The 272,607-nt window shown below is 57.0% G+C and overlaps 14 protein-coding genes and 2 pseudogenes across 53 annotated transcripts in view; 11 read left to right on the top strand and 5 right to left on the bottom strand.

The window, feature by feature from the left end:
- SPPL2B (signal peptide peptidase like 2B) overlaps nt 1-39,850 on the bottom strand; it is a 44,211-nt gene extending 4,361 nt beyond the window's left edge. For 3 of the 8 annotated variants that reach the window (XM_033854861.2, XM_033854862.2, XM_033854863.2), the window contains exons 1-12: nt 12,193-12,352; nt 6,909-7,028; nt 6,188-6,370; nt 5,657-5,746; nt 4,934-5,073; nt 4,228-4,370; nt 3,962-4,058; nt 3,015-3,131; nt 1,192-1,273; nt 400-474; nt 256-318; nt 71-170 (exon numbers count right to left, since the gene is read on the bottom strand). In XM_033854861.2, the coding sequence (XP_033710752.1) occupies nt 71-170; nt 256-318; nt 400-474; nt 1,192-1,273; nt 3,015-3,131; nt 3,962-4,058; nt 4,228-4,370; nt 4,934-5,073; nt 5,657-5,746; nt 6,188-6,370; nt 6,909-7,028; nt 12,193-12,264 (1,282 nt within the window). In that variant the 5' untranslated portion in view covers nt 12,265-12,352. Of the gene's footprint in view, nt 1-70; nt 171-255; nt 319-399; nt 475-1,191; nt 1,274-3,014; nt 3,132-3,961; nt 4,059-4,227; nt 4,371-4,933; nt 5,074-5,656; nt 5,747-6,187; nt 6,371-6,908; nt 7,029-12,192; nt 12,353-33,962; nt 34,209-36,180; nt 36,841-38,431 lie in introns of those variants that run through there. The other 5 variants (XM_073803509.1, XM_073803510.1, XM_073803511.1 and 2 more) reach the window with 5 other exon arrangements.
- Nucleotides 12,377-17,177, top strand: LSM7 (LSM7 homolog, U6 small nuclear RNA and mRNA degradation associated). Of its 3 annotated transcripts, none has more exons than XM_033854866.2 (4): nt 12,377-12,426; nt 12,565-12,655; nt 15,399-15,470; nt 16,929-17,177. In XM_033854866.2, exons 1-4 carry the CDS (start codon nt 12,421-12,423, stop codon nt 17,069-17,071), a joined length of 312 nt encoding a protein of 103 aa, XP_033710757.1. In that variant the 5' UTR covers nt 12,377-12,420; the 3' UTR covers nt 17,072-17,177. The 3 variants fall into 3 exon arrangements, with proteins under 3 accessions (XP_033710757.1, XP_073659615.1, XP_033710756.1); XM_073803514.1 differs by having other exon boundaries at nt 12,418-12,451; nt 15,403-15,470; XM_033854865.2 differs by lacking the exons at nt 12,377-12,426; nt 12,565-12,655 and adding an exon at nt 12,796-14,866 and having other exon boundaries at nt 15,403-15,470.
- LINGO3 (leucine rich repeat and Ig domain containing 3) lies at nt 38,060-39,900 on the top strand. The gene has a single exon (XM_033854864.2). The coding sequence runs from the start codon at nt 38,060-38,062 to the stop codon at nt 39,836-39,838; it is 1,779 nt and encodes a 592-aa protein (XP_033710755.1). The 3' UTR covers nt 39,839-39,900.
- Nucleotides 39,901-49,466: 9,566 nt separating this feature from the next.
- Nucleotides 49,467-53,947, top strand: PEAK3 (PEAK family member 3). Its single transcript, XM_073801972.1, is given in 8 exon segments — nt 49,467-49,594; nt 50,574-50,637; nt 50,639-50,797; nt 53,217-53,436; nt 53,439-53,605; nt 53,607-53,779; nt 53,781-53,811; nt 53,813-53,947. Coding segments are annotated over 8 exon segments (1,077 nt in total).
- Nucleotides 53,948-56,386: 2,439 nt separating this feature from the next.
- OAZ1 (ornithine decarboxylase antizyme 1) lies at nt 56,387-59,795 on the bottom strand. The gene is given in 5 exon segments (NM_001289802.1): nt 56,387-56,691; nt 56,917-57,002; nt 57,436-57,608; nt 58,011-58,156; nt 59,571-59,795. Coding segments are annotated over 5 exon segments (684 nt in total). The 5' UTR covers nt 59,717-59,795; the 3' UTR covers nt 56,387-56,557.
- A 27,745-nt stretch (nt 59,796-87,540) lies between these two features.
- On the top strand, nt 87,541-88,191 carry LOC117311948 (ras-related C3 botulinum toxin substrate 1 pseudogene; annotated as a pseudogene).
- Nucleotides 88,192-99,362: 11,171 nt separating this feature from the next.
- DOT1L (DOT1 like histone lysine methyltransferase) lies at nt 99,363-154,404 on the top strand. Of its 12 annotated transcripts, XM_033854840.2 has the most exons (30): nt 99,364-99,689; nt 111,719-111,950; nt 112,075-112,118; nt 120,931-121,005; nt 123,817-123,880; nt 124,465-124,693; nt 126,325-126,419; nt 126,819-126,881; nt 132,207-132,262; nt 134,238-134,317; nt 136,372-136,473; nt 138,054-138,122; nt 138,635-138,741; nt 138,890-138,931; nt 139,595-139,705; nt 139,817-140,051; nt 140,354-140,446; nt 141,257-141,348; nt 141,745-141,846; nt 142,089-142,226; nt 142,434-142,559; nt 143,409-143,893; nt 144,045-144,180; nt 144,500-144,679; nt 145,820-145,949; nt 146,655-147,232; nt 147,316-147,521; nt 150,006-150,070; nt 150,455-151,384; nt 152,095-154,404. In XM_033854840.2, exons 4-30 carry the CDS (start codon nt 120,968-120,970, stop codon nt 152,673-152,675), a joined length of 5,133 nt encoding a protein of 1,710 aa, XP_033710731.1. In that variant the 5' UTR covers nt 99,364-99,689; nt 111,719-111,950; nt 112,075-112,118; nt 120,931-120,967; the 3' UTR covers nt 152,676-154,404. The 12 variants fall into 12 exon arrangements, with proteins under 12 accessions (XP_033710728.1, XP_033710731.1, XP_033710733.1 ...); XM_033854837.2 differs by lacking the exon at nt 111,719-111,950 and having other exon boundaries at nt 99,363-99,689; XM_033854842.2 differs by lacking the exons at nt 111,719-111,950; nt 112,075-112,118.
- A 2,724-nt stretch (nt 154,405-157,128) lies between these two features.
- PLEKHJ1 (pleckstrin homology domain containing J1) lies at nt 157,129-159,487 on the bottom strand. 3 transcript variants are annotated; one of them, XM_033854852.2, is made up of 6 exons: nt 159,354-159,487; nt 159,187-159,254; nt 158,948-159,014; nt 157,936-158,045; nt 157,796-157,859; nt 157,129-157,707 (listed from the first exon to the last, which is right to left on the bottom strand). In XM_033854852.2, the coding sequence occupies exons 1-5, from the start codon at nt 159,445-159,447 to the stop codon at nt 157,818-157,820; spliced, it is 381 nt and encodes a 126-aa protein (XP_033710743.1). In that variant the 5' UTR covers nt 159,448-159,487; the 3' UTR covers nt 157,129-157,707; nt 157,796-157,817. The 3 variants fall into 3 exon arrangements, with proteins under 3 accessions (XP_033710743.1, XP_033710744.1, XP_033710742.1); XM_033854853.2 differs by having other exon boundaries at nt 157,950-158,045; XM_033854851.2 differs by having other exon boundaries at nt 157,955-158,045.
- A 480-nt stretch (nt 159,488-159,967) lies between these two features.
- On the top strand, nt 159,968-170,273 carry SF3A2 (splicing factor 3a subunit 2). Its single transcript, XM_033854850.2, has 9 exons — nt 159,968-160,104; nt 164,667-164,831; nt 166,327-166,398; nt 167,140-167,186; nt 167,386-167,495; nt 168,468-168,517; nt 168,598-168,738; nt 169,216-169,284; nt 169,371-170,273. The coding sequence occupies exons 2-9, from the start codon at nt 164,706-164,708 to the stop codon at nt 170,148-170,150; spliced, it is 1,395 nt and encodes a 464-aa protein (XP_033710741.1). The 5' UTR covers nt 159,968-160,104; nt 164,667-164,705; the 3' UTR covers nt 170,151-170,273.
- A 62-nt stretch (nt 170,274-170,335) lies between these two features.
- Nucleotides 170,336-173,778, top strand: AMH (anti-Mullerian hormone). Of its 2 annotated transcripts, XM_033854849.2 has the most exons (5): nt 170,341-171,442; nt 172,000-172,142; nt 172,356-172,464; nt 172,579-172,738; nt 172,824-173,778. In XM_033854849.2, the coding sequence occupies exons 1-5, from the start codon at nt 170,977-170,979 to the stop codon at nt 173,680-173,682; spliced, it is 1,737 nt and encodes a 578-aa protein (XP_033710740.1). In that variant the 5' UTR covers nt 170,341-170,976; the 3' UTR covers nt 173,683-173,778. The 2 variants fall into 2 exon arrangements, with proteins under 2 accessions (XP_073659605.1, XP_033710740.1); XM_073803504.1 differs by lacking the exon at nt 172,356-172,464 and having other exon boundaries at nt 170,336-171,442; nt 172,484-172,738.
- Nucleotides 173,779-173,976: 198 nt separating this feature from the next.
- JSRP1 (junctional sarcoplasmic reticulum protein 1) lies at nt 173,977-177,864 on the bottom strand. Its single transcript, XM_073803506.1, has 7 exons — nt 177,748-177,864; nt 176,663-176,815; nt 176,239-176,276; nt 175,991-176,093; nt 175,407-175,577; nt 174,625-174,716; nt 173,977-174,517 (listed from the first exon to the last, which is right to left on the bottom strand). Exons 2-7 carry the CDS (start codon nt 176,778-176,780, stop codon nt 174,059-174,061), a joined length of 981 nt encoding a protein of 326 aa, XP_073659607.1. The 5' UTR covers nt 176,781-176,815; nt 177,748-177,864; the 3' UTR covers nt 173,977-174,058.
- A 6,554-nt stretch (nt 177,865-184,418) lies between these two features.
- On the top strand, nt 184,419-229,149 carry AP3D1 (adaptor related protein complex 3 subunit delta 1). 6 transcript variants are annotated; one of them, XM_033854833.2, is made up of 32 exons: nt 184,419-184,749; nt 205,761-205,856; nt 206,449-206,529; nt 207,563-207,643; nt 209,075-209,182; nt 210,808-210,937; nt 211,657-211,796; nt 211,900-211,973; nt 213,149-213,198; nt 214,145-214,194; nt 214,288-214,336; nt 215,403-215,548; nt 215,624-215,772; nt 215,849-216,079; nt 216,486-216,717; nt 217,486-217,631; nt 218,071-218,212; nt 218,797-218,868; nt 219,504-219,579; nt 219,912-220,111; nt 220,456-220,529; nt 220,681-220,858; nt 221,186-221,242; nt 221,742-221,861; nt 222,044-222,187; nt 222,408-222,455; nt 222,762-222,951; nt 223,158-223,246; nt 223,328-223,413; nt 223,935-224,056; nt 224,163-224,242; nt 227,997-229,149. In XM_033854833.2, exons 1-32 carry the CDS (start codon nt 184,654-184,656, stop codon nt 228,090-228,092), a joined length of 3,633 nt encoding a protein of 1,210 aa, XP_033710724.1. In that variant the 5' UTR covers nt 184,419-184,653; the 3' UTR covers nt 228,093-229,149. The 6 variants fall into 6 exon arrangements, with proteins under 6 accessions (XP_033710724.1, XP_033710727.1, XP_033710726.1 ...); XM_033854835.2 differs by having other exon boundaries at nt 184,420-184,749; nt 221,763-221,861; XM_033854832.2 differs by having other exon boundaries at nt 184,420-184,749; nt 222,041-222,187.
- Nucleotides 228,158-229,149, top strand: LOC109551852 (uncharacterized; annotated as a pseudogene).
- Nucleotides 229,150-230,842: 1,693 nt separating this feature from the next.
- On the bottom strand, nt 230,843-233,677 carry IZUMO4 (IZUMO family member 4). Of its 5 annotated transcripts, none has more exons than XR_004526097.2 (9): nt 233,409-233,677; nt 233,246-233,326; nt 233,058-233,129; nt 232,554-232,580; nt 232,370-232,472; nt 232,175-232,222; nt 232,033-232,096; nt 231,726-231,743; nt 230,843-231,163 (listed from the first exon to the last, which is right to left on the bottom strand). XR_004526097.2 is itself a non-coding variant. In XM_033854829.2 (9 exons), the coding sequence occupies exons 1-9, from the start codon at nt 233,620-233,622 to the stop codon at nt 231,073-231,075; spliced, it is 669 nt and encodes a 222-aa protein (XP_033710720.1). In that variant the 5' UTR covers nt 233,623-233,677; the 3' UTR covers nt 230,843-231,072. The 5 variants fall into 5 exon arrangements, 4 of the variants coding, with proteins under 4 accessions (XP_033710720.1, XP_033710721.1, XP_033710722.1 ...); XM_033854829.2 differs by having other exon boundaries at nt 232,082-232,096; XM_033854830.2 differs by having other exon boundaries at nt 232,082-232,096; nt 232,370-232,445; nt 233,409-233,674.
- Nucleotides 233,678-233,986: 309 nt separating this feature from the next.
- MOB3A (MOB kinase activator 3A) lies at nt 233,987-256,663 on the top strand. 7 transcript variants are annotated; one of them, XM_033854821.2, is made up of 6 exons: nt 233,987-234,167; nt 234,723-234,782; nt 244,223-244,335; nt 244,660-245,183; nt 249,391-249,593; nt 256,554-256,663. In XM_033854821.2, the coding sequence occupies exons 4-6, from the start codon at nt 244,763-244,765 to the stop codon at nt 256,593-256,595; spliced, it is 666 nt and encodes a 221-aa protein (XP_033710712.1). In that variant the 5' UTR covers nt 233,987-234,167; nt 234,723-234,782; nt 244,223-244,335; nt 244,660-244,762; the 3' UTR covers nt 256,596-256,663. The 7 variants fall into 7 exon arrangements, with proteins under 7 accessions (XP_033710712.1, XP_033710711.1, XP_033710714.1 ...); XM_033854820.2 differs by lacking the exon at nt 244,223-244,335 and adding an exon at nt 238,806-238,921; XM_033854823.2 differs by lacking the exons at nt 234,723-234,782; nt 244,223-244,335 and adding an exon at nt 238,806-238,921.
- A 13,836-nt stretch (nt 256,664-270,499) lies between these two features.
- Nucleotides 270,500-272,607, top strand: part of MKNK2 (MAPK interacting serine/threonine kinase 2) — a 12,727-nt gene continuing 10,619 nt past the window's right edge. For both annotated transcript variants that reach the window (XM_033854817.2, XM_033854816.2), the window contains exons 1-2: nt 270,500-270,659; nt 270,802-270,936. In XM_033854817.2, the coding sequence (XP_033710708.1) occupies nt 270,886-270,936 (51 nt within the window). In that variant the 5' untranslated portion in view covers nt 270,500-270,659; nt 270,802-270,885. The remainder of the gene's footprint in view (nt 270,660-270,801; nt 270,937-272,607) is intronic.

The raw sequence follows: 272,607 nt of genomic DNA, 5'->3' as shown, positions 1-272,607 counted from the left end.
CTCTGCCCACCAGCCCCTGTGGCCTGACACCCCCAAGGGCACCCGGGCCGCCAAAGCCCGGCCCCAGTACCTGGGACCAGGATGTCCCCGAAGCCCAGGAGGGAGAAGGGCCGGTCACACAGGGCCAGCGGCGAGGCGTTGAGTCTGGGCACCTTCAGCACCATGGGGAGCTGGGGAGAGGGGGCAGCGTGTCCAGGACCTGCCAGCCCGCGCTCACTCCGCTTGCTCAGCACCTCGGCCGCGGGCACCACATACCTTCTCGTGGGTGGCCGAGTCTGACGGCCCGGTTGCCACCTCCACCATGATGCTGTTCCCACTCTAAGAGAAGGGGGACTGCGTCAGACGGGGGAACGCGGGGGCCAGGGCGGGGGGGGGGGCGGGGCGGGGCCCAGAGCCCACCTTGGTCAGGAAGGGCGTGATGAACACGAAGAACACGTCGTAGATGAACAGCACCAGCAGCAGCAGCGTGCAGGCCTGGGAATGGGGCGTCCTGAGGGCTGTGCTCGGGGACCTCCACCGGCCCTGCCCTCCACCCCACCCTGCCCAGGGTCCCAGACGCACAGACGCTCCCGGACGTGTCCCTGCCTCTCCCAAGGCTCAGAGTTTCCCTGTGGGGACGAAGCCTTTAGGACAAAGTCTGAGCACGGGCAGCCTGACCTTCGGTGCCCTGGAGGCAATGTCAGGCCGGAGGCTCAGGGAGGGCGACTTTCTGATGGGACGCTTGAGAGAGACACAGCCGCAACCAGCCAGCCACGGGTCTGGGCAGGTGACGCCCGGCTTCACGTTTGCCTGTGTGTTTCTAGGTTCCTCCTGCTGGGGTTGGGCCTTGGCCCAGAGTCCCGGCCCGAGCCCTGTGCTTCTGCCCCCTTGGTTTCACCTGGTTTTCCCTCCTCTGTTCACCTCACCAGCAAGGAGGCGGCCCTGCTCCGCGCGCCCGCCCAGGTGTTCCCTCGGCCAGCGGTCACAGACGCTGCCGCCACACTGTGAGACAACTCTGCGCTGATCCTTAAGCCCCGTCCCCAGGAGGGTGGCCAGAGGGACGGATGAGCCAAGACCACACGGCCCACACAGGGCCAGGCTCAGAGTGGAAGGCCCTGGGCAGGGCTGCACGGCTGGCGGGCACAGGGCTGACCCCAAGAGACCCCATCCCCTCGTCCGCAGAGCGCCCCCACCACCCCGAGGGGCCCTCACCTTGAACGTGGGGAGGCGGATGGTTTTCAAGGTGTAGAGGCAGAAGGCAATGCCCAGCGCGTCCTGAAGGATCCAAGCCCACCTGGAAGGCAGCGCAGCCACCCTTGGGCGGGGCCTCCACCAAGAACCTCCGCCTGCCAGGCCCCTCCCCCGCCCTGGAAGCCTCAGCGCCAAGTCCAAGCCGCCCAGACGAGCCCAGAGGAGCCGCGGAGGCCCTTATGCAGACAAAGGCAGCAGCCGACGTCCTGAGGCCCGTGGGGGGACAGGAGGGGCAGCAATGGCTGGTAGCAGCAGGGGGTGAACCGATCCCCCAACCCTGACGCCACGGCCAGAGAAATGCAGGCGCGTGCCAGGGCCTCTGTCCCTCTGCAGCAGCGGCTCTCCCACCCAGATCACAGCCCGGGGCAGGGGGTGCAGGGCGAGGGGGACCATGTATCCAGCGGATTCAAATTTCTTTAAAAAAAAATTTTTTTTTTTTCTTGGCCGTGCCGCGGGGCTTGTGGGATCCGAGCTCCCCTACTAGAGATGGAACCTGGGCCCTCGGCAGTGACAGCGTGGAGTCCTAACCACTGGACCGCCAGGGAAGTCCCTCAAAAATATCTTTTAAAAAATTTAGAAAAGCAGGGCTTCCCTGGTGGCGCAGTGGTTGAGAGTCTGCCTGCTGATGCAGGGGACGCGGGTTCGTGCCCCGGTCCTGGAAGATCCCACATGCCGCGGAGCGGCTAGGCCCATGAGCCATGGACGCTGAGCCTGCACGTCCAGAGCCTGTGCTCCGCAACTGGAGAGGTCACAACAGTGAGAGGCCCGTGTACCACGAAAAAAAAAAAAAAAAATTTAGAAAAGCAAAACTTGTACCCACCCAGCCAAATGCCCCACACTCTCTGAGGAAATAGGGACTTGGGGCCCTGAGGACATCATCTGGAGTCCTGGGAAGCAGGGCGCCACCCTTGCGGGGCCACTTCCGAATTGGGAAGTCAAAGTTGTGTGATGAAGCCCGCGTGTGATGAGGCTCCCCGCTGGAAATGGCCCCACAGCCGGCCCCGTCCTCCCTGCCCCTCAAGTTACTCATCAGAGCTTCATCTGAGCGCACGATGAGAACCTCTCTGGGCCAGGGCGCTGGTGAGAACAGAGAAGGTTCACCAAGGCCACATGGGCGCCCAGACATGGCGGAAGCCATGGCCTGTTCTACTTTTATGCGAAGGAGCAAGCCTCCTGGCTTGTATTTAACCGTGAGCGTCCCTATTCTCTTTGTGTACAAAGGACTCAAAATATTTTCATGCTTTCCTTCTGCCAGTTAAATCTGTTATAGCTCCAAACAGCAGCACAGCCAAGAGCGTTTAACTGCCCCGGGAGAAGCTCAGAGAGAGCGCCAGATGGTGTCAGTGACGGCAGGCGGTGGCGCGCTGCCTCGCGGGGGAGGCCCCCCGGCGGGGGGGGGGGGGGGGGGGCGGGTGTTGGGAGAAGCAGAGCTAGCTGAGCAAGCGGGCGGGCACCACAACGGAGCAGCAGCCAAGCGGCGCCAGGCCACGTCCAGGCTGCCCCGGAGCACACGGCTCGGCGCCCGGGCAGCAGTGCCGGCGGCATCTCACGCCCAGATTGCGATCGCAGATCCCGGGGCACCGGACAAGCCACAGGGCAGACAGGGCCAGGCCTGGACGGCGTGCGGCCACTGCGTCCAGAGCACTGACAGGAGAGCCTTTCATAACCGGGAGCTGGCCCAGCTCCAGGCGCCCCGAGCGGAGGGCTCGGGGAGTCGCAGGGAGGTCAGAGCACCCGAGGACAGCTGCACCCACCCCCAGCAGGGCCTCCAGGACTGCACTCACTGGTCCTCGTTCCGGAAGACGCCCCACACCACACTGACGGCCACGCACAGCAGCGCCAGGAGCAGCATGCGGACCTGAGGGCGCTTGTGGAAGTAGGGCAGGCTGTTGTCAGGGACCCTGAGGGCAGGCAGGCAGGTGGGGAGGTCAGCGGCCTCTGACCCTCACAGCCCTGCCTCTGCCCAGCACCCGGAGGGTCAGCTCAACTCCTGCCCAAAAGCCCGTGGCCTCCCCATCTGTCCTCCTTCTGTCTGCCGGGCTCTGCTCCCAAGGGCCACCCCTGGCCCTGTCCCTTCCTCTACTTTACCTTATCTGTTAAACTCACCATCCCTCACCTTTTATTTCTAGAAGGGAGGCTCCCAAGGGCAGGGCAGGGCAGGGCAGAGTGGGCAGGGGCAGGGCCTTGGGGGAAGCGACCGGACCTCAGCCAGTCGCTAAGCTGACCCCACCCGCAGGAGCCCTCGTCGGGTGCTGTGACCCCTCTCGCACAGCCCTCCCTGCTCCAGGCCCTCCCCCAAGCCCCCTGAGCCAAGCTTCCTGACCCCGTCGGACCTCGTCTAAACCCTTCCGTTTCCCACCTGCTCCACGACAAGCAGACCAGACCCCTGACCGCAGAGAACCTTCGGAGCCTGGATCAGCAGCGCCGCCCACCTGCTGCCCCCAGCCGACGTCCCCCAAGGGATCCCACAGGCCCTGAGCCAGAACGGGAGGCCCACCCAGGGGCTGGAGGTGGGGCCCGTGAGCCCCCAGCCAGCACGGAGTGGGCACCTGCTGTAATGCCTGCACCGTGCCAGACTGACCGAGGGCTCCGGAGGGCAAGGGTCCTCGGCCTCAGCAAAGCTGTGGAGCCTCCGGGGGCCGGGTAACGGGAGGTGGGAGCGGACGGGCCACAAGGCAGCAGAGGGGGACCCCCGCGAGCAGGGCCACGTGGGGGTCGCCCGGGGGCTCACCTGCATCTGCAGAACGGCAGCCTCTGGAGGAGCGGCGACAGGCAGCTGTAGAGGCCCGTGGAGGAGGCCAGGCAGAAGATGCCGATGATGACGTAGACTGCAGGGCGGGGCGGGCGGTGAGGGGAGCCTGAAGGACGGCTCTGTGCCGCACTCCCTGGCAGGGTGACCGCCCCAAGGGAAGGAAGGGGTAGCCCCAGGCCCCTCCTGGCGAGGCCCCTGGACTCCCCCCTCCCCCGCCGCCCTGAGAGCCGGGGCCGGGCACCCACCGAGCTGGTCGTAGAAGTGGTAGAGCAGCACCAGCATGGAGCAGCACATGACCACAAACACGCAGATCATGACGGGCGTCACGTCCACAGCCTCGTCCTCGTGCTTCTCGGGCCCGTCGTCCCGCTTGTGTTTCATGTACCTCCTTGAAAGACAAGAACGGGCTGGGGGACGCCCTACCGGCCGGCACCGCTCCCGGGGGCCGAGGGCCACAGACATGGGGAAGGACAGGCAGGGGCAGCCTGACACAAGGGGTCTGGACAGACTGAGGGACAGCTTGCCCGGAGGTGACCACCGTCACCTGCCCCGTCGGCCAGTCCCCCATCCCCACCCACCATGTGTACCTGGGGTCCCCCCCGACGGAGCCAGTCCTGCCGGAGGTGGGGCTCCGGTCCCCAGGGCCCAGCTGTGGTGGCCGCATGGGGGCCACCCTGGACCCTGGCCCTGTACCAACCCCACCACCGCCCTTCCCTGGACGGCTGGGGCGAGGTCTCCCGTGGATGCCCCCGCCAGGCTGGGCCCGGGCCGGGAACCCTGAGGGCAGGACAGAATCGTGGGGAGCGGGGCCCTCGGGGCTTTCAACGGGTCTCCTGGGTGTTTGTAGCAGCTGTTTTCCAGAAGGCTCTCTGGGCATGCGGACTCTCGTGGTTACTTGCCCAGCATTACGGCCGCCCATCCGGGACGCACGCACACGCGCGGGCCACTCACTTCCTCACGTCCCGGCTCCCGGCCCAGTAGCCCCCGAGGGCAACGGTGCCCACAGCCATGATGAAGATGATGACCATGTTATAGTCCAGCATGGGCTCCTTGGGGGCGTACAGTGCTGCCCGTACCACCCGGCCGAAAGTCTGCCTCAGGGAACACAAGAGAGCTAAGGTCGGGGGGGCCCACCCGTCCCCTCGCCACCTAGAGGGCCGAGGCTGGCCCACTCGAGGAGCCGGGGGCCGGGAGATCCCGCCTCACCCCACGCCCTCACCCGCTACTCCTGACCCCAGAGAAGCGGGCTCTGCCGGGATGAGCTTCACACAAGGTGGGTGACAGGACCGCGCGTGTGTGGGAACACAGACCCCGCCCCCAGACAAGCATGAGTGAACGAGGGTGGACGTGGCCTGGGAAGCGGCCCGGAGACGGACGGTGGGTCCCTTTGGGGAGACGCGAAGCCTGCAGTGGGGAACCTGGCTATCCCCATGTCACTGTGTGCTGCAGCTCGCCTGCTCGGGACCCGGCTCCCCAAATCAAAGACGCACCAGCCTCTGGCCAGATAGGGCCGGGCCGGGTGAGGGGCCGGGCAGGCCTGAGCAGGGGGTGACACGCAGGGTCTCTGGCATGGGGGAGGGCTGGGGTGTCCATTCCTGACGTTCACAGCACTGCGGGCACACTGTCTTCTCAGGCACTGGGCCCAGCTGCAGCCAGGGCGGGGGACGAGCCTACCTCGAAAATGTCCAGCATGTCTTTGTAGCTGAGCAGGGCCACGGGAATGCCGATCTCGTCGTACTGTGTCTTGTTGCCTCCTGGGGGGACCTGGGGGAGAGGGGGAGAGGGCGGCTGGATGGCTTAGCAAGGCCCACCCAGGGCGGGGCAGCTCTCCCCGAGGGGGAGGGGAGGGGACGGAGGAGTCCTGCGCGCGTGCGTGCGTGCGTGCGTGCGTGTGTGTGTGTGTGTGTGTGTGTGTGTCAGGTGGGAGGCCTGCAGGCTCGGCCCCTCCCTCTGTCTGGGGGAGTGCAAGCTCCCCTTCCCTCTCAACCCTGGGCTTGGGTGACGCTGGTCTGCCCTGAAGGGCCTGAGGGAGAGGGGTGGCACTGTGGCCCACACCACCTGCTCCTCAGGCAGCGGCCCAGAGCTCCGCCCCAGGCCTTGTCAGAGCCCAGCACCGCCCTGGGACAGGGCCCCTCCAAGGCCACAAGTAGGAAACCCCCGCCCCCCAGGGCCCCCGGCTGCCCAGGAGGGGCCTGGCGGCCGCACCAGCGTCTCCTTGCTGATGATGAGCAGCCCGCGCGCCCCGCTGCCCTGGGCCAGCCGCACTTTCTCGTAGAAGGTGCAGTTCCCCCGCGCCACCAGGGGGATCTGGTTACTGAAGCCTTTGGCAGGGAGGTCGGCCGGAGAGCAGAGCACGGAGGTCGTCCAGTCCCGCACCTGCAGAAGAGACTGCAGGAGGGCGGCCTTCACATGAGACGCTCCAGGGGAGCCAGGGCGCGCAGCATCCTCGGGGAGACAGGTCGGCGGAGGCCACTGCGGCAACCACCGCCCCTACGCAGCCTCACCTCAAGCCCACATGGTCTCAGCCCCACACACGCGCGCGCGCACACACACGCACCCCGAGCACAAGGCAGACGAGAGGGGTACAGGGCGGCGTGTGCTCAGGAACCCTACCCGCCTCTCTCGAGCCCGTCACAAACAGCACAAGGTGCGGGCAGGAGTGCTGGCCTTCGTTCCACCCGCCAAGCCAGGAACTGGGCACCCTGAGTCCCTCTGGGAGGAGTGAGGCCAGAGCAGAGAGCACAGCATCCAGGCTACCCCAGAGACGATGCCGGGCACAGGCCCTTCCTCCGTCCTCAACGGCTCTCTGCAAGACCCGTCCTCCAGAGGCCCTCGGGAGACCCAGGGGAGGAGTGGAGGGAGGGCAGCAAGCAAGACAGACAAGACCCTGCGTTGGGAGGGGGCTCCCGCGCTGGCCGGTACTCACTGCTTTGCTGAGGTCGAGCGGCAGGTGGGCCCACTGCGGGTTGTAGAGGATGCAGTAGTCTTTGCCTTTGGAGCCCCCGGTCTCGGACACCACGTGTACCATGCCGTACTCACAGGCCACCTGGACAGGGGGCAGCAGTCAGAGAGCCGACAGGGCCGGCCCACGGCACGACCTGGCTTGGGTGGTCCCTCGCTCCGACAGCACAGATGGGATACGACTGTCACATCTTAGGCGGGGACACGATGAGGAGGGCAGGGCCGAGCCTCCTCAGGGAGACCTGGGCGCTGACAGTGGCTGTGTCAGGTCCCCTCCCTGTGGCTCCAGTGGCAGGAATGGGGGAGTCCTCCTGGGACTACAGGGAGAACGAGAGCCCCACGCCACTGCCATAAGGCAAGAAGGGGATGGGGAGTCAGCGGTGGCCCAGCAGGTTCCAGGCTCCCCGACAGGCCCCCACTCAGCAAGGCCAGCAGGCTCAGGGCAGAAATGGGGTGGCGGAGCCCGGGTCACGTGACCAGCACCTGCTGGGCCACAGGCTGGTGGGAACCCCTGGGTCAGAACCTTGACCTTCCCTGCCCAAATGCATGGCAAGTGGACGGTGTGAGAGGCAGGGCTGCTCTGGGCAGGGGGCCCTTCATGACAGGTGGCGTCCCCACGACCCCAGCAGGGCCCAGGCAGCTGACAGAACCTCCTCCCCAGCACGTCCCGAGCAAGTACAGCAGCGCTCCCGATGGGCACGGGCAGCAGAAGTGCCCAGCTTCCTGGCCCACTACTCCCAGGAGGACGACAAGGCCTCAAGTTCCTCCTGCCCAGGCCCGCCAGGCAGCAGGCTGCTTGTGGAGGGTCCCACAGAGCCCACGTGGACCCCGCCCGCTCTGACACAGAGCAAGGTCGAGGGCAGCTGGCTGACTGCGGAGGACAGGGCGGGCTGGGCACACGGGCCACCGGGGCCTTTGCTCCGAGTGTGAATCCAGAGTGCGGTAGAGGCGCAGGCCCCCGAGTCCTTGGCACTCCAGCCCCTCCGCTGAGGGCAGCGGGGTGGTCAGGACCTGGGAGCGGCTTTACCTACATGAGAAACCAGTATCGCACACGAGCGTCCCCACTGCCTGCTCGTCCCCTCCCGCCTGGACCGCTGCGTCCCTGCCGGGGCTGCTTCCTCCTATAGGCCGGGCTCGGCTACGGAGCCCCCGCGAGGACCTCAGCCCCAGCGGGTCTCACGCCGTCTGGCCCTGGTCTGGGCTGCTCCCTGGGGCTGTGGGACCTGTGAGGGAGGACGGGTCCCAGAGAGAGCCTTGAGCAGGGAGCCCGGCCACGCCACGCCCACAGGGGCCTGGGCCCACCCCAGCCCCTTGGCTTCTTGGAGCTGGAGAGGTCCAACTGGACCCCAACTCTGCACACTCCGGCTCCTGGGGCCAACCCTCTGTACCACCTGGAGGCTGAGACAGAGACTGCACCCCTCGGTGACAACAGGCAGTAGCCTGTCTGTGCGGGGACAGATCCCCACCCCCATCTGGCCTTCCCAAGGTGCAGGCGGCGGTGCTCCGACTCAGCTGGGGTCCCGAGGGGCCGTGGCCCCAACAGCAGGCCTGGGGCACAGACCAGCTCGGAAGGCCAGGCCCTCTGTGAATGTGTAATGGGGCCCAGCCACTCCAGGAGCTTCCCCCCACTGATCCACATCCGCTGGCGGCGTGGAGAGGAACCGGGGCCCCCACTGCCCCTGCCCAGCGCTTTGGCTTGTCGCCTGGAGCGAGGTGCCGACAGCCGAGTGGGCTGCGGGGTGTGCTCAGTGAGGCCACGTTTGCAGGGCACATGGGCACTGCCACCAGCGCTCGAGGGAGGGAAGTGTGGTGACCTCCCCACCCACCCCTGCCTGGCCAACCTCGTTCCCTCGACCAGAGGCAGGATGAGAAGCCCCCTCTTCCGGGTTCTCCCCACCAGGCTGTCCCCAAGTACAGTGCCCAGCCCTGTGCCCCCACCCCAGGTCAGCCCTGCCCTGCCCCCCACCTTGGGCCACTGCAGGGGTTCTGTGATCCCTCAACCCCCAGGCTGAATCCGGCCCACCTTCTGTGTTTGTCAATAAAGTTTTATCGTAACATGTCTGCCTGGTTGCTGAACGTAGGGTACGGCATATGCTGCTCTCTGCGGAGCCTGGGAGTTACAACAGAGGCTATGTGTCCTGAAAAGCCACAAATACTGTCTGGCCCTTTGGAAAATGTTTGCTGACCCCTGGTCTATGGGATCCGAGTTGCTGGTGAAAACTGTCGGTTGTATAAAATGGGAATGACTAAAAGCATTTGTTTTTAAAAAGTCACTGAGAAGCACAAGGGCACACTTCACAGCTCTCCCCTCACAATGTGCACAACTGGCTTTCTGTTAAGAAATAAGCCTGGGCTTGTATCAAACACCCGAGAACACAGTCTCGCCGTGAATACGGTCTCCTCCCCGGGGAGTTAAAGGGCTAGGAGAAGTTCCTCCAAAGGGCCCAGGGCTGTGAGTGCCCCCCGTTCCAGCATAGCCCATCCCAGTTTGGAGGACGAGAAACAGCTGGGGCTACCGAGGACAGGCTACCTCCCGATGCGCCACAATCATATCGAGCTCAGGAACTCCTAGGGAAACTATGCTTCAAGATGACAGTGAAAGCATCCATGTCACGGGACTTTGAAAGAAGCTAAGGGATCCAGACAGGGAGCAGTCTTCCTAGGACTTGGTGAATTCTAGAAGGGGCTAATTAGGACCTGGGAAGCTTAGAAAAAGATGTGCAGGCGGAGGGGGCAGTGGAAGGGTGAAGGGGCAGGCGGAGGGGGGCAGTGGAGGGGTGAAGGGGCAGGCGGAGTGGGCAGTGGAGGGGTAAAGGGGCAGGCGGAGGGGGCAGTGGAGGGGTGAAGGGGCAGGCGGAGGGGGGCAGTGGAGGGGCGAAGGGGCAGGCGGAGGGGGCAGTGGAGGGGTGAAGGGGCAGGCGGAGGGGGGCAGTGGAGGGGTGAAGGGGCAGGCGGGCGGAGGGGGCAGGCAGGGAGAACACCACTGTGTTCAGATCTGCCGAGTAACAGGCCCCACATGGGCTGTATGTGCACAACTTACAGCAACTGGGCAGGGGGTCCAATCTCTCGCCCAGGGTCACAGAATGGTCGGGAATGAGCTTCGACCTGTGAGCAAGCAGCCTCCCGCCCCGCGGAGAGCTGGCCTTACCGGGGTGCCACCAAGAACCACACACAGGGTTCTGTCCTGGGAAGGGCTGGCCCAGGTGCTCTCCCGCTCGCTTCTACACCCTACTTGGCTCCCCACATTCAGGGTAAAGTTCCAAATCCTCAGCCAGCGGGAATAAAGTCCAAACGTCCCAGCACCCGGCTCCGACCAGCCCAGTCTGCTCCCCTGGACTCCAGCCAGGAGAGGCCACATGTTCAGCCTGCCCTTTTCCCCCTACGCCTGGAGCCACTCCCACTGCTGCTCCCTCCATGGCCTTCCCTGCAAGGGCACCTGAAGGGACTCCACTGGGATGACACCTTCCTCAGGTGTAACCATTGGATTATCCTACACGCCAGCTGTAGTGGACCCTCACCGTCTCCAAGGAAATCATCAGCTCTCGAGGGGTAAGGGGGAGGGATAAATTGAAAGACTGGGATTGACACATACACACTACTATATGCAAAATAGATAAGTAATAAGAACCTAACGTATACACAGAGAATTCTTCTGAATACTCTGTAATGACCTATATGGGAAAAGAATCTAAAAAAGAATGGATATATGTATGTATAACAGATTCACTTTGCTGTACGCCTGAAACTAACACAACATTGTAAATCAACTATACCCCAATAAGAATTAAAATAAATAAATCTATTATTAAAAAAAAAAGCACATCAGCTCTCACACCTCCAGCCCTGCTCCCATCACCTGCAACAACCTTCTGTACCTTCTTGACCTAGCAAACGCCCACTCATCCTTCAGATCACCCCTCAGGCACCTCTGCTTCTGAAAAGCATTCCTAGGCCAACTGCGTCCCTCCTTCTGTGGTGTTCCCGTGACCCTCCACCTACCTATCGCTTGGCCCTCATTTGAAATATCCGGAGAGCTTAAAGTCCCTGCCTCCAAAGGCTCAGACTGCTGGGGAAGATGAGTGAACAGGGCTGGGGCAAGTACAGGGGGCTGGCAAAGCAGCTGGGGAGGGGGCGTCCCAGAGAGCTTCTGGGAGGGAGGGACAGCTAAGCTGAGACGTGAAGCATAACCGGGGAATTCAGGGAAACAGAGACCAGCGAGCAGAGTGCCTTCAAGACACTAGAGCTGGAGAGAAACGGGAAGCTTCCTGACAGCCAGATCACAGAGGCCTCCCAAATGCGCCAGGAAGCCACCAGAAGGCTCCCATCTGGGCACAAGACACACTTTGAAAGGGATCACTCCTGCAGTGTTGAGAATGAACTGGGGATTCAGGGGGACAAAAGTGGCCACGGGAGAACGCCAACCGCCTGGAGCAGAGGTGGGGGCACTGGAGCAGAAGGGTCAAGGTTAACGGCCCAGTCTGTACGGCTGTTGCGGGGTGGGGGGTATTTCCTGAGCTGTGGAACCTCGCGGGGAGAGGGAGGATTTGGAAATAAAAGATGCGCTTATGACAACGTACATCAGCCATTTCCTGGTCGGTCCCCCGCTAGCACTGGAGACCCTGAAGGTTTAGTGACAAACAAGTAACATGCTGCGCGCTCGTGATCCCCTACATCGTTTTGCTGACTCTGCACTGTATACTTATCTTCCTTTTGCAGACTAGCAACGGACGCTCAAAGCGGGAAACTCCCTTGCCAAGGTCACGGGAGCAAAAGATGGGGCGGCGATTCGACCCCACTCCAGGGCTGGGCTCCTGGCCGCTTCCCGACACTACCAGACACTGGGTGCCGCGCTCGACAGTTTACCACAACCACGGGAAAAGGGAGTAGTATGGCACTCAAGGGGAAACTGAGGCTCAGAGAGGGGCAGCCCCCCGGCCAAGGCCACGGAGCCAGAGAGGGGCGTCCCCGGCGGCGGTGGGAGACCCCGAGACAGACCAGCAGGGGCCGGGGCGGGAGCGGGTGACGCTGTGGCTGAGAAGGACTTCCAGGCGGGGAAGGGAGACGGGCCGGGGACAGGCCCGCAAGGTCACGACCGAGCCCCGGGCCAGCGGGCCGCCCGCGCGCGGGGCACGGATCCCCTAAGCTGGCCCCAGGCCGGGCCGGGCGGGGTCCTGCGCGGGGCCTGGGTGGGGGGCGAGGGGCCGGGGCACCGCGGCCGGCGAGGCCGGCGGGGTCGGCGCCGCCCTCACCTGGGCCGCGAGGAGGAGGAAGGCCGCCGCTAGCCGCGCCAGCGCCGCCGCCGCCGCCGCCGCCGCCGCCATGTCGCCCGGTCCCAGCCTCAGGCGTCGGCAGATGTTTCCCAGCAACGTTCCGGCGCAGCGCGCCACGCAGGCGCCCTGCGTCCGCCGCGCATGCGCGCAGGGCAGGGTACAAAGGGCGCGGCGGCGGCTCCTGCGCACAGCGACGCGGCCGGCAAGATGGCGGTGAGCGTGCGGCGAGGCTGGCGGGGTTGGCGGGGTTGGCGGGGTTGGCGGGGTTGGCGGGGCTGGCGGGGCTGGCGGGGCTGGCGGGGCGGAGTCCGGCTGCGCTCCCCGCCTCACAGAGCTCTGTTGCCCCTGCAGGACAAAGAGAAGAAAAAGAAGGAGAGCATCTTGGATCTATCCAAGTACATCGACAAGACGATCCGAGTGAAGTTCCAGGGAGGCCGAGAAGGTGAGGTCCCTCCGCCCGCCCCCTCCACGGTCCACGAGGAGTAACGGGCGGCGGTACCGATAACGGATGCCTGGGCTGCGCTTTAAGCGCTAGGCTTGGACAAGTCGTGCTGGCCCGACGGCGCCGGCAGGTAGGAACGGTTACACCCCTTTTGCAGGTGGGGAAACTGAGGCACGCAAAGGGTCCCCAACCTCACCGGAAGCTACAGTGGCTGGGATTCACGGCTCTGCTTCCTGTGGGTCCTGCCTCACTCAGGCGACTGTCCCAGCTCCTCACGGGTCGTCCTGCACCTGAGGGTTTCTCAGGCTCGGCGCTGCTCACGTTGGGGCCGCATTTTTCTCCGTTGTAGGCCGTCCTGCTCCCACCCACTCGGTGCCAGGAGCCGCCTAGTCGTGACGTCCCAGACATGGCCTAGTGTCCCCTGGGCGGCAGAATTGCCGCAGTTGCGAACTACGGCCCTATGGTCAGTTTCCACCAAGCTGCCTTAAGGGTTTGTTTAAAACAAATCTCGTCTCCTTGTTCACGGTTGTTCCAGGGTAACACGATGAACGTTTTGTACCTGAGTAATGCAGGGAGCTCTCGACTGCTTTGGGAAGCTTTCCCTGACCCCCACGCCTCCACCCCAGGTCAGGCCCCTGTTGTTATAAGTTCCTGGTAGCACTTGTCACAGTTTGCGGCTTTATGCTGTCACTGTGAGGCTTTAACTCTGAATTTGCTGTTGGAGTATGGTGCGAAGACGGCAGGAAGGATGCTGCAGGGTTATGCAGGGAGCCCTGCCCATGGCACAGCCCCAGCTCACTGGCTATGGGACTTTGGGCAAGTTGCTACCCTCTCTGAGCCTCAGTCTCATTTGTCAGAGGTTATTAACTCCACTTACTTCAGTAGTGGCACTGAGATTAAAGTGTTTAAAGCAGGTAACGTGTTTTTCTTTTTTAAAAAAATAAATTTATTTATTTGTTTTTTGGCTGCACTGGGTCTTCGTTGCTGCGCACGGGCTTTCTCTGGCTGCAGGGGCTGCTCTTCGTTGCCGTGCGTGGGCTTCTCATTGCGGTGGCTTCTCTTGTTGTGGAGCATGGGCTCTAGGCACACGGGCTTCAGTAGCTGTGGTGCATGTGCTCAGTAGTTATGGCTCGCGGGCTCTTGAGCGCAGGCTCAGTAGCTGTGCCGCACAGGCTTAGTTGCCCCGTGGCATGTGGCATCTTCCTGGACCAGGGCTCAAACCCGTGTCCCCTGCATTGGCAGGCGGATTCTTAACCACTGCACCACCAGGGAAGCCCCAGGTAACGTGTTTAACAGGGTTCCTGACACTTAGTGAGAGCCGGTCAACATTTCACTTATTCAGCTGCTTCTAAACCTCAGTTTGTTTATTTTGTAAGACAGTGATCCAGACCCCTCCTTCCCTGAGATGTGGATGACTGGGCAGCCTCAGAGGGCTAAAAACACAGCGCCTGCCCGTCTAGGTACCCAATGCAGTGAGGATCGGAATCTTAACAAACACTTGGCACCGTGCTGGCTCTGGGATGTATGAAGAGATGGGGCTCTTGCTTCTCAAGGCGCTAGTGTTCGTTTTCTACGCTTAAACAACATACGTTTTTATCTCACAGCGCCTGTGGTTCCAGACTCTGGGTGCCTCAGGCTCAGGTCTCTGACGAGGTTGCAGTAAAGGAGTGTCTCTGAGAGCCTGTCATCTCAGGCCCAGAGTCCTCTTCCAAGCCTGGGGTCCCCGTTTTCTGCCAAGAGTTGGCCAGCGACCCCCTGGGCTCCTAGAGGCTGCTCACCGCCCCTGCCATGGACTTTGTCTACAGCACTGCACTTCACGTCTTCAAGACCAGCAGGAAAATCTCATTTTTGAAATTTCTTTTTTCAGAAAGGGCCCATCCCTTTAACGGCTCACCTATCAGGTCAGGCCCGCCCAGCATAGCCTCTCTTTAGATGTGCTGAAAGTCTATCGACTCATGGACGTTAATGAGATCCACGAAGCTGTCTGAGCTGTTGCAGCCTGAGCACAGACTGACGTCCCATCATGGGTCCCGTCCCACACTGGGGTTTTGGGGAGGGGGAAACGCTGGCTCTGTCTGAGCGTCCTGCCCGCCTGCTGCAGCGCCCCTGTCCTGGTGAGGAGGGCAGACCCGCGGGTGCAGGCTCGCTGCCCGGCTGGGGCCAAGTGCCTGCACGTGTTACTGGATTTGTCACTCTCCGTAACCCCGTTAGGTGGGTGCCTTCACGGTCTTTGTTCTGCAGGGGAGGGTAAGCAGGAGAGGAAGAGGGCCAGGGCGTCGCCCTCAGGCGGGGCTGGTGGACCTGTTCTGTAGGACACCACACAGGAAATATTTTCAGCTGCGCCGGCCAGATGGTCTCTTGTCGCGGCTACTCCACTCTGCCATTGCAGCAGGAAAGAAGCCACAGGCGACATTGAACAAATGAGCATGGCCGGGTGCCAGTTAAACTGTTTACAAAACAGGCGCAGGCGGACTTTGCCGACTGTGTTGTGGTGGCGATGGTTTTGGGGTCCGCTGTCACTGCTCCCCGTCCGGGAGCCCTTCCCTTGCTTCCCCTGTGGTCTCCCATCTGTCCCGTCCCTGGAGAGGCTGCTCCCACACCTGCATCCGGCTGGGGAGGCCCCTCAGCGGCGGGGGCACCCCAATCTCACGTGCTGACACCCGGGCACAGCTCGCATCTGCCCAGGATGACCGTTGATCTTACGCCTGTCTGTCTCTCTTCTCTTCTCGGTGATTCCGACAAGCCAGTGGAATCCTGAAAGGGTTTGACCCGCTGCTCAACCTCGTGCTGGATGGCACCATCGAGTACATGAGAGGTGAGTGCAGCCCGTGGGGCTCGGAGGCGTCCTCACTGGGCCTTCCTTACTGTTTGTTCCAACGCTGCTCTGCCGCCGCCCAGCCGCTGTGTGCGCGTGGCGCCTTGTGGATCACGTGGCTGACAGGTGTGTCGGCTCTCCCGCGGTCCCGGCGAGGCTCAGTAGACCATCGTCTCGGGACTTGGTATTTTCCGGATCCAGTCCTCACAACACTGAGCCCCCGCTGGGGCTGAGGCGTGCCCAGCGGGGCTAGAAAGATGCTGCGCCCGCCGTGAGAGAGCCGGCTGCCCTGTGGCTCGTCCTGCCCCCTTATCTCCTGCTGGCCCTGTGTGTTAACCCCCGGCTGCTGACGGAGGGCCCCCTCCCCGTTATTCCCTGTCCCCCCAGGTCCCCAGACCCTTCGCATGGTGGTCAGGCCAGCCCTTGGCCATCAGCCAGCAAGTTCTCCAGCTCAGCCTGACCGTAGCATGAAGGGGACCGCAAGGCCTAGGAGAGAGGGGGTGTCTTTTCTGGGAACTGTCGACGTTGAGACACACGTTAGTCTGGTGAAGAGTTAATGGAGCCACACAGAAGTGTCAAAGGGCCCCCAGGGAGAGGCCCTCTTTGTGGGGAAGCGACCCCGTGGGGCCTCTTGCTTTCCCTCGTCTTCCCTCTTCGCACTGAGTCTGCCCAGAGTCCCCCCCGCTAAGATCCTGGCCTGGCCTCCTTGGGCGGATGACTCTGGAAAAGGACAGCCTCACCTCGTGGGGCTGCAGGGAAAAGCAAGGGAGCTGGGGTGTGCCACGCGCTTAGACGGGCCCGGGCGGAAGAGCCCTGGAGGCAGGGCTGCTGTTCCTGCGCCAGAGGCCGCTCCCACCTGGGCCCGGGCTCGCTCCTTAGCTGAGTCTGCGCCCTCTTCTCACCCCCAGAACGGCCCTGGGACAGAGGCCCTGACGCATGCACACGGTTCTGGGAGGGAGGGGCAGGCTTGGCCAGCGGTCATCCTGCAGGGTCTGGGAGTGGGGAGCCACACCCCAAGTCGGGCCTCCCCAACTCGCCATCGTGCAGTAACAGTAATGGAGGCCTCGCCGCCGTGACCTCAGGAGAGCTTTCCTTGGCGTGCCATCACTTCCCCGGGTCCCTCGCCCCACTGTGAACAGCCCGTTGGCACGGGGGTGAATGGTGGCCCCGCAGGGCTTCCGAGATTCTGCAGATGGGGTTTTTCTCTGCCGCCCATCTGAGAACTCGGTCTCCGCTGCCCCCCGGGCTGTGTCCTCATTGTAGAAGGAGGACAGGCTGCACGCGGCTATTTCCAGAGCTCTTCCTGAGCCTCGTGGTCCGTCTCGGGGAGAGGCTGCCAGCTGGCTTGGGAGTGGGGCCCTTCGCCTGCCCTCCCCACCCCCCCACCGCGGGCCCATCTCCGGTCCTCCTGGGCCTCTGAGCCCGCACCGCCTCATCGCCGCCCCTCTTCTTCTGCAGACCCTGACGACCAGTACAAGCTCACGGAGGACACCCGGCAGCTGGGCCTGGTGGTGTGCAGGGGCACCTCCGTGGTGCTCATCTGCCCGCAGGACGGCATGGAAGCCATCCCCAACCCCTTCATCCAGCAGCAAGACGCCTAGCGGCCGGGGCTGCCCCTCCCCCAGGACTCGGGCCACCCGTAGGAACGGAACTTTCCTTTTTGTATTGCTTATGTTTTTGTTTTCTTTATAAAATTGCAAACCTCAAGTGTCCAGGAGCCCTGGACTCTGGCTTTCAGCCTTGGTGTTCTGGCAAGACCTGGGCCCCAGGGATGCGGTCCATCCAGCAGAGTTTGTGCGCCGTCTGGGGTCCAGGCCCAGGGCTGGGGGGCTCGGAGGTGACTGAGCGTGCATGGTCCAGGTGAGGGCACAGGATGTGGAGGCCGGAGCCTTTGCAGAGCCCCCCTGGGGCCACAGCCCATGCAGACCCCCCAGCCAGCCTTCTCAGCGGCAGGCCCTGTCACTTAAGTGCCTCTGTACGCCGGCCCGAGTGGTCCCCCAAAGCCGGGTCCTTCTGTGTCACATCCCCGCACAGCCGTGACCTCACAAAGAACAAACTGGATGGAGCCTTGCTGTCCGCCCGGTCCCACGACCTCCTAGCCCAACCTGCTTCCTGCCTCAGCTCAGAGGACGAGCCCACCCCTGCCCCTCAGCTGGCGACTCCATGGGCCATGATCCTGAACGTCCCCATGCCCGCCCTCAGGAAGCAGGGCTTTCTCCTGGCCCCATTTCCCAAACCCAGTGTCCTCGTTAGGACCCTACCTCCACAGCACCGTCTGCTGAGAGCAGGCATGTGTCTGCTATTTGTAGGAGTGCTGGGCGTGTGAGGACGAGCGGGGCCAGGAGTGAGTGGGAGTTGTCCTGGCGGGAACTGTAGACCAGTTCGGCGACACACAGGAACCCACCGCACAAGGGGACCCGGCTGGATGGCCCCCACGCTACCTGTCCGTCGTTTACACCAGATAAACTGAAAGCAGCTGGCTTATCGCGGGGATCTGAGCTCTGCTGTGGCCCTGCTGCCGGGGATTAGTCGTGGGGCCGCGTCGCCAAGCCCCGTGTGCTCATCCCTCCCGGCCCGCTTCCCTGCCAGCTGGCGGCCCTGCCTCATGCAGCTCCCTCATCAGAGGCCTCAGCCCCAGCAGCTGGGCAGCGGGGCGCCTGGGCTAGCTGGGGTCACAGCCCCGGGGGAGGCTGTGCCAGAGAACATCCAACCCGCCGCGTCCTGCTCTTGGGGGCGATTCCCGTGCCCGCTCAACAGCCGGGGGACTGCGACTCCGGCGGGGGGGGACACACGGTGGAGGGACCGAGAACCTGGGCACCAGTGCCTCTGTTCTCTCCACACACCCAGCCTGCCCTATCTGAGGCTGAGACACAAAGGCTGAGACCCAGATCTTGGGGTCAGAAGGCCCAGGGGTCCAGACCCCAGGGTGGGGGGGGGTGAGGGAGCAGTGAGGGCTGGAGGCTAATCAGACCTCGTTAGAGCCCCGGGGCAGCCAGGGGCCAGGACAGATGGACAAGGACACCTGGCTTTCCAGCTCCCAGCGTTGGTTGCACAGAAAGCAGGGCTTGTCTCGGGAGCCTCTCTGCTCCATCATTACAGCCCTCAAAGGCTTCAGACCGCTCTCCACCCACCCCTCACCTCCCAGCCGATGAGGGCAAAAGTTCTCTGTGACCACAAAGTCAGGGGCCCCAATCTCCTTCTACCACTTGCTGTGTGGCTGAGGGTGAGTGTCCCAACCTCTCTGAGGTCCCATTCCTTCTCTCTTAAGCTCAGAAAAAGTCATCCAGTATCCACTCTGTGGCCGGGCACTGGGCTGCTGTTGGACGGGGAGTTGGTTAAGAGCACAGATCTTTGTGTTCAAGTCTGAGGCTGAGAACAAGATGCTCCGGGGGCCCAAGAGAGGGAGACCCTGACCTCCTGGGGGCTCAGGCAGAACTCCCCAGAAAGGGGGGTAAGATGAGCTTGTTCCACTGAACCGTATCCACCCTACAGAGTCACTATGACCTCGTTTGTAAAAGACCATAAATAACCTAGCTGCCCATCACTGGGGGATCTGCTGGAGAAACTCAGGTTCCTCTGGCCAAATATCAATACAAAGCAACTTTTTGCAGAGAGGTAGATACATCTCTTTGTGCAGCCACTAATTCCCTGCAGCTTCCCTCGCAGGAGGGGGAGTCTGTTTCTCCACCCTTTGGAATCTGGGGACTTGGTTTAATGGTAAGAATACAGCAGGAGTGACGTGGCATTCAGAGCTTAGTTTGCCAAGAAGCCCTGCGGCTCCTACCTTTGTCCTCTTGGAACACTGCCCACAGGTGGCCGTGTGTCTGAGGCCTCCTGAGTTAGCCCAGGTGACACTGAGCCCAGCAGAAGAACTTTGCTGCCAACCCACAGAATCATGAGGAATAATAAATTTTTATGCCCCTACGTTGGGGGATGTTTGTTACGCAGTGACAGGTCACTGAGACTTGCTGACATACAAGTGTAGCATGTGCGTGGTGTAACACCATTTCTTTAAGATGATGCTTATTAAGAAGATCTTATGTTTCTATGATTTTAAATATATTGAGAAGGATCTAGAAAGATCCTGCTGACCCAGGATTGAAGATGGTGATGAAAGGGGGATGTTAGCCTATCCTTAACATTTTAATATTTCATGAAGAGAAATTTAATATTTTACAGAGTGTTATATTGAAATTTTAATATTTTACAAGGAGCCTGAGAAAGAGAAGGCCAGAGGCAGATAGGGAGACGCAGGGCAAGACTGAGGGAGACTAGGAAAGGCAGACACAGAGGCGGAGACTAGAGAAGGAAGAGGGAGAAAAGAGCCGGTGACACTGATCCCGCCCCCTCTGCCCCCTGGCCCCCGTATAAATCCCTGGCATCCCCGGCCGGCCAGCCCGCCAGCCAGCCCACCATGCCGTCCGGAGGCTCCCCGCTGACCCCTGCCCAGTTCCCACCCTTTCAGCTCCCTGCCCACGGTCAGCGCGGGCCTTGGAACACCGGGGCGGGGGCTGCGGCCATCGGACGGCGGGGAGGGCCGGTCCTGCTCCACGTGCCCATGGTCACCACAGCCCACAGCTTCCAGGTGCTGTCTGCCAAGGCCCCGCTCCGGGAGACGTTGCCAGAGGCCCCGGCAGGCCCCACCTTGAGCCCAGACCAGGATCCCACCCCACGGCAGATTCCAGAGTCTTCTGAAGGTGGACGGGATCTTGACATTGCTGACGGTCAGCCCTGCACCTCCCCACAGCTGCCTTGTCCCCAGAACAGCTTCAGCAACAGGCTGGGCTGACGTACACCTTCTGGTTCACTCAGCCCCCCACCCCAAACCCTTTCCTTATCCCCATCCACAGATGAGGATGCTAAGGCCCAGAGAGACTGAGCAACGTGTACTGGGTCACACAGCCGGGATCCTAACTCAGGGGGCGAGCTGCCCCCCACATCCCTCCTGTGCTCTGAAAGCTGTCTCGTGGGTGAGAAACAGGCCCAAAGCTAGGTGGGTGGGAAGCAAACAGGGGAAGGAACCGCCTGCCCACCTGGCCCCAGGAGCTGGGAGGAAACAGCTTCCCCCGTTCTCACGGCCAGGTCTGGTCCTGCCACCCACAGACCTGGGGAGCCCTCATCTCCACCCTGGAGCACCAGTGATGCCGCAGAGCCCTGCAGCCCCCCATGGCTGGCCAGTGAGGCAGGAGAGGAATCCAGTTCCGCCTGGACTCAGACGTGGATGTGGATGTAAAAGGAAGAAGCTTTTGTTGACTTTGCAAATGGGGTGGGGGGGGAGGGGTCTTGGATCCCTGGGGCTGTTGGATTGTGACGCCCCGGGGGTCTGGCCCTTCTGCTTCTCGCTTCCTCCCCAGCTCCAAGCCCGAAGCCCTCACTGTCCGCAGGAATAGTGCCTCCCACCCCGCCCCATCCGCTCCATCAGACCGAGAGCTTCTTGGCTCTGATGTGCAATATATGTCCTCTGCTGAAAAGCGCATGTCTTTTCATGCTCTCTGCCTGTGTTCAGGGCCCAGGTCAGCTCCTTGACCCACCCCGTCCCGTCCCCAAGCCATGCTGACTGGAGCCTGCAGGGGTCAGGACTCACCCAGGAATGAAGAGCCCAGAGGGAAAACAACATTCCTGGCTGAGGGGGCTGACCAGGAGCCTGGGATCCAGGCGGATATGCCTTTGGGCCCCACCCTGTCGCTAATTCCTGAGTTCTCTTTCCCCACCTCTGCGCCGCCCCCGCCCCCGCCCGTCTCCCCCAAAGCACCAGATCCACACCCACTGCGTGTCTTAGAGGAACCCCAAATTAATGTGCCCCAAGCTGATGCTCCCCCTTCCGCCTGCCACCTCCCCAGCCTTCCTCATCCCAGGATCCATCTCCACAAGTCCCCCGCTTGCCCAGGCCCCAAACCTTGGGGTCACCCTTGACACCGCCCCCCCCCCCCCGCCCGCCCCATGCATCCCATCCGTCAGCAAGTACTGACAACTCTACTTCAGAACTTATCCCGAAGCTTTGAAGGGACAAATAACACCAATCCAACCTCGGACACCAGAGGAGGAAGGAATATTCCCCACCTGTTATATGAGGGCAGTGTAAGCAAAACCTGTCAAAAACATTGCAGAAAAAGAAAACCACAGACCAACATCCCTCACGAATACAGATGCAAGGACCCCTCACCAAACATCACCAGATTGGATCCAAAGGATTGCACATCGTGACCACCAGGTGGTCATGGCCAGGAACGCAAGGTGGGTTTAACACTGGAAAATCCATCTATGTGATTCACCACATCGACAGAATAAAGGAGGAAAAAACCCATGACCATGTCATAGCTGCAGAAGAGGCATCTGACAAAGTTCAACACCCATTCAGGTTAAAATCGTGGCAACTAGAAATAGAAGGGAATTTCCTCAACCTGATAAAGGCCATCTGTGAAAAAACTGACAGCTAACATCACCGTAAACGGTGAAAAAAACGAACGCTTTCCCCATAAGACCTGGCAAGGCTGGCAAGACAAGGACGCCCACGGTCACCTTGGACATTGTACTTGAGAGCCTGAACAGTGAGATAGGACAGGAAAACCAAATCAACGGTGAGTGTTGGGAAAGAAAAACTAAGATGGGCCCTATTTGCAAAATCGGAAGCTGCTGCAAGGTTTACTTGCTGAATGACAATTACCTGCTGAAAGTACCTGCTGTGATTCAGGCCCCAGCACCCCTCAGCTGGATCAAAATGGTACCTGCCCCAAGGCTGGAGCACTGTGGGGTCCCCGGGCTGAGGCCAGATTGGTCAATTTGTCAGTTCAACCAAAAGAGAGCGGGGTTTTGGTGAGCTCCATGGGGTGCACGTAGGGAGGCCCCGAGGGCACTGTTTCTCCAGTCGTACCAGGGACCTACACTTATTTGGGACTCTGGGACTTGCCGACTAGGGCCTGCCTTGCACAAGAGGCTAGTGTCAGTTCGAGGCCCCCCACTTGACCACACAGAATGGCTGCAGAGGCCCCAACGCCACGTCTGGGCATGTGGGCTTTGCCCACACCGGGCCCTTTGCCGGCAGGCCTCTCCCACCCTCTGGGACCCTCAGAGCTTGTCCTGTGATGTTTGCCTTACAGTCTGGCTTTGGGCCCCTTTTTGTGGCGGGAGCCGCATTTGGGGACCAGCATCCCCATGCACAGCCCGGGAAAATGCTGACTCAGTAAATAACACCAGCTAACCAACCACTCAAGGCTGTTTACCGTGGATGGGGCAGACAGACTTGTGAATCATACAGTCCTGTGTCATCCTCCCAACAGCCTCGAGGGACTGCTTGCTATGATTCCCACATTACACATGAGGTTCCTGGGGCTCAGAGAGCTTAGGTCATTAGTCAAGGTCATCCTGAGGGGACCCGGCACAGCCCCAGGGGCCTGGAGCCCAAGGCCTCAATCCCTCTGCTCTCTGGCCTGCCAGAAATCCAGGACTCTGCTCCCGTTACAGAGGGAAAGCCACTTGTCTGAAGCCACACCTGAGGCTCCCAGGCCATGTGACCCCTCCCTCCCCTGGCCCCGACCGCCAGTCCTGCACATCTCGCCGGAGAACGAAGGAGAGAAGAGCTTTTAATTTTAGAAATAGTTACTGCCACCTAAGGGTTCCTGCTGGCTTTCCCAGGCATGAGGACGCAGAACGGGGAGAGCCATGGCCCTGCGACACTCCCACCCAGAGGGACACACGGGGGCTACGGAAGCCCCCTGGGCTGGCAGCCACCTCCAGGCCCCCTGCCCCTGCCACAGCTCCCCCATCTGGAGCCACCCTCTCCTCCCAGGGGGTCTGTCTCACGGCAACATCCCCATCACAGGTGGTCGTAACCTTGGCAACCAGGTACCGCTGCCCCACCACCTGGGAGGCTGGGATCCCTGGACGCATCCCCTTCCCATGTCCCCCTCAGCCCCCATGGCAGCATCCCACTGGGGATGCTGGGCCGGGAGAGGCCACCCAGAAGCTGAGCCCACCTCCCTCCCCTTGCTAAATGCAACAGAACCGCAATGACGTTGTGTACATTCTAGCCGGTTGCTGAGGACCTACTGTGTGCTCCTGGGCTCCCTCTTGGCACAGAGAGCAGGTTGATGCTGACCATGGACAGAGAGAAGACAGTGGTTTCAGGCAGCCGTAATGCTTCCCTACTCAGACCCCCAGAACCTCCACCTCCGGGGCCAAAACCTACAGCCCTCAACGTCACTGGACTATTGGTTCATTCAGCCAGTCCTTGCTGGACGCCGACTCCGTGTCTGCTGGAGCTGCGGCCGAGAAGAAGGCAGGGCCCACGATAAACAGGATAAATCAGTAAATTACACAGTGTCTTAACTGGAGAGAGTGCCGAGGAGGCAGAGAGGGGACAGAAGGAGGCAAAGGGTGGAGCCATGAGTCAGGAAGGGGTGAGCCAGGCTGATGGCTGGGGGAAGGCACTGCAGGCAGAAGGGACAGCTGTTCAAAGGTCCTGAAGCAGGCAGTGTCCGAGACCTCATCCTGCCCTTCAGCCAGGCTTCCTTCCGGATCAATGAATGCAAGCTGGGCAGAGCCACTGAGCGCCCTGGTGTCCCCCTGTGGACGCTGAGGACAGTGATGTCCCCCTCCATCATTGAGTGGGGTCTCTGCAGCCCTAGAAAACAGGTGCTGTTTGGGTCCCCACTTTACAGGTGTGGAAACTGAGGCTGCAGGGGAGTGTCCCACAGTTCCACAGGCAGGAAGTAGGTTCGAACCCTGACCACTGCATTGGTTACCCCCTTCTCCCTGCAGGACTCATCTCAAGCACCCTCTCCTTGGAAAAGCGTCTCTGACCCCCAGCCTAGGCTGGGTACCGGGTATCATCTGCTGAGTTTTCCGCCAGCCCCTGTTGTGATAGTCTCACAAAATCTGCTCCCCCAGGCCCATGGCGAGCCCTCCCCGCCGGCCACGTCTCCTCCCTCCGGCCCCCCAGGCCCATGGCGAGCCCTCCCCCCCCGGCCACATCTCCTCCCTCCGGCCCGGCGCTTGACCTGGTACACAGACCTACTGGCACACGGTAGGAAAGTGCTTGCTTTCCTAGAGCCCTGGGTGGCAGGTATCAGAGCCTCATTTTACAGAGGGAGACAGAAGCTCAGAGCTGGGAAGCGACTGCCCTGAGGTCACACAGCCTCTGCAGCAGTGACTCCTCTATGCGGGCGCTGGGCTGTCCGCGGGGATGGGGAACCACAAGGGAGGGGAGCCCACGTCCTCCTCCTGGAACTCTGTTGGCCAGGAAAGGGATCTGCCCCCTTGTCTCATGGGGACCTGGCCTACGGCCTCCTGGGATGCGGTTTCCGGGCCTCCGGCCAACACGACAGTCTGGGAATGGAGCCTGCTCGAATCACAGTTGGCTGAGCTGATGCCAGGCCACCATGGAAGCAGCTGGGAGGGCGCAGTGGGCAGGGAAGGCTGGTGGGGGTGGGATCATGAGAGGTTACACGCCTAGCCCCCTGGGCAGCCAGGCCCACCTTGAGCTCCTCTCTTGGGACAAATGGTATCGCTGAGCCTCGACTTGCTGATCTGTGAAATGGGAATAATAAGTGTCCGCCTGTAACCATGACCCTGCAGCAAGCACAAGAGGGCCCGTGTTTGGAACGGAGCCCAGCATAGAGTAAGTGCTCAGTAATCTCGCTAATTAATCGTGTATTAGCATGACGGTGGGGGGGGGAGGGTGCCCCCACCCAGTCCTCTGCCCCTGCACCTCCCACACTGCAGTAATGTCCTGCCTCTCACCCTGGACTCCACAGCATGAGCTCCCTAAACAGGGCCGATGCTGGGCAGGCTCTGTCCTGGCGGGGTCAGGACACTCCACTCCTGATTCCATTTCTGCCCTGGCTTGCACAATATCCCAACCTGGGAGTCAGGGTAGGGACACTTCACCCCAACCTTTAGTGATTCTAGGACATCTGCTCCAACAAGATGCCTTTCATCAGATGAGGCAGGCCTCCCTCCTAACTTGAGGTTCCCAAGCTTGGGGGTGCCCACGGCTCCCCAAACCACCACAGTAAAAGTAAAAGGGTCATTCTTTCCACAAACATCCATTGAGCACAGCATTGAGCTGCAGCATAAACAAGCGATTACAAACTGGCCAACAAAGGATGCAGGGGAAGGCATTCCAGGCAGAGGGAACGGCGAAGGCCAAGGCCCTGAGACTGGCAGGAGCCTGGCATGTTTGAAAAGGGGCAAGGGGGCCTCACTGGGAAGGAATGAGGCGGCCGGCGGGAGGAAGGCATGGGTAGGGAAGATCCAGAAACACACACCGAGTTTAGCCATGAATCTGAGGGCAACAGGGAGCCGTAGTTGGTTCTAGAGGCCAGTGGTTAAGCATCCTCCGGGGCCCACGTGAGGAATGGGCCTGGAGCGCTGGCCGAATCGGAAGAGGCTGGGGCAGGTATCCAGGTGCCGGGTGGCGGAGGCCTGGAGTGGGGTCAGCGAGGAGAGGCCAGATCCCAGAGGGTCACAGATGGGGAGCCCTGCGTTCCCTGCACCGCAGCCTCTGCAGGCCCACCAAAGCCATGGCCACAGAGGTGGCCCTCACTCGCGCCACCGCCTCGGGTGCGCACCGAGCGGCAGGCGCTCCCGGGTCCTGGACTCCCTGCCCTTCCCCCGCCCGCCGCCCTGGCGCCAAGTCCCGGCACCTGCGCGCACGTGTCCTCGCGCCCCGCAGCCCCGCACACCTGCCTGCGGTCGGGTCACCGCGCACCCCAGCCGACGGGCCGCGCGCACGTCCGAGCGCAGTCCCACGCGCCCCCGCACCGCGCGCCGTGGAGGGCGGCGGCGGGCACGCGCCGGCGGCGGCGCGCACGGTGGACCCGGGAGGTGGCGGCTGCTCTTGTCGGCTCCGGGCGGCCCCCGCGCCGCAGCCCGCGCCCTGTCCGCGGCGGAGCCGCCCAGGTGAGTGGCCGCGCCGGACCCCGAGACCCCGCTGCGCCTGCCCTTCGCAGCCCGCCCCCCCGAGCCCCCACCCTCGCCCGGGGACCACTCTCACTGAGCGCCCCTTCCGGGCTCATCGCTCCTCGCCAGGCCCCCAGCGCTCCCCCTGGAAACTTTGGGGGGCCACTCCCCATGCTGGGGTCCCCCGTTCCTCCCCTGGGGCGCCGAGGAGCAGGGAGGCAGATGGGCTTCTCTCTGGGGCAGTGGGTACGCCTGGGGGGATGCGCCCCCTTCCATGAGGGGAAGGAAGGGGGACTGGCTGGGTCTGGGGGTGGACGACGGTCGGGATGGTAGCGTCAGCCCCAAGCCTTCCTGCCCTCCCCTCCAGCGGGGTCTGGTCCAGCCTAGGGGGTGCCGAGCTGCCAGGAAGGAGAAGGAAGCGTTTGGGGTCCACACCAGGACCTGCTGCATCCCTGGGGCTGGGGACAGCTCAGCCGGGTGGGAGGGATTTGGGAGCACAGAGCCGAGCCCCCTGCACTGAGGGCCTGTGTCCAAGCAGCAGCAAGGATGGGGTCGGGGGAGCTTCTCTCCATCCCGTGAGGTTGGGCACATGTGCCCCCCAGGGCCTCTGGGGCCAGGCCTGGGAGGCCACTGAGCCCCATTCAACAAGTTGGGGGGGGGACAGCACCTTATGCCTTGCCTGATCTGGGTGCAGGAAAGGACCCGGTCCTTATTTTTGAGACTGCCTTATGACTGGTTTTTTCAACACGCGCCCCAGGCACTGACAACACAGGCACCCCGGCCCCCCAGTTCTGAGGAATCAGAACTTCTGGGGTTTGTGCCCCAGAACCTGCATTTTTAACAAGCAGTGCCTGGTGAATCCATGTTTGTACAGAGATGGTTGCTGGTGGGGGCATGGGGAGGGGGTGTCTGCTGCAGCATGGCAGCAGCAGAGGGACCATCTGGGGCTCGATGGGGGAACTTTCAGGCACAGCAGGGCTCTGAAACCTGGAGCAACCCAGGAGGGCTCCCTGGAGGAGGTGTGGAGGCTGGGAAGGCTATGGTGTGTGAGTGCCCAGAGGTGGAGGACACAGGGTCTCTGTGGATGAGACCGGTGAAACCAGGTGCGGGCAAGCGGGGAGAGGTCTGGGGCCGTCGGGCTGCGGGTATACTGCCTTGCCCATTCCCCACTGAGCCGGAGTGGCAGCCATCTGAGACAGGATCTGAGCTGGAAGACCCCGTGGGCCCACCCCATAGGCTTCCCCCGCAGATGCAGCTCCTCCGCTCTACCTGGACGGCGTGGGGAGATGGGAAGGGGACGCCCAACCGTGGGCCGAGGGCTCAGTAGGGCTAAAGCCAGCTGTCCTCGGCCTGCTTCTCTGTTCCCCGTCCCACCCGGTGACTTCCGGCAAAGCACAGCCCCTCTCTGAGCTCCAGGTTTGAGATGGACATCAACACGGGATTTAAAATGGAGGTGCGTTGCACCCCCGGCACGGGGCTGCCATGAGGTAGGTGCTCTGAGACCGTGGGGCAGCCATGATCGTCCTCACTGGTACCCAGCAGCTCCGCCTTGCACCTGCTCGGCCTCAGTGTGATCATCTGTAGAATGGAGGTGGCTGCGCCTAGCCACCCCCGCGTGATGCCTGGGATCCGAAGGTGCCTTGCCGAGTGGGAATTACAAAGCAGATCTTAGGCGTCAACTTGATTTCTCTTCCCACAGTGCTGTCATTCTTGGGCTCCCCTGAGTCACCACCTAGTCACCAGGTAGGGAGCCTCTTGGAGAACTCTCCAAGCAAAGCTGGTCCTGGGTGGGCCCGGGCGAGCCGCCCACCACCCCATGTCAATCCTGGGCCTCTTAAGAGGGTCGTCCATCCACCCTCCAGTAGGGCTCTGGGATTCCGTGGAAGGGAGCTGGCATCAGACCCGGGTTCAGATGTTGACTCCCAAGCGGAGCGCTGCCAGGAGAGCTGGGGACCACTCTCACCCTCAGTCTCCTTTTCTCCGAGTGGGTGTCGTTATTCTCCCCCCTCGGGGCTCGGCCGGGCTCGTGGCTGAGCGGCCGTGCTATACAGGGGGCATTCAAAACGTGGTTCCAGATCTAGAGGCCTCCCCTGCAGAGGGCGGTCCACAGCCCCCCTGCACAGGCTGGCAAGGAAAGTGGGTCGGGAGGCCCCCAGCCCCCGGAAGGTTTAACAGGGACTAAAGGCAGCTGGAGGCTAATTAGCGCTTAATGAATTGTCATGGATCAAAGTCCCGGGAGGGCCCGGATCTAGGCCGGAGGATGCACCAATCCTGAGGGGTCGGCAGTGCGTCCCCAAAAGCAGGCCTCAGGGGGCCGGGCGCTGAGTCGGTCTAGCCGATGGAATAGGGAACGCTTTGAGGACCTGCCAGCCGCACTGCCCTTGCTCCCTCTGGACCCAGTTGTGGCCCCAGGGACAGAGGGGCTGGCTGCAACCATCTATTCCCCCCGCCCCTGCCCTCCTGGTGGGTTCAGCTGCTGCCTGCAGGAGGGGCCTGGCTCAGCCTTGCTCAAGGGCGTGTTCAGCATCCCCCAGCCCGAGAGGGGTCGGGAGGATGAGTCCCATGTGGCCTGTCGGGGGCAAAAGCTGGCTCAAGATAGAAGGGATGGGAGGGGGAGGGACCCTGGCCAGGAGGGAAGGAGGAAGCTAGTCACCTGGCCAGGACCCCCGGGGCTGGGCTGCCTCTGCTCCAGGGGAGGGGCCCTGGCAACCCCAGCCCCCTCAGCTTAAGAACTTCCTGGTAAATTTGGGTAAAGGACAGCTTGGGGCGAAGCGGAGGAGGGGTCTCCATTTCCCAGGTCCTGCCTGGACGGACAGATTTCGGGCTCCTCCCCCAGGGTAGGTCCCTGCACTGCAGTTGAGGCTGATGGCAGACCCTGAGGGGAGCTCGGCCCCCTCCACCTTCCAGCCCGCAGAGCAAGCGCACAGCTCTGGGGAGGCCTCCACCCACCTCCTCTTCAAATCTGCAAAGACCCTGCGTGAGTCTCCTGAGGTTGCTGCCACAAATCACCACAAACCTAGTGCTGAAACCACACACATTGATTCTCTGACAGTCCTGGGGGTCAGGAGTCCGACTGGGGTCTCACGGGACTGAATCTAGGCGTGGGCAGGGCTGGTCCTTCCGGAGGCTCCAGGGCAGCATCGGTTCCCACCTTTTCCAGCTTCTAGAGGCGCCGCATCCCTGGCTCGCGGCCCCCCCTGCATCCTCACAGCCAGCAGCGCGGCATCTCCCGTCTCTCTCTGCCTCTGACCCTCCCGCCTCCCTCTTATAAGGACTCTGGGATGACAGTGGGCTCCCTGGGGAATCCAGGGTCCTCCCGGTCTCAGGGTGAACTGTTCAGCATCCTTAATTTCATCCCCCTTTGCCACACGAAGTAACACTCGCAGGTTCCAGGCATCAGGTCGTGCGCGGGCATCTTTGGATGGGGCGTTGTTCTGCCGACCACAGACCGCCACCTGCCCCGTTTTCTCTCCGTAGCCCTGTCCACACGTGGCCTCTGTTTTACTCCTCCTGTTTATCACCCGTGGATGAGTGGCAGGGATTCAGTCCATGTTGCTGTTTCCCTCAAAGAGCAGCGCCCGGCACACAGAAGGTGCCCATTCAGTACTTGTTGAATGAATGAATAAATGAATGAACAGATGAGGTGAGGACTTGGCCGAGAGCAGAACAAGGCCTAGGACTCGGGGCGCCCGACCCCAGCCGGCACCCAGTGGAGACTTTTCTGAAGGTGCCCAGGTTATAAAGTATCTTCTCTCTGACTCCTCACCTGCCACTCCGTCAGCCCCGGGAGGCGGCTGTGAGTCACATGAGTCCCTTTTGCAGAAGAGGAAGCTGCGGCTCAGGGCCTTAAAAGTCTCTTCCCGGGCGGTCGGGGGCGGGCTCCGACGGGGACCCCGAAGAGCTCGTCCTGGCGCGGGATTTCGCTGATTCTCTGCTTCATTCGTTGGATTTTTTTTTTTTTTTTTTGCGGTACGCGGGCCTCTCACCGCTGCGGCCTCTCCCGTCGCGGAGCACAGGCTCTGGACGCGCAGGCTCAGCGGCCATGGCTCACGGGCCCAGCCGCTCCGCGGCATGTGGGATCTTCCCGGACCGGGGCACGAACCCGTGTCCCCCGCATCGGCAGGCGGACTCCCAACCACTGTGCCACCAGGGAAGCCCCTCGTTGGATATTCTTGGGCCCTCTGAGCACCCAGCTCTGTGCATGTTGGTGATGGGGGGTAGAAAGAGGACTAACGTGGTCCCCACCCTTGGGACAGTGCTGTCCAGGCAGGAGACACAAGTTTCCAGCCTCAGATGATGTGGGGTGACAGGGCCAGAACACACACAGCCAGACGCATCTTCAGACTCCAGCTCAGATACGTCCTGCTCCTGCCCCAGATCCCCCCGTGACTCCCCCGCACTCTCAGAATCAAGTCCCAACACCTCACTGTGGGTTCAGAGCCCTGCGTGGTTCCACCCTTGCCAACCCCGACCCCCCAGATCCAAACTCAGACGCACCCTGAGCCTCCAGCCGCAACCCCCCTTTCTGTCCTCCGAGCACCAGCCTATTCCCACCCCAGAGCCTTTGCCCCGGTGGATCCCTCCACCCAGAACACCATTTCCCGGCCTTCCACCTGCTCGCTCCTGCCCGCCGTTCATGACTCAGCTCAGACAGGCCTTCCCGGCCATGCTGGACAAAGCATCAGACCCGATAACAGACCCCCACTTTTCCCAAACGATCTACTTTGTGGATGTGTTTGCACGTCTTGCCTGTTTGCCCACCCGACACGATGCTCAGTGAGAGAAGCCAGACACAGAAGGACACACAGGGTGTGATTCCATGGATGGGAAACGTCCAGGACAGGCAGATCCACAGACACAGAGAGTGGGTTGTCAGGGGCTGGGGCAGGGGGTAGGGGGTGAGTGCTCGTGGGGACGGGGCTTCTTCTGCGGGTGATGGAATGTTCTGGAATTAGAGGTGATGGCTGCACATATATGTGAAAGTACTAAAAAAATAAACACTGGCCACTTGAAATGGGAAAAAAATGCCCCGAGGAAGGCCCCGGTGCTGCTGAGCCCCCAGCACCCACGCTTGGCCCACTGGGGGTTCAGAGAGAGAGGGGGAGTCCTGGAGTGTGGCCAGGGCAGCCCTGCCCCGGTGGGATTTGCCCCTCGCTGGGGAGAAGAGATGGGAAGGTTCTCGGGCACCAGCCCCGAGGCTCTGGCTCCTCTGTGTGGAAAATGAGGGGGGGTGGCCCTGGGTGTCCAGGGGGTCTGGTCTGCAGCACACTCGGCATGAACAGCTCTCAGTCCACGTGGCGAGCAGTTTTTCCCACATCAACAGTCACATGGGGACTCAGCCCCAACACGGCTGCACCCGCAGCCCAGGAAGGGCCAGGCTGGCCCCCAGGGCCTCCTCCACCCTTGGCCACAAGCCGCGTGCTCGCTGACCATGGCATGGGGGGAGGGAGCCTCGCTCTGCCAAGGGCAGCCCCGGGGCCTCACAGTTCTGCCCGGCTGGCACAGGGCAGGCTCCTGGGTCTGCAGAGCTGGTGGAAGTCAGGGTCCCACGAGGATGGGCTCCCACCGCCCTGACCCTGGGAGAACCGTGGGAAGACAGGGTGTGGAGTCCTGGATTCAAGTCTTACATCTGCTTCTCACCTGCTGTGTGGCCCTGGGCAAGTCACTTCCCCTCTCTGGGCCTCTGCTTCCCCATCTATAACACAGGCTGATGATCAGCCTGTCTCCTCCTGGGGCAGCCACTGGATGCCTGCTCTGTGCCCAGCATCCTCTGTGACCGACAGCGGGTCTCACCCGGGCGATCCCGCCCCCCAGGGGGCATGGGCGATGTCTGGGAACGTCTGTGGTTGTCACGACTGGGGGGCTCCTAGCGTCGATGGGGTGGGGATCAGGGATGCTTCTCCACACCCCCCAGGGCCCAGGACGGCCTCCCACAGAGAATGATCCAGCCCCGGAAGTCAGCGATGCTGAGGGACCTCACACAACCCCAGTGCATCCTGAAGGTGGGGACGCTGAGTCCTGAAAAAAGCAGGGTGTCTGTTGAACGGTGGGGGGTGAGCTGGAGCCCATGCTGACAGGAAGAGGGTTTGGAGTGGGTTGGTGGTGGCCTGGCGGTGGCAGAGATGCAGAGCACGGTGGATCTGGGACATGTTTGGAGGTGGAGCTGACAGCACCTGGTGATGGATTGGTCGGGGGTGTGAATGAGGAGCTGCCAGGGGACGGGTGACGTCGGGACACTGCGGGGCCTCCGGGTGATGTCGGGATGTGGCTGGTCCCCAGGGCTGGAGCTCAGGAGAGACACAGGGTCAGGAGTCATCAGTGAACAGATGGTATTTAGTCCTGGGCGGACAGGGTGGCAGGTCCCTGGGGGTAAAAGGAGTGTCTGGAGGGCAGGTGGTGACCTTGACCGCCCTGTGGGTGTCACCTCCCCCGAGGCCCCTGCCTCAAGGAGGAGGGAAGGGGCAGAGAAGGTGTAGCATCAACACGGACCTGTCCACATGGCCTCATTTTACCACCCAGCACGGCCCCCTGAGTGGCCTTTGCCAGACCTGTCCCTCCCACCCCCCGCCTGCCCTTCCCACCACCGTTCACAGCCGGCTGGCCTTCTCACCACCTTTCAGGAAATGGACCCGATGCCCTGAAAACGTAGCAGCAAAAGCAGGACTGGAATCCAGACCCCCACCCTAATTGGGACCTGGGATCCTGGCCTTCTAACCCCACCTCAAGGCCCAGGCCTCCACGCGAGGAAACAGGCCCAGAGAGGGTGACTCACTTGCTCAGGGCACCCAGCCCTCCACCGAGACCACCCTCCCGCGAGCTCTCCCGCTTCCCAGTCCAGCCAACGTCGAGGTAAGTGAATGAACAGGGTTGCTAGAGACAGAGTCAAGTCCCCGCTGCTCCCTCGCCCAGACCAGACCTTTCCACAGTGGAGGGGGAGGCATCACAAGCTCCAGCCCAGCTGCGAGTCCACCACCCCACACAGAGATGATAGGCCCATGCTGGGGGGAGAGGTTATAGCTCACAAACTGGGTCACAGCTGGAGCAGACCCCGCTGGGCGCCAAGGACCAGCTATCCTCTCATCCCGGGAGCAGTTACAGCGCGAGTGCTCCGAGGGCGCCCCCGGACTTGCTCCCTTTGACAGGCGAGGTTCAGAGAGGGCGCACTTTTCATTAGAGGTCACACAGCGCGTCAGAACCGAGGTCTCTGCCGGCCTTTCTGCGACTGTGTCACAGTGGCTGGGCCCTGGCCGTGCTGGCCTCTTGTCACTTAAGTACTTCCTTCCCGATACTGTTCTGTGACAACTATTTTTTTTTTAATTCTTTCCAACTTAAAAAAAAAAATTTAAGTTTGTAAAAAGTCCACCTTCCTCTCTCTGCAGTGCCCAACCCTGGACTCCGTGGCTGAATGGCCCAGTCCTGCTGCCTGCCGCCCCGCCCCGCCCCACTTGGCTCCCTTTCTCCCTCCCTAAGTCTTTGTCCCTTCCTTGGCAAATTAGATCATTGCAATCCCCTCAACACCCCCTTCGCCCTTTTCCTGGATTTATTTCTCTCCACTTATGGCCACCTAAGGTGGGAGAGAGTGTATTTACTTACCTCTTTTATTATCCGTGGGCTCCAAGAAAGCTGACCCCTTTGTCTCACGCACTGTGTGTCCTCAGCACGTGGAAAATGCCTGGCACAGTAGATGTTTGTTGACTGACTGACGGACGGAATCAACGAATGAGAGGAGACCAGTGTTTGTTACAGGATCTCTGCAGGTGACGATGAAAACAGGTCCAGCAAAAACAGAGCCGTATTTTGAATTCTAGCTGAATGAACTGCCAGGACCCTCTCCTGCCTCTGTTAAAAAAAAAAAAAAAAAAAAAAAAAAAAATTAGCGAGTGTGACAGGGTGTAGCCCCACCCCACCTCACTCCGAGACTATCCCCTGCCACCTCTGACGTGCGGTGTGAACCTGAGCGGGTGACTTATGTTGCTTTGAGCCTCAGTGTTCCCATCTGTAAAGTGGGCATGACCCACCCCTGTGAGGTTGTTGTGGGAACTAAATGGGCCGATCCAGGTAGAGCCTTAGCCCAGGGCTGGCCCAGAGCAGAGCCTATAGCAGAGTTTGCCTTTTTTTTTTTGCGGTACGCAGGCCTCTCACTGTCGTGGCCTCTCCCGTTGCGGAGCACAGGCTCCGGACGCGCAGGCTCAGCGGCCATGGCTCACGGGCCCAGCCGCTCCGCGGCATGTGGGATCTTCCCGGACCGGGGCACGAACGCGTGTCCCCTGCATCGGCAGGCGGACTCTCAACCACTGCGCCACCAGGGAAGCCCCCAGAGTTTGCCATTTTGATGAAGATGATGATAATGATGAAGATGATGTTTCCAGTCCAGGAATAAAGACCAGCTTTGAACAGGGTTTAAGGTGCATTTCAGAGAGTCTGGGGGGAGGGGAGGGGTAGTTTAGTGCAGAGAGTCACCAGGGAAGTGACACTGGGGTCGAGACCCAAATAAAGTCAGGGAGAGAGCCATGAAGGGACAGTGGTCTGGGTCTTGCACAGCCCGTGCAAAGGCCCTGGGGCAGGACCATAGCAGGCATGTTGGAGAAACAGCGAGGAGGCCTGTGGGGCTGGAGCAGAGAGAGCGAGGGGGAGAGAGGGAGGAGGGGAAGGCAAGGAGAGGCCGGGCGCATGAAATTCTCTCCTGCAGAAGGCACAATGCAGGCAGCTCTGCCCCCACAAGGAGTCTGTTTGGGGGGCTGAACAATACCAGTTATTTCCTTCTTGGGGCAGAGCCAGGGAGGGCCTTGCTCCTCCAAAGCAGACTGCTGAGGAGCTGTGCCCCATCCCCGGCTGGGGGACCGTTATCCCTTGACCACAGGGAGCAGCCTGGGCTGGGCTGGCGACCTGGGAGTGACCTCAGAGCCCCTTTAACGTAGAAAAGAGACAGCTGAACAGGGAACCATCAATTCTGACTGTCATGTCCCCTCCTGGGACACGGCCTCTCCACATGCTCTCCAGGGCAACCACACGGGAGGGAATGACCTAGAAAAAGAGCCTGGGAAGAAGTTTGCCTCAGGGAAGGATTATGTTCCCTGCAATGCCCAGGTCGGGATTAAGGACAGTTGCAGAGGGAAGGCACAGCCAGATGCCTCTCACTCCCTCCCTCTGCCTCCCTGCTAGGTTTCCCAGCCGGGGACAGGGAGCTAAGACCTGTGACCTCCTGGAGGCCAGGGGCGCCTCGGTTTCCTCATGATGGGACCGCACTCTCCACTACGGCAACTCCCTTCCCGCCACTCACAGTGCTGTCCCGAACCGTGTGTGACTTCCCAGGCGTTTCAGGGGCACCTGCGCTTGTGTTTATGTGCCCGCCCAAATCAAGAACTGAGTTTGGTGTTTGGTTTTATTTTGCCACGAATAGGATTGTCCTGTTTGTGATTGTGTGGCAACCTTGCTTCCCCCTGGCCTCCTGTGGAACTACACCTCAGCCAGCTTTCCTTGTGGGTACATCTGAATCTCCCAGCCTTCCACAATAACCATAGATTATGGCTTATTTGATCCCCTATTGATGGGTGCTAAGGTTAGTTCATTTTTCCTCCATGTAACTAGATCTCAGCTCTCTTTTTCTACTGAGTACATACAGATCTCCTTGATTCCACAGCAGGCACAGACCACAGTTTATTTAACTAATCCCGTATTGATGGACACTTAGGTTAGTTTGGGGATTTTTATTCACCCCCCCCCCCCCATATAACTACATCACTGTCTTTCTTCACTGGTACATACAAGTCTCCCTGTGTTCCACAGCGGGCACGGACCACAATTTATTTACCTGATCCCCTATTGATGGATATCTAGGTGAGTCCCAGTTTTTGCGGTTCCGAACGACCCTGCAGCAAACCTCCTTGTTCACCCTGCTCCCACGTGCGAGTTTTTCTTACGGATCCGTGGATATTCCGTTAGGTCTCGTAGCTGCCACGATGAAATACCACAAACATGGCGGCTTAAAACAACAGAAAGTTCTTCTCTCTGTTCTGGAGGCCAGACGTTCAAAATCAAGGTGTCAGCAGGGCTGTGCTTCCTCCAGAGATTCTAGGCGTGGATCCTTGCCTGCTTTTCCCAGGTTCTGATGGTTACTGGCACTCTTTGGTGTCCCTTGGCCTATAGATGCATCACTCCAGTCTCTGCCTTTGTTGTCACGTGGCCACCTTCCCTGAGTGTCTGCATCAAAATTTCCCCTTTTATAAGGACACCAGTCATTGGATCAGGGCCCACCCTGCTCCAGTATGACCTCATCTTAAATTGATGACCCCTGCAAAATACAAACTCTCCCCCCAGTGACGTATGGTTCACCTCTGGCATTAAGTTACTCAGGGCTCTGTGTGTGTTAATGCTCACTTAAAATTCCCGAAAGGGCCCAGGAAGGCTGGAGCTGGCCACACCGCTGTTTAGCAGATGAGAATCTACAGCCTGGGTCTTTGCCGAGCCGGGCCTGCGGGAACAGTGAGGAAACAGGCAGTAAGCATGTGTCAGGGGTGGTCAGGGGATGCCTGGGGGCTTCAGCTGCTAAGATGCTGAAAATAGGTGCCTGGCCAACGGAGCAGCACCCTCAGGCTGCCATCTGCTTATGCCCTCCCCACCCCCACCCACCTTGGCCCCGGGATCCGGGCTGCAGCCCAGCAGAGTGCGGGGACAGGGGGTGGAGGGCCAGCTGGCTGCCAGGAGAGATGGAGCAACTCGGAAGGCGCAGGTGCAAAGGCCCAGGCGTGTTGGCATCTGTCCCTCCGGGCCTCCCCAGCCACATCATCCAGCCTCCGTGAACCCTCCAGTGCATCTCCCACTCCCCACCCCCATTCATTGTACTCCTAGCCTCACCAGCCACTCCTTCAGCCTCAGGACCTTTGCACTGGCTCTTCCCCCAGCCTGGAACCCTCTTTCTGCAACACCCATGGGCCCTTTCCTGGTCATTCTTTGGGTCTGTATTAGCTTCCTGTTGCCAAACACAAAGTACCACAGACTGAGTGGCTGAAAACAACAGAAATCTAGGCTCTCCCAGTTCTGGAGGCCAGAAGTCTGAAATCCAGGGGTCTCAGGCCATGCTCCCTCTGAAGTCTCCAAGGGAGGGTCCTTCCTGCCCCTCCCGACTTCTGGGGGCCCCTGCCATCCTTGGCTTGTAGGCACATCCCTCCAACCTCTGTCTCTACCTTCACGCGGCCTTTTGCCCTCTGTGTGCATCTATGTGTGAGTCCAAACTTCCCTCTTATTATAAGGACATCAGTCATTGGATTCAGGGCCACCCTAATCCAATATAACCTTGTCTCAACTCACCACATCTGCAAAGACCCTATTTCTAAACGAGGCCCCCTTCCCACGTACCAGGGTTAGGACTTGAACGTTTCTTTTGGGGGAACACAGTTCAACCCAGCCCAGGGTCTCAGCTCAAATGTCACCTGTCCTGGTCTGAAGTCACCCCCTCCATGGACCCTGATTATCCATCCACACTGCTTCCTTACCCAGCCCTTGGGTAGACACCCCAGAGGGGGATCCCGGGTCCCACGGTGGATAATCGCTTCCTGAGCTAGCTACTAGGATGGGATGGGACGGGCCGGGGTGGCGGGATGGCGGGATGGCGGGATACGGGTGCTAACGCTGCCCCCGCCCTCAGGTGCCCACGAGGATGGTGGCGCGGCCCTAGGCCCAGGCTCCGCACCATGACCTGCTGGCTGTGTGTCCTGAGCCTGCAGTTTCTGCTCCTGCCCGCGGCCCCGCCCCCCGCTGGGGGCTGCCCGGCCCGCTGCGAGTGTACAGTGCAGATGCGCGCGGTAGCCTGTCCCCGGCGCCGGCTGACCGCGGTGCCCGACGGCATCCCGGCCGAGACGCGCCTGCTAGAGCTCAGCCGCAACCGCATCCGCTGCCTGAACCCGGGCGACCTGGCCGCCCTGCCGCTCCTGGAGGAGCTGGACCTGAGCGAGAACGTGATCGCACACGTGGAGCCCGGCGCCTTCGCCAACCTGCCGCGCTTGCGAGAGCTGCGCCTCCGCGGCAACCTGCTGAAGCTCATCCCGCCCGGCGTCTTCACGCACCTGGACAACCTCACGCTGCTGGACCTGAGCGAGAACAAGCTGGTCATCCTCCTGGACTACACCTTCCAGGACCTGCGCAGCCTCCGCCGGCTGGAGATGGGCGACAACGACCTGGTGTTCATCTCGCGCCGGGCCTTCGCGGGGCTGCTGGCGCTTGAGGAGCTGACCCTGGAGCGCTGCAACCTGACGGCGCTGTCGGGCGAGTCGCTGGGCCACCTGCGGGGCCTGGGCGCCCTGCGGCTGCGGCACCTGGCCATCGCCGCCCTGGAGGACCAGAACTTCCAGCGGCTCCCGGGCCTGCTGCACCTGGAGATCGACAACTGGCCCCTGCTGGAGGAGGTGGCCGCCGGCAGCCTGAGGGGGCTCAACCTGACCTCGCTGTCCGTCACGCACACCAACATCACCGCCGTGCCGGCCGCCGCCCTGCGCCACCAGGCCCACCTCACCTGCCTCAATCTCTCACACAACCCCATCAGCACGGTGCCGCGAGGGTCCTTCCGCGACCTGGTGCGCCTGCGTGAGCTGCACCTGGCTGGGGCCCTGCTGGCCGTGGTGGAGCCGCAGGCCTTCCTGGGGCTGCGGCAGATCCGCCTGCTCAACCTCTCTAACAACCTGCTGTCCACGCTGGAGGAGAGCACTTTCCACTCGGTCAACACGCTGGAGACGCTGCGTGTGGATGGGAACCCGCTGGCCTGCGACTGTCGCCTGCTCTGGATCGTGCAGCGCCGCAAGACCCTCAATTTCGACGGCCGCCTGCCGGCCTGCGCCACCCCAGCCGAGGTCCGCGGCGACGCGCTGCGCAACCTGCCGGACTCGGTGCTCTTCGAGTACTTCGTGTGCCGCAAGCCCAAGATCCGCGAGCGGCGGCTGCAGCATGTCACGGCGGCCGCGGGCGACGACGTGCGCTTCCAGTGCCGCGCCGAGGGCGAGCCGGCGCCCACCGTGGCCTGGGTGACGCCGCGCCACCGCGCGGTGACCGCCGCCAGCGCCGGCCGGGCGCGCGTGCTGCCGGGCGGCACGCTTCAGATCCGGGACGCGCGGCCAGGGGACAGCGGCACCTACACGTGCGTGGCCAGCAACGCGGGCGGCAACGACACCTACTTCGCCACGCTGAGCGTGCAGCCCGAGCCAGCCACCAACCGGACCCCGGGCGAGGGCCGCAACGACACGCAGGCGGCCGTGCGCTTTCCTCTGGACCTCACCACTATCCTGGTGTCTACCGCCATGGGCTGCATCACCTTCCTAGGCGTCGTCCTCTTCTGCTTCCTGCTGCTCTTCGTGTGGAGCCGCGGCCGCGGGCAGCACAAGAACAACTTCTCGGTGGAGTACTCTTTCCGCAAGGTGGACGGGCCCGCCGCGGCTGCCGGCCAGGGGGGCGCCCGCAAGTTCAACATGAAGATGATCTGAGAGGCCCCGGCCCACCTCCCGCGGCCCCCGCCGCTGCGCCTGCGCCAGAGGCCGCGTCTCCGTCTCCGCCCAAATCCACGCCAGCCCCTGGCTGGCCCATCTGACTACCACCTATGCATTTCCCGTAGGGGGCGGCCGCAAGCCGGCTCCTGGCACAACTTCCCCTTTTTTTGTAGAGACCCAACCACAGGACTGTTTTTTCATCAGGATGCATCTTTTGCAGAGTTTCTCAAGCGTTTTCTTAGGGTTTCACGCTGTCTTCCTGCCCCTCGTGTGGTCGCTGAGCTGGGCAGGGGGCGGAGGGTGCTCAGAGGCCCAGGGTCCCGGACGTAAACAGCTCACACCTGGTGGAGATGGTCTACACCTGGTGGAGATGGTCTACACCTGGAACCCCACGGAGGTCACCAGGGGCATGTGAAAGCCCTCACTGTTCACACCTGCACACACACACACACACACACACACACACACACACACACACACACACACCGCCCCCGTCCCTACACCAGAGCACACATGCACACCCGGAACATACAACCAGACGCACGGCTCCAGAGTGGAACACACACACCTCACACCCAGCTGACACTGAGTAGGTGTCCCAAGCTCCAGAGCTCACCAAGGGCACGTAGGGCTCTGGGGAGAGACCAGCGCACACCTGGGCCAGGCAGCTCACACTTGGGACACAATTTCAGCTCACACCCAGACAGTCAGCTCACACCCAACTCCCGCTCAGCTGGCCATCTTGGGGCAGATCTCAGGGGCTGCGCTACGGTCTCGCTGAGGAGGTCAGGCTCACCCTGAGGTGGTCCAGCATGCAGGATGGTCCCTGACCCGCTGGCCCAGATGCCCCTGCACCCAGACTCCCGCCCGCCAGGACCTGTTGGCCAAGCAGGGTGGGCTGCCCGCTAGGAGAAGCCATTCCCCTGGTTCCTCCCACCATCCCTCACAGCTGCCACCTGCTTCCTTGCTCTCACCGCCCAGGAGGGACAGCCGTCCTGGCCCCTGGCCCAGGAGCATGGCTTCCAGGTGTCCCTCTCCAGCAGACCAGTTGGAGTGCCCTTCAATCCCGAGTCTGCAGCACCCCTGCCCAGCCCCGTGGCCCATTGCTCACCTCAGGAAGGAGACCAGAGCGTGGACGGTTCTCAGGGTCCCTGTTATGGGCATGGAAGGGGCAGCGACGGGGAGAAAGGCCAGAACAAAGGTTCAAGCTACAGGGAGGCCTGGACCTGGGTCGTTGGGAGAAGGTGACAGAGGCACCTTGGTCTCTGCAATGTTGGGGCAGATCTTGGGCCAAAGAGTAGAGAGGGTCACAGGAAGACTGTAGCTCAGGTGAAAGAAGAGCTTCCCCAAGGTCACTGCCCTGTTGCTCTACAGATAGTGAGTTCCCAGTCACTGGGGGTATGCAAGCAGGAGCTGAGGTTTTGCAGAAGTATTCCGATACCAGACAGGGACCATACATGACCCTGCCTCACCCAGCCTGGTCCTTGCCCCGACTCTCTACCTCGGCCAGACAACAGTTAGGGCATCACTTGGGGGAAGGGGCACAGGAAATTTTGTGTGGCCAGGCCCTGGGCAGAAGGGAGGTTAGACAGTATTCTCAAGGACCTTGTAAGAAGGTTCAAAGCCAGCTCTGTGCCCTCGGAGCTGTGTAATCTTTGTTGGCAACTGAGGACCACCTGGACCGTTGGTGTCCACGTCTATAAAATGGGTCTGACGGTCAAACCTATTGCTACATACGTAGAGGCCAGGCCCGTGGACAAGCTTGGTGATTGACTTGGATTCTGGATCCCTCCAGATCTTTCTGAGATGAGCCAGAGAGAAAGCTGTCCCTCCTGGAAGTTTTGCACAAAGGATTCAGCCAGAAGGTGGAAGGGGCCACTGGCCGTTCTCCCTGGGCTGGAAGCATCGGGAGGCCCTGATCCCGCTTCCAGAGCGTGCACATGGGCCAACAGGGCTGTGTGGCAGGCTGCTGACCACAGCCAGCCAGGGTGGGGACCCCACCCAACCCCATTCATGGCAGGAAGTGAGTGAGGGCCGAATGGGGTGTCCAGCAGCCCTACACAGAGTCGAACAGAGTGGACTAGTTTTGTTCCCTTAGCATCCTCCTGACCTTGGTTGCCACGACAACACCGAGGGCCCCTCAAAACGACATCCAAGTGCCTTTAACATCATCAAGACAGGAGGGAGTATGTTCTCAGCAGTGTTAGGACTTATAGAATGTCAGCATATTGAGATCTCCCAGTCCCCTCTGCCCACCCCCTGTCCCAACATCAACCAAGACCCTTAGCCCCTGTCCCCCACCCCTACCCGGCTGTATCTGGTTGGAATCCAATAAAAATGAAACCAATTTAATAACAAACTTCAGGGTTTTTTAAAATTCTCATGGGAAGCATGGGGGCAGAAAGTAGGGGCTGCTGGGGGTCCCTGAGGGAGAGGCCTGGCTTCAGCACCAAAGCTGACCCTGAGTCATAGGGCATTTGTGGAGAATGACCCGTGTGATAAGGTTAGAGGTCACACTTCAGGAGTGCCCGTGCTGTTCCCAGCGCTGTCCCCTGTGCTGCCTGCATTCACTCCCCCGTGAGCTGGGTCCTGTTATGACCCCATTTTACAGGTGGGCAAAGGGAGAGTCAAGTCCCCAGCTAGGGAGAAGCAGGGTGCTGAGAGGGACCAGTGGCACTGGGCTGTCCAGGGGAACTCTTGCCCTGAGCTTGGTCCAGGGGCGGAGCCAGCGGCAGGGAGGAAAGAAGTGAGGTGCAGACTCCCTCCCTCCCTGCTGCGCCTCTGGAGCTGGCAGCTTCTCCCCCTGGGGCTTCCCCTGGCCAAGGGCAGCTGAAGGGGGACCCGCCCCGTTGGTGGCTAGAAACCCAAGGCGGGGCCCCGCAGAGGGGTGTCTGTGGCCTCAGTGCTGTGTGGCCTGGGGGAAGTCGCTGCCCCTCTCTGTGCAGTGTGCTCATCTATAAACTGGAGGATTATGGTCGTCTTTTATGCAGGGAACTGTTTGAGCTTCCTATGGCCGCTGTAACAAAACTTAGTGGCTTACAACAACTGAGATTTATTATTTGACAGCTCTGGGGCTCAGAAGTCTAAAATGGACCTGCAGGGCTGGTCCTTCCCGAGGCTCCAGGGCAGCGTCGGTTCCCGCCTTTTCCAGCTTCTAGAGGCGCCGCATCCCTGGCTCGCGGCCCCACCTGCATCCTCAGAGCCCGCAGCGCAGCATCTCCCGTCTCTCTCTGCCTCTGACCCTCCCGCCTCCCTCTTATAAGGACCCTGGGATGACGCTGGGCCCCCTGGGAATCCAGGGTCACCCCCATCCTCATCTAATCAGCAACCTTCACTTCCCCCTGCCGTGCCACATAGCATATTCACAGGTTCTGGAGATGGACATCTTTGGGGACTGTAACCCTGCATGCCACAAAAAACTGAGGCATTTTTCTCAGAAATGCGAAGTCATGAGAAATTCGGGAGGATCTGGCATCCCGAGCCCTTGCTCAGGGCGATGCCAGGGATGCAGAGAGCCCGGCCCCAGCTCCTGCAGCGCTCCAAAAACACTTCTCGAATAAAAGAACAGCTTTACTATCTGCAGAGGGTTTGACCCTGATGTGGGGTGGCCGGCCAGGGCTGACACACAGGGGCCACTTTTCAGGGTGAGCTGAGGCAATCGGTCCCATTTCTAGGCCTTAAGGGAGGACTGTCCATTGGGGCTCAGTGGGGTGGTAGGCACATTGGGGTGCTGAGCAGATGTCAGCTGGCATCTGCTCTCCTCCCCCACAAAGGGCCCCCAACCACTCCAAGGAGGGGTCATCTTGAGGTAGGCAGCGGGGTCCCTGGGCACCAGCTGCCCCCCACCCTGCCTGTCCTGGGTGGAGAAGTCCCCAGGGATGTCATTGCTTGTCCCAGCCTGGCCCTTCTGTCCACCCCCCAAACCCCACCTCAGGATCAGGCAAGTAAGGCACTGCCCTGGCATCCAGAACTCAGTCATCAAGATCAACATTCTACGAACAAAATTAATTCATGCCCCGAGTCCACAACCCTTTAGATAAAGACAGGATCCACTCTGCCTTGGCATGACCCTGCCTCACTCCCCACACCCGAATCCTGGCCCTGGTGCCAATAAAACTTTATTTACAAAAACAGCCGGCCAGCCCAAGGGCCATAGTTTGCAAATAAGATGTTTTTTTAATATTACATTATTATATTACAATGTTATTTATCTTGATTACTGGGTTGTTGTTTTTTTTTCAATCACGCTTTTAATGAAATGATCATAAAATAACAGTTTCTCATCACTGTACATTAAGACTGCACACTTCTAAATGGAGAAATCGATGAACTGCTTTACTATGACACTTGAGGGTTGCATACCTGCAGCTATGACCTGAATTTATCCAAACTCTCGAGGGAAGTGAACTCGGTGTGATGACTGACCGTAGCGGTGGCCAGTACAGGGGTGCGATCACGGTCCCCCCTTCCTGGGAAGCGCGCGTAGCAGGACATGATCCCTCTTCCAGTTCCCGGTAAACAAAACAGCTATAACCCCATCCCTCGCCCTCCCCCTCGAGGTATTTGTGAATGGGCCAGTGCCCAACCTGGGGTCCCCCAACAGGGGAGGGGGAAAGCAAGTGATGGGTGGGGGACAAAGAGGTTCCCCTCAGCACCTGGCCCCCCCGGGGCCCCGCCAAGTGGAGGCGGGGAGCCCTGGGGATCCTCCCTGCCCTGAGTGAGGTCTGTTATGCAGCGTATTTGAGGTCAATAAATTACAGCAATAAACAGCAAGGTGAGGTGGGGGAGGGGTTCCTGGTAGAAAATTAAAGTGGGGTGACAAGCCCGGGGCAGGGTGGGTGGTCCTAGGCAGGGGGTCCCAGGCAGCCTCAGTCCCCACAGCTCACACCCACCCCCTGATTTGGAAGGTCAGACTGAGGTCAGGCCCCGCTCCACCACCCGCTCCTGGCATCGGGTTCACAGGTTCAGTGATGCCCAACCTGGCTCTGGGGAAGAGCAAGGGCCTTGGTCCCTGCAGGGGGCCGGCAAGGCTGGGATCCCTGGTCTGTTCTGAGGCCTGGTGCCTCTGCTTTCGTCCTCCCCCCACCCACCAAGCCAAGGCGACGGGACGGATGCGGCCACCTCTGCCCTGAACCCTGCCCTCCCGGCTGCCCAGGCCTCACCCCGACTCCGGACAGCCACGGGCAGCGCGGCCGGGGTCCCTGGTGGATCGCACTCCTGCACACGGCCAGTCCAGTGCATTCTGACGGGTGGGAGTCGGGGTAGCCCACGGCTGCGTGAGGTTCTGAAAGTCCGTCTGGGTCCAGATTGTTCGTTTCACAGGCTGAGGTGTGCGGCTATGCTGCGAGTCTGAGATTCGTATTTGCTTAAAGGTTCCTCTTTCCTTCTTTACCTTTTCTGCAATCCTGGAGGAGCCCCGGCGGCGGTGGGCTGGGTCTGGCGGGAGCGTGCGGTGGCGGAGCCCGGTCTGCCGCTCACTCGCCCCAAGTCTGAGAAATAAATACATTCGTCACTGCACAGACATTGATACAAAAACAACACTGTTCAGAGCGTTTGCGCCGTCCGTGCAGTGTTTGCCCAGTGAGCCCCTCCCACGGCCGGGGTGGAGGTGGGGGTCCCCAGAGGGCGGTGACCCGCCGGAGCCCACGGAGCTGTGCAAAGTTCCAGGCTTTTTGGCGCGAGAGGGACCCTCACATCAACACACCCGAGGGTCGCAGGCAGAGCAGTGGGATGGGGGCGCACCTCCATCCCAAGGGCCCAAGCCCAGGCTCAGGTCCTGCGGCCACAAGTGACAGCCACCCCTGCTGTGCCAGCTGGCAGGACCGCCAGGGTCTGGCCAGGAGGCCTGGGGGGGGCCAGCTGGGCTGGGAGAGGCCGGGCTGGGAGGAGGGCTCAGGGGCCTCCACGCCCGCCCCAGGGCCTACTCAGAAGAGGCTCCGGCGGAAGCTGGGATTCACTGGGACTGGCCTTTTATCTGCTGAGGTCTGAAACTGTAGAAGTTTATGTAAACAAACAATGAGATAAATATATTAGTATCTTTTTTTCTGAGCCCATTGAGGTTCCACACGCATCCAAGATGTGCTTGGTTTAAAAAATAGGTTTTGTGAATTTGGGTGTGAGCTTTTTTTCTTCCCCTTTTCTTTTGGTCGTTGTTTATCCTCTTTCCTCCATGACATCTGCTATTTTCTGTTTCCTGTTTCTCCAAAACATTCAGGAGTTCAGCGACTAAAGCAGAGAACTGTAAGCCGCCCTTTGGCCTCCAACAGCCTAATCTCCTGGTGAGGCTCTAACACACATCCACGCACACACTCACGAGCTCACACTCCGCATGAAACCAAAGGAAAAGGAAAGCAAAACCAAGTGTCGTGTTAACCCCGCCCGCCCCACAAACCCTTAAAGTCTTAAGTAGGAAACTAGTGTTTCGCTTTCTTGTTCAAATACAGAGAAGGCTCGATGTATGATATAATATTCAGGTGGGCACAACACTACATCGCACGAAGGTCGTCGAGTGAGGGCCTCTGCGCCCGGTCCCCGAAGCTCTGCCTTGAACCACCTGCTTCACCGGGGTCCACGCCCAGGGGCGTGTGTGCAGCTCCCGCTACAGACTTCTGTCGTGTGGCTTAAGTGCCGACGGCGTAGGGGGGTCGGGAGAGCAGAAGCGCTGCAGGGGCCCCGCCCGACTTGCTGGAACACGAGTCCCCGGAGGGGAGAGGAGTGGCCGGAGGCCGGGGGCACCCCAAGGGCTCAGCAGGGCCCCGCGTGGCCCTCGTGCCCTCACTCCCGATACCCACCACTCGGGTCCCTGAACTCAGGCTCTGGTTTCAGCTGGAGGGTCTCTGGAGGGGTGGAGGGTAGGGGTAGGGGATGACTCTGGAATCTTTTGGTCTGAACTTAAAGTAGAAAGAAATAAAAACCTGAAGCAAAATGAAGAAGATAAAGCCACTGGTCCAGCCCTGTGGCTGCAGCAGGCTGAGGACAGTGGGGCCGACCTCTCAACCTCGGCCTGGCCTTGCGAGCGCTGCTCTGGGCCCAGGGAGGTGTCTGAGGCTGGCAGGGAGCCCGAGGCGAGAGGTGAGGGTAGGGTGGGATTCAGGGCTGAGCCCATGGGTGGCAGCCAGCCTCCCCCTGCCGGTGGGTGGGAGAAGATGTACACACCCCTGTGGTCAGCCCCTCCGCACTGGTCAGGTAGGGGCTGCTGCTCTCCCGAGGTGAGGCTCTTGCAGGCCCAGGGGACAGGATGGGGGGTGGGTCTCACTGCTGCCCCATCCTGGCCTGGCCGGGAGCCACCAGGAACCTGTCCCACCATGTGGCTCCCGTATCCTGGCACCTGCTCCTGTGCCGGGGGCCCCCCAGGGGCTAGAGCACCCATACCCCAACTCGGGCCCAGGTGAGAGGCAGCTCGGGCTCCCTGACAGCAGCACACTCAGAACACTTTCAGGGTGACCGCCTGGCCACACGCGCACCGCACGGAGGAAGTACAGGTGCCCCTTCTGAGAGGGGGCACAGGCGGGGGGCCCAGGAGGGCGACAGGAGGAAAACACAAGTGTCACGGTCACAACGGCCATCACCAACCAACGTCCTGTTCTCGCGAATTCAAGAGGTAGCAAAAGGTCAGAAGTCTCTCCACCTTGATGGTTTTTTCCTTTTGTTTTGTTGGCATCACCTTAAATTCTGTGCCTGAGGTGAGTGCCTTGCTTGCCTCACCCTAATTAGTCCTGGATGGGAGGCGTGGCCCAGCTGGGTGACCCCACAGGGTCTCCTGAAGGAAAGAATAAGCACTCGTGGTCAGCAGGGGTCTGGGCAGTGAGCAGGCCACTTCCTTGGCACCTCTGGTCCCTTCTGTTCCACCTGGAACAGCCCAGGATTTCTGGAATCCTTGTCCCATATAATTGGCAAATCCTTCCCTGAGCCTGCCATTCTCCGACTGCATGATTCTGAAATCTGCCCAAATCACAGGCTGCCCCATGGATTAAGACAAAAAGTATAAATTCTATGAATTACAGAAGCTGAGTGCTGGGAAAGACAAAATATTGAATCAAGTTACAGACCCTCACGCTCGAAAAGCTGGCTGTTAGCAGGTCAGTGTGGCCCAAACTGTGGCAGGAGACCCACTTGGAGGACTCCGTGAGATGGATCTGTCTTCTTTCCCACACCCAGGGGGCACCCAGCGATGGCCTGTGGACCCCTCTGCCCAGCCTGGACCTGCTATGTGACCATCCATGGACTCCAGCCCTCTCTGTGCTCACTGCCCCTAAGGGAAACGAGATGGGGCGGAGGGAGAAACTCAGCATGAAAGACACTCAAGCTAGGAAGCAAGAACGTCTTTGCATCTTCGCATCTGCAGTGATTTCTTGGTTCTTCCATTACAGAGGGGAAGAGGCTGGGTTTCAGCTGAGACACCTCTCATGCCTCCGGGCAGGTAGGGCAAGCCTCAGGTCCCCAGACAGCTTCGACAGTGTGTGCTGAAGCTAGAATTTCACACTGTCTGGCTTTCCCTGGATTTTCACCCTTCTTGATTTTCTGTGTATGGTAATTCTATATCAAATGCCTTTTTCTGAATCAATGCATTAAGGTGGTGGGGGGAAGGGAAATGAGTTGATTAAATTTTTAAAGAAAAATCCAGCTTCTGTGGCTGTCAGGAGGCAGCAAGCAGGAGCCACTTTTCTTTATTTGCTGGAACAGAGAGGGGTGGTGACTGACCCAACATCACACAGCAAGTCAGAGCGGAGTTGGGGCTCAAATGGAGCAGTACCTGCCAAGGGTCCTGGGATGGGTCAGAGGTGGGGGCACGCGCAGTGGAGGCTTCTCAGATGATCCTGCAGAAGGGGAAGTGGCTCTGGGGAAAGTGAAAGCCACAGATGAAAGGGTCACCTGGTCAAATCTCTCCCTAAACAGTCACTGCTGGGGTTCCCTGCCCTCCCCAAAGGCGGGGGAGTCTAAAAAGTCTCTATCCTCCCCACCTCTCAGGGCTCCCCTCTGCCACCCACCTCGGGTAAACTTTGGGACCTCCGCCCGTCTTCCCATCTCCTGCCACCCGCTTTCTGCCCTGGAACCGGGTGGCCTTCATGGGGAAGTAACGCAGAAAACTTCCCCTCCTGCTGGGGCCTGCGGTCTAACAGTTGCCTGGGCATTTCCAGCAACCGGTCAGACAGTCCGGGAGGCCAGGGGCTGCAGCTACTGGGAGTTTGTCCCCAAGATCCCCCTGCCCCGAGGTCACTCCAGTCCTGAAGCTAGGGCGCTCCTAGAGGGGGACTGTGGCAGGGAGTGGGCAGAAGCAGCTGCTTTTCAAGGTTGGGCAACCTGGAATCTGGGTGGGGCAGAGCTGGGGCCCAGGCTGCTGCCGGCAACCACACAGCTTGAGGGGGCTGAGCTCTGGGGACAAGGCCTAAGCATGGGTTCCCTGGGTATTGTCACCGGCCCCCAGCTTCTTCCCCCACCCCCTTGAGGTCTTGTCCTTACAGCTGGACATTCTGTCCATGTCACAAAAGTACAGGGTCCTTCTCGCCGCCCTGAAAGGTTGATGGGCGACATTTGCCCAGAGAAGTCAAGCAACCCTCCCAGGGCCACACAGCAGGTGCTGGGCCCCTCCCACACATACCCTGCACTCTGACCTTCCCCCAGCAGCATGAGTAGCCCAGAGCCACCCACCGAGACCCCCGGGGCCAACGCCCCGACCTGGCTGACCCAGCCCACGTACAGCAACCTTAGTGAGAGCCTGGGAGGGGCCCCGGATGGGGGTGGGACAGGTGATCGGTGAGGCAGCCAGAGCAGAAAGGTTGAGTGTTTCATTACCATGCAAGGAACGCTCTGCCCCATGATGGTTTAACTAGATCACAGCAGGGATTTTTTGTTGGTTTTTTTTTTTCATTTTTGCCGTGCTGCTCGGCATGTGGGATCTTAGTTCCCCCACCAGGGATCAAACCTGTGCTCCCTGCATTGGAAGCGCGGAGTCTGGACCACCAGGGAAGTCCTATAGCAGCTTTTTAACTACCTTTAATAAAACTCTTTGTTTAAAAAAAAAAGCAGCTGGATAACCAGCTTCTAAAAATGAGGAAACTGGAGTTCAGAGAGGCTCAGTCACCTGCCCAGAGCCACACAGGGAAGTGGGGGTCACCTGTGCTGAGCCAGATGTTTCTCTGCCACTGACTTGTCACTCCTCTGAACCTTTGTTTCTTCATCTGTAAATTGGAGATGGCATCCTTACCCCACAGGGCATAGGGTAGTTAGAGTTGGTATTTTTTCCTTTTTTTTTTTCGGCTGTGCTGCGTGGCTTGTGGAATCTCAGTTTCCTGACCAGGCATTGAACCGGGGCCACAGCAGTGAAAGCTCCAAGTCCTAACTACTAGACCACCAGGGAGCTCCCCATTGTTTCCATTCTAGAGATGAAGGAATTATGGCTGAGGGTGGAGCCATGCGCACAGGACCCCGCTCTGTGTGTCCTCACGCCCTTCCCCCACTCCCTCCCCGTGCCCGCCTGCTGCCCTCCAAGGCCTGCTGCTCACCGACATCTGAGCGCCCCGCTACTGACCCGCAGCCCCTGCCCAAGAAGACCCTGACCAGGGCCCAGTCGCTGCCCACCCACAAGTCCCCCAGCCCCGGCCCCACTCAAGCAGGGCAGCCTCAGAAGCCCCTTCTGGGACCCCGCAGTGTGCACGAGAGCCAGGCAGGCGACGACAGGGCGGGGCCAGCCTGTCGCCCTGCAGAGCTGCCCTGCTGCTCGCTGGACACGGAGCTGGGCCTCTCTCTCCGCCGCGCTGGAGGCCCGGCAGCTGGAGGGCCTCCGCGCCGTGTACGCCCCGGCTGCACGCCCGGCTCCTGGGGGGCCTCCCGGGCCCCTGCCGCCCCGGCCACCGCTTCCGCCTCCTGGACAGCTCGCCCTGCGTGGAGAACTGGGACGCCCTCCACCACCGCCTGGTGCGGAGGGACAAGGAGGCGTGGCACCTCCTGGCTGCGAAGGTGAGCCCCGCCTTCGCCCCGCCTCCGCCCCGCCTCCTCGGAGGTTTCCCCAGTGTCCCGACCAAGGCGTAACCCAGGGCTCTTTAGACTGAGGTCCAATTGCTTATTTTGCAACCAACATACGAACTAACACCGTCAGCCCTTGGAACCGCGTTTCTCAGGTGTGGGGCGACCTACATTCAAATCACCTGGGAGTCTTGTTAAAATCTCCCCCACGACTCTCAGGGGCCCAGTAGTCTGCATTTTAACTCACTCACCCGTGAATTCTGGCGCGAGAAACCCACAGCCGGCTGATAGCTCCCACTTTCCATCATCATCTTCAACAAAATATACTGAGCACTGTTCCTTCATGTCTTGTGCTGTTCTAAGGACTTTTAGACACTTTCATTCAGCTAATCCTCATGCAAGCGTCACCACGTTTCGTTATAAGATGCTTCTGTTTTAGGCACCACCAAGAAAAAGAAAAAAAAGATTCCCATCAAATAAACCAGACTACCAAGTGTCAGACACATCACCATTTTGGAGGAACCTCACCCATTCGGCAGAATGTGTTATCATGGACCCATTTTACAGACCGGAGCATGGAGGGAGTAAGTTGCTGCTGGCTGTGAGTTCTTTAGTTGACAGCTCCGTCCTGGTTCCATCCATCTCAGAGACCCCTGGGGAGTTTATTTTTAAATATCACACTCCCAGAGCCCCACCTCAGCACCTGTCCTTTTTAACCCCTGCCCCAAGGTGATTCAAATGTAATCCCCAGGGCTGATACTCCCCTACTTTCTAGAAAGAGCTTTGCTGTTCAGTACTGCAACTGCTGGCCATGGGTGACTTCTGAGCGCTTGAAGTGGGGCTGGTGCCAATTGAGATATACTCTGAGTACCAAATACACACCGGGTCTCCAAGACTCAGTATCAATAATAATAACAATAATGTAAAACATCTCACTAATACTTTTGTCATTTGGTGACCTGTTGAATGATAATATTTTGGATAAATTGGATTACATAAAATAGATTATGAAAGTTACTTTCAAGGTCATAAAACTCAGTATCAAAAAAAAAAAAGCCTAATTAAAAACTGGGCAGGGGACTTCCCTGGTGGCGCAGCAGTTAAGAATCCGCCTGCCAATGCAGGGGAAATGGGTTCAAGCCCTGGTCCGTGAAGATCCCACATGCTGCAGAGCAACTAAGCCCGTGCGCCACAACTACTGAGCCCGCATGCTGTAACTACTGAAGTCCGTGCCCCTAGAGCCCGTGCTCTGCAACGAGAAGCCACCACAATGAGAAGCCCGCGCACTGCAACAAAGAGTAGCCCCCGCTCGCCACAACTAGAGAAAGCCCGCACGCAGCAACAAAGACCCAACACAGACAAAAATAAAATAAAAATAAATTTATTTTTTAAAAACTGGGCAGAACACCTGAAGAGACATTTTTCCAAAGAAGACATACAGATGGCCAACAGGCACATGAAAAGATGCTCAACATCGTTAATCAGAGAAATGCAAATCAAAATCACCATGAGGTATCACCTCACACCTGTCAGAATGGCCATCATCAAAAAGACCACAAATAACAAATGCTGTCGAAGGTGTGGAGAAAAGGAACCCTGTACACTGTTGTTGAGAATGTAAAATGGTGCGTCCACTGTGGAAAACAGTCTAGAAGTTCCTCAGAAAACTAAAAATAGAACTACCATGTGATCCAGCAATTCCACTCTTGGGTATATATCCAGAAAAAACTGAAAACACTATTTAGAAAATATATATGCGCCCCAGTGTTCATAGCAGCATTATTTACAATAGCCAAGACATGGAAGCAACCTAAGCGTCCCTCAATAAAAGATGTGAAATATATCTACAATGGACTACTACTCAGCCATAAAAAAGAACAAAATAATGCCATTTGCAGCAACATGGATGGACTTGGAGGGTATTATGCTTAGTGAAATAAGACAAAGACAAATCCTGTAAGTTTTCAATTGTATTGGAATCTAAAAAATAAAACAAACTAGTAAATTTTTTTTTTTTAAGAAGAAAGAAAGTTACTTTCACCTGCTCCTTTTCACTTTTTAAAATGTGGCTACTGGAAAATTTGAATGACACCATGGCCCGAGTTGCATTTCTAGTGGACAGCCCAGCTCTGGCACCTTAGCTGTCATCTTCCTTGCTACCAAGTGGCAAGCATCCGCCCCTCTGGCAGAGTGGAAAGTCCGATCCCCTAAACGCTATCCTCCCTGGTGTAGCTTTCCTTAAAATCATACTGGTGACCAACATCCGAATTAACACGAACCCCCCGCTTCTGGAGGGATACAGCGATGGTGGGCAGGTTGGGTTGGGTGGGAAGTCTTTAGAACACGTAGAGGCACTGGGCGAGCTGTGCTGGTTTGGTGGCGGGGAGCTCTGAAGCGTCCCTCTATCCCGCAGGTGCCCAAGCCAGGAGCTGACAAGCCCCACCCGTGTGGGCTAGGGCCGCAGGCCTCGCTGGCCCCGCATTTCAACCACCAGGAGCTGTGTGGTCTGGCGCCTGAGGGCGCACTTCCCGAGACGCCCTGGAGCAGCCCCGTGGCGCTGGCGGCGGAGATGCCGGAGCTCACGGTGGTCCAGTGGCCTGTGGAGACAGGCGCGCAGCCGCCCGAGGAGTTCGCAAGGCCGTGCCCCTGGGGCTCCTGCAGCCCTGGAGCGCCCGGAGGGAGGCGCGGGCTGTGGCCCTGGCCGAGCTGCGGCCCAAGAACCTGATGCTGGCGGCACTGCGGGGCTGCTTAGCCGCCAGGCCCCAGCGCCTGCTCCTGGCGGACTTCGGCCGCGGCCCCCCGCGGCCCCCCGGCCGCCCACGCGCGGCAGCTGGGCAGCCCACTCCGAGAGCTGCTTGGCCCGGGCGCAACCTTGGCCACGTCCTTGGCCGTGGGCCTGCAGCACCTGGCGGCCCAGCTGGCCCGCGCGCAGCCCTCGGAGGCCGGGACTTGCGGCGCGGTGCTGCTCTGGGCGCCCGCTGGGGTCCTGGCTGCGGATGCGCCGCGCTGCTGCTGGTCCTGCACCTAGCCGAGCGGGCCGTTGGTGGGGAGGTGCCCAGCCTGGAAGACTGGCTGTGCTGTGAATACCTGGCCAAGGCCACCGAGGACTCCTTGTACCTCGCCCTGGAGCTGCTGTGTAACTGATCCTTCCCGTGAGCAATGCACCTGTTCCAGGGCCTCTCTAGGAGGCAGGTCCCCCTTCCCAGGCCTGGGGCTGGTGATAGGGTGGACGCCCCCTTCCAGCAGGAACCAGGAGGCCAGCAGAGGATGCAGCTGAGAACTTGGGCCCAAGGCCCCCTAAGAATTCAGGTGCCCCCCTTCCAGGGCTGGGGGCTAATGTCCAGTGCCTGCTGAGGCTTTCTGATGCCAGAGATGCCCACCCCTCTCCCAGGTGTGGAATCCCCGACAGCTAATGTCTCTCCCAGTGGGTAGAACGGCTCCCACCGCCTTCCAGCAGAAGCCAGGATGCCCTTCTAATGCTGGGGTCTGATGGCCACTGTCTCCATGACAGTGTGGACACTCCTCCGAATGGTGGCATCAGAGGCATTCCTGGCCCTGGAACACCCCCTTGTGCTGTGAACGACCTTGTCATGAACTGCTTGGGGCCTCCAGGAGGAGGGAGGCTCCCTGGAACCTGAGACAGCCAGCCCACCCCAGTGGGGTCTGGGCTCACCTGCCCAAACGTGCCCATGCCCTGCACCCCCTACTCCCTCCACCCACCGTGGCCTCCTTGTTGTTCCTCTGTGGCACTAAATTCCGTCCAGCCACCAAGTCTTTGCATGGCCTGTTCCCTCTGCCAGACTGTCCAAATCTCACTCACCTTTTCTAAGCAAATAAAGTTGCCCCTCCTGGGCCCTCTCTAGCTCCGCGCCCTGCCTTCCCCGAGCACTTGTCACCACCTGGAAGTATTTATTCATCTCTTTACCTGTCACCTGTTCACCTCACCTATCAGGCTGTGAGTTCCCTGAGGGCAGGGGCCAGGCTGAACACACGCTAGGCGTTTAATTGATGGAATAAACAAAGTGGTACACATCAGGGGACCTGAGAGAGAGAATGAGGTCTCGGTTTATACCTCTGAAAAATGTACATAGGAGCCCTGAGGGGTCCCACTGCCATAGCCTGGGGTCTCCAGTCACGCCCCTTCACTCACCCCAACCCTACCATGGCGATCCTGGGGGGAACTTTCTGACCCCCAGGTATGACCAGGGCCCTCTCCTGCTCAGACCTCTCCCATGGCTCCCTAGTACCTTCACAGTACAATCGGGCTCTTCTAAAGGCTCTACATGCTCTCTGGCCAGCCCCTCCTGCCACATCGCCATCTGCGGACGTGCTTTCTGGCCTCCAGGCCTTGCCCATTGTTCCCTCCACTGCAGACACTCTCCCCTCTACTTCTGCTTCAGACTCCTGTACCTCCTCCAACACCCCGACTCCAAACCCCTTTCTCGGCCCTTGCCCTGCTGACGTGGACTGGAGTGTGTCCAGCTGTCTCCCCAAACCTTTGAAAGCCAACCCCATTATCACTCAGGTAGCTGAATAGCCCACCCAACCCCCAAATATACTTGAATCCCCTAAACTCCATCCTCCTCAGTAAAAGATACCCGCTTGGCCGCCTGTTTGTCAATCGCCGGGCCACGCTCGCAGATGCAGCCAGCAGGTGGCGCTGCAGCCCCGCAGCTCTTCCGCCTTCCACCCCCCACCTCACCCCAGCCCCCCCGCCACTGCAGTGTCTTTGCCTTCTGGCTCTCAGACCTCCCCACCTCTGCCCCGGCCAGGACACCCACCAGCAGCGCTCCTGCCCCAGCACGACACTGTACAAAGGCTAAAGGGCGGGGTGCCCACGGCTAAACACCACCCCACCCCCAAGCTGGAAAAGTCCCGGGCAGCCCCTGCCCCGCCCCACGCCACGCCACGCCACTTCCCAGGACCCAGTAAACAGCTTCAGACTGGAACCAGGCCACTCCAGCCAGCCTCAGGCCTCAGCCACCGCAGGGAATGGCACTGGGGAAGGCGAGTGACGGCCCAAGGTGTGGGGTGGGGCAGGAGGTGGCGGGAAGGCGAGGTATGGAGCAGCCGGGGTGGAGCCCCAGGGCCGGGCTGCCCACAGGAGGCCAAGGCTGGCTGTGGCCAGAGGTGAGACCGGGCCCTTGGCTTCCCCACCCCTCTGTAGAAAGAAGGAAGTGTGTGTACGGGGGTCACTCAGCTCAGGACGCTCACACAGCTCCCTGAACCCCAGGCAACCCTGAGGCCCCTCTCCCCTTGGCCCCTGGCCACCCCTCCACCTGCCCTCCATTTCGGACAGCGCCCCTGTCAACACCACTGAGCCAACACAGGTCTTGGAAGGGCAATCGTTTTATTTGGATTTTTGAGAGCAATAGAAGGGTAGATTAATACCTATCTTTCCAAGTTAAGAGACCTAAGACTGTTTCCAAAAGACTTCAAATAAGAAACTCCTCCTCAAGGTACAAGGATAACCTGAATCATCTTAAACCAGCAATAAAAAAGTAAAATATAAATTTTTATTTAGAATTAAAGCAAACACTTCAGTATCACAAACACAACATTAAACCTCAAGAAATACACGGCTAATTTGGAGTGAGCATTTATTTGCACAATTACGACATGCGGACAAAGCCAGCAGGTGAGCAGGCTGACGCAGGTCAGCGCGCAGTTGATCACACCACCCGCCCGAAGCACGGCAGCAAGTGCACACGGAGCGGTCTGCAATCGAGCCCCAGGGGCCTCAGGGGCATCACGCTACTCCTCCTCACCAGAGGACTCCCTCTCAAACGTGTAGGCCATGAAGCAAGCGTCGGGTCTCTTGGGGACAAGGGGATGCCCCGGTCTCACAATCTCAAAGCCCAGAAAGCTGAAGGTACGGAGCAAGGCGGCTGCGGAGGAGACACCATCAGGTCAGAACCACCCCGTCCACCTGCAGGGCCCAGAGCCCTGCCGGCCCAGGGACCGCCTGAGACAGAAGGCCCGAGTCTAGGGCAAGGGGGCTGCTCACAGGGTGTGGTGCGGCCCCCGGACAGCATGGACCCCACCCTAGGCCTGGCCTCCAGGGCAGTGGGCAGCCTCTCCCATTTCCTCTCCCCCGCGTGGAGATCACCCACCTCGGTCATCGCGGTTCTTATGGAGGCAAACGAAGACGTGGTCAGCGCGGAGCTGCTCCTCAGCAAACTCGAGGAGAACTGCGAAGCTGAGGTTCCAGCGTCAGGGCCCGCGCCCCTGCCGCCCCACAGGGGCCCTAGCCCAGCTCTCCCACTTCTGTCTGTGGCCTCATCTGCATACTGGGAGCACCAGCCTCTCCCGGGTCTAATCCAGGGTCAGCCTTGCCACTGCTGACATTGGAGCCAGGTCATTCTGGGGGACTGTCCTGGGCACTGTGGGGTGTCCCTGGCCCCACCCACGTGACACCAGGAGCAACACCCACAATGTGACAACCATAGATGGCCCCTGGAGTCCCCTGGGTGATACTGCTGATCCACTGCTTAAAAGGGGAACCCTCACTCCGGAAACAATAACCACTGCCTGGCTCCTGACTCAGGCTTCCCTCCTCTGGAGTCCAACTTTGAGGTGCAAACACAGTTTGCCTTGCTCTGCCCCCCAGGCACACACAGGCCCGCCCTCACCTGTCCTTGCTCCCCTCGGGCAGAGCGCCGCCTGGGATCTCAACGTAGAGGCAGCTGTTGCTCAGCACCGCTCTCCAGTTAATGTGTTTGGCATCCGTGAGCCTGGACTGGACGTTAAAAATTCTCGTCTTGTTATTAGACGTTAGTTCCTCTGTTACATTCAGCCGATTATCCTGTGGAAGAAGACCAAACCCAACCTTGGACGCCAGCCTTCACAGCCTGGGGATCTTCCCCCTTGCTACTCTGACAGTTTGGAAAACCCAGAAAAGCACCCATATGACCCTGCAGCGCTGTTGGGGTGCGGGGCCTCCCGGGCCTCTGAGGAACGGTGGTTCCGCCCAAGGCCAGAGCAGGACCCCCAAGCTGAGGCGCAAACATGAGGCGCCAACAGCTACTACAGGCTCAGACAAAGCCTGCGCTGCAGTGCGCACCTTTGTTCCTTCCATCTTGGATTCAGGAAAACCATGTGGAGAGTTCCTGGCACACAACAGGTGCATAAAACATTTCGTGGGTCTGGCTACTCTCCCCCTCCGCCACCTCAGGTACCCAGAAGTCCGAGGAAGAAGAATACTTACAGAGTAAAATAAATTAGCTGAAAGACTGTGATCCCTCTGACTATTCCCTCGCCCACCTGGGATCTTCAGGGGTGGGTGAGGGACATCAGGAGCACCACCGAGGCCCTGGGCCCAGGTTACTACAGCAGTTGATGGACGCCCTGGAACTGGAGAAAAGGTGCTGGTGAGCAGCACTGGGGGAGACGCCCCACCTCCGCTGACAGGGCCCCGAACCCAGCAAGGCCAGCAGAAGACCAAGGCCTACCAGAGCCCAGCTCCCTGCAACGCGCCTCCCTCTCTCAAGCGCAATGTTTACACCGGGTGCAGAATCAACATCTGCCTCCGTCGGGTCAGCAGCCACAGGAACAAGAGGCCACTCAAATCCACCTCCTCGGGTGGTGACGCCGATTAAAGGTCCAACCGGTCCCGAGTGCCTCTTCTGCCCAGCACTAAGTGTCGCCCTATCCAGCCCTGCGCCAGGTTCTACTTCCCACTTCTAAGTCCAGCGCTTCAGCTTCCCCTTTTCCACTTTGCAGTCTCCAGCAGACCTGAACCTCTAACAGCTTTTTCTTAGGAGTCCAGCAAAACCGTCCTTCCACTGAAGCAGCCCCTGCTGCGGCTCTTTCGTTGTCGGCACCCGCCGGGAGGCGCGGGACCCGTTCGGTGTCCCCGCAGGCGCAGAGAGACGGGCCCGCGCAGACGCCCTCCCGCGCGCACCCCGAGGCCTCCGCTTGCGTCATCTCGGCAGAGCGGCCCTCGGCCCCGGGGAAGGTTTTCACAATCGCGCAGCCGGCAGCGCCAGCAGCCATTTGCTGCGCAGTGTCAACAGGCCCCGCGGTCGCCTCCATTTTGCTCGGCTCCCATCCGGGGCGCCCGACCCGCGGGCGGCGGCATCTTGGCTCAGGGCCCGCGCGAGAGCACCCCCGGGGCCGTGGTCTAAGACCTCACGATCCGTGGCGAGCGCGGCTCACCTGGACCCCCGGCCCCGGCCACCCTCGAACCAGCCGTCCTATAGGGGAGAGGCGGGCCGGCAGCCACGCCGAGAAGGGCCCCGGGCGCCGTCTACGTGGCGCGGCCCGGCTCCGCGCATCCTCGGGGCTGAAAAGTGACCGCGAGGGCGGCCGCGTCCCGGGGCCACGTCGGGGTGCGGGATAGGGGGAAGGGCCGCTCCGCTGAGCGCTCACAACCTCCGCGCCCGCAAAGCGCAGATTCCCGCGACCCGCCGGCCCGACCGCCCCCCAAACCCGATCCCGGAACCTCGCACCCCCAGACCGGACTGTGGACTCCTGTGCCCCCAAACCCAACCAGGTTCCCTGGCGACCCCCAATCCAACCGGAAATCCTCGTGTCCCTCCCCCAATCCGACCAAGTAGCCTGCGGGCCCCTCAATCCAATCAGAGACCCCCTTTGCCCCCACCCGCCCCGCCCCCACCCCGCCGAGAACCCGCCCCCGGCGCGACTGTTGCCTCGACAAAGGGGCGGACCTCGCGCTCCCGGGACTTCCGTGGCGCCCCGCGGCCAGGCCCCTGCGGGCCTGCGCGGCGGCGCTTCTGGAAGCTTCGGGCGGGGGCGGGGCGCTCACCTCTCGCTGCTGCGGTCTCCGCGGCTGTGCAGGCTAAGGAGCGGCATGGTGCGGGTGGCGTGGACGGTGGCGCTGGGTTTATCCCCCTCCTTCTCTCTGGCGAAGCAGTGGCTGTTCAGGATCCGCTGCAGGGAGGATTTCACCATCCGGCCGCTGGGGTCCGAAACCAGGAAAACCTCCGCTGCGCCTCTCCGCGCCCCCGCCGCTGCTCGCCGTTCGCAAAATGGCGCCTCCGCCTCCGCCCGCCTTTATACGCACAGCGCCCAGGCCACGCCCCCCCACGCCGCGGGAACGCGGCCGCACGAGGGAGTGGGGCCATCAGGAAGCCGAGGCGCGCCCGCCCCTCTCGGCGTCTGATTGGCAGACGGCGAGGGACATGGGGTGGGGCCGCGCCTCGGACTGAGCAGGACGCGTCGGGTCCCGCCCCCTCCGGCTCCCCGTCGTAGCTCTGCGGGCGCGCGGGGGGGGGCGGGGCCGGCGTGGCGTCGGGAACGCGCGCCGCGGGCCGCGCCGCGCCTCGCCCCGCTCCGCTCCGCCCCGCCCCTCCCCGCAGCCGGGCCTGGGGGCCGAGGCGTGTCGCTGTGCCAGCTTTTGGGGGACTCGCGGTGGCTACGTCTCCGCGGTGATCCCTGTCGCCCTCCCCAAGGTCCCCTCCCTCTAAAGGACTCCCTATCCTGGGCGGCTCTGGGCGACAAAGGTCCCGGGTATTTGGAGAGAAGGGTCCAAGCTCCCACACCGCCCCATAGAACACAACTATTTTCAGTAATAACTTCATAATGATCGATCCTAATAATGGTTTTTCTGGATTCGGTCTTTCACGTGTTAAAACAATTTGCAGTTTACTTTCGATGTCAAAGATATTATTCAAATTCAGTAAAATATTTCGCATCACATTTGGACTTAAGCAAAAATGCTTTTCCTTGGAGATAAACTCACAAAGATATTTCACGTGTGAACTAAAATTTGCCCCAAGCAAAATATTGTTCTCGCAGGTCCCACTTTGTTTCATGTTTTTACGTTTTAAGCACAGAGTCTCTGAAGAGTTACATGGAATGAAGTAACTCCTACTTGTTTCTTTGTCTTTACAATCCTTGCCTGTCCTTTTTATCTCATTTTTATTTCCAAGCTACTGTGTCCATTGGGGTTAGAGGCACAAACTTTCTGCAAAAGGACCTTGAATTATTACAAAACTGATAGAAATTTACTCTCCAAAGCATGTGGCGAAGTCCCTGTGTGTCTCCAAATACCCTTCCACGTGGAATGCAGAATTTATTGTTTACGTATACAGCATTTATAAGTAATACAAACATCTAATTTACAGCTTCCGTATGTACATTATTAAAACTCAACAGAGACTGTAATAATTGCAAATGTTAGGCCAACCAAAGAAATTTCCCAGAGAAAGAATAGTTAATGAATGACATTGCTTAGAATTGCCGCTCATGGTGAAAACCAAAAGCAGATGAATTTGTGGTTAACTTTCTAATTGTTTTCAATGTTTCTTTTACTGCCAGGGCTCACTCCCACCGACCCACTTAGGGTGCCACTTAAGTGTCCTCACTATTTGTGGGGCTAGTATGCTTTTTTTTTTTTAACTTTTTGGCCACACCGCATGGCATGTGGGGTCTTAGTTCCCCAACCAGGGATGGAAACTGCACCCCCTGCAGTGGAAGCGCAGAGTCTTAACCACTGGACCACCAGGGAAGTCCCTGGTGTACCATTATTTAGGCTCTGTTTTCTTGAGGCTGGAAGAGCCTATGGGTTTCGAAATCTGGGTCTTTGCCTCATGGTAACTCTCCGGTGTGTTACAGACGGGCAATTCTGGGCTAAGAGTCCAGGATCTGGAACAGCCCATGGCTGGCCACTGGTCACTGGGTCGAGCCATGTTTACCCCCCATGACTGAGGCCAGGGAGTGACAGGGCTCCCAGGTGACTGTCAGCACAGTGGGCTCAAGCAGCCACGCAGACCCTGGTCCAGGGAGATGTCTCCAAGAATGCCTCGCATGCCAGGCCGGTCTCTGGGGGATGACATTTAGGCCACGTCCAGGTCTCTGCAGTCCACGAGAGCCAGCAGGAAACTCCAGACCCAGGACTTGGGGTGGGAGGTTCCTTCTTCATCAGCAGGCCGTGCGCCCTTGCTGGCCAAAGCACACTTTAATTTGGAATCACTGTGGGTGGAAAGGGGAAAAGTATGTAACCTCTTGGTAAAAAAACAAACTGCAGCAGCTGGGGGAAAAAAATGGGTGGAGAAGAAAATGGGTGCCCATGAGGTCGGGGTGAGACGTGTCTGGAAAAGTCACCGTGGGGTCTCTAGGTGTTGGAGGGCCCCCAGCTCTGGGCGGGGATATGGGGAGCAGTGTCACGTCTTCCTCGTGGGGAGGGTGGGCTCTGGTTCTAGGGACAGCTCCCTCTGCCTGCTGTTGGGGAGGTGAGAGTGACCTGGTACAGGATGACACACGATGGGGACCGTGTTCCTCTGCTCTATCCCTGTGTGTGCATGTTGGGGGCACCAAAGCACCTGCCACTAAGATTGTAAACTCTGAACAAGACCAAACTCTCCTTCCAGGTTTCATCTGGCACCAAAAACCTCGTTCGCTGTCGGATCTCGGTTGTGAGCCTGCAGTCAGGGTTGGTTGTTTTTGTGGGGTTTTTTTGTGTTTGTTTTTTTTTTTGCCATGCCACGTGGCGTGCAGGATCGAACCCGTGCCGCCTGCTTTGGAAGCGCAGAGTCTTAACCACTGGACTGCCAGGGAAGTCCTAGGGTTGGGTTCTCGAGGCAGAAATGAATGCCCACTCTCCACATTCGGGGCCATCCCGGGTGCCGTGGGGTGTGGAACAGCCTCCCTGGCCCCCACCCCCTCGATGCCAGGAGCCCCCTCCCAGTGTAACAACCACAGAAGTCCCCAGACATCATCCAGTCTCCCCCCTCAGTGTCACCTTCTCCTACTTTCTCCCACTGATCTGGGGGCACCTGCACATGCTGGGAAGGGGGAACCTACACACTGAGCAGAACACAGTGGGGAAGGCTCAGGGTGGGCATGGGTGCCCAAGGCAGCCACCCTGGCTGGGCTTGCTGGGGACGGAGAGAGAAATCAGATGAGGTGACAGGGGTGATGTGGTAGGGAAGGATTGGGAGTTTGGGATTAGCAGATGTAAACTATTATATAGAGAATGGGTGAACAACAAGGTCCTACTGTATAGCACAGGGAACTATATTCAATATCCTGTGATAAACCTTAATGGAAAAGAATATGAAAAAGAATGTATATATGTGTAACTGAATTGCTTTGCTGTAAGCAGAAATTGACACTACATTGTAAATCAGCTATACTTCAATAAAAAATAAATATATAAATAAAAAATAAAAGGCCAAAAAAAAAAAGAAAGAAAGAAATCAGACAGAGGGGCGGTGCCTCACTGGGAGCAGGGAGTCTGTGAGAGGCGAGGGCCCCAGACTGCAGGGAGGGAGAGGGGGACATCAGGGAGGGCTTCCTGGAGGAGGTGAGAGCTGAGCTGCTGGAAAGGGATAACAGAAGACATGGGACAGGCACGTCAAGGATGGAGGGCCCATGCCCGGTGTCCTGCTAAAATCAGTATGGCGAGGCGGGAGGATGCCACGGATCTCACTCTGATTTTTAGAAAGATTCATGGAGTGTAGTCGGCTGAGTAACAGCCCCCAAACACCTCCCCATCCTAGTCCTGGGAACTGTGAATGTGTCACCTCACCTGGCAAAGGGACTTTGCAGATGGGGTTAAGTTAAGGCCCCTGAGATGGGGGTGACCCTGGATTCCCTGGGAGGGCCCAGCATCATCACAAGGTCCCCATAACGGGGAGGCGAGAGGGTCAGAGGCTGAGACAGAGACTGGAGATGCTGCACTGCTGGCTGTGAGGATGCAGGAGGGGCCGGGAGCCAGGGGTGCAGCGCCTCTAGAAGCTGGAAAAGGCGGGAACCGCTGCTGCCCTGGAGCCTCCGGAAGGACCAGCCCGGCCCACGCCTGGATTTAGCCCCATGAGGCCCGAGTTGGACTTCCAACCTCCAGGACTGTGAGTGGATAAATCTGTGTTGTTTAAGTCACTACACTGATGATGATTTGTTACAGCCGCCCCAGGGAGCTCATACACGGAGTGAGGGCAACATTCAGCATCTTCATGGGCCGTTGGTGACATTCGGCACATTTGACAAAACCCACCTTACAGTGCAGTTGGGACGTGTACATTTCCCTCGAGTGAATTTCATCCAAACATTAAAGACACATTAAAGACACAAACATTTGTCAAATGATTTTTTTTTTTTTTTTGGCCACGCAGCTTATGGGGTCTTAGTTCCCCACCAGAGACTGAACCCACGCCCCCTGCAGTGGAAGCGTGGAACCCTAACCACTGGAGTGCCAGGGAAGTCCCTATTAAAGACACAAACATTTATGGATCCCCAGTAAACGGTGCGCCCGCTAAAGGGGTTTGATGCCTGCAGTAGACTTTGAAATGAAATTTTAAAAGTAAGGTGGGTAAACAAAGACAGGACAAAGCGAGCACAGCAAAAGATGACTTGTAGAATCTAGGCGGCGGCAATGTGGGCCTTCACTGTAGATGTCCCTCGACCTTTCTGTCCGTTTGAAAATTTTCGTCATCAATTGCTAAAAAGTAAACATAAAAGGGGCTAAAGTCCTTTCACCGCCTTCAGCATCCTTTTCAAGCCTGGCCCTCTCTCCTAACCTTATTCTCCAAACAGAAAGTCAAGAGGCCGGAGGCAGCCAGAAGAGGGAAGTAAACAAAAAACGACCACTTTTCCTACAGTGAGAACCGGGCCAAAGGACAACAGCCTCAAATGGCCGGATTTGGCCACAAATCCGTACACACGTCTGTTGCCGAGTGATAAAGTACAGGACACCCTAACATGCTCCTGGCGTTTTGACAGCCCCGTAAAAACACCATGACCAAGGACTAGAGGGGGTGACGGGAGAAAGGAGCAGGCTTATCTCAAACTCTGGGCTACTTTTTATGTTGTTCATGTATATATTTTTTGAAGTATAATTAATTTATAATGTTGTGTTAGTTTCAAGTATATAGCAAAGTGATTCAGTTATACATATGTATTTATATTCTTTTTCAGATTCTTTTCCATTATAGGTAATTACAAGGTACTGAGTAGAGTTCCCTATGCTGTACAGTAGGTCCTTGCTGTGTACTTTGGAGTTTCTGCTTTTGTGGTCATTACACAAAGTCTGTGTTGACTCTCTTGGTGTATACATATTTGTGGCATTCTAGATAACTTTCTTAGGATCAATTCCTAGAAGTGAAATCTCTAGGTCAAAGAAATAGCTATTACCTAAGAGCTTCTAGAACTGTTACAAGAATTTACTTTCCCACAGGCAGCAGAGGTGAAGGTCTGTTTTGCCATGGCTTCACCAAAAGGAAGTATTATCATAAAAAAAATGTTTTGGAACTCTTTTTGCCTTAATGTGCATGTTAATGGTCACTTGTGGGGTTGGAGAGTTTCCACGTGGTGAGATTTTTTTCTGCTGTGTTTCTGTTAGTCAGGAAGGCTGGGTACTGGGGTCTGCTGCAGGAACAAAAGCCCCCAGCTCACTGGCTTAAAGCACGAGGGGCTCGCCACAGTGAGACGCCACCTCACACCCAGTAAGGTGGCTATTATCAAAAAGATGGAAAACGACAAGTGTTGGCAAGGATGTGGAGAAATTGGAACGCTTGTGCACGGCTGCTCCAAAGGATATAAAATGGTGCAGCTGCTGTGTAAAAGTCTGGAGGGTCCTCGAAAGGTTAAACATAGAATCACCATATGACCCAGCAATTCCACTCCTGGGTGCACCCCCAAAAGAACTGAAAGCAGGGTCCTTTTTTTTTTGTCCATACTGCAGCATGTGTGATCTTAGTTCCTCAACCAGGAATCGAACCCATGCCCCCTGCAGTAGAAACATGGAGTCTTAACCACTGGACCACCCTTGAAGACCCAGCAGGGTCTTGAAGAGATATTTGCACACCCGTGTTCAGAACAGCTTGAGTCACACCAGCCAAAAAGGTGCAAACACCCCAAATGTCCATTTGACAGATGATGGATAAACACGATGTGGTCCATCCACAGGCTGGAATATTACGCAACCTTAGAAAGGAAGGACACCTGCTACATCATGGATGAACCTCAAGGACATGATGCTCGGTGAGAGAACCAGACACAGAAGGACAAATACCGTCTGATTCCACTCACAGGGGGTCCCCAGAGGAGTCACATTCACAGAGACAGGAAGTAGATGGTGGGGGCCAGGGGCTGGGGGAGGGGTGGGGAGTCAGGGTTTCATGGGAACAGAATTTCAGTTTGGGAAGATGAGAAAATTCTAGATATGGATGGTGGGGATGGTTGCCCGACAGTGTGAATGTGCTCAATGTCACTGAGCTGTGCGCTTAAAGATGGTTCAGATGGGGCTTCCCTGGTGGCGCAGTGGTTGGGAGTCTGCCTGCCGATACAGGGGACGCGGGTTCGTGCCCTGGTCCGGGAGGATCCCACATGCCGCGGAGCGGCTGGGCCCGTGAGCCATGGCCGCTGAGCCTGCGCGTCCGGAGCTTGTGCTCCGCAATGGGAGAGGCCACAACAGTGAGAGGCCTGCGTACAGCAAAAAAAAAAAAAAAAAAAAAAAAGATGGTAAAGATGGTGAATTTGTTATGTGTTATTTTACCACAATAAAAAAAAAAAAGCACCCCACACTCACAATCCAGGGGTATTTCTTCCTCTTGCCCGGTGGCCTTCTGGGGCCCACACGGGGTGCTGCTTCCCAGAGTGGCCCGGGCACCCTACCCTCTTGGACTTCACTGTGGCCCTGGAAGGAATCACGCCAGCAGCTCAATACCCCAGGCTGGACGTGATCCCACCAATGGGTACAATGGTAAATTTCTTCTGCGAGCCTAAAATTATTTCAAAATAAGAAGTTAAAAACGAAGCCACTCTCTATGTCTGTGGATCTGCCTATTCTGGACGTTTCCCATCAATGGAATCACACACTGTGCGTCCTTCTGCGTCTGGCTTCTCTCACTGAGCATCGTGTTCTCAGGGTCCGTCCACGTTGGAGCGAGGGTCAGGGCTTCTCTCCTGTTCATGGCTGAGTGATGCTCCCATGTGTGGAGGGACACGTGTGTTTATCCACTCATGAATCTGTCAAAGAACATTTGACTCATTCGCACCTTTTTGCTTTTGTGAAACATGCTGCCATGGACGTGCGTGTAGAAATATCAATTCCAGTCCCCACTTTCTCCTCCTTTGGGTGTATACGTAGGAGTGGAATTGCTGTCATATGGTGATTCTATGTTTAGCTTTTTGAGGAACTGCCAAACCGTAATATACTCTTAAGAGGAAAAGAAAAAATGTAGGTTCCAAAACAAGATGTTCAGACCTTCACTAATGATGCCAGTCTTGTAAAAATAAATATGTAAATAATATTGAAACACAAGGTTACAAAAACATCTGAGGAGAGAACCCTCGATTATTAAACAGCGTCTGTTTTTGGATGGGAGCAGGCTGGTGTTTTAAAAACTGTCCTCTTTGAACTTGGGTACATTTCTAATGTTCAGGTTTTGCCTGCGTCATAAGGCAGAGAGTAAGAGCTGTTTCTGAGCGAGGTGGGAGGGGGCAGGAAGCCTTCGGCCTCGGCCCCGAAGGTGGGCAGGTGCGTCTGGCCTCCGGGTGTCTCCGGGGGTGGGGAGGGCAGTGAGGTTATGTGTTCAGGATTTTTACTGGTGGAGACTCATTGAAGAAATCCACTTCCCTTTCTTCTCAGGGGTCCCAAAGTGGCCCACGCTTTCCAGCTGCAAACACCTGGCTGCAGGTCTTAGGACCCCTTAGGATGCCCCTTTGAAGGCTGAGGTCCCCCCAGAGGAGGGGAGCTGGGTTTCTCTGCCCCACCAAACGGGGGTGCGTGTGTGAATATTCAGGGTGTTTGAGTTTCCTGCAGCTGCTGTAACAGGTGACTGCATACTGGCGGGCTTCAGTCAACAATCATTTGTTCTCGAATGTTCAGGAGGCCAGAGTCTGAACCCAGGTGTGGCAGGGCCTAGCTCCCTCCAGAGGCTCCAGGGGAGGGTCCTTCCTGCCCCCTCCAGCTTCTGGGGCTCCAGGTGTCCTTTGGATTCTGGACACATCACCCCAATCTGTCTCCGTCTTCGCATGGATATTCTGTTTCTAAATCTCCCTCTTCTGATGAGGACACAGTCATACTGGATTAGGGCCCCCAACATTCCAGTATGACCTCATTTAACTAATTACCTCTACAATGACTCCATCTTGGTCCATTCGAGCTGCTGCAACAGAATTCCTGGGACTTCTCTGGTGGTCCAGTGGGTAAGACTCTGCGCTGCCAATGCAGGGAGCTCGAGTTCAAGCCCTGGTGGGGGAACTACATCCCGCATGCATGCTGCAGCTAAGAGCCGGCACAGCCAAAATATAAAGAAATAATAAAATAAATTAAACAAACAAAAAAAGAGAATTCCTCAGACGGAGTGGCTTATAAGCAGAAGTGTGCTTCTCACAGTTCTGGAGGCTGGAAGCCCAAGATCAAGACACCGGCAGATTTTGTGTCCCGGTTCAAAGCTGACACCTCCTCTTCGCTGTGTCCTCACATGGCGTAAGGGGCAAGGGTGTTCTCTGGGGTCCCTTTCATAAGGGCACTGATCCCATTCACGAGGGCTCTGCCCTCCTGACCTAGCGTCCTCCTGAAGGCCCCACCTCCTCATATCATCACAAGTAGAGGGCGTTAGGATTCAACATATGAATCTGGAGGCGGGGGAACACAAACATTCACCCTATAGCAGACCCCGTTCCCAAATGGGTTTGGGGTTAGGACTTGAACGTATCTTTTGGAAGGAGTGTAACTAGTCCATAACTGGGGCGGGGGAACACCAGGGAGCTGGGGACCAGGTGATGTGGGGTGAGAGCACTCCCAGTCTGAATGAAGGCGGGTTTCCCACAGCAACGCAAAGAGACAGGCATGACAGGTACCTTTCTCCCGGCAAACGACATGGATCTGGACGTGGGACAGTTGGTTGGGACTCAAACTGGGGCCTCGGAATCCAGAGGCAGCCCTCTCAGCCCCTCCTGCAGACCTGTTTTCATGGGTAACTACCCTGACGGCCCATGTGTGCTAAAAGTGTTTGGACTAACTAACAAGGCTTTGTCCTGATGGTATTTTATATTGTATCATGCTTTGTTTGTTTTTTTTTCGGTACGCGGGCCTCTCACTGTTGTGGCCTCTCCCGTTGCAGAGCACAGGCTCCGGACGCGCAGGCTCAGCGGCCATGGCTCACGGGCCCAGCCGCTCCGCGGTACGTGGGATCTTCCCGGACCGGGGCACGAACCCGCATCCCCTGCATCGGCAGGCGGACTCTCAACCACTGGACCAACAGGGAAGCCCCTATCATGTTTTCTGACAGTTTAAATTAAACTGGGTCTCCCCCAGCACTGCTGACATTGCGGCCGGGTCGCCCTCTGTCGGGGTCCATTCTGAGCGCCGTGGGGTGTGGAGCGGCCTCCCTAGTCCTGCCCGTTTGATGCCAGGAGCCCCCACTAAGTGATGACAACCAAAGATGTGGCCCGGTGTCCCCTGCAGGCAGCATCGCCGCCAGTTGAGAACCACAGACCTACCATCACAGACATCACGTCGTTTTACAAATTTCAAAATATATAGCTCAGGGGCTTCCCTGGTGGTGCAGTGGTTGAGAGTCCGCCTGCCGATGCAGGGGACACGGGTTCGTGCTCCGGTCCGGGAAGATCCCACATGCCGCAGAGTGGCTGGGCCCGTGAGCCATGGCCACTGAGCCTGTGCGTCCGGAGCCTGTGCTCCGCAACGGGAGGGGCCACAATAGTGAGAGGCCCGCGTACCGAAAAAAAAAAAAAAATATATATATATATATATATATATACACATACATATAGCTCAGGGAGAGTATTCCAAAGTTCCTCGGTGCTTTCGAGATAAGCCTGTGACTTGTAACTCTGCCAGTGCACGTTAGCTACTTCGTCAGGGTGAGGTTTGTACAGGCAGCCCTTGTGGAAGGGGGTTAAATTATTTTCGGTCACTTTGTATGCCATTTTGGTAACGACCAATGGATGTTTTAGTAATGATCAGGTGAAGTGGTATTTTAAGATTCTACAGAAGCTCACAGGGCCGGTACTGTTCATTTGACCATAGGAAATGGAATCCATCGATAAGTAACTCTTGGGTTGTCTTCACACATTTCAATATTACTAACTGTATGCTTTTTAAGGGTGAAGAGTACAGTATGTAAATTATATCTCATAAAGTGGGTATAAAAAAAGAAAGCAGGGTTTCACCCATGTTCACAGCAGTGTATTCACAATGGACAAAGGTAGAATGAACCCAAGTGTCCATTGATGGATGATGGATAAACACAATGCGGTCCATCCCTATCGTGGAATATTACTCAGCCTTAAAAAGGAAGGAGATTCTGACACCTGCTACAACAGGGATGCACCTTGAGGACATCATGCTCAGTGAGAGAAGCCAGACACAAAAGGCCCCATACAGTGTGAACCCACTCACAGGAGATCCCTAGGGAGTCAGATCCACAGAGACAGGAAGTAGATGGTGGGGGCCGGGGGCTGGGGGAGGGGGAAGGGGAATCAGTGTTTCATGGGGACAGAGTTTCAGTTTGGGAAGATGAGAAAGTTCTGGAGATGATGGTGGGGACGGTTGCCCGACAATGTGAGGGTACTTAATGCCACCGAGCTGTGCGCTTACAAATGGTTGAAATGAGCGATTTGGTGTTACGTGTATCTTACCGCAATAAAAAACTGGATATGGTGGCGAGTGACTGCTGTGTTGCAGAGCAGAAATTTAGAGAAACGTTGAATGGGGGCGGGGTGAGGTGGAGTGAGGAGTGGCCTGCACACCGTGGTTATGCCCGTGACTCTGTCGGGGACTCAGGCAGCTCAGTATTGGAGCCTCAGTTTTCTCATCTGTTTTGAGACGAAAACTAAACAAAAGTCCTTGATTCATGGGGTTGAACTAGGATTAATATAGAATCTCTCACCTGGGGGCGATCCCCCTCCCCAGGGGACACTGGGCCACGTCTGGGACATCTGTGGTTGTCACGACTGGGGGGAGGGCTAAGAAGCTGTAGGAGTGATCATCTCTTTCCCGGAATCCAGCTTCTTAAGTCGGATTCACCTTTGCAGGCCCAATGTCAGCCGTGATGAAATAGAGAAACTGTGCCCTAGAAAATGCAAGGTAACCTATAGTGACGCAAAGCAGATCAGGGGTTGCTTGGGGACAAGGGGTGAGGAGGGAAGGAAGGAGGGATCACAGAAGGGCATGAGGAAACTTTTGAGGATAGTGGGGTGTTCACTACCTTGACTGTGCTGATAGTTTCACAGGGTATACTAATGTCAAAGGTTACCGGATTCTGTAATGTACGTATGTGCCTTTTACTGTGTCAGTTATACCTCAAGAAAGCTGTTATTTTTTTTTTTAATGAAGCCCCCCCAGACTTCCCTCGTGGAGCAGTGGTTAAGACTCCGAGCTCCCAATGCAGGGGGCCTGGGTTCGATCCCTGGTCACGGAATTAGATCTCACATGCACGCCGCAACTAAGAGTTCATATGCCATAACTAATGAGTCCACCTGTCGCAGCTAAGACCCGGCTCAACCAAATAAATAAATAAATATTTCTAAAAATAAATAAATTAAAAAAAATGAAATGAAACCCGTGATATCTTCTCCCTTTCCTGCTGAATTTTTCTCCATAAACTTTAGTATCTTCTAACACCATATTTTTAAAAAATAAATTTATTTATTTATCTTTTTATTTTTGGCTCTGTTGGGTCTTTGTTGCTGTGCATGGGCTCCCTCTAGTTGCGGTGAGAGGGGGCTACTCTTCGTTGTGGTGGCTTCTCGTTGTGGAGCACGGCTCTAGGCACAGGGACTTCAGTAGTTGTGGCATGCCGGCTCAGTAGTTGTGGCTCGCAGGCTCAGTAGCTGTGGCGCACTGGCTTAATTGCTCCGCGGCATGTAGGATCTTCCCGGACCAGGGATCAGATCCGTGTCCCCTGCATTGGCAGGCAGATTCCTAACCCCTGCGCCATGAGGGAAGTCCCTAGCACCATATTTTTGACCACTAGGCTTATAATCAGTGTCCACCACTTCTCCCACCCTGAACTCAAATTCTATGATCTATGGATCTTTGTCTTTTTGTTTGCTGTATGGATAGGTGCTTAATAAATGTTTATTAAGATGATGAAGACTGGGGACTTCCCTGGTGGTCCAGTGGTTAAGACTCCGTGTTCCCAATGCAGGGGGCCTGGGTTTGATCCCTGTTCAGGGAACTAGATCTTTTATGCCACAGCTAAAAAATACCCCGCATGTCGGAAAAAAAAGAAAAAAGAAGAAGATGAAGACTAAAGCAGGATTTTGACAAGAGCCTATTTTTACATTACTGAGAACTGGTGGGCTGCATGCAAACTCCAGGACAGCCAGCAGAGGGCAGCGGTAGTCAGGCTCAGAGAAGGGATGGCTCTTCTCTGAAATGATCTAGGCCTGGAGCCCTGAGCATGGGGATCTGGCCAGAAGTTTGGACATGTATGATCAGTCCCTTTTCCAGCCCTGAATCAGTTCCCTCATCCCAAAATGACCCATCCATCCATCTATCCACCCACCCACCAATTTGTCTATCCATCCATCCATCCATCCATCCACCCATCCACCCATCCACCCACCCATTTATTCATTCATTCAGTAACAGTATACTGAGTGTCTATAGTGTGCTGACTTTGGCAGTGAGCAGAGGTGGAAAACAAAGTCATAGCCGAGAGAAGTTTTTGGGGAAATGGTCCAGAGAGATGTCAGGACCAAGTGAAGGGTTAGAATGAACTTGTGGTTCTTGGTATGATGTGGGGACAGAGAGGAGGCGAGTGTGGTTGGAACAGAGTGAGCAAGGAAGGGAGTGAAGGAGGGTGAGTTTGGCAAGGTCATCAAGGCCCAGATCAGGCATTACCTTATGGGAGAATTTATTGAGTGCCTATGGTATACTGCACACATGTTCTTCTATTTTGATCCTCGAGAAAATGGGTGGGGGTTATCTCCATTTGCTCTTTTTTTTTTTTAATTGAAGTATAGTTGATTTACAATGTTGTGCCAGTCTCTGCTGTACAGCAAAGTGACTCAGTGATACACATATATGTGTGTGAGTATATATATACATCTATATATATATGTATATATATACATCCTCCTTTTCATATTCCTTTCCATTATGGTTTATCCCAGGAGATTGGATATAGTTCCCTGTGCTCTACAGTAGGACCTTGTTGTTTATCCATTCTAAATGTAATGGTTTGCATCTGCTAATCCCAAACTCCTAATTCATCCCTCCCCCACCCCCTTCCCTCTTGGCAACCACAAGTCTGCTCTCTATGTCTGTGAGTCTCTTTCTGTATTGTAGATAGGTTCATTTGAGCCATATTTTAGATTCCACATATAAGCGATATCATATGATATTTGTCTTCGTCTTTCTGACTTACTTTACTTAGTATGATAGTCTCTAGTTGCATCCACGTTGCTGCAAGTGTCATTATTTCGTTCTTTTTCATGACTGAGTAGTATTTCATTGTATATATGTACCACATCTTCTTTATCCATTCATCTGTCCATGGACATTTAGGTTGTTTCCACGTTTTGGCTATTGTAAATAGTGTTGCTATGAACATAGGAGTACATGTATCTTTTTAATTATAGTGATGTCAGGATACATGCCCAGGAATGGGATTGCTGGATCATACAGTAATTCTCTTTTTAGTTTTCTGAGGAATCCATTTGCTCTTGACAGCCAGAGGCTCAGAGAATTGAGGTCAGTTAACCAAAACCCCACAGCTATTATTAAGTTGCCGGATTTGAAGCGAGGTCTCGTGTTCGCCTGTGCTCCCAGCTACCTTTGGACCCCACCCATCACCCTTAACAGACTCTCTCATCTGCACTTGGCTTCACTGCTCTGATGCTCTCTTGGTCCAACATGGTGGACACCTGGTGTATCAGTCAGCAAGTGTTGTGATAATGTCATGTAACAAACTACACCAAAGCTCAGTGGCTTAGATCATGGTCACCCATGGTCAGCCAGGCTTCAGTAGGTCTAACCTTGGCTCAGCTGGTCTTGATTCCAAAGTTTAAATTGACCCAAGTATGTTCCATGCAAGGTGAGCTGGCAAATGTTTAACCACGGGCTCCTTAGCAGGGGTGGGGTGGTGGGGGCATTGATTTGTCACCTTTGCCAATTTCTGCTGTGTAAATACTCTCACTGATTTCAAGCTACCATTGTGACATCACCGAGTGCAGAATTAGGAAGAAAGATGGAGGGGTGGGCCGTTACACACTGTCTCAGTCTGTTTGAGCTGCTGTCACAGAACATCACAGCAGACTTTTATTTCTCATAGTTCTGGAGGCTGGAAGTCCAAGATCAGGGTGTCGGCAGATTTGGCATCTGGTGAGAGCCCGATTCCTGGCTCCTAGGTGGCCATCTCCTGGCTGTGTCCTCACATGGTGGAAGGGGTGTGGGAGCTCATTGGGGTCTCTTTTACAAGGCACTCATCCCATTCATAGGGGCTCCACCTTTATGACCTCATCCCAATAGCCCACCTCCTAATATCACCTCCTGAGTCCTCTGTCCTCTTGTGTTTCTCTTTTACTTGCACACTGCTGCCCACTCACATTTCTGACACCAGATACATGGTTTTATTTCCCCCAGAGCAAGCAATTCTCTGTGACATCAGCTGGGAGTCCTACCATTCAACTAAATTCTGACACGCTCTACCTGAAGATGGCATCAGACCCCACAGGTTACAGGCTCGGTCCCACAAGACTGCCCCTCCCCACAGATGCCAACCTCAAGTCCAGGTTGTCACCTGTGCTTCTGACCAACTGGCTAGAGATTGGAGGTCCCATGACCCCCTCCTTGGGTTCGATTAATTTGTTAGAGCAGCTCACAGAACTCAGGGAAACTGTTTCCTTACTGCTTATTGGTTTATTATAAAGGGTGTGATAAAGGATACAGATGAGACTCCAAATGAAAAGATGCATAGGGCAAGGTAGGTGGGAAGGGGCACAGCGCTTCCATGCTCTCTCTCCAAGCCTCTCCCCATGTTCACCGACCAAGAATCTCCCTGAGCCCCATAGTTTAGAGATTTTTATGGAGGCTTCATCATATAGGCATGATCTCCATCATTAACTCCATCTCTGGCCCTTCTCCCCTCCCTGGAGGGTGGCAGTGAAGCTGAAAGTTCCAAGTTTCTAATCATGGCCTGGTCTTTCTGGTGACCCGTCCTGGCCAGGAACCCACCCAGAGCTATCTCATTACAACAAAAAACATTCCAATCAACCAGAAAATTAAAAGAGATTTAGGAGCTTTGGCCACCAGAAACCAGGGGCCAGAGACCTATATATATATTTTTATTGTTTCACAAATATTATTATTATTATTATTATTATCTTGGCTGCATTGGGTCTTTGTTGCTGCGCGTGGGCTTTCTCTAGTTGTGAGAGTGGGGGCTACTCTCTGTTGCGGTGCACAGGCCTCTCATCGCGGTGGCTTCTCTTATTGTGGCATGCAGGCCCTAGAGCGCACGGGCTTCAGTAGCTGTGGCACATGGGCTCAGTAGTTGTGGCTCGCGGGCTCTAGAGCACAGGCTCAGTAGCTGTGGCTCGTGGGCTCTAGAGAGCAGGCTCAGTAGTTGCGGCGCACGGGCTTAGTTGCTCCGCGGCATGTGGGATTTTCCCGGAACAGGGATGGAACCCGTGTTCCCTGCATTGGCAGGTGAATTCTTCACCCCTGCGCCACCAGGGAAGTCCCACAAATATTATTTATATACCATGAAATTTACACTTCTAAATGTACAAATCAGTGGTTTTTAGTACATTCACAAAGTTGTGCAACCACCACTCCATCTAATTCTAGGATAGTTTCATCACCGAAAAACAAAAACAAAATCTGTGTCCACTACCGTCGCTCCCCACCCCCTTCTCCAGCCTCTGCAATCAGGAATCCATTTTCTGTCTCGGTAGATTTGCATGCTCTGGACACTTCCCATCAATGGAATCACACCCTGTGGGTCCTTCTGTGTCTGGCTTCTCTCACTGAGCATCACGTTCTCAAGGTCCATCCACGCTGTAGCGAGTGTCAGGGCTTCACCCATTTTCATGGCTGAGTGATGTTCCTGTGTATGGAGGGACCACATTTTGTTTATCCATTTATCCGTTGATGAATATTTGGGTTGTTTCCACTTTTTGGCAATTTGGAATAACGCTGCTGTGAACATTCATATACAGGTTTTTGTGTAGACACATATTTTATTTCCCTTGGGCATATACACAGGAGTGGAATTGGTGAGTCATATGATAACTCTGTTCAACCTTTTAAGGAATTTCCAGACTGTTTTCCAAAGCAGCTGCACCATTTTACATCCTCATCAGCAATGTATAAGTGTTCCAATTTCTGCACCTCCTCTACAACACTTGATATTATCTGTCTTTTTGATTCTAGCCATCCTAGTGGATATGAAGTGATACCTCATTGTGATTTTGATTTGCATTTCCCTGGTGGCTAATGACATTAAGCAACTTTTAGGAGCACATTGACTATTTGTATATCTGCTTTAGAGAAATGTCTATTCAGCTACTTTGCCTTTTTTTTTGCGGTACGCGGGCCTCTCACTGTTGTGGCCTCTCCCGTTGCGGAGCACAGGCTCCGGACACGCAGGCTCAGCGGCCATGGCTCACGGGCCCAGCCGCTCAGCGGCATGTGGGATCTTCCCGGACCGGGGCACGAACCCGTGTCCCCTGCATCGGCAGGCGGACTCTCAACCACTGCGCCACCAGGGAAGCCCCAAGTTTGCCTATTTTTTTTTACTGAGTTTTGAAAATTTTTTGAATTGTAAGAGTTCTTTACGTAGTCTAGATAGAAGTCCCTTTTCAGATATCTAGATGCAAATATTTTCTCCTATTCTGTGGGTTGTCCTTTCATTTTCTCAGTGGTGTGCCAGGAAGCACAAAAGGCTTTCCTTCTGATGATGTGACATTTATCTAAATGGTGTGCATTCTTGGAAGTTCCCTGGTGGCCTAGTGGTTACAAGTTGGAGTTTTCACTGCTGTGGCCCAGGTTCAATCGCTGGCCAGGGAACTGAGATCCCACAAGCTTCATGGAGCAGGCAAAAAAAAAAAGATGTACATTCTTGTGCATGTTTTTTGGTGGACAAGTGCTCTCATTTCTCTTGGCTGTGTATGCGGGAATGGAATCACTGGGTCATGGGGTAAGTGATTGCTAGATTTAGTCATTGATACCAAACAGTTTTCCAAAGCATTGTACAAATTTACAATCCCAGCAGCAATGGGTGGGAGTTCTGGTGCTATCTATTCTCGCCAACTCCTGGTTTTGTCAAAATTTTGTTCAATTAATACATGCCCATAAGGCGATAGTTCTGGTGCCCATATGGCAGGTGAGGAAGCTTGCCCGGGTCACTGAGAAGGTCAATGGCAGAGGAACAGCCATCTGGCTCAGAGCCAGAAGACACCTCTGCTTCTGCCTGTGAAAGGTGGAGTCCCGAGGGTTGCGTCTGGCTGGTGTCTGGGTGAGTGATTAGGCATCTCCAGCCCCCAGACACACCAGTTAGGCTGCCTCAGGCCCCTGGTGGCCAGGGAGGAGATCCCAGCAAAGTGCCCATCGTCCTGCATCACCTGCGGTACCAGGCACCAGTTCCGCCGGGAGGGCTGGTAACTCCTGTCACGGCTTCGGTGTGAGCTGGGCTGCCAGGGAGTTGGTTCAGGAGCCTCGAGGGGTCATAGCCAAGGCTCCACCGGGAGCTCAACTCAACAATGTGATCGTGGGCCTTGGTTTCATCAACTGTAAAGTCGGGTTATTGTATTCCCTGCTTGCCTAATTTCATGGGAAGAAGGAAAGGCAGCGCTGACAGGAAAATGAAAAGAAGGAAGGGTAAAGCTGTTAATTATATGGACGCTAATAATGACAACAGGACTTTCCTAGTGGTCCAGTGGTTAAGACTCTGCATTTCCACTGCAGGGGGCAGGGGTCTGAACCTTGGTCGGGGAACTAAGATTCCGCAAGCCGTATGGTGCGGCCAAATAATAATAATAATAATAACAATGGGCAGATTTATTGAGCACTTAGTATAAGCTTTGCCTATGGTGCCTCGATTAATTCCCTTTATGAAGTTCATATAAAAATCTGAGGCTTAAAAATAGATAACTAGGGCTTCCCTGGTGGCGCAGTGGTTGAGAGTCCGCCTGCCGATGCAGGGGACACGGGTTCGTGCCCCGGTCTGGGAAGATCCCACATGCCACGGAGCGGCTAGGCCTGTGAGCCATGGCCGCTGAAGCCTGCGCGTCCGGAGCCTGTGCTCCGCAACGGGAGAGGCCACAACAGTGAGAGGCCCGCGTACCGCAAAAAAAAAAAAAAAAAAGAAAGTAACTAGGGCTTCCCTAGTGGTGCAGTGGCTGGGAGTCCGCCTGCCAATGCAGGGGACAAGAGTTCGAGCCCTGGGCTGGGAGGATCCCGTGTGCCGCGGAGCTGCTGAGCCCGTGCGCCACAACTACTGAGGCCTTCGCGCCTAGAGCCCGTGCTCCACAATGAGAGAGGCCACCGCAATGAGAAGCCCGCGCACCGCAACGAAGACCCAATACAGCCAAAAATAAAAACAAATAAATTTATTTAAAAAAATAGGTAACTAACGAGAAACTGCTGTATAACACAGGGAACTCTACTTCACTTTGCTGTACAGTAGAAACTAACACAACATTGTAAAATAACTATACCCCAATTAAAAAAAAAAAATCTGAGGCTGAGGACCCTCCAAAACACAGCCACCAGGGATCAGAAGCAGGATTGGAACCCACTTCTATTTCTCCCTTCACTGTTCCTACAGAGGAAGGCTCTCATTGGTCCAGTATGTCACCGCCCAATGCCCCTATTGGCTAGAGCTCCAGGCTACCTGATAGGCTGCTTCTCCAAACATACGGCTGGAAGCTTTGGGAGATCCAATCCCTGTCAAGGAACTATGGTCACGTGACAGGGTCACGTGATAACAAATAACAAACCCAGGCCTCAGGAATTGCCCGGGACCATTTTTCCAAAAAGGCTGCCCGTATATTTCTGGGTTGGAATGCCACCTAAAATACAGAACTGCCCAGTTAAATTTGAATTTCAGATAAATAGTGAATTTTGTTTAGTATAACCATGTCCCATTCAATATTTGGGCCATATACTACAAAAATTATGGTTTATCTGAAATTCAACTCTAACTGGAAATCCTGTATATTTATTTGCTAAATCTGGCAATCCTGATTCTGGAAACTCTCTACTGCAGGCGGTTCAGAGGGAGGGAAGGGGAAAGGGACTAAGTATCTGGATTGTTGATCCTGTCTCTCCCTCCTCCCACCCACATTGCAGCCTCACCTTTCCCCGAGACCCTTCCTTTCTTTCCTCCCGCGAAGAGGACAGTTGAAATATGTCTCATTTCTCTCTCCTCTTCCATTCTCACAACATCCACGGAAGTTCACTGGAACAAATTTACTGACCCCATTATGCTAATGAAACAACTGTGTCTCAGAACGATTGAATGTCTTGTGGAACATTACACAGAAAAAAAATGAGTCTGAAGACCTGGACTTAGCAAGGGCTAATCCCCACTTCCTTCTCTGTGTTGCAGAAATGGCCCTTCGCCACCCCCATCCCCTTCACTGGTAAAGCCCATCTGATAAAGACCTCCCGGGACACAATTTTGGTCTCTGAAAGTTAGGCTTAATAACTCGATGCAGCAAGAGTAGAAAAAGTACGGGTTATCTCCCCAAACAAAAAAGCAAAAAGACAGAGACATATTATAGGATTTGGGGGAGATATAGAGTTTAGGTAATATTTACATAAAGTGGAGTTTGTTAGGCTCAAATCTAGGCAGAGCTATGAGTAAAGAGTTTGGCATTAAGCTTGGGCTGATGGGAATTCCCTGACAGTCCAGTGGTTAGGACTCTGAAATTTCACTGCCAATGGCCCGGGTTCAATCCCCAGTCAGTGAACTAAGATCCCACAAGCTGCACAGTGTGGCCAGAAAAAAAAAATATATATATATACATATATAGATAGATAGATAGATAGATATAGATATGGCTGAGATGAGGATGCAGGGTCCTGTTTCCTTGGAAACTACCAAATCGAATGTTTTGTCTAGACAACCTTTACTTGAAGCTCCACACCTGGGCTGGAAAACCAGGCTGCTTCTCTGGGTCAAAGTGACCTACAGGGTTCACACCCTCCAGGCAAGAGCAAGATGTTGGATTCTCACTAACGGGACTCAAAACAGCAATGGCAGTCTATAATTTTAGAGTACAGTGTGGTCCAGCACTATATCCTCAATGTGATTAACAAAAGCCATTTATACAGACTCACATCACATATCCCTGGAACACTGAAAAGTTCATGACACCCAGCACCCAGATCTTGGTTTCTAATACCATTCTCCAATAAAAGGAACCAGAGCTTTGTGGAGAAATGGCTGATTCTAAGCTGGGGCAGGAAATATAGAAGATGAGCCTGGAGCATCTTGTGCTACAGAAAGTGTTAAGAAATCTACCGCAGTTGGGACTTCCCTGGTGGCATAGTGGTTAAGACTCCAAGCTCCCAATGCAGGGGGACCAGTTTCATCCCTGGTCAGGGAACTAGATCCCACATGCCACAACTAAGAGTTTGCATGCCACAATGAAGGACCCTGCCTGCCACAACTAAGACCCAGTGCAACCAAATAAATAAATAAAATCAATATGAATATATAAATAAATAAGACTCTGTGCTCCCAATGCAGGGGGCCGGGGTTCAGTCCCTGGTCAGGGAACTAGATCCTGCATGCCGCAACTAAGAGCCCACATGCCAAAGCTAAGACCCGGTGCAGCCAAAAAAACACAAAAAACAAAAAAACACTACCACAGTGATGGGAGTACATTGTAGAAACACAGAAACCAAATGAAGGAGTTCCCAATGCCCAAAGCTAGAACAACTTTTGCTGCAAGATAAAGCAATGCTGGATTATAACCCCCAAATTAACATAAATATCCATGACTCCATACTGTTATAAGTAAATGATTAAATGAATAGGAGATTAGACAGACCTCCCAGGCAGCAGAATTCAAAATAATTTACGTAAATAGTCATCGAGGAAAGGGAGCATAATTCCCCACTTCTTAGGTATGGGCTGTGCTCTATTTACAATAGCCAAGACATGGAGACAACCTAAACGTCCACTGACAGATGAATGGATAAAGAAGATGTGGTGTATATGCAATGGAATACTACTCAGCCATCAAAAAGAGTGAAATAATGCCATTTGCAGCTACATGGGTGGACCTAGAGATTATCACACGAAGTGAAGTAAGTCAGAAAGAGAAAGACAAATACCATATGATATCACTTATATGTGGAATCTAAAGTATGGCACAAATGAACCTATCTATGAAACAGAAACAGGCTCACAGACATAGAGAACAGACTTGTGGTTACCAAGGCGGGGGTGGGGGTGAGGAAGGGAAGGATCGGAAGTTTGGGGTTAGCAGATGTAAACTATTATATAGAGAATGGATAAACAGCAAGAATGGATAAACTGAATTCCCATCAGAATGGATAAACTGAATCACTTTGTTGTACAGTAGAAGTTAACACAACATTGTAAATCGACTATACTTCAATAAAATAAACTTCTAAAATTTATTTATTTAATTAATTAATTTTTTTTTTTTTGGCTGCATTGGGTCTTCGTTACTGCGCGAGGGCTTTCTCTCGTTGCAGCGAGCAGGGGCTACTCTTTCATTGTGATGTACATGCTTCCCTTTGTGGTGGCTTCCCTTGTTGCGGAGCATAGGCTCTAGGCATGTAGGCTTCAGTAGTTGTGGCACACGGGCTTAGCTGCTCCGCGGCATGTGGGATCCTCCCAGACCAGGGATCAAACCCATGTCCCCCGCACTGACGGGAGGATTCTTTACCACTGCACCACTAGGAAAGTTCCAATAAAATAAATTTTTTTTAAAAAGTCTGTGCTGTGCGTTTTGACTTCTTTCAAAAGAGTGTGGGCTGGAAAGACTGTAGGGAAGAGTAAATTTACGGTGGAGAAAACTGACAAACACACCTCAGCCAGGTGATCAAGACCAGCACCCACAGGGATAAGTCATGTGGATGGCACAGACCCTTGATACGACATGATGAGAAGTGCCCTTCACCTCTGCAGTGTCTTCCTTCCTGAAAACCCATCACCACAGCCTAATCATCAGAAAAACACCAGACAAGCTGCATTTGAGGGATATTCCAGAAAATTTCCAACTAGCACTCCTCAAAACTGTCAAGGTCATCAAAAGCAAGAATTTCTGAGAAACTGTGTTAGCCAAGAGGCACTTAAGAGAATGGACGTGACATCTAAGTGTCATGTGGTACCCTGGATGGGATCCTGGAACAGAAAAAGGACACAGAATTGGCAAATCCATAGAGACAGAGAATAGAACATGGAATGGTGGGGGCCAGGGGCTGGGGGAAGGCTGGGGAATCAGTGTTTCATGGGGGCAGAGTTTCAGTTTTGGAAGATGAGAAAGTTCTGGAGATGATGGTGGGGATGGTTGCACAACAATGTGAGTGTGCTTAATGCAATTGAATTGTCACTTTAAAATGATTAAAATGGTAAATTTTATGTTATGTGTATTTTACCAAATTTAAAATTTTTAAATTTTATTTAATTAATTTATTTTTGGCTGTACCATGTGGCAAACGGGATCTTAGTTCCCTGACCAGGCGTCGAACCCGTGCCCCCTACAGTGGAAGCCCAGAGTCTTAACCACTGGACCGCCAGGGAAGTCCCTACCATAATTTTTTTTAAAAATCACATCTGGAGATTCCAGGGGTCCTATGTGGCTGACCAGATGGCTTCTGGAGGCTGCCATGAGGTCAAAATAGCAGAACAGAATTTGTTTTTTGTTGATTTTCCCTTTGTTTTTAATCAGCATGCTGAAACCAACTGGTATAATTTAAAGCCCAAACCTGGACACTTGACCTTGCCTAATTCCTAAGAGACATGTCAGTAAAGGGAGCGCTTCCTTCAGTTACAGACCTCCCTTACTGCACATCCATTGAGAGTCTCTAAGTGCAAAAATATTTAGAGGTTCCAGGAAAGATCCAAGATATGGGCTGCCCTAGAACTTGAGGATGACCCCCAGCTTGAGACAAAGTAAGGATCTGGAAATAAGAAGGCCTGGGGTGTAGTTAGCCAGACAAAGCAGGAGCTACAACTTCAGAGACCCTCAACTCCCTCTAGAGACAAACTAGGGGTGGGGGGGCATTTCAGTACCACGGAGAGCGCCAAGCTGCCCAGAAAGAGACAAGAGCCCAGATCCTGCTGAAGTGGGGAGGACGCAGCAGCCTGGACTAAGGGGGCAGAGGAGATGCAACCTCAGACCCCAGGGACTTTATGGGGAACGTGGAGTGCCCTAAAATAGCTCTGCCTACTTCACTTAGTGAAAGACCGGGTTTCCACTTTTCTAAACCCTGCATTCAGCCCTCCACTGCCTTCCTCCTGTCCACAGGCACTTGGGGCCCTGACAATCACAGCTCTGGTGAATAGCCTGGGCTCTGGAGTTAGACCACCCAGACCAACCACTGACTAGTCCCTTGTGACCCAAGCAAGTCACTGAACCCATGGGATGTTTTATAAAATATGGTAGGCAGGTAAAAGGGTCTCCCCACAAAAGAGGTCCACATCCTAGTCCCCAGAAGCTGTGAATATGTTAGGATACAAAGGAATTACATAAACAACAAGGTCCTACTGTATAGCACAGGGAACTATATTCAATATCCTGTGTCAAATCATAACAGAAAAGAATATGAAAAAGAATGTATATACTTTACTGTACAAGAGAAATTTTTTTTTTCTTTTTTTTTTTGCGGTACATGGGCCTCTCACTGTTGCAGCCTCTTCCGTTGCGGAGCACAGGCTCCAGATGCGCGGGCTCAGCGGCCATGGCTCACGGGCCCAGCCGCTTCGGGGCATGTGGAATCTTCCCGGACCGGAGCACGAACCCGTGTCCCCTGCATCGGCAGGCAGACTCTCAACCACTGCGCCACCAGGGAAGCCCTAGGAGAAATTTTTAAAAATATTTATGTATATATATATGTATGTATGTATGTGTTCATTTGTTTGTTTTGGCTGTGCCGTGTCCTAACTGTGGCATGTGGGATCTTCAGTGCAACACGCGAGATCTCTTAGTTGCAGCATGTTGGAGCTAGTTCCCTGACCAGGGATTGAACCTGGCCCCCTGCATCGGGAGCACGGAGTTTTACCACCGGACCACCAGGGAAGTCCCTGTACAGCAGAAATTAACCCAACATTGTAAATCAACTATGCTTCAGGGACTTCCCTGGTGGCACAGTGGTTAAGAATCCACCTGCCAATGCAGGGGACATGGGTTCGAGCCCTGGTCCGGGAAGATCCCACATACCGCGGAGCAACTAAGCCCGTGTGCCACAACTACTGAGCCTGCACTCTAGAGCCCGCGAGCCCCAACTACTGAAGCCCGCGTGCCTAGAGCCCGTGGTTCACAACAAGAGAAGCCACCGCAATGAGAAGCCCACGCACCGCAACGAAGAGTAGCCCCCTCTCGCTGTAACTAGAGAAAGCCCGCGTGCAGCAATGAAGACCCAACGCAGCCAAAAATAAATTTAAAATAAAAATCAACTATACTTCAATAAAATTTAAAAAAAAAGAATTAAGGTTATAGGTGGAATTCACATTGTGATTTAGCTGACCTTGTTGAGAGACCAACTGGGGATTTTATCTTAAACGGGGAGTTTATCCTGGTTTATGCTGGTAGACACAAGGTAATCCCAAGCATCTTGAAAAATGGGAAAAGGCCAGAGGGATGACAGCATAAGGACTCAGCCTGATGTTTCTGACCTTGAACATGGAGGAAAGGGCCACGAGCCAAGGGTTGCAGGCAGTTCCCAATAGCTGAAAAGAGGAAGGGAACGGATCCCCCCCAGACCCTTTAGAGAGGAATGCAGCCCTGATGACACCTCGATTTTAGCCCAGTGTACTAGTCAATGTTCTCCAGGGAAACAATATATGTATGATAATGAATTTGTGTTGTTTTAAGCCACTAACTTTGTGGTCCTTTGTTACAGCAGCTGTAGGAAACAGATATGAAAAGAATGTCTCCCACGGGGGTCCTTGAAGGATCGAGTGAGGATTGTGTGTAAAGTGAGTGGTGCAGCCCAGGCACGCAGTAGTCGCTCAGTAATTGGAGGTGTTTTCGTTGCCTAAGTCCCCAGTAGCAGGGAACTCAGAGACTCTGGGCTCCGGAGAGGTCGGCAGGCTGGACTTTGGCCCAGCAGAGCCAATGTGATTCTTCTGTTCTCTGCAGCCCTTGCTGTCCCTCTGTTGCAGGAAGGGGGACCCCTTCCGGGCCCCAAGAGTGGGCTCTTGCCTAAGACTCAGCAGTGAATTGTCCGAGGAGACACGTGTGCTGACAAAGCAAGAGACCTTATTGGGAAGGGGTGCCCAGGCAGAGAGCAGCAGGGTAAGGGAGGCCAGGAGAACTGCTCTGCTACAGGGCTCACAGTCTCGGGTTTTATGATAATGGGGTTAATTTCCGGGTTATCTCTGGCCAATCATTCTTTTTTTAAAAAAAATATTTATTTATTTATTTTGACTGCTGGGGGTCTTAGTTGCAGCGTGCGGGATCTTTAGTTTTGGCGTGCGGGATCTAGTTCCCTGAATAGGGATCAAACCCGGGCCCCCTGCATTGGGATCAGAGAGTCTTAACCACCGGTCCAGTCGGGAAGTCCCTCTGGGCAATCATTATGACTCAGGGTCCTTCCTGGTGGCGCGTGCATCACTCAGAGGAGATGGATTCCAGCGGGAAGGATTCTGGGAGTTGGTAGGACATGGACTGGTGTCTCCTCTCTCCTTTCGATCTTTCCCAAGTTCTTCCAGTTGGTGGTAGCCTGTTAGTTCCACGTCCCTACCAGGACCTCCTGTTGTAAGATAACTCATGCAAGTGGTTACTATCGTGTCTGGCCGGGACGGGTGGTTTTGGTCCATGGTTCCCTTAACGCCTCCAGAGACTTTATTTATTTGTTTGTTTGTTTGTTTTGGCTGCACCGCATGGTATGTGTGATCTTAGCTCCCTGACCAGGGATCGAAACCGCGCCCGCTTGCAGTGGAAGTGCGGAGTCTTAACCGCTGGACTGCCAGGGAAGTCCACCTCCGGAGACTTTAAAGTAGGCCTGGAAGAGCTGGCAGCTCCGTCATTTCACTTCGGAGGGACATTTGGCAGTTCGGCAGCTGACCCCAAGGGGAGGGTGCTCTGATGCATGACGTCAGGGGCTGGCAAACTTCCTGTAAAGGACCAGGGAGTAAATGTTGTTGGCTTTAAGATGTTAAAAAAAAAAAAAAAAAATCAATTAAACTGATAAGCATGTAGTAAGAGTGACAAAAATAAAAAGAGAGAAGATTCAAACCATCAATATCAAGAATGAAGTAGGGGACATCACTACAGATCTTGCAGCCACTAAAAGGCTAATAAAGGAATACTATGAACAACTTTATGCTCATGAGTTCAGCAATCTGGAAGAAATGGACAAATTTCTCAAATACCGCATACTATGAAAACTCAACCAAGATTAAATAGATAATATCAACAGTCTTGTATATATTAAAGATATTTAATTTGAATTAAAAAGCTCCCAGGCTAGAAATTTCCAGGCTCAGAAGGTCTCACTGGAGAATTTACCAAACATTTAGGTAACACCAATTTTACATAATTTCTTTCTGGAAAGTAGAAGAGGAGAGAACACTCCCTAACTCATTTTATGAGGCCTTCCACAAGTAAATGGCTAAACAAACTGTAGTACATAAGGTATACCATGGAATAATACTCAACAATAAAAGGGAATGAACTATTAAAAAAAAAAAAAAAATGTTGTTGGCTTTGCAGACCAGGTGGTCTCTGTCTGATGGTGCAACTGTGCTGTTGCAGCAGAAAAGCGGTCACAGACAGTGTGTAAACAAATGGGTGTTCTGATAAAACTTTATTTACAAAAACCAGAGGTGGTCAGGATGAAGACGCTGTCTTTAATCAATCCTCCTTAGGGGAGAAAGCATGGGCCCTTAAAGCCTCTCCAAATGGCCTCAAGAGGTCTGGAAACTTCCATCCTTGTTGTCCTCCAGGAACGTCAGGATATACTGCACTGAAGTCTGGTTTGCCTCCTGGAGAACCAAGATCAGAGATGAGCCAGCCCAGCTGAAGCCCTCTAGAGCAACCAGCCTGCCGCCCACCGGCTAAATGAGCACATATATATGAGTGACCCCTGGCAAGACCAGCAGGGGAACGGCTCAGCTAGGCCCAGTCCAAATTGCTGATTTACACACTAATTATTAGGACAATTTTTTACAATAGCCAGTACCATGGGGTTTTTTTAGAGTCCATATATATGCGTTAGCACATGGCATTTGTTTTTCTCTTTCTGACTTACTTCACTCTGCATGACCGACTCTAGGTCCATCCACCTCACTACAAATGACTCAATTTCATTTCTTTTTATGGCTGAGTAATATTCCATTGTATATATGAGCCACATCTTCTTTATCCATTCCTCTGTCGATGGACACTTAGGTTGCTTCCATCTCCTTGCTATTGTAAATAGTGCTGCAATGAACATTGTGGTACATGACTCTTTTTGAATTATGGTTTTCTCAGGGTATATGCCTGGGCTGGCTCATCTCTGATCTTGGTCCTCCAGGAGGCAAACCAGACTTCAGTGCAGTATATCCTGACGTTCCTGTAAGAGGACAAGGATGGCTGTTTCTCTGCAGTTTTCCCCAGCTTTGGGTGGTGGCTACTGCTGGGCTCCGGCTTTCCATCGGCGGAGGGCAAGGCGGCGTGGACAGCGGCCCCGGCACCCCGCGCCCCGCCACCCGCAGCCGCGCGCCTGCCCCCCCGCCGCGCCCCGAGCTCTCCGCTCTTCGCCTCAGTGCCCGGCCGCCGCCACCGCGGCCCAGAGAGCGGCCCAGATGCAGGCCATCAAGTGTGTGGTGGTGGGAGACGGAGCTGTAGGTAAAACTTGCCTCCTGATCAGTTATACGACCAATGCCTTTCCTGGAGAGTATATCCCCACTGTCTTTGACAACTATTCTGCCAATGTTATGGTGGATGGAAAACCGGTGAATCTGGGCTTGTGGGATACATCTGGACAAGAAGATTATGACCGATTACGTCCCCTATCCTATCCGCAAACGGATGTATTCTTGATTTGCTTTTCTCTTGTGAGTCCTGCATCATTTGAAAATGTTCGTGCAGAGTGGTACCCTGAAGTGCGACACCACTGTCCCAACACTCCTATCATCCTGGTGGGGACGAAACTTGATCTGAGGGATGATAAAGACACGATTGAGAAACTGAAGGAGAAGAAGCTGACACCCATCACCTACCCGCGGGGCTTGGCCATAGCCAAGGAGATCGGTGCCGTCAAATACCTGGAGTGCTCCGGCGCTCACGCAGCGAGGTCTTAAGACGGTGTTTGATGAAGCTATCCAGGCGGTTCTCTGCCCGCCCCCCCGTCAAGAAGAGGAAGAGAAAATGCCTGCTGTTGTGAATGTCCGGGCCCCTCCCGCCTGTCCCAGTCCCCCAGGACCCTTTGTACGCTTTGCTCAAACGGTGGAGCCTTCGCACTCAATGCCAAGTTTTTGTTACAGATTAGTTTTTCCATAAAACCGTTTTGAACCAATCAGTAATTTCTAGGTTTTGTTTGTTTAAAGTGTAAGAGTTCAAACTTTCACATCCTATTAAAGTTTAGCCCTAAGATGACGAGCTTCCTTAAAGCCTTATTTCTCAAAGCCCCTATTCTTGCTCAGATTAAGAGTTGCCAAAATACCTTGTGAACTAAGTTGCATTGTTGGGCTAAGAACACTAAGCACTAAACTGTTCAAAGACCTTTGTCTGGAAGAGACTAGCTTCTGAGGCAGGAGATGCAGACGCTCGCTAATGAGTTTCAGACGCGAAGAGCAGTACAGCCTCCTTCCTGAAACGTTGCCATTTAACGCATCCTGATTTACCAGCCCACGTTCACTACCTAACACTGTACTGTACGTCATAATGAACGAGTGTAACAGCTCAGCTCTTTGGATCCATCTTTTTGATTTCATAGTGAGATTTTTAAAACAAATTAGTGTATTAGCTTTGGTGAGATTTTGAACAGAGTTTTTACTCCCGTGTTCCCTCCGATGAAGCATTCTGCTCTGGCCGCGGGTGCACTGGGTGGAGTGTGTGGAACACTTGTGATCAGAGGATGAAGACAGTATTTTAACAAAATATGGAGATTAATTTACACTACATTGTATACGTAATAATTAAACTATTAAAAGTGTCATGGGTACACGTTTTAAAAGGTTAATTTCTGTCAAATGCAGTAGATGATGAAGAAAGGCCGGTATTATCAGTGTTTTCTTAAGCTTTTCCTTTTCCTTAAACGTGCCCATCCCTCCTGAAATTGGGCATTTAATCCATCTTTGACCTCATCATTCTCATAGTTGCTAACTTAGTAAGTGCTTTTCTTATAGAACCCCTTCTTAATGAGCAATATGCCTCCTTGTATTATAAAATCGTTCTGAATATGCATTAGAAATTTTTTTTTGTAGATTAGTAAAAGTGCATTCCTGTTTTCATGTTACCTTATCCAAAGCTATAAGTGCTTTCCTTGGTTTTCTAGTAACTAGGTGTAAAAATTCTATGTTGCAGCTTTACAGTTTTTAAAATACTTAGATATTCTTAAACTGTAAACCCTGGCAGATCACCGACACTGCACCTGGACTAATAACACTGACCGCCTCTTGCCTCACAGCGTGCACACGCTTCCTGTCCTTGCCCTAACGATGTTCCTTGGGGTCTGTGAGGTTCTGTCAACCCCGTGCTCGTGCTCGTGCTAAGGAAGTTCTGTACAACTTACCCGCTGGCAAGAATATGAGCTTGGACCTTTCAACCACTAGAACAAAATTTTTTAAAGTGACAGTTGCAGAATTGTGGAGTGTTTTTACATTGATCTTTTGCTAATGCGATTAGCAGTATGTTTTGCATGTATGACTTAATAAATCCTTGAATCATGATTGGCAAAAAAAAAAAGAGGACAAGGATGGAAGTTTCCAGACCTCTTGAGGCCATTTGGAGAGGCTTTGAGGGCCCATGCTTTCTCCCCTAAGGAAGATTGATTAAAGACAGGGTCTAGAGTTCTCAAAACATACACCCCTGCCCACTGACCCCAGGCTTGATGTTAAAAAAAAATTTTATTGGAGTAGAGTTGCTTTACAATGTTGTGTTAGTTTCTGCTACAGAGAACAGAAAACCATGGCAGAAAACCACAAAAAAAGATGAGAAGACAACTCTCAGAATGGGAGAAAATATTTGCAAAGGAAGCAACTGACAAAGGATTAATCTCCAAAATATGCAAGCAGCTCATGCAGCTCAATATCAAAAAAACAAACAACCCAATCCAAAAATGGGCAGAAGACCTAAATAGACGTTTCTCCAAAGAAGATACACAGATGGCCAACAAACACATGAAAAGATGCTCAACATCACTGATCATTAGAGCAATGCAAATCAAGACTACAGTGAGGTATCACCTCATACTGGTTAGAATGAAAGAGAAAAACAAATATAGTGTATTAATGCATATATGTGGAATCTGAAAAAATTGGTATAGATGATCTTATTTACAAAGCAGAAATAGAGACACTGATATAGAGAACAAAAATATGGACACCAAGGGGGAAGAGCAGGGTGGGATGAATTGGGAGATTGAGATGGACATATATACACGATTGATACTATGTATAAAATAGATAACTAATGAGAACCTACTGGAGAGCACAGGGAACTCTACTCGGTGCTCTGTGGTGACCTAAATGGGAAGGAAATCCAAAAAAGAGAGGGAGGATATATGTCTGTGTATAACTGATTCACTTTGCTGTGTAGCAGAAACTAACACAACATTGTAAAGCAACTATATTCCAATAAATTTTTTTTGAAAAATTGCTGATCTACAGGGCAAGGAGCGTATTACATGGTGGATGTTCTAAGTTGTGTGCTGGTTTGTATGCAGCAGCAGATAACTTCTCTGCATCATCAAGCCTGGGGTGAGTGGGGCAGGGGTGTATGTTGTGAGCACTCCAGCGGGAGACCCTGTAAACACACATGGCAGAGCGTGGGGATGTGCACGGTCCTCTTGTTGGGAGAGACTCGGATATCTGGGAATAGCAATCTACTCTTCCCTTCCAGGTACCGTGCGTGGTGTGTTTCTTGTGAGCCAGAAAGAGCCCATCATACGCAAGCACACTGTATATACGTGTGTGTGTGCAAACATGCGTTTCTTCTGCACACCCCTCAGCACCTTGCTTTGTTCGTAGAACGTATGGTGTCCATTTTTCTCCATGAGGACATCTGTCCAAAGTTACATCTGCTGGATGACCTTCACCTTGACATACAGATTTCTCATCCTCCTTCCCTGCTGAGACAGATGCATCCGTGCTCCCAGTCTTGCCAAGAATGAGCTCACTGACCCCAGGACAAAGGAAAGGAGGCATCGGGAAGGCATCAAGAGGACGCTGAGGGGGGTCCAGATTTCTGGGGCAGAAGCTTTGCCTGCAAAGCTGCTTATTAGGATTGTATTTGCTACCACTGTTTCTCTTTTAACTGTGATAAAATACACATAAACATAAAATGTACCATCTTAACCATTTTTAAGTGCACAGCTCACTGGTATGAAGTACATTCCCATTGTTGGGCAGCCATCGCCACCATCCATCTCCAGAACTTTCCCATCTCCCCAAACTGAAACTCTGTCCCCATGAAACACTGACTCTCTGTCCCCCTCCCCCAGCCCCTGGCCCCCACCCTCTACTTCCTGTCTCTGTGGATCTGACTCTCTAGGACCTCGTGTGAGTGCAATCAGACGGTATTTATCCTTTTGTGCCTGCCTTATTTCACGGAGCATCATGTCCTCAGGGTTCATCCATGTTGTAACAAGTGTCAGAATTTCCTTCCTTTGTAAGGCTAAATAATATTCCATTGTATGGAGGGACCACATTTTGTCTGTCCACTCATCTGTTGATGGAAATTTGAGGTGTTTCTGCTTTTTGCATATTGTGAATGGTGCTGCTATGAACATGGGTGTACAAATATCTGTTGGAGTCCCTTTTTTCCATTCTTTTGGCTCTCTGCCTAGGAATAGAATTTAGTGAATCACATGGCAATTCTATGTTTAACTTTGTGAGGACCCACCAAACTGTCTTCCACAGTGGCTGCACCATTTTACACTTCCACCATCGCAGACCTAGGTTTATTTTATTCTTTTCTTTCATTTTTATTTGAGGTATGAGATACATACAAAAAGGACACAGAGGGGCTTCCCTGGTGGCGCAGTGGTTGAGAGTCTGCCTGCCAACGCAGGGGACGCGGGTTCGTGCCCCGGTCTGGGAGGATCCCACATACCGCAGAGCGGCTGGGCCCGTGAGCCGTGGCCGCTGAGCCTGCGCATCCGGAGCCTGTGCTCCGCAACAGTGAGAGGCCCGCGTACCGCAAAAAAAAAAAAAAAAAAAAAGGACACATTACCAAGTGACCAGTTTAATAAATTTCTATCTATCTATAATCTAACTATCCATCTCTTTCTCTAAGTAACCAGCCCCCAAGAAGTCTATATGCCCATTCGCAGTCAATATCCCCCAGAGAAAACCTCTGTCTGACTTCCAATTTCATCAGTTTCTCCTGTTTTTGAACTTCATGTAAATGGAGTTTTAAAGTATGTCCTCTTTGTTGTGTGTGACAGCCTTCACCCAACCTTTGTATTTTGAGATTCATCCAGGCTGTTGTGTGTAGTGTCAGTCTCCTCCTTTGCGACGCCGGATGTGAATGTACCACAGTTTATTCACCCGCTGTCTTCTTTTTTTTTTTTTCTTTAATACTTATTTATTTAGGCTGTGCCAGGTCTTAGTTGTGGCATGGCGGGATCTGGATCCAACCTGGGCCCCCTGCATTGGGAGCACGGAGTCTTAACCACTGGACCACCAGGGAAGTCCCTCACCCGTTGTTTTCTGAAAGGACATTTACATTATTTCCAGTTGTTGGCTACTGTGAATAGAACCACCATGGACATTCTGGTGCACGTCCTTTAGAAGGGAGTAGACATGTTCCTCTTGGGTGTGCCCTTTGGAGGGGAACTGCTGAGACCTGGAGTAGTAATGTCAGCTCTGGTGGATCACGCTGGACAGTTTTCCAAAGTGGCTGCTCCAATCTGCACTCCCACCAGGAAGATACGGGTGTTCCAGTGGCTCCCACCTGAACCAGCACTCCGCGTTGTCTGTGTCTTTAATTTTGGCCCTTTGAGGAAGAGGAATGTCCACCTGAGGGTTAAAAGACAATACTGGGGACTTCCTTGGTGGCGCAGTGGTTAAGAATCCGCCTGCCAATGCAGGGGACACGGGTTCGAGCTCTGGGCCGGGAAGATCCCACATGCCGTGGAGCACCTAAGCTCGCGCCACAACTACTGAGCCTGCACTCTAGAGCCCGCAAGCCACAACTACCGAGCCTGCGAGCCACAACTACTGAAGACCGCATGCCTAGAGCCCGTGCTCCGGAACAAGAGAAGCCACTGCAATGAGAAGCCCGCACACCACAACAAAGAGTAGCCCCCGCTCGCCGCAACTAGAGAAAGCCTGCGTGCAGCAACGAAGACCAAACGCAGAAAAAAAAAAAAAAAAAAAGACGATACTGGCCAGGTGATCAAGGGTAAATTCGTTTGTCATAAGTCCCACTGATGGTGTGTATCCTTGATGTGACCTGAGGAGAATGGCATTTTTATCTCTGTCTGGATCTTCCACCCCAAACCCCGTAACTCCAGACCAACCATAAGAAAAACATCAGAATACAAACAGATAAACAAATTGAGGGACAAAATACCTGACCAGTCCTCCTCAAAACTTTCAAGGTATCAAAACCCAGGGATGTTTTAGAAATGTCACAGCCCAGAGGAGACTGGGAAAGAAAAAGGACCTTAGGGGAAAACTAGGGAAATTCTAATAAAGTGTGGACTTTAGTTAATCGTAATGTATCCATCTTGGTTCCTTAGTTGGATAAACATGTCGTACTAATGTGTTGGAAATAAGGGTACTGGGTCGGGGTCCACTGGCATTCTGTACACTCTGTACAGATCTTTGCAACATTTTTGTAACTCTAAGCTATTCTAAAATTAAGCAAGTGCTAAACAGAGATAAGAATGTTATTTCCTTGATTTGAACATGCCTGAGTTTCTTTTCATGGTCACATTTTTGCTATCTGGATGTGTCTTGGAATTAGTGGCAAAGGAGAGTTGCCAGCCCCTGAGAAGATGCGGCTGGTTTGCAGGTGGCTTGCTCTGGAGCTGAAGACCATGGTAGGAAGTCTGCAGCCTCGGGCTGCACTTAGAACCATGGGAGGGGATGGGCCAGCTCAGTTAGGGATGGAACCTATAAATAAAACTCTTTTTCTTTTCCATTATGGCTAATCACAGGATATTGAATATAGTTCCCTGTGCTAGACAGTAGGACCTTGTAGTTTATCCATCCTATATTTAATAGTTTGCATCTGCTAACCCCAAACTCCCAAACCAACCCTCCCTCACTCTTTCTGCCCCTTGGCAACCACAAGTCTGTTCTCTATGTCTGTGAGTCTGTTTTTGTTTCGTAGACAAGTTCATTTGTGTCGTATTTTAGATTTCACATATAAGTGAGATTATATGATATTTGTCTTTCTCTGTCTGACTTACTTCACTTAGTATGATAATCTCTAGGTCCATCACTTTGCTGCAAATAGCATTATTTCCTTCTTTTTATGGCTGAGTAATATTCCATCGTATATATGTACCACATCTTCTTCATCCATTCATCCATCAGTGGACATTTAGGTAGCTTCCATGTCTTGGCTATTGTAAACAGTGCTGCAATGAACATTGGGGTGCATGTATCTTTTCTTTCTTTTTTTTTTTTTTTGTCACACGGCATGTGGGATCTTAGTTCCCCGACCAGAGATGGAACCCATGCCCCCTGCACTGGAAGCACGGAGTCTTAACCACTGGACCACCAGGGAAATCCCAGGGGTGCATGCATTTTTTCGAATTAGAGTTTTCTCCAGATCTATGTCCAGGAGTGGAATTGCAGGACCCTATGGCAGCTCTATCTGTTCTCTGCACGTCTCATATCAACAACCTGCATTCCAATCCTTGCTCTCAACGTCATCCTCGGGGAATCCAACCTGCGACAGGGACCTTGACAAGAAGAAATGGCTCAGGGAAAAGCTACCTGCACAGGGAAGAGATAGAGGCCATCGCCCCTGGGGTGAGGCGGGGAGGGTGGGCACAGAGATTTGTCATTTCACCCCCGATACTCATCTCAGCCTTCCTGGCTGCCCCACTCTAGGTCACCACGGGATACAGAGGTGGCCCGGATACAGTCCCTGCCTGTACAGGAATCTGGGGGCACCAGCTGGTCTGAATAATGTTAGTACAGAGTCTCCCCCGCGGCACTGGGGTTACTCGGGGCGGGTCATCCTCTGCTGGGGGTCCCTCCTGGGCACTGTGTGGGGTTCAGGAGCATCCCTGGCCCCACCCATTTGATTCCAGGGGCCCCTCCCTCCCAAGTGTGAAAACCACAGATTTTCCCCAGACATCACCGAAGAACTGGGTGAGGTGGGGGCAGGATGGCCCTGGGCGAGGACAGCTGTGTTGAAGCAACCAGCCTGTCCCAGGGCAAGGTCTGCCCCAATCCTGTCAGCGCCTGCATTTAGAACTGCCCCTTCCCTCTCCCACCTCCCCTGCCCTTCAGTGGTCTCCGAGACATCATCCCCATGTAACAAATCACACCTTCTCAGTTTACTGTCCCCAGCACCTAGAAGAGTGTCTGCTGTGTAGTAGGTGCTTCATAAATACTTGCTGAATAAAGGAGTTGAATAAAGGGATGAGTGGATGAATGAATGGAGGTTACCATGGAAGGAGGGGGGAGATGCCCTTTCTGGCTCTCGGGGGTTGGGATATCAAGTGAAAGATCCGTCCTAAATAGGCTGACCAGCCTTCTGGGGTTCCCCGGAAATGAGGGTTTCCCCACAGTTCCAGCGCTCAAACCTGAGCGGTCCTGGGCAAACTGGGGGCGGGTGTTGGTCACCCTGTGTAAACACAGTAACAATTCCAACTGCAATAGCAATGGCCGAGGACCTCTACGGTCTTATTGACCAGGCCCAGTTCTTTACCTGGCGGGGAAGGGTGGGCCGGGATTGGAATTCTGGTGATCCAGGGTGGGTGAGGGCACACCCCGGGCTTGTGTAGGGGAGTCCAGGAAGGTTCTGGAGGAAGTGACAGTGACACAGGAGGGAGGGAGGAGTCTAAGGAAGAACGTCCCACAGCACAATTTGTGCCAATGGCCCTGGGGCCAAGGTCACACCTGACCACAGCTTGCTTTTTTTTTTTAATTTACTTTTTTCCCACATGGATATGCAATTGTCCTGATGCCATTTATTGAAAACTCCTTAATTTCCCCACTTTCTGTCATATCAAGTTCTCATCTATCTGTTTCTGGACCTTTATTCTCTACCATAGAGCTATACGTCCCATCCTTGCACCACTAGGGCTGTTTCATCACTATAACTTTATTTTTTATTCATTTATTTCTTTGGCCGTGCCAGGCAGCATGTGGGATCTTATTTCCCTGACCAGGGATCGAACCCTCACCCCTTGCAGTGGAAGCTCGGAGTCTTAATCACTGGACCTCCAGGGAAGTCCCCAGGGCTTGCTTTCACATCCATCGAACGGTGGCGGTGGGCATGGGGAGAAGCGAGCCATCCTATGTAGAAATGCAGGGTGGAGGGCAGGACAGCTGGAGCGGGAGGGGAAGAGGCGGAGGAGGGAGGGAGGGATGGCGGGCGGGCGAGAGACAGAGAGTTTCCGGAGACAATAGCTCTGGCGTGTCCTAGGGCATGAAAGCTGAAAATAGCTCCTAGTGCCGGGAGCCTTGGAGCCGGAGCCTGGGAGCCAGGGTGACTGGCTCTCCTCCCTGGTGTGTGTGCGTGTGTGTGTGGGGGGGGGTGCTCTGGACTTCTCAGGCTGGGAATGGGGTGCACGGAGCAGGGACGGAGCAGGGACCCTTCTCTCTGGGACCTCGCGGGCCATCCTCAGCTCAGAAAGCTGAGCCACTCCTGGCCCTACGAGTGGGGGGCTTATCCTCCCTGTCCCCTGGATCACACCCCCTCACACACAACTTCCCCGTGTGTGCTCCCAGCAACCAAGAGAATCTGTTTTTAAAAGATTTGGGGGAGGGGGGTGAACATACAAACAAGAGCAGAATGGATACTTTTTCAGAATGGGAATGGCTCTGTGTAAGCCCATCCCCAGGGTAACCAGAGTCCTGACCTCTAACACCCTTGACGAGTCAGCCTTGGTCTGGGCTTGCAGACCCACGGAAGCTTCCTCATCCCCTTCTTCAGACCCGGTCTCTCCCTCGGCGTCTTCGTGAGAGGCACCCGGGGAAGTGGGACTGCTAGGCTGTACTGCTGCTAGAACTCCACCTGGGCTCCACCAGGCTCCAGCCCCCCGCCCTGTGCACCTCTCTGACCCTGAGGCACCTCAACTGGTAGGAGCGGCATCACCTTCCCTCCCGGGACTTGTGACACTTAAGGGAGACACAGAAAGGACAAGCGTTTGGCTCCCTGGCTGGCAAAGAGCAGGTGCTCAATTGTCATAAGTGTCCGTATCAGTGAGGGTTCTCCAGACAAACAGAATCCATAGGGTGTGTGTGTATATACACACACACGTACATATGTACACGCATACAAAAATATACAGCTGTGTATATATGCAGTACGCATACAGACATATACACATATAGTATATACAATACACACATACATATATACACGCATATAAAATGCATAGTTTGTATATATACAGTATGTATACACACATATACACATAATACATACAATACACACATACATATACACTATACATACACACATATAATAAAATGCATAGTTGTATATATACAGTACGTACACATACATATAACATATACAATATACACACCTAGGTATATATATATCATATATATATACATACATACAAAGATATATTAGGTGTGTATATATACAGTATACATACATATACTATACACACACATATAATAAATGCAATACATGCACATACATACATATAGACACACATATACACCTACATATAAAAGCATATAGCATAAAAATATATATGTGCTGTATATATAAATACACAGTATATATACATACATATATCATATATATAAAATATATACACATACATATATACAATGTATATACACACATACACACCTATACGTAAATATGCGCATGTATATACATATAAATAATACGCAAGTGGGTATATATACAGTATATACATATATACATATAATGCCTATACAACATATACACATACAGGTATACAACATATATACACACCTATACACTGTATACATACATACATACAGTGTACATATACTGTATATATACACACCCAAATATAAATATATGGGTGTGTATATATACAGCATGTTCACATGTATAATACATATACTATATATACACATACATACATATATACAATATATACACACAAATATATAGGTTTCTATGTATACTATATATAGTACTTACACATATACTACATACGCACGCACATATAAACATATGTGTATATACATATAAACGTGTATGTACATACCTTATATTCAATATATATGCATGCGTACACACATATATATAATATGTATACACACATATACAAATTAATAGGCTTGTATATATTCAGTATTTTTACATATATAGTTTTGTTTTAAGGAGTTGACTTATGTGACCGTGAGGCAGGCAAGTCAGGGCAGGAGTCTGGGCTGGAGACACAGGGAAGAGCTGATGTCTGAAGGCCATTGGAGGAACAGTTCCCTCTTTCTACGGAAACTCATTCTTCTCTCGTCCTTCAACTGATTGACGAGGCCCACCCACGCCGTGGCATTGACAATCTCCTTTACGCAAAGTGGACCGATTTCAGGTCCTTCCAGGTCAGGATACCTTCCTGACCATATCTGGGATGTTTGTGGTTGCCGGGGCCCCGCGCAGTGCGCACATGAAATTAACCATCCCCGTAGCGTTGATGACACTTTACTTTCTCCCCCGAGCATTGTCACTACTATTCCAATTAAAATGGGAGCGCCAAGAGGGCAGGGCATTTCCTTTTTTGCCAGTACTGAGCGTCCAGGGTCTGGTGCCTAGCATAGGCTAAATAAACGGCATTCTTGGGAACAGAAGCAGGGATTCCGGCTGTCACATTTAATGAGGAATTACAGTCATTAATGACGGGAGGGGGGGGGGTGGTCACGGTACGCCAAGAGGTGGACTCGAACCCGCCACCGCAGGCCCCGAGGGGTCTCCCCGGGTCCCCACGTCGGGCCGGTGGGGTAGGCCGGGGGCAGCCGAGGACGTGCGTGCGTGCGTTCGTGCGTGCGTGAGAGCGGGCGAGCCCACGGGGCGGGGCTGAGGGGGGGCGCGCGCGGAGCGGCGGGCGGGGCAGCGGGAGCGCGCCGCCTCTTCGCGCCGGGCCCCCCCGCGCGCGCGCCGCGAGTGGTTCAGCCCGGCCCCCGGCTCATTGTGCTCGCCTCACGCCGGCCCAAGATGGCGGCGGCGCTGGAGGCTCCGGGCCTGTGACCACAAAGAGGGAGCCGGGGGCCGGACGGGAGCGCGGCGGCGGCGGCTGAGGCCCAGGCCAGGCCCCCTCCCCTCAGCCTCCCGCCCGCCCGCCCGCCCGCCCTCCTCCGCCCGCCCGCCTGCCTGCCCCGCCCCCGCCGGCGGCGCCCCGCCCCTCCCCCAACCGCCCGACTAGCATGGTGCGGCGGCCGCGCGCGCAGACATGGGGGAGAAGCTGGAGCTGAGGCTCAAGTCGCCCGTGGGGGCTGAGCCCGCCGTCTACCCGTGGCCGCTGCCGGTCTACGTGAGTGCCGCCCGTCCCCTCCCCCCGGACCCCCGCCCCTCTTCCCCCACGGCGAGCGCTGGGCCCACCGAGAAACGGAGCGACTCGAGTCCCCAGACCCTCTTTGGACCCTCCTTCCCGCCCCGCCGTGGTTCTCCGCGGCCGTTTCCAGCCTCCGCGCGCAGGGTGGGCAGAGGGGAGCCGGGGCCGGCCGGGGGCGCAGACTCGGCCGCGGGGACCCCGCGCTTCCGAGGGGCGCCCCAGCCGGGCTGCCGTTGGCTCTGCCGGGCTGGGGTCCCCGGTACCCCCGGGCCTGGACTGCCGGCGGGCTTGCCTGTCCGTACTTTATGATCTGACATGTAGGGTTTCTTCTTCCTGGTAGTTAATTCTTGGCGCTGTCAACGTGCTTAGCTTTTTTATTTTTGAGGACACCCTTTTCTCCCTCTTTCCAGTTTTTTGTGTTTTTGTTTTGTTTTAGTTAGGCATTTTGTCCCTCTGATCTTGAGTGGCAGGACTGGCTGGACCTTTGGAAAGGAGGCATTCTGTTCCCTGATCATGAGTGGGTGGGCTGGCAGGACCCTTGGAGAGGAGGCGTTCTGTCACCTAATTTGAGTGGGAGGGCTGGCAGGACCCTTGGAGAGGAGGCGTTCTGTCACCTAATTTGGGTGGACTGGCCGGACCCTTGGAGAGGAGGCATTCTGTCCCCTGATTTTGAGTGGCCTTTGGAAAATGACAGGGCAAACGGAAATTTACACAGGCGTCCCGGTGGTTCCAGAAATGTAGGGTGCCCAGCCGGGTGGGCGCCCGGCCTCTCGTCCCCGGTGGCGGCGTGGTGCGCGTGTTCGTGTCCCAGGGTCCACGCTTGGGCCCTGCAGCCCGCCTTCGGGAGGGAAAGCGCAGCGGGCGCCGTGGGCCGGCGCCTTTGGGGCGCTCTTTCGCGCGCTCGGCTTGCGGGGGACCGGCCTCCAGGGACCCGGCGGGGAAGCCCGCGCGCCCCGCCCCTCGCGCGGGCTCCGTGTGTGTCAGTTTGTGGAAACTGTGTCGCGGCCGGGGGCGGGGTCGGGACGCTGGGACCGCCCGGGAGCCGATGTTGGCTCCGGGCCGCGGTTCTCCCCGGTTCTCCGAGGTCCGAGGGTTTCCAGCCCGCCACTGCGCACCGGCGCTTTCTATTTTTGCTCTTCCTGCGCCCGGAGGCGCGGCTGAGCCCGGGCTCTGGCTTTTCCGGTTGGGTAGCTCCGGGTGGCCCGGTGGGCGGCCTGAGCAGTGGGCAGGGCGGGGAGACATCCCAGGGCACGGAAACTGAAAGTGGGGAGAACCTTCAGAACTCCAGCTGATCCACTTGCCTCACCTCCCCCGCCCCTCTTACTGCACTTGTCATGTACCGGTTGGCTGGCCGGCGCATTTTTCAAAATGTAATATAATTCGTTTATCCTTAGTAGCCGTGAAGCATAGTTCACTTGTAGTGCACAGTTCTAGGAGTTTTGACAGATGATCGCCGTCAGGCGGCAGAGCAATCCCGTCATCCCATTTGCTGCCCTTTGGCGCCAGCGCGCCTCTAGCCTCTTGGCCACTAATCTCCTCTCTGTCCCTAAAGTTTTGGCTTTTCCAGAAAGTCAGATAAACGGAACAACAGTATGTAGCTTTTTGATTCTGGCTGCTTTGGCTCAGCAAAACCTATCAGAGATTCATCCCTGTTTTTTTTTTTTAATATTTATTTATTTAGTTATTTACTTGGCTGTGGTGGGTCTTAGTTGCGGCACATGGGATCTTCATTGCCGCGTGCAGGATCTTTTAGTTGCGGCGTGCGGGATCTAGTTCCCTGAGCAAGGACGGACCCCAGGCCCCCTGCATTGGGAGCGCGGAGTCTTAGCCACTGGACCACCAGGGAAGTCCGTCATCCCTGTTGTTGTGGGTATGAGAAGTCACCCCTTTTTCTTCCTGTGTTGTATTCCATTTTCCGTTTGTCCATTCGCCTACGGGTGGCAGGACTTGTGGGATATTTCCAGTTTTGAGGGGATCAGGAATAAAGCTGCTGTAAACATCCCAGGGCAGGTTTCCATGTGAACTTGGGTTTTTACGTCACTTGAGAAAATACTCAGGAGTGGGACTGGGGACTGTGCTAAGTGTATGTTTAACAACCCTTCTGCATCTTAGAAATTGGTATTTTTGAGTATTGGAAGAATTTAGAAATCCACTGTGACCCAGCACCCAGGCACTTGAAACAAAGATGAAAGTTCATCTGGAGATGGTCACGTTGTCCCCATCTCTGTCTTTTATTCGAGGCAGAGCAAGGCCACAGATTTGTAACCCTTGTAAGAAAGGCCTCATGTGTCCAGGCCCTGGCAGGACCTGGCTTTCTAGCGGTGGGCGGTTCTGAAGTGGAGAGCGTCTTTCCCTTGCTGGCCGGACCTTGCTTGGCAGGGTGCGGGGTGTGCTGCCTGCCTGGCCGGGCGCTCCTCCTGCTGGTCAGCAGCCGTTCCTGGTGTGTCTGTCCCACTACCAGGCAAGCAGTCAGGGGCCCTAGTGAAGGGCTCAGCGAGCCGCAGCCTTCCTAAAGCTTTGCGGGTAACGTCTGCTACCCTCCCATTTCCCCGCTGAGGAATTTTGCTTTCTCACGGGAAGTGAGGGGGCGGTACTTTATAAGAGTTCGTATTTTGTGATGACTCGATGCTGAGTACATTAAGAAAATGGGCTCCTTCTAGAAGCTTAACTTTTCAGAAGGTCAGATTACTCATGTGACCGCACGTTTGAAATGACTGAGCTTGTTTGTTCATTGATTCATTCATTCTGCAAGCACCTCCTGGATATTTACACTCAGTGTTCCAGGGGGCGCGGAGGACAGTAGACAGTATTCTTATTCTCAAGAAACTTATGAACGAAGGACGGTAGGTGATCTATAAACACAGAAGGTCACCTGAGGTGTAGTGCCCCGTATATGGGACCAGCTGAGGTCCCAGAGGGTGGGGCTGCCAGGTTTGCCCTGGGGGAGGTGTGGGTGGCTTCTCTGAGGAGGGGGCACCTGCAGGAGGAAGTGCAAACAGCCACAGCCGTCCGCACGCGGAAGTGTCCAGCCTCCAAAATGGGCTTTTGCGCAATTGACAAATGGGAGGGCGGGGTGCAGGGGGTGCAGGGCGAGTTTTGTTCCTTCTGTGACTGAGAGTTCCCAGATATCCACTTGTAGCTCACGGCAGCATTTCTAAAGCAGCATGGCCCTTCTTTTGGTGGGAAAACCGGGTCTCAGCTCAGGAGGGAGCAGGTGGTATCTTCGGCTGCCTGATGGCTGGGCAGGAGCCTGCGAGGGTGTGCAGTGGTCCTTCCCCTCCGTGACTCACTGAGGCTGTGGGGGTGGAGCGGCCCCAGCGTGACTGTCCCCGCCTGCTTCTGGCTTCCTCCTCAGAGCCCACAAGTCTCTGATGAATGCCCGCTGAGCAGTCATGCCCTTCACTCGACTGTGAGTAGTAGCTGAAGTGGGTGGCCGAGTGAGCCATCCCTCCCTGTGACTCAGAAAATATTTTCTGATCTGACCTCTGCTGGTATGAGTCCTGCCTGATCTGAGCTCAGGTGGAAGGCAGGTTAACCCTTTAACGACTTTCTGTGGGTGAAGTAGCCTCTTTAAAGAGGAAGGGATCACCTGAAAAGCCTGATATTCCATACGTACGTGACTGTTAGCTTTTGAACTTTTGTACCTTAACGTCCAAATGCTGCCTGTGTACTCTGTTCCTGGTGGGAGGAGCCAGAGGTGGCTGGCCCTTTGGATATTCACTAGGCAGGAGGTGGCGGGAACTGCAGGGGACCTGCCCCCAGTCTACCTCTAGGAACTGCATCCTTTTTTCCTTAATTAAACTTTTTTATTTTGAGATTATTGTAGATTCTTGCACAGCCGTCAGAAATAAGACGGAGACATCCCACGTTCTCTTTACTCAGTTTCTCCTGATGGTGGCATCTTACAAAGCTACGCACCGATGTAATGATTTTGTTGGCATTGGTACAATCAAGATACAGAGTGTTTGGTGTCCCTTTTGAATTCGGTGACCTGTAGGGTGCGACTGGCTGTGTCTGCGCGTCCCTGGGTCCCGGCCCGGCGCTCGTCTCCCAGGAAACCCCTCTCCTGCCTCTTTCTTTCTGCCGTGTCCTCCTCTCGTGGTCCTGGCGCTCTGCCCCAGTGCATGCGCCTTCTCTCCCTGGCTGTGGGATGACAGTCCTGTTTCCTTCCTCCCACTCAGGGCGCTGCCTGGAGGCCTCTTTGGCATCTTCTCTGTCCCTTCAAGCTGTCCCTGCCGTTCCCACCAGCCGGGTCTCCTGCTGCGCCCATGGCGTTGAGCGGTCCCAAGGGTGTTCACAGAGGACGTGCCGTGCTCCGCAGCTCACACGTGGCTCTGTAGTGCCTCCCTCACCGCCTGCCTTTGTCGTTCCTTCCCAGACTCTCTCTCCCCACCCATGGGCGCTGTCGCGGTGCCTGGCCCGGGGCTCTGTTCCTTGGCGCCCCTGTGTCGGACCGGGCCCTCTTCCTGTCCAGGGCGCCTGGCAGGGCTGCCGAGTCACAGGTTCCCGTGAGCTGCAGTTGGGAGGTCGGAGGCTGTGTGCTTCACTGAGTATTGACCTTGGATGACGATGTCTCCTCATCTCTGAGGGGCTTCCGTTTAAATCCCCTCAGTTAGTCATGGGGTGCGCGGCCAATGCCAGGAAAGCGCGTTAGACTCACACCAGGTGCACGGGCAGCCGGTGTGTGAGAGAGGTTACCTCTGAGAATGCTTCTCCCTTAAAAACCTGATGCGTCTTTTCCCGGGTGGGGAAGGGGTTTTGCAGGCTGTGTGCTGGGGGCCAGGGGGCCGCCACGGGGTGGTGCCCACAGGGATGGCGGGAGTCGTGAGGCTCGGGGCGGGGAGCTCTCGGGAAGGATTTGCACGTCGCATGGTGGTGGTGGCTCACATTTCCCGTGGTCTGCAGGTGGCTCCCTGGCGTCTGCTCTGTGCTCACCCTGCAGGCTGAGTGAGGCTCCCACCGGGGAGCAGGTGCTGGGGCCACAGGACACGCTGGGCCCACACCTGGTCTGGGACAGACACCAGGTGAAGGGGCGGGACAAGGGGAAGAGGAGCCGTGCTGGGTCTTGTGGGTTTTGTGTCTTTTTAAATAACAGCTTTGTCAAGATAGCATTCACACACCACCCATGTGAAGTGTACAATTTAGTGGTTTCTACTATATTCACAGAGCGGTGCAACCATCACTTCTAATTCCAGAACGTTCCATCAGCGCAAAGGGCCCGCAGTCCCCTGGCCCAGCCCCTGACACTAGGAACCCATTCTCTGTGTCTGTGGATCTGCCTGTTCTGGACGGCTCCCATCAGTGGAATCACACACTGTGTGTCCTTCTGTGTCTGGCTTCTCTCAACTGAGCATCGTGTTCTCAGGGTCCGTCCACGTTGTTGTGTCAGGGCTTCACCCCTTTGCGTGGCTGAGTGATGCTCCCGTGTGTGTGGACCAGGTTGTGGGGTCTCGAAGCCCCTGGAGAGGCGTTCGTTTGGCTTGGTCCTGGGGTGGGGCGATGACAGTTGCACTGATACGGTGCTAACAGGACCCCTTGCTGGAGTGGGAGACAGTTGAAGGCTGGGAGTGCAGCTCGCCTTGGCCTTTGAGACCGCGGGGTGGAGGCCATGCTGCTGCTTGTCGCTTGGGGAGCTCCAGGTGAGTCCTTCTCCAGCTGTGCCCCCTCGGTCCCTGGGCTTTCCCTCCCTTCCCGTCACGGCCTCGGCCTCAGGCCGGACTGCTCTGTGGCAGTAAAGCATTTTCTTTGGTGAGGGCAAGAAAAGTTCTGGTGGTGAACTTTTGGTTGTTGTGTTCCCCCGTCCCACCGGAGTCACTGCACGACGGCCCCTCCATGCGGACCCCCGGCATCAGGCGCTAAGCACTTGCAGGCGCTCCTTGTGTGGGTGGGTGACCTGGGCTGTTACAGGTGGGCTAGTTTGGATTGAAGCAACTGAAATGGTCTTGTCACCCCTGGAGCCACCGTGGCACCCCGTCCTCCTATGGACACACCCATGCCCGTCCTGCAGAAGGACGGCTGCCCCGACAGCAGGGCGTCCCAGCCGGTCCTGGCTCTGCGCAGACTAGCTTCCGTGAGCTGCGGACCCAGGCGTGGAGCTCAGGGTCAGGTCTGGAAACGCTCCTGCAGGTGTGGCGGTAGGTGAGGGGGCACAGGAGCCACGCACATGCCCTACTGGGAGCCACGTGACGAGTCAAAAGGGGGAGGCGAGGTACGTTTTCATAGCGTTGTACATAACGGAGTATAGCCCAAATACTACGTTTTCAATGTGTCGTTTAAAAAATTAGTAAAGGGCAGTTTTACTTCGTGTGTGTGTGCTTGCACGTGCTGTCTTAGAAATCTGCGTGCATCTTGTGCTCACAGCACACGTCACTGGAGTGGGCCAGCGCGCACCATTGCCCCTTGTCCAGGTGGCCAGGGGCCGCTGTGGGCACAGTGAGGCTCTAGACCCCTCTCCCTCGTGAGGGCTCCTTCCTTGGACCCTGGTCATCGGGACCCCAGTGTGCACAGCGGGTCCCACCCGCCCGGGTCAGGGCCACGGGCCCACCGTGTCCTGCACCGTGTCCGTGGCCCGGGAGCCACGAGCCTGCTCCCTCTTCTCTCTTCCTCCTCCAGCTGGACTTTGGCCTCATGGGGTCCCGGCAGCCCCTTCCTGTTTTCCCATGTTGACTGTTCTTGCAGTGCCAGTCTCGCGGGCAGGGTTTCGAGACGCGGCTCGGTCCCGAGACCAGCCTGGTTTGTCGCCTGGCCCTGCGGGGAGAGGACCGGGTGGGCAGTGGGAGGAGAGCCTCCTTCCTGGCTCTTTCCTTTGCATCGCTTTACCGGGCGGTTCCCATCCTTGGCCTGGCTTGTCCTCAGGTACGGTCCTGGGGCCAGGCAGCACCCCCTTGCTGGGGGCCTGCGGACATCCAGGGCTGACTGTGGACGAGACCTGTGTGATGCTGCACAGCCAATCTCTCTGCCACCCCTGCCCCTGTGTGAAATGCACTCATTTTCGATTGAAAACCTGTTTGCTTCTTGAATACTCAGGCCCACCGCAGGCGCTGGCCCTCTGCCTCCCCCTTCACGCCCTGCTCCCTCTCCTTGGCAAGTGGGTGCTCCCCAGCGGGGCTGCAGGCTGAGAGGTGAGGCTGAGCTCCTTCACTGGGCCTCGGGGCCCTCTGCTCACCCACCTGGCTTTCCTCCCAGACTGAGAGCCTTCTGTGGATTTTCCACTCCTCCAGCCAGACCTCTGCTCTCAAAGCCCTGCCACTGAGAGAGGCAGACAGACAGCCGGCAGAACTCCCGCCGTGTTCCATCTCCCGTGCCTTTGACTCCTCCCGCTGTGCTTCTCCACTTTGGGAAGCAGTGCGTGCATCACATCCTGGCCGCTCTGTCCCACTTGCCTTGGCCTCCACCCCAGGTCTCCAGAGGTGTGCAGAGCCTCGGGGAAGAAGGCAGCGACCCCCAGCCCGCAGGCAGTGCCCCCTGCAGCCTGCTGGGGAGTGGGGACCGCGGGCAGAGTCCCAGGGTGCTCCCCCTCGACACCTCCTGGGCACTTCTGCCCCCAGCAGACGGTGATACAGAGTGTGGTCCCTGCTTGCTTCAGGCCGGTGGTTCTCTGAGCAGGGCCCCTGGGCCAGCAGCTTCCCCACCAGCTGGAACTGGTTAGGAATGCGGGTGCCTGGGGCCCAGACCTGCTGACTCTGAAACTTTGCGGGTGGGCCCCAGAGCTCCACTCTGACCAGGGATTCTGATGCTCGTCCCGGTGTGATGCCCCTGCCTCGGAGGCCCCCTGGGTCCCGGCGTCTTCCTGCTGCAAGTGGGAAGAGGAGGACGGAGTCCACGTCTTGTCTCCTCCCTAGTCTCTGCCCCCTGCCTCTCGCCGGGTCCTCGAGGGACGATGTTTCCAGATGTCGTGCCCCTGTCACCGTGAACCAGCCTGTGTGCTCAGGGGTGGGCTGTGCCCTGGCAGCGAGCACCCAGGAGGCCTCCTGTCCAGGCTCCTCACGCCGGGTGCAGGGCCTGCAGGGACGAGCAGGGGCAGAACCAGACCTGCGGGCGTCCGGGTGGAGTTCCTGTTCCCACACCTGTCTTCACGGTCAAGGAGGAGGCAGGGGCCTGCAGAGTGGGACAGCCAGACTCCCCAGCCCCGTGGGCGGCCCCCGCCCTCCCCTGAGCTGGGCAGGGGAGGGGAGCGGACGGGACGGGCTTGGTGGCGGCTCAGGCCTGATGACAGCCCCCGGCTTGCGCACAGCGTGCTTTTTCAGGCGGGAACGGCTGTGCTTATTGCGGCTGCTTTCCCAGGACCCCGCAGTGAGGCCGCGGCTCTGTGCTGAGCAGCATTTCGCTAAGCCTCTGCGCGGCTTCCTGCGGAGGCTCTGAGGCTGTCAGTGAGAAGAGCCTGGGTTAGTCACTGACTCAGCAGGCAGCCAGCAGCGGGCCGGGGCTGTGGCTGGGACAGGGAGGCCGGGCGTCCCGTGCAGCAAGACCAGGGCTGGCCTCAAACTCCGGAGTTCCAGGGTTCCCCTGGGGAAGGAGGTGTGGGCGCTCCTAAGCGCGGGCTTCCTCAGGGCTGTTCTCAGTTGGACCTTTCTGGGTCGGCTTCTGGCGTCAATCTGTTCTGAAGGCCTGTGAAGCAGAAGAAGAGGCCACAGCCGAGAAGCTGTGAGAGCTTCTGAATCATCGATGGTGATCAGGGCATCTTAAATCATACGACTCAGGACGGTCGCTGGAAGCTGGCCAGTCCCTAAAGCAGCATCCTCAGATAGTAGGAGGCACATCATAAACTGTTTCCTTCCTTTTGTTCTGGTTTGAAAGTTGAAAGCTTGGGAAAGCTTGAGTTCATCTCATCACAGATGAGACCACGTTCCAGGCCCCCGTCTTCCCAGGTCTGCGTGATTCGGTCTGAGACGTAGTGGCTCAGCCAGGGCTGCGGCCCGCGTGCCGTGAGGGCCCCTGCCACCCCTGCAGGAGGAGCGTCTCTGGGGCGCGTCCAGCCTCCTGGGGGGCGCCGAGGGAGGGAGCGCAGTCCGAGCCGGCACGGGGCTGCCACGCGGCGCACGCTCAGGCACACGCGCATGCTCACGGGGTCCTTTCAGAGCGCACACCCTGTTTTGTAACTCCACAGTGGTGACTGGAATCAGACTCTCCTGGCTGCTGCCACGTCCTCCTGTGGCTCTAAGACTTGTTCTTACGGGCCGTGCTCGCAGGGTAGTGTATCGGCCTAAACGCAGACGTGAATTTAGCAGCTTGAGACGACGCACACTGATGACCTCCCGTGGTTTCTGAGGGCAGGGATTCAGAGCAGGCGGGCCAGGGGATTCCGGCCGAGGGTCCCTCAGGAGGCTGCAGTAGGGGCTTTAGCCGGGGCTGCCCCATCTGAAGGCTGGACCGGGCGGGATGCCTGGCTTCCAGGAGGCCCCTCCCGTGGCTCCTCTGCACGTGGGCCCCGCAGGGCTGCTGAGGCTCCTCAGTGCACGGGGGCCGGCTCCCCTCAGGAGGAGTGTGACGTGGGAGAGCGTTGGTGGAAAGTTCTAGACCCTCCTCCTCATCCTGTGACTACCTCAGCGCCTTGTACACTGTGCTGTGTGCGTTTGTCTCTGAGCAGACCCTGCAGGACAGCGTGGCGTCTTCTCTGCTTTCAGTGGGTCCAGGAGCCCAGGGAGTTCAGGGCTGCCAGGACTGTCTTTGTGGACTCACTGAATGTTGGGGACCAGGAACAGAGTCTGTCGGCCGTGTGAGTGTCTGAGATGCTCAGTGTCTTCCTACTGAGGCGGAGGTGCTTCTAACGATACCGTGCATTTCCTCCTGTAGGTTTTGTTGTGGTTTTTTGTTTGTTTGTTTTTGCCACACCGTGCAGCATGTGGGATCTTAGTTCTATGACCAGGGATTGAACCTGGGCCCTCGGCAGTGAAAGCACAGAGTCGTAACCACTGGACCGCCAGGGAAGTCCCTGTTGTTCTTGTTGTTGATAGCTGTTTTGAGATGTAATTCCCACAGTCTTCACCTCATCCACCTAAAGCATGCTGTTCCCTGCTTTGTAGTGTATTCATTGAGTGCAGTCGTCACTACTACCAATTTTAGAACATTCCATCACCCCGAGAGGAAACCCCGTCCCCATTAGTATCCCTCTCACCCCCCTCTACAGCCCCTGACAACCAGGAACGCACTCTCTGTCTCTGTGGATCTGCCTGTTCTGGACATTTCCCATCAATGGAATCACACCCTGTGTGTCCTCCTCTGTCTGGCTTTTCTCACTGAGCATCGTGTTCTCAGGGTCTGTCCACGTTGTAGCGAGGGTCAGTGCTTCACACTTTTTCATGGATGGATAATATTTCAGTGTGTGGAGGGACACATTTGTTTATTTGTTCATCTGTTGATGGACATTTGGGTGGTTTCCACCTTTTGGCGGTTATGAATCACGCCTCTGTGAACATTAATGTTCAGGGGTTTTTTTGTGTGTGGTTTTTTTTTTTTTGGTCGTGTTGGGTCTTCGTTGCTATGCATGGGCTTTCTCTAGTTGTGGTGAGTGGGGGCTACTCTTCCTTGCAGTGTGTGGGCTTCTCATTGCAGTGGCTTCTCTTGTTGCGGAGCACAGGCTCTAGGCATGCAGGCTTCAGTAGTTGCAGCATGCAGGCTCAGTAGTTGTGGTGCACGGGCTTCGTTGCTCCGCGGCATGTAGGATCTTACCAGACTAGGGCTCGAACCTGTGTCCCCTGCATTGGCAGCTGGATTCTTAACCACTGTGCCACCAGCCACCAGGGAAACCCAATGTTCAGCGTTTTGTGTGGACAAATATTCTCATTTCTCTTGGGCAGACACCAGGAGAGGAATTGCTGGGTCATTTGCTAACTGTTTAACCTTTGAGGAGCTGCCAGACTGTTTTCCAAACCCAGCTGTCCTCACTGTTTCCTGCCGTTTGCCAGGAGGCCTTGGGGCCGATCAGTGGTTCTTCCCAAGGGTTTCTGGGTCAGCAGTGGTGCTGATGCTGCGGGTCGCTTCCCCCGTCTCGGGAACCACTGGTCTGCAGGGCTGTCCTGTGCTGGACCGCACGTGCTCCATCTCCCGCCCCCTGCCTTGTCTAAGTAATATGAGTTCAATGGATATTTACTGCTCCGTCCTTGGTAAGTTGGAGGATGTTATTAAGAACGATAGAAGATTGGTTTTTTCCTTTGCCTTAAAAAATAAGACTCTGGGCAAAAGGTCACATATCGTAATTCTATTTACAAAGGTCCAGAACTGGCAAATCCACAGAAACAGAGAGTGGGTTAGTGTTATCAGGGGCTGGGGAGGGGATTGGGGTACGTCTGCTAATGGGGTGATGGGATGTTCTGGAACTAGATAGAGGTGATGGTTGCACAGCTCTGAATGTATTAAAACCCACTGAACTGTATACTTGAAGTGGAGGCCCATTCTGTGTGAATTATATCTCAGTAGGGCTGCTGTTGCAAACATGAGGCTTAGGACACAAAGGGTGTTTCCGGAGTTGTTTGACCTGTTAGGAACACTGCGCCGTGGGGGGCCCTGTCCTGGGACCTTACGGGCATCCGTGCCCTGACCTGCAGGGACTCTGCCCGCGTTGCCATCCTCCTCTGTGAATCGTGGAAATGGTGGCCTGGGCTGAGAGGGGCAGTCGCTGTCCCGGGGCAGGGCTGGCAGCTCTGGGCCTGACCATCTCACCTCCGGCTTCAGCCCATGCTCTTCGCAGCCCCTCCTCTCGCTGTGCATCCTTTCGAGACCCCTCCTCACCACGATAGAAACCTTCACTGGCGGGGCAAAGGTGCAGTCTAGAGTTACAGACCGTCCACACGATGCGTCGTCCTCACTTGGTTTCTGCGCGGTCTTGGGTTAGCTGGCCGCCAAGACCCCGGCGAAAGGCCAGAGCGACCCCCGATGTGCTCCTCGGGAAAAGCGGCGAGGCCAGCCCGCTGGGCGCAGTGGGGCCAGGAGAGCGCCGCTGTGGCCGGGAGGGAGGACCGCTGCTTGCCCGCTCCCGGTGGTTGCACGACTGGTGTTTCCCCATTTTACAGATGGAAACCGAGGCCTGCAGCGGTTCAGGGATTCAGAGCCAGGCCTGTGGCTTCCAGGCTGCAGGAGCACCCGGGGGAAGTCCTGGGGAAGGAGGGTCGGGGGCTTAGACTCCGTCCCGGTCCCTTCCCCGCAGCCCACTGGGCGGCAGGGCGCTGCAGGAACAGGCGCTCCCGAAGCCAGCGTGTCCCACGTGACAGGACATGGCCCCAGCGCTGTGGGTAGGGCTCTCTGGTAGGTCCCGCGGGTCGGGAAATGAGGCGGGGAGTCCTGGGGGCTGCAGCACCCGCCTCCTCTGGTCGCCACCATCACCGGAGGGTGGAGGGACGGCTCTAAACCCTGTCCCATTGTCTTTCAGGACAAACACCACGATGCTGCTCATGAAATCATCGAGACCATCCGGTGAGTGTGGCACCTGCTGGGGCTGGGCCTCAGGGGCGGGGCCTCGGGGTGGGCCAGTCCTGAGTTCCCAGCAGCCCCCCAGCTGTGCGCTCCCCCATTCCTCCATGCTGATCTGTGTCAGCATCGTCAGCATCGAGGCGGCTTGGGAAGCGGGGCTGTGGGGTCAGGGGTCAAGTCCTCTGAGTGTGACCCAGGACAGGTCTTGGTGCTTCGTGAGCTGGCTTCCTGTGGAAGAGGCTGGAAATCCTGAGTGGCCAGCTTCCCGAGGGACCCCCCCTCCCCTCTCGCCTCATCACCTTGCTTTACTCTTCTCCCGTGGGGTTTGGTGTGACCTTTGGGTTTGGGCTGCTCTTCCCTCTGTGAGCCTGCCCCGTGCTGTGCAGAGGAGGCCGGGTGCCCAGGAGGCTGACCCGGACGAGATCTGGGAGGGGGGCCGCCGGCTGTGTTTCTAGTGGGCTGTCTCCTCACGTGGGACCTGAGGGTCTGCGACGGCCTCCAGAGTGCCCTCGGGCCCACGCGCGGAATCCTGCGACCGCTCTTGGCTTTAGATGTTCCACGTGTGTGACCGTGGCCCTGGCATCTCGCTGCATTGTTCCTTAAAATCCTTAGCTGTGTAGCCACTGCCTGGGCCACACGCCATTATATCCACTTGAACCTGGGGCGGACGGGCTGGCAGTGCCCCAAGGAGGAGTCAGGATTGGGGTCTGGGCTGTGACATGAGGCCCCGTCCTGCCCCTGGTGGCTGAGTGACCTCAGACTCCCTGAGATTGTTTTCTCTGCTCTCGGGTCTGAGCAGGGCCTCCTGCAGGATTGTCTGGAAGACTGAGTGAAATCATGGGTGTGAGTCTTGCAGGGTGGGCCTGTCCAGGGGTGGTGCTGAGAATTTGGGATCTACTTTTTTTGTTGTTAATGGTGTAATATATCATAAAAATAATGGTTTATTTTTAAAGAAGACTGCTGGTTAGGAAGTGGGGCTGTGTGATTAGGCAGGGGGCACTGAGTCGGCCGGCCTGGGTTCTCACCCGCTCCCCGGAGCCGGAGCCGAGTGAGCTCCGGGGGCGGGTCAGCCTCCCTACCTGCTTCCTTTCTGCAGGGAGGGGGTGTCTCCCTGCAGTGCGGGGCGTCAGGACTGGGTTTGCAGCTGTCCAGCCGGGCCTGGTCCTCGTCTCACAGGCGACTTCACCTCCTTCCCTCGTGTCCCCGAAGGCGGGTTCTGTTCACTGGCAAAGACAGTGGTTACCTATTTTGTTTTTCCTCTTATTTTACTTTTTATCCTGGAGGATTTACGACATGCCTAGAGGTAGGCAGTGGGTGTTATGAGCCACCCAGCCCAGCACTCGCCGACTCTCAGCTGCTTTTGTTTCACCTGTGCTTCCATTCACTTTCTTCTTTTCCATGTTAGGGTTTATTATGACACAGTCGAGGTGTGGTTGAAGTGCAGGAGACTGCACGTGTGGAAAGTGTACAGTGGCCGACGTGGATGCGTGGGTGTCCCCATGTACCAGTGTACAGAGTCACCCCTGCGTTTCCTTGTGCCCTCTCTCGGCCACCTCTCCCTCCCTTCTGTCCCAGGCAGCCCAACCTGCTTTCTGCCGCTGTGGATTACTTTGCATTTTCTAGAATTTTACATTTTTTAAAAATGTAACAATAGTTTTTCCTTTTTATTCGTGAGGAGTGCATCATTGCAGGATGGACCACAGTTCTCTCATTCGTTTACCAGATGACAGACATGTTTGGGTGGATCTCGATTTTCGGCAATTGTAAATGAAGCTGTTGTAAACATCCCGCGGAGGTTTTTGTGTGGACACATCCGTGTATTTACACATCCGCGTAAATACCCGGGAGTGGGATTGCTGGGTTGTGCTTGAAGACAGGCTGCCAAGGTGCTTTCCAAAGGGGCCGCCCCACCTGGCGCTGCAGGCAGCGGTGCAGGACCGCTCCCGTGGCTCCTGTTGTTGGCAGGTGATGTTCACTGGGTTGTTCTTGCTGGTCCTGTTCGAGTCGTGGGGTGGTATCATTGCGGTTTTAATGAGAGTTTTCCTAATAATTGATGATGTTCATCATCTTTTGCCTCGTTTTAAAAACTGGTTGTTTTTTAATTATTGAATTTTGAGCATTCTTTATCATTGTGATTTATCCTTATCAGGTATGTTTTCTTCTGGTCTGTGGCTTGTCTCTTCATGCTCATGACATTGTCTTTTAAAGAGCAGATATCTTAAATTTTGATAGAAGTCCAGTTTATCACCTTTTTTTTTTTCTTTATAGTTTGTGGGTTTTTTGCATGCTAAGACGTGTTTGCCTAACTCAAGGTCACAAAGGTTTTCTCCTGTGTTTTCTGGAAGTTTTATAGTTTGGGTTTTACATTTATATCTTTTCATCCATTTTGAATAAATTTTTACATGTGGTGCAAAGTATGGGCTCAAGTTTATTGTTTTGCATGCCAGACGTCCAGTAGTTCCAGCAGCATTTGTTGATGAAACTGTCCTTTCTCTGTGGAATTTCCTTGTCACCCTTATGAAAGATCAGTTGACAGTGTACCAGGTGGTTTATTTCTAGACTCTGTTCTGTGCCGCTGATTCATGGCTCTCTCCTTCGGGCAGTACAAAACCTTGGTTACCACAGCTTTATGGTAAGCTTTGGAATCAGACAGAGTCAGTCCTCCATCTTTGTTCTTCTTTTGAAATGTTGCTTTGTTTATTCCATCTCCTTTGCATTTCCATGTAAATATTAGAATCAGCTTGTTGATTTTTGCACAGTTTAGTTAGGAATTGAATCTGTAGGTCATCTTGGAGAGATTTACCATCACTGTTGAGTCTTCCAATCCATGAACATGGTATACCTTTGCACTTACTTAAGCCTTTCAGCACTTCTCTTGGCAGCTCTGGCATTGCAGTGTTGAGGTCTTGGACAACCTTTTGTTAGGTTTATTCCTAGCTCACTCATGCTTTTGGCACTACCATAAGTGGGATTGTGTGTTAAATTTTATGTTCTATTTGCCTTCTGGTAGTGGGTAAAAATACTGCTGATTTTTGTGTATTAACCATGACCTTGTGCTTAATTCATCAATCCTAGTGGTAGTTTTATAGATTTCCTGGGACTTGCTGTGGAAATAATTGTATCACCTGTAAGTGGGGACAGCGTTACTTCTTCCTTTACAGGCTTCATGATTTCATTTCTTTTTCTGGAGCTTATTGAATTGCCTGGGACCTTCAAGACTGTTTTGCAATGAAGTGGTGAAATCTGGTATTCTTGCCTTTTCCCTGATCCTGGTGGGAAAGGTTTAGTCTTCCACCACTGAGGTGATGTTAGCCGTAGGTTCTTCACAGATGCCCATTATGAGTTTGAGGAATTCTCTACTATTCCTGGTGTTATTTTCCCTAGGTGTGACAGTGGCATCCACTTATGTTTTAGAAAAAAAGAAGCCATAACTTTTACAGTTAAATACTGAAATATTTATGGATGAAAACGTCACGTGTGGTCTGCTTCCAAATAGTATGGAATGGGTGCAGAAAAAGTATTTGACAAAACAGTGTTCCTGATAAGAGCTCTGAGTACAGCAAGAGGCACATGGCATCTACATGTCTTGCCACGATGACATTAACTTGGATCATGTGGTTGAGGTGGTATCTTCCAGATTTCTCCGGTGTAAAGTTACTGTTTTCCCCTTTTTAATTAATAAAAATCGTGGGGGAAATATTGGGTTGGCCAAAAGGTTCATTCGGGTTTCTGAACAAACCTTTTGGCCAGCCCAATACTGGGAGGCTGTGCAGATATCCTGTTTCTTCTTGGACTTTTGCTTCTGATTTTAGCATCCAGAGGTGGGTCTCACCTGCAAGGACTAGTTACTGGGGCATTTGAAAGATACTTTTTTTTCTTTTTTGGCCGTGCTGCGTGGCATGCGGGATCGTAGTCTGAACCCATGCCCACTGCAGGGGAAGCGCAGAGTCTTAACCACTGGACCGCCAGGGTAGTCCCAAAAGGTGCTTTTCTGTTTCCGTCATTCTCCCTCCATTTATTAATTGGAACTCTTCTGTGAGGAAGGGCTGTTCCTCCGCAGGCATTGACTTCATTCTGTGGGTCATACCCCGCTGCTGCATTACTTGTTTTGCTCCTCAGACTGTTCCTGTGCTGGCCTGGGGGGCTCTTTGGGTTTGTGCCCAGTCCCTTTGACTTGGCCTCGCCCACTCTGAGCACATCCTCACTTACTGGAGCCGCCAGATGCTCCAGAGTCATCTTGAATTTGCTGTGTCCCAGCCCAAGAGTCGGCCACTGCTCCAGAGAGCTCTGGTTTTTCCCCTGGAGAAGAGTTTGTGCTGTTTTTTGTTTTTGTTTTTTAATTTTTATTTTTGGCTGTGCTAGGTCTTCGTTGCTGCGTGCAGGCATTCTCTAGTTGCGGCGAGTGAGGGCCACTCTTCGTTGCGGTGCACGGACTTCTCGTTGCAGTGGCTTCTCTTGTTGTGGAGCACGGGCTCTAGGTGTGTGGGCTTCAGTAGTTGTGGCTCATGGGCTTAGTTGCTCCGCGGCATGTGGGATCTTCCTGGCCCAGGGCTTGAACCTGTGTCCCATACATTGGCAGGCGGATTCTTAAGCGCTGCGCCACCAGGGAAGCGCTGTGCTGGTTTTTGAGAATGGGTTGCTTGTCTTCTTACTGAGCTATAGAAATTCTTAACATGTTCTGACTGAGTGCCTAGTGAGGTAGTGTATTGTGCATAGTGTGGCTGATTGCAGCTTGAACGGCATCTTGAGGAGTGGAAGTTTTTAACTTACCGATTTATTCTTTGATGGTGGGTCATCTGGGTCATATCCAGGAAATCTTTGCCTGCAGAGTCATGCAGTTATTCTCCTGTTTTCTTCAGGAAGCTCTGTGGTTTTAGCTTTTACATCCAGGTTTAAGATCGATTGTGAATTAATCTTTGTTTATGTCTGATGAGGGTTTGTGTTTATGGGGGTCAAGATTTTTTTTTTCCATTCACTATTCGATCCTTCTAGTCTCATTTGTTGAAAAGATGTTCCTTTCCCCATCAAATTGCCTTGGTGCTTTTGTCAAAAATCAGCTGTTAAAATTTAGTCTGTCTGTGGATTCCATGTCCTGTACCACTGATCTGTTTGTTCACCTCTCTGCCAATACCACACTCTTGGTTACTGTAGCTTTACGTTAAGTCTCAAATTAAGGCAGTGTGAATCTTGCAACAGTGCTGTTAGTTTTGAAGACTATTTTGGCTGTTCTGGATTCTCTGCCTTTTTTATGTCAATTTGAGAATCACCTTGTCTGTTACTCAGAAGAAAGCCTACTGGACTTTTTTATAGGAATTATTTTGCAGTTCAGTTTGAGGAGGAGATTTAACAATATTTAGTCTTGTATTCCATGAGCATTGTTTGTTTGTTTCTATATTTACTATTATGTTGTCTTTAATTTTTCTCAGTGATGTTTTGTTGTTTTCAATGTAGAGGTCTTGCAAATTTTTCATTAAGATAATCCCTAAGGATTTACATTTCAATGTTGTTTTTTTGTTTTTGTTTGTTTTTTACATTTATTTATTTATTTTTGGCTTCGTTGGGTCTACATTGCTGCACGCAGGCTATCGCTAGTTGTGGCGAGCAGGGGCTTACTCTTCACTGCGGCGCGGGGGCTTCTCATTTGCGGTGGCTTCTCGTTGCGGAGCACGGGCTCTAGGTGCACGGGCTTCAGTAGTTGTGGCTCGCAGACTCAGTAGTTGCGGAATGCAGGCTGTAGGGCACGTGAGCTTCAGTAGTTGTGGTGCACAGGCTTAGTTGCTCCGTAGCATGTGGGATCTTCAGTAGTTGCGGCGCACGGGCTTAGTTGCTCCGCGGCATGTGGGATCTTCCCGGACCAGGGCTCGAACCTGTGTCCCCTGCATTGGCAGGCGGATTCTTAACCACTGGGCCACCAGGGAAGTCCACGTTTTAATGTTATTTTTAGTAACATATAAAATTGTTCCCTTGGGCTTCTCTGGTGGCACAGTGGTTAAGAATCCGCCTGCCAATGCAGGGGATACAGGTTCGAGCCCTGGTCCGGGAAGATCCCACATGCCGTGGAGCAACTAAGCCCGTGCGCCGCAACTACCGAGGCTGCGCTCTAGAGCCCGCGAGCCACAACTGCGGAGCCTGCCTGCCACAACTACTGAAGCCCACGCGCCTAGAGCCCATGCTGCACAACAAGAGAAGCCACCGCAATGAGAAGCCCGTGCACCGCAACAAAGAGTAGCCCCCGCTCGCTGCAACTAGGAGAAAGCCTGCGTGCAGCAACAAAGACCCAACACAGCCAAAAATAAATAAATAAATTTATTTTAAAAAAAGAAAAATTGTTCCTTTTTAAAATTCTTTCTTGCATTTATAAATATAGTTGACCTTTGTCCTGTGACCTTGCTGAATTCACATGAGTTCTGGTAGGTCCTGTGTAAATTCCTTAGGATGGTCTGTGTATTGAGTCATGTGTATGTGAGTAGGGACAGTTTTGCGTCTTCCTTCCTGGCCTTTATTCTGTGCATTCCTTTTTCCTGCCTGTGGTGCTGTCCAGGACCTGTGGTAGAAGGCTGAAGGTCCCTGCCCATCCCATCCTTGGGGAGCGCAGGATCGCACCGCCAGCTTGGTGCTGGCTGCGGGGGCCCTTGCCTTCTGTGCTAGGGTCCTCCCAAGGGAAAGCAGGTGTGCTGGACAAGAGCTCGCCAGCGGTGAAGGCGCTCACCGTGAAGGCCCAGGTGGAGAGGCTCTGATGACCATGGGGGCAGTGACTCCAGGGGCCCTTGGGTCTGAGGGAGCCGGGGGCTGGGGGGGATGACACACGGAAGCCAGCACTGCTCAGCTGCTGTGGTGACTGTGAGCTTGGGCGGGTCTCGCAGGGAGGGGAGCCAGACCCCTGAGGTGGGAGCACCGGCCACCAGTGGCTAGGGCCGGTGCGTGTGTTTGGAGGGGCCTGGGGTCTGTACGATGGAGAAAAGTACCTGCTGCTGGGTGAGGCAGTCTCGCTGGATGACACAGGGACCCGGGCGGGCACAAGAGAGCCAGCTCTCCTCCCTCTCCAGATCTGTGGTCTCCTTGTGCCCCTCCTGGCAGAGCCCCAGGCACCAGCGGGCTTGTTGCTGAGAGATAGTAGCTCCACCACGACCCCATGCCCTTCATCAGGCGGAGGGTGGCTCTTTCCATTTCTGTTTTCCTGGAAGTTTTTATGTGAATAGGAATTGAATTTCGTCGTGTGCGTTTTCTGCATCTGTTGAGGCGATCGTATGACTTTTTTTCTCTTTTATTCTCTTAATGAGGTAAATTACAGTGACTAGTTTGTTTTTGTCTTTGTTTTTGTTTTGGCCGTGCCACACGACACGTGAGATCTTAGTTTCTCAACCCGGGATCGAACCCATGCCCCCTGCAGTGTAAGCGCGGAGTCTTAACCACTGGACTGCCCGGGAAGTCCCTACAGTGACTAGTTTTAGAATGTTAAACAACTTTTCATTCTTGGGAGAAACTCTACTTGAATAAGATGTATTGCTGACTTCAGTTTACTAATATTTCTAAAGGATTTTTGTGTCTGTGTTTGTGAGGGATACGGGTCTGTAGATTTCCTTCCTCGTGATGACTTTATCTTTACAAGGCTTTGTCTTTCTCTGGTTTTGCTGTCAGGGTAACGTTGGCCTCATAAAGCTGAAAAGGATTAGTGTTACTTCTCCAGTGATTCATAGAATTCACCAGCGAAGCTACCTGGGCTTGGAGTTTCTTTGTGGGAGGTATTTGATTAGGAAGTAACGTTCTCTAATACGTATAGGGCTATTCATATGTTCTGTTTCTTCTTCTGTCAGTTTTGGTAATTTGTGTCTTTCAGGGAATTTGTTCATTTCTCCCAAGTTGTTGAGTTTATTGACATGCCATTTTTCATAATATCCCTTAATTTCCTTTTATTCTCTGTAAGTTCTGTAGTGATGACTCTTCTTTCACAACTTTTCTCAAGATTGTATCAGGATCCAATCAGGGTTACACCTTGGGATTGGTGGATATATTTTTGTCTTTCAGTCTGCAGGTTCCCCCTCCATCTCTTTTTTTCCCTTGCACTGTTTTTTTGTTTTTTGGGATCTTAGTTCCCCAACCAGGCATTGAACCCAGGCCCTTGGAAGTGAAAGCTCTGAGTGCTAACCACTGCCCTGGCCCACCAGGGAATTCCCTCAGTGTGTTTGTTGAAGAAGCCCCGTTGTTTGTCTTGGAATTAGTTAATTCTTCAAATAATAGTTCCCTTTCATTTCTGGTCGATACGTTGCTTTTCAGACTCCCTGATTTGAGCTGATTTGATTTCCTAGACCCTGTAACACATTAAGTCCATTTAGCTCCCAATGGACAACATTGTTGGAACTTGAAGCAACGTAATACTTGTGTAATTCATAAGGACAGCATCATTGTAATGATGGCATTGTAAAGTTCACAGCCTTTGTGTTTTTTTGTTTTTTTTTTTGTTTTTGCGGTACGCGGGCCTCTCACTGCTGTGGCCTCTCCCGTTGCAGAGCACAGGCTCCGGACGGGCAGGCCCAGCGGCCATGGCTCACGGGCCCAGCCGCTCCGCGGCATGTGGGATCTTCCCAGACAGGGTCACGAACCCGTGTGCCCTGCATCGGCAGGCGGACTCTCAACCACTGCGCCACCAGAGAAGCCCCACAGCCTTTGTTTTGAAGTAACACCTCCCTTCACTCTTTCACATTTTGAGTTGGGTAACGAGGATGTTTTGTTTTTGTATTTGTAGAGTAAACAGTGTTTAAGAACAGTGTTGAGAGTAAAAAATAGAGCACTAATACTAGTTTTCTTTGTGTTTCAGGTGGGTCTGTGAAGAAATCCCAGATCTCAAGCTCGCTATGGAGAATTATGTTTTAATCGACTACGACACCAAAAGGTAAGCCAGGTTCTGCCTGGACTGCGTCTCCACTTGGGACGGGCTCAGCGTGTGTGGACACAGCCTATAATTAGATCTTCCTCGATGCTGCAGGCTGATGGGAAAGTTCCTTTTAGAGTTTCCTTTCAGAGCCAGCATTGAGTTATTTTGGTAGGAAATGTTTATCCAATATTGGCAGAGGCTGTCAGAGTGAGGACATAATTGGACACTGCACGTTGCAGCAACTGGGATTGGTGTGTGTGTGAAACTACCCCAAGTTAGGAGTCACTCTTCACGGCAGGCAGCTGCCAGCGCCGGCGGCCTGGCCTGGGGAGCCTTGGTCCCTGCCCAGCTCTGGTCAAGGTCTCACTTGGCTTTGGCCACGTCTAGCAGTTTCCTACAGCCACATCCTGGGTCTCCAAGGAGAGTCCTCTGGGTGGGGAAGGGCGAGGCCGTGTCTGGAATGCCTGCCTGGAATTTTTTTTGTTTTTCTTTGAGAAACGCTCCTGCCTGTCTCTGTCCTTGGCAGGCTCGAGGTGGCACGCAGGCTCGGGCTTAAGTAGCTGCTTATGGCAGAGAACGCGGCCCCGAGGCGCCCTCGAGCCCCGCACAGGCCCTGCTGCCAGGCCTGCTCACGTGGGCTCACTTCTGTGTTTGGAGGACTTGTGGTCCTGGCCGGCCTTCCCAGCCTCAGTCAGCCCCTGGTCCCACCCCCTTGCCTCCCCCTCCTCCCCGTTCAGTCATCAGCACTTGCTGTTGTGACAAGAGGCCACCCGTGCTGGCCCCTGGTCCAGAGCAGCCAGACCCCCGCAGCATCGGCACAGGTGGCCGCACGGCCTTGGGCGGCCAGCGCATCCATGGGTCCTGACCCCTGATGAGGACGCCTCCTGCCCCTGGGGTGAGGGCGCCTGTGGCCGCTGACCTTGAATGATGGTCTCGAGGTCTGTGCAACTCACATCTCGTGATGGTTGAGTGCCGTGGGCCTGGCCTAGAGCAGCTGGGGTGCTTAAAGGCGCTTTTGGTGCAAGGTGCTTGCAGGTGGGGGTTTGGTGTTCTTCCCTCCGTGTTCAGCCAGTTGAGGAAAGACTGGAAGGACGTGGGGCTGGGAGAGGGCAGGGGGCCATCTGACGGTGCCCACCCCAGGGACCCGTGTGACCTCAGGGTCTGTGACAGCAGGGCCGGCGCAGAGAGCCGAGCTCCTCTGTCTGGTGGATCCCGGCAGGGATCAGGGTGCCCAGGTTCCCCTGAGCTTCCGTGTTGCTCATCCTCCCAGAAAAGGTCTCTTCCAGGGTGTAGCCAGAGGCTTTGAAGGAGGTGTAGAAGTCAGAACACAAGGAAGTGAGGTTGTGAACTAGTGCATTGTTTTCTCCCTGAGGCCCGCGTAGGAAGACAGGAGCTGGAGATGGACTGGCCATCGCGTCCACCCTTCCATTTCGAAGAGTGGGTGCCTGGGGCCAGGGACGGGCGTGTCACTCACAGACACTGCACTCGGGTGGCTGCTGGGCCGTGCTCCCTGAGACCCCGCGGCCCAGTGCTGGGCTGGACCCCTCGCGCCTGTGCACGTGGTTAGCTCCCCTGGAATGTGGGTTTCCTGCCTTGTTGCGGCGTGTCAGCCTGCTCCCAGCGTGTTGGAACCGCGTATCCCTCGCTGTGTGTCTGTGTGTGAGTTTCACAGGCTTCAGCCGCGCCTGCTCTTTCCTGCTCGAGATCTCTGGCTTTTCAGCTGCAGCTGCCATTCTAGGAAACCGAACTTGCCGTATGGTTACAGGTCCCAGTTGAATTCTTTTCCTTCTATTAGGAAGGAAGGAAGGCGCACTTCAATTCCCAGAGCCCTTCCAGGGCCGGGGTCGTGGGCCGGGGGGGTCTCGAAGATGCAGGTGGGGAGGGGCTGCGGGGGGTGCTCCCTGCACCCCCGTATGCGTCCTTGGGTTCCCCGGGGTCCTGGCATCTCACTGGGGAGCAGCCGTCTTGCTGCCCTGCCTGTAGGGGGCGTTGGACGAGCCCTCGAGTGACAGCCCCTCCCCTGTGCAGCGCAGGCACCAGGCACAGCCCCTCACTGCAGGTGTCGGGCAGGTCATCCTCCGCGGGGCCATCCCAGGCAGCCCCCGCCCCATCTCTCAACGCCAGTGGTGACAACCACAAATGGCCCCACATACCGCTCCGGGGGTACCCCTGGGTTAGGGGGTTCCATTGAAAATTCATTCCCTTGGTGTTTGGGAGAACCTAGTCTTGTTAAAAACTCCCGACAACTCCCTCGTTAAGTATCTAACACAGGCTGCTTATATCTGTGAAAGTGTCAGAAACTTAAACAGGTGTAGTAAACAGAAGTGCTGTCGGCGTGAGGGGGTAGGTGCTGACCCTACTCTCTGCAGAGCCGGGGTGTCGGCCGTCGTCCCCTTCCACCCGACCAGCAGAGTGGGAGTCCTTTCTGCCTGAGCGTGGCCCTCAGCACCCCGGCTGTCCCCCCACCCACTCAAGTTAGGCCAAGGGGTAAACATGGAGGCCCCCCCACCCCCGGCTAGGACAGGGAAGGGGCGGCCCAGCCGTGGGGCGGTGGGACTTCATTGCATCCACGGGTTGGGGGTGAGGCGGCCTTGGTCCCGCCCGCCTCTCTCTGCTGTGGTAGCCCTTTCCCTACCCAAGGCCTGCAGGGCACCGCTGCCCGAGGCTTTGACCCGTGAGCCGACCCCTCCGCCCTGGTCTCGAGGCCCCACGATGCCGCGCTGGTCTCGAGGCCCCATGATGCCCCTGGGACCTCTGCCCCCTCCCACGAGGCCCGGTGGCTTGTTCCGAGCTCGGCAGTGGCCAGCGGCTATCACCTGCCTCTTTCAGCTTCGAAAGCATGCAGAGGCTCTGTGACAAGTACAACCGGGCCATCGACAGCATCCACCAGCTGGTATGTGGCCTTCACCCGCCCCTCGGGCCCGCCTCCTCCTCCAGGTCCACGCTGTGCTTCAGGACCCTGTTGCCTGTCGAGTCTCCTGGGTGCTTCAACCCGGCCCCTGAGGCCCTGGGAGTGCAGAGCCTGCAGCACCCCAGGGCGTTGGACCCTGTAGTGGGTAGGAGGTGGGGAACCGCAGCCGCTGTGACGCAGACGGTTGGGACTGAGCGGCCTCATTACTTCCAAAGGGGTCCCGGGCCCTGGTGCGCCCCCCGGGGGCCATGGCAGGCGGGCGGGTGACAGGGAGCCTCCCTGGGGCTTCTCCGTCCTTCACCCACCCCTCGGGCACTCTGGGCGCTGGGACAGACCAGCTAGGAGAGGGGAGCTATGCTGGGGAGCTCACACTGCTTGGGTCCAGGGGTGCACACGTGTGCACACGTATCCCTGCACGGGTACATGCATGCATGCAGGTTCATACTACACACATCCACACACAGGCTCACACACACGCTCCCGCACACATGCGTCACCATTGGGGGCAGCGGCACGGCTGGCAGGGCGGGGCCCAGGTGGACCAACTGGCGCCCCCTGTGCCGCAGTGGAAGGGCACCACGCAGCCCATGAAGCTGAACACGCGGCCGTCCACGGGGCTCCTGCGCCACATCCTGCAGCAGGTCTACAACCACTCGGTGACCGACCCCGAGAAACTCAACAACTATGAGCCCTTCTCCCCGGAGGTGTACGGGGAGACTTCCTTCGACCTGGTCGCCCAGATGATCGACGAGATCAAGATGACCGAAGACGACCTGTTTGTGGACCTGGGTAGCGGTGAGTGTGGGCCACGCCCATGTGCCCGCCGGGAGGGGTCCGGGGCAAGTGCTAGGCAGTGGGGGGGGCCCTGACCCTGCAGTCCTGAGTCAGCACACCCCTCTCCCCACCCGGCAGGCCGCAAACCAAGCCCGCCTTTCCGGTGCCCAGAAAGCTGCCCCTTCACTCCTGCTAAGCCAGCCTGAGAAGGTCCATGGGCTCCGCCCAGCCGCCAGCGCTGAGCTGCGGCTCTGCTTCTCACCCCCCCCACCCCCCCCACCCCCGGCCTGCTCCTGCTGAGAGGAGAGCCCTGCTCCCTGTGCCCCCAGGCCTCGTGGCCGCACTCCCTCCTGCTCCCTCCCGGGCCTGGGGCTGCTCCTGGCTCTTGGCCCACAGGTGGCCCCAGGGACCACCGAGGCAGACCAGCCCCCACCTTGCTGGCGGTCCCTCCCCTCTTCCCGCACTCACCAGCCCAAGCGGCCCCTCTGCTTGCTCACGGGGTGTCCTTCTGCACAGACTCGAGACTCCTGGGGGTAGGGCCTGGCAGGCACACACGTGGCACATCGTGCTGCCTGAGTAAGCATTGGGCTGACTGGTTCCTGGTGGGACCCATGAGGTCACGGGCTGATGGGGGGCTGTCCGGCATGTTGTTGGGCGGCTCCATCAGGAACCCCCAGCACAGCCTGCTGGGGCATTTCTGCCATCCCATGTGACCTGCTCACAGACCTGAAAGTCCCGTCTCAGCCGGGCAGGGGCCCTGCAGATGGGGACGAAAATGGCTTCTTACGTGGTGTCATCATCGGTTTAAGTCCTTTTTAAGTGTATGATTCATATTTTGATAAGAATGCACGTACTTCAAAGGTCATTTCTCTAAAAGCCTGTAAAACTCCCCTAGTGTCAAAAGGCTTATGATTTCTGAGAAGCGCCAGCCTCCTCAGGCCGAGCTCTCCACGCCTTCCCCCTGTCCCCTGGGAGGGACCGCTCGTCCTCTCCCCTGTTTACCCCGTGTTTCTGAATAGAGGTTTGTTTTCATCATTGGAGTACATTCTATTCAAAATGGGAAGTCAAGGGGCTCCTGACACTTTATTTAAAGTGCAACTGATCTAAGTTCAAGGAGAGACCATTTAAAAAGCTTCCTTTTGTCGTGAAGGCTAAATGCCTGCAGACTCTGCCTGCGTCCTGCTGGTGTGTGTGTGCGGTGCGGTGCTCTCCCGCCCCCTCTCTGAGCCCGCTTCAGACTCGGCTGAGGATGCGAACTGGCCATGTAGTGGAACAGTGGTGTGTCCAGGGCAGGCGGGAGCCTTCCCGAGGGGTTCCTGAGTTCCACATAGCTGGGTCTGTGTCTGGACAGTTAATGCCATGTGGGGCCGTGGACCAAGGACGGATTCTGGTTGAGGGGCTGTGGAGTGTTGTCCTTGGATGATGAAGTGAAACCCAGATGGCTGTCCCCTGGTGGCGGCTCAGCCCACGGCCTGGGGCATTTGAACACATTCTGTGACCTCGGAGAGCGCTCGGGCACCTTCGCTGAGAGCCCGTGGCCTCTGCCTGGTGACCTTGTGGCCATCGCCCCAGTGGCTGGGGTGTGGCCTCTGTCACAGTGCACATCTGACACCTGCTGCTGTCTCTCTCTCTCTCTTTCTCTCTCTCTGAAGGAGTGGGCCAGGTTGTGCTGCAGGTCGCTGCGGCTACCAACTGCAAACATCACTATGGTGTCGAGAAAGCTGACATCCCGGCCAAGTACGCGGAGGTGAGCGCTTCTGGGCTCCGGGCATGGTTGCATCTGTTGCTTTTCTTTCTAACCTTGGTTTGTGGTGGCCTGTGGGGCAAGGGCGTGGCCTGTACCGGGGGGTCAAGGGGAGGGGAGTTCCCCCAGCACCGTGGGGTCAGCTGGCATCACCCTTGTGCCGGCGTCTGCCTGGGGGGCGGCAGGGTCTGGGGAGAGCACACGTCTGAGCGGTGTCATCCCCACAGGAACGTGTTTAGAGTTGTGGTTCGCACGCCCGCTGACTCGGGTTCCCTGTGGTTGGGAGCCTTTGCCAGGAACCCTGGAGCGGGCGGGCGAGGGGAGGAAGGGGGATTGGGGAGCCGTGGGTGCCATCCCGGCTGCCTGGTTCCTGATGGGCTGTCTGGTTTGGCTCCCTTGCAGACCATGGACCGAGAGTTCAGGAAGTGGATGAAATGGTATGGAAAAAAGCATGCAGAATACACAGTGAGTGCCACCGCTCCATGCCCCGTGGCTGCTGGTGCAGTGCCTGCCCTGAGCCTCCGCCCCCGGGGGCGGGGGCAGCTACCCCACCCGGAGCCCCCTCCCCACCGCTTTCCACCCTCTGCCGGACACTCTCATCCTCCCTCCTGGGGGCCCTTGCAGGCGCTCAGAGAACAGAGGTGGCCCACGTGGTGTTTCTCTTCCTCAGCCCCCCAGGCACTGTCAAGGCCTCAGAGCACCGGCTCTTTCAGAGGCAGCGCCCCTCCCGGGTTGGCACGTGGGGGCGGCAGGGGGCGGGCGAGGCGGCCTCTGCCCCGTCCGCGGGCCGGCTGAGGGCATCTTTCTCCTGCTTGCCCCCCGCAGCAGCGTGGGGCCCAGCGGATGAGTCCCCCGGCTGTCCCGGTGCCGCCTGCCCCTCTGCCCCTCACTCAGCATCGCTCAGCCCGGCCTTTCGACGCCGAGGTTCCTCGGGTCTCGCTCCTGGATCCTGGACGCTCTGGCCTCTCTCTCTGCTCCTCCTACCCAGGGTGTCCGCGTCCGCATCCTCGGCTCGAGTGCGTTTCTGTGCTCAAGGCTTCATCAGTCTTTCTGCCAGGTTTCGGTTGCCTGTGGACGCACGGCCGCCATGCAGCCACCATCCCCTGGGCCGCTGCTGGGGCATCGCAGGGGGCGGGGTCCGCAACCGGATCTTCACCACACCCACCACTTCCCATCTCACGCCCCCCAGGTCACTTAGACCCCAGCTGGCTGCGACGTGGTCCTGACGCCCCCTCCTGGAGTTCCTCGCCGTGCTCGCTGCTCTCCCTGCGCCGTCCTGTGGGCAGGGTTGTGGGGCCAGAGTCGGCATCCCTGTCGCCTCAGGGACCCAGAGTGGGTCACGTAATTGTAGGTGGGAGGCGGATGGGGGCGCAGGAAAGGGGGCTCCAGGCTCTTAGAACAGCCTAGCCATTTCTCCTTTCATGGGTCGTGCCCTCGGTGTCGTGTTTAAAAAAGCCAAGCCTCAGCTCACCTAGATTTACCCTCACGGTATGGTATAGGAGTTCTGTGGCTGTGCGTTTTGCCTGTAGGTTTGTGGTTTCTTTCTGGTTACTTCTTGCGGAGGGCGTGAGGTCTGCGTCTACATTCATTTCTCCGTGTGCAGACATCCAGCTGCCCCGCCCTGTCTGCTGCAGGGCTGCCTCTCTCTGTTGAGCCGTCTTTGTTGATTCGTCCGAGGCCAGCGGCCGCTCCGCTCCGTCCCACGCTCTCCCCGTGTGCTCTCTCAGTGGCACTGCAGTGTCTTGACAGCTGTGTCTTCGTGAGAGTCAGTCCTGAACCGCGTGGCATCGGGCCTCCAGCCTCGTTCTCCTCCTTCAGTGATGTGCTGGCCACTCTGGGGGGTTTGGACTTGACTTCTGTCTGCGCTGTGCTGACATACATCCATGCCCTCATCCTGCAACCTTCCTGTAGTTACTGTGTTAGTTCCAGGGTTGTCGTCGTTTTCGTTGACTCTCTTGGATTTTCTACATAGACGATACCATCACCTTTGAACAAAGGCACTTTTATGTCTTCTTTCCCAGTCGGTACCCTTTCCTTTTCTTGTCTTATTGCATTAGCCGGGGCTTTTACTGTGGTGTTGAGGAGCAGGGATGAGAGGGCACATCCTTTTCTTGCCCCTGACCTCAGCAGGAAAGCCTCGAGCTTCTCACCATGGGTGTGATGTTAGCTTTGGGATTTTTCTGTGGACGTTCTTTCTAAAGTTGACGCGGTTCACCTCTGTTCTTATTTTAGTTCCGGAAATCTTTATTGTGAATGGGTACTGGGTTTTGTTAAAGCTGCTTTTGCATTGTGTGATTTTCCTCTTTGGCCTGTTGAGGGGACAGAGTACAAAGGCTGATGTACTTCCATGCCCGGGGCAAGTCCCGCCTGGCCCTGGGGTATAGCTCCTATTTTGTTGAGGGTATTTGCAGCCAAGAGGGATGCTGGTCTGTAGTTTTCCTTTCTCGTGATGCCTGGCTTTGGTATCAGGGTGGTGTGGCCTCGTGGTGTGAGCTCGGCTGTGCCCTCTCTGCCTCTGCTCTGCTGTTCTTGGACCAGGACTTGCACATCTACAGGCTGGGCCCAGCTCCCCTCCCCTTCTTCCTGGTGGGATTTCTTGCACGATTCTCTCCCCTCAGTGAAAAGCGAGGGGTGTATCCTCTGGCCTCCTGTGTCCCTCCTGCATCTGAAGTCCTCTGGTGTTCGTTGCTCAGGCTGACGGCAGTCAGTCCAGTTGGTTTCTGTTTCCAGGAAACTTCTTCCTGCCCAGTCCCTAGATCCACTGGCATGCTGCTAAGAGTTCCTGGATGGTTTACCATTTTCCTAAGACCTTATGATCTCCTAAAACATAGGTTTTTAAATTTAACAAGTGCCTCCTGCTTCTGGTGAGAGGGCCAAGCAGTTCAATCCCCTAGCGTAGAAGTCTGCATCGACACAGGCCCCAGGGGTGCCCCGATGGATCCGCGAGCAGCCCTCGCTGCTTTATACGGAGTGTGGTTCTAGCTGTTAGTACAATCCCCGCGACTGGAGGGAGAGGCGGGGGTGAGGCTGGTGGGCTGCCCGCCCCGGCGGGTCACCTCTCCTCCCTTCCTCCCCTCGTCACCTTTGGGCGGCAGCGCCTGGCCTGGTGGGTGTTTGGGGGTCAGTGGCACGTCAGCTGGCTCATTGGCGGGGCTCCGTGTGTGTAAACCTTCTCGCTCTTTGGCCTCGTGAGGTCCAGGGCGCTTGTCAGTTGCCCTTGCTCTGTGGCCTCGCGAGGTGGCTGTGAGCAGAACTCGGCTCAGAGGACTCTTGGTCGTGGCCTTGGCGGCCGTGTCTGGAGCGGCAGCCAGCTGTGCCTCTGGCGTCCACGTGGCCCTGCTCCAGGAGGGTGTGGCGACAGCCCCTGCCCAACGCCTGGATTTGGCAGGAGCTTGCCGGCTGGGTCTGGAAAGGTGCCCTCACTGCGGCTCTCTGTGGCTGGGAGCAGGTGCCCTGGTTGGCGGGCAGGTTCCTGCCCCTGTCACTTAGTAACTGAGGGGAACAAAGCCAGCAGGAGCCTCCGAGCCCAGTGTGTTTCCTGGCGTCTGAGCCGCCTCTTCAGTCCCTGCCCGGCCCTGGAGCCCACAGCTCTCCTCCCGTCGGAGGCCCTGGGCCCTCCCTACGCCCGGCTTCTGCCTGTGTCTGTCACACCTCTGGGCGCCCCCTCTGCCTGGCGACAGCCGGGTGACCCCGTGCTGTCGGCCCCTGGCAGTGGGCCTGGCGCACAGGTTTCCCTTGCCTGGGGCAGTGGCGGCCTCACAGAAGTGCCATGTGGGGAGGTGTCCCCGGCCAGGTCCCCAGGCAGGCAGTGGCAGCCCCTGTGCCTTTGCGGGCTGGGGTCCGTTCTCTCTTATGCCCGTGTGCGTTTCTCCACACTGGAGGTCTTGGTTATCTTGGGGCCAGTCATGGGTCCTTGGTGGGGGTGACATCTTCCTGGCACGGTTAACTCGGGCACACTGGCCCCAGCAACACAGAGCCGACTCGGCCAGTCTGTGTCAAGAGGCGAATGGCGGCGGGGCCGGGACAGTGGCCGTTTTCTTGCCTTGAACATGAGGCCACAACAGAGCAGTGGTGCTGTGGCTTGGATGGGTGAGCCCCCATGGAGAGAGAAGCCACATCAGGACGAGCCTGCGGGACCCCAGGACGCAGCAGACGTCGTCCTCACATTGTGGTTTATTCAGAGACAGGATGGAGCAAAACCAGCAGAGGGAAGAGGCGTAGGGTGGGTCCAGGGGACCAGGCGCAAGCTTCCAGACTCTATAGGAGGCGCTTCACTCCCCCAAACGAGACGTGACAGCACGAGCGAGGTGCGCACCCCAGGGAGGCTCACAAGACCCAGTGCCCCGGGGGCTGTGGTCTGCTCTCTTGGCCACAGAGACCCAGCCCAGGGTTCTCACTGGGGGCCGGTCAGCCGAGACCCCAGACTCCGGGAGGAGAGCAGGTGCCCGTGTGGACCCCGTGTTTTCCCAGAGAGTGTGCGGACAGGGAGCCCCCGAGGTCGGGTTCCAGACACCGAGCGCCCTTCCCAGGACACGGCCTCAGGCCTGCAGCTTGAGCATTTTCCTGTGCGGCATCGTAAGGACTTTGGACTTGGGTCAGTGCCCCGAGCCTGCCGGGCTGTGCGCAGGGAACCGTGGCAGCCTCACAAGGGGAGAGGACCCAGCGAGCAGACGCGGACGTCTGGGACGTAGACCTCCCACAGCACCCGGGTGTTTTAGGACGGCCATCTCCCTTCTGCCCTGCGGGGCTCGGCCCCTCATGCCCCTGGGTGACTCCTGTGTGCTGGAGGGCGCCGGATGTGGCAGCTGCTCTGCCTGGGCGCCGTGGCACTCACAGGCTCCTACGCTTGGGGTCTTCCCTCCTGCCCGTCCCCAGACAGGCTCAGGGGCCAGCCCTGCTGGGCGGCGCTGCCCCATCGCTGCCTGGAGGGCCTCCGGTCACCTGGTGGCTTGTGGGGTGCAGATGGGGGCCGCCAGCAGCCACCTCCACCCTCCCCCAGAGACGCTCTGTCTGTGGGGCCGCCTGTCCTGGATGTTTCCCATCAATGGAATCACACACCGTGTGTCCTTCTGTGTCTGGCTTCTCTCACTGAGCATCGTGTTCTCAGGGTCCGTCCACGTTGCAGCGAGTGTCGGGTCTTCACCCCTTTTTATAGTTGGGTGATGCTCCCATGTGTGGAGGGACCACAGGGTGTTTATCTGTTCACGTTCATGATGGACACGTGGGTTCCCACCTTTGCTGCTGCGGACGGGTGTGCAGGTTTTCCTGTGGAGGTCTGTTTTCATTTCTCTGGGGTGGACACCCAGGAGTGGGATGATAGCCTTTTTTTGAAGAATTATAAAGCCAGATTTCTTGGTTTGTTAAATGGTACAGTTCTGGGCAGTTAGGTTAATAAGGTCTGAGTTGTCTCAGGCAGACTTTGGCCTTGAGGCACAATGAGATTAGTCGGCTAACAAAGATAGTGGTCAGAGCAGTGCTGAGGGCGTAAGGACAGCCCTGCTGCCCAGGAGACAGGCGAGGTGGTGCAGGAGAGCTGAGCCCTTGCGGCGTGTGCTCTGTCCAGCACGGCCGCCTCGGGGCGCCCCCTGCTGGCCCTGCATGGGCATGGCGTGGTCTCGGCCTCCCCGCCGTCCCCTTGTGGGAGCCTGGCCCCAATGCCACCGCCCCGCTGCGGCCTCCCCACTCAGGGCCTCTGCTCATTCCATCTCTTCTTCGGGGGGCAGGCAGGGGTGGGGTGCAGAGGCGAGCGAGACCCCTGAGTGATGGGCTATCCCTCTTTTCTCCTTTCAGCTGGAGAGAGGAGATTTCCTCTCGGAGGAGTGGAGAGAGCGGATCGCCAACACGAGGTACGGCCGGGCCAGAGTGAGGCTGCGAGGGCCGCGGGGGCCTGCTGGGCAAGGCAGGATGGCACGGGGTGGCACAGCTCCCCATCCCCACCCCCCACCCCGGGTCGCTCCCCCTCCCCGGGGGTCATCCCAGCAGGCAGGGGCTGGAGAGTGCAGGGAGGGCCCGGAGAGTGCGGGGAGGGCCCGGGCTCAGTGCAGGTTCCTGCTCTCGGGCCTCCCCGGGATGGACGGTAGCACCGTGGCAAGCAGTCTCCAGGCCGACACCGCCGCGTGTCCTGAGCTTGCCGGCAGCTCTGCCTCCATGGCTCCTTCCCTTGTCCTGCCCAGGCCTGGGGCCGGGGAGCGGGCTGGACCCCGCGCTTGCGCACCTGGCGGCAGCAGTGGCAGCACCTGTGGAGCGCGAGGTGCTCGTGTGGCTCAGTGGGGGTGGCCGGGCCTTGGTGACTGCGGGGCGGGCGTGTCACTCTCTCAGCTCTCTGGCGGGGCTCGGGTCACACCATTTCCCTTCGACCTCGTGGTCTGGCCTCCCCCCCTTCTTTCTGCATGTGCTCGCTGCATGGCGCCCCGAGGCCCCACCACTGGGTTCCGTGCGGGCAGGTAGGGAGCAGGCGTCCCTCGTTCACAAAGGCCTGTCCTCGTCTCGCTCTCCTGTGAGAATGTCTCACCTGATTTGGGCACGCCGTCCCCCTTTTCTTGAGGGGACTGTGCTGACCCCGTGGGTGTCCCCATCAGATCAGATGGGGTCGGGGGACTCTGGAGCAGCTGCTGTGGGGGCCTCTCCCATGGGGGGCATCCAGCAGCTGTGGCCTGGCAAGGAAGAGCTCGCCCAGAGCACCGCGAGGCCCCAAGGCCGGGCTCTGCCAGGGCCCCCAGACGGTTGTCCCAGACGGCGAGCGCCCTAGGCGCTTTGCTTCCTGTTGGAGGCGTCCCCGCCCTGATGAGCTCCTCTGCGCTCAGGGGTCTTCATCCTGGCTTCTGCGGGCCTCAGGGAGCTTCCTTGTTTCTTCTCGGGTGACTCTAGTTCGGGCAGCCCAGGGTCTGTCCTGGCTTACCCCCTCTACCCACCTTGGCCACCTTGAGGCCCTGGCGTGCAGCCTCCCCAGGCTCCGTCCCAGAGCAGGGACCCCTCCAGGCCGGCCCCACTCCCTGTCGGAGCCTCCCCAGCTCGCCGCTCTCATCAGGGCTCTGCCCATCGGCCCCAACCTGAACCGCGCCGCACCTGGGTTTCTTTCCAAGCAGTCAGCAGCGAGAGAGCTTGGCTTACACCTTCAGTGCTTCTCCTACTGCCCGTGGCCATCCTCACCCCGGTCAGATCTTCCGTTACTGTCCTAGTCCCGAGATTCCAGTCAAGTGGCGTGGAATGGCAGACAGCATGCTGCTGCCCATCACGTGCAGATGGGGAAGGGATCCCTGGTGGGGGTCCTCCGTGGGGGCAGGAGCCGGTGGGCAGAGGAGGGGACAGGTTGGGGGCCTGTGCAGGCAGCAGCCTCCCACCACCCGGTGGGCGTCTTCAGGCAGCGCTTCTTCGGGCCGTCGGGTGCCAGAGAACGTTTGAGAAATGGGAGAGGATGGGCCAGGCCCTGCCTCGGAAGAACTTGGCGCTGGGCCCCCGGGTGGTAGTGCAGCTTGATGGGTCTGTGCTGCTTTCCTGCCCGGGTGTTCTCGCACCTCTCTGCCCAGGTGGCGCTCGAGCTGCCCGCTTTCCAACCCCGGGGCACCGGAGGGGCAGGCGGGGCAGCCCGTTGCCCTGGGCCTGTGTCCGTGCACGCCTTCCCAAGGAAGCCAGGGGGCTGCTTGTCGCGGTGTCTGTGTTCACGGCACCCAGGGTGGCAGTCACAGCCTCTGGGCCCTGGCACCCGTCCCCAGGCTGGGCGGAGGTGGTGCGGGCAGAGGCGGTAGGCGGCGTAGGCGCGGCGGCTCTGTGTGTGTGTGCAAGTAGAACCTCCTTTCACTCAACTGGAATATTATTTTGCAGTGTTATATTTGTGAATAACTTTGCCTTTGGTCCTGAGGTGGATCACCAGCTGAAGGAGCGGTTCGCAAACATGAAGGAAGGTAACGGACTCCCCCCCACCCCCCACCCCCACCCCGTGCATCCCGCGTCTGCGCCTGCTCGGGGCTCTGCAGCTGTGGCCCTGATCGCAGGTGGTGGGGTCCGGACTGCCGTTGGGATCGGCCCTGGTGGGAAGGCCTCAGGCAGCGGGTCCCGTCCATGGTGGTTCTCACCGTCACCTAGGTTGTGGGAGGGTGCCTCACAGCTCAGCGTGTGTGGTGGAATAGACCCGACGCCTCCCCCGCTCAGGCCCCAGCTTGCAGCTGCCGGAAGGACTGGGGCGGGGGCCAGATTAGCACGGGAGCTGCAGGCTAGATTAGCACGGGAGCTGCAGGCTGTCTGGTTCGTTCGGTTGTGGAGACAGGGAGTGACTTCTTAGTTCAAGGACGTCCTGCCTTCTAAAGGATTCTTCACGGTGTATGGGAAACTGAAACTTGATTGGGTGTCCCCACGCGATCTGGAACCCTAACTTGGGGGCGCTGAGGGCACGGGGGTTCCCCTGGCCAGCCCCTGCGGCCTTTGCTGGTCGGGTCTTTCCCGTACTTGGACCCGGGCTGCCTGGCTAGCGCCGCTCCCGCTGCTTCCCCTTCCCCCTCACACTCGGTCCCCAGGCCAGTCGAGACCCGGACGCCGGAGGGGACCTCACCCTTCTTGTGTCCAAGTAGGAGGGGCGTGTTCTCCCGTGCTTATGAAAGCGTTTAGACTCACAGGTTACCTTGGGCGACGGGAGCTCCTGGTGTCTGAGCAGACTCTCCTCTCCTCAGGAACGCGGGCAGGGGTTGTTAGCTCTTCTTGTGTCCCGAGCTCCTCCCTCTGGCGTGGTGAGCCTGAGCAGGGTGGTCCCCAAGTGAGATCACTCCAGGCCACTGAAGGTGCAGGGAGGGAGCTGCGTCGAGGTCTCGGCTTAGCCACCAGAGTGGGTTGTGCCTGCCCAGGCCCAGCAGCACACATGAGGTGTCCCTCAGCTGTGCTTGGGGCATCCTCGTGCACATGGAGCATCAGACCGATGCAGACACCTGGGTGGGAGCCTTCTACACAGCTGGGAGCTGACCAGTTTCTTTGAACCTAGTTTGTGTTCTCGTGCCCGCCCCTGGGTCCCGTGGTGAGTTGCGCTTAGGCTCAGAGTGGGAGAGCAGGTCCGGTGTGTTCCAGGAAGAGGAGACGGAGGAGTGGCTGCTTCTTCAGGCCGTCCTCCCCAGTCCGCCTCCCTCAGAAAGCTGGGCACTTTCTGTCCCAGCACCATCGATGGTCCTGACAAGCAGGGCAGCAGTGGGGGACCCATGCAGGGCCCACATTTCCCCTTGTCCTGTGCCCTCGCGCCTGCTTCTCACCTGCTGCTTTGTTTCTTCCCCGTGGGGAGGCCGGTAGCTTCCCATGTGTGGTGAACACTCAGGATGACGGCGGCTCCGTCTGTGCCCTGTGACGCGCTCTGCTCCAGGAGCGTGGTGGTCATCCCACCGCTGGTGGAGTCGCGGGCTTCTTCCCCTGGACGTCCAGTCGCACACGGCCGGGCTCTGGTCCTCGGCCGGGGGCTGTCGCCACCCGTGTGAGAACTCCAGCCTCGGGTGCCCATCCTTCTCGGGGTCCTCCTGGCAGGGCGGGACCAGTCTCCCGGGCCCCCCGTGGGCTATGACCTCAGCGTGAGGTCGGATATGCTGCCCCACATGCCCACGGCCCCGCTGGGCTCTGCCCGCTCCCTTTCCTGGGGCCTGGCCGGGGATGCAGCCCTGACAGTGTGTCCCCATGCTTCTCCAGTCGTGACATGAGATGGCAGGAGTCACCTGTCCTGCAGGGAGGTCTCCAGAAAGCGTCTTCATCCTTGGGCTCATGAGGGTGGCTTCTCCGGCCGCTGTTGCTGCCCCGATTCCCACGTCAGGTCTTCCCTGACGTGCCGCAGGAGCCCCGGCAGGGCAGATGTGCTGCGCTCTGTCCTGCCCGCCCCCCCACTGCTCCCTGTCCCCGCAGCTGCGGGGAGGCCCCCGTGCCATCCTGATCTCTGTGGCCGGGAGACAGAAACGGGGTGTGTCCCCCAAGTTTTGTTATGAAACATTTCAAGCAAACAGGAGAGGGGAAAGGATCACCCAGCATGGACGCAGAGAGTTTCCAGCTGCCCTCAGCACCGCCGGCTGCGTGTGTGTTTGCGTGTGTGCGTGTGCAGGTGAGCATGAGCCTGAGCGTGTGGCAGGGTCACTCCTGATGGTTTTGTGGGAACGAGCGCCCTGCCCGGGCCCCTCTCCTGAGCACTCGGCGCCCATCCCCGCGCCCCACCCAGGAGAGGAGCGTGGATTCCTGCTCTGCCAGCTGCCACAGGCACCTCTTGGGCTGTGCAGTCCCGACTCTCTAGCCTTAGGGCCTCGGGTCGTGGCCCCTCCATCTTTGTGGACGCGGCCCACTGGGCATCGGGCCTCATTGTCCCGTGGGATGTCGCCCGTTCTTCACTCATCCCTCGTGGTCATCTTGACCTTGCCCTCTGTACCCCGTGTCCCACCTGAGTGCCTGGGTGTTGCACGCGGCCGGCTCGGGGCCCCTGGTGACATGCCCACAGAAGTCCCCTCAGGTTACCTGTTGTCCCGGAAGCCTTGCAGGGGACACATTCCTAATTTGAGCGTCCTCCCTTCGACACTCTTCAGGTGCGCCCAGGGGACCCCCTCAGCCTCTGGCTGCTGTGACTTTGCTGTCACAACCAGCCGACTGCCCAAACTCGCCCCTGGCCAGCCCGGGACCTGGCATCGCCGCCTCCTCGGGGTGGGGGGCGCCCAGAGGCCAGGCTGGGGCTCGGGGAGCCGTGAGCGCATGCGCGAGCAGAGGGCTCATCCTGACTGCTTCAGTTTACTCACCACGCGTTTTCTTTGACTTCTATATTTGGTTCTGTATTTCCTACGCTGGAACGTTCTGGTGTATTACGTTTCCTGACAGTGTTTCATACAGGATGGGGGAAGCGTCTGTAACCTGAGGGTGACATCATCAATCATGGTGATCTCACTGCAGGAGGCTGCGAGTCCTTGTGGTTCTTTTCCCTACAATGACTGCACACGTGCCGGGAGTTAATTGGAAAAACTTTTCTGTGCAGCTGTTCCCGACCTGACCCTTCCGCATTCTGTCTGTGTGGGGTTAGGGCCCGGTTCTGCCTTAGGTTCTGTCTGTTCCTGTGGATTAGGACCCAGTTCTCCCTCAGGTTCTGTTTGTGTGGAGTCTGGGCCCGTTCTCTCTGAGGTCCTGTTTCCCTGGAGTCGGGCCTCGTCCTGCCTCAGGTTCTGTCTGTGTGTGTGGATCAAGACCTGGTTCTCCCTCAGGTTCTGTTGGTTCTGTGTTAGGGCCTGGTCCAGCCTTAGGTTCTGTCTGTGTGTCCGGACCCGGTTCTCCCTCAGGTTCTGTCTGTCTCTGGGGTCAGGGCTGGTTCTGGTCCAGGCCTGGTGTGGGTGTGGCGCATCTAGACAGCGCAGAAGTTGTAGAGGGGGTGCCCAGTGGGCCCCACGACGAGACCCAGGGGACTGTGAGGCCCTGAGCACGTTTTGCAGGAAAGCAAATCGTGAGATGGGTCGGAGCCCTCAGGCGCCGCTTTCTTTGCTTTTAGCTGTGAGGTTAGCTCAGGACTCCCAGTCCCTCGGCTTTTCTGTGTTCAGAGGGCTGGTTTCTCTGGATGCTTTTGCATCCTGGTGCTCTAAGCTTCACCAGGCTCTTGCTCGTATCGCGCACTGGTGTCCCCACGGCCAGCACTGATCCCTCTCTGTGTTTTAGGTGGCAGAATCGTGTCCTCGAAGCCCTTTGCACCTCTGAACTTCAGAATAAACAGTAGAAACTTGAGTGGTAAGAGCTCTCGTGTTGCCGAGTTCTTAACACATGTAATTATGAGCACCTGCCGTGGGTTAAAGCGGGGTCACCCGCCAGCAGTGGTGACGGCGGGGGGCGTCCCGGGTGCTGTGGGATGTGGAGCGGTGGCCGCACTCACTCCATGAGGGAGGCCCCCAGTTGTGACAACCCCAGACATCCCCAGACATGGCCCTGGGCAGGACTGTGGTGCCGGGACCCAAGGGAGCAGTGACAAGGACAAGCAGCGGTGTGTGCGAGCCCGCGGGGTGGCAGGACCCTCAGGCGCTGGGCATCCTTGCGGCTGCTTGGTTGCCACATTGGCCCCCACGGGCCTTTGGAGCCCGCCCTGTGGGCTTATCGCCCTTGTCCTTGGCCAGGTGCCTGGGTGTGGGGAGGGCCGTGGGCACCTCCCCAGCTGGCAGTTGGGACACGCCTGGGACCTGAGCCCCGCCATACCCCTCCCCCTGGTGCCCTGGCAACCCCTGACCCCTGCGCCCTTTTGTGCGCAGACATCGGCACCATCATGCGCGTCGTGGAGCTGTCGCCTCTAAAAGGCTCGGTGTCGTGGACGGGGAAGCCGGTGTCTTATTACCTGCACACCATCGACCGCACCATAGTGAGTGGCACCCCTTCCTCCCCGACCCGCCTCTCAGCGCTCACCGCGCCCGTCACTGCCTGACGTTGGTGGGTCTGGGGTGTGGCTCTTGTCCTGACAGGGTTTTCCATTGCTAATGAGACGTTTTCTTTTCCTTTTCCATTTTTAGCTTGAAAACTATTTTTCTAGTCTGAAAAATCCAAAACTCAGGGTAAGTTTGTGTATTTGTCCTTGATCTCTAAGCTGACCAGGGCCCGAGGCATCCCGAGTAGCCGGGTGTGGGCCTGGGCGCTGGGGCCCCCTGGCTGCGGCGGCCACGTCTTGAGCAGCTGCACCCTGGCCACGTTTCTTGAGAGATTTGGGGGGAGATAGGTTGGAGTTACAGCCTTTCAAAATGTCCCGCGGCCTCGTGCTCATCACTTTGTCTCTGAACCTCGTGGGACGTCTGTCCCAGTGACTTTCTCTTTGGAGGCTCAGACAAGCACGTGAGCCTTGAAGGAGCCCCCCGCCCAGGCCCTTCCTGCCGTACTAGGGCCTCTGGGTCAGGGCATGGTGATGGCCACCCCCACCTGGAGACAGAGGACGGCCTTGAGGGTGGCCCTGTCCTCCCTCCTGTTGCCGTGGGGGTCCCGCAGCCCTCGCCTGTGGACAGCGTGCCCCTCGGTGGGGAAGTGGTTGTGGGGACCTTGGGACCACCCGCCGCGGGGGTGGCCAGGCCAGGCCGTCCGGGGGCCCACTGGGTTCCCAGCAGAGACTGGGTGTGGGGTGTGTGTACCTCGCTTTCCCCCAGGGCCAGGGCTGCAGGGCCCCTGCAGGCAGGAGGGTCTCCGCGGTGCCCACGGTTCAGAGGACGAGCCCCCCGCTTACTCCCCAGGAGGAACAAGAGGCAGCTCGGCGCCGGCAGCAGCGGGAGAACAAGAGCAACACGACCACCCCCACCAAGGTGCCCGAGAGCAAGACGGCCATGCCCGCCGACACCCCCATGGTGAGCGCCCCGCCCCCGGCCAGATGGGGCGGCCCCGGTCTCGGAGGAGGGAGCCAGGCTGCCCCCGGGAGCCCACATCGCCGGCTGGTCCCTCATGTGGTCTTCTGCTAGGACTCTGGTGCTGAGGAAGAGAAAGCCGGGGCGACCACTGTCAAGAAGCCATCTCCCTCCAAGGCCCGGAAGAAGAAGCTGAACAAGAAGGGCCGGAAGATGGCCGGCCGGAAGCGCGGACGTCCCAAGAAGATGAGCACCGCCAACCCCGAGCGCAAGCCCAAGAAGACCCAGAGCGCACTGGACCTGCTGCACGCCCAGACTGTGTCGCGGGCGGCGTCACCCTCGCCGCAGGGTGAGTGCCTCCTCGCCCCCGCCCCGCTGTGCTCTGGGGTCCCAGGGAGCCTCACTGCTGTCCCTTTTCCTGCTGGCCTGGGCAGAAGCCACTGCGACAGCGTCTGTGCTGAGTACTCGGAGATGGGGGTGGGGGGGCTCCAGCTCCAGAGCCTCCCGAGGGCTCTCCAGGGGTCCCGTGCAGAAGCCCCGCTCAGGCAGGCGAAGTGCCGTGGTTTGGGGTCTGGTGGCGGCTTGGCTGGGCAGCTGGGGCATCGCGCAGGGCCTGGCGTCTAGAGAGCGTGACCCGCTGTCTCCCCGCAGGCGCCCCCTACCAGCTACCTCCCAGCACGCAGCGACGCCCCCCTGAGCAGCTGCTGCTGGCGCCCGCCCCGCCTGCCCTACACCGGCTGCTAGGTGAGCCGCCCCAGGGGGGCGCGGGGGGAGGCCGGGCGGACGGGGTGGCTTGTTCGCAGACCCCCTGGGAAACCCACGCTGCATGGCCAAGCGCACCACCCCCAGGGCTCAGGCTCAGTCCTGCCAGGGCACGCCTGGGCTTCGGGGTCAGCGGAGCCCGTGCGGCAGTCTGAGGCTGCAGTCCTGCCCCAGGGGAAGTGAGGCCACATCTGGGGGCATCATCACAACTGGAGGGGTGGCTCCTGGCGTCAAGAAGGTGGAGGCCAGGGATGCTGTTCCACCACCCACGGTGCCCAGGGTGCCCCGCAGAGAAGGACCCAGCCCCGTGTCTGCAGTGTCAGGGAGACCTGTCCGGGATGAGCCCGGTGCCCCGAGGGAGCAGGGCCCTGTCCTGCCGAGTCGAGCTCGTGCTCACGTGGCTGGGCTGCCTTGAGATGCCTCGTCCCTTCAGAAAGTGGATGAAGGAAACTCCTGTACAATTTTCTCAATTCAACATTGGTAGCATATGTTTACCGAGAAGACCAGCAGACTGGCTGACCACAACCCATGTGTCCTTGGGGAGAACGAAAACGCGGGCTGGGGATGGCAGGAGCTGTGAGGGTCCCCACGTGGGCACGAGCCCCACGTGGCGGCAGGACATGCTGAGGCAGTGTGGGGACACGGGCCCCGGCACGACAATGGCACCATGCGACCCCAGCACCGCTCGGGCCCTGGGGAACCTGCGCGTCGTTCCCGAACTCCACCCACCCCCGCCTCGAGCCTCAGCTGGAGGGTTTCTGAGTTAAAACCTTGTCTTGGCTCCCCTCGTAGAATCCTTCAAGATTCAGTACCTACAGTTCCTGGCGTACACAAAGACCCCTCAGTACAAGGCCAACCTGCAGCAGCTGCTGGACCAGGAGAAGGTGAGCCGCACGTGGTGCTGCCAGACCCAGCTGCCCTTACCTACGGGGTCCGATGGCCCCGGGGCCGCGGCTGGCCGGGCCCTGCTGCCCCGTTTGAGGCGTCCTCGTCTGGGGACAGTGTGCCCTGCAGCCTCGGTGGCGGAGCTGGGGTGGGGGGCTGTGAGGTGCGGCCGCCCTCATGCGGGCCTGGTGCGGGCACCCCAGCTTTCCTGAGGGCGGGAAGCGTCAGGCTCTGTGGCTCCTGGTAATGTGGTGCTACGTTCCGGGGTGAGACCCGGATGGGGGTCTGGCCAACCTCCTCACGGGTGCGTGTCTGCCACCGTGTCCGCCAGGCGGGCTGCAAGTCGGGCGGGGTGCCCGTCCCGGGGGCCTCACGCTCATGGCCCTGCCCCGCAGGAGAAGAACGCCCGGTTGCTGGGCGCCGTGCAGCAGCTGTTCGGCCACTGCCAAGCTCAGAAGGAGGAGATCAAGAGGCTTTTCCAGCAGAAACTGGATGAGGTAGGCGCCCTGCCCTGGCCACCCTGAGGCCACGCAGACGGCCCTGGTGCGGGATGGAGGGCAGGCAGGCCCAGGGCCCAGCCGGACGTCTGGCCAAGATCCAGAGGGACTGGTGCCCTCCTGGTGCTCTTCACCTTGAGTCTCCCTGATGGAGAGGCCCGGAGGTGGTCAGAGGGAGGCTTCCTGCCTCGCGATGCCCCTGGCCCCCGTGAGAGCCCCCCTTTGCCGTCGTTTGTCCTCAGCTGGGAGTGAAGGCGCTGACCTACAACGACCTGATCCAAGCGCAGAAGGAGATCTCAGCTCACAACCAGCAGCTGAGAGAGCAGACGGAGCAGCTGGAGAAGGGCAACCGGGAGCTGAGGAGCCAGAGCCTGCGGCTGGTGCGCTGGCGGGACTGGCGGTCTGCCCGAGGCGGGGCCCCCCAGGCCGGGCCGGGTCTCGGGATGGAGAGATGACCGAGGGCAGCCCCCGAGTCTGCGGCAGTGGGTCCTGGCAGCCCCCCGCCCCCCGTCCCCGTCCTCCCTCAGGATCCTCGCGGGGCGTCCAGGGGCCTCCGACGCCTCACGGCTGCCCACCCATCCCCACAGCTCAAGGCACGGTGCGAGGAGCTGAAGCTGGACTGGTCCACGCTGTCCCTTGAGGGCCTGCTGAAGGAGAAGCAGGCCCTGAAGAGCCAGATCTCGGAGAAGCAGAGGCACTGCCTGGAGCTGCAGGTAGGAAGCCTGTCGGAGGCGGGGGGCGGGGGGGCTCCGGGCTTCAGCTGGGGCGCCGGGACCAGCGTCCTAGGCCCAGTCCCCGCCGCACCGCCCGGCCTTGCGAGCGCCTTGTTTCTGAGGCCGCCGGTGGCGGCCCTCGCTTGCACCATGAGAGCGGCTCATACTGACGAGGTGAGCAGAGGATGGTGCAGGAAGGAAGGACGGACAGATCAGCACGCAGGTGCGGGCTTTCCGGAAGCCCGTCTGCAGGCCGAGGCCTCCCACCACTTTGCGTCTCCCCAGCGAGGTTTCGTGATTTACGTGAAGCTTTCGCTGTTGCCCGGCCCTGGGGGCTCTTTCAGGGATGGGTTACTGCAGAATGGCACTGCAGTGAATTCCTCTGCACCGGAGGCTGCTCTGGAGGCTACATCCCTAAAGACACGCGTCCCCCAAGTAGCCGTTGGAGCGGCTGTAGGTCACGGGATACGGTGTTGCGCTGCCTCCTGTGGTGGCCCGGCCCTGCTGCCAGCCTGTGTGCAGGAGTCTCAGGAGGCTGCGCGCCGGGCCCTCACGCTCCTGTGTCACCGAGAGGCGGCCCGAAGCTGTGGGCCCTTGATTCATTGTGGGGAGAGCCAAACGATGCCTCAGGCCCCAGCCCCCGGGGCCGATACCTCACCCTCGCAGTCACAGTGACAGCCACGGAGCCTGGGCCCCTCGCTTCCTCAGGCCGGCGCGTCTGCCCGTCACACTAGCCGGCCCATGTCCCTCTAGCCGGCCCACGTCCCTGTCGCTCTTGCACGACCATCCCTGCCAGTGAGGTGCTGGGCATGGGGCCTCTCAGGCCTGACGCCTCCTCTCGTCCCCCAGATCAGCATTGTGGAGCTGGAGAAGAGCCAGCGGCAGCAGGAGCTCCTGCAGCTGAAGTCCTGCGTGCCGCCCGATGACGCCCTGTCCCTGCACCTGCGCGGGAAGGGTGGCCTGGGCCGAGAGCCGGAGGCCGAGCCCGGCCGGCCACACCTGGAGCTGGACTGTGCCAGGTTCTCCCTGCCCCACTTGAGCAACATGAGCCCGGAGCTGTCCATGAACGGCCACGCGGCCGGCTATGAGCTCTGCGGCGCGCTGAGCCGGCCCTCGCCCAAGCAGAACACCCCCCAGTACCTGGCCTCCCCCCTGGACCAGGAGGTCGTGCCCTGCACCCCGAACCACAGTGGCCGGCCGAGGCTCGAGAAGTTGTCCGGCCTGGCCCTGCCCGACTACACCAGGCTCTCCCCGGCCAAGCTGGTGCTGCGGCGCCACCTGAGCCAGGACCACACAGCCAACAGCAGGGCGACCGCCAGCGAGCTGCACTCACGGTGAGCTCGTGGTGGGGGGCCTTCTGAGCGGGGGATCGTCAGTTTGGAAGAGAATCTCGGGGGTTGTTAGGCCCAGGCGGCCAGCTCTGAACGCAAAATTGTGGCTCTGAGGGCTCCCCAGAAAATGACCGAGGACACGTCTCGTTTCCAGAGCTGAGCATGCCAAGGAGAACGGCCTCCCGTACCAGAGCCCCGGCATCGCCAACGGCATCAAACTGAGCCCACAGGACCCTCGGCCCTCGTCCCCTGCGGCCTTGCAGATGACGGGAGAGAAGGGCAGTGAGAAGGTGAGGCCACCGCTCTTGTGAAAGTGCCCACGCGTGGGGTGGAGTAGGGCTGAGAGGGAAGGTGGGAGGCTGCCTGGCCGCGCCCTAACCCTGGGGTGAGGCTGGAAGAGTGGGATTGTCTCTGGGGAAAGGAGAGGCCAGGTTGAGCAACAGGGGAAGGGAAAAGCCTGTTGCACTCCTGTGATGGGGTGTGTGCTGGGGTGATGGGTGGGGGCCCTGGCAGGTCGGGAGGATCGCTTTGGGGTGGGGGTGACTTGTCACTGGTTGGAGGGCTGCTGTGTCCCTCGGGGCGGTGCTCAAGGCCCAGTTTCCTGGTCAGCGGGAGCAGGCTGGCCCGGTGGTGTGTCTGCAGGGTTTGAAGGAGCGCACCTACGCCAGCAGTGGGGAGGCCATCACCAGCCTGCCCGTCAGCATCCCGCTCAGCACCGTGCAGCCTAGCAAGCTGCCAGTCAGCATCCCTCTGGCCAGCGTGGTGCTGCCCAGCCGCGCCGAGAAGGTGGTGAGTGAGGCCCTCGGCCTGGAAGCCTGGCGTCCCCAGGCACCGTGTGTAGGCGCCAGGAGAGCCGGTGCTCTTGTTCTTTCCCCTCGAGGCCCAGAGCCTTCTTGTTCAATTGCACGTGGTTAAGTTTGGAGCTTACCGTGATGCCCGAGAAAAACAGAATGTCTGATGTCCACATTTAATTCCAGTAACATTTTGCCACTTTTACTTTAGATCCTTTTAGTAAAAGGTGACGTGTGCAAACGGAGAGGGACTAAAACTTCCAGATTCTGTAGAAACTTCTCCCTTTCCTTCTAGTTCACATGTGCATTCAGCGTCACACGCATGGACTTGGAAATGACACTCTCCTGTGGAGTGGGCTGTTCGTGTTTATGGAGATGTCACTCACACACAACTCACCCACCTAAGGTGTTCGGTGCAGTGGGTTTTAGTACATTCACCAGTCGTGCAGCCATCTCTAGTTCCAGAACATTCCATACCCCCAAAAGGAAGCCCATCCCCACCAGCAGTCACCCCCATCCCCTCCCCAGCCCCTGACAACCAGGAGCCTACTGTCTGTCTCTGTGGATCTGCCTGTTCTGAATATTTCCTGTCAGTGGAATCACAGACGGTGTGTCCTTCTGTGTCTGGCTTCTCTCACTGAGCATCGTGTTCTCAGGGTCCATCCACGTGGTAGCGAGTGTCAGGGCTTCTCTCCTTTTCGTGGCTGAGAGATGTTCCACCATACAGACGGACCACATTGTGTGCATCCGTCACCTGTTGGTGGTCATCTGGGGTGTTTCCACTTCGGGGCTGTTGTGAATTGTGCTGCTGAGGACATGCGTGTGCGGGTTTTGTGTGGGTACTTGCTGTTGTCTGGCTCCATGTAGGAGTGGAGTTGCTGGGTCAGATCATAACGGCTGCCCTCACTGCTCTCCCTGCCCATTTATCCCTGGCCCAATGCTTGCCTGTTAGCCAGAGCCATCCCTTAGAACCGAGGTCAGACACTTGTGCCTCACCTCGTGAGAACCTTCCCGTGGCTGCCCACCAGGCTCACACCCTGAGCGGCCACTTGCCCTTCCGTGCTCGTGGCCTCGGGCCCTTGGCACGTCCTGTGGCGTATGGCCGGATCAGCTGAGAACCTGCATTTTCTCTCCGCAGAGAAGCACCCCCAGCCCCGTGCCGCAGGCCCGAGAGTCCTCATCCACACTGGAGAAGCAGATGGGTGCTGGCACCCATGGCTCCGGGTGCAACGCTGCTGGGAGCAGAAGCCTCGCCCTGGCCCCCGCAGGTTAGGGCTCCCTCCCGTGCGAGGACCCAGAGGTGCTGGGTGGGCTCAGCATGTCAGCTGCACAGCGTGGCCCGGGGCTCGGGGGCTCCGAGCTGGGCTGTCCCGCTCTGCTCATCTCAGCTGGCTGTGTTCGGCCTGGGCCCATGCCAGTCCTCTGGGCGATGGCGTCCTCATCCAACCGCGTTCCAGCCGGTTCTGCTCCTCCTCAGAGAGCTTCGAGTGAGGCTTCCGGGCGGGGCCCTGCGACCTAGAGGGTGCCTGTCACCACTGCCCAGCCATGGATCCCATCGGGGGCAGCGGGCATGTGTGGTCAGGTTGCTTGCCTGTGTCCACATGGCCAGATCTATGCCTGTTCTTCTGGGGATAAAGAGCACAGTGAGGAGGCTGCTGTTGGGACGGGCGTCCCGCCTCTGGCGCTGCTGCTCTCGCGTGGGGAGGGCGTCACCGCTGGTGGTGCCCGGGGTCCACCGGCTTGTGCGTGAGCTCCAGGGCCCAACCAACCCAGGCTCAGAAGTGGGAAGAGCACACAAGTGACGGCCCAGGGGTCCCCACTTGTCCTCACCCGAACCTGGTTCCGTGGTGCCGTCTCAAGGTGGTGGGCACTGAGCATGCGGAGAGCTGAGCTTCCTTGCGCTCTGCCGGGTTCGGCCAGGTGGGCATCCTTTCCCGGACGAGCTCCCCTGAGAAAGCGTGTCCTTCCTACAGGCTTTGCCTACGCCGGCTCAGTGGCCATCAGTGGGGCCCTGGCAGGCAGCCCGGCACCACTCGTCTCTGGAGCCGAGCCCCCCGCCCTGGACGAGTCCTCCAGCTCCGGAAGCCTCTTTGCCACTGTGGGGTCCCGCAGCTCCACCCCTCAGCACCCCCCCCTGCTGGCGCAGCCCCGCAACTGCGGCTCGGCCTCGCCCGCCCCCCAGCTCTGCGCCAGTCCCCGGCTCGGCGCCCAGGGCCCGCTCCCCGACACCAGCAAAGGAGACCTGCCCTCTGAGGCCGGCTTCTCGGATCCCGAGAGTGAAGCCAAGAGAAGGATCGTCTTCACCATCTCGGCCGGCTCTAGCAGCGCCAAGCAGTCACCTTCCAGCAAGCACAGCCCTCTGTCCTCGGGCGCCCGCGGTGACGGCGGCCAGAGCCACGGGCAGGACAGCCGCAAGAGGGGCAGGAGGAAGCGGGCAGCGGCGGGGACCCCCGGCTTCAGCTCGGGCGTGTCCCCCAAGCGCCGGGCCCTGCCGTCCGTCGCCGGCCTCTTCACCCAGTCTTCAGGGTCCCCCCTGAACCTCAACTCCATGGTGAGGCTGGGAGTGGCATTGGGGGCGGTAGGTCCAGGGCGCTCCAGGGGCCTGCTGACGGGCTTGTGCGTCTGACCCCTCAGGTCAGCAACATCAACCAGCCCTTGGAAATCACGGCCATCTCGTCCCCCGAGAGCTCCCTGAAGAGCTCGCCTGTCCCTTACCAGGACAACGACCAGCCGCCCGTGCTCAAGAAGGAGAAGCCCCTGAGCCAGACCAACGGGGCCCACTATTCCCCGCTGACCTCGGATGAGGAGCAGGGCTCTGAGGACGAGCCCAGCAGTGCCAGGCGAGTGGGGCCGACGGGGCAGGTCCCTGTGGCCAGGACGCGGGGCAGGCAGCTTCCCACCTGCTGCTGGGTGGTGGGCACAGGGTCCCGACCTCACTTGGGGCACTTCCTGGAGCAGACAGGCCCCTTCCTGGATCGTTCACTTTAACTGTGTAAGAAACAGCCCGTGAAGGGCCCAGGGCATCTGAGAGCCTCTCGCCACGTGCGTGTGGGGCAGGGCTGACCCCTGAGTCTGTAGCTCCCGGGGCGGCGGCGCGAGGCGGGTGTTTCTTGGTGGCAGAGAGAAGGGGAGGGCGGCCGCCACAGCGCAGAGCCAAGAGGCAGGCGTGCAGGCTCCCATCAGTGCCTGGTGTCCACTCAGCTGACGGTGAAGAGTGCTTTCTTCCTGGGTTTTTTTTTCAATAACAGCTTTATTAGGTATAATTCATATACCACACTGCGCGCTTGAAACGTGCGACCCAGTGGTCTTTGACGTATTCGTGGGGTTGTGCAGCCATCACCGCTGTCGGTTTTAGAACATTTTCATCACCACAGAAAGAACCCCTGTACCCTTAAACACTTGACTCCCCAGCCCCTCCCCCAGTCCCTGGCCCCCACAATCTACTTCCTGTCTCTGTGGATCTGACTCCTCTAGGGACCCCGTGAGTGGGATCAGGCAGCGTGTGTCCTGTGTCTGGTTTATTTCACTGAGCATCCTGTCCTCAGGTTCATCCATGGTGTAGCAGGTGTCAGAACCTCCTTCCTTTCTGTGTGTATATATCACGTTTTGTTTATCCACCGTGTGTCCCTGGACGCTTGGGTTGCTTCGTTTTCAGCTGTTGTGAATCGTGCTGCTATGAACGTCCCTATACTACATGTGTTTTTACTTGAAAATGTGTTTGCAATTTACCCAGTACTCAGGCGTGGAATTGCTGGATCTCATGTGGCGAGTCTGGGTTTAACGTTTTGAGGAACCACCAGACTTTTCCACGGCAGCTGCCCCATCTCACATTGCTGCCAAGCATGCACAAGGGTGCCAGTTTCTCCACATCCTCACCGGCACTTGTTATTTTCTGGGTTTGTTTTTAGTACGGTAGCTATTTCTGTGAGGGTGTGGTGGTGTCGCCATGGTTTTGACCTCATCTCCCTCGCAGTCGACGACACTCAGCATCATCTGTTCCTCAGACAGATGTCTGTTCAGGTCCCGGCCCCACTCTTGAGTCGGGTTGTCTTGTGCTGCTGTTGTTATGTCATGAGAGTTCTTTAGACGTCTACGTACAGGATCCCTTGTCAGGTACGGGATCTGCAGCTGTGTTCTCCCGTCCTGTGGGTGGTGTGTTCACTCCATTGCTGGTGTCCTTTGAGGCATAAGAGTGTTCAGTGTTGACAAGATCCCGTGTGTTGTGTATCTGTGTTTTCTTTATTATTATTTTTCTTTAAAATTAATTTATTTTTGGCTGCGTTGGGTCTCTGTTGCTGCGTGAGGGCTTTCTCTAGTTGCGGCGAGCGGGGGCTACTCTTCGTTGAGGTGCAAGGGCTTCTCATTGCAGTGGCTTCTCCTGTTGCGGAGCAGGGTCCCTAGGCGCGCGGGCTTCAGTAGTTGTGACATGCAGGCTCACTAGTTGTGGCGCACGGGCTTAGCTGTTCCACGGCCTGTGGGATCTTCCCAGACCAGGCTCGAACCCGTGTCCCCTGCATCAGCAGGCGGATTCTTACCCACTGCGCCACCATGGAAGTCCCTTTCTTTAATTTTATTTAATTCTTAATTTATTTATTTTGGTCGCTCTGGGTCTTAGTTGTGGCATGTTTAGTTGCGGCATGTGGGATCTTTAGTTGCGGCATGCAGACTTTTAGTTGCGGCATGCATGTGGGATCGAGTTCCCCCACCAGGGATCGAACCCGGGCCCCCTGCACTAGGGGCACGGAGTCTTACCCGCTGGACCGCCGGGGGACGTCCCTGTGTTTTCTTCAGTTGCCTGTGTTTTCAGTGTCTTGTTGACTTACCCTTCCACATACGAAAAGTACATTGTACAAGTTCTGGATTCTTTGGCGAGTTCTGTGTCTCTGGAGGTCATAGTTCTTCGGGACGGTCCACAAAAATCCTGACACATGAAGCACACACTGCTCTGTACTTCGGTACAGCTATGGGTACAGCTTGCTGGGGAGTTAACGTGCTAGGTGCTGCGCATCTGCCTCTGTGGACGACGCGGTCTCCTAGAGCTTGAGAGCACGTTAAGCATGGAGACAGTTCTGTCTGGGACTCGTGGCTGTCTTTGCGTGTTGGGAAACGGCATCCCTGCTCCTCCGCCGGGGCCTGGCTCTCACCACAGCCGTCATCGTGCCGGCACAGGTGCCACCGCACAGGCATGGGGGCGCCCGGGGGCCCTGACAGCGGGTCATGCATTGCCGGCTTACTGACCCCGCTGGGCAATTCGGTGTAAACGTATAGCGCTCTGGTGTGCCCGTGGATTGCAAACATTTATCATCTCTTTTTTCTCCTAATAGAATTGAGAGAAAAATTGCAACCATCTCCTTAGAAAGCAAATCTCCTCCGAAAACCTTGGAAAATGGTGAGTTTGGTGCTCCCGATGCCTGAGTCCTTGGTGCCCGGCCTCTGAGGAGCCACACGGGGCTTCCAGAGTGGTCCTTGGGTGGTGTGGGTGCCGCCCGGCCTCCTGGCCCCTTTCCCTGTGGACATGGCGGGCGCTCTGGGTGCTGCCTGGGTAGATGGGGCACATGTGGTGCTCTGTGCTGACACGCCGGCCCTCCCGCACAAGCAGCCCTGCTCCCTGAGTTTCTCCCACGGCCCCACCCTCGCCAGGTCTGCCCCGTCCTCCGCCATGGGGGCTTGTCTTGGGGGCAGGGGTCATTCCGAGCCGGCGGTGGTCTGGTCCCCGTAGCTTCCGCTCTGCCCCACCCAGCCCAGGCCTCATAGCCGCTGCCTCTCCTGGCAGGGGGCGGCCTGGCGGGAAGGAAGGTGCCAGCCAGCGAGCCGGTCAACAGCAGCAAGTGGAAGTCCACCTTCTCGCCCATCTCCGACCTCGGCCTGGCCAAGGCAGCCGACAGCCCGCTGCAGGCCGCCTCCGCTCTGAGCCACAACTCCCTGTTCGCTTTCCGGCCCGGCCTGGAGGAACCTGGCGCGGCTGATGCCAAGCTGGCTGCCCACCCCAGGAAGAGCTTCCCAGGCGCGCTGCCGGGGGCGGGCGGGCTGAGCCCCAGCAGCCATCCCGCCAGCAGCTTCGCCCTGGGCGGGGGCCTGGCGGCCGACCTCAGTTTACACAGCTTCAGCGATGGTGCTTCTCTCTCCCACAAGGCCCCCGAGGCGGCCGGCCTGGGCACCCCCCTGAGCTTTCCCGGCCCGCGGGGCAAGGAGGGTGGCGCCGCAGACCCCGGCCCCTTCGTGAACAAGAGACAGCTGGACGGACTGGCCCCGAAGGGCGAGGGGGGCCCACCTGTGTGCGGGCCCGCGGACAAGGCCTCAGCGACGCACGGCAAGGCGGGCAAGGGCCGTGACCGCGAGCCCGACGTCAAGAACGGCCACAACCTCTTCATGGCCGCTGCTGCTGCTGCCGCCGCCGCCGCTGCCACCCCCCCCGGGGGCCTCCTCAGCGGCCCGGGCCTTGCCCCGGCGGCGTCCTCGGCAGGGGGCACGGCCCCGTCCGCCCAGACCCACCGCCCCTTCCTGGGCGCCTTCGCCCCCGGCCCGCAGTTCGCACTGGGCCCCATGTCCCTGCAGGCCAACCTGGGTCCGTCTGTGCTGCAGTCCCTGTTCAGCTCCGTGCCCGCCGCCGGCCTGGTGCACGTCTCAACCGCCGCCACCAGACTGACCAACTCGCACGCCATGGGCAGCTTCTCCTCCGGGGTGGCCGGCGGTGCAGTCGGAGGTAGGCAGCGCCCTCTGGCCGTGCGGGACCCGCTGGGGGATGGGCCGCGGGCCGCATGCTCTCACCGGCGCCCTCCGGGACCGCTGGGTTTAACCACCGCTGTTTGCAGGTTCCCTTCCAGGGCCCCCTGAGGGGGGAGAGGCTGTGCCCGCGTATCCCCTTGGGTCCACTTTGCACCCGTCACCTCGTTCCTTTTCGCGAAACGCAGACGTGACTGTCGTGTGGGCAGAGCGCTCAGGCGTGAGTCGGCCTGTGCCACGCTCTCTGGTCTGACGGCGTCCCTCTCGCTCTCAGGGGAGCTGGCGCCAGACGGAGCTCTCTCCTTCCTCCCCGCGGAGGTCACCTGTCAGGCCTGACGCAGCCCGGGCTCTGGGCAGCCTTGGGGCCGGCGCTGGGGAAGAGCCAAGGGCCGCGGCGCCCGCCAAATGCACCGTGGCGCGTGCGGGGTGGAGAGGAGCGCAGGGAGCCACAGCCGGCCCCTCACCGGGCACGGGCGCCGGGGCTGGGCTGGGGAGGGGAGGGGAGGGGAGCCGTCCTGCAGGTTATCCCAGCGCCTGCGCTCCCGCTGCCTGCGCTTCACCCTCACCTGTGCCGCTCGCACGCGGAGCTGGAGCTGCAGCCGCCGTCGGCTTCCCCTTCTCCGCGCGCCTTCCTTGGCTTGGCTGGTGATGCCCGCCTGTTGAAGCTGGGTTTTTCTCTCCTGTTTGCAGGTGCCTTTAACCACGCGGTGCCTCCCGCCTCCGCTCATCCGTTTGGAGCCAGTTTCGGCAGTGGGGCTGCATGTCGCAGCGCCACGCTGAGCCTAACCCCGCTGCAGGCGGTGGCCAGCACCCCGGCCTCTTCCTTTCAGGCCCCGCCCCCTGCGGAGCCGAGGCCGCCCCCGCCCCCTCCGCACCTGGGCCGGCCCCCTCCGGGGCCGCCCGCCCTCCACGCCCCGCCCCCTCCTAACGCCGCCTTGCCTCCGCCCCCCGCGCTGCTCCCGGCTAACTCTGAGCCCGTGCTCCTGCAGAACCTCGCGTCCCTCCCAGCTAACCAAGCTTTCTTACCTGCCTCCTCTGCTGCCTCTGTGCCGCCTGCTAACGCCTCTCTGTCCATCAAGCTCGCCTCACTTCCGCACAAGGTGTCCCGCCCCTCCTTCACGGTGCACCACCCGCCCCTGCCCGGGCTGGCCCTCGCCCAGGCCGCGCCCGTGATCCCGCAGGCCAGCTCCACGGGGCCGCCCGCCGTGTGGGTTTCCCTTGGCATGCCACCTCCGTATGCCGCGCGCCTTGCGGGGGTTAAGCCGCGATAAAGACCTTGCTTAGCTAGCAGTTCGTATTCTGTAAGGTAAGGCTAGAGCTCGACCAGGCGGCCCATATGAGAACCTGAACTGACCTTCCTTTGCAGAAAACAGGCGGGCCCGCGGGGCTCCGTGGAGGGGCCCGGGGGCCAAGGTTGCTCTCCTGCGGCCGGGAGGTGCGAAGGCGAAGAGCCAGGGAGGCAAGGGAACCCGGGCGGCGAGAGCAGAGAGAGGGAGGGTGTGGCTGGCCCCGCCCCCTCCGCCGCTGCCGGTGGACCCTCCCCCCAGGTCGCCCAGGGAGGGGGCCAGGAGGAGTCAGTCAGTCAGGGTTGGCGTCCTGGCCGGGTGGAGCCTAGCTCGAGCTTGCCGCCGCCCTAGGCTTGGCGTCTGCAGCAGCCTGGGACCTGGGCAGCCCCGGCGTGGGGTCATGGGGGCAGCTCAGGATCCCAGCTTTGCCTTTGTGTGCGCTCTTGGGCCCCTCAGCCCGTTTCCATAAACGCGCCTTATGAGGGTTTAGGGAGAGCTCAACGCGTTTAAGGCACCTGGTACACGGCAGGCCTTCTGGACGTGGGGGTCGCGTTTGTTGGGCTCCTTAGCTAGAGGGCCTGCCTGCAGGGGCCGATGGGCAGCAGGGTGAGTGTGGCGCCAGCCCCACAGGCAGGAACGCCGGGCCGGTGGCGGGGCTCTGTAGTTGTGGCCGAGGCCCGGCTCCTCCGGCCTCCGAGGCGCACGGGCTGCCTTTCAGACCGTCCGTGTGGGGGTCAGCGGAGACAAGCGTAGGAAGGGCCCGCTTTCGGGAGCTGGAGGGGGCACGCGTCTGCGAGGCCTCCAGGGAGGGTCCTGGGCCCCGGTGCAGCTGGCCTGGCCACTGCTGGTGCCATGTCCACATCCCCTTGGGGCCAGGACTGGAGCGGGGGTCCTGCCTGCCGTCCTTGGCTGTCTGTCGTGTTTTTAAGTGGAAACAGATGGGAGGCCGCTGGAGTCTGACGGCCTCCTGGTCAGGGTGCAGGTCAGTGGACAGCCCTACCCGAGGCCTGGGCATGGGCTGTGCCTCGGTTGTTGGAAAAGCCCAGAAGGTAGGGCGGCTCAGCCTGCAGTGGCCTCGCGCCGTCAGAGGAGCTTGGAGAGGGCAGACGTGCACTGGGAGGTCGGGGACCAGGCCCACAGTGGACGCTGCCTGCCTGCCGTCCTGGCCGCGCCGGCCTCACTCCTGGGGCATGCAGGCTTGTCCTGGAGCGCTGCCCGGCGTGGGGACCGGGGAGGGTCTCCTGGGGAGGAGGGGAGGCCAGGACCCAGCCAGCGCCCCACACGCACTGGAAGGGCCTGGGGACAGGACCTCCTGCCTCTGACAGGGCCCAGAGGCGTGGCTCAGGGTGCTGCCACCACCTCGTCTGCCGTCTGTCATCCGTCCGTCCGTTCGTAGGTGGCTCTGGCGCCCTGGCCTGGGGGTGCGACGGGCTCGTCTGGGCGCGAGGCTAACGCTATGCTGCCTTTCCTCCCGCGCCGTGTCCGCAGGTAACTAGGATTTCTACCTCAACCGCGAGACTATGCAAGGATGGGGCGGGCTGGCGGCGCGGGGCCCCCCGCAGGACGGCGAGGACGGATGGAGGCCAGAGGACAGGCTCTACTGTGAATCAGCGCCGCGCACAGCTGCGGAGACGGCGCGCTGGGGCCTGGCTCCAGCCTGTACTGTCGATAGTCTTAGATAAAGTATTTATCGTTTTTTAAAAAGTATAAACAATTTTGACTTATTTTATTTCACCGAAGTCGTGAAGGCAACCTATCGAGAGATGTAGATACTATATTATATGAGAGAATATATGTAAAGACATCGCCGAAGGACCGGCCCACCGCGGAGACGCTGGCAGCCGGCCCGGTGCTATCTCGTCGCCAGGCTCGCGCCTCCACGTGCTCTTGGTGCTGACTCTCGAGGTTGACCACGCCAACGCCAGGTCCTAGCGCCTGGCGTGTTCATTCCCGCCGCTCTTCCCATACCAAAGGCGGCGTCTCCGGTGGAGGCCCGCCCCGCCCCGCCATCACTGTGAACGGCCTCGGCTCAGCCCTCGGGATGGCGCCTTTGGCATCGGAACGGCAGTCCTGCGCGGCAAGGCTGCGGTGGCGGAGCCTCGAGGAGGGGACCCGTTCTCAGTGGTGCTTGTGAGGAGGGTCTGGTACCCGACTCTGCTGCCTGCCTGGCTGGCTCACTCGTGTGACAGGTGCATTTACTTTTGTACGTCTCTGCTCGCCCTGGGCTCACGCCGCAGCCCACCCCCCCCCCCCCGCAGGGTCGGCTCCTGTGGTGGCCGGGGACGCAGGCGGGTTAGTTGTGGGTGCCTGCTTTGTCTACAAGGGAGTCACGCTGACAGGTGACAGTATTTTATAGAGAGATGATGAAAATTTATAAATTTCATAGACGGACTTCATTTATTTTTAGACTGTATGACGAATACACAGTAAACTAAAGAGAAAAGGAGGAAAGGAAAGTGAGGGGAAACCCTCCCGCCTGTTCAAGTGCACAGCGGCACTGGCCCAGGGCCCTCCTGCCCACCCTGCTGAGGTGACACCTGCTCCACCCGAGCGGCCACGGTGGTGCTTGGGAAGGGATGCGCTTGGGGTGGCCGGGCAGGAGGGCTGCTCCCTGAGGCTCCGAGGTGGCCGGTAGGGTTCTCGGTCCCTCGAGCACAGCACCTGTGACTGGTCCTGGGTCCCTGGGTGGGGCAATGTTGTCTGTGTGCCTCCCGAGAAGCTCTCGGTCCCCCGAAAGGGCCAACATCGGCCAAAGGTGGGCGCCCCGGCGAGGGCTGAGCGTGGGCAGTCGGAGCCCCATCCTCAGGTGTTTGCCACCCAGGCGGCACCCGTCAAGGAGCGCGGGAGGGTGGGCCTCTGTGTGGTGGCCTAACGTGAGCCTTCCCCGGCCTGGCCGACTCCACATACCCTTCAGAGGTGGACGCCACGGGTCCTCTGCCTGCCCTTGAGTGGGGTCGGTGTGGTGGCCGAGGCCCGGCCCCGCTTCCTGACCCCCGGGACGCAGGCCACAAGGGTCAGAGCGGGCCAGTGCGCTGCCTGCAGCCACCTCTACACTGTGTGGGGCAGCAATCAGGCTAGAGACGGAGCCTTCCTCCTGTGACCGCCCGCCCTGCCCCCCTTCCCCCCAGGTCGGTGCTCCCAGTGCACGACGGTGCTGTCCTGACCCCCGGCCCCCGGCCTCTCCAAGAGGCTCCCCTCCCCGTGTCAGGAACACAGGGCTCCCGAGAAAGCTACGGCGCTGCCAGCGGAGCCCCCATCTGAACAAAGGACACTGTACACAAACACTGCGTCACTTCGGGAGGACCACCGCGCCGCGTCTGTCCTCTGCACGCACGCGCAGGCACCAGGGGACGGACGACCCGCGCAGGGCCTGCCCCACAGCGGGGCCCAGCTCGGCCTCTCCACACCCACCCTCCGGTCCCAGCCTGAGTGCCGCTGCTGACGCCAGCCACGGGAGTAGGGCGCCGGCTGGCGTGCGTGGGGAGCGGCCCTGCGGGAGCCCCACCGCTGCTGCCGACGCGGGTGCTCCAGGTCTGACGGCTGCTGTCGCTTTGCTCAGGAAAACCTAACAACTAGGACAGCCTCCAGTCAGGGGATGCGTTCTCTGTTCAGCTATGAATCGTGACCTATTTAAGAACCAGCCCCCACCCCCCCTGCCCTTATTTATCCTGCCAGCCGGCCCGTCTACAGTTAGGACTGTTTGTTCTCATTTACACATCCATCCACGCTGGCTCTCGCATCCCTGCCTTGGTTTGTAACGGAGACGGGCTTTGCTTTCCTGTTCTGGTAGCTTATGTTTCAGTTGGGGCGCTGGCTCCACCCCCTCTTCCCAAGGGAACCCCACTGCACTGCGTTTCCACCTGTAGACGCTGTAATAAAATACCTGTTTTCACTTGAACCTGGTCTGGTGGCAGTGTTTCTTCCCGACCGTGACATGGCAAGGTCCTGGAGCGCAAAGAGGGTCCCGGGCCGTGATAGCCATCCCCAGTTGGGGAGGACGGTCACTCCCAGCAGAAGCCCCACCTGCTCCGGAAGGCAGGCCCTGTGACCACAGCAGACAGTGAGCTCCACCTCAGGGAGGCCCAGCCCCTCCTTCAGGGCCAACACCTGACTAGGTCAGGCCCACCCAGGGTGGGCCTCCTCCTTGACTAACTGAAACCGACTGCTTGGGTACTTTTCACACCACCAACAAAACCCTTCCCGAAGTCCCGCCTGCACTCGGCGGGAGGCCTGTGAGCCCCAGAGGCCCTGTGGGCTGGGCCCCAGCCTCCCCACCTTTCCTGGCTCTGGGTTCTAGGCCTCCTCTCCTCTGTTCCTACTGGGCACTTAAACCTTGAACCTGGGCAGGGCTTCACTTCCCTCAGGACCCCGCTGTGACTCTGCGGGACCGGCAGCCTGCGGAGGACAGAGGTCCCTCTCTGCATTCACTGCACCGCCGTCCCGTGTGAAAAAGAGGTACCTTTATTTGAACAGAACAAACTGGCCACCCGAAAGGCGCACCTTCCAGCTCTGCCCAGAGGCGTCCGGCCGGGGCCTGCCCCTTCAGCAGGAGAATTCACAGCAGCCCCAGCATGGGCCCACGCCCTTCACAGCATCACCTAATGTTGTACATTCAGCCTGCACGGGGCAGGAGAGTTGCACCAGCCTCAGGCACCTGCCAGGCCTGGATGGACGCACCCAAGGGGCTGGGCACAGCTCCTGGGAGGGGACACCTGTCCCCTGGCAGCAGCATGTGGCACTGAGGTGCCACAGTCCAGTGGGTCCCAGTGCATCCAGAAGGGGCTTGCTGGATTGTTTCTTCAAAAAGGCAGCCCCTGCGGATCCTGGGGCTTTTAAAATCTGTAAACCAAGACACCTCCCACGACAAATCCAGGCTTGGCCAAGAAACCGGGGACCCAGGGAGGGTTCATCCAGCCCCCAGCAGGAAAGCTGAGGAGCCCCACACCCAGACTCATGCCTTCAGGCCGCTCAGCTGGAACCTGGCCTCCTCTGATATGCCGAACTGCTCCAGGGGATCCTGTGTGGGTGGACGATGGTGGGGGGGGGGGACGGCATGAGCCTAGGCCCAGAAGACCCCCAACTCCCACCCCTGCACCCACGCGCACCTTGCCAGTCATCTTCTGGATCTCATTCCGGTAGAAGATGAGGCTCCTCCGCATGAACTCGTAACTAGGGAGGAGGGTGGTGTGAGTCCACAGGGCCTGCCCCACCCCTGCCCCAGGCCCCCAAGGCGGCCGCACCCCACCTGGCTCGACGCACCCCACCTGGCTCGACGCAGAGCAGCCATCCACTCCTGACACTGCTCCTCACTGCAACACTCAAAGTGATACTTTCTCTCTGGGTCCTCTAGAAAGCCTGCGGAAGGAGTAGCCCCCATCTGTCCCCGCTCGCTCCCACCTCCCCCCCACCCAGCCCTCAACTTCCTCTTGCCATTGTCCACGACTGTCCCCTTTCCAGCCCCGGCCCGCCTGGGCCCACTGCTTCCCACCAGCTGGGCGTCGGTTGAACTGTGTCCCCCAAAAGATGTATGTTCGAGTTTTAAAAAACATGAGACATTTCCCAGGACTATGAATCTATCCGGATGTGGAATCACTGCAGGTCTAAGTAGTTACAAGCAGTTGAGCTGAAGTCACGCTGCACTAGGGTGAGCCTCTAATCCAACAGGACTGGTGTTCTTAAGAAAATGAAACCTGGACACTACCACACAAGGGAGAAGATCCCATGAAAAGGAAGGCAGAGATGGAGTGAAAACGGTCGCCAGCGACCCCCCAGAAGCCAGGAGAGAGATCATGGGGGCAGATTCTCCTTCAGAAGGAACCAGCCATGCCAACACTCTTGATGTCACACTTCTTGCCCCCCAAAACTGGGAGAAATAATTTTCTGCTGTTTAAGCCCCCTAGTCTGTGGCACTCTTGCAGCCTCCCCAGAAGACTAGTTAGTAGCTCCGTCTTCGCCTGCAGACCCCACCCTCTCAAGACGACCCAGGAGAATCCTCCCAGTCCCCCAGCACAGGGCCCTGATCCCAGGAGAAATGAAACAATTACAGCGAAGCATCCACCCCGAGAGAGCAGCGCTCCCCAACAAGACAAGGGCGGCCTCTGGGGTAGTGCGCTCGGCCTGGGTCCCCACCCAGAGGAGCCAGCGCGAGTGGGGCTGCCCGGGACACTGGACTCAGCCTCTGGGGACTCAGGCGGGGCCGCGCCGGGGTGGAGCGGGGCGGGACGGGGTCAAGTAGCCTCGCCCCAGGCCGCACTCACTGATGGAGAAGCCGCTGGGCTCTTCCTGAGTGACTCTGCAGTGCTCCAGCAGCAGGGCTCCGACGGGCTAGGGGCAGACAGGGGCATGGGGGCGGGCACCGGGAACCTGCCCCCGCCCCGCCCCCGACTCCACACCCCGCCCCCCAACTGCGGCCGCCCCCCCCAACTCCGGACCCCGACCCCGACCCCGACCCCGACCCCAACCCCAAACCCCGACCCCGCCCTCCCCGCCGCCTTACCTCCGCCTCGTCCGTCCGGAAGTAGAAGAGGAAGTTGACCACCAGCTTCACCAGCCGCCGTTTCACCACTGCGGGAACAAGGCGGGCTCGCGCGCGTTCCGCGGCTGCCCACCCCCGCCCCCCGGCCGCCCTGCCGCCCGGCCGCTCCGGCGCCTCGGGCCGCTCACCGCTGCCCTTCTTGGGGCCCCGCATGCCCAGCTCAGCTGCCATCTCGGCCGGCTGCCGGGACAGCGCCTGCAGCTCCTTCTCGTTATAGCGCATGGCGCCGCTGGGACCCAGAACGCGGAGCGCTGGGCCGCGCCCTCCGGGCCGCCGTCCTCACTCGCGCCGCTGCCGGCGCCAAAAGAGTCCCACGGCGTCGTCCCGGAAGCGCGGCCGGAGCTACCACGCCTGCGCGCTCCCGGGCCGCTCAGCCTGTCCTACACCGGCGAGTGGCAGAAGCGTCCCGGGGGCCGCCGGGGCCGAGAAGAGCCCTCGTGGGGCGCACAGAGCAGTAGGCAAGATGGACGGTTGTCACGTAACCAAGCAACAAGGTGGACCCGGGGTGGAAACGATAAAGCACCCCCACGACCTATAGAGCCCAGTACTCAAGGGAACAGGCGGACGGGAGTGGGAGACGAGAAGCAACTCGCTATCCCGCGAGAACTGGCTCCGCGCGAGTTTGGCCCACGATAAGGACAGTGAGAGCCGGTGCGCACGCGCGCTTCGGCTTCCGGCCTGCACTCCTGCTGCCCGCAGTCCTCCAGCCTCCGAAGCGTCTAGCCCGCGCCGCTGGGCGGGCCGGGCATGCGCACACGGAAGAACCCCGCCCCGCTTGCCCTCGGAAGTGCTTCCTTAGCCCGCGGCGCGCTTGTGCAGAACGAAGTCGGCGCGGCGGCAGAGGTGGTGGCCGAACAGGCGACGGCGGTGCGGCCGCGGGTGAGAGTTAAGAGCCGCGCGGGGCTAGGGCGGCGACCGCGAGGGGCTCCCTGGAGGGGAGTAGGCGAGGAGCGCCTCGGCAGGGGCGCGGGCTGGGGGCGGGCGCCGGCTCCGCGCCCGCGCCCGGCGCTGGGCAGGCCCGACCCCCACACCCTCGCCCGCTAGGAGCTCCGGCTGCAAAGGCCCATTGGGTCGGGTCGGGTCGTGGTCCGGGGCGCCTTCCCTGCGCCCGAGGACTCGTCCGTTGGCTTGCTGGCTCTGTGGTCCGGGACTCACCTGGATAGGGGTGACGGCGGCCCCAGTTCCAGGCCCACCGAGTGGAAAGGAAGGTCCGGAGGCGGAGCGCCCGGCACCGCGCCCGAGGCCACCAGAGCCCGTTAGCTGGGCCCGTTTCGCAAGCGAAGCCCCGAGGTTAAGTGACTTCCCCGCCTGTCAGTCTAGGTTTCTTATACCATTCTTCTTCCTGCCCCCCAAAGCTCATTAACTTCTTCACCTTTCCTATTCGCCTGATTTTCTTTGCTTGTTGTTAAACCTTTGTACTCAAAGCTTTTTCACCTCACACGCCTAGCGGTTGTATTTTCCTACAGGTTGAAACAAATGGATGTCTTTTTTCCTTTCCCCCGTGGAAACTTCCCTCTCAAAGCTGTCATCCTCCTGCTCCGGTCGGGACTGGAGCCCCACCTTGCAGCTGAGTAGCTGTCCTAGAACCTGTTGTCCGGGCTCCCCTGGGCTGGCTTGTTTTCAGTGTGACCATCTACTCTCCTTCCTTTCTTCCATCAGAGCTCATCAGGTAGCTTTTGAAGAAGTCGACTCATTTTTTTTTTTTTTTTTTTTTTTTTTTGCGATACGCGGGCCTCTCGCTGTTGTGGCCTCTCCCGTTGCGGAGCGGACGCGCAGGCTCAGCGGCCATGGCTCACGGGCCCAGCCGCTCCGCGGCATGTGGGATCTTCCCGGACCGGGGCACGAACCCGCGTCCCCTGCATCGGCAGGCGGACTCTCAACCACTGCGCCACCAGGGAAGCCCTCGACTCATTTTTTTATATTGAGCTCTCGGTTAGCTGAAAACGGCTTTATTTATCCTTACAGGCAGAAGGGTGGGTGTAAAGTTCCAGATCAAAAGCCCCCGGTGGGAGCTGTGAAAGCATTGCCCGTCTTAGGAGTTCCCTGCTGTCCTGAAGGGTCTCGTCCCGTTCTGGTTTCCGACCTCTTGTTTCTGATTTTCTTTCTGTCTAGTAGAAACTTTAGGTTTTCATTAGTGCTGTGAAATTTAATGGTTTCTTCGTTTGAGAGTGGTTTTTTTTGGTTTTGTCTGAAAATTAGGTTCTTTCAGTTCTGGGGTATTTTCTTTTATTTCATAGGTTATTCCTTTGATGATATTCTCCACGTTTGTTCTTTTTAATTGTTATTTTATGTGGGTCTATAGTTGATTTACGACATCGTGTTAGTTTCAGGCGTACAGTAAAGTGATTTATACACATACATGTGTCCGCTCTTTTTCAGGTTCTTTTCACATATAGGTCATTGCAGAGCATTGAGCACAGTTCCCTGTGTTATGCAGGAGGTCCGTATTGATTATCTTTTTTTTGAATAAAGTTATTTATTTTATTTATTTTTGGATTTGTCAGGTCTTTGTTGCTGCGCACGGGCTTTCTCTACTTGCGGCGAGCAGGGGCTACTCTTCGTTGCGGTGCGCGGGCTTCTTGTCGTGGCAGCTTCTGTTGTTGCGGAGCACGGGCTCTAGGTGCGCAGGCTTCAGTAGTTGTGGCGTACGGGCTTAGCTGCTCCGCAGCATGTGGGATATTCCTGGTCCAGGGCTCGAACCCGTGTCCCCTGCATTGGCAGGCGGATTCTTAACCACTGCGCCACCAGGGAAGCCCTGGTTATCTATTTTAAATATAGTAGTGTGCCCACGTTTCGTTCTGTTTTCAGTTCGTGATTTCTAGATTCTTGCTTTGCCTGTTATTATTTTGCTATTATTGTTGTTATTGTTGTTCATTTTCCTGTTCTCCATTATGAAAGCCTTCTTTAACTCTTACATTCAAGCGCTCGTATTCATTGTTTTGTCAGGTTCATCACGTATTTACTTTTAAAGGTTTATTTTTTTTTTTAACTTTGTTTGTTTATTTAGGCTGCACTGGGTCTTAGTTGTGGCATGCGGACTCTTAGTTGCAGCATGTGGGATCTAGTTCCCCGACCAGGGATGGAACCCAGGCCCCCTGCATTGGGAGCGTGGAGTCTTACCCACTGGACCACCAGGGAAGTCTCAGGGTTCGTCTGGTTTTAATTCACCATGCTCACCTTTGGCATCTATTCTAGTTTCACGATGTGGTAACGTCTCCTGTCATCCGGGAGGACGTTAACACCTTCTATTGATGTTTCCACCAGGTTTCTTTTTTCTCTGATACACACGTTTCTTTGCGTCTGTTTATGTTAAGTTACCAGTCTGCATGGAGAGTAGTGCTTCTCATCTAGCGAGCTCAGTGGGCCTGGCAGAGTGCTGGGGTTTGGGGAGTGTGGGGGGCCCCCAACTGTCAGTGTCTGAGAATACTGTCTCTGGTGCTCTCTTCCCAGAAAAGACTCCTGATCTCCCCTGGGCTGGGAGCACCAGCTGGGTCTCCTGCCTGCTGGACACAGACCAGGGGAAGGGGTGTTGCCTGCTGCTTAACGGGTGGGTTTTTTGTTGTTGTTTTTTTTTTTTTTTTTTTTTTTTTGGCTGCATCAGGTCTTCGTTGCTGCGCGGGCTTTCTTTAGTTGCGGCGAGCGGGGGCTACTCTTCGTTGTGGCGCGTGGGCTTCTCATTGCGGTGGCTTCTCCTGTTGTGGAGCAGGGGCTCTGGGTACGCGGGCTTCAGTAGTTGTGGCTCGCGGGCTCTAGAACGCAGGCTCAGTAGTTGTGGTGCATGGGCTTAGTTGCTCTGTGGCATGTGGGATCTTCCCAGACCAGGGCTCGAACCCATGTCCCCTGCATTGGCCGGCGGATTCTTAACCACTGCGCCACCGGGGAAGCCCTAGTAGATGGGTTTTGATGGACCTGCCCCCTTTTCTCTCTGGCCTCATCTCAGTCTCTGATAGCTACTGGCACTCACTGTAACGTGGTGAGTGATTAAGTACTTGCTTGCGTTTGGGTTTCCTGAGCCAGTCGGATCCTCTCCACAGGTGCTCTCACGACACCTGTGGCGCGTACTCCCGGCTAGGACAAGAGCTTGTTCTGGCTGCTTGAGGAGAAACTGGGCTCCCCCCAAACTGACTGGAACTCTTGGCTCTGGTAGTGTTTTGCCTTTACCAGTTGGCGGCTCTGGGTGGACTTGGCGTGAAATAAAAAGTCTAGTCCTGGGATTCTGCAGCCTCACCACGTGTGAGGTTTTTGTAAACTCATCAGGTCACACTGCCGGTCGGTGGCACAGCTGGCTGGTGTCTGGACTGTTAGTTTCCTGTGGTCGGTGCAGCAAACCACCACCGACTTAGTGGCTTAAACGACCTAAGTTCATGATGCAGCTCTGGAGGTCAGGAGTTCATTGTGAGTCTCACTGAGCTTTATTTCTTCTGGAGCCTCCAGGGGAGCATCGGTTCCACCTTTTCCAGCTTCTAGAGGCGCCGCATCCCTGGCTCGCGGCCCGTCCTCCATCCTCACAGCCGGCAGCGCAGCATCTCCCGTCTCTCTCTGCCTCTGACCCCCCTGCCTCCCTCCTATAAGGACCCTGTGATGACACTAGGCCCCTTGGGGAATCCAGGGTCCTCCCCTTCTCAGGGGCCGTAACTTAACCCCACCTGCAAAGTCTCCTCTGCCCCGTGAGGTGACACGTCCAGGAACCCTTGAGATTGAGATGGGGCCATCTTTGGCAGGGGTCATAGTCACTCCTGGGCCCCATCCCTGTGAATTTACCCCAACAGAGACAAGATGCCAGGGGCCTGGGGCCAACATTGACCAGTGGGAAAGGGAGTGTAAGATGAGAGAGGTTCCTGGAGGTTGGGTCTGAGCTGAGCCTGAAGGAGGGTGGGAAACAGTGGCTGGGCTGGAAGAGACATCAAGGGCTCGGGAGAGCCTTCCTCAGCCGCGAACGAGCCGTGAACATCTTGTGCGTTAGGCAGTGGCGGGGGGATAGGTTGGTAGATGTGTTCCTTGTTTCCAGCAAATGTACAGCTGAGCCGGAGAAGCAGAATTTAGGCTGAGAGAAATAAGTGTAAGACAATCAGAAAGGGAATTCAGAGGAGGGAGTGAACAGCATGGGCTTGGGTGGTCTGGGGAGGCTTCTTGGAGGAGGTGAGACTAATTAGTGAGACCTTGGTCTCATTTTGCCCTTTGCCATTTCGGGTCCTTGGGCCTTTGCACTCCTCAGGCTGGGGGGACTTCCTCAGTCCACCCACCAGGTCACCTGGAGATGCCCTGTTTCTCCTTCTTCCTCATTTCCATGTGCCTGGCCCATAGTGGACCCTCGGCCACTGGAAGAGACTTGGTAAAGCGTGGGCATGAGGCTGAGAGCTGCGAGAGCTCTGGGGGATGAGGCTGAACCAGGAGGGCGAGGCCTCCCGCGCAGCCTCACAGCCGCCCCTTGGCCTCCACAGGTTTCCTCTCTGGTCTGGTAGAGCCCCAAGGTCCTCACCATGGACTTCCAGCATCGCCCCGGAGGCAAGACCGGGAGTGGGGGCGTGGCCTCCTCCTCTGAGAGCAACCGGGACCGTAGGGAGCGCCTCCGGCAGCTGGCCCTGGAAACCATCGACATCAACAAGGTACACGTGCCCTCCCGCCGCCTGTGCCCACCCTGCACCAGGGAGCTTCACCTGGAGTGGCAGCTCTCAGTGTCCACCAGAGGCCGGCTGCTGTTCGTAGCCCCACGTTTGAAGGGTCTGTTAGCACAGGAAGCTATACTTAGCCAGAGGTGTGGGGAGTCGCCAGTGGTGTGGGCCCTGATGGCACCACGGGCAGCGAAAGACAGCAGCTTATCCGTACAGAGCTGTAGGGAGACAGGCCTCTGCCTCGGCCCTGGGGATACGTATGTGGGTCCCCCTGGGCGCTGTGGGGTGTGCAGCAGCATCCCTGCCCTGCCCCCGCGCCAGATGCCAGGAGCTCCCCAGTCACAGTGGCCACAGATGTCCCCATATGTCGCTCAGTGTCCCTTGGGGGGCGGAATCACCTCCGGTGAGACCCCAGGGATAGGGATTCCACTGACCCCAGGAGACTGGGTTCCATGACCACCTGACCTCTGTGGTCCTGGGATGCTGTACACATTTCAGTCCACACCTGAGTGGGAGGGAGAGGAGGTGATACAGATGATGGGGGCCCCCCTGGTTTACACCAGCTGAGCATCGGGGATTTATCCTGGTGTCCAGCGTGAGCAGGGAGCAGACTCAAGGTTTTCGCGAATAACTGACTAAGGGTTTCTCAGCTTGGAGGTGCGGCCCGGTCATTCCCTGGGGCGTGGGGGCCATCACGGGCGCTGTTGGGTGTGGAGCAGCACCCTCACCTCCACACTTGATGCCAGGAGCCCCCAACTCGTGACAACGACTGACGTCCCCAGACATTGCCCAGTGGACCCTGGAGGCAGAGTTGCCCTCGATGTGCCCCTTGGTGTTCAGTGTATAGGTCCTCTTAGACTTTGAAACGCTCTGAGGTGTGTCGAGCCCGCACCGTGTGCCGGACGCTCCCAAAGCCCCTCAGAGGCCTGGCCTGGGAGGTCAGTTCTGTTACTCTTCCCATTTTCCAGATGAGGAAACAGAGTTGAGGGTGGGATTGTCATCGCCAATGACGACACGGTCTCTGGGCGGTGGAGTTGGGACCTGAACCCCTGCTGTCTGCTCTGCGCCTCTTGAGTGGTCACCAGTTGGCCCTGGAGCCCCTGCCCCACTCACGGGATGTGCAGAGACGGGGTCTCCTAGGGCCTCGGGTTGGCCCGCTTGCTCCTCTGCCCGCGTCAGGCTGTGCTGCGGCACGAGGAGGGCTGGCCTGGTCGGCGCCATGGAGATGCGTGAGCAGCGGTGCTGTTTCGGCTCTGCCTCCTGGACCCCGGGCTGCCGAGGACCCTTCCCCGAGCTTGCTGCAGGGGCGTGTGGTCAGCCCCAGCCCCACCCAGTGGGCTCTGCGGTGCTGCCTGGGGGGCTCCTGCTTGTCCTCTGCGCCCCCTCCCCCGCCGCGAGCGTTCGCCCTGAAGAGAGTGGTGTTCTCTCAGCGCCCGTGCGGGGTCCCCAGGGCCCCTCCCACCGCATAACAAGCGTGCTTCCTCCGCAGGACCCCTACTTCATGAAGAACCATCTGGGCTCCTACGAGTGCAAGCTGTGCCTGACGCTGCACAACAACGAGGTGTGGCCCCGCCCCTGCCCCACCCCCCACCCCGCCCCACCTGTGCTGCTGTGGACTTGGCGAGTTCTTCAGTACCGGTGGCACCGTTGCCACAGATGTGTATCTGGGAACGTGGGGACACCCTGGGACGTTCCACGTCAGGGCCGGGGTCGTGAAGTCTAGCCGGTGTGGCTCTAGTTTGCGCCTTTGAAGCAGGCGAGAGTCTGATGCTCCCTCACGCTGGGCCCCTCTCCTGGCACGAGTAGGTCCCTTTGTCCCTTTTCTCGTGTGGAGGACGTGCTTTGTTTCTGGTGGTTGCCAGCCCCGGTCGGCAGCACTGAATTGAACAGCCCGATATGGGAGGGTCTCCCCGCGGCATTGGGGCTGCTCATCCTCCGGGGAGGACCGTCCTGGGCATGCTGTCCCCGGGGGTCAGAAACCGCCCCCACCACCGGCCCCCGTTGAGAACCACTGATTCGCGTGTCTCATCCCTGGGGCATCGTGGAGATGGAATCACGGGACATGATCACTCCTGGGTTTCCCCACCACTTCCAAGCAGTGTCCACAGCCCACGCTGCACCCCAGCAGCTGCAAGACTGCCCGCGTCGCACCCTCCGGAGGCCCGCCTCACCCCCGGCTTTTGGGGGTCTCGTTCCCCTGTGTGCAGACCCACTAGCGCTCGTCTACTCAGCAGCGATCGGGTGCCTATCGGCACCTCCCCGCTCGCTTTGTCCTGAGCTGTGCGTCCCTCTCCCGTTCTAGGGGAGTTACCTCGCGCACACCCAAGGGAAAAAGCATCAGACCAACTTGTGAGTACCTCGCGCCCCTTCCCATGCCCGGCGCTCACCCCCACCAGAGCTGTCACCTCACTTGACCCCCGTCCCCCCTGACCTCGAAGCTCCAAGGTTGGCTGGGGCAGGGCGGGGGGGTGGCACTCCTGGCACCTGGGCCTATGGCCTTGGCGGCCTGTATGGAGGGGCCTCAGCCCCATGTCCGTCCCACCTGCAGGGCCCGGCGAGCAGCCAAGGAGGCCAAGGAGGCCCCCGCCCAGCCGGCGCCAGAGAAGGTCAAGGTGGAGGTGAAGAAGTTCGTGAAAATCGGCCGCCCGGGCTACAAAGGTAAGGATGCTCTGTGGCCTTGGCGGGCAGCCCCACACCCATCCACACCCACACCCACACCCACACCATCCGCCTCTGGGGAGTGGCTTCCTGTCAGAGGGCTTTCTTCCCTGGGGGCTGGGACTGCCTTCCCACCGTGAACTTTCACACACATGCCGGAGGAGGAGCAGTGTCGTTATTCTTTACGCTCCTAGCAAAGGTGGGTGAGCTTGTGGGACATGAGCGCGAGCCCTGGTGTGGCTCTCTCCTCTGACCACGGAACTGGGTGCTGGCTCTTCTTCACCTGAGGAGAAAGGAAGGGGAGGGGGAGGGTCTGTGCGTGCAGCAGCGCCTGTGTCACCTGGTTCGGAAAGCCAGTCAGGCGGCCCAGCTGGAGCACAGGGGATACAGGAGACCGTGTGCCAGGGGCGGGGGGGGGGGGGGGAAGGCAGGCCACCTGGTAGGCGTCCTGCTAAGGTGGGGACATCCTGCGTGTGGGTGGCGTTTCGGGGCGTGGCGTGCAAAGGCCCTGGAGTGGGCCTGCTTGGTGAGCCAGGACAGGGATGGCACTGTTTCCCTGGGGAGGCCACCACAGGCTTTCTGGCCAGTCCAGGCCATCTGGCGTCTTCCTGGGTGTAGCGGGGAGACACTGAGCACCCGTGTGGAAAGCAGCCCAAAGCCACAGAGCTCTGGCAGTGGGCACCCTCTCCCAGAAGTGGGGGCACAGTCTTGACCCTCACACTCGATGCTCCCCAGGTGGGGGGGCAGGCAGTGGGGAGGTCTCCCTCCCACCCCCACCCCCACCCGTGTGATCTGGGGCAGATGGCACCCGGGGTGCAGCCCTCCCAGCCCTGGATGGTGCCCGTCCAGCTGCGGATGGCTCTTGTGCTTCCCCAGCCAGGTGACCACCCCCAGGCCTGCTCTCCCGTTTGTGGCTAGTGTTAGGCCAGCCCCAGGGCCCCTTAGCTGGTCCTGACACCTCCTGTGTTGCAGTGACCAAGCAGAGGGACACGGAGATGGGTCAGCAGAGCCTCCTCTTCCAGGTGAGCAAAGGCTGGGGACCCAGTTCTGAGGGAAGGGGCTCCCTGAGAGGCGGTGCTGCCACCTGGCCGTGTCCCCACAGATCGACTACCCCGAGATTGCCGAGGGCATCATGCCCCGCCACCGCTTCATGTCCGCCTACGAGCAGAGGATCGAGCCTCCGGACCGGCGCTGGCAGTACCTGCTCATGGCCGCCGAGCCCTACGAGACCATTGCCTTCAAGGTAGCGCACTGGACCCCCGAGAGGTGGGGAGCCGGCCGAGGAGTTTGCTCCGTCCGGGCAGCTGGCCTCCAGCCCACTCCAGGATGCCCCTTCCTGCCAGGGCCAGGGGTATCCCTCTGGGCCCTTGCCTCTTGAGAGGGTGGCAAAGGACAAGGCAGCGCGAGGGCCGGGGGCTGGGCATCGAGGTGGGTGTCCGCCCAGAAGCAGAGACCCCTGACATGGCCCCAGCAGTAAGGTGTCCCTGCTGCTGGCTGTTCATGGATTCCATGACCGGATCTGGTCCCCAGATGGACGTTAATGGCATAGCGTAGATCACGGCTTTCTCGGGCTTGCAGGTTTGCTGAGCGGTGGAGCAAGGACATCAGTCGACTCTGTTACCCCTAAGCTAGACCCTGTCCCCTCACAGAAGGGCCTCCTCAGCTAGGCCATCTCGTGGTCCTGAAGGCCTATCTCTGCCCCCTGCTCCACCCCACGCAGGTGCCAAGCAGGGAGATTGACAAGGCTGAAGGCAAGTTTTGGACTCACTGGAACCGGGAAACTAAGCAGGTGAGTCACTGCAGGTCCAGGCAGTTGCCGAACCTTCTCCCAGCCCGAGGCCCAGGGGCCACGCTCAGCCTCTCCTTTCTGTCCAGTTTTTCCTCCAGTTCCACTTTAAGATGGAGAAGCCACCGGCCCCGCCGAGCCTCCCTGCAGGGCCTCCTGGGGTGAAGCGGCCCCCACCCCCGCTGATGAATGGTTTGCCCCCTCGGCCACCACTGCCCGAGTCATTGCCCCCGCCCCCGCCAGGAGGCCTGCCCCTGCCCCCCATGCCGCCCAGTGGGCCTGCGTCCTCGGGGCCTCCGGGCCCTCCTCAGCTGCCCCCACCGGCTCCCGGTGTCCACCCCCCAGCACCAGTGGTCCACCCCCCAGCATCTGGAGTGCACCCCCCAGCTCCTGGGGTCCACCCACCGGCACCAGTGGTCCACCCACCAGCATCTGGGGTCCACCCCCCTGCTCCGGGGGTCCATCCCCCAGCCCCAGGGGTCCACCCTCCAGCACCAGGGGTCCACCCTCCAGCCCCCGGGGTCCATCCTCCCCCATCTGCTGGGGTTCACCCCCAGGCCCCAGGGGTGCACCCACCAGCTCCTGCAGTTCACCCCCAGGCCCCGGGGGTCCATCCTCCAGCTCCCGGGGTCCACCCCCCAGCCCCAGGGATCCACCCCCAGCCTCCTGGGGTCCACCCCCCACCTCCTGGGGTCCACCCATCAGCTCCTGGGGTCCATCCTCCAGCTCCTGGGGTCCATCCCCAGCCTCCTGGAGTTCACCCCTCAAATCCCGGGGTGCATCCCCCAACTCCCATGCCTCCGATGCTGAGGCCCCCGCTGCCCTCCGAAGGCCCTGGGAACATTCCTCCCCCTCCCCCCACCAACTGAAAAGCCACCCCTGTCCCAGCAAGTCTGGCCTTGTTTTCCTGTGTTCCCCCCCGCAGAGTGAAGTTGAGTTTTTTGTACAGGGCTGGGCCGTGTTCCCAGAGCCCATTAAAGAGTCTTTGCTAACCTTGGAGCACACTGCTGTGTGGGCTGGCCGGCGGGCGGGTGGGCGGGAAGCACCCACTCGCTGTGGGTGTACACGCACGGCTGCCCTCTGCCACCTATGGGGGTGGCTCAGGGTTGGGGCCCCACCAGGATCCCAGGGGGTGGCCGCTGGCAATGCTGTGCCCTGGAGGCTGCTGGGTGAGGACAGACCCTGCTGGCCAGCAGTGGGTCTGGGGTCGCCCTCTGGGAGGAGAGCAGAGCAAAGGCTGCTCGCTCTCCTTGGGGGTCTCTGTGGGCCCCGAAGGCGTGGTGAGCGAGCGTGCAGTGGGTGTGGGGGTTCGCCCCCCACCTACCCAGTGGTCCTGTGGGGCAGGGGCTCTGCACCTCTGCCCTCCTCCAGCACCCTCCACCCCCCCAAATTGTTGATCGTTTGGGCCACACACTCCCTGCTCACATTCCTGCTCCTGGCTCTAAAGGGGAAAACTTGTCAAGGACATTTTGACAAATGGGTCACAGGCCACACTTTGTAGCACTGGTGAGAAGAAGATAGATAGGCAGCTGAGCCGGAACAGAAGGGGCTTTGAGGAGGCTGCCGGCCTGCCCGGGCTCACAGCGGGCACTGGCCCCCAAGGTCACATCCCTGAAGGAGATAGGGGCCGCCTTCTGGCACAAACATTCTTGCTCCCTCATATAAGCTGGGGCAGCCCGGCCCCTCCAAGCTCCCATGATGCAGGGTCCACCTCTCTCTCAGCTGGCCCTGGTGCTGTTGGCAATGGGGGCCCTGCTGGGGGCCAGGACCCTCAGGGGAGAGGTCTCCAGCACCCCGGCCCTGCCCAGGGAGCCAACCCCAGGCGGCGGAGGCGGAGAGCTCATCTTGCACCAAGACTGGGACTGGCCACCCCCTGGCGTCTGGCCACCAGGCAGCCCTCGGGACCCCCTGTGCCTGGTGACCCTGGATGGGGGTGGCAACAGGAGCAGTGCTCCCCTGCGGGTGGTGGGGGCCCTGAGCGGCTACGAGCGGGCGTTCCTAGAGGCTGTGCGGCGTGCCCACTGGGGGCCCCGGGACCTGGCCACCTTTGCAGTCTGCCCCCCGAGAGACGGGCAGCCCGCCCTGCCCCATCTGCAGCAGCTGCAGGCATGGCTTGGGGGGCCCGGGGGGCGGCGGCTGGTGGTCCTGCACTTGGAGGAAGGTACGTGGGGCCCTAACCCAGGGGCCTGGGCGGGGGGCCGGCTCTGGTGCCCCAGGGTGGGAGAACCCTTGGGAAGTGGAGGCTGATGGCCACAGACGTGGGTGATCTTATCTTTGCCCTGCCTGGGGCAACAAGTCCTCCTGCAGTGCCTGGGGAGGGTCCCCTCTCCTCCGACCTTGGAGCCACAGGGGGCAGGGCCAGCACAGCCTGAAGGTCCAGCCGAGGAGGGCCCCTCCCCCCACTCCCTGACCAGGCTGCCCAGGGGGCCTGTCCCCAGGGACCGCTGGCCTCAGACACACTACAAGGAAGGGCTTTACCCCAGGACATCCCCAGACCAAGAGACCCCAAGGGCTCCACCCCACTGCCCACAGTGTCTGTCACTCCTCCCAGGCCACCCGTGTCCCAAGGAAGCGCTACACCTGGGGTCCAGGGGCGTCAAGCCTCTCCCTCTAGGTTCCCCGGGGCTCTGGGTGGGGTGGGGGCTCTCCCTCCTGCAGGACTGGGACAGGCTTGGGGGAGGGGCTCAGGCATCCCCTTCCCCACTGTCCTGGCCGCAGTGACGTGGGAGCCGACCCCCTCGCTGAGGTTCCAGGAGCCTCCACCTGGAGGAGCCAGCCCCGAAGAGCTGGCGCTGATGGTGCTGTACCCAGGGCCTGGCCCGGAGGTCACCGTCACCGGGGCCGGGCTGCCCGGCGCCCAGGTACCAGGGAGTTGAAGGGGACTGCCCCTGGGCCACCAGGAGCCCTCACTCAGGGCGAGGAAGGGGTTACGGTTTTGTTGATTTTTTTAACTGGGTTTAACAAAAAGGCTGCAAGTGCCCAGGTTGGAATTTTGAAGGGATGCTAAGGGCAGCAAGCAGAGCAGGGCTGGCGCCCTGCGCGCCCACTGCCTGGCTGAGCCCCCATTTCCGCAGAGCCTCTGCCTGAGCCGGGACTCCAGCTACCTGCCCTTGGTTGTGGGACGCCCCGAGGCGGCCTGGCGCGGGCCTGGGCTCGCCCTGACCCTGCGGCGCCGCGGAAACGGTAGGTCTCGCCCAGACAGGGACAGGGATGCTGCGGAGCGTGGTGGGGACGGCTGTCCTCGACCCCCAGACCTCCGGCGCTGAAGCAGCGCCGCGCACGCGCCTCCCGTCGCAGGTGCGCCACTGAGCACCGCCCAGCTGCAGGCGCTGCTGTTCGGCGCCGACTCCCGCTGCTTCACACGGATGACCCCGGCGCTGCTCCTGCTGCCGCCGCGGGGTCCCACGCCGATGCCCGCGCACGGCCAGCTGGACTCGGTGCCCTTCCCGCAGCCCAGGTGCGCGCGGGCCCGGCCCTGGGGGCGCGGGGAGTGGGGGGCGGCGCAGCCTTGCGCCCTCACGATCCCCCACTCTGCCGTCCAGGCCGTCCCCAGAGCCCGAGGAGGCGCCGCCCAGCGCCGATCCCTTCCTGGAGACGCTCACGCGCCTGGTGCGCGCGCTGCGGGGACCCGCGTCCCGAGCCTCGCCGCCGCGTCTGGCCCTGGACCCGGGCTCGCTGACCGGTTTCCCGCAGGGCCAGGTCAACCTGTCGGACCCCGCGGCGCTGGAGCGCCTGCTCGACGGCGAGGAGCCGCTGCTGCTGCTGCTGCCGCCCACGGCAGCCACCCCCGGGGTCCCCGCACCACTGCAGGGTCCGGCGTCCGCGCTGTGGGCCGCGGGCCTAGCGCGCCGGGTAGCCGCCGAGCTTCAGGCGGCGGCCGCGGAACTGCGCGGCCTCCCGGGGCTGCCGCCCGCCACCACCCCGCTGCTGGCACGCCTACTGGCGCTGTGCCCGGGGAACCCGGTCGGCCCCGGCGGTCCGCTGCGCGCGCTGCTGCTGCTGAAAGCGCTGCAGGGCCTGCGCGCCGAGTGGCGCGTGCGGGAGCGGAGCGGGTCGGCACGGGCGCAGCGCAGCGCCGGCGCCGCGGCCACCGACGGGCCGTGCGGGCTGCGCGAGCTGAGCGTGGACCTCCGCGCCGAGCGCTCGGTGCTCATCCCGGAGACGTACCAGGCCAACAACTGCCAGGGCGCGTGCGGCTGGCCGCAATCGGACCGCAACCCGCGGTACGGCAACCACGTGGTGCTCCTGCTGAAGATGCAGGCCCGCGGCGCCGCCCTGGCGCGCCCGCCCTGCTGCGTGCCCACGGCCTACGCCGGCAAGCTCCTCATCAGCCTGTCCGAGGAGCGCATCAGCGCGCACCACGTGCCCAACATGGTGGCCACCGAGTGCGGCTGCCGGTGACCCCGCGCCGTGCTCCGGCCGGCCCATATTTATTCGGACCCCTTCATCGCTCCCAATAAAGACCAGAAAGCACGCGGTTGGGGTGTCCGTGCATGTCTGGGGACAGGCGGAGGCCTCCTTCCCCCATTTCTCCTCTGGCAGGCAGGGCCGCGTCCTCCCCGTTGGCACCCACTGCCTCCCTGACCCCGACCCCGCCCCCCCCCCCCTACAGCCGCCTAAAGCTCCCCATCCCTGTCACTCAGGCCCCGGGCAGGTTCTGGAGTCCAGGCACAAAGGAGCAGGCGATGAGGGGGACCACAGCGCTCGCTTTATTTGCTGGAACTGCGGGGCGGTCGAGCAGAGGTTCAGGGATCCCCGCGCAGGACCCAGGTCTGGCTCAGTCCCGCCCCTTGCCCGCGTGGTGCTTCTGGCGGCCGGGAGGCCGGTCCTCCTCATCGGGGCGCCGCGGGGAGGCCCAGGCCTGCCTCTTCCTATGCTCGGGGTCTCTGGACTCTCCCGCCCATGCCCGATGGCCCCCTTCGCGCGCCTCCCAGCGTCGGTGTAGGGCCTCCCCGGCAGCCCGCGGCCTCTCCTCTTTCCGGGGTCTCTCCCTCCTTGGTCTCTCCTTCTGTGGCCTCTCCTTCCGGGGCCTCTCCTTTCTCAGCCTCTCTGCCTTCTTCCGCCTCTCCTTGGGCCCTCGGTCGGCAAGCGGCACGCGCTCCTCCTCAGCGGTCTCCTCAGACTCCCCTTTGTCCTTCCCTGCAGCCCCGCTGCTCCTGGGAACCGCGGCCCTTTCCTCTACCTTCGCCGGGGGCTCGAGCGATCCCAGTGGGGGGGCCCAGGCCACGGACTTTGGCTGCAATGTGGACAGTGTGGGGTGGTGGGGTCGGCACAGAGTTCCAAGGCCCAGGCCCCTTCCCCCAGTGAAGGCCCCACTGACAGGTCACTTGAGGAAGTGCTTACCAGGGGTGACGCTGGCTCCTTCAGGGACGAGCTTGGCGGGACCCACGGCTCGGGGACAGGCGCAGGGGCTTCCGCCTCCCCCGCCACGGCCTCTGGGAGGGGACGGGAGGGGATGCGAAACAGCCTGGCCCAGGGGACCGACCACTGCACACCGTCCATCCCCGCCCTTGCCCCCAGAGACCCCTCTCCCTGCGGACATGCAAGGGGGCCCAGCCGGACCCCACCGGGTACGCTGAGGCTGGGCTGGGTCCCTCCGAGCCCTGGGAAGGGGTTCCGAGTCTCCGCTGCTGCGATGACCTTCCCTTCAAACCTCCCTCATTCAGGCTGCAAAAGGATGCTCCCGTTTCTCTGAGGGACGCAGGAGCGCCCGCCCTGGCGCGCAGAGAAAGCAGCACGCTACCGAACGGGGGCGCACACGCCCATCCCGGGCCTACAAGGCCCGGGGTGGGAGTCGTGGGGCAGTGAGGGTCGGTCACCGGTAAAGGGAGATGCACCGAGGTCCTTGCTGGGGGGTGGGGGGGCAGGGCTCCTCTTAAGGTCTATGGGAGGCGGGGGTCAAAGCTGGTCCTGGATAGAGGGAGTCGGGCGCGACCGTCGGGGTGCACAAGGTCAGTCTGTCCCTGAGCAGGAGGTGCACGGGGCGGGGGAACCCCCCCTCACTCACAAGGTCCATACTGGGGGGAAGGGGGCGCGCACGGCCTAGAGTGGGAGCGCACAGACCCGCCCCCTGGGCTGTCCGCGCTTCCGGGAGGGAGTAACCACGTGCTGCGGCGCAGGCTCACCTCGGCACAGCTGGAAGGCGGAGCCCAGCAGCGCCACGAGCGAGGCGAGCACCAGGCACTTGTTGAGCGTCAGGTGTCCCCAGAGCAGCTCCTCGCTCAGGACCGGGGGCGTGGGCGGCGGCTGCGAGGGCGGCGCGGCCTGCGCCTTCTTCCGCGCGGGACTCTGGGGACCTGCGGGAGCAAGTGCGGGCTGGGCGCAGGCCGCGTGGGGCTGACCCGCGGCTAAACTCAGCTCTGCCCTGCCCGGCTGTGCGGCCTTGGGCCGAGGAACTAAGCCCTGCGGGATTGGCCGCTTCACTGGGATGCCGAGAATATTCTAGAAGATAATTAGTTGAAGCTTAGTGGCACCTAAGCTGGTGTTATCATGAATTAGCAGAGGCTCCCACAGCCCACTGAGTAACGGCCTGTGACACCCAGACACCCCCCAGTCAGGAGCCCCATGCACGCTATCACTCTGCCCCCCAGATCCAAGGACCCAGCCCAGGACCAATCCCCCACCCCCATGCTGATCCACACCCACCCCACCCCCACCTCACCCCTGCCTCCCGGAAACCCACTTGCTTCTGCTTTCAGCCTCTCCTTACCCGGTCCGGAGGCCACTTTGTCCACAGGCTCCTTTTCTGTTTTCTTGGGCCAAGCATCCACACTGCCTGCGGGGCTGCCCTCAGCTGCCGGCTCCTGAGAATCCTGTGGGGAGTAACATGTCATCCTGGGTGTTTCCCTAAGGGAGACCAAACCCTTCCCATGGGCTGCAGAAATGCACCCTCTTGGCCAACATGTCCCCTACTCTAGGGGCACCCTGGGCTGAAACCCCAGGGCCCTGGCTACTCACACGGGGCCAGCTGCTGGAGTCGGCCAGCCTGGATGTTGCTGTTGGCAGGAAAAGAGGGACAGTCACAGTCGTGGAAACCCCCAGGCTGATCCCACCCTCCGCTCAGTTCTGCTGGGTGAGGGGCAGGTGACTGCTCCCGTTCTGCAGATTAGAAAGCAGACAGACGCAGAGGCAGCCTTGCATGAAGGCGCACAGCACGTCACTGCCAAGCTGGGATTCAAACCCCGACCTGTGTGGCCCAGCACCTGTGTTCTCTGGGTTCTTTACAAACTCCCAACACACTAATGGACACAGGTTGGAAATGGGGGGCATGGTTTAAGTCAGTCCAGTGTGGGAGACCAAGTCCTGGTCCCTGAAGGTGAGCCACCTGGCTCAACAGGAGGATGGGGGCGTGGGCTTCATCCTGTGGTACCCTCTTGGCTACCTTGAGCCCTGTCCTCCCGGGGCCGGCCTGGGCAGGGGTCAGCCAGTGCAGAGAGGTCCTCGTCCACTTGGCAACTGCCCAGGCCTCCATCCAACTCCTCCAAGGCCCTGGTTGTCATGGAGACGTCTGAGAAGCAGCAGGTCCAGAGTCCGGCTTGGAGGGGGAGGGGGAGGAGGCAGCCTGCATTTGCTGAGCCCCTGGTATGGGCCTGGGCCTGGGCCTGACCTGGGGAGAAGGGGGCTCCCTACCTCCCCACACCGCCTTCCGTGTCCCTCTGCCTGGAGCCACCTTTCCTCGGTAGCTTCACACGCAGGGCACGACCACAGCCCTCCGCCAGGCACTCTCCCTGCCCCCCTCAGGCCTGCCTCAGGACCCCTCCTGACAGGCTGCTGGGCTGCTGGGGCCCAGAGTGGGCTGGGTTCTGGCCATGGTCACACAGAGGTGAGCAAAGAGCCCAAACCGGAACCCTTGGCTCCAGGGTCGGCTCATGTTCTCAGAGACCAGCGACTATTTTTATCCAGTGCCTGAGGCCAGCAGGACAGGCCAATGTGGGGCCCAGCCCCTCCTAGGCCCTTGCCCCCCTGGGGTCTCCCTTTGGACCATCCTCGCCCCCTATTCCTGGCACCCAGCCTCCCCCCAGACACCCTGGGTGTAGGAGCTCAAGCCCCAGCAGCCGGGACCAGCCTGGTTCTGGCCTTGGCAGGCAGGGGCAGGGGTCCCGGGCCTCCAGACCCCAACGCTGGGGTCGCCACCTCTTCTGGCCGTCTCTGCTCCCATAGGGCAGATGAAGAAACTGAGGCTGGAGGTGGAGCCGTGGGCCAGAGGTTGTGCAGAGCTGGAGCCAAACCCGTCTGTTGGCTTCCACAGCCCTGCTCTTTGGGGTCCCCAGTGTCTCTGCTGCCAGCAGAGTGACCCATCCCTGGGGCCAGAGCAGGCCGTGGGGAAGGGGCCCAGTGGGCCAGGGGGTGCCCCTAAGGGTGTGTGTGGGCAGCCACAGGAGTCGGGGACACCCGTGGACCTCAGGGATGCCCTCCCAGATCCCAGGGACCACCATCTCTGCCCAGGCCTCCCTCTGCCCCTCTTACCCCGCTGTTGCCACGCTGGGCCTGGTGGACAGGATGGAGCATGGGGAGGGTGGCCCCAAGACAGACAGCAGCAGGTGGCTGGAGGCCGCGAGGTGGGCCAATCAGCTCCTCAGCCGCTGCGGGGGTGGAAGGAGGGCTGGCCTGAGGTCCCTGCTGGGGCACATCCCCACCTCGGAGCAGGGCCAGGCACTGGCCCCACCCCCATGAGCACAAAGCCACCACCAGGCTGGCCACGGTGACTCCGGGAGCATTGCTTCCTCTCTCAGCCTCAGAAAAGAGGGTCCCTGGGGGTGGGAGCACCCACAAAGCGTGGTCACCTCGCCTTTATGAGCACCTGCTGCGTGCCGGGCTCAGAAGCAGCTAAACATCCACGTCCCTGTGGAGCCGGGGTCCATCAGGGAGGGCTTCAGGGAGGAGGATGACACCATCGAAAAGAAGCCAGGCTCTGCTGGCTGACGCGGGTCAGGCACAGCTCAGAGGCCTTGGTTTCCTCATCTGGAAAGTCGGGTCGTTTCCTCCCAGGGGGGGCTGTGAGGCTCAACTGTGGGCTGTTTTTTTTTTTTCTTTTAATTGAAGTATAGTTGATTTACAATGTTGTGTTAGTTTCTGCAGTACAGCAAAGTGACTCAGTTATACGTATATATATTCTTTTTCATGTTCTTTTCCATTGTGGTTTATCACAGAATATTGAATATAGTTCCCTGTGCTTTATAGTAGGACCTTGTTGTTTATCCATCCTATATATAATAGTTAGCATCTGCTAATCCCAAACTCCCAATCCATCCCTCTCCCACCCCCCTTTTCCCTTTGGCAACCACAAGTCTGTTCTCTATGTCTGTGAATCTGTTTTTGTTTCGTAGATAAGTTCATTTGTGTCATATTTTAGATTCCATGTTTAAGTGATATATATTTGTCTTTCTCTGACTTACTTCACTTAGTATGATAATCTCTAGTTGTATCTATGTTGCTGCAAATGGCATTATTTCATTCTTTTTTTAAGGCTGAGTAATATTCTATTGTATATATGTACCACATGTTCTTTATCCATTCCTCTGTCGATGGACATTTAGGTTGTTTCCATGTCTTGGCTATTGTGAATAGTGATGCTAGGAATATAGGGGTTCACGTATCTCTTTGGATTAGAGTTTTGTCTGGATATATGCCCAGGAGCGGGATTGCTGGAACATACGGTAACTCTATTTTTAGTTTTTTGAGGAAACTCCATACCGTTTTCCATAGTGTCTGCACCAATTTACATTCAATTGTGGGCTGCTTTTGTATCATCCCACCTAGTCACCCATCCACACCTTTGTTTAGTCAATCATCAAACACACACCACTCAGCCCAGCCGAGCTGTACTGGAAATTACTTTGTCATTTTCTTAAATAACAGCCTTATTGAGATACAGTTCATGTGCAATTCACTCTGTAAAGTGTACAATCCAGTGGTATTTAGTACATTCCCACAGTTGTGCCACAATCATCTCTATCCGGTTCCAGAACATTCCATCACCCCAAAAGAAGCCTGTCCCCATCAGAGTCACCCCCTATCCCCAGCCCCTGGCAACCAGGTATCCACTCTCTCTGTCTGTGGATCTGCCTGTTCTGGACGTTTCCTATCAGTGGAATCACACACTGTGTGTCCTGCGTCTGGCTTCTCTCACTGAGCATCATGTTCTCAGGGTACATGCACGTTGTAGCGAGTGTTGGGGCTTCACCCCTTTTCGTGGCTGAGTGATGCTCCAGCGTGTGGAGGGACCACATTGTGTGTATCCCTTCACTTGCATCTGACAGGGCTGGGATTAGGAGGAGGAGAGGAGGAGATTTGGTCAAGTGCAGGTTCAGATCCTGTCTTCCTGCAAATTTTTTTTTTTTTTTTTTTTTTTTTTTTTTTTTTTTTTTTTTTTTTTTTTTTTTTTTTGCGGAGCACAGGCTCTGGACGCGCAGGCTCGGTGGCCATGGCTCACGGGCCCAGCCGCTCCGCGGCATGTGGGATCTTCCCAGTCCGGGGCACAAACCTGTGTCCCCTGCATCGGCAGGCGGACTCTCAACCACTGCGCCACCAGGGAAGCCCTGTGCATTAATTTTTAATTGTGGTAAAATACACATAAATATAAAATTCACCATCTTAACCATTTTTAAGTGCACAGCTCAGTGGCATTAAGTACCTTTACACCGTTGGGCAACCATCCCCACCATCCATCTCCAGAACTTTCTCATCTTCCCAAACTGAAGCTCTGTCCCCATGAAACACTGACTCTCCACCCCTCCCCCAGCCCCTGGCCCCCACCATTCTACTTTCTGTCTCTGAATATGACTAGGGTTAAAACATACTGCTTCACACATCCTGTAAGACCCTTACAAGCTTCCATTTCCATTTCCACCTCCCATTCTGTATATACTATTGCTTTACTTCAACTATGTTGTAAAATAAATCTCATAGCACATTGCTGTTAGTTTTTCTTTAAAAGGGAATTATCATCTGAAGACATTAAGAAATAATTATAGGGCTTCTCTGGTGGCACAGTGGTTAAGAATCCGCCTGCCAATGTAGGGGACACGGGTTCGATCCCTGGTCTGGGAAGATCCCACATGCCGCGGGGCAACTAAGCCCATGCACCACAACTACTGAGCCTGTGCTCTAGAGCCCACAAGCCACAATTACTGAAGCCCGTGCGCCTACAGCCCATGTTCCAAAATGAGAAGCCACTGCAATGAGAAGCCCGTGCAGGGAAACAAAGAGTAGCCCCCACTCACCGCAACTAGAGAAAGCCCGCGCAAAGCAATGAAGACCCAACGCAGCCAAAAATAAATAAATAAAAAATAATTAATTAAAAAAAAAACCCTGAATGCAGTAAGGAAGAGACTATTTAAAAAAAAAAAGAAAAATAATTATATTGGGACTTCCCTGATGGTCCAGTGGATAAGGCTCTGCACTCCCAACGCAGGGGGCCTGGGTTCGATCCCTGGTCAGGGAAATAGAAGAGCCTGCATGCTGCAACTAAGACCTGGCATAGCCAAATTAAAAAACAAAAAAATTGCATTAACCACATTTTGTAAATTTCTTGTGTTCTTCATTCCATTGCATAGATCCAAATCTCTGGTAACATTTCCTTCTTTCCAAAGAACTTCCTTTAACATTCCTTTCTTTTTAATTTTCTTTTTCTTTCTTTCTTTCTTTTTTTTTTTTTTTGGTGCCAAAACCTAGGAATGAAAACATTTCTTTTATTGTATGTCTACTGGCCACACATTCACTCAGCTTTTATTTATCTGAAAATAGGTATTGCCTGGGACTTCCCTGATGGTCCAGTGGTTAAGACACGGCGCTTCCACTGCACGGGGCCTGGGTTCAATCCCTGGTTGGGGAACTAAGATCCCGCATGCTGCGCACGGCTTGTGGGGTCTTAGTTCCCCGACCAGGGATAGAACCCAGGCCCCCTGCAGTGGAAGCTCAGAGTCCTAAGCACCAGACCACCAGGGAATTCCCACTTTATCTCTGATTTCCAACACTTTAATTTATAATGTGCTTGGTTGTGCTTTTCTCTGTGTTTATCTCCTCTGGGATTCATTGAGCTTCTTAGATTGTGGTTTTATAGTTACTATATTTGGAAACTTTGTGGCCATTCATTCTCTGATTTTTTTAAAAATAAATTTATTTATTTATTTATTTTTGGCTGTGTTGGGGCTTCGTTGCTGTGAGTGGGCTTTCTCTAGTTGCGGTGAGCGGGGGCTACTCTTTGTTACTGTGCACGGGCTTCTCATTGCAGTGGCTTCTCATTTTGGAGCATGGGCTGTAGGCACGCGGGCTTCAGTAGTTGTGGCACGTGGGCTCAGTAGTTGTGGCTCACGGGCTCTAGAGTGCAGGCTCAGTAGTTGTGACGCACAGGCTTAGTTGCTCCACGGCACGTGGGATCTGCCTGGACCAGGGCTCGAACCTGTGTCCCCTGCATTGGCAGGTGGATTCTTAACCACTGCACCACCAGGGAAGCCTCATTCTTTGTTTTTTTGTTTGTCCTTCTTCTCTCTCCTTCTTTCTAGGACTCCAGTTATGTATATTAGATTACTTGATATTGTTCTACAGGTCACTGAGGTTCATCTTGTAAGCGTTTTTGCTCTCTGTGTGCTTCATTTTAGATAGCTTTTAAGTCTTTAATTTCACTAATCTTTTCTTCCTCAATGTCTAATCTGTTATTAATTCCATGTAATGAATATTTTTCATATGTTGTACTTTTTCAGTCTACAAGTTCCTTGGTTTATTTTTTAAATCTTCCTTTTTCTCTCTTTATTGTGTACATGTTTTCTTTTCAATCTTTGAGTGTATTTATAGTAGCTATAGTATAATCTTTGCTTATTCTCGTCTCTCTGTTATTTCAGGGTCCATTTCTCTTTTTTTGGTCATGCTGAGCAGTATGTGGGATCTTCGTTCCCCGATCTTCAAACCTGAGCCCCCTGCAGTGGAAGAACAGAGTCTTAACCACTGGACCACCAGGGAAGTCCCCAGGGTCCATTTCTATTCATCCCTTTTGTTCTCTTGTTCATAAGTTACATTTTCTTGCTTCTTCACATGTCTACTAATTTTTTATTGAATTTATTTATCCAGTTTCCAGTTCTTTCTTGTATAGTTGTGTAACTTATGATGTTACTTAGTTCTATCACCATATATTAATTTTGCCTGCAATTGGACATCATGGCAATAGAACCACACTGTGTACACTCTTTTGTGTCCACCATTGTGTCTGTGTAATTCATCTATTTTGTTCTGTGTATTAGTAATTTGTTCTTTTTTTCTTATAAATTTTTATTTATTTATTTTTGCCTGCATTGGGTCTTTGTTGCTGTGCACGGGCTTTTTCTTTTTCTTTTTTTTTCGGTTAATAGCAACTGTTACTGTTTCACTGGTGAAGCAGGCTTTTTCTAGTTGCGGCGAGTGGGGGCTACTCTTTGCTGTGGTGTGTGGGCTTCTCATTGCGGTGGCTTCACTTGTTGTGGAGCACGGGCTCCAGGTGCACAGGCTCAGTAGTTGTGGCTTGTAGGCGCTAGAGCACAGGATCAGTAGTTGTGGCGCACGGGCTTAGTTGCTCTGCGGCATGTGGGATCTTCCCAGACCAGGGCTCGAACCCGTGTCCCCTGCATTGGCAGGCAGATTCTTAGCCACTGTGCCACCAGAGAAGTCCCAGTGATTTGTTCTTTTTTGTTGCTGCATAGTATTCCGTTGTTGGATATACCACAGGAGTTATATATCCATTTTATGTCAATGGACATTTGGATCATTTTGAGTTTTGGGCTAATATAAATACGGCTGCTGTGAACATTCTTATCCAAGTCTTTGGTGGATGTATTTATGCATTCTTGTTGGGTACAGTAGTAGAGTTGCTGGGTCAAAGGGCATACATATATTAGCTTTAAAAGATACAGCCAGGGGATTTCCCTGGTAGTCTAGTGGTTAACGCTGTGCTTCCACTACAAAGGCTTCCAGTGTAGCTGTTTAGTTTTACATTCCTACCTGAAATGTAAGACAGGGGAGTTGCAGTTGCTCCACATCCTTGCCACACTTGAAATTGGCAACCTTTCTAATTTTAGCCATTTTTATGGGAGTACAGAAATATTTCAGTGTGGTTTAAATTTACTTTTCCCTCATAACTGAGATACAGCAGTCTATTGGCCATTGCGGAGCACAGGCTCCGGACGCGCCGGCTCAGCGGCCATGACTCACAGGCCCAGCCGCTCCGCGGCATGTGGGATCCTCCCGGACCCGGGCATGAACCCGTGTCCCCTGCATCGGCAGGCGGACTCTCACTGCGCCACCAGGGAAGCCCTGGATATCTTCTTTTGTGAAATGCATATTCACAATCTTTTGCCATGTTTTAACTGGTTTGTGTTTTTCTTTGCGATTTGTAGGAACTTTTGTTTGGTTCTGCTTTATTTTCTGTTTAACTGTATTGTGGATATAAGTCCTTTGTCAGATATATGTATTGCTAATATCTTACCCCAGTTTGTGGCTTGCTTTTTTACTCTCTTTATGGTGGATCACGGTGGCAGGAACCAAGTGTATCTCATTCACTGGTCAGGCCTGGCACATAGTAGGCTGTCAATAAAGTTCGTTGAATGAAAGACTGTGTTGAAGTCCTAGTTCTGGGCCTCAGTTTTTCCACGTGGCCATGTTAATCCCTGTCCTGTCCATATCACAGGATTTTGTGAGATGTGCAGGAGACTCAGGATCGGTTCGCCGTAGAGTCGGTTTTGGAAGTTCTCTGACACCGTCAGCTTTTAGAATCAGAAAGGGCGGAGCTGGGTCCTTCTCCAGGAACCACCCTGGGAAGCTCCACGTGGGCGCCCCGCCCATAGCAGGCCCCGCCCACAGATGGGCCCGCCCACACCTGTCACTTAACTGAGGGGCGGGCCAGGGAGGGAGCGCTTAGGGGGCGTGGTTACAACCGGAACGAGGAAGTAGGTGGAGTTCCGGAGGTCACTGACCTATGAGAGGGAAGAGCCCTGAGCTGGAGGGGTCGCGGCCGAGCGGCCCGGAGGCCGTTGTCTGCGTTTCCATTGGGCTGTCTGGCGTTGTCAGGGAAACGCGGCGTCTAGGGGTGAAGGGGCGGGGTTTATAGGGAGGCGGGGCCTATGGGGGCGGGCCGCCCGGTCCGGGTTACCGCCGTCAGCTGACCGGCCGCCATTTTGTCCGCCATTTGCAAGCGGCGCGGAGCCGGAGGGGAGGGGAGCGCGGCCTGCTGAGCGGGTCCGCTGCCGCCGCCGCCCCGCCGACCGCCGCCGAACTGGCCTGGGAGACCGCCCCGCCGCGGCGGCTGGCAGCGCAGCGCTCCGCGGGCGGCAGACGCGGCCCCCCGGGCCCCCTCAGGGCGCCTGGCCGCGGGCCTCCCGGGGTTCGGGCCCGACGGCAGCAGCCGCGATGGCCCTCAAGATGGTCAAGGGCAGCATCGACCGCATGTTCGACAAGAATCTGCAGGATCTGGTGCGCGGCATCCGCAACCACAAGGAGGACGAGGTGAGCCCGGCGCGCTGGCCCGGGCCCGAATCCGGACCCGGACCCTCGCGCCGACGCAGTCCGACCCCGGCCCTGCCCCTGATTCCTGCCCCCAGCCCGCCCCCGAGGCCCCGCTCCCGGCTCGAGCCCCGGCTGCCCGCGGCCTGGGCCTCCGCACGCCCGCTCCGTCTCCGAGCCTTAGTTTACTGCCCGGCGTTGGGGGCCCGCCTCCTCCCCGAGGGTGGCCCGGAAGAGACTTCACAGCCCACCCCCGCCCCCCCAGTGGTGGATCTCCAATCTTGAGTGTGGTTCTCGGTCTCCTGTTCAAAAGGGAGGGCCCCCGGCCCCGCCCCAGGCCTTGGACTCCTGGTTGGGGGACTCTCCTCTCCGCGGGGGAACCCCTGGTGGGATAAACGCACGTCCAGGCCTTGCCTCGTGGGCCCATGTCCCCCGGAAGGTGGGGCCGCGCCTCTTACGGGGTGGGGGAGGTGGGGCAGCGGATGTCCTCGGCCGAAATGAGGAAGCCGCTCAGGGGTCCTGGAATAGGGAAGCCGACTTAAACTAGACACCCGAAAGTCTGAGGGAAAAGGTTTTCCAGAAGTAATGTAATCGTGGGCACCATTTTCTTCCCTCCCGCCACCCCCCAACCTGTGACCTAGATTTAGGAGGATCGGGGACAGTTAGTGACCACCAGACCTCTGACTTCCATGAATGGACGCCCAAGCCTGCACTTACACAATGGGGTGTTGGAGAAGGTCCCCTTTTCCTGGCTGGAGAGTGAGGCTGCCCGATGGAGAGCAACTGTTAGACATTGTGCAGGTCCCACTACCAGATTACACCCCGCCGGCCCTCACAGTGGCTCCCGGGAAGCCCAGCAGTACCCGGAGGAAGGTGCAGAGAAGTTAAGGAATTTGCTGGGAGGCACCAAGGGCCCTGGGCTCTGTCCTTCAGCTGAGAGCCTGAGTTCCTTGCCTCTTTGTTGCACTTTCTCAGAATGGGTGTGACTTCCCTGAAATGTAATTAGGTTGTTTTGGTTCATTTCTGTCACTCCTTCTCTTCTCTGGCTACACTTGGGTTTTAAATCACATTGGAAGCTCTGGCCAGCTGCGTTGGTTACAAGTGTAGGGAACTCTTGGTCTGATTTTCAGTTTCTCTTTGAGTTGAAAGAGTACTGGTTGGCCTGCATTTTGTTTTATTTTATTTCAATTTTTTAAATATTTATTTATTTTATTTCTTTTTGGCTGCGTTGGGTCTTCGTTGCTGCGCGCGGGCTTTCTCTAGTTGCGCCGAGCGGGGGCTACTCTTCGTTGCGGTGCACGGGCTTCTCATTGCGGTCGCTTCTCTTGTTGCCGAGCACGGGCTCTAGGCGCGCAGGCTTCAGTAGTTGTGGCACGCGGGCTCAGTAGTTGTGGCTCATGGGCTTAGTTGCTCCGCGGCATGTGGGATCTTCCTGGACCAGGGATGGAGCCTGTGTCCCCTGCATTGGCAGGCGGATTCTTAACCACTGAGCCACCAGGGAAGCCCTGGACTGCATTTTAGATACTAAGCATGGTTAAGTGAATTTGGAAGGTGTCTGCACCCTTAGATTTCCTTTTCTGTGCCAGTTGGCCTCCTGATTTTCCCGCCTTGGTTAGTGGATGTTACTGAGCAGTCTGTTCCAGGATTCCGAGGAGGGGCCGAGGGGTCTTTCCAGTAGAGAGATGCACAATGCAGTTAGGGGGGTCTGCTTTTTACGGCGTGTGCCAGTCATCACTGGTAGTACCCTGGGCTGTGCTCTATTCATTTGGGATTGATGGCGCTGTCCCCACAGGCTCGGAGCCTACTAAATGGGGTTTTGGTGGTGGAGGTGCTGGTGCTGGGAGTCCTCAAGGCAAGGTTCCACGCGAATATTGCCCTTAGCCTGTTGGCGATTCCCACAGACGTGGCGTCGGGATGTGGAGGTTTCCTCATCAGAAGAGTTGTGATCTGGAGGGTCATTACTGGTTCCAGATGTTGTGGAGCACAGCAGGTGGCTGTGGGGTGACTCTTCTAGCTCCAAGATGACTTCTTCCCTTCTACCCCGCCCCGCCCCACACATTCCAGGGAAGACTTCTGGCAGCAGTATAGTTTCCCCTCAAAGTAACAGATTTCTTTTTTAAGGATTTACTTATTTATTTTTTATTTATTTATTTATTTTTGGCTGCGTCGGGTCTTAGTTGCAGTGTGCGGGATTTTCGTTGTGGTGCATGGGCTTCTCTCTAGTTGTGGCGCGTGGGCTCTGTAGTTGTGGTGCGCAGGTTCCAGAGTGCGTGGGCTCTGTAGTTTGTGGCACGGGGGCTCTAGTTGAGGCGTGTGGGCTTAGTTGCCCTGCGGCATGTGAGATCTTAGTTCCTCGGCCAGGGATTGAACCCGTGTTCCCTGCATTGTAAGGCAGATTCTTTACCACTGGACCACCGGGGAAGTCCCCAAAGTAATAGATTTTAGCTTAAAACTTCTGTGCGGCACCACAGAAGTGAGGGTTATCGGTGACTTTAAAAGCCATGTGGAAAGGCAGCGTGGTTTAGTGTTTGACTTTGGGAGACCGACATCCTGGTTCTTGGGTCTCTTTGGGTGACCTGGGGAGAGCCCCCTGATATTTTGAAGTGGGGGTGACAGCCACCTCTCCACCTTGCTGAGCGCCTGTGAGGGTGCAGCAAGTGACAGAATGCAGGCTTCTGTGAGCCCCCAAAAGAAGAAACTAGGAAATCCGGATCACTGGTGGAGTAACTTGTTTTTTGAAACTTTTGTTTCAGTTTATGATACTAAGTGTATGTATGCCTGTGAGTTGGGTTACCATGGAAAATATATGTTTTCCAATGAGTCAAAGAAGTTTGAGAAACAGTTGGCTAATTCACCTGTTTCTTGGATGCTTGAGTTTGTTTCAGTCCCTAAGATACAGTACAGGTAATGTTGGCAGGTAGGTGGAAATTCACTTGCGAATGTCCTTGCTTCCAAAACTTGGGTATGACTAGGAAAAAACAAATGACTTTTTAACGTTTCATTCTTACGAGTACTTTTCATGTTTTGGGGAAGGGTTTTTCTTTCAGTCTTTTAAACTATACCCGTAACTTTTTGTAACGAGCTTAGCGTTTATTAAGTCAAAAGGTAACATTCTTCTCCCCAGAAATCAATTTGAGAATTTTTTCTGTGTGTAGAAATTGAGGGAGGTTCTGTCTGTTAAGATTCTGTCCTGGTCTTGCCTGTTAGCCTTCCTGAGTGCTGTCCACGCACGCCAAGTGCTCCTGAGGGCTTCGCCCTCATGAGTGTGGGTTCCACGTGGGGCACTGCAGTCTATGTACCCTGCCCCCCAGTGGCGTTGAGGTGGGTTCCATGTTTTCTGTTTGGTGCCACAGCTTATTCCATCAGGCGACGCTCAGCAGTATCAGCCAGGGTTTGGGTGGTGTCTGAGCGTTTTCTCTTGGGTCTAAAAATTTCCGACCCACTTAACTGAAGTTTCTGAACTTTATTTTTAATTTATTTATTTGCTTTTTAAATATTTATTTGGTTGCACTGGGTCTTAGTTGCAGCACACAGGCTTCTTAGTTGTGGCATGTGAACTCTTAGTTGCGGCACGCGTGTGGGATCTGACCAGGGATTGAACCCAGGCCCCCTGCATTGGGAGCACAGAGTCCTATCCACTGCACAACCAGGGAAGTCCCCTGAACTTTGTTTTTATTTATTTGTTTTAAAATTTTTAAAATTTTGTGGTTTTTTTTGTCTGCGTTGGGTCTTCGTCGCGGTGCACGGGCTCAGTGGTTACGGCGCATGGGCTTAGTTGCCCCGTGGCATGTCGGATTTTAGTTCCCCGACCAAGGATCGAACGTGCATCCCCTGCGTTGGAAGGCGAATTCTCAACCACTGGACCACCAGGGAAGTCCCGAAGTTTCTGAACTTTAAAAAATTTAGTTTTAACTGTGTGTGGTCGGCTCTGTGTATCTGCAGGTTCTGTATTTGCCAATTGTGGATTGGAAGTATTTTTTTTTAAAATTCCAGAAAGTTTCGGGTCTTCCCCGGTGCCAGTGGTTAGGACTCCATGCTCCCAACGCAGGGGGCCTGGGTTCGATCCCTGGTCAGGGAACTAGGATCCCGCACGAAGCAACGAAGATCCCACGTGTTGCAACGAACACCTGGCACAGCCAAATAAATAAATAAGTAAATATTTTTTTAAAAGTATACATCATATATGTGCTGTTACATACATTAAACACATTTAAAAAATATTTCCAAAAAAAAATTTCCAGAAAGTTTCAAAAAACACGACTTGAATTTGCTGAACGCAGGCAACCATTTACACGGCACTTGCAGTGTATCAGGTATTGTAAGTCATCTAGAGATGATTTAAAGTGTACCGGAGGCTGTGTGCACGTTGTATGCAAGTCTGCGCCATTTTATACAAGGGGCTTGAGTGTCTGAGGATTTCGGTGTCTTCGGGGGTCCTGGAACCAATCCCCCACAGATACCAAGGGGTGACTGTAGAGAGATATTTTGAAATTGGGTATAATCTGGGATTAAGATGGAACTGTGTGAAGTGCTGATATTCTAGTGCTTCTGACCTCAAAAATGGCAATTTCCTGGGGTTCATCCTTGTGCCAAGTTGTGTGGGGCTCCTCGGGCTGTGAGGTGTGTGTGGGGCTGGCCCTCGCTCCGAGGACAGTGACGAAAGCACGTGTTACGTCTGGCACGGCTAAGCACTTGGTGCTTTTAAGCTATTTCTGTAAGATTCCTTTTAACAGCTTCTGAGGAGAGTGAAGATAGGACGTTTAGTAAATGGGTTGTTACCCTAAGTCAGGGTCTCTCCCCCTCGGCACTGCCCACATCAGGGCTGGGTCATTCCTCTGAGGGGGGCTGGCCTGGGCGCTCTGGGGTGTGGAGCAGCATCTCTGGCCCCGCCCATCTGATACCAGGCCATGCCCAGTCTTGACAACCACAGTTTCCCCAGACGTGGCCCAGTGTCCCCTGGGGGGGTGGGATTGCCCAGACGAGAACCCCTGACCCAAATTGATAAAGGAAAATTTCCCAGAATTCCCTAATGCTGGCCCTTCATCCAGGCGTCCCTTGTCCCCTGTGTTGTCATTGTGTTGTTGGACGCTGTGCTATTGTGAGATAAGATGGCCTTTGTCCCTGCTCCTGTCGCAGAGCTCCTGGAGCTTTTGTCGTTTCCTAAGCAACAGAGGTACTAGGGCCATCCTTGTTGGGTTATTCGGTCGCTGCCCCCGGTTCCTGACACTGAGCTGCTGAATCCCTTGGGGTTTCCTGGGTGATAGGAGTGTCTTTTGTTCTAATGAGATGATCCGGGGTGGGCTCCTGGGTGGGACAGGTCGCCAGAAAGACCAGGCCGTGGTTTGAAGCTTCATACCCGCTCACCCGCCAATCCTTCGGAGAGGGGAGAGGGGCTGCAGGTGGAGTTAATGATGGATCATGCCTGCGTGATGAAGCCTCCATAAAAATCTAAAGTATGAGGCTCAGGGAGGTTCTCGGTTGGTGAAAGCATCCATGTGCCAGGATGGTGGCGCCCCCCAGTGCCACGAGGACAGAAGCTCTGCCTCCTGACCCTCTGAACCCCACCCTCTCTGCCTCTCCGTCCAGCTGTTCATCTGTATCCTTTGTCGTGCCTCTCACACCGTGTGATAAACTGGAAAACACGAACGAGTAAGTGCTTCCCTGCGGAGAAGCGGGTCATGGGAACTCTGGTTTACAGCTGGCGGGTGTGTGAGGTGGGGACAGACCTGTGACGGAGCCCTCAGCCTGTGGGGTCTGCGCTGATGCCGAGCAGAGAGGGTCAGATCCGAACTGAGTTTTGGGACACCCAGCTGGTGTCAGGGAGTCGGTCATTGTGCGGGACGCCCGCGCTGGATGTCAGAGTGAAGGGAAACGGGGAGGTTTCCTAGACAGCCCACAGGGTGAGTCTCCTAGATTTGTGTGTTTTTTTCAAACTCTTGTTAGTTGTGAAGTATATAATGCACATTCGTACAGCTTAAGTATCATATGATAATTATCCTAAGTTCTCTGAGGGTAATTTCCTTGCCTTGCTTATAGTTTTGTCTCTTAAATGTCCCTGAACGTCTCGCTTACTTCTGCTTGCAGGCTGGTGTCAGTGGCCGCCTCTGTCGCTCGCTGCTGCGGGGAAGGGCCACGGTGGCTTGTTCGCTTTGGTCGCCGGCAGGGGTCTGCTGTGGTTGATTTATCCTTCAGAACATCCTTCGGACTGTTGCCGGACCTCTGGGTTGTTTCCCGCCTGGGGCATTTGATGAAGCGCCCTGCATGGGAGGGCAGTCACTGCAGCAGCATGGGCAGGAGCAGCCTTGGCCTCCAGGGCAGCGTCGCGACCACTAGAAGCGCTCCTGTGGCTCCCGTTCCCAGCAGCAGCCGCCGGGGCCTCGCCTGCCTTTACTCTTTCCTCGGCTTAGTGCCATCTGCAGCCTTCGTGACGCCGTCTGCCTGACCCTCCCAGCCTTTGCGCTGGGAGTCTGGGCGCTGGTGCCCGACAAGACCAGAATGGAGGATTTGTGGCGCACTCTGGGGAGGCCAAGCTTCGGGAGAAAGTGAGGGGGGCGCGCCCGTCCTGCCTGTGCCCACCGAGGACCCGGGCACAGCTGGGGGTCCCGGGACTCGGCCACGGATCGGCCGCAGGGTTGCAGTCAAGCCTCAAGCTTCCCAGCCTTCGACCCCCAGCCCGTCCCCGCAGCAGAGCTCCCAGCATAAGGCTCTCAGCTCTCCCTGACTTGGAGGAGTTATTCACAGGGCACACAGTCCGGGCCCTGGGCGCAGTGGGTGGCCAGGCTGTGGGCGGTGGCAGTTGTGAGGACCAAGTCTGTAGTGGGCTGTGTCTGTGCGGGTCACCAGCCCTCGGGAATTCCATTTGCATAACAATTCCAGGAGGTTGAAAAGCAGGAGGGGGGAATTCCTTGCGGTGCAGTGGTTAGGACTCCGCGATTTCACTGCTGAGGGCGTGGGTTCAATCCCTGTTCAGGGAACTAAGATCCCACAAGCTGTGCGCGGTGTGGCCAAAAGTATTAAACAAACAAACAAAAAACAAGGAGGAATGGTGACCTAAGTAGGCTCGATGCTGGGGTGCCCCCTTGGCACCGTGGACTCTGGGGCCTGCTCATCCCCTGGGGGGTGGCCGTCCTGGGCGCTGGGGTGTGGAGCAGCCGCCCTGGCCCCACGCACTGCCTGCCAGACCCTCCAATCTGAGGACCAAGGAAGTCCCAGGTGTGGCCCGGTGTCCCCTGGGGGCACGGCCGCAGAGCTGAGAGCCTTTGCGCTGGGAGCTCTGCTGGGGGGACGGGGTGGGATTCGAAGGTCGGGAAGCCTGAGACTTGGCTGCGGCCCCATGGCCGAGTCCCGGCCCCCCCGGCTGTGCCCGGGTCCGCGGTGGGCACAGGCAGGACGGGCGTGCCTCCCTCGCTGTCTCCCAAAGCTCGGCCTCCCCAGAGTGCCGCCACGAATCCTCTGATCTGGTCTTGTCGACCCCAGCGCATACTTGGGTGCGGAGGCTCAGGGTGAGTCCTGGCGCCACCGTTGCCATCCACTGCCGGGGGACCCCGGCGCTGAGGGTCTCTTCCTCCTCCACTTGAATGACTCGGGCCCTGGAGGCCACTGCTGGGCCGGGTCTCTGGGCCGCTGTCGCCCTGCAGGGAGGAGGGTCGCCGCTCTGGTGTAGACTAGTGCTGTGAGCATTTGCAGAACCAGAGGCACAGGCCCGTCGGGTCACGTGTCGCTGAATAACGTCTTTCCATTCTGGTGGCACCGAAGTGGTTTTTCTCTTGTGGCTTTATTGAGACAGTATGGTTTATATAGCTTAGCATCCACCTGCTTGAAGTGTGAAATTCTGTGAAGGTTTTAGTGTATTTACAAAAACGCGCAGCCATCAGCACGATCTACCTTTACATTTCTGTCACCCCACCAGAGATGCCGTGCCCACTCTACGGTCCCCATTTCCCCTCCCCCGGCCCCCACCCATCTGCTTCTGTCTCTGCCGAGGTGGGGCTCCAGTCCAAGCCGAGGGCGACTAGGTGACGAGAAGGGCCATGATTGGCCGTCAGGAGCTGCTTGACGTGCCTGCGTGGGGTGCCGGGGGCTGAGCGCGGGGACGAGGGGCTCGTGGGGTGGATGGGGTGGCAGTGGTCCGCATGGGCTGTCTGGCCTCTGTCCGTTGAACTCCTCAGCGCCGTGCCCTGGCTGTGTTTGTTGCTGGGATGGTGAAGGGTCCTGACCCCAGGTGGGCCTCAGCTCGGGCTTCTACAGGAGGCCTGACTCTTCCGGCTGCAGAGGCGTCGGCGCCCATGCCCAGCCAGGTGAGCACAGGACAGTGCCCTCCTTGTGGGTCCTGCTTGCATCTCGTCAGGAGAAGTTCTCTCGTCTCGACGCTGACTCGCCTACGTTTCTGGGTTAAAATGTTAATATTTTCTTGTGGAAGCAATGGTTGTAGATGGCAGCTGGGTTGTTCTTGGCAAGGTGGATGGAATAACGGGGAGAGCCCTCCCTGGTCGTGTATCATAACGACTTCTGAAATGTTTCTGGTCTGACACTGGCATGCCCTGGAAATGCTGCTGTCCTTACACCCATCTCTGGCGGCGGCGGTGGTGGTCTCAACCCGTCCAAGCTCCCAAAGGTCTGAGCACTGCTGGTGCTGGTGCTCATGAGAGCAGGGTGCTGGGGCTCTGGGTCCCGAGCCGGGGCAGCTGTGGGTGGTGGCAGGACCGGCATGTTGGGACGATCCAGAGAGCACCTCTGGGAGACGGCAGGGGACGAGGCAGCAGAGATAATGTCGCCCAGGTTGTGGACGGAGCATCCAGACGATGCAGTGTCCCTCAGAGCTAAGGAGAAAGCCATCAAACCACAGAAGACACGCAGGAACCTTAAACGCACATGACCGAGAGGAAGAAGCCAGTCTGTAAAGGCTACACACTGTGATTCCAACTCTGGGACATTCTGGAAAAGGCAGAACTCTGGAAGGGGGGAAGGATCAATGGTGAGGGGATTGGGGAGAGGAGGGATGAATGGGCGGAGCACAGAGGGGTTTTAGGGCAGTGAAACTACGCCGTGTGACGCCGTAACGGTGGATGCGGGTCAGTGTATGTGTGTGCAAACCCACAAACTAGTGAACCTCCGTCAGCTGTGGCTCCTGGGTGATAACGACGTGTCCGTGTAGGTTCATCGGTTGTAACACACGTCGCACTGGTGGGGGATACTGCTAGTGGGGACGCTGTGCACACGTGGGGCGGGGGGTGGGAAACCTCTGCCTCCCAGTCAGTTTTGCTGTGAACCTAAATCTCTTTAAAAAAGAAGTCTAAAAGAGGAGTCCAGGGTCCAGCTGCATGGTTTTGCAGCCTGCCAGCACCTCCGGGTCAACGGCAGCTTCTCTGGGCCTCAGCCCTCGAGGTCTGACTCCACTCCTCTGGGAGGGCCTGGGGATCCTGGGGATTTTTAAGTGTCCCAGGGAACTCTGCTGAGCAGGCAGTATTGAAATGGCTGTTTTATTATAGCTGCCGGGTTCATATATGAGGGAAGGTTGTATCCTTTGTTCTCTGGTAAATTCTGAATCACACATCCATTTCAGTACTATTTGCTCTGTGGTGAAGTGTGACCCTGCTCAGAACAGGCCAAGGTGTTTGAGAATTTCGTCATGCTTGCATCTCCAACTTCTTTTTTTGAAAACAGTGTCCGTTATATGTGTTAGCTATTTATACTTTAGATCTTAAAATATTTCTATTTCATGTTTTTGGTACAGACAGGCCTTATTTTTTCGCACTTCCCTTCGTTGTGCTTTGCAGATACTGCGTTTATCACGAATGGAAGGTCTGTGGCGACCCTGCAGGGAGCACGCGTGTCGCGCCATTTTTCCAACAGCATTTGCTCACTTCCTCTGTGTCACATTTTGGTAATTCTCACAAGTTTTCAAACTATCTCATTATTACGTGATGATGATCTGTAGTCTGTGATCTCTGATGTTAACTCTTGCTGTTGTTTTGGGACTCCACGAACCTCGCCCACGTAAGACGTGACATAATCGATTGTTGAAATGACAACAAAGCATTTAGAATATTACATAACTTAGTTGATAAAGGGTTTGAGAGCATTGACTCGAACTGTGAAGGACGTTCTACTGCGGGTAAAATGCCGTCAAACAGTATCGGACGCCACGGGGAAACCGTTCGTTAGAGGAAGAGGCCACCGATACGGCAGACTTCATAAAAGAAATGGCCACGGCCGCCCCGTCCACAGCATGGGGGCAGGACCCGCCACCAGCAAAAAGATTGACTCGCTAGGAATTCCCTGGCGGTCCAGTGGTTAGGACGACTTGGTGCTTTCACTGCTGAGGGCGCAGGTTCAATACCTGGTCAGGGAACTCAGATCCTGCCCCCTCCCCCGCCCCCCCCCAAAAAAAAGATGGCTCGCTGAAGGCTCAGATGATGGTTAGCCTTTTTTAGCAATAAAGTGATTTTAATTAAGGCGTGTATGTTGTTTTTTTAGACATAATGCTACTGCATACCTGGCAGACTACGGAACAGCGTAAACGTAACTTTTACGTGTGACTTGCTTTACTGTGATATTCACTGTATTGAGGTGGTCTGAAACCCTCCCTACAATATCTCTGAGGTCTGCCTGTATAATTTCCTGGATCTAGATCATGCCTGTATACCTTGGCCATTTTTTTTTCTTTTTTTGTGAAAAGGAGAGTAAATAGTTCTTTGTTAGCAATGCTGTGTGTAAATAAGACTGCAAAGACTAATCATTCTCTCCCACGTTCCTTACTTTAACTTCATGTGTGTAACTATGTTTTAGATAAATATTTAAATACTCCCAAGGGAATATGAAACATTTTATTTATTTATTTAAACATCTTTGTTGGAGTATAATTGCTTTACAGTGATGTGTTAGTTTCTGCCGTACAGCAAAGTGAATCAGCTATATGTGCACGTATATCCCCGTATCCCCTCGCCCTTGCGTCTCCCTCCCACCCTCCCTACCCCACCCCCTAGGTGGTCACAAAGCACCGAGCTGATCTCCCTGTGCTATGCGGCTGCTTCCCACTAGCTAGCTATTTTACATTTGGTAGTGTATGTAAGTCCATGCCACTCTCTTACTTCATCCCAGCTTACCCTTCCCCCTCCCCGTGTCCTCAAGTCCATTCTCTACGTCTGCGTCTTTATTCCTGTCCTGGCCCTAGGTTCATGAGAACCATTTTTTTTTTTAGAGTCCAAATATATGTGTTAGCATATGGTATTTGTTTTTCTCTTTCTGACTTACTTCACGCTGTATGACAGACTCTAGGTCCATCCACCTCACTACAAATAACTCAATTTCGTTTCTCTTTATGGCTGAGTAATATTCCATTGTATATATGTGCCACATCTTCTTTATCCATTCATCTGTTGACGGACACTTAGGTTGCTTCCATGTCTTCACTGTTGTAAATAGAGCTGCAATGAACATTGTGGTACATGACTCTTTTTGAATTATGGTTTTTTCAGGGTATATGCCCAGTAGTGGGATTGCTGGGTCATATGGTAGTTCTGTTTTTAGTTTCTTAAGGAACCTCCACACTGTTCTCTGTAGTGGCTGTATCAATTTACATTCCCACCAACAGTGTAAGAGGGTTCCCTTTCCTCCACACCCTGTCCAGCATTTATTGTTTGTAGATTTTTTGATGATGGCCATTCTGACCGGTGTGAGGTGATACCTCATTGTAGGTTTTTTTTTTTTTTTTTTTGGTATGCGGGCCTTTCACTGTTGTGGCCTCTCCCGTTGCAGAGCACAGGCTCCGGACGCGCAGGCTCAGCGGCCATGGCTCACGGGCCCAGCCGCTCCGCGGCATGTGGGATCTTCCCGGACCGGGGCACGAACCCGTGTCCCCTGCATCGGCAGGCGGACTCTCAACCACTGCGCCACCAGGGAAGCCCTCATTGTAGTTTTGATTTGCATTTATCTAATGATTAGTGATGTTGAGCATCTTTTCATGTGTTTGTTGGCAATCTGTATATATTCTTTGGAGAAATGTCTATTTAGGTCTTCTGCCCATTTTTTGGATTTTTTTTTTTTTTATATTGAGTTGCATTAGCTGCATGTATATTTTGGAGATTAATCCTTTATCAGTTGCTTCATTTGCAAATATTTTCTCCCATTCTGAGGGTTGTCTTTTCGTCTTTTTTATGATTTCCTTTGCCGTGCAAAAGCTTTTAAGTTTCATTAGGTCCCATTTGTTTATTTTTGTTTTTATTTCCATTTTTCTAGGAGGTGGGTCTAAAAGGATCTTGCTGTGATTTATGTCATAGAGTGTTCTGCCTATGTTTTCCTCTAAGAGTTTTATAGTGTCTGGCCTTACATTTAGGTCTTTAATCCATTTTGAGTTTATTTTTGAGTATGGTGTTAGGAAGTGTTCTAATTTCATTTTTTTACATGTAGCTGTCCAGTTTTCCCAGCACCACTTATTGAAGAGGCTGTCTTTTCTGCATTATATACTTTTGCCTCCTTTATCAAAGATAAGGTGACTATATGTGCGTGGGTTTATCTCTGGGCTTTCTATCCTCTTCCATTGATCTATATTTCTGTTTTTGTGCCATTACCATACTGTCTTGATTACTGTAGCTTGGTAGTATAGTCTGAAGTCAGGAAGCCTTATTCCTCCAGCTCCATTTTTCTTTCTCAAGATTGTTTTGGCTATTTGTGGTCTTCTGTGTTTCCATACAAATTGTGCAGCTTTTTGGTCTAGTTCTGTGAAAAATGCCATTGGTAGTTGATAGGGATTGGACTGAATCTGTAGATTGCTTTGGGTAGTAGAGTCATTTTCGCAGTGTTGATTCTTCCAATCCAAGAACATGGTATATCTCTCCATCTGTTTGTATCATCTTTAATTTCTTTCATCAGTGTCTCATAGTTTTCTGCATACAGGTCTTTTGTCTCCTTAGGTAGGTTTATTCCTAGGTATTTTATTCTTTTTGTTGCAATGGTAAATGGGAGTGTTTCCTTAATTTCTTTTTCAGATTTTTCATCATTAGTATATAGGAATGCAAGAGATTTCTGTGCATTAATTTTGTATCCTGCTACTCTACCAAATTCATTGATTAGCTCTAGTAGATTTCTGGTAGCATCTTTAGGATTCGCTATGTATAGTATCATGTCATCTGTAAACAGTGACAGTTTTACTACTTCTTTTCCAATTTGGATTCCTTTTATTTCTTTTTCTTCTCTGCTGTGGCTAAAACTTCCAAAACTATGTTGAATAATAGTGTGAGAGTGGGCAACCTTGTCTTGTTCCTGATCTTAGTGGAAATGGTTTCAGTTTTTCACCATTGAGAATGATGTTGGCTGTGGGTTTGTCATATATGGCCTTTATTATGTTGAGGTAGTTTCCCTCTGCCTACTTTCTGGAGAGTTTTTATCATAAATGGGTGTTGAATTTTGTCAAAAGCTTTTTCTGCATCTATTGAGATTATCATATGGTTTTTAGCCTTCAGTTTGTTCATATGGTGTCTCACAGTGATTGATTTGGGTATATTGAAGAATCCTTGCATTCCTGGCATAAACCCCACTTGATCATGGTGTATGATTCTTTTAATGTGCTGTTGGATTCTGTTTGGTAGTGTTTTGTTGAGGATCTTTGCATCTGTGTTCATCAGAGATACTGGCCTGTAGTTTTTTTGTGTGACATCTTTGTCTGGTTTTGGTATCAGGGTGATGGTGGCCTCGTAGAATGAGTTTGGAAGTGTTCCTCCCTCTGCTATATTTTGGAAGAGTTTGAGAAGAATAGGTATTAGCTCTTCTCTAAATGTTTCATAGAATTCGCCTGTGGAGCCATCTGGTCCCGGGCTTTTGTTTGTTGGAAGATTTTTAATCACAGTTTCAATTTCACTGCTTGTGATTGGTCTGTTTGTATTTTCTGTTTCTTCCTGGTTCAGTCTCGGAAGGTTGTGCTTTTCTAAGAATTTGTCCATTTCTTCCAGGTTGTCCATTTTATTGGCGTATAGTTGCTTGTAGTAATCTCTAATGATCCTTTGTATTTCTGCAGTGTCAGTTGTTACTTTTTCATTTCTAATTCTGTTGATTTGAGTCTTCTCCCTTTTTTTTTTTTTGATTAGTGTGGCTAATGGTTTATCAATTTTGTTTATTTTCTCAGAGCCAGCTTTTAGTTTTATTGACCTTTGCTATTGTTTCGTTCATTTCTTTTTCATTGATTTCTGATCTGATCTTTATTATTTCTTTCCTTCTGCTAACTTTGGGTTTTGTTTGTTCTTCTTTCTCTAATTGCTTTAGGTGTAAGTTTAGGTTGTTTATTTGAGATTTCCCTTATTTCTTGAGGTAGGATTGTATTGGTATAAACTTCCCTCTTAGAACTGCTTTGGCTGCATCCCATAGGTTTTGGGTCATCATGTTTTCATTGTCATTTGTTTTGAGGTATTTGTTGATTTCCTCTTTGATTTCTTCAGTGATCTCTTGGTTATTTAGCAGTGTATTGTTTAGCCTCTATGTGTTTGTGTTTTTTACAGTTTTTTTTCCTGTAATTGATATGTAGTCTCATAACGTTGCGGTTGGAAAAGATACTTGATACGATTTCAATTTTTTTAAATTTACCAAGGCTTGATTTGTGACCCAAGATATGGTCTATCCTGGAGAATGTTCCATGAGCACTTGAGAAGAAAGTGTATTCTGTTGTTATTGGATGGAATGTCCTATAAATATCAATTAAGTCCATCTTGTTTAATGTGTCATCTAAAGCTTGTGTTTCCTTACTTATTTTCATTTTGGATTATCTGTCCATTGGTGAAAGTGAGGTGTTAAAATCCCCTACTATAATTGTTACTGTTGATTTCCCCTTTTATGGCTGTTAGCATTTGCCTTATGTATTGAGGTGCTCCTATGTTGGGTGCATAAATATTTACAGTTGTATTTTCTTGGATTAATCCCTTGATCATTATGTAGTGTCCTTCCCTGTCTCTTGTAATAGTCTTTATTTTAAAGTTTATTTTGTCTGATATGAGAATTGCTACTCCAGCTTTCTTTTGATTTCTGTTTGCGTGGAATATCTTTTTCCATCCCCTCACTTTCAGTCTGTATGTGTCCCTAGGTCTGAAGTGGGTCTCTTGTAGACAGCATATACATGGGTCTTGTTTTTGTATCCATTCAGCCAGTCTGTGTCTTTTGGTTGGAGCATTTAATCCATTTACATTTAAGATATATTTTTTTAATTAATTAATTTATTTATTTATTTTTGGCTGCACTGGGTCTTTGAGTGCAGGCTTTCTCTAGTTGCGGCGAGCAGAGGCTACTCTAGTTGCGGTGCACGGGCTTCTCATTGCAGTGGCTTCTCTTGTGGAGCACAGGCTCTAGGTGTGCGGGCTTCAATAGTTGTGACGCGTGGGCTCAGTAGTTGTGGCTCGCGGTTTCTAGAGCACAGGCTCAGTAGTTGTAGCACACGGGCTTAGTTGCTCTGTGGCATGTGGGATCTTCCCAGACCAGGGCTCGAACCCCTGTCCCCTGCATTGGCAAGCAGATTCTTAACCACTGCGCCACCAGGGAAGCCCTAAGGTAATTATTGATATGTATGTTCCTATTACCATTTTCTGAATTGTTTCGGGTTTGTTATTGTATGTCTTTTCCTTTTCTTGTTTCCTGCCTAGAGAAGTTCCTTTAGCATTTGTTGTGAAGCTGGTTTGGTGGTGCTTAATTCTCTTAACTTTTGCTTATCTGTAAAGGTTTTAATTTCTCCGTCAAATCTGAATGAGATCCTTGATGGGTAGAATAACCTAGGTTGTAGGTTTTTCCCTTTCATCACTTTAAATATGTCCTGCCATTCCCTTCTGGCTTGCAGAGCTTCTGCTGAAAAATCAGTTGTTAACCTTATGGGCATTCCCTTGTATGTTGTTTGTTGCTTTTCCCTTGCTGCTTTCAATATTTTTTCTTTGTATTTAATCTTTGATACTTTGATTAATATGTGTCTCTCAGCATGTTTCTCTTTGGGTTTATCCTGTATGGTACTACTCTCTGTGCTTCCTGGACTTGATTGACTATTTCCTTTCCCATGTTATGGAAGTTTTTGACTATGATCTCTTCAAATATTTTCTCAGACCCTTTCTTTTTCTCTTTTCTTCTGGAACCCCTGTAATTCGAATGTTGGTGCGTTAACGTTGTCCCAGAGGTCTCTGAGACTGTCCTCAATTCTTTTCATTCTTTTTTTCTTTATTCTGCTCCCTGGCAGTTATTTCCACCATTTTATCTTCTGGCTCACTTATCTGTTTTTCTGCCTCAGTTATTCTGTTATTGATTCATTCTAGAGTATTTTTAATTTCAGTAGTTGTGTTGTTCATCACTGTTTGTTTGCTCTTTAGTTCTTATAGATCCTTGTTAAATGTTTCTCGTATTTTCTCCATTCTGTTTCTGAGATTTTGGATCATCTTTACTATCATTACTCTCAATTCTTTTTCAGGTAGGTTACCTGTTTTGTTTTTATTTATTTGGCCTTGTAGTTTTTACCTTGCTTCTTCGTCTGAAACAAATTTTTTTGTCTTTTTTTTTTTTTTTGATGGTTGGTGCTGTATTCCTGTCTTACTGATTGTTTGTCCTGAGACGTCCAGCACTGGAGTTTGCAGGCAGTTGGATAGAGCTGGGTCTTGGTGCTGAGATGAGGACCTCCGGGAGGCCTCACTCTGATTGATATTGAATATCTGATTGATATTCCTCAGAGGTCTGAGGTTTTCTGTTAGTCCAGCGGTTTGGACTTGGAGCTCCCACCATAGGAGCTCCGGCCCGACCTCCCACCTGGGAACCAAGATTCCCCAAGCATTGTGGCGCAATAAGAAAAATTAAAAAAAAGAAGAAGAAAGAAAAAAAGGATCAGTACAATATCAAAGAATAAAAAACAAAATAAAATTCGAGAGATAAAAAATATATTAGGAAAAATAAAACTATAATGGAAACAACCGGTCGCTGGGGGTTCCTCCCGTCCCCTTAGGTGTCTGTGGTCCCCCACCGGTGCCTGGTAGGTGCTCTTAGTTGTGAGGAGGTGCGAATTCCACGTCCTTCTAGTATGCCATCTTGACTCCACCCTCCTGAAACATTATTTTAATATTTTACAACCCATTCCTCCCTTTTCCTGCCTGTAGGAACCATGAGCCTGTGCACTTGTCCTATAGCTAAAAACTAGTGTTGAGGCTGGGTCTTCCTGCAGGTTAACCACTTCCTGTGGGCTCATTTGTGGCCCCCGTGGGTACTCTGAGGTGCAGGGATGTTACTGTGCCTTCATTCCTGAGGGGTGTTCTTGGATGGAGAGCCCTGGGCCTGGAGTCCTCCCACCTCCCTCAGCCCCCTGCTCCCCTGTAGCAGCACACCCTTTTCCTCTGGCTCCTCTGAAGAATTTCTCCTTATATTCAGTTTTCAGCAGTTTGCCTGTGATATGTGTGGGTGTGATTTTCTTTTATATTTCCTGTTTTGGGGGGGCGGTGCTGGGCTTCTTGAAATTGTAAGTTTATGTCTTTCACCAAATCTGGGGAAGTTTGAGCTGTTAGGTTTTCGCATATTTTCTCTGTCCTTCCTCTCCTGGGACCCCAGTGGCACACACGCTACACCTTTGGTGTGCCACAGCCTTGCCTGGCTTTCCTCCCTTCAGAATGAGTGGGCCCTGTTGTTCCCTGTTCTTCTCAGCTCCAGCTCCCCGTCCAGTCCACGCAGTGCCTGTTCTACCTCAGAAATTGTTTTTCATTTCTAGGGTTTCCATCTGGTTGTTTTGTGTCACTTTCCTTTCTCTGCTGAGATTTCCTCTCTTTCTATTCATTAGGAGCATATTTTCTTTTTGGTCATGAGAGCATGGTTACAGTTGCTGTGTTGAAATCTCAGCAAATGATTGCTTTCATCATCACCAGGATCACCTCAGGGCCCGTCTTCATTGGCCGTCTCTTTTTTTTCTTGGGTATAGGTTAGGTTATGTTTTCCTGTTTCTTTTTTTATTATTATTTTAATTAACTAATTAATTTTTGGCTGTGTTGGGTCTTTGTTGCTGCATGCGGGCTTTTCTCTGGTTGTGGCGAGCAGGGGCTACTCTTCATTGTGGTGCATGACCTTTTCATTGTGGTGGTTTCTCTTGTTGCGGAGCACGGGCTCTAGGCGTGTGGGCTTTAGTAGTTGTGGCTCGTGGGCTCTAGAGCGCAGGCTTAGTAGTTGTGGCACACGGGCTTAGTTGCTCTGCGGCATGTGGGATCTTCCTGGACCAGGTCTCGAACCCGTGTCCCTTGCATTGGCAGGCGGATTCTTAACCACTGCACCACCAGGGAAGTCCTTCCTGTTTCTAATTTGAATAATTTGGGCTTGTGAACCGGACATTGTGGCTGGTATGTTGTAGTCACTGGATTCTGTTGTATTCTCAGTAGAGTGTTGGTTTTGCAGAGAGGGGATGTGTTTTAGGGGCAGTGAGCTTGTCTGGGCTGGAAGTTCGGTTCAGCCTCTCCTACAGTGGGCAGGAGGCCGCTGGAGTGCTGCGGTGGGTGCAGAGTTCACGTGAGGATGTGCCACCCCCTGCCCCCATTCCCCCCTCACTTCCCAGCAGCTGCGTTTGCCCAGGCTGCTCCCTGCTCTTCGTGGCTCTCAGGATCAAAGCCGGGGCAGGACCAGTGGTCTCGCCTGTCCTGTGCTGCCTGGACATTTGTCTCCAAACAGTGCTGGTGGGAGGCGTGGTCTGACGGTGGCTGCGCACACATTACCAGGAGTGGACTGTGCCTGGCTTCCTGAAAGCTGAGAGGTCATTGGGCCACCTAGAAAATAGATTTGTGCAGAGAGTGCACCGTGTTGGCCGTTCACCAGCGGACGGACATCTGGGCGTTGAGGGGCCAGCGTGTGTGTGTGCGTGCACGTGCACCAGTTTGCACCTGGGACCTGCAGACCATCTCCCACAGCGGTGTGTGCTGGGCCTGTTCTCCCACGCTTGGGATCATCTCTCTGTTCTTTCCCTTTTGAATCATTAACAGCACATCCAGGGTGCACGAAGGGGTTATCGTGCACTGGGATGGGAACTGAGGCGCCTGGGGGATTAGTAACTGGAAGCCCGTTGGAAGGATCTGGTGACCCATGTTCCATTGTCCGACTCTTGGTCATGGAATATTCATCAGACGCTCGCTGAGAGCGCTCTCAGGGTGGCGCCTTCCCCGGGAGCCTGTGCTGGGCCTACGAGTGGTCTGGGGTGACATGGGAGGAGGGTGCAGCCACTTGGGCGAGGTCACTGAGCTCGCTAGCCTGGCAGGTTTAGGCGATGCCACTATTGGTGGGTGATGGGAGCGCGGGGCACCACACTCCTCCCAGCCCTGAGTGACGACCGTCTCTGGGCAGGGCTGGGCTCTCCTGGGACTGCCAATGGGACTTCTGTGCGGCTCTGGGGGGTGGAGCCTTGCGCCCCATGGGGCACATTCCTTGCTCTGGACCACGTGTGTCGGTACTGACCTTTTGGTCCGTGTTTTAGTACAGGTGCTGGGGTAGTGAGGAAACTGAAGAGAATCGAAAAGGTGTCCACACAGGCGCCTGTATAAACACATCCACGGCAGTGTGCATCACGGGAGCCGGAAAGTGGGAAGGATCCAAGCCCTTGCGCTGCTGGGTGGGTGGACACGCATGATGGCAGCGCAGCCAAGCACTGACACGCTGCAGCGTCCGTCATAAGGCCAGTGGGGCGTGCACACAGACCCCGTCAGACAGGCCCTGAGAAGCCTGCGGGAGAGGCTGCCTAGAGAAGGGCCTCAGCGAAGGGGGATCCCAAGGGGAGCCTGCGGTGCCCCTGCCAGTGTGGCTGGTCCTGGGAGGAGCCGGGGGTCCCAGGGGCTGGAGGTGTTCACCCTCCCACCCCCGGCGGCTCTCACCTGCGCCCATGCCATCTGGCCCATCTAGGCTTTAGGCGCCTCGGCGCTCTTCTTGGGTGGCCAGCCCCAGAGCAAGCGAGAGGCCTGCGAGGGGCCCTCCCAGGGGACCCATGGGTGCTCCTGCCCACGGGGGGCAGCGCTGCACATGGGCAGTGAGCCCCAGCCCTGCAGGAGCTGGAAGGCACCAGGGCGCTCACCTGGACGGGGGCATGGAGGGGGGTCAAACGAGTGGAGTTATGTGAAGCGCTGTGGCGGGTGCCTAGGGGGAGGCCCCGGCGTGGCCTGTCACCTGCTAGGCCCCGGCTCTGTGATGTGTGCGGTGTGGGGAAGGAGAATGGCTGCCCGGGCCAGTAATGAACCCGGGCCGCGTGGAGGTGGACGGGAGGGGCCCAACAGGCACGGTTCCTGGGGCGGCCAGGCCCTTCCTGCTGTGGGTGCTAGTGGGGCCCCCCAGCGTGGGTGGCCGTGCTGGGTGGGGCTCCTGGGCTCCCCGGTCACGGCAGCGTGGGACCGAGGTGGACCTGCCGCCCCTGGCCATGCGGGCTGAGGGATGGGCCTTTGGCGCTGGGACGTGGGATCTCTTCTGGGCTTGCAGTTTCTCTCGTTCACAGCTGGTTAAAGGGCTAAACTGGAGGACTAAGAACTTTTCCGTGTCTTAATGCTCTGTGTTGGAATGGTTACTCTTTTTTTTCTAAGTTTCAAAACTTTTCATCATAGAAAGTATCAGATATACACACGAGTAGGGGAAGCAGAATTCCCGCAGCTCAGTGTGCCTGCTTCAGGCTAGATCAGCCCAGGCCACTCCTGTTCTCTCGTGGCCCCCTGCCCCTTGGGAGGAGAGCTTTGGGGGATCCCAGGCAGCTTATTGCACTGACAGGGCTTTTCAGGATAACAGCCTTGTTATCATTCACATACCATTCAGCTCACCCCTTTAATATGTGTAATTCAGTGGTTTTTAGTATAGTCACAGAGTTCTGTTGAATTCCAGAGCATTCCATCACCCTCCCTCTCCCCCTCCCCCAGCCCCTGACAACCAGGACTCCCCTCTGCCTCTCTGGAGTTGCCTGCTGTGGACGTTTCATCTAAATGGAATTGCACACTGTGTGACCTCTTGTGTCTGGCTTCTTTAGGTTTTAGCCAGACACTTGCAACTTTTCAATTTTTTTTTCCTTTTAGGCAAAATATATCTCTCAGTGCATTGATGAAATCAAGCAAGAGCTGAAGCAAGACAACATTGCAGTGAAAGCAAATGCGGTCTGCAAGCTGACCTACGTGAGTGCCGGGCCGCTCGCTCTGTCAGGCCGGGTCTGGCTCCAGCATCCCCCTGTTGTCTGTCCATCCGTCCCACCATCACTGATGGACACCATCCGCTCCAGGCGTCAGCCTGGGGGCACACGCTGGGCTGACTTGGGGTGGAGGGCGAGGCATGCGTGAGGATCACATGGCACAGGGCAAGCTGGGGCCCCATCCAGTGGGCCTTTCCCACCTGGAGGGGCGGGAGCGTCCCTGCTTTCACGACTGCCCTGCGGGCTGGGCCCCAAAACCTGGTGGGTGGAGCCCTGCAGTCCCTGGTCGGGGTGTGAGCCTGGGCCAGGCACCCCATGCTGGCCTCCCCTGGTCAGAGAAGGGAGATGAACGGCCTGCCCGTTTACCGGTCCTTGTGGGGAATTTTAACCCATGTAACGCTGGTATTTCAACTGCAGGTGTTTATTTATCAGGGGCATTATTTTAGTGTGTTATTAACCTGTCACTTTGGTTTTAAATGTGAAGACTCACCTGTCAGAAAAAGAAATGAATCTCCCCAGAGTGTATGGGGGTGCGGAGCTGGGGCAGGTGCGTGAGAATCGACCTCTTTCCTCCGCAGCTGCAGATGCTAGGATATGACATCAGCTGGGCCGCCTTCAACATCATAGAAGTGATGAGCGCCTCCAAGTTCACATTCAAGGTGAAGGGAACCAGCTCGCTCTGGGGCCTGAGCCCTGTGGGTGGGGTCCTGGGGGAGGAGGGCGTCCATCCTGTGACGCAGGCCATGCTGGGAGGGCACACAGTGACAGACACCAGCGACCCATTCCCATCACCACTTATGTCCAGTTAGGTCTTAGCACTATTGCATCACGTTTTTCTTTCCATTTTAAGTAGTGTCAGTGAAATTCGGGTTTGTAGGGTTGGTTATGTGTTTCATAATACAGATTAAATTTGTGACTCTTCAAAAAAATAAGCAGACACTGATCGTCTCCCCGAGAGGCCACCACTTGTCATTTGTCGCGGTGTCTCTTAGGACCCTCTGAGCGTTTTTTCTTGGCGTCTCAGCGATCCTACTCATGCGCAGTTTGGGACATTGTTTTCTTCTTACTTGATATCGTAACAAACAAGCATGTCTTCTGCTTTAGTAAATGTTCTGAAAAGCGGTTTTCAGTGCCCACAGCCCATTTGGGGGTGTTCCGTGGCTTTCCTGGCTTGGCTCAGTTTTCCTTGGGAACACACACCCTGCGGCGGCTGAGGCTGTGTCCTGCAGACGGGTCACTGCCGAGGGCGGGTTCCCGTCCTCCCGAAGGACACAGTTGTCCTGCCTGCCGGTTACTCTTGGTGAAGAAACGAAATGCCGTATTTGCCAAAATTGGGCCAGTGCTCTGCACGTGTGTTTAAGTATCACATGCAAGTGCGGGTGTGACTTTAGGTTACACTCAGCCCGAGTTTAGGCGCTTGTGATGACTTACTCCGTCAGGCCGTAACAGCAGCTCCCGCTGCCAAGAAGGCGGTGAGGATGCACACGTTAGCGACAGGACGTGCTTGGCAACCCCTGAAATACACTGTGCTCCAGAGACCATACGCCTGGGACAGGGCGAGGGGTGCCCTCCTCCTGGTTTGTGACGGACCGGCCAGGGCTGCTTGGCGTGAAGCTCAGGAGGGCTGGGTGCTTCCCCGAGGACGCCCAGTCCCCTTGTCACCCCTGACGTCTCCATTTGTTCCACTCACAGCGAATCGGCTACCTCGCTGCTTCCCAGTGCTTTCACGAAGGGACCGACGTCATCATGCTGACCACCAACCAGATCCGCAAGGTAGGCCCCTCCTGCGGGAGCAGGTTAGCGGGCAGATGGACAGCCTTCTGCGATCCTCGGAAATGGGAAAAGGGACGGCGGGGCACGCGGGGCTTTCCTCTCTGGTTTTCCCCCCTTGGCGATGGGGGCTGCCCCCTCGGTCACTCCTTTTTTCAGCCCCTTTCCCCTCTTTTGGGGGCGCCTGCTGAGGGATTGCCCCTCCCAGCGTGGGGGCGTTTGTGCCCACTGGGTCTTGTGAGTCGGACCAGGTGCGTCTCTCGGCCCCGTGTGGTATTCTATGTTCTTCAGTGAGAGCACTGAGTAGTCAGCTCCTCCTTGGCCTCAGGACTTTGAGTATCTCTTGTCTCCCGCTTCGCTGCAAGTGGTCAGAGGGGGTGTCAGAGGCACCCTTTCCCACCCCAGACGCTGCATCGGACCCTGTGGCCCGGGGCTCTCAGACAGCTGGCGCCAGGGTCGGGGCAGAGCTGTTGTGGTCGCCCCGCAGGTGGCTGGTGTCGGGGCTCCAAGCGGGCGCTGCAGGGCAGGCTGCAGGGCTACTCTTCGTTGCAGCGCGTGGGCTTTTCATGGTAGTGGCCTCTCTTGTTGCGGAGCACGGGCTCTAGGTGTGCGGGCTTTAGTAGTTGTGGCACATGGGCTTAGTAGTTGTGGCTCGCGGGCTCTAGAATGCAGGCTCAGTTGTGGCGCCCGGGCTTAGTTGCTCTGTGGCATGTGGGATCTTACCAGACCAGGGCTCGAACCCGTGTCCCCTGCATTGGCAGGCGGATTCTTAACTACTGCACCACCTGGGAAGTCCCTGGAAGATTAACTCTTAAAACGTCTCTCAGTGTATCTTTTACCACATGTGTGAAGTTTGGGGAGGTTCTCTATGTAAACAGAGTCCTCTCTTTGTGCCGAGATGGGGCTTCCGCATCGGTTTTAGCGGGAGCACAGGCGAGTGACGTCAGAGGCTAGGGCAGATGTGCGCTTCCTGTGGCTGCTTTTCCTGCTCCCCTGAGGGGTGGAGCTCTGGTGGAAGCTTCTCTCCGCTTTGGGGAGGGGCCCAGAGGAGTCACCCCTGGCTGTAGTAGGGGAGACACCCCAATGGAAGCAGAGGTTCTGGGGTTCCACCCTGGGCGGCCCCCACTCTGTGCCTTTGGGCGGTCAGAGCCCGTCTGGCTGCACCATTTCCTCGGCCCTTGGGTTCTCCCATAGGGAAGCCATGGGTGGCACTGGCTCTGCCCCATTGCACCCCTGGAGCGAGGGGCGGACCCAAGACAGCCCTCCCATTGGAGCCGTCCCGGCTCTTGCTCGGTGACAGAGCGTGGAGCTGGCTGCTGCTTGTGAGTCCTCGTCCAAGCCCGTCTCCAGACCCAGAGCAGGACTGGCGGGCGCGGCTGGGACCCAGTGAGGCACGGTGGGTGCCTGCCTCTAACCCTCTCCCTCCCTTTCCAGGACCTGAGCAGCCCCAGCCAGTACGACACTGGCGTTGCGCTGACTGGCCTGTCCTGTTTTGTTACCCCAGATCTTGCCAGAGACTTGGCCAACGACATCATGACACTGGTGAGTCTGGGAGCGTGACCGCCCCCCTTGGCTTTTGCTCCCTGATGTGCCTGGAAAACCGAGGTTGTAATGTCACGTTGAGGGCACTTGGGTGGGTGGAAACGGCCTGGGTCCCCAGGATGAGCTGGGACACCGAGTCACTGTCTCCCCTTCCATCACTTGGTGGGGCCCAGCATTCACACCTCACCTCCTCTGAAATGGTCCTGCTGGGGAGGGGCGGGGTCTGGCTGGGGACGATGGCCTGTCGTGAGCGCATGACCCATCAGCTGTGTTCTGAGGCATGGGTGGTGATGGCAGTGGTCTTGGCAGGCAGCGTGGTCAGGTGGTTCTCTGGCGAGGGAACTTTTTATTTTCATCTGAGCAAATCTGTTGTCTGGGGCCCAGTCCATCCAAAAGGCAGAAACCCCAGCCAGCCTTGATCTCCAAGGTGGGCAAGAACTTTGTTCTGAAATGTGGACGTGCTCTTGGAAATCACAATCCTCGACTCCAATAAAAATTAATTTAAAAAATAAAAACAAAATTGGAATTGACCCTAAAAAAAAAAAAAAACGGAAAGAAATCACAGCCCTCAGAGGGTTGCCTGCACGCCAGATTCTCCATGATTGGGAGGCTTCCCCCCTCCGGCCACGATAAAGCAGCGTGGAAGGGTGGCATGTTCCTCCCAGGAGGGTTCTGTCCGTACGTGGCCCATTCTCTGTGCAGATGGTCAGGTCTTGGCTCGCGGTCTAGAAGGCTTTGGGTACACGCAACTTCTAGATCCCAGGCTGCATCCAGTCACCGCCTGCTATAAATGGTTTGTCCACACACGGCCCCGCCCCTTCGTCCACACGGTGGGCTTCCCAGCAGCAAGGGCAGAGTCAGATGGAGACTCTGGCCTGCGAAGCCGACAGTGTTGATCTTCAGGCCCTCTTCGGGAAGTGTGAGGAGCTCTCTAGGTGAAAGCGGTCATGAGTCCACAGGGGGGCGGTAGTGAGCTATCACAATGAGTCTCCGTGCCAGGTCATGGGGGCGGGGGTGGCTTCCTTAGGGCCAGGCTGCCTGGGGCCCTGACAGGTGAGGAGTGTGCCCACCTGCAGACCAGAGGCCCTCCTGGCCGGAGCACGGTCCCGAAGAAGGACAGGAGCTCCAGGGGTGCAGTGCAGAAGTGTGGAGGGGGCTGAGGCCCGGGCGAGGGGCACTGCTCTGGGGACAGGTCTTGGTGGCCCTAAGAGTCCGAGGCCAGTGTTGACAGGTGGAGGCTCTCTCCAGCGTGACCTTCCATTTGGGGCCCCCCTCCCTCATTCTGTCTCTCAGTGCGCCCCAGTGAGTCCAGGAGGCCGGTCTCAGCCTCCAGAGGGCAAGCTGGGGTCATGGACTCAGGGAGGCAGGTTTCGATTCCGTCCAAGACACTGTTGTGTAATCCCTGGGCTGGGGGCGGGCAGTGGAGTAAACCTGCAGGCCGGTCTCAGAGGCCAGAAGCCAGATGAGCTGGAGAGAGGGTTATCCTCCAGGTGATGGAGGCGAGATGCGGGCAGGTGTGGGAGGGGAGGGGAGGCGAGTGGGGGGGAGCAGGGGGTGCGGGAAGGACCGGGGAGGGGTGGGCGCAGTGGTGTCAGCAGGGAGACTGACACCCTCTGCCCCTGCAGATGTCGCACACCAAGCCGTACATCCGGAAGAAGGCTGTGCTGATCATGTACAAGGTGTTCCTGAAGTACCCTGAGTCTCTGCGCCCTGCCTTTCCCCGCCTGAAGGAGAAGCTGGAGGACCCCGATCCCGGTTTGTTGACTTGAGTTAAGAAGGGGCCCGTGTGGGGCCGTGATGCTCCACCAGCATCTGTGAAGGCTTGATGGAGGGGGGTAACTAGGTCCCAGGACCCCGTCCTAGCCCTCCCCCATAGGGCACCTTCTTACTTTCTGGCACCACGAGATGCCAGGTTCGCTTTCTACTTTCCCGCCAGTCCTGGAATCCGCCGTTTCTCCAAACAGCTCTAGTTTTGTTAGCTGGTGTGGGATTTAGAAACCAAGACCACTGGGTGTGCTTATTTCTGCCAGCTGTCATTGCCTCCAGGCCGTAGCAGACACCACACTCGCTCACTGGGGAGGCCTCTCTGTCCGCATGTTCGCAGTCTCGTGTTTATTCTGCTGCCTTGATTGGCAGTCCCACACCACAGGGTTCACTCCTGCCTCCGCCTGTCCTTTTCTGTAACTCCTTCCGGAGAGACCCCGGGCCATGCAGATGTAAAACAGCTTCTCCAAATCTTTGCTTGTCTCGGGAGAATCTGCTGTGCATCGCAGAGGATCACGGGGTGTGGAGCGTCGTGGTTAGGGTCAGGAGCCGAGGGGCAGGCGAGGCGGGCTGGGGGCATGAGCGGGGGCAGCCCCGGGGGGAGGCGGACAGAGCACCTGGAGTGACTTTGATCCTGCTGGGGATACACCCCGAGGGTCCCGCCTGCTCTGGTGGGCGCCCCCTTGCTGATGGCGTCCCTCGCTTCTCAGGGGTCCAGTCGGCGGCAGTCAACGTCATCTGTGAGCTGGCCAGACGTAACCCCAAGAACTACCTTTCTCTCGCTCCGCTCTTCTTCAAGCTCATGACCTCCTCCACCAACAACTGGGTCCTCATTAAGATTATCAAACTGGCAAGTGTCGCCCCTGGGGTGTCCTGGGCATGCCAGCCAGCAGAGCCCCGGGCTGCCGTCCCATCCCTGCTTCGGGTGACCACTGGCCTCTCTTGTCCCCTAGTTTGGTGCTCTGACTCCCTTGGAGCCAAGGTTGGGTAAAAAGCTGATTGAGCCTCTCACCAACCTGATCCACAGGTAGGGCTTGGGGCAGGCGTGGGAGGGGTGCCCCAAGGAGGGGCGGGTGGAGGGGCACCCAGGCCTGAGGGCCTGCCGCCGCCAGGAGCCGCATCTCTGGGTTCACCCTTCCTCAGTTTGCAGACAGCACATTCATGACAGGAGGGAGAGGGAATTTCTTGGCGGTCTAGTGGTTAGGACTCTGAGTTCTCACTGCCGAGGTCCCGGGTTCAATCCCTGATTGGGGAACTAAAGTCTCACAAGCCGTGCAGCACCACCAGAAGTAGACAGACAGACAGATAGATAGGCAGGCAATGGGGATATATTTTAAAAATAAAAAAAGGATGGAGAAAGCTGTCCCAGCCAGTCTCTGGTTCACAAGTAGACCTCAGCAGTCTAATTGAAGAGCCCTAGGTGAGTGTGTCACCGCCCAGTTCTGGAATGTTCTAGGAGCTTCTACACGACTTCAGGTGGTTGAATTGTGGGGGCCAAGCTTCAGGTGCCAGGAGATTCTGCTCCTGGGGTCCCCTGGGAAGTGGCCAAGGGCTTGGGACGTTGCTGATTTTAAACAAATCACCAGTCACCGGGTTTATAGCAGCTTGTGGTTTTCAGAGCATTTACGAGAAGCCATCAGTCCTGTGACCGTTCATGTGGACTGCCTCTGGTGGCCCGTGCTGTCGGGTTTGGGGGATTTGGGCTTGAGAACATCACTGTGAGAATTTCAGAGTGGAGTGGACGTGCCTGGTGCCCACCCTGGTTGTCCTGGGCTGTGCTCACTGTGGCCCTGGACGCCCCCGAGGGATGACATGGGGCACGACTCCGTGTTCTTCCTGCCTGCGCGTGGCCAGGCCTACTCCCTGTCCCAGTGGAGGCGGCCGGCAGGGTCTGGGCTGGAGGAGAGAGGCCTTTGGGGAACTTGGATTCTCTTCATGGGGGTCGCAGAATCAGGTTATTCGTGCGTGGGCTGCAGTGGCGGGAGCATTTCAGTTCGCTTTTGAGGGCTAGAAGGGGTGCTTCCGTCCTTTGGAGGAATCTGATGGCCTCACTGCCGAGGGTGGGGTGTCACCGGCATGGCCTTCAGACCCGAGGCTTCCTGGGCTCCGCATTTCCTCAGGGGTGGTGCCCCCAGGAGTCTCGGTGGGGTGAGCGGGAGGCAGGCGGCCCTGTCTTCTCGGCTCCTGTGTTTCCTTCTCTAGCACGTCTGCCATGTCCCTTCTGTACGAGTGTGTCAACACCGTCATCGCAGGTGAGCACCGGGGTGACCTCTTCTGGAGCAGGGAGCTGTCGCCGGCGGGGGAGCTGGTCCCCGGGCCTCACCAGAACCTTGTTCCCGGCTGGGAAGCTGTTTGGCCCGGCCCATCTGCAGCCCCTTTGGAAGTGTCAGCTCAGACACGGTTACAGCCAGAGCCATTGCCAACCTCGGGCTCCAGTGATAAACACTGCACCCTGGCATCTGCCACACCCGCCAGCAAGACCGCTTTTCATGAGCATTTTAAAGCAAATCTCAGGCCGCTTTCCCTGTGGTGTCTTTAGCATAGGACCTACAACCACGAGAGTTCTCGAGAGGGAATCGGCATGTGCTCCCCAAAGGGTCTCGTGGAGTCCGTTAGTTACAATCAGACCGCCTGGTGACTTGTCCCTGCAGCCCAGTTTCCTGTAGATAGGCAGAGGGAGTTGGTGGCCCAAGGGTTCAGCTTCTTGCTGCCTGCCTGTCCCTGCCCTAAACTGTCAGATGCTCCTCACAGCCCATGGGCAGCCTTAAGTTCAGTGAAGCCCAGGAAACTGGCCCGGGGTCTACACTCATGACTGCTGTGTGGGCTGTGAGTGTCGCTGAGGGTCAGCGACAGTGAAAGGGAGAGGAAGGGCGAGTGTGGGACTTGGGAGCAGGGCAGGCTGGCCAGAGAGTGGTCCCTGAGTCTGGAAAGGTCCATGGGGAGGACCAAGGTGTGGCAGGATCGCAGATGGCCCTGGTTATGGGCAGAGGGAGTGGGGATGCAGACGGGAGGTAGGCCTGGTCCATTGTGCATTGCAGGGCCAGCGGGTCTCAGCTGAGGGCTGGCCCACAGACCTGCCCTGGACAAGGACCCCTGGTGCCCGGGGCCTGTGGTCTGCTCTCTTGGTCGCAGAGACCCAGCCTGAGGTTCTCACTGGGGCTGGTCACGCAGGGCCCTCACCGCAGTCATTTGTTTCAGTGCTCATCTCGCTGTCGTCTGGCATGCCCAACCATAGTGCCAGCATCCAGGTATGTCATGGGACCAGGGGCTCCTCTCCTAGGCCCCAGGGACTCTGTCATTGGTTTAGAAGATGTGACGAGTGGCATCTCCCCTCTTTACAGCTCTGTGTTCAGAAACTGAGGATATTAATAGAAGACTCCGATCAGAACTGTGAGTTGCTCCCTCTGCAGGTCCTGCAGGCCCTGCGCCCTAGACCTCCGCAAGTGAGGGCTCGTCCCCGCCCGAGAGGAGAGCGAGCCTGGCACGGCTGGCAGATTCCTCCCCGGGTACAGCCCCCTCGTCTGCACGGCGGGCTCCTTCCAGCTGGCATCTCAGGGTGTCGCTCGGCCGTGTCCACTGGAAAGGTCTTTAAACTCGGGCCCACATCCACGGGGAGCTGGGACCCGGTTGCAGGGAGGAGCCGGGGAGGCCAGCGGAAGCACAGTTGAGACATAAAGGGCGAGCTCAGCCCCGGGAGGAGCAGGCTGGGCGTGGAGGAAAGTCCCCGCGGGCATGCTGCAGGCACCCCCGGCGGTTAATCAGATGGGGTGGTGTGTGGGGCTCCTGACGAGCGAGGGGGAGCTGCTGTACGTCTTGCTCGTGTGCCAACTCGTGCACTTCCTTCAGCCGACATGTGCTGTCGAGGGTTCCAGCCAGTCACACGCCCCTGCTGCCAGGACCACGGTGGAGAGGGCTTCTGAGGGCCTGGTCATGTGGGCTGCTCAGTTTTTGGTTTTCGCTTTTTTTTGTTTTTTTTGTCTGCGCCTTGTGGCTGCTGGGATCCTAGTACCCCGACCAGACCAGGGATTGATCCTGGGCCCTTACAATGGAAGTGCGGAATCCCAACCACTGGACAGCCAGGGAATTAATTCCCTGGCTGCTCATTTTGAATCCAGGTCTGTTTGTTTTGAGAGAAGTTGCCAAACTTTTCCTGGAAAGGGCCAGATAGTAATTCTTGTCAGCTTTGCAGGCTGTGTGGTCTCTGCCACTGTAGCGTAGAAGCCTGCTGGCGGGTGTAGACCACAGGCCTGTCGTGTGCCAGTAACGCTGCCCTAGAGACGGTCTGCGACCTAATCTAGATGACGGTGCGTTGGGCTGCTTGAGGTGGGCAACGAGGTGGGCCTGGTGCCTGTGAGACGTGGGCCGACGGGGTCCAGGTGGTTTGGGGTGGGGCTGCAGGCCCGGCCTCGCTCTCAGAACCTCGTCCACGTCTGAGAGCGCTGCGCTGTCTCTGCAGTGAAGTACCTGGGGCTCCTGGCCATGTCCAAGATCCTGAGGACACACCCCAAGTCCGTACAGGCGCACAAGGATCTTGTCCTGCAGTGCCTGGACGACAAGGACGAGTCCATCCGGCTGCGGGCCCTCGACCTCCTGTACGGCATGGTACGTGCCCACCCTGCCACCTGGCCGCCCCGCCGGCCCGCCCGGCCCCTCCCTCACCAGCCGCCCCTGCTCCAGGTGTCCAAGAAGAACCTGATGGAGATTGTCAAGAAGCTGATGACCCACGTGGACAAGGCCGAGGGCACGACCTACCGCGACGAGCTGCTCACCAAGATCATTGACATCTGCAGCCAGTCCAACTACCAGCACATCACCAACTTCGAGTGGTGCGGCCCGCAGCCCAGCGTGCAGGCGGGTGGGCGGGCAGGCGGGGGCGCTGCCCTCACGGGCTCTGTCCCGCAGGTACATCAGCATCCTGGTGGAGCTGACCCGACTGGAGGGCACCCGCCACGGCCACCTCATCGCCGCCCAGATGCTGGATGTGGCCATCCGCGTGAAGGCCATCCGCCGGTTTGCCGTGTCGCAGATGTCCGCGCTGCTTGACAGCGCCCACCTGGTGGCCAGCAGCACCCAGCGCAGCGGCATCTGCGAGGTGCTCTACGCGGCCGCCTGGATCTGCGGGGAGTTCTCCGAGTGAGTGGGGGCCAGGGGCCTCCTGCTCCCCAGGGGAAGCGGGTGTGCCCGCCAGACCCCAGTCCCGGCAGCCGCCCCGCCCACCTCCTCTCTCCCGCCCTCATTGGGCAACAGCTGCTCTCGCGGCGAACGTCTCCCGTCACGGGGAGCGGTGAGAGGTCCACCAGCCGCTGGCCCAGCCTTCCTCCCCTCTTCACTGCTGCAGCCACAGGTCGTCCGTTGCCAAATCCAGGCCGTTGATAGCTTTCCTCTCCTTTTTCTCGACTGCTTTGTGCGGCTGCGCTGTGACTGTCATGCCATTGCTGTGGTTTCTCCCTTCACATCCCCTCCCTCAGCACCTGGCATCGGCCAGCCCTGGCACACAGACCCGCTGGGGCGGCTGCTCACCGGCCCTCCCTGTCCTCAGGCACCTACAGGAGCCCCAGCAGACCCTGGAGGCCATGCTGCGGCCCAAAGTCACCACCCTGCCGGGCCACATCCAAGCCGTGTATGTGCAGAACGTGGTCAAGCTGTACGCAGCCATCCTGCAGCAGAAAGAGCAGGCCGCGGACGCGCAGGCGGCCCAGGAGGTCACGCAGCTCCTAGTGGAGCGGCTGCCCCAGTTTGTGCAGAGCGCGGACCTGGAAGCCCAGGAGCGGGTGAGTGCCGCACGTCAGCACGTCCTCAGGGGGTCGGGTCAGCTCCGGGAGAGCAGCTTGGGCAGGTGTTCTTTTCCTGGCTCCCCCGCACTCGGCCTGGGGGGGTGGGCAGATCTGAAGCCACCGTGCTGGGGAGGCCCTGGGTCGGTGTGTGGGAGACTGTGAGTGAACGGGAGACAGTGTGAGGGTATGTGGTCAACCCGAGAGGGAAGCCTCAGAGGTGACCGCGGTCCTGGAGGGCGCTGGCCGGGAGGGTGGAGGAGAGCTGGTTGGACGAGAGTTTGGCAGGGCATTTGGGCATCGGTGGCCTAGGAGCCCGCCTCTTGGCTCTGTGGTGACGTGGGGCTCTCAGTTACCCAGACCCCGCACCGGCGCTCAGTGGGCCCCGGCGGCCTCTGCGGTCATGGGCGGGTGTGTGACGTGCGCCTGTCTGCTGGCCGAGGGTCAGCTGCACTCTTGGGGGCCGTGTGAAGGTGCCCTGGTGGCTGGCGCCGCTGCTTGCTGGGGCGGTTGCCTTGTGGGGCGGTGCTCAATCCACCCCCAACCCCTTGTCTCATCTGGGAGCCCTTTGTGTCCTCGTGAAGGAGACAGCAGCTGGGCTGGCCTCCTGGCTGGCCCGGTCAGCGGTTCCTCGCGGTGTGTTCTGCAAGTCCTCAGCAGGGGTCTGGCTGGGCGTCTGCACGGTTTGAGCAATGCCCTGCGGGGGCTGAGTGGCCTTCACAGCCAGGCCTCCGTAACTCCTTCCTGACTCATCCACGGCCCCCCCAGGCATCCTGCATCTTGCAGCTGGTCAAACACGTCCAGAAGCTTCAGGCCAGGGATGTGCCAGTGGCAGAAGAAGTGAGTGCGCTCTTTGCTGGGGAGCTGAACCCGGTGGCTCCCAAGGCACAGAAGAAGGTTCCGGTCCCCGAAGGGTGAGCTGTGCGGTCCGTCAGAGGACACAGACACGGGGTGGCATGAGGGCCCGTGGGAGCAGAACCACAGCCCGGACCTGCTGTCCAGATGGGCGAGGTGGAGGGGTCTGGGAGGAAGGTCCCCTGAGGCCCCAGTCGCCTGTGGACGGGACAGACCCTTCTCACACAGACCGTAGGCACGGCACTCACTACTTCTCCTGGGGCCCTGCTGCCCCACCCCTGGGAAGCAGGTTGGCTGGTAGTTGTCGCCCACAAACCTTGCGGGCAGCGTGAGAACGGGGGAGGCGGGCTGCCCAGGCTCCAGGGTCCCTGGTCTGCCTTGCCCACTGTGACCTTGGGCCACTGCCCAGCCTTCATATCCTTGTCTCCAAGGGGACGGCAGCGCCCAGGGCCAGGCATGCAGGCTGGAGCCACCGTGTGATCTCACTGTGTCCTGCAGCCTGGACCTGGACGCCTGGATCAATGAGCCGCTCTCGGACAGTGAGTCTGAGGATGAGAAGCCCAAGGCCATCTTCCACGACGAGGAGCCACGGCACGCCAAGCAGCGGCCGCCCGAGGCGGACGAGCAGGAACTGGCCCGGGTGAGGCGGGGCGGGCCTGGGCCGCGCATGGTCAGGTCTGGGCTTGGGTCCACTGTCCGGTGGGCAGCGCTGAGCCCACCTTCGACTTTGGGTGGGGGTTCTCGTTGAGACCAGGAGTGGCCTCTTGAGCCAGGAGCTCCCTAGGGAGACCGTGGGGCCCGAGCATGCTCAGGCCCTGGGGTGCCCGGCATGCTGCGCCTGCCTGCTGCCTGCGCTTGTGAGTGCGGGGCCTCAGGGTGTCGTGCAGAATGGAGAAGCAAGGCGTGCTGCGTCCCCCGCTCCCCCACCGGCCTTCCTCGCCCGGCCTGCCCCCCCCCCCCCGAGGCCCTACCCCAGAGCACGCGGTCTCTCCGACCCCCGCCTGTGCAGCTCCTGGGTTGTCCCTCCTGCCGCCTGCCTGTCTCCCACCTGCTCTTTCCCACTGCCGGCCTCTGTCTCCTGGTGGTCAAAGGCCAACAGTGAAAGTGGCGAGGGGTCCCGGCCCCCTTGGGTCTGGCGCGTGGAGGAGGCCCCCACCTTGGGAGCATGCGAGGGTGAGGGCTCCGTGTACCCGCTGACGTGTGCGCTGCATCCTGTTCCCTCAGCGCCGCGAGGCCCGGAAGCAGGAGCAGGCCAACAACCCATTCTACATCAAGAGTTCCCCGTCCCCCCAAAAGGTGAGGCCGGCCTGCTCGTCCTTGAGACACGCTCCCACGGGGCCCATCCGCTCTCTGTCCACGGCCTGTGCGGGGCTGTCAGCAAGTCCACGGGCAGGACCGTGAGGGGCTCCCGACACCAACAGCTGGGGAGTGAGTCCTGCATGGGCGAGGTCAGGCTCCTTTGCCTTGGTGGGAGGGGAGGGGGCGCAAGGGGACCTGGGGTCCTGCCTGGAGCCACTTCCTTCATCTGTACCCTCCACACTGCAGACCCGTCATCCGTGTTGGGCTCCCCTGGGGACATGTGGCTCCACGGGGCGGGTGCTGCGTGGTTTCCTTGATCCTGGGATTTCTGGGTCACCCCTCTGAGGGGCTGCAGGCTGTCCCCCGCTGGCACCTGTGTGTCGGGCTTGCTGATTCCAGCCGTCCTGGGGGCGGGAAGCACTATGTCACCATGGTTCCAAGCCTGCACTGTTTTTCCGACTTGGAAAAAAAAAAGATTCAGGTGCAAAAAATGGAGGTCTTACGCCCCATCCTGTACTCGTCCCCACTGGCACCCCACCCCCGTCTTTGTGACCCCTTGCTCTGGGGCGTCGGCGCATCACGCTGGGCCCGCCGCCCTGCCCATTGACGGGGCCTCAGTGTCTCCTCTCCAGCGGTACCAGGACGCGCCAGGTGTGGACCACATTCCCGTGGTGCAGATTGACCTCTCGGTGCCCTTGAAGGTGCCAGGCAAGTGTGTGCCCAGTGGCACGGGTGACGGGGACCTCAGGCCAGGTGCAGGCACCGCCTCGGGCCTGCGCTCCAGCCCTGCCCTGCACCCCGTGCTGCATCCTCGTCCCAGCAGGCACGGGTGCACGCCACGGCCCCCAGGTTCAGCCCCACACCCCTCGCCGCCCAGGGGCCCCCATCTGCATCTCGGTAGCCAGAGGGCATTGCCCAGCATCCCCTTCCCCCAGGCATGGGTCTCGGGGCTGTGGGTGAACCAGGTGGCAGCAGGGTGCTGACCGGGTGGGACGTGTCCACGGCTCTGGGCTGAGTGCCGCATGTGCGCCTGTCGGCAGGGATGCCCATGTCAGACCAGTACGTGAAGCTGGAGGAAGAACGGCGGCACCGGCAGAGGCTGGAGAAGGATAAGAGAAAGAGGAAGAAGAGGGAGCGGGAGAGGCGGGGTGCCCGGCGCCACACCTCACTGCACACGGAGAGCGACGAGGACATCACCCCCGCCCAGCGTGTGGACATCGTCACCGAGGAGATGCCCGAGGTCAGCCGCGGGCTTGCGTGTCGGGTGGGCGCCCTTCCCCGAGGTGGGCTCCACCCTGGCGTGGGCCTGCCCATCGCTGCTGCCTCCATGGCACGGGGCAGCCTCAGCCAGCTGTGCCCTGTGTACTGGGAGCAGGCGGCCCCTGCACTCCTGCCCCATTACCTGTGTTGAGTTTGCTGCCCGCGCTGAGCGCCAGGCCCCAGATCAGACTCCCTCGTGGGTGTGGACCTGGTGGCCCGTTTCTGAGAAGGGAGATGGGGACCCTGTGGACCCGTAAAGGCTTGGCGGGGTCAGGGGCCGGATGGGTTGATCTGGATGGACGCAGGGCTTCTCTCCCCCCTCAGAACGCCCTGCCCAGCGACGAGGACGACAAAGACCCCAACGACCCCTACAGGGCTCTGGACATCGACTTGGACAAGTGAGTGCTGGGACTGAGACCTGGGCAGCTGCCCCGTGGGGCTGGACGCGGCCTGGGCTCCCCATGGCCTGGTTCCTCTCTCTGTTCTCTGTTCATTGCACAGAGGGGGAGCGGCCTTGTCACGGGCCACGCCTCCTGTGACCACCCCCAGGCCCCTAGCCGACAGTGAGAAGCTGCCCGTCCAGAAACACAGAGATACTGAGACTTCCAAGTCCCCGGAGAGACAGGACGTCACTGTCGTGGAAAAGAAGAGCAAGAAGCCCAAGAAGAAGGAGAAGAAGCAGAAAGAGAAAGAGCGAGAGAAGAAGAAGAAGAAAGAGGCGGAGAAGGTGAGAGGCCAGGCAGCATGTCACGTTGGGCGGGGCGGGCCCGGGTTGCCAGCCGTCCCTCTTCCATTACGTGTGTGTCACACGTGTGGAGGGGGGCTCCTACACAACCGTCACGCATGGCTCGTGGGCCTTGCCGCAGAGCAGCGTGATTCCGCCTGGCCACGTGGTCCTGGCGGGCGCTCGTTTCTGTGGTGGTAGCGCTGGACATGCCCCCAGCTCCCTGCACATTCGGGTCCTGCGGGGCCGCAGTGGCTTGTGCCTGGCGGAGCCACTGTGCCCTCTCGGGGCTGCTGCTCTGGCCAAAGGCACGTGTTCCTGTGGTTTCAGGGTGTGGACTTAGACTTCTGGCTGTCCACCACGCCGCCTGCTGCCACCCCGGCCCCGGTAAGAGCCTGCTAGTGACCCGTGCTGGCCCCGAGTGTCCCTCGGTGGACACCTGTGCTTTTTGGCCTTGGAGACGTCAGGGTGCCACCTCGGTGCCCTGCCCTGGCGGTGGAGGAGGTGGGGGACCCTCAGGCAGAAGCCCGGTCTGGGCCGGCTCGGTTCTGTGCCCAAGGTCTCGCCCAGGCAGTGGCTGCGTGGCTGGCCCTCGGCGCAGGGCCCGGGCCCCCAGAGCCAGGCAGCGCTCCTGAGCGACCGCTTTGTGTTAGTGGCTGGGGCCTGGTGGCTCTGGGGTCTCCAGCCGTGACCCCGGTCAGTGCCAGCCGGCCACAGGCCAGGCCTCCTTTTCCCTCTGCTGGCCACCGGCACTTACTGGGGGCCACATGTCTGTCTGCGTGCTGACAAAATGCCTGGCGTGTGGAGGGAGGTTCGTCACTGCGGGGTGTCCCGGACCAGGGCAGGTCAGGGCTGAGGGCGCAGGCCACCCCATCCTGGGCGCCAGCTGCCACCCGGCTTCCTGCAGGAGGAGCCTGGCGTGAACGCCGCGGTCACTGCCCCTAAGGAGGAGCCCAGGGGAGAGGAGCAGGACGCCGGCGAGGACGCGGAGCAGGACCTTGAGAAGGTGTGGGGCGCACTGTGCAGGAGCCGGGCTGGGGGAGGTGCTAGCCCGCCACCGGGTCCCACCGAGCGGGCCACTGGGGCCTCCTGTCGCTGTGCTTACGGGGTTCTGCTTCCACACGGCTCCATGGGCTGTGACTCGCACAGGAGCATGGGCTTGACCTGAGCCCTTTTCTGTCTCAGAAGCCTTCCGAGCAGAAGAAGAAGAAACACAAGAAGGACAAGGGGGAGCGCTCCAAAGACAAGAAGAGACCCAAGAAGAGGGCGCCTCCGAGGGAAGGGGACGCCGAGCCCGTGCAGAACGGCGCGCTCCGTGAGGAGCCCCTCCCGGTGAGGGTGCTTCCCGAGCACGTTGGGAGCGGGCTGTGGGCGTTGCACCCTCCCTGCGGTCCTCCCGGCCCTGCCAGTGTCAGGAGCCCCGGGGTGTAGACTCATGTTGTCCGGGACCCGTGGGGGTCCCTAGTGTTTCCTGCCGGTGGCACCTGGCAGCTCCCAACGTCAGCCCCAGGTCCTCACCGCCTAAAGCTGAAACGTTTCTCTTTTGTTCCAGCCCATGTCTAGCTACTCTCTCCTGGCTGAAAATTCTTACATCAAAATGGTGAGCCACGTGGGGGTTACGGGTGGTGGGGCTGGGCGGGCTCAGGGCTCTTGTTTCTGGATGTGCAGGGCGTGCAGCGGAGCCGGGTGGCCGGCGAGGCCTGCTCACTGTGGGTCGGGAACAGCTGACAGTCGCGGACAGAGCTGGAACTCGGGTGCTTGTGCGAGGGCTCAGGACGTTCCCTTGTTTGCACGTTCATGCGCTGGGAGAGCGGGTGGTGCCCACACTCTCCCAGGCCCTCGTCTAGGCCCACGGGGGTCCCTGGTGGGCTCCCCTGCCCCGCCGACCCCGGGCCTTGCTCTGCAGACGTACGACGTGCAGGGCAGCCTGCAGAAGGACAGCCAGGTCACGGTGTCCATGGTCCTGGAGAACCAGAGCAGCAGCTTCCTCAAGAACATGGAGCTCAACGTGCTGGACTCACTCAACGCCCGACTGGCCCGGCCAGAGGGCTCCTCGGTCCACGACGGTGTCCCCGTGCCTTTCCAGCTGCCCCCTGGTGAGTGGCGCCCAGGCCCCCCCGGATCCTGTCATCTGGTGCCCCCTCAGGGCTGAGCCTGGCTTCCCTGACCAAGGCAGGCAGCACTGAGGACAGACCCAGGCCAGGCTTGCATCCCTGCCACCTGCCCAGGTGGCTGCACCCCCATCTGCCACCCCAGGCCGTGCCCCGTGCTGCTTCTCAGGTACGTTTCTCGCCCTCTCCAGGCATCTCCAACGAAGCCCAGTTTGTGTTCACCATTCAGAGCATCGTCACGGCGCAGAAGCTCAAAGGGACCCTGTCTTTCATCGCCAAGGTACCTGGTGGGGGAGGGGGTGCACCCTGAGGGTCAGCTGCGTGCCCCGCCCCCACCCACCCTGCACCCCTGCTCCTGCAGAATGACGAAGGTTCCACCCATGAGAAGCTGGACTTCAAGCTACACTTCACCTGCACCTCGTACTTGGTCACCACGCCATGCTACAGGTGCGCCACCCTCCCGCCCACCCCTGGCTCCCCACTTCTGTGCCATGGGAAGCTCTCCATGCGGTCACATTGGCAGCGTCCTCTGAGCCAAGACGAGGATGTGCACGGAGTGTTGGGTGACCAGCTTGTGGTTGGCGCAGAACGCCCAGCACGTCTGCCGGGCCAGCCAGCTCGGGCGCCTGACTCTCAGCACAGGCCTGGCGGCCCTAACGCTGGACGTCCGAGCCCAGAGTGTAGGCAGGGCTAGCCCTCTTGAGGCCCCTCTCCGTGGCCGTCTCCCCGTGTCCTCACATGCTCGCCCATCCCTGCACGTCTGTATCCTCATTTCCTGTTCCCACAGGGACCCTGGTCACGTTAGATTAGGGCCCTGTCTCCAAGTGCAGTCGTGTCCTAGGGACACAGTTCAGCTCTTGACTTCCTACCCATAAAGGACGCGCCCCACCCCCTGGGCTGGGGTCTCTGCCTGCCCTGCTGCAGGGGAGCCCCCTGTTGTTCCCCCCCATTCTGTGTCCTTCCCACAGTGACGCGTTTGCCAAGTTGTTGGAGTCCGGGGACCTGAGCATGAGCTCAGTCAAGGTTGATGGCATTAGTATGTCCTTCCAGAACCTTCTGGCAAAGATCTGTTTTCACCACCATTTTTCCGGTAAGACTGGACGTGCCAACAGATGGCTCGGCCCTCTTCCCGTACCTGTGACTGTCCCCTGCCGCCAGGGGCTGGCCCAGCCTCACCCCCAGGCCCTCTGTTGCAGTCGTGGAGCGGGTGGACTCCTGCGCCTCCATGTACAGCCGTTCCATCCAGGGCCACCACGTCTGCCTCCTGGTGAAGAAGGTGAGCCCCATGGGAGGGCCCCAGCCAGGCCTGTCCACCCCTCGCCGCTGTGCCTCCTTGAGCCTGTGTTTGTGAGGAGTGTCGGCCTTTCCTTTTGTCCATCTGGCCTTGGCATCAGGGCACTAGTGCATTCCCTCCTCTCGCATTTCCCGGAAGAGATTGCGTGTAGTCAGTATTCCTTCTTGCACGTTATGTAGAATTTGCCAAGGAAATCGTTTGGGGGTTTCTTTTTTGGGGGGGGGGTTCTTTTTTGAAAAGTTTTTATCTACGAGTTCAGTTTCTTTTTTTGATAGTTGTAAGACTTATTGCTTTCTCTGTTTCTTATTGGGTGATTTTTGGTAGTTCGTAGTTTTCAAAGACTAAGTCTGTTTCATCCAAGTTACGGAGCTGATGGTGTGTCAAGTCATCCAGTTCTCTTCATGTCCTTTTAGTGTCTGAGGGCTCAGTGGTGATTATTTTTCATTCCTGATGTTGGTGATTGGTGTCTTCTCTCATTTTTCTTGGTGTCTTGGTTATCCTGGCCCTATTCCCTCTCTGTCCTGGCCAGAAGTCTTACTTATCCATTTTGTTGATCTTTTGAAAGATCAATTTGATAACCAATCTTTTTAAAAGTTAGGGACTTCCCTGGCAGTGCAGTGGTTAGGACTCCGTGCTTCCACTGCCGGGGGCCCGGGTTTGATCCCTGGCGTGGTGCGGCCAAAAAAAAGTTAATGTTTCTTTAAACAATAAATTGTATTGAGTTCTGCTGCATATGTCCTTACTTCTGCCTGCCTTGGGTTTATTTTGCTCATTTGTGGTTTCTTAAGGTGAAAACTTAGACCAAAACCTGTCTCTTCTTCTTTTTTTTTTTAATATTTGTTTGTTCGTTCGTTTATTTACTTACTTATTTTTGACTCGAGCCAGGTCTTTAGTTGCCACACGCGGACTTCTTCGTTGTGGCATGTAAATCTTTAGTTGCGGCATGCGGGATCTAGTTCCCCAACCGGGGATCGAACCCGGGCCCCCTGCATTGGGAACTGCACCACCAGGGAAGTCCGAGACCTGTCTCTTCTAATAAAGTTTTTAGTGTTATAAAATTTTCTCTAAGTACTGTTTTGGATGAACTGCACACATTTTTATGATTCATTTTAATTTCTATACAGTTCAAAATACTTTCTATCACTCCTTCCTCTCTGACCCTTGGATTACTTAGAAGTATGTTAACTTCCAAGCATTTAGAAAGTTTCCTGTTGCTTTTTGGTTACTGATTTCTAGTTTGACTTTTCAGGCCTTTGAAATGTGCTGAGGCTTGTGCTCTGGCCCAGGATGTGGTCATTCTGGGTGGATATTCCATAGGTGCCTGGAAGCATGTTATACCTGTCACCTAGATCCTGCTGGTTGATGGCGTTTTCCTTTTCTTCTGGATCCTTGCAGATTGCAGATTTTCTTCTGGGCCTTGATGAGTGAGCAAGGAGCATGAGGCCAGTGGTGGTCAGTTGGTCTGCTCCCCCAGTTTGTCAGGCTTTACTCCATGTGTGGGAGCCCTGTTGTTGGCTGTGTGGACCGTTAGAATTGTGGGATCTTGGCAAGGGACCCTCTCATCAGTGGGTGTGCTCCTCTCTGTCCTGGGCTGTGTTCTTTTCTCTGAAGGCTACCTTGTCTGGTATCAGTACAGGCACTCCTGCTCTCATTTGATGGGTGCTTATGTGGTATGTCTTTTGCTATGAACCTGCCTTTATCCTGTTTGGAGAAGAATTCCTTGTGCATGCTGTAGAGTTCGGGTCACGTGTCCTTATTCATCCTGTCAATCTTTGTCTTTCACTTGTCATGTTTAGACCATTTGTGCTTAAAGTATTACTGATTCATTTGGGTTTGTCCCACATTTTGTTTTTTCCCTGTGTTTTTCGTTCCTCTTCTTCCTATTCCCACTTTCTGTGGCGTATGTGAGCATTACAGTATCCCATGTTTATATGTTGGCTGTGTTGTTGATGGTCTCCGTGTATCTGCTTGGGGGGCTCGAGGGATTACATTACACACTTGGTGTGCACAGTCTACTTGGAACTCAGGCGGAATGTAAAAAGCTCACACCCTCTCGGTCCCTTGACCCTCCCTTCTCATGGGCAGTTGTCTTAGGTTTTGCCTTTGCAGACGTTGAAGACGCCTTATGCCACGTCACAGCTTTACAGATTTCAGAGAACTCGGGGTGTAGGTGGGGGTGGGAGGGGGTGAGATAGCCTCTTGTGCTCGCCCACGTGTCTACCATTTCTGTCGCTTTCATTCCTCACGTTCCACCCTTCTGGCTCATTTTCCTCTGTCTGAAGAACAACTTTTTAGATCAGGTCTATTGGATGTGTATTCTCTTAGTTTTCCTTCATCTGATTATTCTTTATTTCAGTATTCCTCAAGGCTATTTTTGCTGGGTATGAAATTCTGGCTTTGTTGGTCTTTTCACTCAGTACCTCAAAAATAGGCCATTTCCCCCTTTTTTTAAAAAAAAAAAGGAAATATTTACTTATTTGGCTGCGCCAGGTCTTAGTTGCAGCATGCGGGATCTTTTTAGTTGCAGCATGCGGGATCTTTTTAGTTGCGGCATGCGGGATCTAGTTCCCTGACCAGGGATCGAACCCGGGCCCCCTGCATCGGGAGCACAGAGTCTTAGCCACTGGACCACCAGGGAAGGCCCTAGGCCATTTCCTTTTGGTGTCTGTGGTTTCTGACAAGGAACATTTTACTTTTACTGGGGAATGCATCGTTTTCCTCTGGCTATTTTAGGGTTTTCAGCAGTTTGTGATGTGTCCGGGCATTGACTTCCTTGGGTTTATGTTAACTGTGTGGAGTCTGCCGAACTTGCTGAATCTGTGCGTTTATGTCTTTTGCACAACTTGGAAGTTTTCAGCTATGATTTAAATACCTCTTCAGCACTGCATTCTTTGTCCCCTCCTTCCGGGACCCCTGTGATGTGAATCTCAGACCTTTTGTTACTCTCCCCACCCTACTTCACCTCCGACTCCTTTCTGCTCTCTGTTCAGCTTGGATTATTTCCATTAATCTCTTGTCTGGGTCATTGACTCTTCTGTCATGTCCATTCTGTTGTTGAGCCCATCCAGTGAGCTTTTCATCTTGGCTGTTGTATTCAGGTCTAGAAGTTCCACTGGGTTGATCTTGACTCTTCCATTCCTTTGCTGAGATGTTGTGTTTTCTTGTGTGCTTCAGGAGTGTATGTGGTTGGTGATGGGAGGTTCTCCTAGTAGCTACTTCAAAGCCTGTTAGGTGATTCCAACATCCACCTCTTCTCGGTGGGCGTTTGTTGATTGTCTTTTCCACGTGAGCTGAGATTTCCCCGGTCTTGCGGTGCCAAGTGATTTTGGACTATATCCTGGACACTTCGAATAGGAGGAGACCCTGGGCCTTCCTTACACCCTGTGGAGAGCGTTGACACATAGGTTCCAGCTGCAGGATGTCTGGTCCCACGCCCTCCGGTTTTCACAGCCTTCCTCTCTGCACAGCTGCCTCCTGCATGCCCGTGGGGCCGGGCCGGGTGGGGCTGTGTGTCCTCTGCAGGGCTGGCATTGCTGCCTCTGCTGCGCTCTGCCAGAGCGTCCATCCTGGGCCCCTGGGAGACAGCAGGGCGCGGTGCACCTGCTCCTTCTTGCCTGGAGCCCCTCCTTTTGATTGTGAAAGCACCCGGGCATAGGAGAGCATTTGTAAAAGTTGGAGGTACTTGGGAGTCGCAGGGTGGCGTCTCAAGGCACTGGCCGTTATTTCCCCGTTTCAGGGTGAGAAGTCGGTGTCGGTGGATGGGAAGTGCAGCGATTCAACGCTGCTGAGCAACGTGCTGGAGGAGATGAAGGAAACGCTGGCCAAATGCTGAGCTTGCCGCCCGCCCGCCATGGGGAGGGCTCGCGGGGAGGGCGGCCAAGTGCCGGGTTTCTCCTCTGTCGCAAGGACTGGGTGCAGCCGGGAGATAACCCAGTCCACCGTCATCCACTGTGTAGACACTGAGGTTTATGTTGCGTTGATTTATCCTGTCATCTTTTTTACTTTGCCCTCACTGCTCTCTCTGGCGAGAAGCCCCCTTCCACTCCCCAGGCCAGCAGGGACTTCTGTAGCCGGAGCGGACTGTGCACGTGGCCACAGGAGCTGCCCGAGGGTGGGGGTGACCGCCATCCAGGCCGGTTCCTGGTGGGGACCAGACGGGGTGGCGCGTCCCGCTTCTGTCAAGCCATCCAAGTCCCATGAGTCCCCAGATGCCCTGCCCACTGGCAGCTGGGGGGTGAAGAACAGGCTAGCTACTCAGGCGACATTCCTGTTCATCCCTGACGCCAAGGGTCACGTCCTCCCCGCAGGACACATGGTGGGAGAGGGTCGTGCAGGCTCTCGTCCATCACATCCCGTTCATCCCACCACCGTGTTCGTGTGTCCGCTGAGTGGGGGGTGCCCAGCGGGGATCCCGGACCTCACTGGCTTCCGTGCCCAGTCAGGTGTTGGGGTGAGTGGTGGAGAGCTGTGACTCTGGCCCCTCTGCTCATCACTGGACTCTCTGCAGGTCTGTGCCTGCACGTGCGGAAGGGCCTAGTCCTGGGCTCCGCAGCCCTGATGGCGAAGCACGTGTGTCCAGGGGCGGCTGGGCCCCTGAAATGCACCTCAGGGGCAGGGAGGGGGGACCCCAGCCCACCCCCGTGAGACGGAACTTTCCTCAGAAATGACAGTCCTCGATGACGTTTTAACTTTTCCTTTTGATGAAAACTGTCACTTTAGCATGTAGAGTAACCTATTACAGAATCCTGTGCAGTGATTCTAGAATCTCGAAATGTATGATGTGTTATATAAGAATTTATTTGCTATCGACATTCCCGTATAAAGGAGAGACATATCACGCTGCTGTAATGATTCTGTGTCAAGATGATCCAATAAACTTGCAAAACAGACGTTCACCTGTTGGGTCTCTGGCCCATGACAGTGTATGCCCCCCAGCCAGGGGATTCTGACCCACTGTGCGGGTCAGCACACAGCCCCTGAAATGCTCGTGGTCCGAGGGGGGCTGCAGGGCACCCTCATGGAGGTTGCAGTGTGCGGGGGGAGCCCTTGCCCTCCTGCCATGCACCCCTCGGCCCCTCGGGAGGGGACGTGGTCCTCACGTCATCCAGGCCCCTGGGCTCTGGTGGTAATGAGGAGCCACCTGACACCCCCCACACGGGATTCTGAGGCGTCCACCGATCTCCCTCCTTTTACTAGGGAACCCCATTCGTAAGTGGTGTGCAGGGTGAGCAGAAACATTACTAAAATAAAGTTTAAGTTAGGTAAACGCTTGTACATGCACGCGCACACACACCCTCATTTCTAATCTTCGAAGTGCCTAGTGAGAAAAGGGCAGGGTTAGGAGTCCAGACACACGTGTACAGACCCCAGGGCCCCAGGAATCAGCAGGAACAGATGCTGGAAGGAAGGCCGTGTTGCTGTTGTGCGGTTTTTTTGTTTCGTTTTGTTTTTTCTTTTTTTTAATTTTATATTTTATTTTTGGCTGTGTTGGGTCTTTGTTGCTGGGTGCGGGTTTTTTCTAGTTGTGGTGCGCAGGCTTCTCATTGCAGTGGCTTCTCGTTGTGGAGCACAGGCTCTAGGCGCGTGGGCTTCAGTAGTTGTGGCATGCAGGCTCAGTAGTTGTGGTTTGCGGGCTCTAGAGCGCAGGCTCAGTAGTTGTGGCGCATGGGCTTAGTTGCTCCGTGGCATGTGGGATCTTCCCGGACCAGGACTCGAACCCGTGTCCCCTGCATTGGCAGGCGGATTCTTAACCGCTGCGCCACCAGGGAAATCCCCTGCTGCTGTTTTAATTCTCAAGGTTTCATATGGTTTCACTGATGCCATGTGTACAGAGGACTGTGTCAGCAGAGCCCAAATCAACTCCAACCTGAATCCAAAACGTGGGCAGGTGCGGAGCCCCGCACGGAAGCCCCCTCCGGCAGCGGGTGGGGAGAGAGGCCTCAGGTGGCCCCCGGGTGGTCATTGGCCTGGCCTGCCCTGCTGCAGCTCGTGGACCCCGCACAGGTCCCGGGGCGTTGGAGCATCCCTTTGGAGTTTCCTGCTCACCGTTCCCCTGATCTCAACATTCCTGGGCAGGCAGAGGCCAGTGTTCTGTCAGTGAGCCCTTGGAAGGAAGGCGCCACGCCAGGCAGGGGACCCCTTAGCTGGGGGAAGGGATCGTCGGCTGACCAGGCTGGGAAGGGCCAGCCCAGGAGCCAGACAACTGCTGGGCTCACCATGGCATCCACAGGCACAGAGGCACCTCCCGTCTGCTGGATGGATGTTGAGCCCTGGGTCACAGTTTGGGTCTGTCCCCTCATGACCCATGTTGGGTGTTTTCTCGAAACTAAGAAGCCAAGTGGTGGGCACAGCAGTTCCTGTGCCTCGGCTGCATTCAGCCGATGTGGTAGGAGCCCCAAGATACACCGATGCAGGCCCTGGCTTTCACCAAACAGCCTCCTTTCGTGTCATCAAAAGAACCAGTTGCCCTGAAGGCTGATTGCCGTGCGCGCCTGGGAAGCCCCGCAGCCCTGCCCTGTAGGCCAAGGTCGCACCTCGCCTGGGGCCCCAGCCCGGAGCCCCAACAAGGACTACTTCGGGATGAGAAATGTCAGGGATATTTAATCATTCCCTCAAACAGCTGTGATCCTGCCGCTATATACAAACCCATCTACCTCCCTTCCCGTCCTCCCAGCCCCAGCCCGGCCCAGCCCGGGCTCCGAGCCGGGTGGAGCACCCAGGCAGCAGCAGGCCTGCTCCACAGCGCCAGGCTGAGGCGGTCCAGCGGAGGCCCCGCCCCATGGCGGGGGCGGGTCTGGCTGGCCTGGCCGCCCTCAGTGCTGTATCAGGCACTTGGAGGCGTTTTCCAGAGTCAGGTTGGCCAGGTGCGAGGACTCCAGACACCTGAAGCTTGGTGATACGAAGCTGCAAGGAGACGTGGGTGCCCCAGTCCTTCTTCCCCTCCCACACCTTGCTCTCCCTGGTGGGGTTTTGCTGGAGGCCTGGGCCCCTCGTCCCAGCTGGGCATGTGACAGGGCTGCAGACAGACCCTCAAGCTGAACTCGGAGGCCTTGCCTGTTCTCACATCCCTAGGACAGCAGTGGGGTCACGCCCTACACTCCCACGACTAGGGCTGCGAAGGCAGCAATGGTGGGGGGGCATGGGGTTCTGATCTCTGGCTTAGGCACAACTCCTGCCCCTGGAGTCCACCCATGTCCCTGCGGCCTACCCCCACTGGGTCACTCAAAAGGCTGGAGTGGTTCTGTGTGTCCAGGCTAGGGGCAGGAGGAGCTCATGTTTATTCATGGAGTGATGGCATGGGCGGGGTTGCAGAGGTGATGTCCACATGTCCCAGGTGCAGAGAGGGAGCCCTGCCCGGCTGCGCCCACCCCATCCAACACCCCTGCCCTCCCCCACTGACCGGGACAACCCCACGCCACACACCCCCGCTCCAGGAGGACGGGCCTTGTTGGGGGGTGGGGCTTACCTTGTGTTGGTGTTCTGTCTGAAAGACACAACGGGGCCCCAGTTAGCTCTGAGCTTTGGGGCTGAGGCTGTGCCTGTGGCCCTGAGGTGCCTCCACTGGAGCACGCCTCCACCAGGGGGCGCCCTCCCCAGCTCCGACCACAGCCTGCCACCAGCCTGGGGCAGGGGTAGGACCAGACTCTGGGGACCACTTAACCGGGATGTGCCCCCTCGTGCCAGACGAGCTCAGAGACCCTGGGAGGTAGAGGCTGGGCCCGCCACACCGGGGGCAGGTGCTGCCTTCTGTGGCTGCCCCGGCGCATACTCACCCACGAGGACGCACATGCACACTGCCTTTGCGGAGCGAGAACTACTTACTTGCTCCAGTTATTTCTACAACGACAGCAGGACTTTAGTCAGGGCCAAGCGGCCTTGATCGGGGTCTCCCCGAGCCAAGCTGCCCTGACTCACATGTGCTGGAGGAGGCCCTGCACTGCTGCCTTCCACTCTGCCGACGACCTGCGGGGACATGGGGTGTGGAGGGGGGCGCGGCCCACATTCACGGGCCAGGTGGGGGGCTTCCATTCCCTGCCTGGGTGATGAGGGGACCCTCCAGGGAGAGCCTTGGACCCCAGGGGCAGGGGGCCGCCCGCGTCTGAGCCCTACTCGCAGCTGTAGCCAAAGCAGACGACGTGTGAGTTCGTGCAGTTGGTGCAGGAGATGGTCTCGTACTGGAAGATGCCTGTAACACACCAGAGGCGGCCGCACCCTACCCTCACCCTCAGCCTCTGGGGCCCCGAGCTGCCGCCACTGCCGCCACACCCCATAACCGGGACAGAGGCTCACTCACCGCAGTGACGCTGACAATCGATGCGGCCTGTGGGGGGACGAGAGCACAGCCGGCGCCTTCTTAGCAGGCCTGTCCTGTCCCCCGCTCTCTCCCCCTCCCAGGCTGCCCAAGGCTCAGGGCCTGTCCGTTGGCCACTTAGGTGGGCCCCAGCCTGGGATGGGGCAAAGCACGGGGGAGGGCAGCCGCAAGACTCTTGAGGCCTCCAGGGACCCGTTGGGGGGAGGTAGCAGGGACGGGTGGGATTTATCCTTCAAGGCCTCCTGTTGGTGCCCACTGGATGAAAAGGGCCCCCCTCAGGGTGTGGCCCTTCTCCCCCGTTTCTGCCCTTTCTGAGTTCTGACACCTGGCTGCACCAGGCCAGACGCCCTATTCACATTACTCCAGTCTCACCACGACCTGGCCGGGACCCCAGGCCTGGAAGGAGACTGAAATACTCGCGTGGCCCTGGGTCCTCAGACCCTGGGCAGCAGCACCCTCCCTCCCCCACAGCCCTCGTTTGCTCACTTTCGATGATGGCTTTCTGGATGAGGTGCACCTGCTCCCGGAAGATAGCTCGCAGCTCGTTGGGAAAATACCCTGATGGCGGGAAGGCAAGGGGTGGGGGGTCACGCACAGTTGGCGGGCGGACCTGAGGTGTCATGGGGCGGGTGGGCTCTGCCTCAGTTCCCCATGCGCGGCGGTCGCCCCCTTACCAGGGAAATACAGCTTCCCCTGGTACAGTTGATCCATTCTCTGATACACGACGTTCGCCACTTGGTTCAGCTTCTCCCAGGCTGGGGACGGCAAGAGGAGGCGTGTGAGCGGGCCGGGGCCTGACTGGGCCGGGGGTGCTCCCGGGCGGGGCCCCGCACTCACTGATCTCCGCGGGGATGGCCAGGTGCAGCTCCTTCATTGTGTCCTGGCTCCAGTCAGTGAGCAGCGAGCCCGACACGGGGATGTCGCCCACCCACCAGGACTTGAGGTTCACGTGATGGCGGTAGAAGGAGAACTTCTCCGAGAAGTTGCCGTGGCAGTGCAAGCAGCCGCGGGCCAGCGCCGCTGTCAGGGCCAGGCACAGCAGCAGTGCCATGGCCCGCCCCCGCCCGCCGCCGGCCAACCGACGGCGCCTCCCGTGCCACGCCCCTCCGCCGCGCACCAACCAACGGTGTCTCCTGCCACGCCCCTATCCGGGCACCAACCAACGACGCCCTCTCGGGCCCGGGCCGCGCCCCCCAACCCCGCCCCCGGCGTAGGCCCCGCCCCCGCAACGGACAACTGAGGGCGCCGGATCCTATTCCAGGCCCCGCCCATGAGCCGCCGCTCCCGGGGAGGCTCCACCTCTCTGTTGGCCCCGCCCGCGACCTCGCTCCACGCATGCGCCGTAGGCCGGCGCAAGCTCCTCCTTCCAGTCTGGCCTCTATTCAAGGCCCCGCCCCGCTCTACGAGCAAGCTCCGCCCGCAGGCCTCCCCGGAAGCCTGGGAGGCCTCGGCCCGGAGCGGAAGTATATCCGGCCGGGGGGCGGGGTGGTCGTGCGCGGAGCTTCTCCGGCCTGGCGGCGAGGCTACGCTGGCTAACGGCCCGGGGACGCGGTTCAGCGGCGAGCTTGGCCCGACTCTTCTGGCGGCAGGCGGCAGGTGGGTACTCAGAGAGGCGACCGCGGGCGTTAGGGAGACCGAGCCCCTCAGAGGGGTGAACGGTGGCGGCCCTTGGTGGAATTAGGGGTTACATGTGTCACTTTGGGGTCACCCCCTGGCCGTGTCAGTAACCAGGACCCCACCTCCTGGTGTGGATGGAAAGTCCACAGGATTTTACGGCTCCCAGCACACTGGGACCCCGCCCTCTGAAAGCAGGCTTCTTGGTCCCCAGAACCCCTGAGCAGTGGGAGGTGTTTGCGTGTCAGCACTGCCCACTGGCTGACTCCCCCGCTCCGTCTGTGCACTGGCTGTAGGACTTGCGTTTGCTTTAAAGGCCCATGTATTTTACAAAATGTCACTGAGGAGGGAAGGGGTTGTGTGATCGGGGTGATTCTCTTTGTGACGGAGAGTCACAAAGCAGAAAATAAATTGCGAGTGATGCTCCCCCCCAGAGAGCCACTCACTGCTTATTTTGGGGTAAAAGTCTTCCAGTCTTTATTCATATGTGCCTTCTGCTCCTTGCATTTTTTTTTTTTTTTTTTTTACCTTTTATAGAGGCTCAACTGACATGCAGTGAACTGCACACATTCACAGCACACACTTGGATAAATTTTGGTATGTGATGCGCGAGCACTTTTCATATTTCACCCCCACTGCCTGTCCGCACTTTCGTGATTTTGGACTTGCTTCTGTTACACGTGGCCCCCGCCGGCGGCTTCTTTGTTCTTCCCTCCCCGCAACATAAAGTTCAGGGGCTTTTATTAGCCCATTTTACAGACTCAGCGTGGAGTGATGCCAAGAATCCTGGCCCTGGCCAGTGTCAGGACAGGACGCTGCAGCCTTCCAAAGCCCTGAGCACCTGTCCACCCACCTCCCCCCACCCCAAATTCATGGTAGCCTGTCAGTGTCTGTTGTACTGATGATGGAGTGGAGCAAGTGGAAGTCCTGGCTGCCCCGCCCCTGCCTGCACCCTGGGGCGCCCTGTTTTTCCCCTCGCTTCCGGAGGCGCCCTTTGTTTGTTCACCTCAAACCTCAACCTTCTCTGATCCAGAGCCTCTCCCCTCCCTGGGGTCCGAATCCAGTGCCCACCTCAGACAGCACCCATCCCATTGCTCCTGTCCTCTGACAGGTGAGTTTTCCCCTTTTAAACCGCCCCGGAGCTGGGCTGTCCAGTGCAGCAGCCAGGCTAGTGAGCACCTGAAACGAGGCTGGTCCAAAGTGGGATGCGCCATTCGTGTAAGATATGTACCAGTTTCCGGAGACTCTGTGTGTTAAGGCGGGGGTGGGGCGGGGAGTGTGTGCAAATTATTTCCTTAATATTTTCTATGTTTGTTAGGTGTTGAAGTGATGTTTTGATGCTCTTGGGTTAAATAGTATATATTATCAATGTTTAAGTCACTTTTTTCATTTTTTATTTTTCAGTGTGGCTACCAGAGGTTAAAAATTACATACGTGGTGTACATTATATTTCAATGTGTTCCATGGCATTTATTCTTTTTTTTTTTTTTTAATTTTTGTCTGTGTTGGGTCTTCGTTGCCACACACGGGCTTTGTCTAGTTGTGGCGAGCGGGGGCTACTCTTTGTTGTGGTGCGCGGGCTTCTCATTGCGGTGGCTTCTCGTTGTGGAGCACGGGCTCTAGGCGCGCAGGCTTCGGTAGTTGTGGTGCATGGGCTCAGTAGTTGTGGCTCACAAGCTCTAGAGTGCAGGCTTGGTAGTTGTGGCACACAGGCTTAGTTGCTCCGCGGCATGTGGGATCTTCCCGGACCAGGGCTCGAACCTGTGTGCCCCTCATTGGCAGGTGGATTCTTAACCACTGCACCACCAGGGAAGCCCCCTGAGTTCACTCTTGGTGTTGTATGCTCTCTGGGTTTGGACAATGTGTACTGACATGTACCCATCATCTTATCACATGGAGTAGTTTTGCTTCCCTAAAAACCCCGTGTGCCCCCCATTCATTTGTCCCTTAGCCCCCACCCCCACTGCCTTCCACAACCACTGGTCCTTTTCTGCTCTGCCCTTTCCACAGCGTCACAGAGTTGGAATCGCAGTGTCGTCTTCTCAGACGGGCTTTGTTCACTTGGTGGTGGGTGTTTACAGTTCCTCGTTTCTCTTCGGGGCTTGATAATTTGCTTTTTATTTGGACCTCCCTAAAGGAGAAGAGTAACTCTATCATCTTGAAAATCTGGACCGTGGCGTTCGCACACCAGGTGCCCCAAATAGCTGTGACAAGCTGAGTTCTAAGATCACCTCTGTCTCTCAGCAAAAGCATAAGTGGTTATTTTAGTCCCTGAGGGGGTTCTTGGAAGTGCTGTTTTCAGTTCCAGGACTCTAGATGATCCGTATTCCTAAGAAGGTTAAGCTAGTCTGTTTCATGTGTGATGACACTCCCAAGCCAGCCAGAGTTCATGGAAAAGTCAGCCATTAACCATCATTCCGGGAGCTGCTCTCACATCTCCAGGGCTTCTCGAAATGGAGGTTGAACAGAAATTCCCCAGGCAGCCGGCTTGGAACTCGGGTTTTTACTCTGGGAACTTTTGGACATGCCCCAGCTGGTGAGCCCCGCTCTTGACTTCCTGGAATTGCGAGGTTCAGATTGCTGCAGCAAAAGAGGCGAATCCGACTTCAGAAACTGAGTTCTGGGAAGGAGATGGTCATTCCTGCAGCTCCCAAATAAGACATCCGGGGCCGGGTCACTCTCTGGGGGGGCCGTGCCGGGCGCCGTGGGGTGTGGAGCAGCCTCCCTGACCTCCATCCACTCGGTGCCAGGAGCATCCCCAGTCGTGACAACCACAGATGTCCCCCGTGGCCCCTGGGGGCCGGGTCGCCTCATTCGAGACCCACGGCTGCAGCGGAGCGTGGCAGGAGCTCTTGCTGGCGCCTGGAGAGAGTGCGGTCCTTGGTGGACACCCTCCCCACAGACTGGGTCAGCACACAGGCAAGTCCAGATCCCGAGGACCCTGATGTTGAGAGGAAGTTTGGGCAGCCAGCGAAGGGGAGCTCGCGGTGGACGGGAGATCGGGCCGCGGTTTCTTGTCCGTTACCCTTTCTGACACTCAGGACTCAGGTCAGTTAAACACGCGGTGACGGCTCTTGCAGCCTCAGACCGGGTCCTCAGAAGGAAGAGGTGTGGCTCCTACACAGACACACCACCCACGACCTCCCCCCGCGTTTCTCCTTTCTGTCCCCACCCCCACCCCCCCGTGACACCGTTCTGTTGAACAGAAAATCGCGTTTGCCCCCATGGGGAACTGAGACTGAGGAAGGAGGTTCGGAGGAGAATCGTGGCGCTGGGCTGTGTGCACCCGGCAGCCCCTCTCCGTCTGGGTGGAGTGAAGGCCGTGGACGTGGGGACAGCCGGGTTTAGATCCCAGACCAGCTCTTATCTGCTGTGGGCTCAGGGCTCTCAGAGGCCCCAGGGAGGGACCTTCGTGCCTCTCTCCCGGCTTCTGGTGCGGCCGGCCATCCTGGTCATTCCTTGGCTTGTAGGGCTTGTAGACGCATCACCCGATCTCTGCTTCCATCACATGGCTGTCTGCCGGTGTCTGTGTCCAGATCTCCCTCTTTTTATAAGGACAACAGTCATTGGCCTAGGGCCCACCGTCCTCCAGTGTGACCTCATCTTAAGTTAATTATGTATGCAATGACCCCACTTCCAAACAGGGTCCCTTCACAGGTTTGGGGGGTTAAGACTTCAGTATGTCTTCTGGGGCCGGGGAATGTGATTTAGCCCATAAAGGGGGATAGGAAGCGACTGCTGATGGGCACGGGGTTTCGTTGTGGGGTGATGAGAATGTTCTGGAATTAGATAGTGGTGATGGTTGCATACTTCATGATGTTTCTAAAAGCCGTTGAATTGTATACTTTTAAAGGGTGGAGTTTATAGCTGTGTGAATTATATCTCAATTGGCATTTTTTTTTTTTTTTTTTTTTTTTTGCGGTACGCGGGCCTCTCACCGTTGTGGCCTCTCCCACTGCGGAGCACAGGCTCCGGACGCGCAGGCTCAGCGGCTGTGGCTCACGGGCCCAGCCACTCCACGGCATGTGGGATCTTCCCGGACCGGGGCACGAACCCGTGTCCCCTGCATCGGCAGGCGGACTCTCAACCACTGCGCCACCAGGGAAGCCCTCAATTGGCTTTTGTGTAAAAAAAAAAAAAAAAGATTATCAGGAGGGCTGGAATATACAGAACATGCCTAAAACACCTGGCTTTCATGTGTGTCCTGCAGGATGGCGGGCAGCCTCCCCACCCAGGCTGCAGTCGCAGTATTTAAATATAAACATTTAGTTGATGGAAGACAGCTCTGGAGCGCAGCCATCTTTAACAGGACAGATCCTGGGCCGTGAGCATCTTCCAGCCAGACACTTAGCCTTCCAGGCCAGGGGCCAGGGCTTACATGTCAACCGAAAACATGCGGGACTTCTGAGCTTGGGGCCTGTCCCCATGGCGGCGGTGGCCGGCCAGGATGTGGAAGCACCGGAAGGAAGTGGCTGCCGGGCCAAGGTGCGGCAGTTGCTTACAAGAACTGTTTCATTTTGTTCTTAGAAGAAAACGGGGGTGCGTGTGTGCCGGGGAGGGGAGCTTTGTCACCTTTACTTTTGTCACAGAGTTTGAGTGCCACACGCATCTCATCTGCAGGAAGAACCAGGGGAGCCCTTAGCGCTGAATTCCGAGAAGCCTGTCCTGGCTCCCCCCGGCCCCGCTGTCCTTGGAGGTGTTCTGAGAAGGACCAAGACAAAGCAGCCCCAGAGATGGTACCTGGAACGGCGGGGCGGTGGTGGGCAGCAACTCCCGGGCGCCCTGGCCTGTGGCAGCACTTCTCAAGGAAAAGGCACTTTCCGGTGGCCGGCCACCCCGCAGCCGCGGGAGCATGTGTTTCTGATAGAAAGCTCTTTGCTTTTGATGGGACCTTTGCCCATCCAGGGAGTTGTTCAGAAAATCGTTGCTTCCAGTTAGAAAAAAAACCCTCCCACTTTCTGAGGAGACAGAAGGGCAGGCAGGAACCTTACAATCCCCTTCCGCTGCCCCGCCCTGTCTTCCAGAACTGTCCTGGCATGGGTCAGCCCACGGCATGATGGGCTGTGGATAGAGCCGCAGGGTTGCCCCAGCCCCCTCCCTGAGACCCTCCTCTCCACCCCACAGCCACACCTGTCTGACATGTCACGCGTCGCCAGGTAACATCATGGGGAGTTAGACTCCCAAACCTGTCTGCAGAGAGGCCCCAGGATCAATAGAAGGCAGCAGCGGGACACTAGCGGGCTGCGTTCTTCTTGACGCTGTGGTTTCTGTGAGGGTTAGAAGGCTGGCTGCAGGGTGGATAAGGAACCTGGGCGGGTGGGTGCACGGAAGCTGCTGCCAGGGCTCGGTGGCTGGTCTGGCCCAGCTCTCCCAGCCCCGCCACCCGCCGGCTGGACAGCGGGGAGCACCCCGCCTCATCTCCTCGTGACCAAAGTGGGGCTGTGCTCAGCCTGGGCTGAAGGGTGTTTGGAGGCTGAAATCAGTCTGTGCCGCTGGCAGGTGGTGGGAACGGGGCAGGACGGCTTGAGTCGCTAGTGGGTCCACACAGGGTCACCGTCCCTTGACCTGCAGCCGAGTGGCCTGAGAGTGGCTGGTTTGCAGATTAATCACCTGGGCAGGTTCACGGTGCCCTGGGAAGTTTGCAGTCACAGGTGGGGCCGCAGGGTCCCTACGCGACACATCCAGCGCCCATGCCCTCGCGTAGAGGGGTCCTGGCTGCCCGGCGCAGGGGACACGGCCAGTCTCTGCAACAGAGGGTCGGGGCAGGTGGCCTCTTTTAATCAGTGCCTCGTGCGGGGTCTGAGGTCCTCCATGTCGGGAGAGAAGCGGGCAGGTGGGGCGTTTGTGGCTGCACCCTGTACTCAGCTGCATTCCCTTCTCGGAGGCACCACCTTCCTGCAGCATCCCTGCCTGCACCCCCAAAACCAGGGAGAGTCGGAGCCGGAAGTACCCAGCCGGCCTGCAGGCATTGTGGAGGCACCTGGTGCGGGAGCAGCCCCGGCCCAGAGGGCACTTGGCCTTGGGTTTGGGATGAGACGGACAGAAGCTCGAATAGCAGAGGGGTGGGGCTGCGGAGGCGGTGGCAGGCAGAAGGAGCCACGGTTCAGGGTGTGGAGTCGACTCCTCCTGCTGCCAGCTGCGTGGCTTAGCACTGATTTACTAATCATTAACTAGTGGTACTGAGTCACCATCTTCTAACCCGGTGGTTCTCACCTAGGGTGGTCCTGCCCCCAGGGGACACTGGGCCATGTCTGGGGACATCTGTGGTCTTCGGGACTGGGGGGAGCTCCTGGCATCGAGGGGATGGGGGCAGGGATGCTGCTCCACCCCCCACAGCACCTGGGACGGCCCTAATGTCAGCAGTGCTAGGTCTGGGCCTCAGTCTTCCCATGTAAAGTGGGGGTTCTGTTTTGTTCTGAGGGTTACTGTGAATGCCTCACTGGGTGTTAACCAAGGTGGCAGGAAGTGATGATGGCTTTGGGGAAGGAAGCGAAGGCACTTCTGGTCTGTGGACGAGGCACGGGGCCTTCTTGCTCCAGAGCACAGGTGGCCTCCAGCTGCGTTGCCAGGGGGGCCCTTACACAGCGAGTGTTCACTCTGTGGCGCATCAGTGACTGCACCTTTTATCCCATGCAGTTTTCCGTGCTTGTGTTGTTACCTTTCACGGTAAACAGATTTTACAGGTAGTGCTGACCTCGATTTGAGCTGAGAGGGAAACTGCTTCAGTTCTTTATGGTGCCTGGGGTAGCGGCTCAGCCCGCACTTGCTCTGCTTGTCCCCCGCGCCCTGCTTTCAAAATGGCAGCTTCACTGACTGTCATTCACATGCCGGACTTTCCGCCTGTTTCCCGTGTACATTCCAGCGTTTTCAGTACATTCACAACGTTTGCAGCCACCATCTGTCTAGTTCCAGAACATTCCATCACCTCAGAAGAAGCCCCATCGTCAACAGCAGTCACTCCCCATCCCCTCCCCAGCCCCTGACAACCAGGAACCCACTCTCTGTGTCTGGGGATTGGCCCGTTCTGGATGTTTCCCGTCAATGGAATCACACACAGTGGGTCCTTCTGTGTCTGGCTTCTCTCACTGAGCATCGTGTCCTCAGGGTCCATCCACGTGGTAGCGAGTGTCAGAGCTTCACCCCTTTTCAGGGCTAAGTGATGTTCCCGTGTGTGGATCAGTGCACCCGTTGCTGGGCATTTGGGTGTCTCTGCCTTTTGGCTGTTGTGAATCATGCTGCTGGGCACATGCACAGGTTTTTGTGTGGACATGTGTTGTCACTTCTCTTGGCTGGGCACCTAGGAGAGAATCGCTGGGTGAGGTTTAACCGTGTTTTGGTAACTGCCAGGCTGTTTTCAACAGCGGTGGCCCCATTTTACGTTCCCACCAGCAGTGCAGGAGGGTTCCGACTGGTCCACGTCCTCAACAGCCCTATTGATTGTCCTTTTTGATTACGGCCGTCCTCATGGGGGGAGGTGGGTCCCTCCGCTCTTCACTGGAGCTCCTCCCATCCATCTGGCTCCATCCCCGGATGCTCAGCTCCTGTGTTTTGCACAGTTCATGCTGCCTTGAGTTGACCTTCCCACACCCGTAGTGTCCAGCGGGGCCCAGAAGCGTGAGCGGGCTTTGCCTGCCAGCGGGGAGAACAGAAGATCCCAGGCCCACATGTAACCAGATCCAGTTACATCAACTACAAGTTATTTTGCCCAGCGCTCATTAGGATTATCTGCGTAGCCTCTGTCTGAGTTTCCTAAGACTGCTGTAATAAGTCACCACAGACTTTGTAGCCCAAAACCACACAGGTTTATTATCTCACGGTTCTGGAGGTCAGGAGTCTGACTCGGGCCTCACGGGGCTAAATCCAGGTGTGGGCAGGGCTGGTCCTTCCGGAGGCTCCAGGGAAGCTCCAGGGCAGCATCGGTTCCCGCCTTTTCCAGCTTCTAGAGGCGCCGCACCCCTGGCTTGCGGCCCCTCCTGCATCCTCACAGCCAGCAGCGCAGCATCTCCCGTGTCTCTCTGCCTCTGACATGCCCCCCCCACCCCCTGCCTCCCTCTTATAAGGACCCTGTGATGACACTGGACCCCCCAGGGAATCCAGGGTCATCCCTGTCTCAGGGGCCTCAACTTAATTCTGTCTGCAAAGTTCCCTCTGCCGTTTGAGGTGACATGTCCTCGGGGCCCAGGACCAGGACGGGGGTGTCTCTGGGGCCCTTATCCTGTTGACCACGCCCTCTCCCCTAACCAGGGCAGGGAGGCCTCCTCCATGCTTTCACATTGGATTCTTTTTGAGCCCTCTGTGAGCAGGCCCTGTGGACACACTGAGGACACAGGAGGAGGTAGGGTCAGGGTCACTCCCGCCCTGAGGGGAGAGACGCTGGGGTCTCCTCCGCCCCCTTCCATCGGGCCCCACCCTCCCCACGCCTGGGCTCCAGAAGGATCTGCTCTCCAGGCTCAGCTCGAGCACCATCTCCCTTTAGGCCAGAGCAATGTTTTTCTTTGTAAATTCTCATAACTTAAAGTCTCCATCCTCCTGGCTCTGCTGCCCTGGGGGCAGGACCGCCCTGGCTAGAAGGCTGGTTTGAGCCCTAGACATCATCTCTCCAGCCTCTGGAATTAACCCAGAGGCTCACATTCTCGAGGCAGCTGCTGAAGGCCAGGCCAGGAGCCCTGGGCCTGCGGGGGTTTCCAGACCTCCGAGCTGTGGAAGGGCTGAGCCTGCAGGAGACGCTGGCCTACAGGACGTGGTGGGTCGTGCCTCAGCTCTTACTTCTGCTGAGATCCTCCCCGTCCCGGTTGCTCCGCCTGGACCCGCGGACACAGGTCCTCCAAGGTCGGGGTGACCAGACCTGCCGGCCTCGGGCCTGCCCACCTGGAACGGCTTCTCTGTCACTGAGGCCGTCCTGGTGGCGTTGACGTCCTCTCTGCAGGGCCGCCCTGGGCCTGGGGGGTGACAGGTCCCTACTCAAGGACACATGAGGCCCGGCTCAGATGTGGGACGTCCAGAACTTTCTGATAATGAAGGAGGGCTGTTGAAAGCCCCTCAGTTTCTGGCAGTTTGCCACACAGTGTGCTAGTCTGGAGGGCGGGCCACCTGACAAGGCTGCTGGTCCCAGGGCCCAGAAACCAACTGCCGAGGGATTTATTAAAACGTTCCAGATAAGTGGTCATTCGTCATACGGGGGTGCACGGGTGCGTGCGGTGCAGCCCGGCCTGGGCGGTGCAGAGGCTCTGCTTCCGCTTCCCCTCTAGGCCGACTTCCCCTTCTGTGGCTGCTCCTGGGTGAGCGCCCAGGACACCCCCGTGCCGGCCAGGTCCACACTCCAGGGAAAGCGCATCTCCTGGGCCGGAGATGGAGAGCCAGGGGCGGCGGGCCAGCGCTGTCATCGTAGCAGCAATGGGGACGGGGATGGCGCCGTGACCAGTCCCGAGCGTGAGCCCGACCTGAGCTCCTTGTGCTCGATTTCATCCTTTCCTGCCCTCCGAGGTGGGGTTTGTAACAGAGGAGACGGTGCAGAGCAAAGACTCGGGAGGAGCCGGAGGGGGACCGGGCATCACGGCAGGGCCATGGCAGCTGCAGCCCCTATATCGGGGCCTCATCCCCCAAAACGGGCGGCGTCAGTCACGAGTCCAGACAGCTCATAGAGGCATCTTACTTAGTGCACTGGGGTGGATAGTGTCCCCCCAAATTCATATCCACCCCTTGGAAATGGAGTCTATGCAGATGTCACAATGGAGAGATGAGGTCACGATGGGTCACGGCGGCCCCTAATCCAGTGACGAGATTGGGACACGAGACACAGGGAAGATCAGAGAGGCAGCAGGATTGTACCCCCTCCCAGTCCCGGAGGCCAGGAGCCCCAGATCTGTGTGGGCAGGGCCGGTTCGCCCTGGGGCTCTGAGGGGGCATATGTCCCAGGCCTCTCTCCCGACTCTAATGGTGCTGGCAGTCCTTGGTGTCCCCTAGCCTGTAGACACATCACCCCATCTCTGCATCCGTTATCAAATGGTCTTTCCTTGGGTGTCTGTCTTCTCTTATAGGGACGCTCATCATTGGACTTAGGGCCCACGGGGATAATCCGGGAAGAGGGCATCCCAAGATCCTTAACCCAGTCACATCTGCGAAGACTGCAAAGTCTCTTCTTCCAGATAAGGTCCATTCGCCAGTCCCAGGGCTGTGGATGTCTCTTCGTGGAGATGAAGAGACCACCTCGCCTGTGGGGGCCGCCCTCAGCCAGCGTGTGGGAGCTAGCAGCTCTCTCCGCTTTACTGAAAGCGTCCAGGCGTGGAGAGGATGATGCAGGGCCCGACTCAGTGTCTTCTGCTCTGAGGCAGGGGGATGTGCCTGGGGCAGTGCTGTGCGCCCTTTTGGTGAAACTCAAAACCAGAAGTCCCGGGAGTGTCCCCAGTCTGCCCGCCGGTGCTTACAGAACAGGGTTCTGAGAAGGGTGACAGTGCTTCCTCTTTGTGTGTTCCAGGTCTGGGGGAGACCCGGGGGCCCGGTGACCTTCGCATCGTGAGCGTCCCGCCCGGCCCTCCCCGTGGAGGCCTCGCGGGGGGCGTCCTGAGCGCGCAGCGGAGATGTCCAACCCCTTCCTGAAGCAGGTCTTCAACAAGGACAAGACCTTCCGGCCCAAGCGCAAGTTCGAGCCGGGCACCCAGCGTTTCGAGCTGCACAAGAAGGCGCAGGCATCGCTGAATGCGGGGCTAGACCTGAAGCTGGCCGTGCAGCTGCCCGCCGGCGAGGAGCTCAACGACTGGGTGGCCGTGCACGTGGTCGACTTCTTCAACCGCGTCAACCTCATCTACGGCACCATCAGTGACGGCTGCACCGAGCGCTCCTGCCCCGTCATGTCAGGCGGCCCCAAGTATGAGTACCGCTGGCAGGACGAGCACAGGTTCCGGCGGCCCACGGCACTGTCGGCCCCCCGGTACATGGACCTGCTCATGGACTGGATCGAGGTGCAGATCAACAATGAGGACGTCTTCCCCACCAACGTCGGTGAGTCTCTGCACTTTCATGTTCTTTTTTTTTTTTTTTTTTTAATTTTATTTTTCTTTATTTATTTTTGGTTGCATTGGGTCTTCGTTGCTGCGCGCAGGCTCCCTCTAGTTGTGGCGAGCTGGGGCTACTCTTCGTTGTGGTGCGCGGGTTTCTCATTGCGGTGGCTTCTCTTCTGGAGCACGGGCTCTAGGCATGTGGGCTTAGTAGTTGTGGCTTGCGGGCTCTAGAGTGCAGGCTCAGTAGTTGTGGCGCACGGGCTTAGCTGCTCCGCAGCATGTGGGATCTTCCTGGACCAGGTTTCGAACCCGTGTCCCGTGCATTGGCAGGCAGATTCTTAACCGCTGCGCCACCAGGGAAGTCCTCATGTTCTTTTCATAACAGTTTTATCAGGATGGAATCCACACCCTGTAAAACCCACCCACTTAAAGTGCACAGTTTGGTGTCATTTTAGGAGAGTTACAGCTTCGTGAAGCTATCAGCTCTATCTAAACCCATCACCCTGGGACTTCCCTGGTGGTCCAGTGGTTAAGACTCCACCTTGTAATGCAGGGGGTGCGGGTTCGATCCCTGGTCGGGGAAGTAAGCTCCCACATGTTGCATAGTGTGGCCAAAAATTTTTAAAATAACAGTAATAAAAAAAAATAAATAAACCCATCACTCTAAAAGAAGCCCGTCCCCGTCAGCAGTCACTCCCCACCCCCTCCCCAGCCCCTGACAACCAGGAATCCACTCTGTCTCTGGATTTGCCTGTTTTGGACGTTTCCCATCAGTGGGATCACCCCACTTTGTGTTCTGTGTCTGGCTTCTCTCACTGAGCATCGTGTTCTCAGGGTCCGTCCACGTGGTAGCGAGTGTTGGGGCTTCCCGCCTTTGCACGTCTGAGTGATGCTCCCGTGTGTGGAGGGGCTACATTTTGCTTCAAGTTAAGGATCTTGAGATGGAGAGATTATTCTGGATTATCTGGGTGAGCCCTAAATGTCATCACAAGGGTCCTAACAAGAGGGAGATGGAGGGAGACTAGACACCCAGGAGAGCAGAAGGCAGTGAAGCAACAGGAGGAGGAAGGGATTGTGAGCCCAGATAAGGCAGGAACGGGTTCTCCCTGGAGCCCCCGGAGGACCCATCCCCGCCCACACCTGCACCTCGGCCCAGGGCACCATGTGGACTCTGGCCTCAGGAGCTGTGGGAGAACCCGTATGAGTTGTTCTGAGCCACTGAGCAGCCCTGGGCGACTTGTCCTGTCAGCCCCGGGCGATGGTAGATGTCGTTCTCACATTCACCAGTGCGACACGGCTTCCTGGCAAACCACTGGCCAGTGCGCAGGCCTCGGGCCCTGCTCTTGGCCGCTGGCGTGCTCTGTGCCTCGTTAAGTTTCTCGCCCGCCGTCGGTACACTGAACCAGGCTGACCCTGGTGGGGTTTTCAGGGACTCATCTGGGAAAAGGCCATCCCGGAATCATCACTTGCCCAGAATAGAGATTCCTGGGCAGCCCCCCATCAGGTTGCCGGGTCCACGTCTACACATGCTCTGTGTCATCCTGAGTCCCTGCCTTGCTAGGACCCCCTGAAGCCTCCTCAGATCCTGAGCGGTCCACATCCTAGAACTCAGACCCTGAGGGCCTCTAGTCAGTGCCTCGCCCACGGAAGCAAATTCTAGTAATCCTACCAAAGAGGAAAGCACGAGAAGGGTGAGAGAAATGACCTTGTCAGACATCACTCAGCTGCCCAGCAGGGGTCAGAGACCTCTGCCGCACGGCCACAGTGGGTTCTGTGGCTGCTGGCGCCTTCCTCGGGCCACCTGGCCCAGGCCACACCTTCCAGCCCTGTCCACGGACCCTGGGGCCAGCTTCGCCCCTCACCTAGGTTCGACCCCCAGCCAGGCACACAGACTGGAATGCTTCTTTTTGCTGGTCTGTGGTGCTGCGCAGAGCCTGCCTCGCTCCTCAGGGTGAAATTTGTGGGCAGGCAAAGAAAGGGCGGGTCCAAAGTTCATCCTACCTTCCGTGCTGGTTCCAGTCACACCTGAGCATCCACTTAGGCCCCAAAGCCACCTGCCCACACTCTTGAGCTTAGACCCAGGTTCTTTCCCATAAAAGAAACGTTCTTTCACAGACTTTTCCCGTAAAGGGTCAGACAGTAAATCTTTCCGGTTTTTGCCTCTAGATGGTCTGTCTCAGCTACGCGGATCTGCTGTGTAGTCTGAAAGCTGTCATGGACGGTGTATAAACAGACAAGGGTGCATAAGGAGTGGGCCTGCGTTCCAATAAAACTTTATTTACAGGAGTGGGAGGTGGGCCGGATTTGTGACCCCCGTGTGAGGGCATCGTGGCAGGTGTGGGCAATGCAGTCCCAGCATCTTCTGTTTCTAGGCCTTTCTCCTACGGGGCTGCCGCTCCCCCTCCACCCAGGATGGCCCAGGGTGACCTCGGTGACTCCTGGCATCCCTCTCCCAGGAGAGGGGGAAGGGCAGGGCCTTAGCCTCGTTGGGCCCAGGACCCCGTGTGGCTGGTGCCAGCCACACCCTGTGCTCACCTTCCTCTGCCTGCCATGGGCTCTGCGCTCCCTCTGACTTCCTGACACTGTTAGGGGGACTTCCCTTATGGGGATCCCCATGCCCTGGAGACCACTGTCCCACCAAGTGGCTTTCACAGGCCTTCAAGACGGCGTGTGCTCCTGAGATGCCCCGTGAACGTGGTCGTCTCTCGAGAGTGGAGCATGCCTTTTGTTTTAGCCTTTTTTCTCCGGTTGGATGGAGGGAGAAAACCCAGAGGCCTCATTGATGCTGAACGAACCTTCCGCAGAGGTAGATCCCTGGAGCCGCTGGGCCCTGTCCACCTGTAACAGACGTTCACAGGCGCTTCCGGCCGATGGAATACCAGTCCCATCAGCTGTCACACCCACCAGGACACACAGGAGGGAGCAGGACGGGAGCTGGAAAGGCGCACGTTCGTGGGAGCGTCTTTCCCGTTTGCCTCGTGCCTCCACAGTCCTGGGACCTTTCCCTGGTGTGAGCCGCCGCGTGGGCTCGTCTTCCACCTCCCACTTGGGCCAGGCTGTTCCCCATCTCACTGCAGACGCCATCCCGTGACGCCGCCCTGCGCACGGATCTCCGGCACTTGCCTGTACGTCTTTGGGGCCTTTGCTCGCCGACCACAGGGCTGTGAAGCACAGCACCGTCCAACAGCTGACCGCTCCAGCTTCCGGAAGCGTGTGCCTTGTGCGCCATGGCTTTCCTCGCGCTTCGTGGCACCTTTGTGCTCCTCCCCCTGGGCTGCCAGCTCTGGAGCCCCTCTCTTGAAGAAATGGGGCCGGTCCACCCTGGTCCTGGGGAGCCCCCTGGTAGTGCCGGTCAGGTGGAGCGAGTGCGTGGCATCTGCCCTGTGGGACGAAGAGGACACGAGGTGGGAGCGGGCGAGCACGTGGGGGGCACAGACTAACACCGGAGGAGGGCTGAGTCCGCCAGTCCCACAGTACGTGTGTGTCACCGCAATTTAGAAAACAGAGGGGCCTCCTGGTGGCAGAGTGGCTGAGACACCACACTCCCAGTGCAGGGGGCCCGGGTTCGATCCCTGGCCAGGGAACTAAGATCCCACGTGCCGCAGCTAAGCCCACGCGCTGCGACTACTGAGCCCAGGCGCTCTACAGCCAGCGTGCCACAGCAAAGACCCAGAGTGGCCAAAATAAATAAATAATAAATACACTTAAAAAATAGAAATAAAACGTATTAAATTCAGTAATTGGACAAGAAAATGCAATATAGTGTATGCATGCAATTAAGTTAGGATATGTACATTCAAATTTAAGTGATGTCATGAAACATACACTGGAGAGAGAGAAGTGTATTAAGTGAAAAATGTCAAAGGCCAAAACATAGGTTTTTATGGGTTCTCCAGTTCTATTCCAAAAAATAAACGTAACTGGAGACAGACACACACAGAAACCTGTGAGCCACCGGAAGTGGGATGGCATGTCCACATCTGGCCAGACCGGGGTGGGGCGGGGCGGGACACGTCCAGCAGGTGCTGGGCCGCGGGGGCTGCAGTCCTGGCACTCTATCTGCCGGCACCCCGCCCCACCCCACCCCGCCCCCAGGCACTGTTAGGGAGCCAAGAAGTGGGCTTCCCAGGCCCGGGGTCCCGCAGAGAGGGGTTCGCGCCTGCAGCTGGGGGCGCATCCTAGCTGAGCTGCCCCTGCCGCCTCTGCAGGCACGCCGTTCCCCAAGAACTTCCTGCAGGTGGTGAAGAAGATCCTGTCGCGGCTCTTCCGCGTGTTCGTGCACGTCTACATCCACCACTTCGACCGCATCGCGCAGCTGGGCTCGGAGGCTCACGTCAACACCTGCTATAAGCACTTCTACTACTTCGTCACGGAGTTTGGCCTCATCGACACCAAGGAGCTGGAGCCGCTGGTGAGCGGGTCGGGGCATCGTGGGGAGGCGAGTGCCCCCTGTCCTGGGGCTGCATGCCCATCGGGGTGCGGGCGGGCGGGTCACTGCCTGCAGCTGCTCCCGCTTCCCTGTGGGAGAAACAGATGGGCCTCTGGTGACTGTCCCCACCTACACCTCCTCCACCCACCCCCGTCCCCTGCCGGCGGAGAACAAGGATTTTTTTGGTTTTAATTGAGGTAAAATTTGCATAACGTAAAATTAGCTATCGTGAAGCCAACAATTCAGTGGTGTTCAGCACATTCACAGGGTTGGGCAACCATCACCTCTATCCAGTTCCAAAACCTTCCTTCCATCACCCCAAAGGAAGCCCCGCCCCCATCAGCAGTCACCCCCATCCTCCTCCCCAGCCCCTGCAACCACTAACCCACTTTATTTATTTCTTTTTTTAAAAAATTTATTTTATTTATTTGTTTATTTTTGGCTGTGTTGGGTCTTCGTTGCCGCGTGTGGGCTTTCTCTAGTTGCAGCGAGCGGGGGCTACTCTTCATTGCGGTGCACAGGCTTCTCATTGTGGTGGCTTCTCTTGTTGCGGAGCATGGGCTCTGGGCGCGCGGGCTTCAGTAGTTACAACATGTGGGCTCAGTAGTTGTGGCGCACGGGCTTAGTTACTCCGCGGCACGTGGGATCTTCCCAGCCCAGGGCTCAAACCCGTGTCCCCTGCATTGTCAGGTGGGTTCTTAACCACTGCGCCACCAGGGAAGCCCCAGCCTCTATTCTTTTACAACTTTTAAAACTCTCTGAAAACAACTTCACAGAACTTTCTCATTTTTGTATATTCCCTTGCAGGCTCTGCCTATCAGTAAACATTTTTCCGGAGTTAAAGTTACAGTGCGCATGCCTAGTGGGGTTGGGGTTTTCCTCTGGGGTAGTGGAACGTTCTGGAACTACAGGTGGGGTTGTGCACCCTTGTGGAGGTGAATGCCTCTTTCCCACAGTTCCTTTTATGTGAATCTCACCAAATACTGAAAGTGTGTGTGCAGTTTTGTGATCAGCTCACTTTTGTTTGGTTAACTCAGCGCCCTAATCGCATGGTCATTTGTCCCACACTGATGCTTAGAGTTAGCTCTTTCTGGACACAGGGACTGTGGGACCCTTCACAGAAAGAGTCTGCGCCCCAGCCTGAGGCGCGCTGCCGTCTGCTCTGTATTTCGTAAGATTTGCTTTAAGTGAGGCCTGAGGGCTCCCATGAGACTGCGTCCCCTGATTTCCTGTGTGATTTGCTGATGTTCTGCTTGTTCTTAACAGAAAGAAATGACCGCACGGATGTGCCACTGAGAGCCCCTTGGCCCCGTAGTCACCGAGTCCGCGCCTGGGGAACAGTCCTACTTGAGGGCCATGTCTCCAGAACAGGGACCGGTATTTTCTAGCCCAGCAAATTCTGTGCTGTCTGGGCTGCGTCCTCTCTCCGATCCCAAGGTGGCAGCACCCATGGGTCTGAGCCTCCCTGAGCCCCAGTCTCCTTGGCCAGCATGGGGGAGATAAGATAGAACTTGAACTCTGTGATTCCACGTGTTGTGAGCAACCGGGAAAACCCACTTCATTTGCAGACCGCTTGCACCTGCCCGGAGGCTGGCCCCACTCGGGTATGTCTCCTGCACCAGCCCGCCTGCTCGGCCGTGGGTGGTCAGGCCCCCATGAGCGAGGCTGAGACCCCGCAGTGCCCCCCGCTGTGGCCCAGGCCTGGTTCCGAGTGGTACGAGCGCTCGGCTTGCGTCCTCCCGGCGTCCTCCCCCCAAGCCACTTCCGTCCCGCTGTTCCTCCGGGACCCTTAGGCTCCTGTGCCAGCTTCCCGAGCCCACGCCCACATCCCAGGTGTCCTGGGGCCCCTTCATGTCGCATAAAAGATTGAATTCGTCTAGTTGCATTTACGACCACTATGAGATGTTACCGGAATAAAAAAGTTTTTTACCTACAAGGAGTGATCCCCCTCCCCTCTAGAAAAATGTCCCCTTTCCGTCGTGAATAGCAGTACGATTCTGCCAGGGCACGCCTCTCCCTGGTTTGGGACCTTTGAGTTTTGCCGAATGTTTAGCCAGACTTAGCCTTGCTTCACACGCCTGCCAGCTTCATATCGAAACCCTTTGTCAGCGTGGCCCTCCGTGGCTCCGGGACCAAATCCCAGCACCGTCTCCCCGCAGAAGCTTGGGGGCCCCGCCCGCTCGCGCCCCATCCGCACACAGCATCCTCCGTGGCCTTTCGCCGTGGCGGTCCTGCCCACCTGGACCACACCAGCTCTGAGTACCTCTGGGTTTCTGGGATGCTCGCTCGGAGACAGGGCCACCACCCGACACCAACACCCAACAAGTGCAATTAACACGACCTGGGCCTCGGTCCTTCCAGAAGTTGCTGGGGTCCCGCTCCCGGAGTCCTGGAAAGACTGCAGGAAACCGCCCGGTCGCGTGTAGCTCCTCTTAAATGCAGAACCACGACCAAACGCCGTAACCACTGTGCCACTCAGGTCACCAGCCAGGTTGGAAAGGTGGCGGGGCTGGAGGGGAGGGCTCCCCTGCCCACCCTCCCGTGCCCATGGGTGTTCCCACAGGACCATCAGAATAAATCACGTGTCTCCTTACCTGCACCTGCTGGTTGTCATTTCTGTCTTCCTGGTGGGAGGGCCTGGCATTGGGACACATCCCCAAGTGGCAAAGAAATTTTAGATGTCACAACAGTTTGTGCCCACCCCACCGCAGAGTGTCCCAAGTAGCTAAACAGATGCACAGAATATCAGTGGGATTAGAATTTCACAGGGTACAGGGCGGGGCTGATGAGGACCAGAGTCTGGAAAGCAGGTTGAGACGGCGCCCACTCCCTCTCCCGTTTCTGCTTTCAGCACTCAGCAAACGAGATTTTAACTGTTGCCTCTTTGCTGTGTAAAGAAGGTTCCAGAAAACTTTGAACCACGTGGGAACAGAGGGGTGTTTTCTGTCTCAGCCCCGTCCTAACTATCCTGTGACCTTGACACATGAGTTTACCCCCAATATCTCTTATATGTGAGGAATGGGAACGGGTTACTTACTCTCAGGGGTCGTGGGGCTGACAGGATGGTCTTTTGCCAGGCGGGTTGGGGCCTGTGCTCCAGACCTTCCTACCCCTAGAGGGCGTGCCATCTCCATCGGACAGACAGAGTGACTTGCGGGGACTCCCCATCACTTGTAAATACCTTCTAAAGAAGCTGCTGTTTCCTTACCCCTTGATTTTGCAAATGCACCACAGAGGTCTCCAGGACCGTTTTAAAGTTTGGGGAGCTGTGATTCGGAACAACAGACCCCGAAGCCATCCACATCCCGGTCCCAGGACCTGTGGATGTGTCACCTCACGGGGCAGAGGGGACTTTGCAGGTGGGATTAAGTTGAAGCCCCTGAGTTGGGGGTGACCCTGGATTCCCTGGGGGCCCAGCGGCATCTCAGGGTCCTTATAAGAGGGAGGCGGGAGGGTCAGAGGCAGAGAGAGACGGGAGATGCTGCACTGCGGGCTCTGAGGATGCAGGTGGGGCCGCGAGCCAGGGATGTGGCGCCTCTGGAAGCTGGAAAAGGCGGGAACCGATGCTGCCCTGGAGCCTCCGGAAGGACCAGCCCTGCCCACGCCTGGATTTAGCCCTGTGAGACCCGTTTTGGACGTGTTACCTCCAGTACTTTAAGGGAATAAATTCATATTATTTAAGCCACTGAGTTTGTGGTGACTTGTTAGAGCTGCCACGGGAAACTCACACACCCTTTAGAAGGAAAATTTTCGCACACAGAATGCCTGGGACCCGCTGACTTGGGCTGCCTGGAATGCGAGAATTAGCCAGGCCAGCTTCTGAGCAACTCCTCCCTCCACGGGCCTGAGAATCACTCGTCTTAACAGGACAGTTCACCCCAAAACTTGTCCAACCAGGAGAGGTAGTGGGGGGCAGGAACTGGTGTCTGGAAGTCTGGTCAGCCGGGGCAGTGGTAGAAGAAACCAGCTGTGTTGCTTGTACAAGACCGGCTGGCCCGGTTCCTTCCCGGTCAGCATGGGAGAGGCTGCCACTTAGATGTGGCTGTGGATTCGTATCATCCCAATGGAGGTGACAAAGAAGGCAACCTCTGGTGTACCCGGAAGGGATGTTCTTCCAGGAAGAGGAGAACTGCTTAGTAGGGCCATCTTGGAAAATCAGGAGCCCCGTGCTACTGAAAACTTCCAAACTGGGGCAGGCATTGTCCTAGCGTCCCATGCTGTCCAGTATGGCAGCCACTAGCCACAGGTGGCTGTTTCACTTCTAATTCAAGATCAACTAAAAGGAAAATGGGGACTTCCCTGGTTGTCCAGTGGCTAAAACTCCACGCTCCCAAAGCAAGGGGCCCGGGTTCGATCCCTGGTCAGGGAACTAGATCCCACATGCCCCAAATAAGATCCAGCGCAGCCAAATAAATAAATAAATATATTTTTAAAATTAAAATAAAAAATAAAAGGAAAGTGTCTCAGCTCCTCCATCTCACTAAGCCCTTGTCGGTCCACGGCCACCCATTTCTGCCACGTCTGTTGGCACTGCTTCTAGAAGCAGTTCCTGAGTCAGAACGAAGGTCAGGTAGAGATGATTTGAATCCTTTCCAGTTCATAAAACTCGATGGTGAAATCTGGAATTTGATAACTGGTCTTCACCTGGACCACCAAACGGAGAGGCCATGTGGGGTCATGGAGGACAGATGGAGGATTTGAAAAAGCCCAGATAGACTTGTCCTTCTGTTGAGAACCAAATGAAGCCCCTCTGGGTTGTTGCCATTATTTTATAGCTATGATAAATATTCCTCTAGCTGAATCTTTATAAACATCCTTAATTTTTTTTTCAATTTTTTGGCCACCCCGAGCAGCATGCGGTATCTTAGTTCCCTGACCAGGGATCGAACCCATGCCCCTTGCAATGGTAGCACAGAGCCTTAACCCCTGGACCACCAGGGAAGTCCTTAAACATCCTTAACTATTGACATAGCCAATATTGCTGTTGGTGTCAGAGGGAATTACGTTGTAGGGTATTTTTGTATGTGTTGTGCAATACCCTGCAGATAGGGGAAACCAATTTACATCCCCATCGAGGTGTCTGGTGGTTCCCATTTCCTGCATCCTCCTCCCAACACTGGGACTTAGGCCTTGAGTCACTTATCGATTCGAGGTGGAATATCCTCGTTGTAGTAATTCATTATTTTGTTTGTTTAATTTTTTTATTTTATATTGGAGCATGGTTGATTAACAATGTTGTGTTAGTTTCAAGTGTACAGCAAAGTGATTCAGTTATCTATATACATGTATCTATTCTTTTTCAAATTCTTTTCCCATTTAGGTTGTTACATAATATTGAGCAGAGTTCCCTGTGCTACACACTATGTCCTGATAGGTTATCCATTTTAAATATAGCAGTGTGTACATGTCAATCCCAAACTCCCTAGTCGTAATTCATTGTTGACCAGAGATATTGCCAATTCATATCCCTTGTCCATTTTTCCATTGGGAAGTGGTCTTTTATTGGTTTCTGAAAACATTTTACATATGGGCTTATTAATGTTTTTTACTTGTTTATAAAAGCTTTCCTATATATAATTTGTCATATATGTTACACAAATTTCTCCTGGTTTCTTGTTTGTCCTTAACATTATTTATGATCCTTTTGACATACTTTTCCCTTCTTCTTCTTTTTTTTAAATTTTGATTGGAGTATAGTCGATTTACAATGTTGTGCTATTTTCTGCAGTACAGCAAAGTGAATCAGTTATACATACACATATATCCACTTTTCCTTTATTCTTGAACTTTCATATTTTTGGTCAACCTTTTCCCTGGTGGTTTCTACCCCTGGTGATGAGCTTATAAACTTGAGCTGGGGAAGGCCTTTATGTGAATATTCACCTCTGTTTTCTTCTCGTTCTCCATGTTTCTTTTTTTTTAATATTAAATACGGGTAAACTAAAGAGTTTAATTTCCATGTGTGGTGAAAGGAAAGGCTCTAGAGAAATTTTTATTTTTTTAAATTTTATTTATTTATTTAATATTTAGGTGCTCCAATGTTCGATGCATTTTTATTTATTTATTTATTTATTGGCCACACCCGGCAGCACGCAGGATCCTAGTTCCCCAACCAGGGATTGAACCCGCGCCTCCTGCAATGGAAGCACGGATTCCTAACCATTAGACCACCAGGGAAGCCCAGATTTTTTATTTTTTAAATAATAAGTGAATCCCCTGTTCCAACACCATATGACTCTCCCGCCTCAGAAATGTTACTTATTTACACAGGGGTCCATTTATGGCTTTTCCAGGAATTTGCCTATCCCACCTCCAGTTTTACTGTACCTTATGAAGTTAGAGTAATTTTAATATCTGGCAATATGAGTTTCTTATTTTCTAAAATATATTTTCTTGGGACTTCCCCGGCGGTCCAGTGATTAAGACTCCGCACTTCCACTGCAGGGGGCACGGGTTCAATCTCTGGTCAGGGAACAAAGATCCTGCAAGCCGCGTGATGTGGCCAAAGAAAATAATAATAGTAAAAATAAACAAATAGGGACTTCCCTGGTGGCACAGTGGTTGAGACTCCGTGCTCCCAATGCAGGGGTCCCGGGTTTGATTCCTGGTCAGGGAACTAGATCCCACGTGCGGCGGAGCAACTAAGCCCGCGAGCGACAACTACTGAGCCTGTGTTCTAGAGCCTGCGAGCCAGAACTACTGAGCCCGCGTGCCACAGCTAGTGAAGCCTGTGCACCTAGAGCCTGTGCTCTGCAACAGGAGAAGCCACCGCAATGAGAAGCCCGCACACCACAACGAAGAGTGGCCCCTGCTCACCGCAACTAGAGAAAGCCCACGTGCAGCAACGAAGACCCAACGCAGCCAAAAAATAATAAATAAGTAAATTTATTTTTTTTTAAAAAAGGAGTACCACAATCTTAACACTTTCTTCTTTTCACACAGACCTATACAGTGGTGATGGTTGCACAACTCTGCATATGCTAACCCAGGAGCTGTGCACTTACCATGGGAGAATCTCAGGACATGTGACTTCTATCCCAATAAAGCTGTTACATAAAAGGCACAGCACGGGGCTTCCCCGGTGGCGCATTTGTTGAGAGTCCGCCTGCCGATGCAGGGGACACGGGTTCGTGCCCCGGTCTGGGAAGATCCCACATGCTGTGGAGCAGCTGGGCCCGTGAGCCATGGCCGCTGGGCCTGTGCGTCTGGAGCCTGTGCCCCGCAACGGGAGAGGCCACAACAGTGAGAGGCCCGCGTACCGCAAAAAGAAAAAAAAAAAAAAAAAAAAGGCACAGCACGGTTCAGGGTAGATCAGGCCGAGTTATATCCAAGCAAAGAGAACCATGAGAGAGCAGGGATTGCAGTATTAATGCGTACGAGAAAGAGTATACTTATTTTGATCAAGTTTCCTGATTAATAGCTCTATAGGGAAAATATATTAGTCAGAAAACTATATGTACTGAAATATATTAAATGAAATAGAAATTCAAGGAAAACTTTAAAAAAATTATACAAATGAACTTATTTACAAAAGAGAAATAGACCCACAGACACAGAAAACAAAGTTACGGTTACCAAAGGGGAAAGGAGGGGAGGGATAAATGAGGAGGTTGGGATTAACATATACACACCACTATACTTAAAATAGATAAACAACTAGGACCTACTGTATAGTACAGGGAACTATACTTGGGAATTCCCTGATGGTCCAGTGGTTAGGACTCGGTGCTTTCACTGCTGGGCTCGGGGTTCAATCCCTGGTCGGGGAACTAAGATCCCACAAGTCATGCGGCACAGCCAAAAGAAAAAAATAAAAAGGGAACTATACTCAATATTTTGTAATAACCTATAAGGGAAAAGAATCAAAAAGAACATATATGTATATGTAACTGAATCACTTTGCAGTACAACCGAAATGAACACAACAGTGTAAATCAACTATAGTTCAATTGAAAAAAAAAGAAATTCAAGGAAAACATGGCAAAATGATTTAAAGTTACTTCTCTTGCCAGCTAAGAAAATGTATTAATATACTGATATATCAATATATAAATTTATTGATAGATTGATTATAAAATGATATATAAATTTATTAACATGACATATCGTACAACTGATTTACAAGTTAATATATTTAACTGAATATTTAATATGTTCAATATAATTAAAAGTAAAATAATATTTTCTATACATGCTATTTATTAAAGTTTACTTGCTGGCTATTTTTAAAATTTCTCACTCAGGGTTTCCCTGATGGTGCAGTGGTTGGGAGTCCGCCTGCCGATGCAGGGGACACGGGTTCGTGCCCCGGTCTGGGAGGATCCCACATGCCGCAGAGCTGCTGGGCCCGTGAGCCATGGCCGCTGAGCCTGCGCGTCCAGAGCCTGTGCTCCACAACGGGAGAGGCCACAACAGTGAGAGGCCCGCGTACCGCAAAAAAAAAAAAAGAGAGAGAGAGAGAGAGCTTAGGGGTCTGCTTGTGGTTTTATTTGGGTTGAGGGTGAGGGCCTAGGTTTCATGGGCTCACTCTTTACTGGTGACTTTAAAACATACGAGCAGGAATTTAAAGCATGGGAAGAGAAAAAACAAGCAGCCCAAATGGTCAGTTATGGAAACCAACCAAGATCTCTGACTCAGTGAGGGGTGGTCGCCTGGCTCTTTACTTCGTCCCGTGGCTGGCAAGGTGTTTATTCGAGATGCCATCTTTTTTTTTTTTTTTTTGGTTTTGGTTTGTTTATTTATTTGTTTATGGCTGCGTTGGGTCTTCGTTGTTGCTGCTCGTGGGCTTTCTCCAGTTGCGGCGAGCGGAGGCCACTCTTCGTTGCGGCACGCTGGCTTAGTTGCTCCGCGGCATGTGGGATCCTCCCGGACCAGGACTCAAACCAGCGTCCCCTGCATTGGCAGGCGAACTCCCAACCACTGTGCCACCAGGGAAGTCCGAGATGCCACCTTTGAAGTAGGTGTGTCAGCAATCTAAGTCAGGCGCCTGCATTATGAAAAAGAAAACAAAATATCAACTGTCAGGGCTTACACTACACCACTAAAACTAGAAATTAATAGCCAAAGATTAAGTAACTCTCAGCCACTGGAAACATACTAAGCCTTCTCCAGAATGGATACCTCTGCACGGGGGGAAGAGCCCAGATTTTTTTTTTTTAAAACGATGTTTTGGGGTTTTTCATTATTTATTTATTTATTTTCGGCTGCGTTGGGTCTTCGTTGCTGCACGCGGGCTTTCTCTAGTTGCGGCGAGTGGGGGCTTCTCTTCGTTGCGGTACGTGGGCTTCTCATTGCGGTGTCTTCCTTGTTGCGGAGCACCGGCTCTAGGCGCGTGGGCTTCAGTAGTTGCAGCTCGTGGACTCAGTAGTTGTGGCTCATGGGCTCTAGAACGCAGGCTCAGTAGTTGTGGCACATGGGCTCAGTTGCTCCGCGGCATGTGGGATCTTCCCGGTCCAGGGCTCGAACCTGTGTCCCCTGTATTGGCAGGCAGATTCTTAACCACTGCACCACCAGGGAAGCCCGGCAGGCGGATTCTTAACCACTGCGCCACCAGGGAAGCCCAAGAGCTCAATTTTAAGGGGAGAGTCCTGACTGTAGGGTCAGACAAACCTAACAAGAAATGTAAGCTGTGTAAACATCAGCTTCCATGAGTAAAGTGGAGATTGCATATATGTGTCTTTAAGAGAAGCTGTTAGTTATATAGTAATGGAGTAGCTGTATTAGTCAGCTAGTGCCGTATAACAAAGCACCACAAACAAAACTTGAGACAACACACATTTGCAGTCCACAGTTCCCATGGGCCAGGAGTCCAGGCCCTGCCCTGCCCTGCTTGGGCTACAGTTATGGTGTCAGCAAGGCTGGGGTCTCACCCAGAGACCCAACTGGGGACCCATCCTATTCGAAGCTCTCGTGGTTGTTGGCAGAGTTCAGCTCCCTGCAGTTGCAGGACAGAGGGCCTTAGGTTCTCACGGGCTGTCAACCAGAGACCTCCCTCAGCCCCCTGCCACGTGGGTCACCCCAACATGGCCACATGCTTCATCAGAGCCGGCAAGAGGAGTGGGCCAGAGGGGCATTAGGACCTGATGTGACCACTGCCTCACTCATTGGTGCCGTCCACACTCAGGGGAGGGCATGGCACCAGGGCGTGACCGCCAGGAGGCGGGTTGCAGCGGCCACGTGAGAGCCTCCAGCTTTTTCTCATTAAGTGGACGTGAACCCCACCATTGAACTACTGGGGTCACTCCATCACGTGGCAGGAGCACAGGTCGGTGGCTCTTTGATGGCACGAAGGCAGTTGCAGTTGTTCGCCTCTAGAGACATTTCTGACGTCTCCTCCTCCTCCCGCATGGGGAGTCTCTCTGGACCAGGGTCTGTCCCCTTCGGTGCTGCTGGCGTTGGGGCTGGTTATTCTCAGGGGTGGGGGGGCGTCCTAGGCACTGGAGGGTGTGGAGCAGCCTCCCTGGCCCCACCCACTGGATGCCAGGAGCCCCCAGTGTGACAGCCACAGCCATCCCCAGACATGACCCAGCGTCCCCTGGGGGCAGGACCCCGCAGGTGCAAAGGCTCCAGGGCACGCTTCTGGCACGGGAGGTTGGTGCTTTCCCCGACCCCCACAGGGTAGCGTCTGGGGGTCCTGCCGACCTCACACCCTCACCAGCACCGCCTCTGACCTATGTCCTCTCTTGCGTACACTGAAATGTCTTGCGAGTGACAGCAGGTGTTTTCTCAAATGCCTGTTTCCCGTGGTGGATGTTTTCCGAAAGTGCGGTCTTCAGCGCCCAGCTCCTGACCTGTGGCGGACGCACGCTGGCTTCCTTCTCTTTGTCCGCTCAGACCCTTTCCTTCCTTCCATCACGGCCAGGAAGCGTGGAGTGTGCAGATGTTTGCTTTGCATCCAGCCTCAGTTAACAGGCCGGCAGGGTCCTCTCGATGCCCACCTGGCGCTGTCACTGCACAGTTGCCAGCCGCCACTGGGCTGTGCAGGGTCTCTGTTGTTGATAAGCATCTTTGTGAGCCGTCACTGACGTGCTCTGCAGTCCATCTGTTTACAGTGGACAATTCAGGGCTTACAGTCCATTCACAGGTCGTCCAGCCGTCACCCCTATGCAGTTCCAGAACATCCTCACCGCTGTAAAAGAAGCCCATTAGCTCCAGCCCCCCAGTTCCCCGCTTTCTGTCTCTGTAGATTTGCCTGTTCTGGACGTTTCATATACCAGCAGCTGCCCTCCGGCCACCGCGCTGAGGGCCTTGCATCCCTGGACAAGAATTCTGCCCCACGAAGGCCAGCTGGGAAATGGGTGAGGGGGGAGGCCGGTCCCCACACCCGCCAGGCCATCAGGGTTCCCTTCACTGCCCGCCCCGGGGACCCATCTGAGCGTCTAGCCGATGTGGAGGGTCGACCTGCATTTCCCACTGGGGACACTTGACCCCTTCAGCACTTTGCTGGAGAGTAGAGATGGACTCAGGTGGTCCCTGCTAACCCCGCAGCCCAGGAACCCCAGCCAAGTTGCTGGAAACTTCTCCCTCTGGCCAGGCCCTGGGCTCTGGTCCTGACCTCTGGTCCCTCAAGGTCCCTGGTTGGTCATGGCGCAGGGAGACAGCCTTGAGACGCCCAGCATGTGCTGGCCATGCTGTCCTTCCACTGCCATCTGGCCCGTTTCCTGCTTTCTGTGAGCCCATCTCCCTGCCTGTTTCTCCAGCTCAGCTCGGGGGCCACCATGAGTTCCTCCAGGAACTCTGTCAAGTGAACGTACTCGTCCGTCAGTCCAGGCCCCCCAAACCACCCGAGAGCCACGCCAGTCTGTCATGGCAGTACGCTCAGCCCTTAGGGTTAGCCCGGGGTGAGGGCATGTTGGCTTCTCGTGGCTGCTAGGATGAATCACCAAAACTCAGTGGCTTAAAACCACACGTGTTTGGGACTTCCCTGGCGGTCCTGTGGTTAAGACTCCGTGCTTCCACTCCAGGGGACGCAGGCTCGATCCCTGGTCCGGGAACTAAATTCCTGGAAGCTTCCGGGCGCAGCCAAGAAAAAAAAGAAACACCACACACCTTTATCATGTCACAGTCCTGGAGGTCAAAATCCAGGCGTGGGCAGGGCTGGCTCCTCCAGAGGCTCCAGGGGAGCATCGGTTCCAGCCTTTTCCAGCTTCCAGAGGCACCACATCCCTGGCTCGTGGCCCCTTCTTTCATCCTCGCAGCATGCTGGCCCCCCTGGATACAAACAGCCCACCCCAGTGGTACCTCCGTAAACCCCAAAGAATCCTGGACACGTGGGTGAGCTTCCCCCTGGCTGGGGGTCCCAGGAGAGTGTGGAGAACATGGACAGCTGACCAGGAGGGCCTCGGGGGGCCGGGTGCCTATGACCTCCCCTCCGCAGACCAAAGCCAGCCTTCCGAGGACATAGCATGCCCGGAAGCAGTAAAGCCTGCTTTCAGAACAGCTGGAGGCTGTGGCACTTCTGGGACGTGTCCAGCTTCATGCCTTGGAGGGCCATGCTGCACCTGCTGGTCATCTTTTATGGGTCAATGGGCAGGGGCGACAAAAATGTTTAGAAATTACTTAACACTAGTGGTGTGCTTCCTTTATTATTTTACTTTATTTTGAACAAGTTTTAGACTTACAGAAAAGTTGCGAAAATTGTACTTCGAGGTCCTGGATGCCCTCCACACAGTTTCCCCTAAAGCTAACATCTTACATCACCAGGGAACAAGGATCAAAGCAGGACACCCCAGGTTAGCGGTGTCCAGGGTGCTGGGGTCGGGGGTGATGGAGGGACAGGAAAGAGGGCCACCAGGGGGGAGCTGAGTCCACATCCCACATGGACCAGGGACCCTGCCCAGCTAAATGTCCCCCTCCTCCCCACATCTCTGGGCCCAGTCACCCCTCCAGATTCCAGCCCTATTCTTTGAGACCAGTCTTGGCAGAAACCCAGGCCGCAGGCATGTCCAGGCACCACAGGCCACCCCTGGGGGGACTCCAGTCTTGGGACACAGAGGGTGCAGGTGAATGGTTTTTTGGAGGGGTCACTTCTGCTGATCTTTGCACCCTGGACCAGCCAATGTCACTTCTTACTCCTGATTTGTCTTTCATTGACATGGGCCACCTGACAGCAGAGAGTAGGGTCCATCCAGAGTGGAGGGACATCGTAGCTGTGGCCATTGTCCCCCAGAGTCCACGGGAAATAGACCCTCACCACCAACCCCTTTTGCCTTCCCCTGTCGGAACTGAGGGCGGGTGGGTATAGTGCCGGGGCATTGAGACCTGAGGACAGGGGAACCAACCTCCCAGACCTACAGGTGGAGAAGGGGTCCTTGTAAGGGATGTTTCCTAGCCCTTGAGGAGGAGGGGTTGGCGCAGGGGCCCAGGCCTGAGGACAAACCTGGCCCCCCAGCTGCAGTATGGTCTTCTTGGGGACGCGATCGCCCTAAAGCCGTGCGGCCAGGGACATCCTGCGGGGGGCGGGGGGCGGGGGGATGGCGCCGCATTGGGTCCAGGTGCAAACTGGCACTGCATAAATGCAGGGGGCCCCTTGGGGGAGCTGCGGGCTCTGGGTGCACGTGCCCTTGCTATGCGCACCTGGGGAAACTGAGGCTCAGAGAGACACGCGGACCCCTAACCCCGCGCCGTGTTCTTCTCTCAGAACCCGTAGGCAAGTCCAACGCGGTGAGATGAGCGCGATCCCTTTAAAGGGGCGCGGCCCTCCTAGCGCGACCTCGACAACAACAACCCCATTGGCCGGTGGGCAGGCCGAGGCCACGCCCTTCGCGTTCAGTCCCTAGAATTCTATTGGCCCAGCGCCAGGGCCCGGCCTCCCGCTCCAGGGGAGCCCGGGCCCAGTGCCGGTTTCGGTGACGCAAACGCGTTGCCCGGCAACCGGTCCCATAGCGGGCAGAGGGGCCCCGCGCCAGAGCCAGAGCGCAGGCGCCGCAGCCCGGGTCCCCAGGGCACCCAGTCCTGCAGTCCACGGCGTCCCCCGCCGCCGCCCCAGGCCGACGGCCACCCCAGGGCAGCCGGCGATGGGCCCCCCGGGAGTCCCCGCGACTGGAATGAGGAGGAGGCGCCCCAGGGAGGGCATGCCTGGCGGGGGTCACGGCGTGGGAACGGGCTGGGCGCCGCTGGCGTCTCGCTGCAGAGGGCGGGGAGGGTTCAAAGGCGCCGGGTCACACGCCAGGCAGCAGATCGGCTCGAGCATTTAGCAGCACAAGCAAATCCGACCCCGGGGGAGGACATTCCTGGAGGCTGGTCCCTGCGCCAGCTCCGTGGTCAGGCAGAACCCCCCTCCTCCGGCCACAGCGGCCTCTGGGGCCTTTGGCAGGTCAGCAGACACCGGGCCCAGGAGTCCAGGCTGCGAGGCCCACTGAACACATCGCCCCTGTCCCCAGCCCCCTCAGGGGCCCTGGCCGGGAAGCCGGGGTCGGTTGGCCTCCTCCGGACCCGGCTGGACTTGCCTCATTTTGCTCATCTGCTAAATGGGAACTCTGGGACGCTGCGGGTGTTGGTGCCTGTATGAAACTCCTAGGGCCGCTGTAACAAGTTGCCACAGATTTAGGGGCTCAAAATGACAGAAATTTAATCTCTGACAGTCCTGGAGGTCAGGAGTCCGACTCGGGTCTCACGGGGTTGAATCCAGGTGTGGGCAGGGCTGGTCCGGAGGCTCCAGGGGAGCAGCGGTTCCCGCCTTTTCCAGCTTTTAGAGGCTCCGCATCCCTGACTCAAGGCCCCTCCTGCATCCGCACAGCCAGCAGCGCGCCTCTCCCGTCTCTCTCTGCCTCTGACTCTCCCGCCTCCCTCTTATAAGGACCTTGTGATGACACTGCCCGACCCCTAATCCAGGATCACCCCCATCTCACGGCCCTTAATCTCATCTGCAAAGTTCCTTCTGCCACATTAAGGTTTCATATCCACAGGTTCCGGGGAAAGCCCCCCACCCTCCTCAAAACTAAGGGCTCTTGTACGTGACGCCCAGATCACTGTTGGGGAGAGGTCAGCTGGGAGTGGGAGACCTGGCTCCCCTGAGAGCCACCTGGGTGTCCACTGCCTTGGACATGGAGGGAAAGCGGGATGACAAGCCAAGCGCCCCATCCCCAGTCGCAGAGTGGCAGCCATTGGCCGTCAGTTGGGCCAGCACTGCTCAGCCCCCGACCCCACCCCCACCCCTCCCTTGGGGACTTTCAGTGACTGACCCCTGGGAGGCTACACAGCCGCCACCATCACAGCAGAGCGGGCCGCACGGCTGCAGACACCCACAGCCAGGCAGGCGGGCCAGCTCCGAGCTCCTGGCCACACCCGCCCCTGCTTTCCCTTCTCCCTGCCCTCTCCCCACCCCCACAGAGGACAGCGGGCCTGGCTCCGTCCCCAGGACTGCTGAGCCACTGGAATGGAGCGGGCTGTGAGTCAGCCAGTAGGAAGGGACACTTACAGCCACTTGCATCAGATGTTCCTGCTGCTGGGCCCCACGGCCGGAGGCCCCAGCCCAGCAAGGGCCCAGTGATGACTCTGCCCATGACCCTCACTTATCTGGGGACCTGATAAGACCGGGAGCTGGTGGTTCCTATTTCTGGGGGTCCAGACAGGTGGGAACATGCAGAGGGGGCACAGGCCAGGCTGGGCTCCAGCCCAGGATTCCAACTCTACCTTCCCCTTATGCTCACAGTCACCCAAGCACCGAGTGCCGACCCAACTCTGATTCTGACACCCTGATCCTAGCTCAGAAGCTGCGTTGGGATCTGGCTCCTTCCATAACCTCTCAGTGCTTTAGGGCCAGCCCTGTGCCTGCTCTGAGGCTAAGGTGCCTGAGCAGAGGAGGGAGGGCCCCAACCCTCCCCCGCAAAGGCATGGGCTCATGAGGATACTGCAGCGGTCCCAGCACTGGCCCCAAGCATGGGCTTTACCTCCACTCCCACCTGTGCACAGTCTGCCCTACACAGACACAGGCTCAGTGCCTCTCTAAATGTGCACAGACACACATACACACACCCTGATCTGCTCACACTCACACACAATCACACCAAACAGGTGCCTCTTTTTAATGTTGGGAGACAGGGACTTCCCTGGTGGCGCAGTGGTTAAGAATCCACCTGCCAATTCAGGGGACACAGGTTTGAGCCCTGGTCCGGGAGGATCACACCTGCCACCGAGAGACTAAGCCCATGCGCCTGCAGCCTGCGCTCTAGAGCCCGCGAGCCACAACTACTGAAGCCCGTGCGCCTGGAGCCCGTGCTCCACAACAAGAGAAACCACTGCAATGAGAAGTCTGTGCACCGCAAAGAAGAGTAGCCCCCACTTCCCGCAACTAGAGAAAGCCCACGCGCGGCAACAAAGACCCAACACAGCCAAAAATAAAAATAAATAAATAAATAATGGTGGGAGACAAAGGTCTCACCATTACCCCTTGGTAAGTTTGCCAGATAAACTAGAGGACACCCATTTAAATCTGAATTTCAGATAAACAAAGAATAATTGTTTTGGATATACTTACGCATGGAATATACTTATGCCTGGGAATTATACTGGAAAGTTACTCATTATCTGAAATTCAACTTTTTTTTTAATAATCTTTTTTTATTTTATTTATTTATTTTTGGCTGCTTTGGGTCTTCGTTGCTGCGTGCAGCCTTTCCCTAGTTGCGGCGAGCAGGGGTTACTCTTCGTTGCCTTGCGCGGGCTTCTCATTGCGGTGGCTTCTCGTGTTGCACAGCACGGGCTCAGTAGTTGTGGCGCACGGGCTTAGTTGCTCCGCGACATGTGGGATCTTCCCGGACCAGGGCTCAAACCCGTGTCCCCTGCATTGGCAGGCAGATTCTGAAGCACTGCGCCACCAGGGAAGCCTTGAAATTCAGCTTTAACTTGGCGTCCTATATTTTTATTTGCTAAATCTGGGGGCTCCACCTGCTGGGTTTCGAGGCCCTGAGCTGTCCTGGGGTCCCTTGGATGCTGTCCAGGAGGTGAACTCTACACGACTGAGGCCCCAGGATGCCAGGGCTCTGGCTGCCCAAGCAGACTCAGGGGAAGGTGGTCAGAATGGACCCCACCCAGCCAGCCAGCCTGCCTTCTGGCTCATAGGAGGTAAGGGGAAGCAGAGGCCCTAGGGCTCAGCATCACGTCCTGCCTGGTGTCTCCTCTGGGGTTTGGGGGAGACCATATACAACATGGGAAGAAAGTCACCTTGCAGAAGGGAGGGGCTTCTCAGAAAGCTGATTCTCTGCCCCTTTGGCCTAAGGCTTGCCAAGTCCCCTCCATGACTGGGGTGGAAGATGGGGGCCAGCACCCCTGTCCTCCTGGTCCCCTAGGGTATATCACAAGGGAAGCTGGGGTAGGGGAGGGGAAGGCCCTGGAGCCAGGGAATTGCTCCAACTGCTGCAGAAGCCTTGTCCTTCTTTATCAGGCCAGCGCCTCCCAACTCCAAGTCCCCCAGAGCAATCCTGAGCCCCCTTCTGCAGCTGGCCATCTCCCATGCTATCCTTTGGGTGGCGGGAGTATCCTTGCCCTGGATTCTGCCTGTCCTGCCCACTGCTCTGTGGCGTCCTTCGCCCTGCTGGACCTGCCCCTCACTGTGTCACTGCCCCAACCCCGAATGCACTCCGAAGGGATGGAAGAAACTGGCTGGCAAGAGGAGGAGGGGCCAGGCCCCAGGTTTTCTGGCTCAATCGCCCAGTGTCAGGCAAGACTCCTGGGGCCCAAGGTAAGGTAGGCAGCGTGGCCAGACCCCCAGCTACCTCCCAGCCCCTGGGCGCCCAGCACCTCTGGGAGCTCGGCCTGTACATGAGGTCAAGGAAGATGACAGAATTGGCTGGGTCTGGCAGCCGGCCTGTGGCAGGACAGGGCTGAGGCCCCAGAGCCAGCAGGCCAGGCACAGAGGTCCCTCCGCTCCCCCATTCCCACTAGCAGTACCCTACCCCCACCTAGTGCAGGCCGGGCTGGGGCTGGGCCTGGCTGCCTCGCCCTGGCTACCACAGCCCAGGCACCCACAGGGGCCCGCACCAAGGACAATCCCACTTCTCAGCCCTGAGGGCTTAGGTGCCTCCTGAGGGCTTGGGTGAGTCTCCAACCTGTCCTGTTCCTGGGGGGACGTGTGGCGACTGTATGCATATGCCTGTATGCACCCATGGATACACGCACACATGCAGGCACTCGTATTTCCAACACAGAAGCCCATGTGTGTGCACACACACGTATGGCCCCTACCCTGGTTGAAGAGCCCGTGTGTGCACCAGGACCCCTCCCAGCACTCACACAAGTGCTCCCTTGGTGGCCACCCTCCTCACACACGGGGTGGGGGGATGGCAGGACTCAGTGCATCCAGTGGGCAGAAGCAGTGGCTCTTACCTAGGGGGTGATCCTCCCCCCCAGGAGATGCTGGGCGGTGTCTGGAGGCATTTGTGGTCGTCATGACTGGGGGGGCTCCTGGCATTGAGTGGGTGGGCATGCCACTCAACAGCCCACAGTGCCCAGGACGGCCCCACACAGAGAATGATCCAGGCCCCAGATGTCAGCAGGGCTGGGTGGAAGGACCCCAAAGGCCCGGGGGTCATCTTCCCATCTCTGAGCTTCCTGTTTCCCAACCTGTGGTACTGGGCCCAGCAAGGGACCATCTGTCCAGGCTGCGTGAGGGTAAGGCAGTTCCTCTGAGCAGCGCCCAGGGCTGGACGGTGCTTCTGGCTTTGCGAAAAAAAATCTACCCCCACCAGCCGGACTCCCAAATCAGGCTGCCCAGGAACTGAGCTCGGCTGGACCGAGGAAGATGGCCTTGAAGCAAGACCTCAGTTCATTTCTATTCCCTGAGGTCAGCGTGACCGGCAACCCCCATGGATACACACATGAGGATGGACACAGCTAAACACCCGCACCAGGAGATAGATGTATCACAGCCACACACCAGAAATTGGGTCCCCTTCCTGTCTGATCTGAACTGCGTGCCTCAGAAAGATATGTCCACGTCCCAACATCCAGAACCTGTGAATGTGACATTTGGAAACAGGGTCTTTGCAGGTGTGATCAAATTAAGATGAGGTTGTACTAGATTAGGGTGGCCTTTTTTTTTTTTTGGTTGCATCAGGTGGGATCTTAGTTCCCTGACCAGGGATTGAACCTGTGCCCCCTGCACTGGAAGCACGGAGTCTTAACCACTGGACCTCCAGAGAAGTCCCTAGGGTGGCCTTAATGCAATGACTGGTGTCCTTAGGAGAGAGGAGAGACACAGACAGAGAAGATGGTCCCGTGACAATGAGGCAGAGTTGAGGTGATGAGGCCATGAGCCAAGGAGCACCAGGGATTGCCAGCAACCACCAGAAGCTGGAACAAGTAGGAAGGATCCTCCCCTATAGCCTTCAGAGAGGGTGTGGCTTTGCTGATGACACCTTGATTTCAGACTTCTGGGCTCCAGAAGCAGCCTCAGGAAGCTCAGACCTTACCCAACCCCTATATGCGTGCACACAGACATGCACATACGCACTCACACATGCTTAAATACATCCTTTCTTTTCAGCACTATTCAGTGAGCACTTCCTGTGTGTGTGCCAGGCCCTGTGCTGGGTGCTGGACCAGCAGTGCGGGGATCTGGGCTTTCTCAGAGCTGGCCTTCTGGCGAGGGGCATCTGTACACACCCATGCCATCCAGAAGCACATGAAGACCTGCAGGTGACGGTGTACACACAGAGAGGGACAGCCCGGTAAGGAGGGGGGTGGGGATGATGAGGAAGGAGCCTGAGGCTTCCCCTGGGCAGGCAAGTCCAGCAGCCCCACCCCAGCACCTGGAGCCAACGTGTGTCTACAGACACACACACACACACACACACACACACACACACACACACACACACACACTCACTCACACGTACACACGCACACGCACGGGGCAGGGGAGGGCTGGGGGCTGGCCGGGGAGCTCCCTGCAGGTCCCTCCAAACACCCCAGAGCTGGCTGAGGTCAGGTCTTACAGCTCCTGTGGCCTGAGCTGTGGCCTTGGGGGGCAGCACAGAAATAGAGGTAGCCTAACAGGCAAGGGGACGGTCCAGCTCAGGCCTCGTTGGGGGACAGTTGGGGGTGGGTGGTGGGAAGCCTCTGAAAGGACAGGCTGGGGCCTGGAGGAGAGGGAGGACAGTTCCCTCCGCAGGCCTGTAATACTAAGAGTCCAGACACGGGTCTGAGGACCATGCACCACTGGGCTGCGGGGACAGAGAGCTGACTGATTCTCTCAGAGCCTGGGTCAGGGGCCCCAGCCAAAATGGGGTTGTGTTTTGCCTCCCGTCCTGGTCGCCCCCACCCCTTGGGTTTTCTCTCCATCAGGCAGGCGAAACACTCCTTTGCAGGACGGGAGGACAGTCCTTCAGAGGTCTGTCCCCACCCCCTAATGTGGTCCCCTTTCCCAGCCAACAATCACGTGAACTCTTGGGAAGCAACCTGGGGAGGCAGCTGGGCCTATAAGCCTGTTTGGGTGCGCCTGCACGACAGCTGGGGCCAGGATCGGGAAACCCAAAAAGAGAGCCACGGCAGATCCTAGAACAGAGATGCAAGAGGGAGCCATGGCAGGTTCTAGAGCAGGGGTGTCGCCCAAAGGAGTCAGTGTATTCTAGGCCCCGGCCGACAGACTGCGGTTGTTGCCAGAGGTCAGGGCCGGGCTTGGGCTCAGTGTCAGGGTCCTGCGGGTCTCCCGGAGCCTCCAGCAACCCTGCCCACGCCCGCCAGGACCCTTCCCGAGTCCCGCCCCCCGAACCCCGCGCACCACACGGCGCAGGCGCGCAGACACGCCCCGCCGCCAGAGCGGCCTTCTAGTCCCGCCCCCGCCGTGCGTGCATGGGCGGAGCCATGAGGGGCGGGGTCTGCGTCGGGGCGGGGGCGGGGTCTGGGGGTGGTGGTGGCGGCGAGCCTGGCCTATAAAAGTGGCGGCGACGCGGCCCGCCCGGCTCCTCTCGGCGGTGGCGGCCTTAGCGGAGGAGTCCGCGGTGGCGGCGGCGGCGGCGGCGGCGCTGTTCCCCGCGCGGTCCGCGCAGCGGGCTCCGGGCTACGCGTTTCGGGCGGCGGCACTGCGGCCCCGGCCCGAGCCCGACCCCGGTGAGTGTGGCCCAGCGACCCCGGCCCGACCCCGACCCTGACGCGGAGAGCGGGCCCCACGGAGCCTCGCCGCCCTGGCCCGGGCTCCCGGCGCGCCGGCCGCGGCCACTCAACGCCCTCCTTTGTCTGCTCCCGCCCACAGGGTCCCCTCACCGGCCGCCCCCCGCCCACGGGCCGCCCCCCGGGCCCCGCGTCCCCTCCCCCGCTGGCGGGGCCCGGACAGAAGATGGTGCAGAAGAAAACAGCCGAACTTCAGGGCTTCCACCGTTCCTTCAAGGTGAGGGCCGGGTCGTCTTGGGGCCGCCCCGGGCTGGACCACCCGAGTGGCCGGTGGCGGGACGCGGAGCCCGCCCCCCAGGATACCCACCGGGGCTCGTGCCAGCTCCCCACCCTTCGCCTGGAGCTGCCCCAGCCTGGTGTGCATTGTCGGGGGGGGGGCGGTGTCAGCAGGCCACAGTCCAATCTCAAGCACCCTGGGACCTGTCGGGTCTTCCTTCTAGAAGCCCCAAACCGGGTTGGGGACCCCTACATATGTGTCCCCTGCCGACCCGAGCCAGGCATGTGCTGGTATGGTGAGCAGGGGGGAGTTCAGTAGGCCACAGTCCTTAGCGCCCTGGGGCCTCTGGGGTCTTTCCTCCAGGAACCCCGGGCAGGGCTGAGGGGCGTCCTGCCCGTGGGGGCCCCTGGCTGTGTGTCCCCTGCAGAGCCCAGCCGAGTGTGCACTGCTGGGGACTGTCAGCAGGCCACAGTCCGGTCCCCAGCGTCATGGGGCCTGCGGGGGTCTGAGGGGCCCTTCCTTCTGGAACCCCAGGCAGGGCTGCAGGCCTCCCCTACACACTCCTGGGTGGTCTGCAGAATGGGGCAGTGGACTGGATGCCCTTCCAGCCCAGCACCTCCCAGACACCCCAGGCCCAAGGCTATTTCCTGTCGGAGCAGGAAGTTTCTGCGGCGGGCCCCACGGCTGTGGCATGGGGCCGCTGCAGTTCTAGTCTCAGATGAGCGAGCCTGGGGGTGGGGGGGCAGGCAGGTGCTAGGCAGGGACCCCACAGGGCCTGGCCCAGGGGACACAGTGATGTCAGCGGCCACCCCACCCCGCTGGCCGCGTTATGTAATGGCTTCCCTGGGCCTTCTTGGGCAAGAACCTGTTGCCCTCTAGAGAAGGCAAGACCTGGGTGTATGTGCATGTGTGAGTGTGTGAGTACGCGCGCGCCTACAGGCGAACTGCACACCAGGGTGGGAGGAGCGAGCTGAGACTGTTTGGGTTAAAATTCCCAGGCCCGTCCAGCCAGCGTCCTGGGCCAGCGCCCCACCCCTGCCCACACGCCTGTCATTCTGGCTTCTCCCCCCAGGGCAGCCACAGCCTTGGCACGTCCAAGTGTTCAGGGCAGGGCGGGAGCAGGGTGGACTTGAGACGTCACTGGTGGTGGTCTGTCCCCTCTGGGGGCTGGGTGGGAGCCGAGATGGGGTCAGCGCGTGGGGCCGGCACAGTGGCCAAAGCAAAGTCGAACTTTCTGGATGGTTCCAGCCACCTCCTGCCAAGGCCTGCTGACTGGAGGCCCACAGCCAGCCCTGGGCCTGGCCTGGCAACACTGCCTGGTACTATGGGTTGGCCTCTGCAGGCCGTATGAGAGCCCAGCGCTGAGGTGGGAATGTGGGAGTCCTGAGGGAGTTGGAGGGACACTGGGCCGGGAGTGCTGGCTCTGAGGTGGCCCTCCTGGTGGCCAGAGGCCAGCCTCGCTACGTGTCTCCTCCCGCTGCACCCCAAGCTTCCTCGGGCCGCAGCCACCTCCCTCCCCTCAGCCTGGCAGCAGCGTCTGCCAGGTGTCTCTGATGTATTTTTCCCCATTTCCACATGGGAGAGTGGAGCCTTGGACAGCGTGGGCATTTGTCTTAGCACCCCCCGCACGTGGTGACAGGGACACAGGAGCTGGCATGGCTAGTGTCCCTT

The sequence above is a fragment of the Tursiops truncatus genome, chromosome 3 (genome assembly GCF_011762595.2).
Source record: "Tursiops truncatus isolate mTurTru1 chromosome 3, mTurTru1.mat.Y, whole genome shotgun sequence".
NCBI lineage: Eukaryota > Metazoa > Chordata > Mammalia > Artiodactyla > Delphinidae > Tursiops > Tursiops truncatus.
This window is presented reverse-complemented; position numbering and strand designations above follow the sequence as displayed.

What these genes read in the sequence shown, in the direction of transcription:
- JSRP1 (XM_073803506.1), bottom strand. Translation starts at nt 176,780, where the DNA reads ATGACAACCAGGGCCTTGGAGGAGTTGGATGGAGGCCTGGGCAGTTGC. An exon ending in ACTCCAGCAGCTGGCCCCGT is followed by an intron (nt 176,094 to 176,238) that starts GTGAGTAGCCAG and finishes TACTCCCCACAG; the next exon opens with GATTCTCAGGAGCCGGCAGC. An exon ending in CGCCTTCCAGCTGTGCCGAG is followed by an intron (nt 174,717 to 175,406) that starts GTGAGCCTGCGC and finishes GTCCCCTCCCAG; the next exon opens with AGGCCGTGGCGGGGGAGGCG.
- IZUMO4 (XM_033854829.2), bottom strand. Translation starts at nt 233,622, where the DNA reads ATGGCACTGCTGCTGTGCCTGGCCCTGACAGCGGCGCTGGCCCGCGGC. An exon ending in GGCCATCCCCGCGGAGATCA is followed by an intron (nt 233,327 to 233,408) that starts GTGAGTGCGGGG and finishes TGCCGTCCCCAG; the next exon opens with CCTGGGAGAAGCTGAACCAA. An exon ending in TGCTTTGGCTACAGCTGCGA is followed by an intron (nt 232,223 to 232,369) that starts GTAGGGCTCAGA and finishes ATGTCCCCGCAG; the next exon opens with GTCGTCGGCAGAGTGGAAGG.
- PLEKHJ1 (XM_033854851.2), bottom strand. Translation starts at nt 159,447, where the DNA reads ATGCGCTATAACGAGAAGGAGCTGCAGGCGCTGTCCCGGCAGCCGGCC. An exon ending in GCCCAGCGGCTTCTCCATCA is followed by an intron (nt 158,046 to 158,947) that starts GTGAGTGCGGCC and finishes CTCCTTCCGCAG; the next exon opens with GCTTTCTAGAGGACCCAGAG. An exon ending in GCTGCTCTGCGTCGAGCCAG is followed by an intron (nt 157,860 to 157,954) that starts GTGGGGTGCGTC and finishes CCTCCTCCCTAG; the next exon opens with TTACGAGTTCATGCGGAGGA.
- DOT1L (XM_033854837.2), top strand. Translation starts at nt 99,609, where the DNA reads ATGGGGGAGAAGCTGGAGCTGAGGCTCAAGTCGCCCGTGGGGGCTGAG. An exon ending in AAACAGTAGAAACTTGAGTG is followed by an intron (nt 138,123 to 138,634) that starts GTAAGAGCTCTC and finishes TTTTGTGCGCAG; the next exon opens with ACATCGGCACCATCATGCGC. An exon ending in GGCACTGCCTGGAGCTGCAG is followed by an intron (nt 142,560 to 143,408) that starts GTAGGAAGCCTG and finishes CTCGTCCCCCAG; the next exon opens with ATCAGCATTGTGGAGCTGGA.
- LSM7 (XM_033854865.2), top strand. Translation starts at nt 14,679, where the DNA reads ATGGGTCCCGTCCCACACTGGGGTTTTGGGGAGGGGGAAACGCTGGCT. An exon ending in ACTCTCCGTAACCCCGTTAG is followed by an intron (nt 14,867 to 15,402) that starts GTGGGTGCCTTC and finishes CCGACAAGCCAG; the next exon opens with TGGAATCCTGAAAGGGTTTG. An exon ending in CACCATCGAGTACATGAGAG is followed by an intron (nt 15,471 to 16,928) that starts GTGAGTGCAGCC and finishes CTTCTTCTGCAG; the next exon opens with ACCCTGACGACCAGTACAAG.
- AMH (XM_073803504.1), top strand. Translation starts at nt 170,977, where the DNA reads ATGATGCAGGGTCCACCTCTCTCTCAGCTGGCCCTGGTGCTGTTGGCA. An exon ending in GGTCCTGCACTTGGAGGAAG is followed by an intron (nt 171,443 to 171,999) that starts GTACGTGGGGCC and finishes TCCTGGCCGCAG; the next exon opens with TGACGTGGGAGCCGACCCCC. An exon ending in CCGGGCTGCCCGGCGCCCAG is followed by an intron (nt 172,143 to 172,483) that starts GTACCAGGGAGT and finishes TCGCCCAGACAG; the next exon opens with GGACAGGGATGCTGCGGAGC.
- LINGO3 (XM_033854864.2), top strand. Translation starts at nt 38,060, where the DNA reads ATGACCTGCTGGCTGTGTGTCCTGAGCCTGCAGTTTCTGCTCCTGCCC.
- AP3D1 (XM_033854832.2), top strand. Translation starts at nt 184,654, where the DNA reads ATGGCCCTCAAGATGGTCAAGGGCAGCATCGACCGCATGTTCGACAAG. An exon ending in TCATTAAGATTATCAAACTG is followed by an intron (nt 211,797 to 211,899) that starts GCAAGTGTCGCC and finishes CTTGTCCCCTAG; the next exon opens with TTTGGTGCTCTGACTCCCTT. An exon ending in AGAAGACTCCGATCAGAACT is followed by an intron (nt 214,337 to 215,402) that starts GTGAGTTGCTCC and finishes CTGTCTCTGCAG; the next exon opens with TGAAGTACCTGGGGCTCCTG.
- SF3A2 (XM_033854850.2), top strand. Translation starts at nt 164,706, where the DNA reads ATGGACTTCCAGCATCGCCCCGGAGGCAAGACCGGGAGTGGGGGCGTG. An exon ending in AAACCATCGACATCAACAAG is followed by an intron (nt 164,832 to 166,326) that starts GTACACGTGCCC and finishes CTTCCTCCGCAG; the next exon opens with GACCCCTACTTCATGAAGAA. An exon ending in AAAAAGCATCAGACCAACTT is followed by an intron (nt 167,187 to 167,385) that starts GTGAGTACCTCG and finishes TCCCACCTGCAG; the next exon opens with GGCCCGGCGAGCAGCCAAGG.
- MOB3A (XM_033854823.2), top strand. Translation starts at nt 244,763, where the DNA reads ATGTCCAACCCCTTCCTGAAGCAGGTCTTCAACAAGGACAAGACCTTC. An exon ending in CGTCTTCCCCACCAACGTCG is followed by an intron (nt 245,184 to 249,390) that starts GTGAGTCTCTGC and finishes CCGCCTCTGCAG; the next exon opens with GCACGCCGTTCCCCAAGAAC. An exon ending in CCAAGGAGCTGGAGCCGCTG is followed by an intron (nt 249,594 to 256,553) that starts GTGAGCGGGTCG and finishes CTTTTCACACAG; the next exon opens with ACCTATACAGTGGTGATGGT.